The sequence below is a fragment of the Staurois parvus genome, unplaced genomic scaffold (genome assembly GCF_062004578.1).
Source record: "Staurois parvus isolate SC_StPar_1 unplaced genomic scaffold, SC_StPar_1.0 ptg000420l, whole genome shotgun sequence".
NCBI lineage: Eukaryota > Metazoa > Chordata > Amphibia > Anura > Ranidae > Staurois > Staurois parvus.
In genome coordinates, this window is record NW_028318216.1 from 2,817,025 (window position 1) to 3,050,579 (window position 233,555).

A 233,555-nucleotide genomic window follows, 5' to 3' on the forward strand; every position below is an offset into this window, starting at 1 on the left:
CTGTATTCTTACTCTGGACTCATCCCACACTTGTACAATTAACTGTCAATGAAAATAAAAAAGAACATTGCTCTAATTAATTCCTGCACTGTGATCCAAGTAAGAAAGGTCAGGTTTGCCATGACAGCTTGTAATATGAATTTCACACAGTTTTGGAAACATTACTTCATGACCTGGCCTGACAGTTTATAAAATTAGTTTCTGCCTCCATGCTTTAATTATTTCACCTGGATTAACAACCGTGTTGATGCGATTGACAAAGTAGAGCATGGTCAAGGGGTCATCCCACAAATCACTGATATTTGAGCATTGGGTCTCCAGCAATTGAGTCCCCCTGGTGCTCCTCCACACCTTCAAGTCTATCTACTTCTTCGGCAGGACTTCCAGTGCTCTTACAACATTATCTACTGTGTTTTGGTCTACATACTAACACACCCAACACTATTGGTCTCTCAGTGTAATGGTTGGCCAACAGTTCAATAGTAAGCTGTAGCAGCTAAGAGAAGCCATTATGTACATGAACTTCCCAGAGTGATCCATCTGGGGGTATGTGCTGGAACTTCTAGGTGCCTCCTTTTTATTCCTGCTAGAAATGGCATTGCTTTTTTTTAAGGAAACCCGTGCTGAGATAAATAACCTGCTTTTGCTGAAAAGGCTAGTTGTCTGCCAGTCAAGCAAATCATTAATGAGAATGCAATTAGGTAAAAAGCATACTACCTTTACAACCACTCTAAAACACGCTGGTTCCAGTAAGAATTAAAATGATATGACAACCAAGTACCAAGAAGATGGTCATGGGGGCAATGGTAGCCCCTGTATGTTGACGCATTTCTGGACAATGTTTTCTCACTGTACTTCCTGATGCTACTACTAAAACAAAGAAAGCATAAAAAAAAAGATTTTAACATTCCCCAACTGGAGATGAAAGGTGTGATGATACTGAGGTCTGACAAACCCCAAACTGAATAGGGAGAATGGGGTGTCAGACAGAGGTCAGTGACACCCCTCATTGATCCAAAAATGTACAACTCAGTGACAAAACAATCAGATTGTATAGTCAGTTTCACACACAAGCAGAGCATCATACATCCTATTGAAACCACTCAGACTACAGCAGGGGATCATAACCCCTGCTTAGTCAAAATGTGCATATCCTCGAAAGACTTCTAATTAAGCCCTATTTAAACACGACTTAACAGACGTCTGCCAAGCCAGAGCACTGATAACTGTTGTAAACCTCCATCAAGCAAGATACTTGTAATTGCCATGAAACCATTTAGAAGCAATACACATTTGAAGTAGCCTCTACTTGACCTAGAACATCACCACTTCTCAAGCTCTACACAAAAAATGTAAAGAAACACTTTGAAAACACATCAGATCTTAATGGGGAAAATATCATGCTGGATATCTATACTGATATGGACTGGGTAATGTGTTAGGAATGAAAAGATTCTCGATCATTTGATTGAAATGAAAATGATCAACTTACAGAGGACAAAATTCAAAGACAACCCCGAAAATCAAAGTGAAAAAATTATGCGGAAAGCTATTCCATTTTGCAGAAATTTCATTGCAGCAACTCAAAATGGTACTATGTAGTTTGTATGGCCCCAATGTACTTGTATTGCTTGTATGCATGCCTGACAATATTGGGGCATGCTCATAATGAGATGACCGATGGTGTCCTGGGGTATTTCCTCCCTGATTTGGACCAGGGCATCACTGAGCTCCTGGACAGTCTGAGGTGCAACCTGGCGACATTGGATGGACCAAAACATGAAATCCCAGAGGTGTTCTATTGACTTTTGGTCAGGCGAGTGTGGGGGCCATTCAATGGTATCAATTCCTTCACCTCCAGGAACTACCTGCATACTCTAGCCACATGAGGCTGGGCATTTTAGTGCACCAGGAGGAACCCAGCGTAGGGTCTGATAATGGGTCCAAAGATATTATCCTGATAGCTAATGGCAGTCAAGGTGCCATTGTCTATTCTGTAGAGGTCTGTGCGTCCCTCCATGGATATGCCTCCCCAGACCATCACTGACCCACCACCAAAACGTTCATGCTGAACGATGTTACAGGCAGCATAACGCTCTCTATGGCTTTTCCAGACCCTTTCAAGTCTGTCACATGTGCTCAGGGTGAATCTGCTCTCATCTGTGAAAAGCACAGGGTGCCAGTGGCGGACCTGCCAATTTTGGTGTTCAATGGCAAATGCCAATCGATCTCTGTGGTGCCGTGCAGTGAGCACAGGGCCCACTAGAGGCCCTCAGACCACCCTCATGAAGTTTAGGAGGAGCCACACCATGCCGTGACGTCACGCCGCCGGAGCATCGTGGAGCTCCGGCGGCCATTACATATTACCAGCTGGTCAGTCCTCTTACAGACAACTGTCTGCAACGGTTGTTTTGCATTTTTTTATGTGATGCACCTTTTATATGAATAAAATTTAATCTACTACACTATGGGAGTATCCTTGTTGTCCCCTGGGGGAGTACTCTAGCCTACAGGTCCATTGCTAAGACGGATCACCACTTACCACCCAGTCCCTTGGGAGTGACAGCACCCACCAGGACCACACAGGCATATCTGAGTGAGAAGGACAGCTCATCTGGGTTCCAACTGAAGGAAGACCTCCTACCACCTAGGATCAGGATTGTTACATACAAGGCGCATTTAATATGCGCGTCCGGTGAGTGCGCATTTCATTTCCACTACTACCCGGACAACGAAGTCACCTTTCATTATCCTGTTTTACTATCCTGATTTATTTATGTTTATGGGACTACTCCTTACATTTATTGGAATTCAATTTGATTTATGATACTGTATTTCATCCACTCACTCTATTAGCGACGAGCGCTGCACTTGTTATATACATTGTCTCTTTCATAGGTTATTGGTACCTAATTCTGTGCATAGCAGCTTGTTTATTTACACTAAGGCGCTTTTTACTCTCTATAAAGTCTGTTTCTGATTGTTTGCTCAGAGATATTCACACCAGTGGCCTGCTGGAGGTCATTTTGTAGGGCTCTGCTCATCCTGTTCCTGCTTGCACAAAGGAGCAGATAACGATCCTGCTGATGGGTTAAGGACCTTCTATGACCCTGTCCAGCTCTCCTAGAGAAACTGCCTGTCTCCTGGAATCTCCTCCATGCTCTTGAGACTGTGCTGGGAGACACAGCAAACCTTATGGCAATGGCACGTATTGATGTGCCATCCTGGAGGAGATGGACTGCCTGTGCAATCTCTGAAGGATCCAGATATCGCCTCATGCTACCAGTAGTAACACTGACCCTAGCCAAATGCAAAACTAATGAAAAACAGTAAGAAAAGATGAGTAGGGGGAAAAATGTCAGTGCCCTCCACCTGTAAAACCATTATTGTTTTGGGGGTCATCTCTGTTGCCCATTTAGTGCACCTGTTAATTTCATTAACCCCAAAGTAACTGAAACTGATTAACAACCCTGTCTGCTGCTTAACTGACGAAATCAATACCCCAATAGTTTAATTGACTTGATGCTATACTCTGATTAAAAAGTGTTCCTTTTTGAGCAGTGTATAAGAAAATTACAATCCAATTAGTACCAAACATCACTATGCTATAATGTCCAGAATGCAGATTAGATGCATTGCATCACGTCTGGTGTCTCGCAGATTGCGAATTGATTCCCATTTTAGTAACAAGCCAGCATCCTCTGATTTCCAAAGATACTACACTTGTGTCAAGCACAGACACCTCAGGAGCAATTGTCCTGAGCAGAGGAAGCCAACATCAGCTGACCAGCACCCATTCATTTGTGCTGTTCTTGGAGGGGCAAAACTAGTCTATAGCTAGTCACTGAACCATTACTGCCTTCTGGGACACTGGTGCAAAAGTCACACTGTGTATGAAAAAAGAGAATGAAAAGAACATTGTTCCAGAAAAATTCCTAACACTTACTGAACTTGGAGGGACTCACTCCCCACACGAATTTTCATTGACTAGGGGTGGGAAGAACGAGGTTAGAGTCTCAGATCGGTTATGCAAGGAGCAAATGTGAGTATTCTGGTCTCATACAATCACTCGCCAATGTCCTGGATTGTGTAGGACTATCCCGCATTTTCATTATCAAACATTTTTAGTGGGTTTAAAGGGCATTAAGTGAATTAACAAACAAACTCACAGCCCTCGGAAATTGGACACGCAAGAAGTGGTGCATGCAAACACAATCTATGCAGAACACAAATAAAAAAATATATATTGCTAACGAAACTACAGGTAGGAAGATAAGGGTGTTGAGAGCAGAAAAGAGAGGAGATAGTCCACTGTTCTATGTATAGAGGCTCTGTCCCACATCAACCTGCTTTACTGTCTAATCATAACAGCTTCTATCACATTTCTCCCATCCCATTGAGCATCTTGCTTGTTGTAATATTTGCATATGAATGAGCCAGTGCTGCTCTTTAAGTGGAGAGGAGGGAACAGAAGGGGGTCTCCTTAGAGAGGACCTTGTGTCCTGATCTGGTGCTGGAGCAGGAAAGTACAGTAGTTGGTGAGAGGTGTAATACTGCTCATCCACACTATTCACCCACACAGACACCAGGGAACTGGGAGTCCTTTGTGGGGGCTATTGCTCAACTTCCTTACATTAATTTTGGTGTATTTTCTCCCATTGACCAACAGTAAGGTGCACAATACTACTGGCCACTGTACACAGTGCTGTATCTTACATAGCAATGATTCCTGCACTGAATTTGTTATGTTGCATATTATACTCCACACCCCTGCACTGTATACTTCATGTTCTACATTATAGTGCCAAACCTTGCATATACGATATGTTGGATGTTATACCCCTGACTTCTGTACTGTATACATTTTTTTTGTATGTTATACTCTCGACCCCTGCACTGTATACATTATGTTGTGCATTATATTCCTGACGTCTGTACTAAATATGCTATGTTGTTCTTTTTACTCTGCACTGCATTTAGAGTTGCAATAGTATATGTTGTGTTGTAAATTGTACTTCTAACCCTTGCACTGTATACTTCATGTTGTACTTTATAGTCCCGAACCCGGCACTGTACAACATGGTGGAGGTTATACTCCTGCCCCCTGTAATGCTATTTTGTACATTATACTACCAACCCTGCACTGTATACATGCTGTTGTACATTATACTCCTGACACCTGCACTAGAAACGATGTGTTGTGCTTTATACGAACTCCTGCACAGCATTGACTATTTTGCACACTGTGGGGACAATTCACAAAGCTGTATCTTACTGCATCCAACTATGCAGTAAGATACTGCACAGCATTTTTCCCCAAAAAGTGAGCATTCACTAATAAACGCTACTAAATATCACATGAGTTAGTCATGTGGTATTTTAGTAGCGAAAACATGTGCTAATGTAACAAGTCATCAGCTGTCAGCGGGGAACACGTAAAAAAAAGAATTGTCAGCAATTAAAAATTAGGAAAAAACAATGGTGTGGGGATACCCTCCTATCCATACGAAACACTTATCCAAGCATGCAACACGACAGATCAGGAAAAGGGGAGGGGCGAGCAAGCACCCCCCTCGAACCGAACCATACACGCCGCATGCCCTCAACATGCCCTCCCACAGCACATTGTCCCAATGTTTTTGAGGACAAGGGCCTCTTCCCCACAACCCTGGCCGGTGGTCGTGGGGGTCTGCAGATGGGGGGCTTATTGGTATCTGGAAGCCCCCTTTAACAAGGGGGCCCCCTATGTGAAGGAGTATGGGGTACATGGTACTTCTACCCATTCACCAAAAAAAAGTGGTGTAAAAAACACAGGAGTCAGTTTTTGACAAGTCCCTTATTAAAAAGCAAAAAATAAAAAAATATCCCCCGGTGTAGATCCATCGTCAATCATGATGCCCGGCGCCACCGCAGATCAACTCAACAAAGGCTCCCGCTGCTTTTACACTACACTTTTTTTGGTGTATGAGTAGGAGTACCATGATAAAGGGGACCTCCACATTCCAATAATCCTCCCGCTCGCAGACCCTGGGGGGATGGGGACAAGGTGCTTTGGGGGGCAGAGATCCCTGCCCCAAAGCACCCCCCATGTTGAGGGCATGTGGCCTGGAATGGTTCAGGAGGGGAGGGGCACACTTGTCTCCCCCCCTTTCTTGACGTGCCAGGTTGCACGCTCAGATAATGGCTTGGTGTGGATGGGGGGACCCCACGACATTTTTTTCTTTATTTTTAATCGCTGGCAATTCCTTTTTTTTACATTCAGCTGTCAGCAGGGAACCCTGTTGATAGTTGATGACTCATCGGTTGTTAAGGACAAGGCAGCTGCCCGCTGCATAAAAACCATGACAGTTACTGGTTGTTAAGGATGCCGGTGGTCACCTGCTCCTTAACAACCAGTACATACTGCATGCTTTGACCACTAGTTAATTATCGCATGCATTTAATTATTTACTTCTGTGAACTGACTTTAAGGTCTTCTCATGCGGTATTTACTGAGCGTTTATGCTATCTGCGGTAAATACCGCATACTAGCAATTGTGAAATTACATTTTCAGTATCACATGCAATATGTGGTCACCTGACAGACATAATGCTGCTGATAGCTTTTAGTGAATTGTCCCCTCTATATGTTGTTCTATCTCTCCAATCTAAGCATTGAAAGTGTGATCTCTGTAACTTACAGTTGTGATGAGCAGGGGCGGACTGACCATTCAGGCACTCGGCACTGCCCGAGGGCCCAGGGTCACTAGGGGGCCCCATGAGATGCCCCTGGTACCTTTCATAGGCTTTTTTGGGTGTGGTTTGAGTGTGGGCAAGGACACAGGGGCCCCTTGATCCCCTATCGCCCAGGGGCCCCATGAGTTGTCAGTCCGCCCCAGGTGATGAGATAGCGATAACTCCAATCTTAGTTGAACACAGGCAGTGACTCAATCTAGATGACACCTTGTAGCTCTTGTGAAGTTTATTCCATAAACTGAGCGAATCTTACAACAATGAACATCTGATAGGTCAAGAGATCATAATGTGATCTGCTTCCATAACATGAGGCTAGAAGCTGAAATGCATTACTGGGAAAGAGTGGAGCTATCTATAAAGCATGAACTAAACAAGAGGAAAGGGAGGAGCAGAGACAAAATACAAAGAACACTTAAAAGGCATATGACAGTCAGTGAAACTTGACACTCCCCGTCGAAATCTATGATTTCTATTATAACAAACTTTAGTCCAAGTCCAGTATAAGTAATGAAGATTCTTTCCAGGAACATCTGCAAAACAAAAAGGAAAGGAAGAAGAAAGGAAAACAATGAAAACTTTTAGCATAATACTTGCAGATGTTGGTCTCGAAAGTCCAGGCTGAGACATGGAAATCCATATTCAGAGGGGAAGGCAGCAACATGCACGATTTCTTCTTACCTCCCTTTAAATCAGGTTGATGACTTGTCTTCCTCTTTGGGCAAAAGAAGTACTAGTTCCTTTATAGGCCTGAAGTAAAGGTGTGCAGAACCTTCTTTCATGGTGGATATAGCCAAGATGTGTCCCGAAATGCAGAAGTAGGTACTGCACGACTGCTGCAGTCAGCAGGGTTGAGGTTAGTGGGAACATAGTGCCATTGTTCAGGCGTAGAGAACTTCCTTATGCGTTCCACTCTGTTGCCGACATACACGTAGAACTGTCTTGTGCGATTGTGTATATATCCTAGCACTATTTTGCTGTCTGTATAAAAGTCAAAGGAGTCTATTTCAACATCTGTTTCAAGTTCTATAAGCTCAGCAATTTCCACAGCTAACACAGCTGCACAAAGTTCGACCCTTGGAATAGTATGTGCAGCTTTTGGTGTGAGCTTGGTCTTGCCCATGATAAATCCTACACCCACTTTACCGCTAGGATCCGTAGCTCGAAGATAAGCCACTGCATCAATGGCTTCGTTGGATGCATGGGAGAAGACATGAATCTCTCTTCTGGTGGCATTCTTAAAGGATGCATGGGTGTAAGAGCCTGGTATCTGGAGTTGTTCTAATTCTTTTAGAGACTGTTTCCAGGATTCCCACCTTTGTTGTTTCTCCTTGGGTAAGGGGGTATCCCAGTCTGAGCTTTCAGAAGTAAGTTGTCTCAGCAGTATCTTACCCTGAATGGTGAGAGGTGTAATGAAACCTAACGGATCATAAATGCTGTTCACTGTAGACAATACTCCTTGCTTTGTGAAGGGCTTGTCACAGGCTGATGCTTGAAATGTGAATGTGTCTTGCTTAACATTCCAAAGCAATCCAAGACTGTGTTGTGTAACAGAAAGATCAGATCCTAGTTGGAATTTCTTCACACTGACAGCATGGTCATCAGAAGGAAAGGCTATCATGACCTTGTCGCTGTTAGAGATGATTTTGTGAAGTCTAACGTTTGCTGTGGCAAGCATGTTCTGGGTTCTAGTAAGAAGGTCAATAGCTTCTTCTTCCTTGCCAGAGATTTGAGTCCATCATCTACATAGAAATTCCTTTCGATGAACTGTCTTGCATCAGATCCAAATTCTTTCTCACCCTCTTGAGCTGTTTTCCTCAGTCCATAAATTGCTACTGCAGGAGAAGGACTGTTATCAAAAACATGTACCTTCATTTGGTAGTCTATGACTTCATCATTGATATCATTATTGCGGTACCATCGGAAACCGAGGACGTTTCTGTAGTCTTCATGGACGATGAAACTAGAACATCTGCTGAATGTCAGCCATAACAGCAATTGGCTCTTGTCTGAAGCGAAGTAAAACTCCTATGAGATTGTTGTTCAGATTAAGCCCAGTAAGAAGATTGTCATTGAGGGAGACACCTTCATGACGAGCACTTGAGTCAAAGACCACCCTTTTCTGATCAGGCTTGCGAGGATGGTAGACACCAAAGCATGGTAGGTACCAACATTCTTCTCCTTCCTTAAGAGGAGGTGCAGGCTCAGCATGATCTCTCTCAAACACCTTCTGCATAAAGTCCACAAAGTGCTTTTTCATCTCAGGCTTCTGGTTCAAACTGCGATTTAAAGAAACAAACCATGATTCTGCGTGTACTCTGTTGTTTGGTAGTCTCTTTCTTGGGGTACAAAATGATAGAGGTGCTACACAATTGTTGGAATAATCTTGGTAGAACTCTTTACTCATGGTTTGCAAGAATTCTTTGTCTTCTATGGTAGCTGCCAACTCATTGTCTTTAGTGGTTACCTCGAACACCGTGTTGCCGATGTTGTCACCCCAGAAATGAAGAGCCTTCTTATTGTCTTATATGATGGGCCGTTGTGCACCTTTTTCAAACAATCTCTCTTTCATGATATATTTATGTGGTCGTTGTGCAGAAAAAGTGGTTTGTCCATGACAGGACATGTGTTTTAAAGGAAGAGACTGAGTAGGACATCCTGTTCTTGTCTAGGCAGGCATTGCCTATGATGACCCATACTAGGTGCATTGTGCAGACCGTTGATTTGATGCCGAACTTTGTGCACCCTTAGGATGTCTTGGCCGAGTAACAGCAGGATATCGGCACTTTCATCAAGGGCTGGTATTTGGTTAGCTATGTGCTTTAAGTGAGAATGGTGAAAAGCAGCTTCAGGAGTAGGGATATCCTCTTTGGTGTTTAGAATCTGGTTGCACTCAATGATAATGGGCAAAGATATTTCCACATTGTCATTCAGAGGAGTAACTACAAGACCCCTGGCTCTCCTACCTAAGACTTCTGTAGTACCGGAACAAGTGCTTAGGGTATAAGGCAAAGCATCTCCAGTTATGTTCAACAGTTCAAAAAACTTGTAGTTCTTGTAAGAGATCTGTTACTCTGATCATCCAGAATAGTATACAGTCTTATGGCCTTTTCAGGTTGACCTTTGGGGTATACACGGACCAAGCATATCTTTGCACAGGATTTGTCACAGAATCCTTCTCCGCAGACCTCTGTACATGTAGAGAACACTGGGGTGGTAGGTGCTGCTTGATCTGGGCGCTCCCCACCTTGCTTTGCCTCAGGAAGATTGTTTGTGAGCGTAGTAGATTTATGTGAATATTGATGAAGAGCTTGCACATGGTCATCACTGTCACACTCTATACATTTGATGATCGCTTTACAGTCCTTTGAAAAGTGTTCTGTGGAGGCACAGCATTTGTAGCAAACCCTAAAATTCTTCACAAGTTCATTACGTTCTTGGAGGGTTTTCTTTCTGAATTATACATTCTGATACATTTCTTAAGTGGATGTGGTTTGTTATGCATTGGACATTGCCGATTTGGGTCCTCAATTTTCTTGTTTTGATCAGTCTTTTATAAGAACTGTAGCAGGTGCAGGTAGAACATTAGTCCTTTTCACTAACGCTGGACCTCTATGGTCTCTGTGTGACATATGTGTGTTTGTAGGTCTTGGAGAGAGAGTGTACTGAGAAGGTTATAGTCCTCATATGAGAAACTTGGGTCATTCTTAGTGTCTGCAATTCTTTTGATGAACTCACAGAAGTAGGAAAAAGGAGGAAGGCAACTCTATGTTCTTCCTTTTACTTTGATCCAAGCTCTGTCCATCTGTCAGGGCTCCGGGTATGACCAGAGGTATGTGAACTGACGCAGGGAAACGCAGGCTTCAGATATGTTATAAACAATATAATTTATTAGTACTAACAATACATAAACGCAGTGCAATACTAAAACATAACACAGTGCAAACGAACCAAACCAAACCACCCACAGATAACGATACATACAATGCAAGCGTAGTCAGGCAGGCCGGGTCAATAACAATCGGGCAGGTAGGAACAGGAGGAGCAAGCAGAGAGTAGTCAGGTCACGAGCCGGGTACAGCAACTAACGGGTGAGTCCCACCATTATTGGCAAGTCCATTCCTGACAGTACCCCCCCCTCAAGGAGCGGCCTCAGGACGCTCCAAACAGTCCTAGCTGGGCAAAATGTTCCACCGCCCGGGTCTGGTAACTGGTGGGATATCAAAGACTGGCACATCGGGCTGGACTCCGGGCAGAGGCACATCGGGCTGGACTCCGGGCAGCGGCACATCGGGCTGGACTCTGGGCAGCGGCACAGGGCCCCCAGGAGGAGCGGCAGGCACAGGGCCCCCAGACGGGGCGGCAGACACCGGGCCCCCAGGCGGAGCGACAGGCACAGGGCCCCCAGGCGGAGCGGCAGGCACAGGGCCCCCAGGAGGAGCGGCGGGCACAGGGCCCCCAGGAGGAGCGGCGGGCCCCCAGGCAGAGCAGCGGGCACCGGGCCCCCAGGCGGGGCAGCGGGCACCGGGCCCTCAGGCGGGGCAGCGGGCACCGGGCCCCCAGGAGGGGCGGCAGGCACCGGGCCCCCAGGCGGAGCGCCGGGCGCCGGGCCCCCAGGCTGAGCAGGGGGCACCGGACCCCCAGGAGGGGCGGCGGGCACCGGGCCCCCAGGTGGAGCGGCGGGCACCGGGTCATCAGGCACGACAGCAGGCATCGGGTCACCAGGCATCACTTCATTTGGCTCGCCAGCGGGCACCGCGTCATCTGGCAAGGCAGTGGGCACCGAGTCACCAGGCACGACAGTGGGTTCCGAGTCAACTGGCATGACCGCGGGCACTGGGTCAGACATTGGATCGTCTGGCTCGACAGTGGGCATCGGGTCACCAGGCACCAGGTCATTTGGCTCGACAGCGGGCACCGCGTCATCTGGCAAGGCAGTGGGCACTGAGTCACCAGGCACGACAGTGGGCTCTGAGTCAATTGCCACGACAGCGGGCACCAGGTCATCAGGTACCGGATCGTCTGGCTCGACAGCAGGCAACGGGTCATCTGGCGCTGGATCGTCTGGCTCGACAGCGGGCATCGGGTCACCAGGCATGACAGCGGGCATTGGGTCATCAGGCATTGGATCGTCTGGCTCGACAGCGGGCATCGGGTCACCAGGCATGACAGCGGGCACTGGGTCATCAGGCATTGGATTGTCTGGCTCGACAGCGGGCATCGGGTCACCAGGTATGACAGCGGGCACTGGGTCACCAGGCATCAGGTCATTTGGCTCGCCAGCGGGCACCGCGTCATCTGGCAAGGCAGTGGGCACCGAGTCACCAGGCACGACAGTGGGCTCCGAGTCAACTGGCATGACCGCGGGCACTGGGTCAGACATTGGATCGTCTGGCTCGACAGTGGGCATCGGGTCACCAGGCACCAGGTCATTTGGCTCGACAGCGGGCACCGCGTCATCTGGCAAGGCAGTGGGCACTGAGTCACCAGGCACGACAGTGGGCTCTGAGTCAATTGCCACGACAGCGGGCACCAGGTCATCAGGTACCGGATCGTCTGGCTCGACAGCAGGCACCGGGTCATCTGGCGCTGGATCGTCTGGCTCGACAGCGGGCATCGGGTCACCAGGCATGACAGCGGGCATTGGGTCATCAGGCATTGGATCGTCTGGCTCGACAGCGGGCATCGGGTCACCAGGCATGACAGCGGGCACTGGGTCATCAGGCATTGGATTGTCTGGCTCGACAGCGGGCATCGGGTCACCAGGTATGACAGCAGGCACTGGGTCACCAGGCATCAGGTCATTTGGCTCGCCAGCGGGCACCGCGTCATCTGGCAAGGCAGCGGGCACCGAGTCACCAGGCACGACAGTGGGCTCCGAGTCAACTGGCATGACCGCGGGCACTGGGTCAGACATTGGATCGTCTGGCTCGACAGCGGGCATCGGGTCACCAGGCATCAGGTCATTTGGCTCGACAGCGGGCACCGCGTCATCTGGCAAGGCAGTGGGCACCGAGTCACCAGGCACGACAGTGGGCTCTGAGTCAATTGGCACGACAGCGGGCACCGGGTCATCAGGTACCGGATCGTCTGGCTTGACAGCAGGCACCGGGTCATCTGGCGCTGAATCGTCTGGCTCGACAGCGGTCATCGGGTCACCAGGCATGACAGCGGGCACTGGGTCATCAGGTATTGGATCGTCTGGCTCGACAGTGGGCATCGGGTCACCAGGCATGACAGCGGGCACCGGGTCATCAGGTACCGGATCGTCTGGATCGACAGCGGGCACCGGGTCATCAGGCATTGGATCGTCTGGCTTGACAGTGGGCATCGGGTCACCAGGCATGACAGCAGACACCGGGTCATCAGGTACCGGATCGTCTGGCTCGACAGCAGGCACCGGGTCATCTGGCGCTGGATCGTCTGGCTCGACAGCGGGCATCGGGTCACCAGGTATGACAGCGGGCACCGGGTCATCAGGTACCGGATCGTCTGGCTCGACAGCGGGCATCAGGTCACCAGGCATGACAGCGGGCACTGGGTCATCAGGCATTGGATCGTCTGGCTTGACAGCGGGCATCGGGTCACCAGGTATGACAGCGGGCACTGGGTCATCAGGCGTGATAGGATCATCAGCCTGGATCAGTTCATCAGGCTGGGTACAGACATCAGACTGAAGTGCGGGTGCCGAGGCACCAGGCTGAACCACGGAAGGCAGGTTCTCAGACGGCAGGCTCACTGGTTTGGATACTGGCAGGATGGTACTGGTTGGAAAGAATTTTCGCTTTTTTCTGGTTTTAACTCCTGGAGCACTGCAAGTAAACGCAGGTCTGCAAACGAATGGAGCAGCTGAGGACAGAGAAGAGCAGGAAGATGGAACAGAGGAGGGAGCAGCCGCCACAGAGGACCTCTCCACAGGGCCAAAGAAAGGATAGGTGCAGCGAGTGGGAGCAGGGGACTGGTATGTGGTAGTTAGCAGAGTATACTGGGCCATCACTGGGGGTGCTGTCGGGGATGCAGGAAGAGTGCCTTGAGCAGAGGAATGACGTTGCAAGCTGACTGAGGCTGGGTGCAACAAGTCTGACCATGTCTGCAGTATGGGTTGAACAAAGCTCAGCTTACACAAAGCCTGTCTGGTCAAAGACTGCACTGCGTTTATACAATCCCTTAATACCTGTGGTGAACATGCAGCATAATGCTCCAAGAAGCAATCCACATCATCCTCTAATAACCATACCAGGGACTCTACCTGGTCTGCACTAAATGGTGGCAAAAAGTCATTCCTGCTTTCAGGGGTACCAGATGAAGCCAACTCTACACAAACTTGAATCAAAGGTTGCACCTCAGAGAACTCTGTGCCCTGATCTACTAGAACTTGAGCGATCCGTATACATTCTAGCAGTTGATCCCGGGTATACTCCCTCAGAGTCTGATAAGCATATTCTCTGTCATCAAAAACCAGCAGCGACAAATACACAACCTCATCAAGATCCATCCTTCCCAGCAACAAGCCAAGATGGCTTCCCTGTGCAGCCACTTCTGGTCAGGATTGGCCTTGGTGTAATGTCAGGGCTCCGGGTATGACCAGAGGTATGTGAACTGACGCAGGGAAACGCAGGCTTCAGATATGTTATAAACAATATCATTTATTAGTACTAACAATACATAAATGCAGTGCAATACTAAAACATAACACAGTGCAAACGAACCAAACCAAACCACCCACAGATAACGATACATACAATGCAAGCGTAGTCAGGCAGGCCGGGTCAATAACAATCGGGCAGGTAGGAACAGGAGGAGCAGGCAGAGAGTAGTCAGGTCACGAGCCGGGTACAGCAACTAACGGGCAGGTAGGTACAGGGGGTCAGGCAGAGAATGGTCGGGGTCACAAGCCAGGGATCAAACAGGAGAAGTCAGCAGAGGTCCGGATCAGGCAGGGTCGGCAACAAATCAGTCAGACAGGAACAGGAACAGGAATGCAGGTAACAAGATACAGGGGCCCATGGAAAAACACACACCAAGGCACAGACTGCAGGTCTGGCCATCCCTTAAATACACCTGCAATCAGCCTCAGGTGTTTGGCTGACTGCAGGGTTGAGTCTCTGATTGCTGAGAGCACCCGCTGGCCAGCCCTGGTACTGCAGCCCACAAGGCAGGTGAGTCCCACCATTATTGGCAAGTCCATTCCTGACACCATCTTTCTTGAATTCCATATGGTAGCTTGAGAACAAAAGATTTGATGCCATGAGAGGTGTCAAGGTAATTGAGACCAGGTAAGTTGATGTCAGCCTTAGCAAGTTGAAGCTCTAATAGAACATCGCTGAGTTCTTGAAACTTTAGATTGTCGCAAGCAGAAATTCTTCGGAAGCTTTGCAACCTTTTGAATAAAACATTTTCAATGGCCTCTGGGCTGCCAAAGGTATGTTCAAGTCTGCCCCAAGCAGCATTAAGGCCTGCAGCAGGGTTTTCAATATGAACTGCTTTGAGCCTCTTGATGCGTTCAGTGGACTGGGGACATAGCCATCTGATGAGTAGATCCAATTCCTCTGTGGCATTGATGTCTAGGTCACTCATTGTGACCTTTAAAAGTGGATTTCCAGCCTCTGTCATGTTCAGGCTTGTCATCAAACTTGATGTGGCTTGTCTTAACAAGCTCTCTGCAGAGCATGTATTTAGCAAACTGTTTTCAAATTTTGGGTGCATGACTGCAGGAGGAACAGAGTTGGTTGTGACGGTTGGTGGACTTACGTGGAGTGACTTGGAAACATATGTTGCTGCTAAGGCATTCAATGCCAGAACTGGCTTAAAGTCCATTGGCATATTGATTTGTAGAGTAGTGCATTTGCTAGGAGGTACTGTGTTGGTGCCAAAGTAAGGTGGACGGTCTATTAAACACATACCAGTGTCTGTGGCTAGCTGAGATGCTGCAGTCTGATGTATTGGAGGATATAAGGGCAAATCGTCTTGAGGTACAGCAGGTGCAGAGAAGAGACTTTGAGTACTTTGGTTGCTGTGACAGGGAGTTGACGTTCTGGAGAGGTGTGTGAAGAATCTGAGACATAAGATACAACGGAGTGTCTGGAACTGTTGTCTTTCCTTTTTACTAGCGGCTTGTTCTAATACCCTTAATCTTACCATGGCTGTGGCATGCTCACATTGTTTTTCCAAAACTTCAATTTCTGTCTTTTGGCGTGTGGCTTCAGCTTCTTTCTCTGCTTTCTGATGTGCGGCCTGAGCCTCCATTTCTGCTTTCTTTTGGGCGAAAGCTGCCTGAATTTTAGCAGCTTCAGCATCAGCACGGGCTTTTATTAGTTGTTGACTGAGTGTAGAAGATCTTGATTGTATGGATTTGAAAGATCTTGAGTAGTGTCTAGTACAGTGATGGCGAACCGCTGGCATGCAGAGCCATCTCAGTGGGCACACCAGGAAGAAGAGGAAGATGAGCGCACACGGACCACGCACACTGACCGGCCATCCAGATCTCGTCCACACTGGACCCCCATCAAACTACATTTCCCACATGTCTCTGGGGCCAGGGTGGGTGTGGACGAGAGGAAACAGCTCCTATGCGGATCTGGCACCAGGGGTGATGTAGCCGTGGATGGGTGTGGAAGAGAGGAAGAGGCTCCCACACTGCTCCAGGGCCAGGGGCAAAGTGTTCAGCGTGGATGGGAATGAGCTGCTGGGTTGGAAGCCACATCGACACTGCCAGAGGTGAGATTAACTGCTTGCAGTGTCATCCATCAGTGCCCAGAAGTGTCACCCATCAGTGCCCAGCAGTGTCGCCTGTCAGTGCTGCCCAGCAGTGTCACCCATCAGTGCCACCCATCAATGATGCCCAGCAGTGTCATCCATCAGTGCCCAGAAGTGTCACCCATCAGTGCCCAGCAGTGTCGCCTGTCAGTGCTGCCCAGCAGTGCAACTTGTCAGTGCTGCCCAGCAGTGCCACCTGTCAGTGCCCAGCAGTGTCGTCCATCAGTGCCACCTATCAATGATGCCCAGCAGTGTCATCCATCAGTGCCCAGAAGTGTCACCCATCAGTGCCCAGCAGTGTCGCCTGTCAGTGCTGCCCAGCAGTGCCACCTGTCAGTGCTGCCCAGCAGTCCCACCTGTCAGTGCCCAGCAGTGTCGCCCATCAGTGCTGCCCATCAGTGCCACCCATCAATGATGCCCAGCAGTGCCACTGATCAGTGCCGTCTGTCAGTGCCTCCAGTTGGTGCTATCAGTCAGTGCCGCTTATCAGTGCCCACCATTGCTGCAGATCAGTGCATCATCAGTGCCTCCTCATCAATGCCCACCAGTGCCGCCTCATCAGTGCTACCTATCTCTGCCGCCTCATCAATGCCCATCAGTGCTGCCTATTAGTGCAGCCTCACCAACGCACATCAAAGAAGAAATATTACCTGTTTGCAAAATTTTATAATAGAAGCAAAGAAAACCTTTTATGTTTTTAATTTTTTGCTCTTTTTTAATTTATAGTGCAAAAAATAAAACACCCAGTGGTGATTAAATACCACCAAAAAAAGCTCTATTTGTGTGAAAAAATGAGTGTTGCATGACCGCACAATTGTCATTGTCAAGTGCAACAGCACTGAAAGCTGAAAATTGGTCTGGGCAGGAAGGGGGTAGAAGTGCCTGGTAGGCAAGTGGTTAATTGAAGTGTTGGCACTTTGAAATAAAAAAGTTGGTTTTGTGTTGCAGTTTTGGGCACTCGGGCTCAAAAAGGTTCGCCATCACTGGTCTAGTAGATGCAGAGTGACAAGACCTGGATTCATGGAGCTGTGTTATTCTCACTTTTGCCTTTGTCTTTGTTCACACCACTAAATTGACTCTTTCAAGATTGAGCTCCTCAAAACTCATTAATTCTTCCAATGACCCTTGAGTGTACCGCTTTAAGAGAGCAATATATTTAACACACAGTCTTTGATAATTCTCATAAGCAACATTCAATTGCTGGATAGCGCCTTCTAGTTGTATTGGCTCATGAGATTGTTAGGAGAGAGCAGACATGCATTTAACAGCATTGGACCGTAAGTCATTAATATTAGACAGCAATTCTTCCTTGTCAGCATTAGGAGTATCTTGCACCTTCCAGGTTGGTTTTGTTAAGCGTTTTTCTCTTTTATCTAATTCAGAGTTCAAGTTCTGCTCTGAATGAAGCTCTGATTGTGGTTGTGTATTAGTTTCCCCAGACTGTATATTACTGTCCTGAAAAATCATGTTAGCAAGGAGAGGGGTTGGTAGAAAGTTTACAGAGAAATGTATCAGTTTTTCTGAGGGTGAGCTCAGGTTTCCTAGGTAATGGTTTCAGAAAAGTTTTCTTTTACTTTCTAAGATTTCACAGACAAGCCATGTGCTAATGCATGCAGATGCAGTGTATACACTTGCAGTTGTAAGACATTAATAAAACAAACAGATTGCGCTAGTAAAAAAAAAAGTGTCCAAAAAAAGATTAAAAATTATAGGGTAAATATATAGAGTTGTGTTCAAAATAATAGCAGTGTGTTGAAAAAAGTGAATAAAGCTCAAAATCCTTCTAACAGCTTTTATTTCCATACACACAAATGCATTGGGACACTACACATTCTATTCCAAATCAAAACATGAAGAAAAATATATCAAATTTGTGTTGCTCCTCTCAAAAAATTGAAGAAAAGTGAATATTAGACTGTTCAAAAAAATAGCAGTGTTTGTATTCTTCTTTACAAACTCAAACATTCACTATATAAACTGAAAACTGAAGATTTTGCTTTCCTTTGAATCAATTAATATTTAGTTGTATAAGCACTGTTTCTGAGAACTGCTGTTTTTTTCCCTCAGAAACTGCATTTTTGATGTCACCTAACAAGTTTTCTATTGGATTAAGATCCGGGGATTGGGCTGGCCACTCCATAACGTCAATCTTGTTGGTCTGGAACCAAGATGTTGCAATTTTACTGGTGTGTTTGGGGTCGTTGACTTGTTGGAACACCCATTTCAAGGGCATTTCCTCTTCAGCATAAGGCAGCATGACCTCTTCAAGTATTCTGATGTATTGAAACTGATCCATGATCCCTGGTATGCGATAAATAGGCCCAACACTGTAGTATGAGAAACATCCCCATATCATGATGCTTGCACAACCATGCTTCACTGTCTTCACAGTGTACTGTGGCTTGAATTCAGTGTTTGGGGGTCATCTGATAAACTGTCTCCGGCCACTAGACCCAAAAAGAACAATCTTACTTTCATCAGTCCACAAAATGTTGCACCATTTCTCTTTAGGCCAGTCAATGTGCTCTTTGGCAAATTGTAACCTCTTCAGCACGTCTTTTTTTCAACAGTGGGACTTTGCGGGGGCTTCTTGAAGATAGCTTGGCTTCACATAGGCGTCTTCTAATTGTAACAGTACTCACAGGTAACTTTAGACCTTCTTTGATCTTCCTGGAGCTGATTGTTGGCTGAGTCCTTGCCATTTTGGCTATTCTTCTATCCATTTGAATGGTAGTTTTTTGCTTTCTTCCACGTCTTTCAGGTTTTGGTTGCCATTTTAAAGCATTTGTGACCATTTTAAGCTAAGCAGCCTATCATTTTCTGTACTGCTTTATATGTTTTCCCCTCTCCAATCAACTTTTTAATCAAGGTACGCTGTTCTGAACAATGTCTGGAATGACCCATTTTCCTCAGAATTTCAGAGAGAAATGCACTGTAACCAGCAAGTACAACATTTGCTGCCTTCCTTCCTTAAATAAGGGGAATAATTGCCACCTGTTTTTCAAAGAATGAATGACCTCACTAATAGAACTCCACACTGCTATGTTTTTGAACATGCCCCTTTCAATTAGTGATTCAATTACACAGAATCAGCAGCATGCATCTTGACTGTTGGGTCTGTTGGATTTCTATTACTCTACTACACCTGCTAGTAAATTATTTGCCATGTAGAAATATCATTTCTACCAAAAACAGTGATTGATCAGGTTAGTGATGTCTGACTGCTTTTATTTTGAGCACAACTGTGTATAAATCATATAAAGTCCCACAATAACTCTTAAATAGTGTTGCTGATGAAAAAGTGTTCAAACAAAATCCACCAAGTGCCAATCCACCACCTTTATATGATTTATATATATATTTACCATATATATTTTTTTTGGACACTTTCTTTTTTTACTAGCACAATCTGTTTGTTTTATCATTTATGCACCTTATGGATATAGGGCTGATTTTGCAGCTGGTATAACTTATTTTTATATTGTGAGATATATATTTTTGTGGCGCCATCTATATTTATCTGCATAGTTGTAAGACATTCACATCAATAATTTGTCCTGACATTGATGAGTGTTATGCTGAGAAATACTTGCAGATGTGTACAGGATAGTTGCACATTCTGTAGCTGCTATTCCAGTGTACATATAACATCTCACTGTGAATCCAAAGCTAGCAAGGATCCTATGAAGACATTTCACAGATCTTTCGGTCTCTTGTCTGACTGTTCTGTCTCTCCAATCTAAGTATTGAAAGTGTGATCTCTGTAACTTACAGTTTTGATGAGATAGAAATAACTCCAATCTTAGTTGAATAACACAGGCAGTGACTTGATCTAGATGACACCTTGTAGATCTTGTGAAGTTTATTGCATAAACTGAGAGAATCTTACAACAATGAACATCTGATTGGTCAAAAGATTATAATGTGATCTGCTTCCATAAGACATGAGGCTAGAAACTGAAATGCATTACTTGGAAAGGGTGAAGTAGATCTTGTGAAGTTTATTGCATAAACTGAGAGAATCTTACAACAATGAACATCTGATTGGTCAAAAGATTATAATGTGATCTGCTTCCATAAGACATGAGGCTAGAAACTGAAATGCATTACTTGGAAAGGGTGGAGCTATCTATACAGCCTAAACTAAACCAGAGGACAGGGAGGACCAGAGACAAAATACAAAGAACACTTAAAAGCATATGACATATGTAATGTTGTAAGTTATACACCTGACCCCTGCATTGTATATGTCATGTTGTACATTATATTAATTCTGAGAACTAGCAACTAATTTTATTACACAGGATTTTTACAACCTATGAAAACCTTTCACCCATCAGCTGCCACAACAGGTGTCACAGTATGTGTATAATCTTTTTAAACCAAAATGTATTTGCATCGTAATTGGTGTTTATCACTGTACTCTCTGCAAGAGCTGTTGGATTGCCACAATATAAATAGGCTATACAGACTAAAGTTGTAGCTAGCTAAACAAATATATAAATAATATTACTTCTTGAAGGTGGTGCATGAAAGTCCCAGGTGACTTTGGAATCACTAAGACCAGATTGTATGTAATGTACGATTTTTTTTTCTGGCCCAACATGCTTAGTAATATACTGTAGCAAACTACTGTTGATCCTTTGCTATCTGCCAGCAGATTGTCAAGGAAGAAGATAATCAGAGAGCTCCACTACAACCTTTCACTATAATTGATGAACCTTTCAAGAGGGTGGTGATGGATATTATTAGGACACTAGCCATTCCTAGCAGTTTAGGCAAACATTACATTCTGACCGTAGTGTACTATGCCACCCAGTACCCAGACACTATGGCACTATCTTTCCTCAGGGCAAACAAGGTTGCTGATCTTTTTCATTGGGAATCTTTATGAGAGTAGGGATTCCTGCAAGGCTTCTCCGTGATCACAGACCACAGTTTGAGTCTGAACTGATGCATATCATAGCTTGTTCTTACAGATGACTTGTTTGTGCAATCTTTTCAATAGGACCTTGACACAGATACTTCATTTTTTGGAGTCACAGGGAAGGAACTAGGAATGTTTGCTTCACCTATTGTTACTGTATGTGAAAAAGTAAATAGGTATTAAGAGAAGAGTTTTCTAGAGATTTCTAGACTTGTTGGCAGTATCCTTATTTACAACTTGTTGAAATGAATGCACAGCACATGAGATGATAGACAAGCATTAACATCTCTTAGAACAGAGATTTAATTACCAAAGTAGACCTAACATTTAGACAGGTAATCTCAGGCAGTGAAAAGGCAAGGTCATCCAGTGTCCAGGGCAAAGCTGGCAAACTGCACCCCCCTTCCCTTACTTCCTGGGTGGAGTGATTCCATGGAGCCAATTGCAGAGTATTTCGGTGTCAAAATGTATATAATGTTAGTGACGTATCATGGAATAGTGCCGATGGTTGTGGTACACTGCACTGAAAATTTTAATATTGGTGCACAAATATGGATTTAAAAGCATTGAAGGAAAAATGTCCTTGTGTAGGAAGTGTCACTGGAATGGAAAAAAAAATGTCCCTGTGTAGGTAGTGTCACTGGAAGGAAAACAAAATGTCCCTGTGTAGGTAGTGTCACTGGAAGGAAAAAAAAAAATGTCCCCGCGTCATTGTTGCCAAGAGGAAAAATGGTGCTGCAACTGTGTTAGGTGGGAATTAAAAAAAAAAAAAAAAAAAAAAAAGCTCGAGGAGGTGACACGGAGAGGGGAAATTTGTAGTTGAGTTGTTCCCCACCCACTGTGTATTTACTCCATTCAAACCTTTCCAGTGCCTGCTGGGAATGAAGACAGTTGATTTTTCTTCCTGTCTCTTGTCATGTGATATGTCTTGTAATGTGATATGCGACATGACAAGGGGAGACCGGAAGAACCTCAGCAGGTTGCTATTGAAGAGGGGCAGCTGAATTCTCACTTAGCAGCTATTGAGGCCCATGCTTTGACAGGAGTGATTATGCAGTCATCGTTGTCAGCAAGCTGCTGGAGAAAGGAGCAGCAGAAGCTCCCAATGTGCTCCCTCGCCTCCACAAAGAGAAGGTAATGTTTCAACAGAAACATGTGCCATCATGCAGGTACATATACCAGAGCATATCGTTTTTGAGCAATAAAGACAAAAAGAAACCATTATCTCCCATGTAAATGCTTTTATTCAAAGTTATAACTTTGTATATACATCAACACAATAATAGGTCTTTATATATTATGTACATAATAATGTATAATGCACAAACATAAAATGTTTTGTACCTTCTCTGTGAATTCATCATACCAAATGTCCTCATATTTTCAATTATACCAGGGAAAGGGTTTGGCAGTCAATTAACTTAATTTGATTTAAAATATACTTGACCCATGAGGTGCAATTATACTGTAATAAAACACTACAGACTAAATTGGCAGATATGGCCAGGACTCTGAGGCAGGAGGTGCAACCTGTTTTTAATGCTGCAGGCCTAAGCATCAGTCATTTTGTGAGTTCGTATTTTAGGACAACAAACCACAAGATTTATAATACAACCCAGACAAATGTAATATGAAGCCAGCTGTAGGATGACCCCTCCTGTGGCTCTCAATCCTCGGTTGGCCAGATTTACCATTTAGGTGTCCGTTTATGACACAGAGAATAGCTGCGATTCAACAGATCTCAGCTATTCTCTGGTCATTCACAGTTTATGACACTCAGGAGATCATGTCAGCCCTTCTCTGGAGATCTGTGTTCTCCCTCCAGATTCTCCAGTCCAGAGCTGGAGAGTCAGAGGGACCGAAAACTAAGCAGAGATAATTTACCTCTGTTTAGTAAACTGATCTTTTACTGTAATCTCGCAAGATTATAGTAAAATGAGCCGTTTTCCAGAGTTTGTAGACCGTTCTCCAGCGTTTGGAGACCGTTCTCCCTTCGTTCGGAGAACTGCTTCATAAACTGCATTCACGGGAGAACTGTGTTCTCCGAGAATGCCGGAGAACTGAGCAGTGATCTATTACCGCTGGTTCATAAACGGACACCTTTATCAGGGACTCATGCACAGGTGACTAGATTTATGTGACAGACAAAAAACTATAATTGTCAGACAAAGCCTACAATGGCAGCCTCCCTCCATATCCTTACAGGACTGGCTTCCTTTAAATTCATCTGGTCAGCTTACTGCACTTTAGCCTCATAAGTGGCAACAGTTTGTAATAGGAAGGTTGGATTTTATATGACTGGCAGGTAGAAAACAACAGCATTAGTGATCAACTAATGATTTAAGTACTTCCTTGGTGTTCCTCCTAATTATTCCAAATATAATATATTATGAGTTAATGGCACCTCAAAGACCCACATCATTTTTAAGTTACAATATATAGATTTCCAAAGGTAGCCACGTCACTAAGTGCACAGATGTTCACGCACAATGAAATCCATATAAATCTAAAACTACCAATAGGTGTGCTAGGACAATTCCTTTTATTTATACAACCATGTATAAAAGCACTTGTTCCTGGTGAATAGACAGACTCCATATGTATGACCATTACTTCAACTATGCTGCTGGTGACAGGTACCTTAAGGCAGGTCATACATGATTCATTTTCTTTTGTTCAATCAGCAAGGTTGAATTAAGAAAAACTGATTTCTTCACCCACACATTCATGATGGATGGGAGAATCTACCCGCTCCCCCTGCCGAGCTATCATATTCTGACAGTGGGTAGACTTCCCCACCATCAGAATACATTCATCAGCAACACTGGCTATAGCTGGTAGCACCAAGCAAAAATTTTTCAACAGGCTGATTGTACAGAAGTCAATCAAGAGAGGGATCAAAATGCAGCCTGTCATTGCTGAACCCACCAAAATTTGACCCATCTGTGGTTAGCTTAAGGAACACGAGAGGATCATGGAGGCTGCCATTGCTACCTATCCTTTGGGAAGGATAGTTCCCTGGTTGTCAAGTTGATGCTTTGGCTTCAGGGCTGTCTGAGTTGCTGACCGGGAACATGTATAAAGATCACGTCTGATTGAAAGTACAGCGAGGCAGGAGTCTAAAAAATTCATGCATTAGACACAGTTAGGCAACTAGCCTTTTCAAAAAGAGGCAGCAATGGCAGACCTAATACATCCCTCATGATGGCATTACTTTGAAGAAATAGGTAGGCTGCCATTGCTGACCTTTAAAATGTCTGTAGTTCAGGCCACGGTGATAATTCAAAATGTAACAGAGAAAACAAAACAGGTGACCAAAAAAAAAAAAAAAAGACAAGACAACCTACCCGTGTTTTATTTTTATTTAAAAAAGAACAAATAAATGCAATGAAAAAAAAAAACAAAAATGTTGAACTGAGGATTTAACTGTTATAGTTGTAAGATTTCAAGTGTAGGCAGTAAACCACTTCTTATATACATACATATGCTCCTTTACCATGTCACAGTGTTAATTCTTCTTAACAGTCATTTGAGACACATAGAAATACATATACATTAATTAAAAAAAATAACTTTGTATTAGCAGAATACATTTTCCCCACTGTGCGCAAAAATGAAGGTCAACAGGAAGAAGTTAAATGATGCATTCATTTATAATAAAAATATATAAAAGTCTGTAACATACTTTGCAGTTTCATAATGTTAAATAGTGATAAACATGTAAATTATGTCCATTTCTCAGGCAGAAGTGATCACATGACTTACAAAGCAGATAACTTCCACCACAGGTTAAAGTGTATGTCCAACCACAGTTTTTTGTTTTTTTAAAGTTTTGGATAACGTGGGAGGGTACCCCCCACCCCCTCTTCCTGTCTTGTGAAACCACTTACAGCAGGACAGGAAATTAGGGTAAATCTCACTTATGGGAACCTTAGGGAATAGAAACCAGGCAGGTTTTTCCCTCTCCCACTCTATCCAAAATTAGAGAAAATGTTTTTATTTTTTTCTTTTATCTTGACATACGCCTTACATTCAATAAAATCCCCTCTGTAGTGTACAAGGTCTAAAGTTTATGAACATTATCAGGTGTGCTGATGCATGTGAAGTAAGCCTGACATTGACATTTTTCATCACATTGAGTATCACAGATAATCTGTTCTGTGGATCCCCCCCCAAAAAAATCCAATCTAGTACTTAAAGCTGAAGTTCCGGAGAAAAAAAAAAAAAAAAAAAAAAAGCTACCCTTGCAGTGGGGCTGTCCCTGGTTGCAAGGGGTAAATGCTCATTTCATAGGGTTGCAAGGGCTAAATATACTAGTCTCACCATAAAATCCTTTTATTGGAGTCCACTGGGGGACACAGAAAGTCTAACAATTTGAAGGTTAAAGATTTCCTGTGTCCTTCAATGGACAAGAAAGAAAATCAACTATACTTATCTTCTACTTCGATTCCATGGCAGCTGGCACTGCTCTACCCTCTATGCTCCAGGTTGCAGAGAGGCCCTTGGTTACTTCACCTACAACACAGGAATGCTGGCTCTGCATTGAAGAGGACGACATTGTGAGGCCAGCAGTGTGCCTACAACTTTGCAAGTTGGTAAAGGAAAGTGGCGAAGGGCGGCTGGGTCATGCAGCTGGGAAGAAGCCTGCAAGTAAAGAATAAGGCAAGTATAGTTGCTTTTTGTGTAACTACTGTATATGCAACCAGCAGTCTCCACTACCACAGTGATCACCACGGTCCTGCTGAATAACTAATGCAGTGGGTCACTTGTTCAGCATTGGTGCAATTCATAGCATGCTTTGCATTTTTCTCAGTGAATGCAAGGTGTACTCTGATTGAACTAGATAGAGATGTGAAGGTGACGTAATTGCCCCGCCTCTCCACCTCATCCAGAGAATACTCATTCATTGAAAAAAATGCAATCCTTTTTGTGAACAGCACCCTATGCCGAGTAAGAAACTTCCTATGGTTAATATGCAGCAGGCAGCCACTTGGCTGGACCTTTAAGACAGCAGTGATCACTGTAGCAGTAGAATTGTTGCCAGAACTACATATAATGAACAGGGACATATCTCCAGTGGGTAAGACAGACAATAGTATCCTTAAAAATATTTATACATTTGTATTTGTATGCATTAAAAATATATAACAAACAATCTTTAAAAAAACATTACAAACAGGGACATCAATAAGTCGTATGAACAAAGGCGACTTAGATTGTAGAGTCCCTGGAGACCATTTCAGGTTGACGTGTTTCGCTGGAAACTCACTTCCTCAGGACCTCAAATCTCCAGCAATAGCGAAGTCACTATAATATTATCAAATAAATGCACATTAAAAACATTATACAAATATATATTATACTACGCACAAACAGAATCTTCTACACTCCAACACCAGTAATTAAATAGAACTACTATTCAACAATACAAATCTTTAAATATCCTACCCCCTATTTGAAGGAGGAAGAGAAACACCATTATATATATATATATATATATATATATATATATATATATATATATAAAACATACCGGTAATTGGATATTGTTTTGTATGAGTTATATTTAAAAGTCCCAAAGTATGATAGACCTGTATGTCTATGTGTCATTTATATCTGAACATTCCCATATGTCTGTATAGATATATGACTTTAACATAGATGTATTCACAGGTATACTATACATAATATCACTTCCATACCTCAGGACGAGGTCCCGAGAAAGTGCGTCAACCTGAAATAATGGTCTCCAGGGACTCTACCATCTAAGTCACCTTTGTTCACATAACTTATTGACATTCCTTTGTAATGTTTTTAAAGATTGTGTATGTGTGTATGTTCTATATTTTTAATGCATACAAATAAAAATGATACATATTTTTAAAGATGGTTACCATATGTAAAGTCCCTTTTCAATATATGTAGTTTTGGCAATAATTCTTACAGGGATGATATTCTCCAGTGGGAGGCTATATCATATCACATCTATGAAAGTCCACTGTAGCAATGGGGACTACTAAAGTGATTCTTCGGTTCCACAAGTATGACATTTGCATCCTTACATTGGTCTAAGCTGGACCAATGTAACTTTGCTATTGAACTCCAGGTATGGGTTTTAGTTTTATTGTTGAACTCCAGGCAATTATAAGAAAAACAAAATTTAATTCAGTTGTGTATTCCTTTAGAATTAACCTGTCTTTTTAACAACCTCTTGGGGCAACACTAGGAGCTGGTTAGGCTCTGCTGCATGCACATGTGCTGATAGTAGAAGAGTCAGAGTGGGTCATCACCTCTGTTTACTGATAAGAATCTTAACACAATAAATTGTGTGAATATATGCTTCAATTATTCAATCATGAGAAAATCTAATTTCAGTTTATTCCACCTGCACATAATTTGGATATTTGAGGCGTGTGAAGATTTTCATCTTCTTCAGTAAATCAACCCAGATGTGTTGCTGCTTCCTCATTGTCAAATTAGCTGGTTGTAGGTGAGGACATGACATGAATGAATTCCTTAAAATGTATGTAAACCCAACTCCACCAGATGGTCCTTTTTATTTATTAAATAAGGAACCATTTACATCTTTGCATTGCAGTAACATGCTGTTCGTTTTGAATGATACCCCAACGCAAATACATGCACATGCATTGCAGTGTCCCACCGTGCACAGCAATGCACCATTGTAAATATTGTATTTTCTCCACTTAACGTTTTGGTGTGTTTGCGGCCCCATATTTTCATATTATATTTGGGCCATAACTGTTGAAGCCATACTAAATACCTGGTGATTTTTTCCAGTCCCCTTGTGCAGAATATGCTTACTCTGGGTTTTAGACCATGCTGAGCACAGAAATAGATCCATGCTAGCGTGGTCAGTTGGTGGCCTTGTTTTTTTCTAAAGCGAAATACAGGATGTTGAACCAATGCATTGCATGCTTGTATTCCCATAGCCAGCCTGTAACATCACAGCCTGACATGTCCCTCTCCCTGCCCTGCTTAGCTTGTCATAAAAATACAGTACTTGCTGTGCATGTTATAAGTTTATTAATGTGGTTTGTTTGCTAAAACTACGTCGATAGGTAATATTATATATAACAGTGACAAAAAAAAATTGATAAAGAAATATTATACTGAATGCAAATAAATATGAGAAACAAATTAATAAAATAAAATTCCAGTTCATCAACTGCACAAATACTTCAAAAGTCCGCCAAAAGAAAAATTAAAAAATTGTGATAAAGTGCAAAACTCCTTCTAATCTGCTGAAATCTCCATGTGAGCGAATGACAATAACTGACTGAATAAAGTGCAAGAATAACTTCACTCAAGTATCACCACGTGCTCCAGAGGAAAGACCTCCCCCAATTCAGTGGCACTCACCAGATATCGCAGCCCATCCAAACTTGATAGGCAATTGCGCTTATGGTGAGTGTCAGACGTTCTAAAGCTCATCAGTCGGCTAGCCCTTCATCAATTAGAGACTGTTTAAGTGGCAGGACATCCTCCAAACTATTTTACTATATTTCAGCTAGGTGATAATACGTGATATAGTTGCTCAGATTTGCATTTTGCCTCAAACAGGAAAGCACACCAAATATTGCAAAGACCACTGATGCACTTTCCTCCCTGGAACACAACGCGATGTCCACACCCAGCAAGAGTTTCTTTTGTTGGACTGATTTTGAAGTATTTGTGCATTTGATTAAATCGGAATTTTATTTTATTGATTTGTTTCACATATTCATATTTATTTGCTTTCAGTATAATATTTCTTTATCAATTTTTTGTCCCCATATTTTTTTTGCACTACTTTCACTTGTCATTATAAAGATTCATGGGGTGATCATTGTTATACTCACTATTTAATGTAGCAGCATTTATATACATCTTATTCATTTATATGAGGTGTTCACTTATTTAGTTGTTAGGTTATTTATATTCATATATTTTTCTTTTGCGTGGTGAATATACACTTGAAATATTTATCTTTTTATGCCGATAGGTAAGTGCTTTTTAAAAGCACAAATGATAAACATACTAACAAAGAACGTGGAGTCAACCCCCCCCCCAGCTGGACAGCCACACACCCGGCAGGGGTGTGTGGCTGGACAGAATTACGAAGTATAACCTTAATGAAAACTTTTTTTTTTATAGATAGAGTGGTGAAGTATTAGAACTCACTGTCAGGTTTTGATTGCGGTTTATCCCTGGGAGATTCACACTCTCCATTTGTTCTGATCCTCAATTTCACTGGGAACGAAAGCAGGGGTAAACCCAACTAGAACAGGAATAGAATGGAAATCTTCAAATGTTGACACTGTTCTAGTGACAGATGTCAAAGCGGACATTTTCATGCAGTTGCGCAAGCAGAACATGGAGTGAGAGTGAAATCTCCTTAATGAGACACAAATGGCTTTAGATATACTTTAAAGGCAGCTTGCATATAGGCAACTATTGAGAGTGGAAAAATCAGGTATTTAAGATGGAGTCAAAAAAATTACTTGTACAAGTATATAAACTCATGCAGCTTTGTGAACAGACACTAAACAGCCATTCGGATGCTGTGAAAGTATCCCTTTTATTTGGGTACGCTCCATGCACCTCTGAATTCCACAGCTGAAATTACATTTACCTTGATAAAACGTACTGCATCTTCAACCCAGTGTTAAATGCAAATGCCAATAAAGCTTTACCTTGGGTAAAATCCAAACTTAACCTTGCTGTGGGACCCTCCCCACACAGCAAGGTTTAAATACTCATTTCTATCAAGGGGAACATTAAAATGCAGTCTTAATTCGCTTATCCTTTGCTCCCAGACTTCCTCACAGCTCCACAACTGGTTCAGAAGCAGTGTCTCTTTACTGCTCGATAGGTCACAGGCACTCCTGCATTGTAAATGAGGACTCAAGGGTAACCCATAACCTGGAGCTAGAGTGCTATCTGCCGGGGCAGTGAGAGCGAAGGCTAGTAAAACTGCTTTGCAATGTTCCCCTATACAAAAACAAGCATTTCACCCTTGCAATACAGGGATAACACTCAATTTTACCCAGAGTCCAGCTGTAAATCAATTTCCTGTAAGCTATTAACATGCAGATTTTAAAGGTGGCTTTGGACCAAACAATCCCTGCAACCAGTACTGTTCATTATCCACAAGACTAGACCAAGAGACAGCCCAACAGAACAGGATACATTTTGAAATATAAATGTTAAGGTCGTGTAACCCGCTTTGGATTTTTTTTTAGGATGGAATAAAATATTGTTTTTACAAAAAAGTGTGCACTCTCAAGCTATACCAGTAAAGTCCAACAAAAAATATATCCCCTCTCTTTATAGTTATGCAATTTCAGATGTGGTACGTAGGTGGTCCTCTCCTTTAATTATGCTCCAGCAGGTTATAAAAAGAAGGCGCACAAGTTTATTATATTTAAAACTCAGAACAGCATCACAAACCTTGAATAGAATGATTAATATGTACTCCGCAGACAGAAGGTTTTCTTTAAGCCTTTGATGTTTTACACTACACCTTGTCACTCACAGGCTTAGCTAGAAAGCTACATATGGACAATCAGGCAATTATGAACCAGAGCTTTGACGGATATGATTTTATCTATTTCTACAGTCTGGGCAGTAAAAGGAGTTTCCATTCTATGGAAACATTCTATAGCGCTTCAAATTGCAATATACGGAAAAAATTCACATGTCACACTAGTTTTGAATGCATTTGACAATGCATGCAAAATCTTTATAGAGTTTTTGTTAGGACTATGTGCTTTAAGACCTTGAAAAGTGGATAAGAAAGGGTAATTGAGCTGTTAACCCAACCAATCAAAGCTGCAAATTACGGAATAGGAAATATGGTCCACTTGCTGATCTTTTAGAAAGTTGCAGTAACTGTTCTAACCATTGTCTGCCACAGGAGTATACCCAAGAATTAGGGAATATACATATATATATATATATATATATATAGTAAAGCGCTGCATAAATTGACAGCACTATATAAGTACCTGAAATAAAGGCAGCAAGAAGCCTTTTGAAGAAATAACTGCTGCAATGTGATACAACTGCTGCAATGTGATTAATCTTTGTAACATTCAGATCTTAGGAAAGAGGAATATCTTCTGCTACAAGAGGTATTCCCTGGTGACCAGAACAGATTAGTTGGTCGATATTATACAGGTAAAGCTACTGGAAGGCAAACAGTGATTAGTAGCCTATAAGCAGGACTTAAAGAGATACTAAAAAGGTTCATTTTTTTTTTTGTAAAATAACAAACATGTTATACTTACCTGCTCTGTGCAGTGGTTTTGCACAGAGCAGCCCCAATCCCCCTCTTCTGGGTCCCCTGCCAGAGCTCCTATCTCCTCCTTTCTTTTGGGGGCCCCCATAGCAGGCAGCTTGTTTGTTCCCAAGCCGCTGCTCCGTATGTCCATTCACACACAGAGGGGGAGAATATCACCAGCACACTGAGGATCACCAATATGGGTCCAAAAGTTTTAATGAACGATCACATAATTACAGCAAGGCATGCCTGATGAAGGGGTCCTGCGAGTCTCTGAAACATTGCCTTGCTGAAACTGTTCAGTTCAGCCGATGGTCTCTGCAGCCCAAACTTATACACACAGCCAGTTTTAAGAGTCTTGGCTTGGCCCTGCCCCCTCTCCTCACTGGCTGAACGGTTATGATTGACAGCAGCGGGAACCAATGGCTCCCGCTTGCTGTCTCAGCCAATGAGGAGGCAGAAACCTGGAACAGCAGAGGCTGTTCTGAGCACTAATGGATAGAGATAGGGCTCAGGTAAGTAATGAGGGGGCTGGGGGCACTGCTTCACACAGAAGGAATGCATGCATAGAATGCATGAATGTAAAAAACCTTGAGCCTTTACAACCACTTTAAAATTGCCTTGTCTAAAATGATGACATTTAATTTTCTAAACAGTTATGTAGATAAAGATGCATGAATGCAAATACAATACTGCAGCCTACACTGGTTGTGAATTCTGTTGGGAGCACCATCAGCAATATGACCTGTACAACAATACTACCAATATTATATACAGAAGGTAATATAAATAAGGATTTGTGCTAACACGAAGTACCTGTTCACATGCATGCGGCTTGGATTTGGTTTGAATCACATCCAATCCGCATGACATGTGAAAATACATTGCTTCCTATGCTGCCTATATGTCCGGTGCACTGGTAGTGAGGATTAAAAAAAAAACAAAAAAAAAAAAAAAAAAAAAAAGAAGGGAGGAAGAGCGCAGCCTGTCAGATCAGCCGCACCTCCTCATCTGGAGTAAAGGGGATTCCGCAAACCACTTGAAGAGCCTCTCATCTGCTGGATGGGAGCCAATACAACAACTGCAACACTGGGAGTAGAGAAGCCCATTCAATATCACAGGTCCATTCCAGTACTCAGAGAGGGGATCTCCTGTATATCCAGGAAGCTACACCCACCGAACCCTATAGGGGACCTCTGGCTGACTTGGATCACCGTAAAGCCCTGGAATTATCTGGTGTGCCATTTACCCTTCAGAGGGAGGATTACCCACCTTCTGGTCTATCCTGGTCTCCTTGAGAGGACATCTTGATCTATATTTATATGCGCATTTATGTTGCGCATCTGGTGAGTGCGCAATTTTACTATAACCATTTGCACAAGCACCGGAATACCTTTGAAGCAGGCACCTTCAGAGCACTATTGTCACTTTTGGAACATTTCTATATATATTTATAATCATTTATCCATAAACTTAATTCATTTTTATTGTTAAGGCACCTTGAAGGAGATATATATATATTTTTTTTTTAGCGCTGCACTGTGTTTTATTATATTATGGATCTTATATGCACAGGAGGACAAGCAGATCAGAATATGAGAATGCATTTTTGTGACATCAGTAGAGAGCAGACCTAGTGCTGGGATTTCTTATTAGACAGCCCAGCAAGCACTGCATACACTAAACCATGAAACTCACTCTGTATGAAATATTTTCAAATGAACAAGGATTATTTTCCTTATTATACAAAATTTTTTAATTATGTAAATGATTTCCCTATAGGTACCTACCTAAGATGTGCACTGAAGACATTATGACTGGAAACAACTGTAGTAAATTGTTGAGCCAGTTACATAGTTTAAACCAGCTCTATGGCACCTCTAAGGTAAGAGGTACCTGCAAAGCAGAAAGTAAAGACTCACTTTTCTCCTGTTGCCATTCCAACAAAGAAAAACTGATCCTTCTGTGGGTGTTGACCGCCTGGTCCCCTGCTGCGCTCAGTGGATACGTGAAAGCCCTATGAATCAATGCCCAATGCCACTACAAGGCACCATAGTGACTTTGGGATTGGCAGAAGGAACCACTGAGTGAATTGGGTGTAGTCTTTGTGTCAAGAATCAGACACTCACGAATCTGCTGGTTTCTGAAGAGTTTTGGGCAACGCATTCTCTACATTAAAGTTTGGATGCATGACCAGTAAGATGGTGTTTACTTTTTCTTTGAAGGTACATTTTTATTAGATTAATTTAAATAATGGGGTTCTTTAAAGGAAATTCTGATAATGCAACCATTTAGGATACTTAAAAGGTACAATGAAACTTTACCTCACTCTGCTCTTTGCCTGTTCAAAGCTCCTTTCACCACTTATAGGAGTATTATTTTGATATTCTACAGGTTCTGCATTGCCAATGCTCTGCCCAACAGAACCCCCCCCCCCCCTCAACCATGTGTATGGACCCTAAAATTTCAGCTACTTTACAGGTTTTCATCTTTTTATTGCAATGTTCTCCAAAATCTCCAACACAATTTTGTTTAGGATGGAAGGTATTATGGGCAGCTGGTTGCATACAAATTATATCTACAGTTATAAAGTTGAAATCCACACTTAAAAAAAAACCTACAATATTTACTTGTAATTCTTGAATTGAACCTTGGCTTCCTTTTTTTTTTTTCTAGAAAAAGTGTTTCGTATTTCAGCTTGAAATACCTCCTGTATGGTAAAGCTGGGTACACACAGTCCAAATATCAGCTGGTTACACAGGAACCAGCCAAAATTCAGCCCATGTGTACAGCTGTCCTTCTGACAGAAGCTGATCTAAGGATCGGCTTTTGTTGTAGGGACATGCTGGAACACCGGCATTCGATCAGTGCTTGCAACCAATGGGTAAGAGAGTGGATTAGTGTGTCCTTACGGGGGGATGCAGTTCCCCTGTCAGAACACAAGGCACAGTGGGAGAGATTGCTGTACTAAGCAATGTTAGTACAACAATCTCTCCATTTTTTTTTTTTTTGTTCAGTCCATTGGGTTGAACAAAAAATGTGTGTGTACCAAGCTAACCACTGTTTTCTCTTGCTTTGTGCAGGATGACTGGTCTTGTACCCACCCCCTATAGTTGTCTGCATTGAGCCCGTAATGGGAGGAGCTCCCGACCTTCACTCATAGTTTTACTTTCTGTATAGACTATGGGCAGCACAGTGATGATGTCACCAATACTTTTACAGGGTAAAATGGTGTTTGTAAAAGAATGTTGTGCAGTCAGAAGGGATTTATAGTCCTTGTGGCTATTGAAAAATATGCGAAATGTTTTTGCATCTGAAGATCCATAAAGCCATCATGAGAAAATATTTAGACTGCTTTTGAAGACCAAGTTTTCTGGGTGTTCTGCTGATCCTCTGGCTTCAGAACACTGAGTCACTGACATTAACCAAATATCCAGATTAGGGAAGTCAGTGAAAATTCCTTATCTGGATACCAAGGCAGTGACTCACAAGTCTCCTAAATATTATACAACTCCTCTGGCATTGTACATTTCATACAGCAGGCAGCTTCATTCCAAATTTGGAAACCTCAAAGGAAGGTAACAAATTTAGTGTGGGTTTTAACCAGCACCTGCATTCATCATCTTATGTCTACAATGACATTTCTGCAAAGATACCAAAAGCTCAGCTCTACAAATCATTCAACAGTTAGGCTGGAGGTATGTAGGATCTTTAAGGCTTATAGGTGAACTATATTAAAAATAAAAAAAGGGGAAAATAAAAGTTTGTCAGAAAAAAAGAGATACCATTTTTTTTTTTAAACACACAACATAAGAAGTTACAACAGAATTGTGAAAAAAGACGTTAAAATTTCCTTCCTCCTTTGTTAAATACTAGGCATTAAACAGCATGCCAGCCTTTGTTTGGAAACCCCATAAGATTAGCACTTTTGAAGTTCCATAGAAAACAGAAATGGCAGATCGCACTGAGATTTTCAAATAGCAGAATCTCTGTGACATAATATGCACTTCCAACATTCAGAAGCTTATCACTGCCAGGAGAAGCCCTACACTGCCCAATCCTTGAAAATAGTACTGAAATCTTGCTTACCAGGCTTGGGCTTTGTATAGGCCTTAATTACAAAATAAATATAAACAAAATCTGCATGGCAGATTGCTGCGTTCCTTGGAAAAGCTACTTAAAAAAATAAGCACCTGCTACAAGTCTAAACGGAACATTATATATACACATATATATATTTTAAGGTAACTTTTGGCTTGCGATGTTAAAGCAGCACTTTTGGCAGAGCAGCCTACATTCTGTAAGACATGGGCTTATTTGGAAAACTAGAGCAAAGAAAACTATAAAATTGTCTCAGATCAGGTCATAGCTTTGATTTTGTAACTTAAAGAAAAATTCTAGGAAAACTGAAAATCACCAGTTTGGGGTCCCGCAATGCTAAAAATAGTATCTTACTAACTGGTAAGCTGGCTCAGTTGTGAATAGATTTCATTTTCTAAAAGTTCTCCTAATGCCAGTGTGCACATAAGCTCCAAGCAAAGTGTACCATGTTCAGGAAATGTCCTTTTGTCAATATGGCTGTCTCTAAAGTAGAAAATATTCCTAACTGAGCTACGTAATTACCCAGTGACAGATTACTTTAATACAAACGGGATCTTCTCCTCAACTCATAGATTTGAACTAAACTTGCAGTTGAATTTGCACAATTTGCCTAGACTTCCGTCTGCTGCCAAAATCTGCTATTGCAGCAGGACTACATATTGAAATGATTCTCTTCTCTGAAAACCACAATTTTTTATTATCAGACTACAGTCCCTTTATCACTTTTGTGTGAGAAGGAAGGACCCATGTTTTTACAGGAATCTGTCCCAGATAAGAACCAATTCTATTTTTCTTGGGAATTCCCTTTAACACACTTTTCTTTAAAAAATTATCAGAATGGGACTAGCTGCTGACAGCCACATCACCCTTTGTCCTTTGCTCTAGAATCCATGAATGAGCCCTGTTGCGTTCAATGTTACATTCTGTACATCCAACAGAAAGAAAGGTTTTACAAGCTGCAGAACCCTACAGCAAAAAAAAAGTCACATACTGAAACTAGAGTACAATCAGTTCAGTAAAATGAACCTGAATACAAAAAATAAATGTTCCCTTTCCAATGATTACATTTGCGATCTGTGCAGCGGTTTTCTTAGCTGTCAGTGTTCTCCAGCTGACTTTCTGATTCTGCCCGTTTCTCAGGCGATGTGTACAAGAAGTTGCAGCAGATGTACAGTGGGTACACAAGCAGGCGACTGTCCAAGTTCATTATCACTTGTTCCTGGAGGAGGATGACAATGCACTTAATATTAGTTATTCGAATATATTGTAAAGAGTAAGGCTCTGGAACAAGCCCAGATACGTTTTTCTAAAAATGTATAAATCAAGTCACAGAAGAGAAGTATTCTTTATGTAAAGCAGTCGTATCTTTAATCTGAACCTGTAAAGTCCCAAACATTGCTAAACTAAGAATACTGATGAAGTGCAGGCACCACAAACTATACCTTATTTTAGTCTGTGGGAAGTCTCGTGAATTATATGCCTATGCTGTGTACTCCCTATCCAACTAGTTCTGTCATTCAAAAAGGTACAATGCCAGGACTTCAGGGGCTGGCAGAGTTAAACCCCAACATACATAAGTTGAAAAAGTGTGAAAGCCTTTACCTTTGATTTAATAACATTCTGGGTTTTTTAAAAACTTTTTATTGTTATTAAGTTGAAGAACTGACTTTCATTCAGCTAAATCATTGTTGTTTGTAGGATCAGGGTTTTTTTTTTTTTTCCAGAAAATAGGTGCAGGAACTCGCAGACTCCACCACCCCACCCTCCAAACCGCATCAAATAGTGGGTGTGGTAAAAAATGTTTAATTTCCCTTGTTTTTATGGTTTGATATAATGTATGGACTGGGGGAAGCCACATATTCTCATTACAAATACAATCTTTGCTTCCGGTTGTGCATTGCAGACTGCGGCAAGTCTGTCATCAGGCAGAGTTCATCAGATTGAAAACATTCTCCAACATGAAAGACCCACAATGCTAGGCTGTCCGGGCTTTAGATCACACAACGGGGGAACAGGGCAGTATACATGTCATTTACTGGCACCTTCCTTTTCAGAACACAATGAACAATCAGTACCGAACACTCCTGTGTCCATGTATAACTGAAGCATAGTAAACTCTGTTTACTATTCTTACTTTGAATGAACAGGAAGCCGCTCAGTACAGAGTACATCCAAAACAGAGTGTCTTTGCCCCCGTGTGAAAGAAAGTCTACCTTGCCATTGGTGTCTACAGCCAAAAGCACCTACAAAAAGCACATGAGCATCAGAACTGGAACACAGGGCAGTGAAGAAGGTGGTCTGGTCCAATGGACCACATTTTTTTTTCATTTACATCATGTGGATGGCAGTGTGTGCGTGCCCCACTTGCCTGGGGAAGAGATGGTACCAGGATGCACTATGGGAAGAAGACAAGTTGGCAGAGGCAGTATGATGCTTTGTGAGGTGTTCTGCTAGGAAAGCCTGGGTCTTGCCATTCACACAGAAGTTACTTTGACACGGTCACCAACAATGTTTAGGTAGGTGGTACAAGTACAAACCTTCATGGAAAGGTACCACCTGATGGCAGTGGCCTCTTTCAGCAGGATAAGGCACCCTGCCACACTGTAAAAATGGGTCAAAAATGGTTTGAAAAACACAACAAGTTTGAGGTGTTGAGTTGGCCTCTATATTCTCCAGTTCTCAATCCATCAAGCATTTGTGGGATGTGCTGGAAAAACAAATACAATCAATAGAGGCCCCACCTTGCAAATTACAATCTGGCACCGAGCCATCAGTAGCAGATCTTTTAAGAGGGGCTTCATAGTTGGCTGGTTTTGGTGCCAAGAGCACAAGTCCCTACGCCAGCTTCAGCCCTGCTAGAACACGGTCCCTCCTGGTGAAGCTGAACCCTGCACCATCCTGGGCCCTGCTCCTAGCCACAGGCCTCCACATGACATTCCCAGTCATAGACCTTTGTATCCTCAAGAAAGAAATGTTCACACAAGAAGTAGCTTTGCTGCACTTTACTCATGATGGTATTCAGGAAACTGCACTACAGTGACATGACAAGGACATACATTTCCAAGTCACTTGACATTACAATCACATCTAGTGAACTGTCCGCAGTAGTCACAAGTGAAAGCACCTCAGCAGCCATCTCCCTTAGACTCCATGTACACGAGACGTTTGGAAAACACTTCTGAACAATGGAAGATAACTGCTGGAAAACGTAGGTTAAAAAACATCTGTTTAGCTGCATTTGCATACCGCGTTTATGCGCATTTATGTGTTTGCGGTCAGAAGCATTTTTTAAAGATATCAGGTGACCTTCCAAAATGCCCAGAATGCACTGAAAAACAGTAAAAAATTAACTATTTCAGACATTTTGAGAGAAATAGAGAGAGCAGAAGCAGAGAGAGCAGTATTTATTGAGATGACCTGTCTTTTCTGGTTGTATTCACTATGGATCCCATCATGAGCATAATGCAGCACGTTCTACCATTTTTTCCTTCACGCAAAACCTGGAACTGACTGCGCTGGTGTGCTGGGTCCATTTGAATACATGGAAAACACTTTGCATGCATTTCTGATGATAAAAAAGGCTCTGAACAGCATTTCGGTATGGAACAGTTAAAAAAAAGCTTTTAACCGCAAACACTCATAAACGCGGTTAGACGCGTTTCCAAGCATTTGGTGTTTGAAACGCTGATAAAATCTACTCCTGAACGCAAGTTTGGTGCGTTCAAAAAACTGGCTGTAAACTCAACTGCCTATAAACTACTGTAAACGATATAGTGTACATGGACACATAGGAAAACATTAGGGAGAGTTCAGGGGCTGATGAAAAAAACAAACACAGAAAAGCTCCTGAATGTGAGTTTATCAGCTGCAGTGTACATGAACACTCAGGGTCGTTAGTACTCACAGGACTGTGCTTTCTGTAGTCACCTCCTTGCTAGGTACAGTACAGTACAGGGCTCCAGGAACCCTCCAGGGAAGCAGGGATCTCTGACCTGGCGTAAAAGGCCTTCTGCAATCTGCCCTAGCCCCCACCACCATAAAGAGACAGAAAGACTACAGTTGGCCCCTCCTGCATACAGGCCCACTCCACCCAGTCTCCTGCCCTGTCCAAGGCCAATGTGAGCTGACTACATCCTCATAAAAGTGTGGGGTGTTCAGCTCCCATGCCCCAAGAGACTGTGTGCTCCTCCCTACCTCACTTAAATATGGGTCCTGACTCACCCCTGACATCACTGTAGGAGGGATCTAACTAAAAGGGGCCCAACACCTGGTGATACTCTCTGCTACTAGGTGGTTCTGTACCAGAGTAGTGTCCGGTTACAGCAAAGTACACAACTGCACCTGCCTACAAGATACCACAGCATAACTTCATAGGTCTAGTGGTATCCATGACACAACTGGTTAGGGCTGTTTTGGCAGCAAAAGGGGCTGTTTTGGAAGCACGAGGGAGGAAGGTGGGTGGTCAAGACATTCTGGCTGATCAGGGTATGAAGATTGCTACAAAAACACTTCAGAGCAAGGTCTGCTGTAATCCATGGCAGCGAAAACCTTAAAATCCATTAAACAGTTCCACACTCCCACTTCAGCAATGCATTTTAATTTTGAAGCTAAAAGTTCAGGCAAACCACTAAATGCAGACCTGAAAATCAGGCATGTGAACTCTAGCTAGACAAAGGATTATTCATGCTGGTCATGGTCTTCACAATATAGTAGACACAAGGACGCTAATTAGGGGTTAATTTCTACCTTTTATATTCAATAGAAGTAACTGCCTTTCTTAACTGATATTGTAACTGCCTTTCTTAACTGATATTTTAACCGGGTGTTTAGCCTTCATTTTAAAATGTCAAAAAGCTGACTATAACCTGCACATCTGATTATGTGCATTATTCTCATGCCAGGAAGATGAAGCAGTAGGGAAGTTTGCACAAAGATCAAGGAAACTAAAGCTTGATAAATGTGTTTCCTGTACTAAAATAATTTATATACATGAATATGTATAAGATCCATTAACTAGCTTGCATGCATCGCTCAAAAATAATTTGTGTTTTGACAATGGACATGCCAAGTTTGTGATTGGATAATCTTGGGAATTGGTGCTAAAGCTAGAGTTATCAAGTATGTTTAAGACACTGAAATGATGGCATACTAGGCTCATAGGTGCATGTGCCCTGCTATTTACCCTATCAGGCTTTGTTTGGACTAAGTGGTGGTGAACGTTTCCCTAGATTGTAAGCTCCAAGAAGCAGGGCCCTCGAACCCCTTGTGTATTGTATTGTATTGTTATGGTGCGGTCTCGTGTAATGGCTCCCAATATAATGTACAGCGCTGAGCAAACTGTTGGCGCTATATAAATACTGTAGAATAGTAATAATAAAAATCATAGAAGGCTAGACACTCTCCTACTACTCATCACTGTAAGCATTAATAAAACTTGAGAATAATGGTTTAGAATTATAGAAGATAATCTATAGAAGAATTATAGACAGCAAGAGTGGTGCACTGGTGTTCCTGAGGGCTTCACGCTGAAGACCATCTGGCTGTGACCAGGAGTAGGTCATTATACTCCAATGCGCATTTACTTGCGCTATCTGGTTAGTGCATTATACAGTTATTCCCCTATCACGGAAGTCACGGATTTGTTTTGGATACATCACAGAACTTATGACTTTAACATCTCCTTCACTATAGGCACCTTGATTAGTCGGATAGATCTTCATTACTTATCTGATTACTGTTTACATCAATTTAAGAGTGTGGGATCTGGTGCATGTCAAAATATGAATGTTTAAGTCTGCTATTCATGTTAATTCCCTGTATTATACACTCAAGCGCTGCAACTTTTTGTATTTGAATATTGCAATTCTATTCTCTCAAACCATCAAATTCACTTGCATGATTTTTTGTTTTGGAGAATCACGTATATATGTTCATTGGACTTTTGTGGGAGGATTTTGTTATTTATGCATAATTATTGGGTATTTTGTTAGTTTATTTCTCTCTTTAAGAAGGCACTGAATATTATTCATAAGTTCAATTTAGTGTTTATAAGGCACCAAACACAATTATATTTTCCCTTTATATAAGGGACCACGATTGTCTAATCACCAAGTTTATCCTGAAAAGGATTCAAATAAGGGGGGATTTGTATCACGGAGTGTCACCACAAGTGTATACTGTGGTTATCACTAGAGTTGCACTTTATTGGATCCAAATGTGATCAGAGCACAGTGTGTTTATATATTGGTGTGTCACGTATTAATATCATCATTATATGTACTATCTTAACAGAGCACTGTATATTATATGTTAATATCATACTCATTTCTAGCTCTTCACTATTTATACTCACAGTAAAATTGTGCCACCTGACCCGCCGGGGTTTCATGGCCTCCTACCCACCTGGATACACCAAGGCCCTGATTGTGCTCTGCCTGATCCCAGAGCCAGTTTCTTCTGCAATGCTTTTCCTAATATCATTTGATCTCGTTGCCTTTTGATCTGTATTACAAGCCTTGACACTCCTCTGAACTGTTCTTCTTAATGACCATTACTGTCTCTGGACGGATCCTCTTCCATGTACCCTTGGTTTCCCCTGAGACCATGGGGAAACAATCCACTACTACTCCGGCCAAATCAAACAAATCAACAGCGGGCTCCTCTAAGATCCCAGCTACTCCTGCTAAAAGGCCTCCTCCTAAAAATGGCCTCTCCACAACCTCCACCTGAATATCCATTCATGTCCCAAGAGCTTATATGCCCTCTGGACTACTCATTTAACGACAGTCTTTCTGCCGCACAATTTACAGAGCTCACTGTTGTGGCAGTCTGAGATTCAGCTCTTCTTGAAAAGTTTAAACTTCTCCTACAACAGAAATTGAATACAGCAACGGAACAACTCACCACTAAGATCACTAACGAAATAAGGGACATAGGATCCCATATCGATGATCTTGAACATAAAATGGACGATGCAAATCTGGTGATTGACAACCGTGAACAAGACATGGACACTGTCAAACTGAATCTTGCCTCCGACCCTCCAGAAGCTTGAGGACTTAGAGAAACGTAACAGGAGAGGTACAGTGGGGATCGAAAATTTGGGCACCCCAGCTAAAAATTTGTATTAATGTGCATAAAGAAGCCAAGGAGAGATGGAAAAATCTCCAAAAGGCATCAAATTACAGATTAGACATTCTTATAATATGTCAACAAAAGTTAGATTTTATTTCCATCATTTACACTTTCAAAATAACAGAAAACAAAAAAATGGCGTCTGCAAAAGTTTGGGCACCCTGCAGAGTTAATATCTTGTACTGCCCCATTTGACAAGTATCACAGCTTGTAAACGCTTTTTGTAGCCAGCCAAGAGTCTTTCAATTCTTGTTTGAGGTATCTTTGCCCATTCTTCCTTACAAAAGTCTTCCAGTTCTTTGAGATTTCTGGGCTGTCTGTCATGCACTGCTCTTTTAAGGTCTATCCATAGATTTTCAATTATGTTGAGGTGAGGAGATTGTGAAGGCATGGCAAAGCCTTCAGTTTATACCTCTTGATGTAATCCCCCGTGGATTTCGAGGTGTGTTTAGGATCATTATCCATTTGTAGAAGCCATCCTCTCTTTAACTTCAGCTTTTTCACAGATGGCATCAAGTTACCATCCAAAATTTGCTGAAATTTTATTGAATCCATTTTTCCTTCTACTCGTGAGATGTTCCCTGTGCCACTGGCTGCAACACAACCCCAAAGCATGATTTATCCAACCCCATGCTTAACAGTTGGACAGAGGTTCTTTTCATTAAATTCTGTGCCCCTTCTTCTCCAAACGTACCTTTGCTCATTCCGGCCAAAAAGTTAAATTTTAACCTCATCGGTCCACAGAACTTGTTTCCAAAATGCATCAGGCTTGTCTATATGTTCATTTGCAAAGTTCAAACGATGATTTTTGTGGTGAGGACGTAGAACAGGTTTTCTTCTGATGACTCTTCCATGAAGACCATATTTGTACAAGTATCTCTTTATAGTGGAATAGTGTACCACAATTCCAGTGTCTGCCAGATCTTTCTGGAGGGATCGTGCAGTCAAACGTGGGTTTTGAATAGTTTTTCTCACAATCCTGCGAGCTGTTCTGTCTGATATTTTTCTTGGTCTTCCAGATCTTGCTTTAACTTCCACTGTTCCTGATGACTGCCATTTCTTAATTACATTCCGAACAGAGGATATTGACAACTGAAAACGCTTTGCTATCTTCTTATAGCCTGCTCTAGCTTTGTGAGCGTCAACTATTTTCAGTTTCAGTTTTCTAGACAACTGCTTAGAAGAACCCATGGTGCTGATTGTTGGGGCAAGGTCAGATGAGTCTGGGCATTTAAAACCTTTGAGATTGACATCACCTGGTCTTCCCAGACGATGATTGAGAACATTCCATGACACTGGCAGGTCTCAGCTTGGCAAAGGGGGCAGTGCATGCTATAAATTCTGCAGGGTGCCCAAACTTTTGCAGACACCATTTTTTTGTTTTCTGTTATTTTGAAAGTGTAAATGATGGAAATAAAATCTAACTTTTGTTGACATATTATAAGAATGTCTAATCTGTAATTTGATGCCTTTTGGAGATTTTTCCATCTTTCCTTGGCTTCTTTATGCACATTAATACAAATTTTTAGCTGGGGTGCCAAAACTTTCGATCCCCACTGTAAGTTCAGCCAAATGTTTCCACCATGTTTGATAGTTGGGATGGTGTTCTTGGGGTCATAGGCAGCATTCCTCCTCCACCAAACACAGCGAGTTGAGTTGATGCCAAAGAGCTCAATTTTGGTCTCATCTGACCACAATACTTTCTACCAGTCCTCCTCTGCATCATACAGATGTTCAGTGGCAAACTTCAGACGGGCCTGGATATGTGCTTTCTTGAGCAGAGGGACCTTGCAGGCACTGCAATATTTCAATCCTTGTCGGCGTAGCGTGTTACCAATTGTTTTCTTAGTGACTGTGGTCCCAGTTGCCTAGAGATCAGGGACAAGATCATCACGTGTAGTTCTGGGATGATTCCTCACTGTTCTCATTGACACTCCACGAGGTGAGATCTTGCATGGTGCACCAGACCTAGGGAGACTGACAGTTGTTTTGTGTTTCTTCCATTTGTGAATGATTGCACCAACTGTTGTCACCTTCTCACCAAGCTGCTTGGCGATAGTTTGGTAGCCCAGTCCAGCCTTGTGTAGGTCTACAATCTTGTCCCTGACATCCTTGGAGAGCTCTTTGGTCTTTGCCATGGTGGAGAGTTTTGAATCTGATTGTTTGATTGCTCCTGTGGACAGGTGTCTTTTATACAGGTTACAAAATGAGATTAGCAGCACTCCCTTTAAGATACGGCTTCTAATCTTAGCTTGTTACCTGTATGAAAGACACCTGGTAGCCAGATATCCTGCTGAATGATAGGGGATCAAATACTTATTTCCCTCATAAACATACAAATCCGTGCATAATTTGTTAGACATGCATTTCTGTTCAATTTTTTGTTGCTATTCTGTCTCTCAGTGTTACAATACATCTACCATTTGATTTTTAGACTGATCATGTCTTTGTGAGTGGGCAAACATTCAAATTCAGCAGGGGATCAAATACTTATTTCCTTTACTGTATAACAGCTTCAACTCTTCTGAGAAGACTGTCCACAAGGTTTAGGAGTGTCTATGGGAATGTTTGACCATTCTTCCAGAAACACATTTGTGAGGTCAGGCACTGATGTTGGATGAGAAGGCCTGGCTCACAATCTCCACTCTAATTCATCCCAAAGGTGTTCTATTGGGTTGAGGTCAGGACTCTGTGCAGGCCAGTTGAGATCAGGACTCCGTGCCAGCCAGTCAAGCTTCTCCACCCCAAGCTCGCTCAGCCTCGTCTTTATGGACCTTGCTTTGTGCACTGGTGCGCAGTCATGATGGAACAGGAAGGGGCCAAGCCCAATCCCTGAAAAAGAACCCCACACCATAATCCCCCTCCAACAAACTTTACAGTTGGCACAATGCAGTCAGGCAAGTAGTGTTCTCCTGGCAACCGCCAAACCCAGACACGTCCATCGGACTGCCAGACAGAGAAGCGTGATTCATCACTCCAGAGAACACATCTCCACTGCTCTAGAGTCCAGCTCTCTACGCACTGTTGTGCTATTCTGAAGGCCGCACAAAGTTTGGAGGTCTCTAGCTATTGAGTCTGCAGACAGTTGGCGACTTTTGTGCACTTCAGCATGCACTGGCTCCTCTCTGTCATTTTGTGTGGCCTACCACTTCGTGGCTGAGTTGCTGTTCCCAGTTGCTTCCACTTTGTTATAATACCACTAACGGTTGACCATGGAATATTTAGTAGCAAGGAAATTTCACAGGTGGACTTATTGCACAGGTGACAACCTATCACGGTACCACGCGTGAATTCACTGAGCTCCTGAGAGCGACCCATTCTTTCACAAATGTTTGTAGAAGCAGTCTACATGCCTAGGTGCTTGATTTTATATACCTGTGGCGATAGAGGCGATTGGTACACCTGAATCCAATGATTTGGAGGGGAATCCCAATACTTTTGGCAATATAGTGTATGTAAAAGCAGCTCTGATAGACACACAGCCCTGCTGGCTATGTGATCTGTTTTTGTGAAGTGCAGCCCTGGTCTCCAGAGTGGCTCTTGATGTCAATCAAAACTCCTACTTAGCAGCATTGCTGAATGGGGATGGATTTTAATGGGACTTAGCAGCATTGCTGAAAGAAAGTACGGAATTCAATGGGACCAAGTGCTATATGCACTTAATGCTCTAGGGAGCTAAAACAATAATAAAAAAAACAAAACAAAAAAAAACAACATGACAGATAAAACAGTAATAAAGTGTAATTGCACTTTCATGAAAAAGGAAGCAAATAAATAAATATAGCCTTTCCAATTGCTACACATACCATATGGTAATTTAGTGTTATTAAAAACCACTAGACGTGCGGTTTGTTTCGTTACGAATCGAAATTTGGACTAACTTTCATTATTCGGATGTATCTAGATTTCCAAATCACAATACTAACGAATTTCAACGAATCCAAAATAAACTATAATGAAGCGAATCATCCAAATTTGAATATAAATTTGAATTTGAAAATGAATTTGAAATGGAAACACAATGCAATAAACACAGTAAAAGTATAAAATGAGAAATAAGAGTATGATTGCAACTCAGGCTGCTTTATAGAATAGAAAAACAGGATATAAAAATAGAATAAAAACAGAACAAACCAGAATAGAGTAGAACAGAAAAAATAGAACAAATATATCGGTCCATGAATATACAGGTATGAAACAAATCTGAATATACAAAACGAATTCTGAAAACAAATTCTAACAAAGCAAATATGACCAAAAAAACCCCCATTACTTAATGAACGAAGCTGAAACAAAACAAAATGTTTCCATCATGCACATCTCTAAAAATCACCTTTCTAGATCACTCTGCAGCACTGTAATTTTCTGTAAAATAGCAACCTGAAGGCGTTCTGTTCACCATTGATGTAGAGAACGCCTCAATACATGTCAGAACCTGCTTGTGTGATTGGCTCACTGATTTTCGCAGACATCTGCACTAGGACACAAGTCAGAAATTATGCCTCTACTGCAACATTTTATGTTTGGTGAGCTACACTAAGGGCTAATTACTTGTAAAGGGATGCAGACAATGCAGCTTTTCATCATAACACAAAGTGCATCAGCCCATTATAATGAACGAGTCAGTGTGCAAAAGACATGGTCATGTTTCTAAAGAGCAAAAACAGGAGTAAACTCCATGCAATGCTCATTACCCAAAGGGGATTTTTTCTTTTCATCAAAAGAGGAGTAACTCTTCAACTTAATCTGGGGTCCAGTAGTTGGCAAGCAGCCCCCTAAAACCACTATTTTCAACCAGTGTTGCTACTGCCCCTTTTTCTGAAGTCAATACCACCTTGCAGGAGCATAAGCCACTGCTGATTCTGCATTGTATGTGATGAAGCAGGGCTTGCTCACCCAAATTCTAGCGCTAGAAGAAAATCAGACCATCAGGAGCCACAGATTAAGGTACATAATGCTCTAAATTATCTCATCTCCTAGCCATATATTCTCTATTAGGGGGCATTTTTTTTACTTTTTAGCGGTACCCAAAAAGGTCCGCTTTCTTTTTTTTTTGTACAACACACAGATAAAACATAACAATGATTAGTTTCATTATATATTATTGTATATTTTGATGTCTCTGACCTCGCAACCGCACTGCCCTCCCACCACACCCAAGGCCCCGCTTACCGTAACCCCCCCCAGCACTGCACTCCTTCAGCCCTGCTACCACTGAGGAAGTCACCAGGGTATTCTCAGAAGCCAGCCTCATTACCTGCCCCCTGGACCCTATCCCCTCTCAACTCCTCCGGTCACCCCCCTCTTCCCTCATCCGCTCCCTCACCCACATCTTCAATCTCTCCCTCTCTACCGGCTTATTCTCCTCCCCCCTAAAGCATGCGCACATCACCCCCATACTCAAAAAGCCCTACCTGGACCCCATTGACCCAAACAACCTCAGACCCATCTCCCTGCTGCCACTCACTTCCAAGCTCCTTGAGCGCTTAGTCTACGACCGCCTAAGCGCCCACCTGACAACAATCTCCTTGATCCACTACAGTCCGGCTTCCGTCCCCTACACTCCACTGAAACCGCCCTCCTCAAAATCACCAACGACCTACTTACCGCCAAAGCCAAAGGCGACTACTCTGTCCTCCTTCTCCTAGACCTCTCCGCGGCCTTCAACACAGTTGACCACCCCCTCCTCAATAAACTACTCTCCCTTGGCATCAATGACACCGCTCTCTCCTGGTTCTCCTCTTACCTATCCCGACGCTCCTTCAGTGTTTCCTACAACGGTGCCACCTCCCCTTCCCTCCCCCTCTCTGTTGGGGTCCCCCAGGGCTCCGTCCTTGGACCCCTTCTCTTCTCCATCTACACCTCCTCCCTTGGCAAACTCCTACACTCCCACGGCTTCAACTACCACCTCTACGCTGATGACACGCAAATTTACCTCTCCACCCCTCACCTCACCCGCACATTCTCCACCCACATCACTCACCTCCTAAACGACATCTCAGACCGGATGTCGCTCCATTTCCTCAAGCTTAACCTCTCCAAAACCGAGCTTCTCGTCTTTCCCCCTGCCCACGCCCCCCCCCATCCTATCCATCACTACCAACACCACCATCAATCCCGCCCCGCAAGCCAAAGTCCTTGGCGTCATTCTGGACTCAAACCTTTTCTTCCAACCTCATGTCAAATCACATACAAACACATGCAGGCTCCACCTTCGCAACATCGCCAAGATACGCTCCTTCCTTACCCCAGACACCACTAAGCTACTCGTTCACTCCCTGATTATCTCACGCCTTGACTACTGCAACTCCCTTCTCACCGGCCTACCCCAGTGCAGGCTCTCCCCGCTTCAGACCATTCTGAACGCAGCGGCTAGACTCATCCACCTCCCAACCGCTCCACCTCTGCCATCCCCCTCTGCCTATCCCTCCACTGGCTCCCTATTGCCCAACGCATCAAATTCAAACTACTCACTCTGACCTACAAAGCCATTCACAACACTGCCCCTAACTACCTCACCAACCGGATTCCCAGGTACCACCCTACCCGTACCCTTCCTTCTTCACAGGACCTCCTATCTTGCTCCCTGGTCTCCTCCTCCCACGCACGACTGCAAGACTTCTCCAGGTCCTCCCCCATCCTCTGGAACTCACTACCTTAATCCATCAGACTGTCACCTTCCCTCCTCACCTTCAGGTGCTCCCTGAAAACCCACCTCTTCAGGGAAGCCTACCCCACCCTCACCTAACAGCCGTTCTCCTTCATTCCTCCTACCACTCCATCCCCCACAGCCACTTCCTCCTGTACCACTACCCCCTCCCTTCTAGATTGTAAGCTCGAAAGAGTAGGGCCCTCTAACCCCTCGTGTGCTGTTTGTAGTTGCTGTAAGGTTTCATGTATTGTCCCCCCCCCCTCTATTGTACAGCGCTGAGCAAACCCTTTGGCGCTATATAAACTCGATGTAATAATAATAATGTCCCACTTTTATGTAAAAAAGTATTATGGAAACAAAGCTGTCCAATGACAATGTGATAAGAGTTGGGTTTTTAGTGTGCAGATAACATAAAATGAACAAGAATTTTGCCTGCACTGTGTGAATGCAGTAGATGCTATTGACCCATAGAGATAGTAGGGCCCTTACTTCACTAATAAGGCACAGTTGTGCCCTATAAATATGAATTTTACCGGCTTATTTTGTCTAGGGACAGGAGACGCACTTTTACTTACCTTACCCTCCGCTCCTCCAGCAGATGGCACTCCCCCATGCTCCAGCTGTGGATTGTCCCTCAGCGTCATCACATCCAATGCAGGGCTATGTATCTTGCATTAGACTTGATGATGTCAGGACTTTAAACTGCTGGAGCACGGAGGAGAAGATGCTGCAGGGAACGGTCTAGTAACAGGAAGAAGATGAGGATCAGGTAAGTAAATCAACTTTTCTATGTGCCCTAGAACTAAACAAGCAGTTAATCCTTGCAGTGCAGGCACAACCCCATTGAAAGAGATAATCTAAGTTCTCCAGTGTCAGGCTTAAAAAAGAAAAAAAAAAAAAAGATAAATAATTCATGACAACGAATAAACAGTTATTACCCTAGATATCCAAAATGAACATTAGTGAAGACAAATTTGTCTGGTTATAAATGTTCTGCATTATATCAGTTCTGTACATGCTGAAAGCCTCATCAACTCTGCGGGAGCAACTTTTGGGTAAGGAATGAAATTAGTGAGAGAAGTGCTTGACGCACAGCTTCTCATTAAACCCTTCATGAGTGAAAACACACGCTGCCATCCCTCTTTGAGAATTCAGAAAATTCCTGGAATAACTTAATTTGTTTGAGACCTATGCCTTTGAAAGCTTTTTTGGTCATTTCAAGCCTTAAGAAAGAAAAGAATCCACATTCTTGAAAAAAGGCACAGTAAATCAAATTTCTATAAAAGGCATTTTGTGATTTAATATTAAAAATCTCCTATTTCATTCTTCAACCAGATTCTTTTCTTTATAAAAATGGCAAAATGGTTTCTTTCCAATCAATTCTGGGAGCTTCCTGTATACACATTAGATAACATGTCAGACATCAGCAAACTTCTTACGTTTGCTACAATTAACTTTCATCTATGATGTATACAGTACAATCTATATATGTTTACAGGGATATTAAAATGAAGTTTATAACGGAATAAATCAGCCTCAGTGTAAACAGGCAGACATTTCCCACTCAGCAGTCAAATCTAGAGTGCTTTGCCTGAGGCAGCCCATAGATGATTTTGGTTTTTGTTCAACCAGCAAGTTGCACTAAAGAAATTGACCCTATTCCCCCATCTACACATTTGAGGTTAATGAGGGAATCCTCCCCACTGCAATCTTGTATTCTGACAGCAGGGAGACTTTCCCGCCTTCAGAATTCACTGGTCAGTGCCAGTGGTGGTGATCAAATGGCATTTACCCAGCAAGCTGGTTGTACAGAGATTGACCATTACACTGACTTCTTTACAAACCACACTGTCCCCATACATGGATTAAAATTCAGACAGTCCCTGCTGAACTGGCCAAATTAGGATCCATGTATGGCCATCTACAAAGGATAAGTTCACCTTTCATAACACGTTACACCCATTGTCAGGGTGTAACATGTTACGTTCAGACCAGTCTCTGCTCCCCGCTTTGACAGCTAGCAGGAGATCTTTTCCCTGCCCTCGCTAGCGGTCAAATTTTATAAAAACGTGGATGTGCGGGCCTCTGCCCATGTCACTCATTCGCAGTCATCTGTGAATGAGAGACTACAAGTCCCGACAGCCTTAGCGGCTGTCAGCTTGTAGTCCTCAGTGAACCTGACCCAATGCCCCCCATCTACAAATGTGAAGTGGGTGAGGGAGGCCTCCTCACTGGGCTATCCTATTCTGACAGTGGGGAGACTTCCCCGCCCTCAGAATATATTGATCAACTCTGCAGGCTATAGCCTGCAGCACTGATCTGAGAAAATCCGACAGGGCGATTGTAAAGAAGGCGGTCAGTAGATCAAATTCTGTACAACCACACTGCTCATACATGGAAGTATCGCCCCCCCCCCCTTCCTTCCTCCTGCAGTCTCCTGAGAACCTTCACAGGTTCCAGAAGACTGATGGACCAATCAGAATGCGCAGCGTGACTCACTCACGCACGCGCAGTGGGCACCCAGCTGTGAAGCCACAAGCTGTCACAGCCTGGTTCCCACAGTTGAAATGCCGGTGCTGGAGAGAGAAGGGGCGTTGCATATAAACGGCCGGGCGGTGGCACTGCAGGGTCGGGTGGCCGTTTATAAACGGCCTCCCCGCACCCTGCTTGTGCGCGCTCCCTGGGAGCGCGCAGCACCGCGATCCGGTGCCCACTGTGTCTTCCGGACACAGTGAAACACCGATCGTCGGACGGGACCTCTGTACGAGGTCCCGATCATGTGATCACTGATTGACCAATCAGTGATCACATGCAAAGTAGTAAGCAAGATGTCACTTGTGACATCATTGCTTACTACGTGTGAAATCTGTGAATGATCACAGAGGTCACATGGTACAAGGCTATTCACAACAGCCTTGTACCATGTGACAAGCTGTGACCAATCACAGCTCACTCAGTACTTCTCAATGAGTGCAGGAATGCACACAGAGAGAAAGAGAAATGATTGCTTTTACATCCTATATGGGGGTAAAAGCAATCAGTGTAAAAAAAAAAAAAAAAAAAATCATCACACCCACAAGTAATACAGTGTCACCATGGTGACACTACTGCTAGGGTGACAGTATGTAAAAAATAAAAAATATAAAAAAAAATAAAAATGTAAAAAAAAATGTTTAAAAATTATAATTTTTGGTTATAAACTAATTTGGATTTTTTTTTTTACTAAAAAGAGAACGGAATAAATTTTGGCCAAGATTTATGATGAAATATTATTTATTTGCAAAATGTTATAAAAAAACACTTTTTCAAAATTTTGGGACGTTTCCATTTACATAGCAAAAAAAATAAAAATCCCAGCGGTGAATAAATACCACCAAAATAAAGCTTTATCTGTCTCAAAAAAATGGTAAAAAATTCATTTGGGTACAGTGTTGCATGACCACGCAATTGTCATTTAAAGTGTGATAGCGCTGAAAGCTGAAAATTGCCCTGGTCAGGAAGGGGGTAAAAGTGTCCGGTCTGGAAGTGGTTAATAAAACACAAAAATGACTGGAGCTCCGCTTTAAGTTTTTACGGGCTGTTATGCCATTTTTAGTGCTAATCGGCAAATTACGAATGCCAAGGGACTAATCAGAACTAGTGATTTACTGTAGTAACAATCTAATATTTAATTTGCTTTGTCCACAAGCCTGTTTATAACACTTGATTTATAGATAACTGCTGAAGAGTTCCACAGAAATGTATATCACCATTAAAATATTGAAATATTGCACATACCTGATCTTTCTCAAGGCCAAGGATCTGATATCCACTTGTTCTATTGCAGATGACTTTACCATTGGTATCAAACGACAATAAGCGCAATCTGTGCAAACAACAGAAATTCTTTACAAATGTTGGGTTTTGAGAAAACAAAAGAAAACCCATACGGAGATCAGTGGGGTGCCACCGGGGACCCCCTGTTGTCTTGGTCTGGCCGCAGTGACTGAAAGTCATTGGCCTGCAGATTAATGTTAGAATAAAGTAGTAAGTCCTGATCTGCAAAATTGTTCTAGGTCAGTGCCTCAAAATATTGAAGTCACTGGCTTGCAGATTAATGTTGGAATAAAGTAGTAATTCCTGATCTGCAAAATTGTTCCAGTTCAGTGTCTCGAAATATGTAAGCCACTGGATCAAGAAAATGCTAGGCATTTAGCATTTTCATAAGTAGATAATAGCAATGGCCGCTTCCACATTTTCTCAGTACAGGTTTTCTTTTAAAGTGATAGTCCACATATTTTTCATCAAGAATGTGAGTAATAGTTAAACAGGACACAGAAGATTCCTTAAACTTTAAAGGATTATAAGTATGGTTAGGCCTCATGCACATGAACATGTATTATCTTAAAGTCCTCAAGCAGAAAATTCCCAACTCTTGCCCAGATAGCTGCTTACAACCCTCAACACAAGTGAATGGCTGTACGTGGCTATACTTGTGAAAAAGATCACTTTTGCAGTGGTGTATATGGCATATTTCCTTTAAAAATGCCACTTTCACGTTTGTGGAAATACACCATACACAGGCACGTGGGTAAATGCTGCTGCAAAAGCAATCTGCATTTACTCAAGTATAGCCTCGTAGAGCCATTCAATTGTAAAGGTTGTACGTAAAAGGTGACTTTGGCTCCCCGAGAGCAGGAAAGCACCACGGATTTTATGCTCAAGGACTAAAATATCCATGTGAAATAAGCCTTACTTTTTCAGAACGTTTTCAACCACAATCAAGAGACCATGTATACAAGTCTTATTGCTAAAAACACACATAACATAGTACAACTTGAAAACCTATATGCATCTACATATATTCAGACAATGGTAAGCATAAGCATGGTCAACATGATCAACTGACCGAAAAAAACAAAAGGACATTGTGCAAGATTGTGACCAGGAATAGGAAAACAACTGCTGCAAAAGTGACGGCAGAACTCAATCTCAGGCCCGTGAAGACTGAGATTGCACTCTGCAGTCACTTTTGCAGCAGTTGTTTTCTTATTCCAGGTCACAATCCTGCGCAATTTCCTTTTGACTCTTTCGGTCAGTTGACTATATCAATCACACCTAAGCTTATCAGACAACATTTTCCTGGTAACTGTATATGTAGTCATAACCTTTGATGCTGTACCTCTCAACTCAGCAAACAAATTACCAACCTCTAGTCACAGAGGCACCAGCTGAGTGGGCACCATCAATTTGTCCTCTTTGAAGCTCTGACTCTGTATTACTAGCAGCACACGCAGTGAATGACGAAAGTGAGGCTTCCCACCTGTTAGCTAGGTGTCTCATCACACAGCGGAAGCAAAAGAATGTCATCACTTCCACTTTCAATGCAATGCATGTCATCACTTTCACATCTGCAAGTCATGTAGTGTTTCCATTTTTTTGTCTATCCCCTGTATATCTCCACTCTCCTCTTAACTTAACAAAAAAAAAAAAACACACAAGCAGTTAATCCATTCCATGGGAGCACAGTCCCACTGCATGGGAAAAAAATGTTTTTTGCTCGGAGTTGGGCAAAACACTTGTGGCAATATTTAAGTATCTGGAAACTGGTAGATGTATGCAGGCTGCCTTTCTTAGGTTTACTATACAGAGTGAAAGATGGAAGAGCTTAGGATGGAGCAAAGGTTTAATATTTTTTTCTATATACAGATGAAAAATGCACACCGAAGATGTAATGTAGCTATAGAAAACTCAATATACCGAAGACATATGCTGAAACAATAAGACTTCAAGAAAAATCTTTAATAATTATTACACAATAAGAAATATAGGACAGAACACCATAGAGTCAATCAGCGACTTATAGCGGGACTGCGGCGGGCATTCTGACACTGGGGGGAACTGACATCCCCAGTGACACCAATACACTGATCAGTGCTAATAAAAAGCACAGGCACTGTACTAATGGCACTTGGTAGGAAGAGGTTAACATGTGGGGCGATCAAAGGGTTAACTGTGTGCTGTTTTACTTTGGGCTGTGTGCTTCACTGTAAGCATACTGCTTTGCATGGCTGTGCTGTGTACAGCCGTGCAAAGCAGCGTGCACAAGCTGACACAGAGGAGAACCGGTTTACAAACAGTCCTCCCCCCGTTGGAAGTGCTTGGCAATCACCGGGCACCAGCGAGCAATCACCGACCGGGACCCGGTGATTGACAGCCGTGAATGGCGGCGCGGGTAGTGCGCACGCCCCCCAGTCAGAAATGCAAAAATCACACATACATTCAAACGTGTGTGTGTGTGTGTATATATATATATATATATATATATATATATATATATATATAGCGCACCCGTGCCACCCTGTAGCAGCATTTCTGCTATAGGACGGATGGGAAGTGGTTAATACTAGGTCAGATGTGGCTGTTGTACATTATAAGAAATGCGCATAAATGTGTGCCTAGTCATTGTTTATTGAAAAAAAAAAAAGAAAAAAGAATCTCATGTTGGAATACACACTAGCTAGCTAATATGCCAGTTAATTGAAACATAATCCAGTAAAACCTACCTGTATGCAATGTTCCTTTGTGGCTGCAGACTGACCGAGCCACTGCATGGCTGATTCAAAGTGTTCCTTTTAAATATGATATAGCGGTTTGTGTAAGTGACCAGCAAGTCGAAACCAAAGTTAAATCCAGTCCATCGCCAACAGTACTGGGAAGGGAAAAAATGTATTTCTTTGAAAACACATTGATATTACGATTGTACATGTTTTTTCATGTGTTTATAGTAGTATGTCCGCACATGCCTATTCAAAAGGCTACCTAATGTCAGAATAGCCGGTAAATAAAAGATGAAAACATTCATATCTTGTAGTGATAGAAAAGCTTACATTCCAAAGTCACTGAAACACTCACACGCTATTATAATTTATATATCCAACATGTTCCATAGTGCAGTACAGAGAACGCTGTATCATTTACAGTTCTGCCCAAGAAATTATGCACTCTAATGTTCCCCCCACAATTAGACTTATCCCTTTATCCCTAATTGTAATGTACAGTTGCAAGAAAAAGTATGTGAACCCCTTGGGATTACGTGGAGTTTTGCATGAATTGGGCATAAAATGTGCTCTGAACGTCATCCAAGTCACAACAATAGAAGAACACAGTCTGCTGAACATAATACTACACAAACATTAGATGTTGCCATGGTTTAATTGCACATAACATGTAAACATTCACAGTGCAGGGAGGAAAAAGTATGTGAGGCCTTAGCTTAATGACTTCTCCCAGAGCTAATTGGAGCCAGGAGTGAGACAACCTTGACTCCAATCAGTGTGATGATATTGGATGTGTTGCTGACAGCTGTCCTGCCCTTAAAAAACACACACCTGTTTTGGGTTTACTGGTTTCAAGAAGCACTGTCAGAAGACCTACGATCAAGAATTGTTGACTTGCATGAAGCTGGAAAGGGTTACAAAAGTATCTCCAAAAGCCTTGATGTTCATGTGTCCACGGTAAGACAGACTGTCTACAAATGGAGAAAGTTTAGCACTGTTGCTACTCTCCCTAGGCGTGGTTGTCCTGTAAAAATGACTGCAAGAGCACAGCGCAGAATGCTGCATGAGGTAAAGAAGAATCCCAGAGTGTCAGCTAAAGACCTACAGAAATCTCTGGCACATGCTAACATTTTTGTTGACACATCTACAATAAGGAAAACATTAAACAAGAATGGCGTACATGGGAGGACACCACGGAGGAAGCCATTGCTGTCCAAAGAGAATATTGCAGCACGTTTGAAGTTTGCAAAAGAGCACCTGGATGTTCCACAGCACTACTGGCAAAATATACTGTGGACAGATGAAATGAAGATTGAGTTGTTTGGGAAGAACACACAACACTATGTGTGGAGAAAAAAAGGTACAGCACATCAACATCAAAACCTCATCCCCACTGTAAAACATGGCGGAGGGAGCATCATGGTTTGGGGCTGCTATGTCGGAAAGAGATGTTATCGTGGATAGAGTGCATAGATTGCCGAAGCCTTCCTTTCTTCCTGCTCATGTCCCTAGGGACGTTATTGCAAGAATTCACTTCTACCACATCGAGGAAGAATTGATGTCCTTCGCGAGAACACATAATCCGTTACCGACACCATACAATGGGATATCCCTTAATGCAGATCTCTCCCAGTATACTATTATTGCTCGCACAAAATGACTCTTTTACAAAGTTGCTTCGCAATCACAATATAAAATACCAATGGGGCTTCCCCACAAAATTGCTAACAACAAGAGATAATCGTTTACCGACTGTCAACTCGGAAGAAGGACTTCAACTAGCGAAGAGATGGGGACTTTTACCTGCGGGAGAGGAGGTGACGGCCGCCAAATCCTCCACTAGGAAAGTTACTTCTGAATGGGACAAAGTGGCAGGTTGATGCAACTTTCTTTTTTTCAGTGGTTACCTTGATAGGGTGCCTCGCTAGTCTAACACCGCAAATAGTTGTCGAGCATAGTTGCTCGCGGTTCCTGGAAATTGCCCCAATAAGTTGAAGTGATTCGGTTCACTTGCATTTATTTGCTATTTGTTTCTATTGTTTTTTCTGTCCTTTTTTCTAAATTTCTCCAACAGAGTACCAGCAACTGCTTTAATCCAGGATTTTCTTTGGAGTACTGAAAGGTTACTGAAACTGGGTCTGTCGATGCATCCAATCCAAGGAGAGCTGGATATTGTGAGTGGCTTCCTTACTGCTGACCATACGGTGTTGCTGATTTTTTTCAGACAACTAGATGGCGAGCTAGTATCATCTACATTATATATTTTAATATGGTACTGAATATTGTGTCTATGAATGCACATGGTCTCAATAGCCCTTTTAAACGCAACATGATTTGGAAAGAGGCACAGAAATTACATGGGGATATGATCTGTGCAAAAGAGACTCATTTCTCTACACTTAAACCTCCACACTGCTTTCATAGATTGTTCCCACAGGTATTCACAGTTAATGCCCCTATGAAGAAGTGTGGGGTTCTGATAGCCGTAAAAAACTAACATTCTCCCTCCACTCTCTGGAGACAGACCGGAGGGGTAGGTTCATAATACTGGTGTGTGAATTAAATAATGTTCTCTACACGATTGTGAACCTATATGCTCCTAATGTGAATCAGATTTCTCTCTTTAATTCCTTGAGGAAGAAAGTAACGGAAATTCAGAAGGGTTTTGTACTATACTGTGGGAACTTTAATGCTGTCATCCACAAGTCTTTGGATGTTTCGGGCCAGTCGCGTGCAGTACGACATTCTTTGGCGTCAACTCTACAGGAATCAAACCTTTATGATCCTTGGAGGTGTTTCCATGACTCTGAGAAAGATTTCACATATTACTCAGCTCCACACAGGTCTTACTCCAGGATCGATTATATTTTAACCGATTTCCAACTTCTGCAACGTGTTACCAATGCATCAATTCACCCTATGACGTGGTCAGACCATGCGCCTATATCTGTCTGCATTGAGGAGTCATTACAATTTTCCCCGGTATCCTTGTGGCGTAATGATACTTCTATGTTTCTTAACCCCGGTATTCGCTCCCAGGTTTCTAAATCTTTGCAGGAGTATTTTGATATTAATACCTCTTCTGATGCAGATATATTCAATGTTTGGTGTGCTCATAAGGCTGTCGGGGAGTGTTAATACAGTTAGCTTCTTGGGAGAAAAAGCATAGGCAACAGGTCTTGTTAGAACTACTATCTAAGATTGCTAAGTTAGAATCCCAACATAAAAGAGGTCTTTCTCCTGGGGTGCTGCAGGAATTGCAGACCAATAGATTAGCTCTTAGGAAAATTCTACTACTTCAACACGAAAAATACCTTAGAAGAGTTAAAACTAATTACTACACCCAAGGTAACAAGGCCGGAACATTTTTGGCCTCCTACATCAACGCTAAAGAGGCCAAAACTAGAATTCCCTCTATGATAGATCCTAACTCTAAGGAAACGGTTTTTCATCCCACTAAAATTGCAGAGGCATTTCGGACCTACTATACTCAATTGTACAATCTCAAAAATGATCCCGATACTCCTCAACCCACTCCTGACCTTATCAATAGCTTTTTTGCCAATCTCTCTCTACCTAAATTGGATCAGTCAAGGCTGGATATTTTAAATCAGCCTATATCAGATACTGAGATTTTGGCCGCAATTAAAGCGCTACCGAAGGGGAAATCGCCTGGGGCAGATGGGTTTGCTGTAGAATACTACCAGGAATTTCAAGACATATTGTTACCCCATATTAGGAAAGAGTTCTTGCAGGCTGTACAAAATGCAACTTTTCCATCAGAGATGCTGAAAGCAATCATAGTCACCCTGCCCAAACCAGGCAAATCTCCAAACTGCTCCCAAAATTTTCATCCAATATCTTTACTTAGTACAGACCTTAAGATTTATGCTAAAATTTTAGCTAGCAGATTATTAACAGTGACTCCTTCCCTTATTCAATCAGACCAGGTAGGGTTCGTTAAAGGTAGGCAAGCAGCAGATGGCACACATAGGGTGATTAATCTAGTGAGGATTTCCAAACTCCGTAAATCTCAAACTGTCTTTTTGGCATTAGATGCCGAAAAGGCTTTCGATAGAGTTCACTGGCAGTATCTCGACTCCACTCTTTCCAATTTTGGTATGTATGGATACATCAAATCGGCCATCACGGCGTTATACACAGTACCTTCCGCACAAGTTTTTACATCTAATGCCTTGTCAGATCCCTTCTTAATCACAAATGGTACCAGACAGGGATGTTCCCTCTCCCCTCTTTGGTGATGGAACCCCTGGCGACTTAAATTAGATTGAATCCCTTGATTTTGGGTATAAAAACAGCAAATGTTTCCCACAAAATTGGCCTGTTTGCAGATGTCATACTTACCATAACAGACCCATTGACTTCGCTGACAGCAATCACTTCTATGCTTAAAATGTTTAGCGACATCTCGTACTATAAACTCAATGTTAATAAATCGTGTGCACTTCCTATAGGGATTCCAAAAGATCTCTCACATTGTCTTAAAAACAAGTTCTTGTACAGCTGGGCCACTAAGCATCTGGAGTATTTGGGTATTCGGGTGTCCTCCCCTTCCTCTAACATGTTTAAAGACAATTACGAAAATCTGCACCAGGTGATCCTCCAGGACTTCTTGACAATTGGAAAGCATGAGCTTTTGTGGATGGGCAGAGTAGCGGCCTTTAAGATTTTGATCCTACCTAAACTTTTATACTATTTTAGAATGATTCTTATATTTTTTCAGCGATAGGTCTAATTTACTAAAATATCTGGAAGGGGCATAGGCCTAGAATCCAGTTTTCAGCTCTCATTAAACATAAATCTAAGGGGGGCATAGGTTTCCCTGTTGTATCTAACTACTATTATGCTGCATTGCTAGATCAACTCCAGCACTGGCTGATCCCCTCCAACAAGCTTTGGGTACAAATAGAGAGAAGCACAGTCCAAGCTGGGGATCTCCAGGCTCTACTAATTGCGAGGACTATTGCAACGAAGCTAATACATACCTACTTTCCTTCTATTACCGCGACATTGAGCGCATGGTTAGTGGGCTTATCTAAATCCACCCCTTCTACCCCTAAGATTAAACTAGACCAGGGGTAGGCAACCTGCGGCTCTCCAGCTGTTGCAGGACTACAAGTTCCATCATGCCTCTGCAAGTCATAGCTGTAACTGTCAGTTTTGTAATCTTTGCAATGCCTCATGGGAAATGTAGTTCCACAACAGCTAGAGAGCCGCAGGTTGCCTACCCCTGAACTAGACATACCACTAACAATTTATGAACATCTTATTCCCAATCTTAATGTAAAACCGTTGAGAGAAGCAGGCTACTTTAAGTTTACTGACATCCATGCCTCACAATTGCGGGGAAATATATACCCATTTTTTCAGATTCGGGACTACCTAGGTGCTAAATTTCAATTTGGGGGTGGAGGTGGATTCTAAGATCTGGAATATTGTATCAAACTCGTCCGGATCAAAAAAAGGCATTTCATGGTTTTATAAATTCTTACAATATGATTCTGATAGCATGTCTGGAGAGGTGGGCGAGGGACTTGGGGAGATCCTTTATGCCTTTAGAGTGGCAAGCGGCCTGGTCCTGTAACATCAGTCTTTAAAAGTGTACTAACCATTGGGATAGCTCCCTTAAGATTCTATACCGTTGTTATCTTACTCCATATAAGCTGTCCAAAATTTACCCCGATGCCTCGCCTTCCTGCTGGAGGGCTTGCGGTGGGGTTGGAAACCTAACACATGTTCTTTGGGACTGTGTGCGTATGCGGGAATTTTGGAAGGAAGTTTTTGCTTTGATTTCTCGGGTGTCGGGAGTACAAACAAGTCTCAATCCACATCTGGCATTATTAAATATTACACCAAACTTATTTCCTGTCCAATGTCGAACAATCATTGCCCACATCTTAATTGCTGCCTGGTTAACTATCACTAAAGTGTGGAAATCTACTACATCACTTCTGATTTCGGCAGTGATTACTAGAGTACACTCCCATTATCTATATGAAAGGTCCTATGCACTTGCGAACCATACTATAAGGGTATTTGATATTAAATGGTTGCGCTGGAACATTTTATTCAAGCTCTCTGACCTCTGAGTGTAAGGTATCATACGGTACGGATATTGAAATTTTACCGAATTCTGTTGGATTTCTTGTTCTATGGTACTTTTTTGTCCTCTCCTTTCTCTCTTTTTCTCTCCTCTATGTTAAATTTTTTTGTTGATTAAATTTCTGTTCGACTGTTCCTGAAATGGATAAAATTCTATTCTCTGGGTACCATATGTGTCTTATGATGAAGCGAAACGTGCATTGCTTTGTACTGAATGTCAATGCTGCAGTGTATCTGCTAACCTTTTCCACATAGATATGTTCCTGATATCAGATAATTGTACGTATTTGCAGAATTCATTATGTATACTTTTGCAAAAATGTGATGCGAGTTTGACTACTGTTACAGTCGTTTATTGTTCGGTTGTCTTGGAAAACGAATAAAAAAAAAAAAAAAGTTGAAAGAAAATTGCTCTTCACAGATGCTCTCCATCCAATCTGACAGAGCTTGAGCTATTTTGCAAAGAAGAATGGGCATAAATTTCACCCTCTAGATGTGCAAAGCTGGTAGACATCCCCAAAAAGACTCGCAGCTGTAATTGCAATGAAAGGTGATTTTCATATAGTTGCAGTGTTGTATGACCGTCCAAATTGTCATTCAAAGTGCGACAGCACTGAAAGCTGAAAATTGGTTAAATTTTTTTTTTTTAACCACTTGTCAGGTTTAATTCCTTTGATCTGCAAACAAATGAACATAATGATAGAAAAGTAACCATATATAACTTTGAATCTTGTTATGGTTTTATTTATAAACCATGATTCAGATTGCTTTTTTTTTTTTTGACAGCTGCCGACACCTTCAGTATATTCTGTATACAGTTATGCCGGCTTTGATTAGCCATCAATTGTTTTTCACTGGGGGGTGTCCCAGAGGCACCACAGAGACACTGGATGTTCTACAAAATGTCCTGTGTACAAATGGCTTTTCTTGGTCTGCAACTAGTTTAACGTTTCAGATTATTACCATAGATCCGTAATCTTATTACACAGGCAGCCAATCACCTGCGAGGAGACGGAGCCGAGTGGCCCCGCGAACATCGAGTGAGGGAGAGGCCGGAGTGAAGAAGGACAGCTGACAGGTAAGTGTGCTGTGCAGATGGTGCTGCTGCAACCAGGTATGCTGGCTGCAGCAGCACCATGCTGGAACAGGGGTCAGCAAGTTAAGTGTCATTGGTGTCAGTGGGAGGAATAGTGCCCCATCATTGGTGTCACGGACACCAACGATGGGGCACTATTCGACCCCCCACTGACACCAATGACGTACTATTCCTCCCACTGACACCAATGTTGGGGCACTATCCTCTTCCCCCACTGACACCAACAGTGGGGCACTATTCCTCCCCCCACTGACACCAACAGTGGGGCACTATTCCTCCCCCCACTGACACTAATGATGGGGCACTATTCCTCCCCCCACTGACAACAACAATGGGGCACTATTCCTCCCCCCACTGACACCAATGATGGGGCACGATTTTTCCCACTGACACCAATGATGGGGCACTATTCCTCCCACTGACACCAATGGTGGGGCACGTTTCTTACCACTGACACCAATGATGGGGCACTATTCCTCCCACTGACACCAATGGTGGGGCACGATTTTTCCCACTGACACCAATGGTGGGGCACGATTTTTCCCACTGACACCAATGATGGGGCACTATTCCTCCCACTGACACCAATGATGGGGCACTATTCCTCCCACTGACACCAATGGTGGGGCACGATTTTTCCCACTGACACCAATGATGGGGCACTATTCCTCCCACTGACACCAATGATGGGGCACGTTTCTTCCCACTGACACCAATGATGGGGCACGTTTCCTCTCACTGACACTAATGATGGGGCACGTTTCTTCCCACTGACACCAATGATGGGGCACTATTCCTCCCACTGACACCAATGGTGGGGCACGATTTTTCCCACTGACACCAATGATGGGGCACTATTCCTCCCACTGACACCAATGGTGGGGCACTATTCCTCCCACTGACACCAATGGTGGGGTACTATTCCTCCCACTGACACCAATGGTGGGGTACTATTCCTCCCACTGACACCAATGGTGGGGCACGTTTTTTCCCACTGACACCAATGATGGGGCACTATTCCACCCACTGACACCAATGATGGGGCACGTTTCTTCCCACTGACACCAATGATGGGGCACGTTTCCTCTCACTGACACCAATGATGGGGCACTATCCCTCCCACTGACACCAATGATGAGGCACTATCCCTCCCACTGACACCAATGATGGGGCACTATCCCTCCCACTAACACCAATGATGGGGCACTATCCCTCCCACTGACACCAATGATGGGGCACTATTTTGCTCCATAAGACACACTTGGGGGAATGTCTGTGCGTCTTATGGAGCGGCTGGCCCAGTATTCCCACCACCGATGTATGTCCGCAGTCTCTGGTCATCTCCTGTACTATGTCCGCATTTGTTCATAGTTTTTTTTTTTTTTTTTAAACTTTAGTCCGGCCCTCCAACGGTCTGAGGGACAGTGAACTGGCCCCCTGTTTAAAAAGTTTGAGGACCCCTGTTCTAGATAGTTGGACAAATTTCTCACTGGGAACCTTGTTTTTAAAATAGCACACAATAGACATCATTTAGCTGTTGCTTTTTATGGGATAGGTCTTTGAGGCCCCATGTAGCTTTGTATACTACAGTGAGGAACAGAAGTATTTGAACACCCTGTGATTTTGCAAGTTCTCCCACTTAGAAATCATGGAGGGGTCTGAAATTCACATTGTAGGTGCATTCCCACTCTGTGAATTCCTGAATTTTTTTTCTTTAATTCTGTCTCTCATTGTATGATTTTTAAAGAATTTGTCTTGCACTGCTGAACATAAGTATTTGAACACCTAAGAAACAGCAAGAATTCTGGCTCTCAAAGACCTGTTACTGTCCACCTCTACTCCACTCAATCTAACTTAGTAGCACCTGTCTGACTGACTGAGGGGTGGACAGGTGTCTTTAAAGAGGTCAGACGCCAACTACTACCATGGGCAAGACCAAAGAGCTGTCAAAAGACACCAGAGACAAAATTGTGGACCTCCTCAAGGCTGGAAAGGGCTACGGGGCAATTGCCCACTCCTCCACACAGATCTCCTCTAGATCTGTCAGGTTTCGGGGCTGTCACTGAGCAACACGGAGTTTCAGCTCCCTCCAAAGATGTTCGATTGGATTTAGGTCTGGAGACTGGCTAGGCCACTCTAGAACCTTGAAATACTTCTTACGGAGCCACTCCTTGGTTATCCTGGCTGTGTGCTTCGGGTCGTTGTCATGTTGGAAGACCCAGACACGAACCATCTTCAATGCTCTGAGGGAAGGGGGTTGTTGCTCAAAATCTCACAATAAATGGCCCCATTTATCCTCTCCTTAATACAGTGCAGTCGTCCTGTCCCCTTCACAGAAAAGCACCCCCAAAGCATGATGTTACCACCCCCATGCTTCACAGTAGGGATGGATTTCTTGGGATGCAACTCATCCTTTTTCCTCCAAACACGACGAGTGAAGTTTAGACCAAAAAGTTCTACTTTGGTCTCATCTGACCAATGAGTTTCTCCCATGCCTCCTCTGGATCATCCAGATGGTCACTGGCAAACTTCAGACGGGCTGGACATGTGATGACTTGAGCAGGGGAACCTTCCGTGCAATGCATGATTTGAAACCATGACGGCGTAGTGTTCTACCGACAGTGACCTTTGAAACTGTGGTCCCAGCTCTCTTCATGTCATTGACCAGCTCCTCCCTTGTAGTTCTGGGCGGATTAGTCACCTTTATTATCATCAGTGATATCCCACAAGGTGAGATCTTGCATGGAGTCCCAGTTCGAGGGAGACTGACAGTCGTCTTTAACCTCTTCCATTTTCTAACAATTGCTCCAACAATTTCATCAAGCTGCTTGGCAATTGCCCCGTAGCCCTTTCCAGCCTTGAGGAGGTCCACAATTTTGTCTCTGGTGTCTTGACAGCTCTCTGGTCTTGCCCATGGTAGTAGTTGGCGTCTGACTGACTGAGGGGTAGACAGGTGTCTTTAAAGAGCTTAGACAGGTGCTACTAAGTTAGATTGAGTGGAGTAGAGGTGGACTTTTTAAAGGCACAGTAACAGGTCTTTGAGAGTCAGAATTCTTGCTGTTTCTTAGGTGTTCAAATACTTATGTTCAGCAGTGCAAGACAAATAAATTCTTTAAAAATCATACAATGTGATTTCCTGAATTTTTTGTTTAAAATTCTGTCTCTCAGAGTGGAAATGCACCTACAATGTGAATTTCAGACCCCTCCATGATTTCTAAGTGGGAGAACTTGCAAAATCGCAGGGTGTTCAAATACTTCTGTTCCTCACTGTATGCTTAATATTGCATGATATAAAAATGCTTTGATTTGTATTAAAGATAACCACTCCCATTCTTTCCCTGTTGAAGCGGGCATTGACCTAAGAAACACGTAAAATCTTTGATTTCCCAGTATTTTTTTTTCCTAATTAAAACAATGCATTATGTAATCACATACACCAAGTTCTATGTATTGGTTATTTGGAGTGCATTGTTGTGCATGAAATATACACTTTTACATACTTTTAAAGTGAAATGATTTAATTTTATATGCAAAATATTTGTTATGAATCAGTACCATAAAAGTTTCTGTCTGTTCTGTACTTGCATACAGTTGTTAGAATAGTCCCTTCTATGCAACATACAAACCTGTGATGGCCCTGGAATTTATTTCACTTCCAAATCCTCAGCTTGAAACATGGAACATTTTCTTCCTTTAATTTTTTTTACACCAACACTCTGATCCACAACCGTGGATTGTGTATCTACCGAATTTAACCACTTATTTGCTGTGTAAATGCAAAATCTGATAAACTTTAGAGCTTATGCAAACGTGCGGGTTGATGTGGCCTGATGTTTTGAGGCTATACAGTGTACAACTCGATGCCAGCATCCTGTCAAAAATCGATAACAGGCTGAAATACCTGGAGACCTGATGCGGATTTGAATGCTACTTGTGTTTAGGTCACTTTGTTTTCAGGGTAGTATGTCCCCAATTTGGAATATCTGCATCCCTGAACGCATACAGCTATAAATCCAGCTGCCATATGCTTTGACCTGACATTATTTTGCCAGACTGCTTGCAGCTGGCTATACACTACAGCATTGCCTCCCATGCAGCCCGCCAAAAATACAAGTTTTTAATGCAGTATGGACCAATCTTCCTGTGTGCATAAGCTCTGACAACGTACAGGACAGGACTTTCAGGTCTATAAAACTTTTGAGTTCTGCACTGCAAAAAACTGTAACCCTACCTTATTTTGTACAATTCAGTGCAGTCTAGCAATATGCATTCATGCAGAGGTCTTTAGAGACAGTACAATTACAATGAAAAAGATGGGCAGGAGCCTAAAAAGCAGAAAATTGCCCACATATTGGTTAGTATTGACTTTCTTTAAGAAGTGTAATTTACTTCCTGCATTAAAAGAAAAGAATGATCATTCATGAATGGAATGCAGTCATTATAAGTGGCAGAAGCACTTTATCATCTATGCACGTCAGGATGATGTACCAGTGTGTAAACACTCTTTACTGTCACCCTGTTCTGCCCTCGAGTCCAATCAATATATACAAGCAGCACATGCAGCCTCAGTGGCCTATTTTTGTCAGCGATCTATGTGTTGTCCATTTATCATCTTCATATATTCGATATTCTGATAACTGACCTATAAATACAGACAAAGGAAGACGGCGTGTCCTCCCTAGTCTGTACATTTTCTACCAGCTTCTAAAAAAAGGAGATGCTTTTAATGCTGCCTGAGTAATATTCTTTAAAGAAATTTAACAGATAATGTAACCAAAAAAAAAGTCTTCTAAAAGACCAAGCAGGTAGAACAGTTAGGATGAAGATTACACTCTCCTCTTGACTTAAACTAGCCATTCACTAACAGATTTTCATACACCTACTGTATAAAAATTTTCAGTACATTTGAGGACTTGGCGAATGTCATTTGTAAGCGCTTCAAAATTTTGTTGGCTTTTAACATTCCATTTTGGAATGAATGGACTTTTACGAATAAAAACCACATACAGTGTTAAATATTCGTTTGTTAAAACATTTCCATCATATTCCTTTGAATTTTCTTATCGCTCTGGTCAAAAACAAATGTTGATTTGCCCCAATAATGATTGAAAAATCAAACAAAATTCTACTAGTGTATGGCCAACTTTAGGCTATTAACAATACTGCACTGCAGTAATGTGCATTGCGGTAACATATGTGCATGTGTATTTTGGAGTGCTGTCATTTATGTTGAATGACACCCCAAATAACATGTGTGTTCTAGCACACAGATATATTACCTGCATTTTTATCCAGTGAAAATGAAAAAGGCTGCTTCAACGCAATGCACATGAAATTCAGCCTTGAAGTCTCCGTCTTGGAACTCATCCTTGACACATCAACCTGCATCTGCAGTGTGTTCCAGATCGTAATTCTGAGTGTCTGATGCGACATGAGTTGAAAGCCCTGCTTGCAGGACATCATCTTTTACTGGTTTGACTAAAATATGCACCACTTCACACTTGCTCATTCCCAGAAAAACAATCCAGAGTGGATGACTTTTCAGATTGTGGCTAGGAAGCCACTTTCAGGTGTTCAGAAGATGATCCTGCCACCTTTTGAATGCCTGTTTTCTCCTATGTGGTAATTTTGAAAAGGACTAATATATTGAATATTTGAGTTTGACAGGTAGTGCTGCCTGTTAACTCGACATGCTGTGTTAAATCTGCTGCGGCTGTAATGCAAAGCATTAGATCGGGGATAGGCAGTTGGGGGAAGAGGCCTTACAGAAGCAGTACATACTTCTTTCCTTTGCTCCCCTTCCATGTTATCCATCTTCTGGGACTAGTGAAACTTGGAGCTTACACAAGGCTTTCTTTATCACTCTTGGCAGCTGAACAGAGCAGTGGGGGAGTGAAGGAAAGTCAAGTATATACCATTGGGGGGTTCTTAAAACAAATCTGTTACTCTGCATGGACAAAGCACAGGTTTGTTTAACCCCATCTCTAGCAACATGTGCTCATTTTTCCTTTGTTCCCCCTTCACTCCACCCAGCTTTAGGGACTGAAGAAAATACCCAATATGTTCGGTTATAAGTGACACATGGGACTTTCTCCTAAACTACAATAGAGTGAAAGAGCTTCAATATATCACTGCTGGTGGCTGATCAGAGTGGCAGGGGAACACGGGAAAGGTGAGTATACACTACTGGAAGTAGGGGCATTAAAGTAAACTTGTTACCTTGCAGAGGCAAAGCACAGGCTTGCTTTAGGAACATTACAAATACACAAGGAACAGTTTTCATACCTTGAAAGAAATGTTACCATATTTACATTTACTGCGTAGCGGAGACAATTATTTTTTCATTTCCATTTACATGGCAGTCCACCTGTCAGATACAGCAACTATAAAAATTATTCACTCATGTCGAAGTTTATATTGTGAAAGAGCCTTGAATCATAGTGGATTACATTTTGATTTTTAAAGGTGATCAACAGAAGCAGCTTCTTTCCTTGCTTTAGGACTATAAAACATGAAAAGTTCCAAGAGGGGTAATTACTTTTTATAGGCTGACCACTGAAAGGTTAAAAATCATTCTGAGGCTCCATGCACACTAGCAATTTTTTTAAGCTCTAAAAACGCTGGATAAAAAACGCTGGTAATAGCATTTTTTAGTAGCAGTTTAGGAGCATTTGCGTTTTATTACCATTTTTACAGTTCACGAAAAAAGTGGTTAGGAGCATTTAGCGTTTATTTCCACTGGAAAAATGCTCAAAAAACGCTACAAAAACCAATGTTTTTTCTGATCCTAGCTGCTGAAGCTCAAAAGCGCTAATAGCCTAAAGTAGTGTGCATGAACACATACGATAACACTAGCTTCTAAAAAATGCTAACAGCTTCTAGGAGCTTAAAAAAAAAAATGCTAGTTTGCATGGAGCCTTAGAGTACCTATAAAAAGCTCCCTTTTTCACAACTGAGGAAGTAGTATTCATCAATGAATGGGAATATCGTAAGCAGCTGCAAATTCATGGTAAGGGACTTTGACAGTGGGATATATATATATATATATATATATATATATATATATATATATATATATATATATCTATATCTATATCTATATCTATCTCTCTCTATATATATATATATATCTATCTCTATTTAAACGGTTTCACCGCTCCTCCCCATCTTATGTTTATCCTGTCCCTCTATGTGAGAGAGACAAAAGACGCAGCGCCTCTAAGTGTAAACTGTATAACACATTTAAGAAAAAAGTAAACTTAACAACTCACATTTTGAACACTAAAAACAGGCTCATAGGGTTGAGTTGTGGTATGTCTGTCGCCAGATGAAAATGAGAGAGGAGTGGACCCTAATCGGTCAGCAGGAGGCGCTGCACTGTAAGGCAAGGATGGTGAAGCCCGGCTGGGTCTCCACTATGCCTGGAGCTGTACACGTTGGGCATCTGAGGTCATCTGAGGGGACCAACGCCGGCTGGCATGCTCTTTCATAAGGCAGGGTCGAACAGGAAAGTAGGAGGGGAGGGAGAGAGCCTTATATGGAACGATCGGAATTGACAGACAGAGCCGGAGACGGGGAGCAAGGGGAAGACTGATGACAGGACAGCGGAACGCTGTCTGTCAGCGGGGGACAGAGAATCAAAAACATGGCATTTGGCAATAAATATTACATACAAAAAGACAAATAGGGGGGGGGTTAATAAAGGTTAACGTCGGATCCTCACAATGCATAAGAAGATAACCTTTACAATATGACAATTATGAACAATTTAACTATATATATATATATATATATAAAAAAGGGGGGGTGGGAGGAAATGGGAGAGGGAGAGTGGACATATGTGTACATACATATATGCATGTATACATGCACGTGTATGATATAGTCTCTAATAAAAAGGGACAAAGAGGATCTGCATAATTTATATCAAACTAAAAGAAAATTATGGGAAGGTTTTTTTTTTTATAAAAAAGTGTATATTGATATATGATGTATATGGGGGGATGACCCTGCGTTTTAACAACTATATGGGAGGACCAAGAATAGTATGAAGCAAACTGCATAATAAACTTGAACCATGAAATTACACTTTATATGCGGTGATTGACAGTTATGCAAATGATATGGACAATAAGGTATTTGGATATACAGTGTGATTGTATGTGGATACAGATCTGTGTATGTAAATGATTAAGTCCAAAGTGACTGATATTAACCATCTATATAGACCATCAATATAGAAAAGAATGACTGTAAAGACCAACATAGTCAGAACTACCAGAACACAAATTATCAGTAAAGAGACCTGACCACCCTGGGGTATTGGGGTACCCCAAAAATGATTATTATTCAGGAGTGTAATTATGTAATAGTGGCGATCTCCAGCTCCTCATTGAGGCCAGTAGGGGACACGGTGTTAACGGAATGTATCCAGTATGTCTCTATGTGACCTGTTTAAAGGTTCACTCTTTGGACATGCATAGTACGTCCAAAGAGCTGACCCGGTTAATCGCAAGCTGATGGCTGCTGTAACAGCCGTTAGCTTGTTTGGTTTTTGTTTAGTTGACTCCCGGCTGTAAAGTGAAGTGGCAGCTCCATAGCTGCTGAACACTTTCACAGAGCCGCCAGAGCGGTGCCCCCATCCTCCCATGGTTTCCGGAATCTCCCACTCTTACCGGTGCCTGGAAACACAACCGCTAGCTAGGGGTGGGAGAGCACTGTGAGACTGAGGCAAATCCATGCCTCGATCTAACATGCAAACAATGAAACCGGAAGTGATGTCACTTCTGGTTTCAGATGCCCCACTAACTGGCCAGTACAGCCAGGAGACACATCTAACCAAGCCATCTGTGCTTGGTTAGATGGTGTGAAGGGCAGGGGAGACATTGGGGTTTATTAGACCCCTAATGTCTCCATAAAGAGTACCTGTCACCTGCCCAATGCCATCACATAAGGATTTCTTAATTCCTTGATAGCAATCAAGTAAAAATAAATAAAAAGAAATGTATAAAAAATCATAAATTAAAAAAACAAAAACAAAATTGCTTTAACCCCCATTGCCTCACACACCTGCATAAAAGCTAGCTCGGGGTGTGCACACGTATGTAAGCCACAGTCACACCAGACATGAGACAAATCGCTGCGACTGTCAGCGTGAGAATAATTCTAGCACAAGAGCGTCTAGGTAACTCTAAACTGAGCTGTAAAGGCTTTTAAAGTGTTACCTATGGTGATTTTTGGGCACTGCAGTTTTTAGCAATATTGCAGGCGCGCGCAATTTTAAAAAATGGAATATTTGGTCGCCAGGGTCTCTGCTTTCAGAAAATATATAATGTTCTGGGGGTTGAAGTAATTTTATTGCCAAAAATTAAGATCTTTACATGAATGTGAAAAAATGTCTCTGGAGTTAAACTGGTTAATAAAGGACAAGTTCACCTTTTACATTAGCTGGCCCATGCCCAAATACACTATGCCAATTGTTTGATGAAAATGCCATAACTATAGGTTATGAACCTTGGCTGAAATAATGCCAATGTTTAGATTAATATGTCCTGGTTTATATTCAGGAAATGGGCTACAACAAAATTGCCATCAAGGCTCCTATGTCCCCATAAGCGATTATAATTCATAAAAGGGATAATTAATAAAAGTGAAGGAACACAGAGCGTTGCGCATATGTAAAATCAGTCACTGATACACGTGTAGGTGCAGCAGTGAGGCACTGATTGATTGGGAATAATCTGACAGGCTGGTTGTACAGAAATTGATCAGTAGATCTACTTTTGTACAACTAGGGTACCCATACATGGATCGAAATTTGGCGGCTGGACACTACTGAACCAACCAAATTTCGATCCACGTATAGCCAGGTTTATTTTTTCATATTACGAAAGTGAAGACAGCAATTGAATGTATGTTTTAACAAATTTCAAAACGCATTTACAAAGAGGGTATACGTTAATGATTTTCTCTAAACGCTACATGCCCCCATTTGTTAAGTCACAGATCCAAAGAGAAATTGTTTCTCCAATAAAAATGTTATAATCATTGTACAAAGAGCATTCAGAGTGCCATTTTTTAAACGGTTTACACATTTTCCCCAAATATATTTTCAAACCCACTGTGACCTATACATTTCACGAATTCCCTGAGAAAAGCTGAAAAGCTATGCCTTTAAATATCTAAAGTGCCCAGTTAAAATGTCATCTTTCATATACAGCTATTGTTGAAATCTTCATTATGAACCATATGTAGAAGAAAAGCAGGCACAGAACCCACACAGAGAAAAAGAATATCTGTAAGATAAGCAATTGCACATAAATGCATGTTATTTGGAAAAAGAAAAACTAAGTGCTTTCATGATCTTACATCTCCATCCTTCGCAAGTCTCCTGCCACATCGCATGCTGTTGCTCTCTAGTTCATCTTTATTGATCTCTTGAGGGCTACAACAGATAATGGGAATATTGGTTTGTAACACAATAAACGTGTGACATGCTTTGATAAAAATAAATCTGACAGATCTACATCAGCAATGCTTGAAGCCTGAGGAAGTCAGGGAAGACTGAGTGAATGCAACTTAAAGTGTAAACTAAAGGCAAACGCTTTTTTTTTTTTTTTTTAAGTTTTGAATGGAGTGGAGAGGAATTAGAACACCTGTCAGTTTTTATTGCCGTCTGTGTCCCTGTTAGGGAGATTCACACTCTCCATTTGTCCTGTGTACGGTTATCATCGAAAGTGAAAGTAAAAAAAAAAAAAAAGTAATACAAGTAATAGAGGGGAAATCTTCCAATGGGGACACTAGTTCTTGTGCCACCCAGCGACTCCCTCACCTTGGGGGGATTTTGTCTTTAGTTCTACTTTAACCACTTTCCATCCACCTTATAGTAGATTTACTGCTACAGGACGGATTTTATGTGCAAAATCACGTATATAAATGTAATTTTGCACTTCCGCTGTAGGGGGTTAGACACAGCAGAAGTCAATCAACAGGTGCTGGCCAATGGATGAGCGCCAGCACCCATTGATTGATGAGTAAAAGGACACAGCTCTGCCTATGTAAACAAGACAGAGCTGTGTCCTGTCAGTGGCGATCTGCTAGATTTTCTTTCCCTGCAAAGCAGGGAATAAAACCTAGCAGATTGCCTAGTAAATACAGCACACTGCGTACACAAAACACAGTTAACCCTTTAATCGCCCTAGATGTTTAACCCCTTCCCAGCCAGTGTCATTAATACAGTGGTAGTGTATATTTTTAGCACTAATCGCTGTATTAATGTCACTTGTTCCCACAAAGTGACAGTGTCAGACTGTATGCCGCAATATCGCAGACCTTCTATAAATCACCGATTGCCGTCATTCTTAGTATATATAAAAAAAAAAATATGTTATATACACACACCATAGTTTGAAGCCACTATAACTTTTGTGCAAACCAATCAATATACACTTATTGGGAATTTGTTTTACCAAAAAACGTAGCAGAATACATTTTGTCCTAAATTTATGAATAAATTAGACTTGTTTTTACATTTTTGTTATTGGATATGTTTTATACCAGAAAGAAAAAAATAGTTTGTTTTTTTTTTTTTTACAAAACAATTTTTGCGTTTATAGGGCAAAAATAAAAAACCCAGTGATGATTAAATACCACCAAAAGAAAGCTCTATTTTTGGGGAAAAAAAATTATAAAAATGTAATTCATATACAGCATTGCATGACCGCGCAACTGTCAGTTAAAGCAACTCAGTGCCGTATAGCATAAAAAAGTCCTGGTCATGAAGGGGGGGTAAATCCCCCCCTTCATTTGGAGCTCAAGTAGTTAAACATTTGCACTGCTGCTTTTGCTCCAGCAAAACAAGAGCATAAAAAGGCAATTACGTTTTAAAAGACAGGGACAGGTAAGAAAAGCAAAAAGCTAAATTTTAGACCTTTTCAGGTAAACTGCACAGGGTAAGCAAAATTGAGTACTTAAAAATAAGACAATAACAACATTTTGCAATCACAGATGTCATTGAAAACTAGGTAGCCAGCTGCAAACTTTTAGATGGGTGGTAGGTTACAGAGGGCTTTTATGAAACATGTTTGAACACTTTGTAAATAAAGAACCTATTAAACAGCGGCTGCCACTCCTAATAATCACAGCCTATTGCTAAATTTTAGAAGTCCTTACAAATGCTGTGAAATATTCACTCTAAAAAAACATCCTTGATGCTCTTGGCTACCAGATATGATAATTGCCTAGGATGTGCCAGTCAAATGCTAGCAAGAATCTGGTTTATAATATACAGTATATGCAGTTCTTTGTAAAAGGGTTGAAGGCCATTGGTTATTTGTGAAAGGACAACGGTGTTGTAAAGGCAAATATACTGTGCATAGTAAGCTTAGTAACATAGGTAAAGTTTCACTTTCCAAAGAATACCCAATCACTTGCAAGGAAAATAAAAAAAAACAAAAAAAAAAACAAAGCAAAAAAAACAGCATTTTTGCTTACACTTGGAGGATAGAAATCAGTAGTGTTTCCCCTGATTTCAGAGCTTCCCCTCAGATCTAGCGCAACTACACTTGCAGTACACAGACTATTTGCCTTTAGTAATCAACCCCACTGTGTTTGTGAAAGAATCTTCCGCATAGGCAAATACCTGTCTTAGACCAATTGCTAGTTTCATCCAGGGCACCACTTGTGAACCTAAAGTGGAAAGGTAATGCTGTTCAGTGTTTTGTTTGCCAGTTTGGCATTCTGCACAACAAATCACTGTAGAAAAAAAATTTAAGTTTTGTTGAATTCAGGAGCCATTAAGACTAAATCAAAAGGCCAAATGATAATCATGTTAGGGGAGTCAAGATATGTGCGCTAAATACAGTCCAATACATTTGGGGAGGGTTTTTTTTTTTTTTTTTTAAATAAAGATATTTTTATTAAAAGAGAAGTATGGTTTTTGCCGTTTTTTCCAAAATATACTTACCAAGGTGGATGCAGCATCGGTCCGATGTTGCATATGTCCCCCGCTGTCTCTAAGGGTGAATACATGAGTTCTCACAGCCGTTCTGAGCAGAGAGTGGCGACTGTCAGTCACCGCTGTCCCCCCAGTGCTCAACGGAGCGCTGGGCTGTGGAGGGAGGGGAGCGGCTGGCTCAGGCTCTTAGCTGCTCGCTGAGAGGCTGTGCCAGGTGCAGCTCCAGACTCTGGGGTGGATCCAGACTTTGAAGTCATGATCTCTCCCTAGCCTGGACTGGCTGAGTGAAGTTCAGCCAACAGTGGGCTTCAGCCCATTGTCAGCTGAAAACGGGTCACAGGAGTGCAGAACAAACTGCACTCTTGTGATCCACAGGAGAAATACAGCAACAAGAGCTTTGGCTGTGCTTCTCCTTAAATTTTTTTGTATGTTGTACAAAACTTAAACATAAAGAAGAACACACCTCAAAAGGGGTAGACAGAAAGGGGGGGGGGGAAAGAGAAAAAAAAAAATCTCCTCAACAAACACGTACAGCCTCAATTAGCCATCATACAACTTATCATATATAATACAGATTAGACAATATAGCAAATGTGGTCAAAATATAACAGATTAATCTGAAAGAGACACTAAACTAGGGTCCTGGATCTGCATGGACAGCCGTGTGAGGGAAGTCCATCCAACAGCCCCAGACATTCTCAAAGAGCATGGGGCATTTGTGGAGCTTATAGGTTTGCCTATATATGGGTAAGTTACTATTGGCCATAGCCTTCCAGTCTTCTAAAGTCAAGAGAGGAGTACCTTTCCAAGACAAAAGTATAAGTATCTTTGCATAGAAAGAGTGGCCATAACAGTAATTTGTTACACTTCAAAATAGGAAAAAGACTCCAAAAATACCCAAGAGGCAATTCTTAAGGTGCAAAATATTGGGTAGTCCCAATATAGAGGAACAGAAAGCATTGACTTCCGACCAGAAAGCAAAGACTATGGGGCAGTGCCATAGGCAGTGAAAGAAGTCTGCTCCACAGCCCCAGAAACAAGCTGGTGAGGAACGCAGGCAAAGTCTGTGCAATCTGGCAGAAATGTTATAGCTACGGCTTGAGCAGATGATGTTAATAGTACCACTTGAGGACCTGTTCTAAGGCTTGATAAAGACTAGCATCTAACGGCACTAAGAATGGTCAGATGAGTTCAGTTAACAGACTGCTCCAGCCCTGAGGAAGGCTTTTTCCCTTGAAACACGTTAACTGTATATTTAACCATTAAATATTTTGAAAAGATCTATATGGGAAATGAATTCTGAGCACATATCCAAGAATTTATCATCTGCTGAGAAACAACTTTGTTGTGATCAGAGAGGTAACAAGTGTAAGACCCGAACAAGGTCCACCAACACTATGCTTTAATCACAGATCTGATTCTTTGAAGGAAAACACATTTCACTGTAGATCCATCAGAACCAGCATTCACTATTGGCTCAGAGCCTTCATACATGCATTACGATACATGCACATCATTTGGCAAGAGTTCAGGCTCATCAATCATAATGAGCAGTACAAATGCTTATACTGTATGCAGTTTTCATACACTGGCTCCACAATTTCTGCTAAAATATTAAAATAAAAATGCTTACATGAAATCAGTGTACTCTAAATGTTGATTTTAAGAGAATTTATTTCAACTAAAATAAAAAGTGGAAGGGTCGTTTGCTGCTCCAGAATCTCCTTCTAATGCTATTTTTCAAGCACGTGACTTGGTTATTTTTTTTCTAAAAAAACATTTAAAACAAAAATGAGAAAATAGCTTTTATTTTGTAAATAATGTGACCATATGCTATGCAATACACTCAATAGATGTGAGCAATGGAGTATTACATACACTAATTTGTCAAAACCTATCAAAAGTAAAATGACATGATTTTGTTCACCTAAAAATTCCTTTAAGTCACCAAAATGTACTGCATATCAGTTTATCATTACACTAAATGAAAGTTGAAATCTGGCTTGCACTTGATGTTTAGCAGGGACTTTTAAGAGAGAAAAGATTCACTAGTATATTTATGTTGAAAAAAGAAAACCGAGCATTGTACAGAATTGCTAAAAATTGTGGTGTGCAGCCATACACAATAGCACAGCTAGAGCGGGTCTCAAGAAAAAGTGTAAATCCATAAAAAATTTTGTGTGTGTGAGTTTTTCTTTCAACTATTCATTAAAGTGTCTGAATGCAAAAACAAACATTTTATATAAAGTATTACAGCTCTCCTTAGATGTGGTAGCTGCATTAGTTTTCTTTTTCTTAGGGTTTTGTCCTAGGGTGTCAAAAAAGTCACCTGCTGATCTGTATCTATGATGTCCTCAAGGACACTGGTATCCTTGGACAGTGTCTAATGCAGGCCACAGATGGGTCGAAAATCGGCCGATTTTTCGGACGAAAATAAAATCGGCCGATTTTCGGATCGTTAGTGGGCTAATTGTTCGGCCGTTTTTCGGTATTTTGGCAGATTTTTTTTATCGGTAAATTTGGGGGGAAAAAAAAAAAAAATCGGCCGATCTTTTTACCGATAAAAAAAATCTGCGCTTGAGCAGTGACCTGCAAGAGGAAGACAAAAAGAAGAGGAAGAAGAGGATGAAGAAGAAGAGGATTAAGAAGAAGAGGATGAAGAAGAGGAATTCCAGTCCAGCAAAAAGTGTCCCTGCAGAGAGCTCCGCTATTTCTTTGACAGTTCCTTGACATTTATAGCAACAATGTACAGCTAGAACAGCTCTGAGGAAGGGGCTCTGAGGAAGAGGCAAGTCCTCGAAACATGTCAGCCTATGGGATGTCTACATTCCCCATTGCGGACTGTTACTCAGCGCGGTGTTGACCCAGCTGTTCTTTTATGATGTGCCTTGACTTTATTCTCGTTTGTGAGTACAACACCTATTTTATTTCTTATTAAACATTTTTTATGGTAATGCACTAGGCCTGTGCGCCCTCTCTGTTCTTTCCTCATCCAAAACACAGACCACCTGTATCCTAGACATATGTTCTTAAACTCATATGGCCCTAAATATGGGTACCACTTGGTACAGTGTACAGCTGCAAAGTATTTCAGCCTGTCAAACTTTGACAGGCTGCAGGCTTGAGAAAAACATTGCGAGTGTGAGGGTAAACGCCAATGCAACAAAGCATCAGTGTTTACAAGTATATGGTCATGTACACTCACCTGCCCCTTTTTTAGATACACCTTGCTAGTGCCAAGAAATAAATCCTCCACACCACTACACCACCACCATCAGCCTGAATCATTGATACCAGAGATGGTATTTTGTATATCTTGGTTGCAACTAGTGGTTATTTGAGTTACGGTTTTCCTACCATCTCTAATCAGTCTTCCCATTCTCCTCTGACATCGGCAAGGATTTTCATTCACACAACTGCCGCTCACTGGAGATTTTCTCTTTTTCGGACCATTCTCTGTAAAACCTAGGGATTCATCAATCAAAGCTGCTCCAGGTGATGACTGTCTCCCACTGACTACAATAAGTGAAGGTGCTTGCGCAGCTCTTCTGCAACAACACAGGAAGAGAAAATCCTGAACCTGCTGCACTACTTTATTGATGCTTTCATAAAAAAATATCACATACAGTGTCAGGAGCAAAAAGACGTTAACGCATTTTGCACTTGGAACTAGCGCTTACTCATAACCTCACATACACAAAAGAAAACAAACACATATACACTCAATATGATTATGGGACCACCCTCACCTGGTCACAAAACTCCTCCCCATCATAGGAAACACAGAGTTCCCCAATCGACGCAGCTCCCGTAGCCCATATATCACATGATCATATTGTGCAACATCAGTTTGTTCAAAAAACAAAATACAAAAACACACCAAAAGGAAAACCTCCATGCATCCATGTATAGTACAACATATATTAAAAAGACATGGACCGTAACTTGGTGAATCCACACTCATTTTACAATCCTTTAAGACATACCACATATGTATCAAATTTAAAAACAATGCCATAACATATAGACTCTCATGATGTATCCGCAATATAAGCAAAGAACCTTTCTCTGCATATTGTGTGGTCTAGAACACATTACTGCCCACACTACAAGCGGGAGACCCCCCACCAGATGGATGGTATTCCCCAATCAAATTTTTACCATAGTAATTAAAGCATTTACAAAAGGAAACAACCTCAAGCACTATAAAGATGTACCATTTTTCCATACCAAGCTGCTACAGGCTCCGATCTGATTTAGTTATATCCACGTAAATCAACTGTATATTCATACATGAATAGACACAGTCAAGATGGTACTACCACCCATGATCACATATCGCACATCGTGACACTGCCATTTCCTAGAACGAGCAATAGATAATCCAAATAGACCATGGCAGGTAATCTGTTGTATTCATCCATAATACGGTAAATATTTAATCCATAGGCACCAATTATGAAGTATACTTTATATTAAAGGCCTTTTCAGTGAGCTTGTGTGCTCGGTTGCTTTTATATCAAGATATACAATTACTCATAAAAATGGGCCAAATGCCACTCAAAAATGAGGCGCTCTGGGATTCTAGTCTTTAAATGGAAAATCCAGTGTACTTCCCATTCGCACAATATCCTAAATCGATCCCTTCTCTCTTGGGAGTAGTAACTTTATCACCTGTATACGGATGGCCATGGTATTATCCCCATGCTTCTCATTAAAATACTTATCCACACTCATGTCATGCCTCTTAAAAGTGTCATATACAGTGGGGCAAAAAAGTATTTAGTCAGCCACCAATTGTGCAAGTTCTCCCACTTAAAAAGATGAGAGGCCTGTAATTGGCATCATAGGTAGACCTCAACTATGAGAGACAAAATGAGAACAAAAATCCAGACAATCACATTGGCTGATTTGGAAAGAATTTATTTGCAAATTATGGTGGAAAATAAGTATTTGGTCAATATCAAAAGTTCATCTCAATACTTTGTTATATATCCTTTGTTGGCAATGACAGAGGTCAAACGTTTCCTGTAAGTCTTCACAAGGTTGGCACACACTGTTGCTGGTATGTTGGCCCATTCCTCCATGCAGATCTCCTCTAGAGCAGTGATGTTTTGGGGCTGTCACTGGGCAACACGGACTTTCAACTCACTCCAAAGGTTTTCTATGGGGTTGAGATCTGGAGACTGGCTAGGCCACTCCAGGACCTTGAAATGTTTCTTGCAAAGCCACTCCTTCGTTGCCCGGGCGGTATGTTTGGGATCATTGTAATGTTGGAAGACCCAGCCACGTTTCATCTTCAATGCTCTTGCTGATGGAAGGAGGTTTGCACTCAAAATCTCACAATACATGTCCCCATTCATTCTGTCCTGTACATGGATCAGTCGTCCTGGTCCCTTTGCGGAGAAACAGCCCCAAAGCATGATGTTGCCACCCCCATGCTTCACAGTAGGTATGGTGTTCTTTGGATGCAACTCAGCATTCTCTCTCCTCCAAACACGACGAGTTGTGTTTCTACCAAACAGTTCTATTTTGGTTTCATCTGACCATATGACATTCTCCCAATCCTCTTCTGGATCATCCAAATGCTCTCTAGCAAACTTCAGACGGGCCCGGACATGTACTGGCTTAAGCAGGGGAACACGTCTGGCACTGTAGGATCTGAGTCCCTGGCGGCGTAGTGTGTTACTGATGGTAGCCTTTGTTACGGTGGTCCCAGCTCTCCGCAGGTCATTCACTAGGTCCCCCCGTGTGGTCCTGGGATTTTTGCTCACCGTTCTTGTGATCATTTTGACCAACGGGGTGAGATCTTGTGTGGAGCCCCAGATTGAGGGAGATTTTCAGTGGTCTTGTATGTCTTCCATTTTCTAATTATTGCTCCCACAGTTGATTTGTTCACACCAAGCTGCTTGCCCATTGCAGATTCAGTTTTCCCAGCCTGGTGCAGGTGTACAATTTTGTTTCTGATGTCCTTCGACAGCTCTTTGGTCTTCACCATAGTGGAGTTTGGAGTGTGACTGTTTGAACTTGTTATCAGTATAAAAGACACCTGTCCACAACCTCAAACAGGTGCCATTGATACAGGTAATGAGTGCAGGACAGAGGAGCCTCTTAAAGAAGAAGGTACAGGTCTGTGAGAGCCAGAAATCTTGCTTGTTTGTAGGTGACCATATACTTATTTTCCACCATAATTTGCAAATAAATTCTTTCCAAATCAGCCAATGCGATTGTCTGGATTTTCTTTCTCATTTTGTCTCTCATAGTTGAGGTCTACCTATGATGCCAATTACAGGCCTCTCTCATCGTTTTAAGTGGGAGAACTTGCACAATTGGTGGCTGACTAAATACTTTTTTGCCCCACTGTATATGGTCCCTCAATCAGACTCATAGTTGCCTGGTCGTGCACCCCAAATACTGCACAGCACATTCCGCACATGTGATCAAATACAGTGCTCAGCAGAAATGAGAACACCCCTTTTGAAAAGTAAGATTTTAATCAAAATCTCAGTGAACACAAGAACAATTTCCAAAACTTATACAAAACTGAGTTTAATAGAACATTTATTTAGCTCATTACATGAAAGTAAGGTTAATAATGTAACTTAGATTACAAAATCTTCAGTTTTACTCAAATTAGTTGATGCAAAAACTACTATTCCTTCTGTACTGAAATGTATGTCTCCCTTATATTGTAAAGCGCTGCGCAAACTGTTGACACTATATAAATCCTGTATAATAATACTACTACAAGTATTTTGTATGACCTCCATGATTTGTCTTCTAGGCATGGAATGAACAAGTTGGCGACTTATTGCAACATTATCTTTTTCCATTCTTCAAGAATGACCTCTTTTAGAGCCTGGATGCTGGATGGAGAGTGATGCTCAACATGTCTCTTCGGAATTCCCCATAGATGTTCGATTGGGTTCAGATCAGGAGACATATTTGTTCACCCTGTTCTTCAGAAATGCAACACTGGACGTATTGTATCACAGGAAACAATCACCCCGGTTTGGCTTTCTACTTCTTTAGCCAACTGCAGTGAACTTGAATGGCGATTTTCTTCGACCCTTATCAGAAGACTCTCCTGTCGAGGTGTTGATTTCCATGGATGGCCTGGACGTCTCTGGGAGATGGTTGCAGTTCCATCTCTGTTAGAATACTGTAGCAAAAGTAATACAAAAATTTGACTGATAAGTAAAGTGTTGCTGATCTTTTTGTAGCCTTCACCTTTCTTGTGTAAAAAATTATTTTCTCTTTCTCTTCCATGTGATGCCATTGCTGATAGAATGAAATGGGAAGGGGCTCGCTTTGTTAAGTAACGCCCTTCTGTAATCAACTGTCTGCTGGACACCAGTTTAATGAATAATTAGACTCACCAGTAGTTAATTAGGATTTTGTGGTCTAAAATATAGCTTTGCTCCTAAGACTGTCTTATGGTGTATTTATTTTTGCAACATAGCCTTGAATGAATGTTAGGAAAAACACTTGTGTGTGCAAATTAACAAATTTTGTTTGCAATTAATGGCCCGCATTTGTGAGAGTATTTTGTAGTATAGAGTCCCAAAGAAAATGTTAATTCTGAAAGGGAAGTAAAGGTTTACTGACAAGACTGTTGGGGTGTACTCATTCATGCTGAGCACTGTATAGAACATTCCATGTGTTACAATTAAAAAACAATCATCATATCCCTTGCCACTGCTAGTGGACCTAAACTTCTAACTTTGTACAATTCTGGGGCAACACAGACAAGCATTTTAATGAGAAGCATGGGAGTAATACCATGGCCATCCGTATACAGGCAACAGAGAAAGTTACTACTCCCAAGAGAGGGGATGAGTGTGGATTCAATTGGTTACGGATCATGCATCCATTTAAATCTATCTCGGTTTGAGGGTTTATAGCAAACTTACTGGGTTATCCAGTTTGCTTTTTTTAATATATGTTGTACTATAAATGGATGCATGGAGGTTTTCCTTTGGTGTTTTGCTTTTTGAACAAATTAATGTTACACAATATGATCATGTGATATATGGGCTATGGAAGCTGCAGCACCTGGTCAATTTGGGAACTCTGTTTCCCATGGTGGGGAGGAGTTTTGCGACCAGGTGAGGGTGGTCTCATAATCATATGGAGTGAATATATTTCGTTTGTGTATGTGAGGTTATGAGTAAGCTCTAGTTCCAAGTGTGAAACACGTTAAATTCTCTTTGTCCCCGACACTGTATGTGATATTTCTATGAAAGTATCAATAAAGTGGAAAAAAGTGCAGCGGATTCCAGATTTTCTCTTTTCCTGTGTTGTTGCAAACCCTAGGGTTGGCTGTGCGTGAAAATCCCAGTAGATCAGTTTTTTAAATACTCAGACCAGCCCGTCTGGCACCAACAACCATCCCACATTCAAAGTCACTTAAATACCCTTTCTTCCCCATTCTGATGCTCGGTTTGAACTTCAGCAAGTCATCTTCACCACGTCTAGATTCCTAAATGCATTGAGATGCTGCCATGACATTTATTCACTTGAATGTAAGACTGTTCATGCCAGCTGAGGCTCTCCGGACATGGAAAAGTGCCAGAAAATATACCCCAGATATATAAAATGCCTCTATGTACAAGAATCCTTAGGACTAAAAAACAACTCTCCTTCACCATCACTATATCATAGGGTACATTTGCTGTAGGTTACAGAAATAGTGAAGAAGAATGCTAACTGACAAGACTGCAGCATAGGCAGAGCCCACCAGAAGTTAGACGCTCATTGGATCTCTGGCAGCAACAACTACCAAACTATAATGACCTTTATCAGTCATAAAAATTGCTATGCGGAGCATTACCAACATAATGAAAACACAAAGATCATTCCCCTTTCTTCTAAGAGAAGTATTTCACACACAGGCCCCACAAAGTACCAAAGAGAATCAATTAGGGCAGGCTCGGTTGGTGTAACATTAAAAAATGTGCGCAGGCAGTTCTCTTATTACTGCTAATTTTTTTAAGCATTTTCTGCCTGCGTTTGGCTATCCTATATGTTTGGACAAAGTGCCAGTCCCTCTTAAGCACTTCTATTACACAGTTCTGAATCGTTATAAGATCACTAACAATGTACATTACTAGCTGCAAATAAAGATGCAGAACCTCATGTCGGCAACTTAAATAGCTTTGAGTATTCATTACTGTCCCACAGCATTTGGTTTCAAACAACCATTCTCCGGCTGTCATGTTCTAGTACAAGACTGTATCTGCCATGATCCTAAGAGACAAAGACAGTCCTCACTTGAGACACCCCCCTCTTTTTTTTTTTTTAAAGCTTTTTGTTTGGAGCCTGAGGTGGCTTGGCACAGAAAGTAAAACTTTGTAGCCAAGTATTTAGCAGTGCTGATATTGGGGTCAGCAAAGGTGGACACACAGAGTATTGTACCAACCAAGTGTTCCAGCTTTTATCACACATGCAATGGCTATGCAGAGTGGCTTACATTCTCTGCATTATCTATCAATTTCACATTTCGTTTAGAATTGCAGCATCCCAGATGCTAAGCAATGAGATTATTTACAGGTGAACTGAGGTGACTATTTCCAGAACTCTGTACCAAAGATTCGACCACAGGACCAATCTGAACACTTTTTTACTCTTTGAACTGAGAACTCTTGTGATGCAGACAAGACTCGACACAGCTAATAGCGACAGGGAGACAGTACTAGCAGCCAGACGCAAGTATAATTTATCTGATACACGAGAAGTATTTAACTGCACCAAGAAATTTCAAGCCTCTCAATTATTCAGAAGGACAAAACTGTGCTGAAAGGCCGCATAAAGAGTTTTATTATTAAAAGATCAAAGATGAGTTTATTTTTCAGAGCAGAACTAAAGTGATATTTCTCTCAGTAGCTCGAAAAAGTAGATTTTAATCTAACAGCTATGAATGCAAATAAGCATTAAATTGCCCACCTTCAAAATGCTATCTCTACTAATAGTAATAAAAACCTCTACAACACAGAGATGCCTTTAAAACGCAGATATCAAGTGAAGTTTGTGTGGGGCATCTTCCACTGGCCAGAGAAATTGATTAAAATTCAACTCTGATCAGGTCAATTAGATATGTATACCATCACAGCCTACGCCCCAAAGAGGAAAGTCCAGGTTGGACAGGTTTTCTTGTTTAAATGAATTAGATGAGCAGAAAAAGGAATACACAATATGGCCAAGATTTGTGAACATCTAACCAAATAAGCTTGTTGGACATTCTATTAACCACTTGCCTACTGGGCACTTATACCCCCTTCCTGCCCAGGCCAATTTTCAGCTTTCAGTGCTGTCACACTTTGAATGACAATTGTGGGGTCATGCAACACTGTACCCATATGAAATTGTTAGCATTTTTCACACAAACAGAGCTTTCTTTTGGTGGTATTTAAATCACCGCTGAGCGTTTTATTTTTTACGCTATAAACAAAGAAAGAACAAAAAAAATTGAAAAGTTTTTCTTTGTTTCTATTATAAAATTTTGCAAACAGGTAATTTTTCTCCTTCACTGATGTGCGTTGATGAGACTGCACTGATAGGCAGCACTGATGCTGCTGCACTGATATGCAACAATGATGGGCACTGATGATGATAGGTGGCATTGACGGACGATGGCACAGGTGGGTGGCACTACTAGGCACTGACGGGCACAGGTGGGTGGCACTGCTGGGCACTTATCAGGGCACTGATTATCAGTGCCAATCCGTCCTCTGACAATTGTCGGTTATCGTCCGTTATCGCCCTGTGACAGAGGGAGGAAAGTGCAGCCGATAACCAACAACTAGACATTGGACGAAGCTGATCACATGGTAAAAGGCTGTTGTGATTGGCCTTTTACCACATCACGCGATCAGCTGTGTCCGTAGGACTCCGTGATCATGAAGATCGCAGGTGAGCGCCACTGGGGGTGCGCAGGAGGTGCGTTCTGGGAGGACGTCATATGACGCCCTCCCAGAACTGGACAACTGCACTGCAGCCGTCATTCGGCCACAGCGCGGTTGGCAAGTGGTTAAAAAAAAAGTGGTCATTACCATGGAGCTAGGCCTCAACCCCCTTTCCAGTTATGACAGACTTCACTATTCTAGGAAGGCTTTCCAAAAGAGGTTGAGAGTATTTGTGGGAAATTCTGTACTGAAGTTGGACAAGAAAGACCCTTTGACACATACACTTTTTTGAAGCATTCCCACTGACTTACAATGGAATTTTGCACTTTGGAAAACTGCACCAAAGAGGCAGCATTCAGGAGTTTTCAAAGCACAGCACAACTGCAGTGTAAACAGTTAGATAAGATTTATTGAAGAATAGTCTTTGTGCTTGTTGCCCTAGAAAAGCATAGCAAAAACAAACCAGTACAAAAGGGGTCAAAATCCTGCCTCCCAGTTACCATTTCAGTACTTTCAATAGTTGTTAAATCGGTATATGCCAAACTCCTCAAACCATGCCTTTGTGGATCAGAATGCTGTAGAGGCTGGGGCAGAGGAACCTGAAATAGTGCAATGCAGCCAATAAGCTTCAGGGGAATGTTGAACAGCCAAGATAATTAAAACAGGTCTTTGGCAGGCATTGATAGTAATCCTTTTCCAGGGCTCTGTTGCTGAGCTCAGTCCAAGGGGACCAAAGATTTCAAATATGACAGTAGGAAGTAGCACATCAGCTTCTTCAGTGTTTGTTAAGGCTGTCTGCTTGTCAAGAATCAATAAAAATAGAAGGGTCATATCTAAGATCAAGAGATGTGCCTACCAAGGCAAACCAGCACCCAAAAGCATTGTCAGTTGCATTTGTGTCAGCGCCTGTAACGGCGCTCCTGGTTTTCTTTGCTAACCAGAGGAATGTAACTCCAATGTACCAGTCACAGTAGGTTGTTGGGCTTACAGAGTCACATCTTGCTATAATACCAAATCACCAAAACAGAAATAGTTTTTTTACGTGATGCAACAAGTAAACTTCAATCACAGCTAGAGGAATATGGTGCTGAACAAAAGTAAACGTGGACTTCAATACCCACTTTTCTGCCTAAGGTCCAGTCTTGTGTTTAAATACACTGAACAGAAGCATGATTCATCAAGATGTGTGATGTACTTACCCAGTGTCATTATCTTGCTCAGCTCTAAGCATTGTGAACCATTGCTGCTTGTATACATAGGACAGCCACTCTGAAAAACAAAAAAAAAGGGCAGGGATTACTTTCGCTTTAAAAAAAAAATTTAGCAAACAGAATTTAATCACTGTTTTTCCACTTTGCCAGTGTTCCATAAAGCCTACACATGAACAAGATGAACAAACCCGTATCCTCCAACAAAGCCAAAAATATAAGATAAGATAGTAAAAGAAATGTATTGTGTTTTTAGTATGTATTTTCTTTCATGCTAATGCAGAAATGTGCTTTTTTTTCAGCTGAAAAGGCTTTGCATGTGTCTTCTAAAACAAAAAAAAAAAACAAAAAAAAAACACCCTTCTCCATTTGCTCCTAACAATTTTTATTTTATAGTACCTATGTATCTGCAGTGCAAGCACAGGGCAGCAAACACTCCCAGCCCATCCATGCCATTTGCAAGATGCTGAGAATGGAGGCAGGTATCAGGACAATGCAAATCCTGTGCACATGTGCAGGAGATACAGCTTTACTGATGAACCAATGGGCAAAAATAAATGACTGGAACCCAAAAGGAGCATAAGGGAAGATGATGGTGGATGGTGTCTACTGAGGGGCAGCTTTGAACTATGAGCTCTGGAGAAAGGTAAACAAAGATTAGCCTGCCATAATGTGCTCATCTTCTGCTTCCTGGTAGCAAAGATGGTGTCTCTCTGATCCATTATCAGCACACGTGCACAAAGTCAGAGCCTGACTGGTTTGAAGTACTGGACCCTCCATCAGTCTGTTGATGTATGGTATACTAAAAAAAAGGCTGTTGCAATAATTAATATTTAAAAATGATATCGCAGGCTTCACACCCATATGTTGCAGTAATGCATGCATTACAGTAACACACCATGCATGTGTAAGTATTCATTTAGAATGGCACCCCAATGTACTAAAGGAATGTACCTCCAACCTACCTGTACTTCAACACAAGTTAACATTCATGCATTAATGCACCAAACCAGAAAAGGTTTGAACGGAGCACAAATGTATTTTTTTCCCTTTTAAATGAACATATAACAATTTCAGATCGTTCCGATCAATGAATGCTATGTCATAATGATCACTCACAAGCTGGAGGCTTCATTCATCAAATAATCCTGTAGATGGAACTTCGAATGCCACTGCAGCCTAAGGAGGACTGTGTGTCTGGCAATAATTGAAAGTGTCAGAAACCAGCATATGATTAAAAAAGGAAGGGGGGTATTTTGCAAAATTTTAATCATGCCATATAAAAGTCTTCTGTGTCCTTAAGACTAGCTATAGCTCTTTTTTGCTCTATTTGTATTTTTTTTTTCTATGCTGGAACTGCTAAATGTGGCCTGGGCATGTAGGCTTCAATGACCTGTATTCAGGAAAGCATAGTACATAACCTTAAAGTAATGTTTTAAAGTCATATTTCTATGCAGATTTTGTAACCATACTAGTATATGGGGCATGTGTTACTGCAAATTCCCCAGACAGTATATGTGAGAGAAAAAAAAAAGTCTCTTTACAACACTGAATAACTTGCAGTACCAAATTCTCCCAGAATCACTAATTCTCCCAGTAACGTGAGACCATGTGATCCTAACTTGTCCAAGTGCTTTGGCTTTTTATAGCAAGACAGAGGCACACAAAATAATGCAATTTGGCAATACAGAGGTTTGGACTACTGATGTGCGTAAAAAACCTGCTTTTTAAGAATTGGTCTACATTCCCCAGTGTGGATACCACGCAAATATTTTAAACGATTATGCTTTCCTTTTTGAAGGGCTCCTCATATCCTAGATTTAAACTCAAAGTGCTCCAGGGACCTTGGACACAAGGTTGACTGGCCTGCCCAGATCTTTATACATACTATATCGCAGCTCTACTTACCCATAATTGGCTGATGGCAGACAAGACCAATGCTGCTGTGGTGTTGGAAGCTGCCTCCTTGGAGTCCTATGAAACACTCTGTATATTAATGTATCGGGGAGCCAAAGTGCCATTTTTCCTCACTCATTCCATGAAGACTCTTATTAAAGCCTGGCGCCTCTGAAATCCCATATCTTCCTATAAGTGGTCTCCCCATAAACCTCTATGGTATAACCCCAACCTTGCTGAATTTTACATTTTTCAAGACACCAGGGTCTAGGCCAGGGGTGGGCAAACTTTTTGACTTGAGGGCCGCAATGGGTTCATATATTGGACCCGGGGGCCGGACCAAGAGTAGATGAATGATGTGTATGTGTCATCCATAGTAAGTATAGTAATATTCCCCCATATAGTAATTCATCCCCCGTATAGTAATTCATCCCCCATATAGTAATTCATCCCCCATATAGTAATTCATCCCCCATATAGTAATTCATCCCCCATATAGTAATTCATCCCCCATATTAAGTCCCCAAGTCCCCCCTGTGTCAATTCACTTACCTTTGCTCCGCGCATTCCTCTCGCCGTGTTCCCGCACCGTTCCGGTGTAGCATGAAAATCTGTCTCCTATGAGGATCTGTCCCCCTCGACGTATCTGCGCATATGCCAGTTTCAGGCATTAGCAGCCGATCGGCGATCTCCGGCACATGCGCAGATACGTCGAGGGGGACAGATCCTCATAGAAGACAGATTTTCATGCTACACCGGTCTTCAGGGCGGACTGTGAGAGGAGCCTAGCGGGAGCCTAGCTCCGCGGGCCGGATTAAAAGGTCCGCCGGGCCGTATACGGCCCACGGGCCGTAGTTTGCCCATTGCTGGTCTAGGCTTTTAAAGGGATTAAGTATCTCAACATCTGCACTGATGACACGGTCAGGACATTTAACTCCTTAAAGGCTCAATTTGACGTGCTTAACAGTTATTTCGTTACCTCCAACTTCACCATGCTTTTCAAAAGCAAATTTCGGGGCTGCAAAATCGCCTTTAAAGAATCTGGATTAGAAAGCCAATTACGAGAGGACGTTCTAGAAAAAAAAAAAAAAAAAAAAACAACCCTTGTCCAATACATACAAAGCCCTTCAACCATCTATTCATGTGGGTCTGAAAATGCATTTGGATAGCTGGATAATGGAACCTCCAGATGTGGATTAAGAGGACTGGGAGGACAGTGGGAATACCCTATGCAACAATTGGTCTCCGCAAAAGAGATTCAATTCAAGATACTTCACAGAGTCTATATCACCCCCTAAAATATTGCACAGGATCATAGGATTTACCCAAATCTCCCAGCCACATTATCCAGCATGGTTTATACATGTCATTTGGTGGTGCCCAGTAGTCCAGTCTTCTTGAAAGGGTGTTACTGAGTGTATATGGAAGTGTACATTGATATCTGTGCCTGTATTTTGGATTTGGTTCACTTATTGGCCATGTCTACAGCAATGAGAACATTGATAGGTTTACGGTTATTCTATGCTCGCAAAGCTATTCTGCTTAAATGAAAGTCGTTAACAGCGCCCACGCTAGAGACTTTTGGAAACACCTGGTCAACTCAGCTGTACCATTATACAAATGTACTTTCAAGTCTAGGGGTTGTCCTAAAAAAACTTTCCAAAATCTGAGATAAAAGGGTCGATTCATCTACAACTCCTTGAGCATGATTTCTTTTAAGTAATTTTTTACCCTCTCCCTACTCTTGATATAGCATCTACTTAGTGGAGTATGCCTACCCACTTCTTCTGACTTTCTGGATATTTAACAGATGTACTCAATATGTATACCTTGGTTGCCAAGTACTTCGTTTTTGTGCTACCTTATTTTTAATTTTTCTTTTGTTTTTTTTTGTCTGTAATTGTGTAAGCCTGGAGTACAGATACTGCAGAATTTGTGGGCTGCCAATCAGTATTTGCAAGCACATCCGGGCTCTGCGGGCCAGTGCTTGAGTTCTTGGTGGCTGTGGGACATTATTTGTGCTCGCCACCGCATCAGCTTATACAGCACTTATGGGATTCGCCACGTCACCAAGTGACACTGCAGTGCTGGTATGTAAAGGATCAGGATGTACTAGGCTGCTGGTGCTCATCAGTTCACCAAAAGGTAGTGCGGCACTAGTACTGAAACTCTGCTGCATATGAGAATGATCATGCAATTCTAACACCAACAATATGGGAACCTGACCTTAGTAGGGACCGCTAGTCCATTGTCTGAACTATCTGCCAGGGTGACGCGTCTCTCTACAGATTCATATTCTAAGCCTGATTTGGCCAGTGAGGCTTCCCCGTCGCTCTCATCTGACATGCTCAGAATCCTGTAGGCCTCTTTACTAGTGTCTTTCCTTTGGACACTAAATGTATAGGTACCCAGTGCGACTCATAGGAAAAAGAGCACCTGGCTGTTAGAAACTGCTTGAACCACTATAAAAAAAAAATACAGGCCTGACCTTGCTAATGCTGCAGTTGTGTGTAATGTTTCAAGTGACAGTGATCTACTGACACTGCACTTACTGGAGAGGCTAAATACAGGTGCTGGGAAGTGTCAGGGCTGTGATCGTAGTAACGCTGCATTTTTTGGGGACACTATACGATTGTGAACACTAGTATAGATCTGATCAGATCAAAGATATTTATCCATTCAGATACTATACTAGCAATGAAAGTTTATAGTGAGTCTGTGAGTGTTCCTGGCAAAGGATTAAATGTGATGGTAATGTAGAGGCGGACAATCTAGCGCTATCTGGGAGGGACACTAACATCTGAAGTCGCCTGTGACACTAATACAGTGATCAGTGAAAAAAAAATCTGTACACTGTACTAATGACACTGGTGACAGGGCAGTGAAAAGGATAACTGGAGGGTGATCAGGGGGTTAAAATTACTGATTTAGGTGTCAGTGTAGTGTTTCTAATCACACAAATCTGCTTTCTTCTCTCTGGAACAGAATATGCTCCAGAGAGAAGATTGCATCATTAACTGTGCTTGTGTTCTGTAAACACAGGATGAGCTAGGATTTAGTATAATCAACCAATCAGCAGGTCCAGCCCAAACATCATAGGCCTGGATCTGGTGAGTAATCTGTGCTGTACAGAATCACAGCACTGCCGGGCTTGTGCATCCATGGTTTGGAAACACGCCGGGAGCGCAGATCACATTTGTATACACGGTTTTGCACTGCGAGTCTGCTCTCTAGCAGTAAATCTGCTATATGGCAGACCTTAACTGGTTAAAGTGACTCTAAAAGGCAAATATTTTTTTAACAACAACAAACATGAAATACCTGCTCTGTGCAAAAAATTTGCATAGAGCAGCCCCAATCCTATTCCCGGGTCTCCCGCTGGCACTCCTAAATTTTTAATTTTATTATTGTTGATTTTATGTTTATGTTATCAGCTATATTATACTGTGAACAGAAGGGGACCAGGCCATTTGACTTGCCTAGCAGCACATCCAATGTAAAAAAAAGATTGGTAGGTGTAAAGAGATAGGTGGTATGGGCAGAAAGATAGGATTTTAAATTTGCAGGTACACATGATCCATAATCCTAATCATGGGTTATTAGACAGCAACCTTCAGATGAATAGACACTGGCAAAAAAAAGCTGCATGAACAACTCCAGTGCTAGGTGGAAGTCCACAATGTCAGGGGAGTCTTGACTTGCTGGTTAGAAACATGGGGGCTGTCCACAGTGTCTGTTAATCCCACAACGTCAGAATTTTGAGTTGCAACAGTCTGGAGAAATATTGGGCATAATGCATCACCTAAAAGGGGGCCACCATCAGATCAAGAAACCTTATGCAAAATCAAATGAAGGGGCAGCTCTTGGATGACTCCGTTTTACGGAGAAAGACCCTGCAGAAGCTCATATCCAAGATCAGACGCAGATACACCAATCGATGAGCTGGATCCACAGCTGATTTCGCGAGACTAAAAGTCCAGCTGAACCTCTGCAGAGTTTACTTTTAGAAATAGAATGCTCAGGTGATCCACCACGTGGATATCCTAAAAACGAAGCGTAGTTAAAATGTGGACAAGTACATTGGTGACGACCCGAAGTGCTGCAGACAGACCAAAAGCAAGGGCAGCAAACTGGTAATTTTGCATGCCCACAGTCAAAACGCAGGTACAATTGACTAGGTGGGGAAAAAAAAAAAGATTCATAAGTGGGCATCTTCTAAGTCCATAGAAGCCAGAAGATCTTCTGGTTGAAGGCAGCCAATGATAATCTGGCAGATTTCATGCAGGACTTCTGAATTTGCCAGAATCTGTTGAGAATCAAGAGGCCTAGAACTCATACAAAGAATCTCACTGAGGGATGTCTCAGACTTTAATTCTCGAGCGTCTGAGAGTGAATTTTTCTTCTCTGGATGGAAAACCTTCACTTGGGATATATGGAGGATCAGACTCAGAATGGTGAAGAGAGGGCTGAAGACCAGATTTCTGGATCTTGATTACCCAACTAAATGCCTGTAGCTTCTGTGGAAATTGGCAGATAGCTGGAAGGGAGAGGAGTCCTTCAGGAGAAAATTGTCCAGATAACCTATAACCTAGTTCTTAATAAGGCAAGAAGAGGTACTTGGACATTTGTAATTAAACTGAAAGCAGAGGATAGGCCAAAAGCCATAGTGACAAACTGGAAATGATGGTCTTCAAAAAGCAGAAGACATGGATAATGTGGCTAAATGAGAACATGTAGATGTAGGCATCTTGAATGTCTATGAATGCTAGGTATTCTTCTAATCTGAGGGAGGCAATATCCGACTTATTCAATGCAAAATTTTGGAATTTGAAGGAATTGGTTGAGAGATTTTAGGTCCAGAATAGGACAAATACCTCTACTGGGCTTTGGAACCATTAAGAGGTTTGAAAAGAACCTTTTAAACCAGTCTTGTGCAGTTACTGACACAACTCCCTGGGACAAGAGATAATGTGCATATGAATGGAGATTAGAGCCATTCTGGAAATTTGTTTGATCACTTGTTCTACAGCATCCACACAAAATAGCACAACAGAAAGTAATTGCTCAATTAAGACAATGTCTTGGAATACAGGGTCTTGCTGGTTATTCATTGCCCTAGTCCAGTTAGCTGCAGTTTGACATACACAAAATCACAGTGAAATCTGGCTAAAGAGTTGGGCCTGCAAGAGTAAAGAAATCCTTTAACCTTTTACGGTCTGGCCCATCCACATAAATGCCTGGACAGGAGCAGCGCTGATGCGAGTGGACGTTTATAAACACCCCCCCGCATCCATCTGTGTGTGCTCCCTGGGAGCATAGAGTGGTGAGACCTGTGCTCAATGTGTAAGGTGGAATACAGACCGTTGTACTGGGTCACTGTGGGCGGCCCCAGTACTATGTGATCACGGATTGGCCAATCGGTGATCACATGTACAGTAGTAAATATGTAATTTCCTGGCATCATTTACTACTGTGAGCTCGACTTTGGCCTGAGTGGTCCTGCCATTGAGCCTCAGCAAACTCACTGAGGCAGGTTTCACGGAAAGCAAGGTGCAGTCAATATTCAGCTGAGTGTTACAGTCTATCCAAGGGCACCAAACCTTGAGGTATTGGTCATGTGTATCCTCTAAGATTGATAGAGGATAGATAGGGATGGAACAGGTTCATGAACTATTGGCGCTTTATAAATACTGTATTATAATAATAATAATAATAATAATAATGTAGGGGGTGCAAGCTAAGGTAACAGCAAGAACAAAGAATCATAGCATATACCCATGTCCAAAACCAGATTGGGACGTTATAATCATGTTCACAACAGTAAGGATCTAATTGGGCCTACTATGGTGGTCCTCAACATACAAAGAATAATTGAACTGAGGCTAAAGCAGACACCCAAAAATCAATACTGGTGATTACTCAGTAGCAGGTGGGGACTCTGAATAAACTCAAACTGATTATTGGTTTGCATTTACTTTTTTTTTTTTCCCCAAAAAAATAAATAAATTCAGCAAGTAAAATAGTTTGAGTTGATTTTACTTATTGCCTAGGGTTACCATTTAATAATGTCAAATAAATGCATTAGCTTAAAGCTGTACTTTCTTTTTTTAGGATTTCCTTTATTTTCATCTGCTGATCCAGCCAGTTTATTTATTACAGGTACTTATATAGCACTGTCAATTTTTGCACATATTGTACATTCACATCAGTCCCTAACTCTCAAGGAGCTTACAATCTAAGGTCCCTAACTCACATTAATTCATACTAGGGCCAATTTAGACAGGTGCCAATTAACCTACCAGTAGGCTTTTGGAGTGTGGGAGGAAACTGGATAACCCAGAGAAAACCCATGCAGGCACAGGGAGAACATGCCAACTCCATGTAGGTGGTGCTGTGGTTGGGAGTTGAACCAACGACCCTAGTGCTGCCAGGCGGCAGTGCTAATCACTTAATCACTGTGCTGTGCGCCTATGTTATTTTTCAACAGAACAAGCTCTCCAGCAAATGTAGCAGTTTGTCAGTGGTGAATGGTTTGTCCCAACTGTCTGAGGTGCTTACAATGATCCGCTTTTATGTAAACCTTTATCCCAAAAGAAAAACGGTTGCTGTAACTGCAGTATGAGCTGCGGTCTGTTTTCAATTTAAGGTATCTAAATCTGCTAGTACATCTAACACTCTCCTTCCCCCAGACTTACAATGCTGCTGTTCAAAGGTGCCTCTTGTGCACTCTAATATAGGAGGTGTTACTGACTAGATCACCAGGTGAAAACAGGGAAAAGAGCCTAAAAAATAAAACTAATGGAACCATCACATCTAAGGAATGGTAAGCTGCAATATATTACATTTCTGGTTTTGGGTTTAATACCAATTTAACCACCTCTCTATATGCACATATACTATCTGTTAAGGTAAACTGTTATTTCAGAAAGAGTATGTCTCACAAAATTCCATAACCAACTGCAATTATGCCCTGCTGTCAGCTTACACCAATAAATGTATGACTGTGCAGTCATCCAGATGTGTCCTGTTCTGGCTATCCTGAAGACCACATCTGTAATAGGACAGTAGATACGTCTTTGTCTTCCGCATACAACAAATACAAAGCGTACATTTTAGACAGACAGATTATTCAGCAGGGGCTATGAGCATAAAGCACTAACAGCTGTTGTTGAAATGGTAATTGCGCGAGCCTCCTGAAACAGTTGGTATAATAATTCGACAACAGACTAAATTACAGTACAGCAGTCTGGAAAATCAAATCATTATTTTAGAATGCATTTGTAAGTAACGGTCTGTTTACTTTGTCTGCTACTGTGTGGACAAACATTTTATTAGTAAAAAGTGATTTACTAAAAGTTGTTTCCGAATTTAAAATTATACATATTTTTTATTTCAAGTTTTATTCTGTATTACCTTCATGATCTATACAATGGTTCCATTCAGTACACTGTTAGAACAGTAATCGAGAACAGTAATCGTGAATCAAAAAGATATAACACCTCCCCTCTCTCAGCTGGTCTTAGTTTTGTGGCATGCAATCCAGAGATCAAAAGAACAGAGAGGAGTCCTGTGTCCTGTACTGTACTCCAGGAAACAGATTTTTCTGGTAAGTCATTCAGTACAGGGCACAAACAAATAATGAAAAATTGTGGCATAAACAAATGCTAATCCACCGTCCACACAAGTTAGCCTCCAACTCCCTAGATAAATGTGAAGATAAACTTGTATGTCATAGGTAGTTTATAAAATATTCATAAGGAGTTCATAAAAATCCCATAGGAAAGGTGTTACACTTCAGTAGGCAGCTCCACCTGAGAAAGGAACAATACATTCAGTACAATGATAACTTGTCAGATTCACCAAGCAAAAGACCCTTGCAGAAACCTTTAGGAAGCACAAAGAGGGAATCCAATTTCGTAAAACAGTCAAAAAAGCATGCACCACATCCAGACAGTGGAGAGAAAGTTTCCTATGATGTTCAAAGCCAGACAGAAGGAAGAAAGGACAATATCCTAATTAAAGGTGGAAGAAAGAGACCATCTTTGAAAAGAAGTAGGCACTTCGAACAGGAGGTCTGGATGATCCAGAAAAGCCTGTGGAGTGTCTGCCAGGAGCTTGAATATGAGTATTAAGTCTTCCTGGAACAATTTGGTGCAATAAGGATCACCAGAATGCCCTCCTTCTCTGTCCTGTGAAGTAGGTCAAGGAGAATCTGTAAGGGTGGAAAGACATACAGGTGAAACTCAAAAAATTAGAATATCATGCAAAAGTTCATTTATTTCAGTAATGCAAAGTAAAAGGTGAAACTAATATATGAGATAGACTCATTACATGCAAAGCAAGATAATTCACACCGTAATTTGTCATAATTGTGATGATTATGGCTTACAGCTCATGAAAACCCCAAATCCACAATCTCAGAAAATTAGAATATTGTGGAAAGGTGCAATATTCTAGGCTCAAAGTGTCCCACTCTAATCAGCTAATTGAGCCATAACACCTGCAAAGGGTTCCTGAGCCTTTAAATGGTCTCTCAGTCCGATTCAGTAGGAATCACAATCACGGGAAAGACTGCTGACCTGACAGTTGTGCAGAAAACCATCATTGACACCCTCCATAAGGAGGGAAAGCCTCAAAAGGTAATTGCAAAAGAAGTTGGATGTTCCCAAAGTGCTGTATCAAAGCACATTAATAGAAAGTTATGTGGAAGGGAAAAGTGTGGAAGAAAAAGGTGCACAAGCAGCAGGGATGACTGCAGCCTGGAGAGGATTGTCAGGAAAAGGCCATTCAAAAGTGTTGGGGACTTTCACAAGGAGTGGACTGAGGCTGGAGTCAGTGCATCAAGAGCCACCACACAGACGGATCCTGGCTTCAAATGTCATATTCCTCTTGTCAAGCTGATCCTGAACAACAAACATCAGAAGCGTCTTATCTGGGCTAAAGAAAAACAGACCTGGTCTGTTGCTCAGTGGTCCAAAGTCTTCTTTTCTGATGACAGCAACGTTTGCATCTCATTTGGAAACCAAGGACCCAGAGTATGGAGGAAGAATGGAGAGGCACACACTACAAGATGCTTGAAGTCCAGTGTGAAGTTTCCACAGTCTGTGTTGATTTGGGGAGCCATGTCATCTGCTGGTGTTGGTCCACTGTGATTCATTAAGTCCAGGGTCAACGCAGCCGTCTACCAGGAGATTTTGAGGCACTTCATGCTTCCTTCCGCAGACTAACTTTATGGGGATGCTGACTTCATTTTCCAGCAGGACTTGGCACCTCCCCACACTGCCAAAAGCACCAAAACCTGGCTCAGTGACCAGGGGATTACTGTGCTTGATTGGCCAGCAAACTCGCCTGACCTGAACCCCATAGAGAATCTATGGGGCATTGCCAAGAGAAAGATGAGAGACATGAGACCTAACAATGCAGAAGAGCTGAAGGCCGCTATTGAAGCATCCTGGTCTTCCATAACACCTCAGCAGTGTCACAGGCTGATAGCTTCCATGCCACGTTGCATTGAGGCAGTAACTGCTGCAAAAGGGGCCCAAACCAAGTACTGAGCACATATGCATGCTTATACTCTTCAGGAGGTCCGATATTGTTCTATGTACAATCCTTGTTTTATTGATTGCAGGTAATATTCTAATTTTCTGAGATTGTGGATTTGGGGTTTTCATGAGCTGTAAGCCATAACCACCACAATTATGACAAATCACAGCTTGAACTATCTTGCTTTGCATGTAATGAATCTCATATTAGTTTCACCTATTAAGTTGCATTACTGAAATAAATGAACTTTTGCACGATATTCTAATTTTTCGAGTTCCACCTGTAGGTCTTGTTGAAATGATCCCACAATATCAGTACAGCATCTACTGCAAAAACCTTAGGGTCCCTGGCAACAATGCTGTCTGTTTTGGAGCTTCATAAATCTCTGGATTGAGATCCCATTGACCCAAATCAAGACTGACAACTGAAAATCAGCCTTCCAATTTTATATGCCTTAGATGTTAAAAGCGGTAAGGGTTGGAACATGCATTTCTGCACAAGATAGCGTCAAGTCTGCTTCCCATAGAGCAGAGGGTCTTCTGCATCCTTTCGGATGTTGTACATAGGCCACAAACGTGGCATTGTCTGACTGGGTTCTTGTTGGGTGACCTCACAATAGAAGAGTCCAGCAATGAAGGAACAACCAAATTCTCCTGGGTTCCAGAATGTTGATTGAAACAAATAAGTCCCCTGCACCATCAGGATGTTCAGGATTCCTCCAAAGCCTACTAGGCTGGCATATGTTTTGAGAACCTTCAACTCTAGCACCTTACTGGGAAAAAGTCTGGCCTTGAGGGTTAGATGTAGGCTGTGATCCAAGGACCAGAATGTTGATTTGCAACTATCTAGAGTAAATCAGTGTGCGGTACAGTCTAGAAATAGGCAACCATGAGACCTTCAATGTAAGCACAAATTGAGGGCTTCCTCTGAGCCTGGAGGACCTTGGCATGTATATGAAGAAACAGAAAATTTCCCAGGGCAGCAAGGTTCTGGACAGGGTCGCATTCAGCATCAGACCCAAGTACTCAAACTTGTAAGATGGCTCCAGTTGAATGACTTCTTCAGGTTTACAATTCAACCAAAGCTCCTCAGGAGTTTAAGCCGTATACTGGATGCTGGCTTGGTAGGATAGGGAAGACAGGTCTTTTACCAGGAGACAAATCCCAAAAACCGTGAATCTGCAGAGAAAAGAGGAGAGCCAGAACTGGAGCAAGTGCTTTGGTGAAGACCCTGGTAGCTGTGGACAGGCCAAAAGGAAGAGTGACAAACTGGTACGGCTGATCACCCACTGCAAAACGCAGATAGTGATGAGGTGGAAGGAGGAATGTGCACACGAGCATCCCAGATGTTTAATGCCAGAAAATTCTTGAAGGAGACAATGACTGACTTAAAATTTTTCCTACAGGCTCAAAAATTTTGCATGGAAAATATCTAGTCTTCAGATCTAGCCTGGGCTAAACTCCATTCAGATTGGGAAACCTGAATAAGGTTAGAGAAGAAACCCTAAAAGCATTCTTCTGGAGAAAAAAGGGTTAATGATCCATTGAGACAAAAGCTACCAAACCGCAGCAAGCAGATCCACCCACCATGACAGGAGACAAACTGGAGACTGAATAAAAAACTCCAGTCTGTAGCCCCTGAAAACAATCTGGGACCCAGGTCTCCCCCCCTCCCCCCACAATCCCTCACACAAATCAAAGCGTATGGGCAACTACTATAGTATCAAATGCTAGCTGAGCATTTAAGGGCGTGCTCACACATTAACACACTCTAAAAATTCAACTCTAACAAGATAACGGTCCACAAACTGAAACCTTTTTTCTCTGGTCTAGAAAGATTTTTAGAACTGTGCACATAAAACTATGCATAAAAATCTGACTTCGAGAACAAAAAGCACTTTTAAAGCTACAATCCAATTTGAATATCAATATCAGGCAAGCTGATAAAGGAGGTGAAACAGTTACACTTGTTATAGAGGACTATATGGCTGAAGCCCAGGGGATATTATCAGATCAGGATACTTACATGAAGCTCAGGCAAGATCCGTTACGGGCTTTTAAAGAAGAAAATAAGGATCTTGTGGAGATGGCCTCTTTCAATGGTATTTTAAACTCCAATGAGAAAGCATTCTTATGTCCCAAGTTTGATTCTAAACTGTATTTCTACTATCTGCCCAAGTTTCATAAGGACCCAATCCATCCCAGGCATGCCAACTGGACTGACAAGTCATTTGTCAGACTATGTGGAACACTTTCTTCAACCAATAGCTCCAGGCAGATATAGGAAATTCCAGCCATCTTTTGGAGACCACTGAACAATACAAATGTGATAAAAATCTACCACTGGATATCTTTAGATGTAACATCTTGATATACATCTATCCCACGTGACATAGGCCTTATGGCCATACAATATGTTCTGTCCAGACAAGACTATTTTAATAATCTACAGGCCAATTTCCTTGTACATGCAATTAAATTATTTTACATCACAACTACTTCCAATTCAATCGGAACTTCTTCCTCTAGACACGAGGAACAGCCATGGGTCCCAGCTTCACTACCAGTTATGCCAAATTTACGGCATACTGGGAGAATCTTAACATCTGGGCCCATAATCCCTTCTCTCTATCTGGTGTATTACGAAAGGTACATTGATAATGCAATCATCTGGCATGGGGATACTAACATGATCCTATATTTTTTTAGTTTCTTCAATGGTACAGTTCAGGATACAATTCACTTTGGTTACTGATCCAAAAAAAACTTTAGGATCATTGAGGAGGATGCCCTAATATTATTTAAACTACAAGAAGACAAATCAGAGAACATAAAAAAATCTTATTGCTTCCAGTAGGATTTCTACAAGGAGTTGGGAGTCCTCATGGTCCATTCCCTAAATACTTTCCATCTCTGGCATCTATCGCTGTCACAAGAAGAAATGCCTTACATGTGCACATGTAACACGTGGACAAAAATCTTTACGGATTCTAAGGGCAATGCCTTTGGAATTATTGAGTTCCTAAATTGTTCTGCCAACTACATGGCATCTCTTATTACTTGCCCATGCAAGATGTGATACGTTAGGCATATAATCAAAACACTTCACAGCAGGTATGGAGAACACAGAAGCTTCAAAGAGCAGTTCCCCAAACTCAGCATTCCATGGCATTTCAGCCCCAGAGTAATAGGTGGTGCCTTTATGTGTGCATATAAATGTACATATCCATAGTTCCTCATCCTTTTTAATTTGTTTTGTTCTTCAGAATTTTCTTTATTGCACATGCACTTTATACCCACATAGTTTATGTGGGGACACATACGTTACACCTTTAGTGCAGACTTTTTGCTTTGAATGGCACAATGCATCAACATACATACCTATGTTTTTCTATGTATAATTGTGTCCCCCATTGAACCCCAATGTTGTGTTCTTTCAGCCTTATTTTATCCTTGAGTCGTGTTCTTTATGTAGAGTTGCACATCTCAATATGGTGAATAGAAACATGAATTTATATTTATTTTACTTTTTTTTTCTTTTTATATATCTAATGCGTTTAATCATCTTATTTTGCTCGATACACTATAATACTAAAAAATCCCTGGTTAAAATCCTTCACTTTTATGCAGAAACATTTGCTTTTTTAGAGCGTATTCATTTTTGAAACATTTTTCTACAAATTTTAAAAATATTACTTTATACTTGGTTTGCTTTTTCAGTAGGGGAAAAAAAAAACATTTTTAAATCTGTATTTTTATTGCAATATATTTTTCCATTTATGAACAAGTATAATTACCTTATATTTTCTTATTAAACTTTTTTTCCCCGTTATAGATACAGCTGTGTTCAAAATAATAGCAGTCAGACATCACTAACCTGATCAATCACTGTTTTTGGTAGAAATGATATTTCTACATGGCAAATAATTTACTAGCAGGTGTAGTAGAGTAATAGAAATCCAACAGACCCAACAGTCATGACATGCATGCTGCTGATTCTGTGTAATTGAATCACTAATTGAAAGGGGCATGTTCAAAATAATAGCAGTGTGGAGTTCTATTAGTGAGGTCATTCATTCTTTGAAAAACAGGTGGCAATTATTGCCCTTATTTAAGGAAGGAAGCCAGCAAATGTTGTACATGCTGGCTACAGTGCATTTCTCTCTGAAATTCTGAAGAAAATGGGTCGTTCCAGACATTGTTCAGAAGAACAGCATACCTTGATTAAAATTTTTGATTGGAGAGGGGAAAACATATAAAGAAGTGCAGAAAATGAAAGGCTGCTCAGCTAAAATGATCGCAAATGCTTTAAAATGGCAACCAAAACCTGAAAGACGTGGAAGAAAGCGAAAAACTACCATTCGAATGGATAGAAGAATAGCCAAAATGGCAAGGACTCAGCCAACAATCAGCTCCAGGAAGCTCAAAGAAGGTCTAAAGTTACCTGCAAGTACTGTTACAATTAGAAGACACCTATGTGAAGCCAAGCTATCTGCAAGAAGCCCCCGCAAAGTCCCACTGTTGAAAAAAAATGACGTGCTGAAGAGGTTACAATTTGCCAAAGATCACATTGACTGGCCTAAAGAGAAATGGCGCAACATTTTGTGGACTGATGAAAGTAAGATTGTTCTTTTTGGGTCTAGTGGCCGGAGACAGTTTGTCAGACGACCCCCAAACACTGAATTCAAGCCACAGTACACTGTGAAGACAGTGAAGCATTGTTGCGCAAGCATCATATCTCATGTTTCTCATACTACGGTGTTGCGCCTATTTATCGCATACCAGGGATCATGGATCAGTTTGAATACATCAGAATACTTGAAGAGGTCATGCTGCCTTATGCTGAAGAGGAAATGCCCTTGAAATGGGTGTTCCAACAAGACAACGACCCCAAACACACCAGTAAACGTGCATCTTCTTGGTTCCAGACCAACAAGATTGACGTTATGGAGTGGCCAGCCCAATCCCCGGATCTTAATCCAATAGAAAACTTGAGGGGTGACATCAAAAATTCAGTTTCTCAGGCAAAACCAAGAAATAGAGAAGAACTGTGGAATGTAGTCCAATCATCCTGGGCTGGAATACCTGTTCACAGGTGCCAGAAGTTGGTTGACTCCATGCAACACAGATGTACAGCAGTTCTCAGAAACAGTGCGACTACAACTAATTATTAATTAAGTGATTCAAAGGAAAGCAAAATCTTCAAACATTTTTCAGTTTATATAGTGAATGTTTGAGTTTGTAAAGAATAATACAAACACTGCTATTTTTTTGAACAGTCTAATATTCACTTTTCTTCAATTATTTTTTTTAGAGGAACACCACAAATTTGATATATTTTTCTTCATGTTTTGCTTTGGAATAGAATGTGTAGTGTTCCCAATGCATTTGTGTGTATGGAAATAAAAGCTATTAGAAGGATTTTGAGCTTTATTCACTTTTTTCAACACAATGCTATTATTTTGAACACAACTGTATATGAAATGTTCCTTTTTAAAACAGTCTTTTTACGTTAATTTATATAACTACATATTTATGTTCTGTATATAAAACATATTTATTAGTTTAGTTGGGGGACCCGAACAGAAGAAGATGATCAGGGCTGCTCCGTGCAAAACCACTGCAAAGAGCAGGTAAGTATAGACATGTTTGTTATTTAAAAAAACAAACAAAAAAAAATATGAAGCTTTAGGCTGGCCATACATTATACAAATTTTCTTAAGAATTTTGCTTTAGACAAAAACCATATAATATGAGGTCAAACCTACACAACACTTTCAATTTTGTCCAATAAGCAGGCCCTTGCACTACATAGTTGAAGGTAAATCTTAAGGAAATTGGGCAGAAATTGGACAGAAAATTGTATAGCGTATGACCAGCCTTACAGTCTTGTTTCTCTGAAACAATAGCATTGTACTAAAGGAGCACACCTGCCTGCAATCAACCCAAGCACTGTCTCAGCTCTGTCCCTAAAGACCCCAGCTACCATCCACAGTCTTTCAGTTGTACAGAAAAGCAGCATCAGTGCCGCCTCCTTGCTCGCTGTCTCATCTCTAATCCCTGTCATGCATGGTTACAGCAATTTGTATTATATGGTATTCCAAGACTATTGCAGAACACAATGAACAGTCAGAAACAAATATTTTTTTGTTCTCACTGTACAATTAATTACTTTGTATCCCTGTTCCTAATGTCCAACTTTCTTTCTTCTTGCGCATTTTAGCCCCACACTTGTGATCTGCTCAATGACGTTTTTCTGAATCATAAAGCTTCTGACAATGTCATAGCTAAAACTACATTGGTGCCTGATAATATGATAACATTTTCAGAGTACCAATTGCTGCATTTAAGGATAATAATTAGCCTACTAAGCCCAAAAGGGGTATTCAACATTAATTTAAAAAAAAAGGATTGTAAAAAATAGAGGCACAATTTGCTGCAATAACAGGATAGTTTCCTTGCATAAGGAAAAGGTTTTTCTTACTCGCTCTGGACATGACCAAAAAAAAAAAAGTTTTCTCCTGCAAGACAAAAAGGTACAATGTGCTAGTATGCCTCACGTACTACCACATTATGTGAAACTCTCCTTAAAATGAAGCCCTACAGTGGCGTGCTGTCACCGCTGACAAGCCTGCCATCTTCTCTCAGTCCTTCTTCCAGGTTCGCAGGCTCCGGCGGCTTGATTGGCCGAGCCGTGATATTGTCACAGCTGCGCATACATGCGAGAGTCACTTTTTATGTTACACAGCACTGAAGGAATGGCACGGACATTCTGTTTCTCCAGAGCGCAAGCGCCAGTGCTCTGCACAGGTAAAAATCGCCTAAAAAACGGTGCACGTTTGGGAGATATTTACAGTACCTAAAAGGTAAGCCTTATTATAGTCTAACCTGTAGGTAACAAGTCAAAAATCAGACTTTACTACCACTTTAAACAACTCATCCTTAACACAACTTTTGACATAGAAGAAAAACTTGCTGTAGAAACTCACTGTAGTGGCATAGTAGCTGGTGGCTGGAACCACAATCAGCAGCAGTGAGCTAGACATCGACACACCCGGAAGTGTGTAGGATACTGAAAATGCTTCGATAGGCTCTTCAAAATTAAAGATCAGAGGCACATGTGGTAAGACATGCAAGCATAAGTCCTATTCTTTAACAGGGAGCTTTGAAAATAAAACTACAGAGAAGGAAATAAGTATTTGATCCCCTGCTAGACATTTGAATGTTTGCCCACTTACAAAGAAATTACCAGCCTAAAAATCGATTGGTAGATGTACTGTAACACAGAGACAGAATAGCAACAAAAAAATTCAAAAGAAATGAATGTCTAATGCATCCCTTCACTGTATATCTTACTACTATACTATTGTCCTTAAAGTCAATTTTAATCCAAGCTTCACAATGTTATATGCTTGGTATTATATATATATTTTTATATATATATATATATATATATATATATATATATATATATATATATATATATATATATATATTTTATTTTTTTTTTTTTTTAAGTACATGTCATATATACACATCTGAAGAGATCTTCTGTAATCGTTACATATTTGTATACCAGACATGAAATCAGCCTCTGAGCTGAAGAACGCTAGAAATAATTTATTTACAGTATATATTGCATTGTATTAGCAGGCTGAACAAAAATCCTGCACTGCTTAGACACTGCTAATGCAATAAACAAATTATACATACAAATGTTTCCCAGGACTGCATACCAATACAGTGAATAGTGAATTACAAAATGGCTTCAGGTGGATCTCCACCCATCAGGAGAGCCTTCTACCAAGTCTCACCCAGCAGCAGGGCTAAGTCATAGGGACAATTGTCACCGGTTCACTTTAACAGAACAGATTAACAGTATATATTTGAAAGTATTATAGTAGGTATGAGAAAATAAGGCTCAAAAACTTAAAGTAGAACTAAAGTCAAATTTTTTCTTCATTTTGGATACCGTAAGGGAGGGCTATAAGCCCTTTCAGTAGTTTTTTTTTTCCCATCTGGATCCCATTGGGGATATTTCCCTTCACTTCCTGTCCTATAGTTAAAAGAGAAAGTTAGGGGAAACCCATCCAAAGTGAGGGGATCCCTGGTTGTCACCAGGGTCACTGAACTAGTCTCCCCTTCATCAGTGAAAGAAAAGAAAAAAAAAAAAAAACACCAAAATTTTGGGTTGGCCCCCAAACAGTAATAAAAGTAAAGAGGACAAACAGATTGTGAATCTCTCTAACAGAGGCAGAGACAGAAATATAAAAATGACAGGTGTTTAACCCATCTCCACACTATCCAAAACAAAAAAAAGTTTTGCCTTTAGTTACACTTTAATATTGCAGACTTTACAATCATGCTAGGTTAACTGTTAGTTTTTTATGATTTAGCACCTATGCTAAAAGGTTAGACATTAATTTGTAATTACACATTTCACACACTGAATACACCGGAAGACAAAAGAGATCATTTCAAGACAACACATGAATTGCAAGCTAAAGGAAATGAAATGAAATGTAATGTTATGAAAAAAGGACAAAGGTTCTGTAATTAACAGTTTGCAGATACAAAGGAACAAGCTGGCAGTAATAACCACTATTTGCCTCATAATTTAACAGCAATCAATTATTATATACAATAGGGTACATATGTAATTAACCAGCAACAATATCATCACAATACATTGCAGAGGTAGCATTGAAATAGACCTTACTCTTACATGTTTAACTTAGCAGTACTTGGAGGAAGAGAATTCCAACAGTGCCTTCTATACATAAAGGAAGCTCCAAATTCTACAAATATGTCTTATTTATGAAAAAGAGACTGTCCACTTTCCAGTAAAACAAGCACACCACCATGCCTTCTCTCTATTTGACCTGCATTTGTTTAAAAAAAGCAACTCCTCCACAAGTCCTATACTGGATGTTGACAGGTCTGGAAAATGGTGCCAGTATTTAAAAAATAGGGGAAACCACCTCCCTGATTAATTGGTTTTATGGGTTCTTTGGTCCTTCAACCAATTGTGTGGGGATATGAAACATTTAATACTAGCCACGACTATTTTATTGCTCTACATTTGGTTAAATTACATTATACTATCTAAAATGGGACTAATGTATCATGAGTCACCTAATAAAGCCACACAACAAGCTCTCTACCCCTCCCCCAACCTTTTTGCTGTGAAATTAAGTGGACCCCTGACAAGTAAAGTTAATTTATTGTGCAAAAACTTAACAGAGATCTCTGCAGAGCGCCCTGTCACATTACTCCAGTCACCTTCTTTCGATCTCCAATAGGAAAGACTTAAATAGAAAATCATTCAGTGTGGCTTAGGATGTGGTTGCCATCGTCCTTATTTCTAGAATAGAGAGAAATATATCTTTACATTTAATGGGATTTTTAAAGAAACCATGGATGAGACACAAAAAAACAAAATTTAAAAGATCAACATTTTATTTAAACAAATTTATTTTGTTATGCTGCAAATCAGCACATACAAGATAGACATTGCACGTTAGCCAACATAGAGTACAACAATTTTAACAACTATGTATCCAGTGGTACCCCCTCAAAGGTTGACTTCATATATATTTAGCCTGGGATCCAATGAGTTTCGAATGCATTAACACAAATTCTACCTCAGGGATAGGATACCACTCTATAACAATAATTATCAATGGTCAGTTGTTGGTAAATATCTTTAAAATTATGTAAAATGGTAAAACAGACCATATAAAGTATCAAACTAAAATAGGGTGAGTGAGCACAATCTCAGAATAGCAGCTAGCACACAAGGCAATCCTCAACACCAAAAGAATGAAAAAATAAAATAAAATGGTATGCTGGCAGGTCCAACGGAGTCCTCTCCTAATAGTACTCCTCCAAATCGCTCCACCTTGATGGGGAAATATAAAGCAATGCCCAGGTCAAACAGAGAAGTTACCTGGTGGCTAGTGGCTCCCTGGTGGTTTAATGGCGTCTGTTGAGTGGAGCGATTTGGAGGAGTACTATTAGGAGAGGACTCAGTTGGAACTGCCAGCGAAACCTGAGATGACCCTTGAGAGTGTTTCCCAACATTCCTGGGGGTCTTACATGGTGACCAGATGCAGTCCTGTTTGCTGACCAGGCCCTGATGTCCACCATTATACATACAACGCTCAGTCTGTATGTCTTTGTGGTAAGCGCATTAATTTACCGGATTCTTTCACAAGCCTGACTGGATTTGTAATATACTTATTACCACTGTGGCATTGCCGATCTTTCACCTTTATCTTTTTATCACATTTGGGACTATTTACGTTTGATTGATGGTTCATACCGTCTTATCTATTTACAGTGACTGCTTATACGGATGTTTGCTTTATTATTTAGCGCTGCATACCATTTTATTTTATTAGACCATATAAAGTACTTTCCCTGAGGAAGAATTTGTGTTAATACATTCAACATGCATTGGATCCCAGGCTGCATATATCTGCAGTCAACTTTGAGGTTTCAAGATGGAAATCAGCTTTGGGGGATACCACTGCATACCTATCGCAATAACTGTAAATCCGCTACATGAATGAGTTGTTAAATTTGTTGTACTCTATATTGGCTAATATGCAATGGCAATCTTGTATGTGTGGATTTCCATAACAAAAGAAAATTTGTTGAAATAAAATGCTGATCTTTTAAATTATTGGTTTGCCTTAAAAATCCCATTAAATGTAAGATATAGTTTTATTATAGAGGAAAGACTTGTGACTTAGGTGGATGGTCAGACAGAAAAGTATAACACGTCCTACATTTTTCTAGTTCATAATATTGTGACAGAATCACTAACATAAAAAGGACAGGTTCTTTTTATATAGCTTGCCAACTGAATCAAATCTGTTTTACTCACTCAAGCTTTTCTCACTGCTGCAGAACATTGCCATTTATCCTCATTCTTACCTGAAGGGATCAAAGCATCCCGTTCAATAATTCTTGCTGATGCCAGGTCACTGATGATGTACTGCATTCTCAAGTACCTGAAGACTGGCACAAATGGGCAGCCCTGTTCAGTTTCCAGGAAGAAAAGGTTACTTTCCTCCAACTCTGCAAAAAAAAGAAAAAGAAAAAACAGAGCAAAACAATATAAATATTTTATAAAATAATGATAAAAAGCAGTCATTGTTGAGCACTTTGTTCCAGGTCAGAAGTTCATAACCACCAGAAACCCCTTAGACTCTCTGCAGACAACAGTATGTTTTATCTTGCCTGTAAAGGCAAAATATTCTTTAGACTGGGTTGTAGTAGTTATAGTGTTTGTTTTATTTAATTTTCACTTCATTCTGTGCTAACCATCCTCTCTCGCTTCATATGTTTTTTCCCTCTGATTTGTTATAATAGACCTTGCTGAGAGAAATATCAAGTGGCACAAATAATTTTTAAGGGAACAAAAATGTGTAAGCAAGGATTCGTAAAGGAATGTAATAGCAGTGATCTGTAGCAGTCTCATATAACATGTCTCCAGTCTGACTCTTCAGTCTCCAACTCCTCTTACAGCATGTTTGCAGTCTTTGGGCTCGTTCGCACTTGGCTTTTTTTCCAACTCTTGCCAAACGCCCCTATAGCGTTTGACAAGCGATGGTCCAGCGTTTGCGGAGTGTTTTTAATGTTCTGCAAACGCTCAAAAAACGCCACATGCGCGGTTTAGTGGCGGTTGCTAGGTGTTTGCCAAGTGTTAAAAACGCTCCACAAACACCTATAATGAAGTTTGAATAGTGTTAACACTCTGAAAACGCCTCACAACCGCGTCGCAACCACACTGCAAACGCCGGCAAGGAGCGGCACCACATAGACTTGAATAAGAGGCTTCAACTCCTCCTGACTCGACCAGAGGTATCTGTTTTATCATCACTTTTTTTCAAGCGCTGCATTTTATATACACAGTCCAGTGAAAAAAGTGCTCCGTATTTCCTAGTGCAAGTGGTAAAGATTTACACTAACCAGATAGCGTAAAAATATACGCATGTGTATATGTATCCTGTAGAGTCCCCTTCTCCACTCAGATCTGGTCAAATAAATAGCCGGAAAAGGTAGACATCCTACGCCCTCTTGTGGTAAAAGAGTGGTCCAGCAGATCAGAACGATACCAATCAGAGTAAGCCTTCCCCCTTCACAGGAGTTGACAAGGAGATCCCTTGGGGCTGTAAAAGTTGAGGAAGCTCCTCACAGGGGACACAGGGAAGTACTCATAGTGTAGTAGGTAAGGCTTTATTGTAAAAACATGGGTGCACAATAAACAGGGTATAGGCAGGTATGGATGAACACACTGACCCCTTGGTATTAAAGATGGCCGCCGGGCCTCCTCGTGGCACCGGCGGCTTAGTGTCAACGGCGTCCTAGGTCCCACTGACGCGTTTCGTGCGCACGCACTTCTTCAGAGGTGGAACAAGCCTTGTTCCACCTCTGAAGACGTGCGTGCGCACGAAACGCGTCAGTGGGACCTAGGACGCCGTTGACACTAAGCCGCCGGTGCCACGAGGAGGCCCGGCGGCCATCTTTAATACCAAGGGGTCAGTGTGTTCATCCATACCTGCCTATACCCTGTTTATTGTGCACCCATGTATTTACAATAAAGCCTTACCTACTACACTATGAGTACTTCCCTGTGTCCCCTGTGAGGAGCTTCCTCAACTTTTACAGCCCCAAGGGATCTCCTTGTCAACTCCTGTGAAGGGGGAAGGCTTACTCTGATTGGTATCGTTCTGATCTGCTGGACCACTCTTTTACCACAAGAGGGCGTAGGATGTCTACCTTTTCCGGTTATTTATTTGACCAGATCTGAGTGGAGAAGGGGACTCTACAGGATACATATACACATGCGTATATTTTTACGCTATCTGGTTAGTGTAAATCTTTACCACTTGCACTAGGAAATACGGAGCACTTTTTTCACTGGACTGTGTTTTATCATCACTTTTTTTCAAGCGCTGCATTTTATATATATGAATTGTGGGACTTTATATGCGTTTTCCTTTATGTTCAGCTGCTGCCACTATTGATGAGCGCTTACTGTATATTTTACCTTAGACCAGAGGTATCTGTTTTGCTGCGACGCAACGCTAACGCTCCCGTTTGAACAGCACTATGTGCTGCAACGTGCAGAATTTTCCGTGGCGTTTGGAAAACGGTAAAAACGTTTCCCAAATGCCTGTCTGTCGCTTGCCAACAAGGCTAGTGTGAACGTAGCCTTTAACCATCATTTGTAATATGCCTATGTATATGACCCTCTCCTGTTGCAAATCTTTAATATCTGAGACGTCTTAAGCTTGATATAAAATTAGTAAAATTTAACTTAAAGTCTTTAAAGAATGTTTGATTGGTTTTCTGTTAGTGGGGTCAATTATTTAATTTTTTTAATTTTTTTTACACCACAGTTGCGGAAAAAAAAAAGTTGAAGGTGCAGGATGGAAAATTTATCTTGAATGAACAAAATTTTTAACAGTTTGTGTTTAGGAAATTACATTCATTCCAAAAATGAATTTTGAAGTACTTTTAATTGAAATTTGTTCAATCATCAAATGTACAAAGAATTTTTGTATGAATGTTCATATAAATATTCATGAGTACATTAATTCAAAAATCAACTAGTGTATAGCCACTTTAAGGCTTAAGAATAGCTCTGTACAGAATATGAAGAAAGAAAACGGTTTCATATTCAGCACAACAGGAATAGCAAAACCAACATTACCATTCTGGCTTGACGAAATACAAGTAAAATATATACTAGCACTTCATAAATCATGTCACTTCATGACAATATTCCACATTTTATACAAAAAGTGGGCTTCATCTAAGCTTAGCATGAAGGGGTCTCTTCCTGAATTAGATTTTATTTCTTCTGCAGATGTCCATAGATGCGGAGAAACATTCATGTAGGTGTAAAGGCACTCCATTAACGTTGTTATTTTGCTGTACCTGACTAAATGCATGTATTCAAATATAACAACAGGTCTGGAAATCTGGAAAGTGTGTGTGATTGCCATTTGTGTTATAGAAATGGTCATCCAAAAAGGTAAAAATTTTCATATTTAGATACCGGCTAATCATGTTTAATGTCCTTATTAAAATAAGCTGAACCCTAGGCAAAACAGCCAAATACACAGATTAAGTACATATAAAAAGGAAGCAGTTTTCCCTGACAAGGGATTTGTATTTATCTATTCAGTCCTGCGATTAAAAAATGCTTTGCCACACTGCATAGTCCCCCGACAGGGCAGGAGTCCTGGAGTTTCTCTTCTTCAGTTTAGTAACACACAGGTCTTGCCTGAAAGGGAGCAGTGAAGAAGCAGCAGTGGTTATGATATTTCTCTGGCACTCTGCTCTCTTCTCCTATCAGGCATGTTTCTTGTTTTGCACAACAGTATTTGCAGTACAGCTGACTAAAGTCTTCCCCTCCTAGTCTGGGCTGTATGGAAACTGCAAGAGCACAATGCCAAGTCAGATTCAGCTACTTGCACTCTTTGCATTTCAAAAAAATGCATTTAAGAATGTATTAACGAATAAAGAGCTTTGTTAATTTGCATCTTTTAGATCTGCCTGGAAATAAGTTTTAATTACATTTTCAGTCTTCAAGATTCTTCACTAGTATATTTGAATTTTAGATATAATTTTCCAACAGTCCTTACAGTCGCCAAATGTAAAATTCCCAGCACAGATTTCAATCCAACCAACTATATTAAATAACTGGAACTACATGGCATTTAAGCACCAAAAACCAATACAACATTATATTCATTTTTAAAAAGCAAACTCCCCCCATCCCTCCACGTTTCCATGCTTTATTTTTCTAAGCTATCACTTTGAAAAACAACCCCTAGCATTTCTGTCTGCTGCCATCTTGAAAAAGGGTAGTAGCATTTACTTCCTGGAATCCATCTTCCCTTAGATTAGGCATGCAGACAGGAGGCTGAACTTAGCTAAGAAAACCCCTCCTCCACTTCTGAAGACTCACTCATGGGATGTATGACATTTGCCTAGGCATGGAAACCAGGAAGTAACCGAAGAAATGTAAAATAATAAAAAATATATGTTTAAAGCAAGCAAATATGATATACTTTCCTATCCATTTACTAATGCTAGCAGCATAGGGATTAACAAAAATCAGTGCTGCTTGACAGAGGGAAGTTCCAATTTAAGGACACAATCGTTTCAGACATTTTGATGAAATGAGCAATATGCATTGTAGAAATATAGTTCATTATGCTGAGGCCTACTTAAAGTATGTTTCCGCAATCTAAATAAGCAAAACAGCATCTGTATGTAGAAATACCCAAGAGTGTATATTTCAGTTACACTATATGACTGGATACACCATTTTACATCACTCATTATATACAAGTATCCAATGCTTGCACAGTTCAGCAGTTTCCCAATATTAAATTTACTTGCTATTAAAACAAAAAAAAAAAAAAACAAAAAAAAAAAAACACGAACAGAATTGATGTCTATGAAGCAACCTCTACAGCATAATCAACTTTACCCAGAGCAAGCTCCTCAAGTGAGCTGTAAAACAATCCGTACGTACTGACCATGTATTGATTAATCTATTAAACTAGCACTCTGGAACAAAGTATTTAGAACAAAATGAAATAGTAGGTTTTATTACAAAAGGAAATTCTGCTCTCATATGTACCATGGAATCAGACTATAAATTCAGTAATAAAAAGAAATGCAAGTTGGTGATGTTAGAAATAATCTAAATATAAAAATTTGTCTGGCATTAATCCACAAGAATCAGAACTGTTCTTAGTATGTGTGGTACTATATTTATTTTGATCTGAATGATTAAAAAATTCTTGTCTAGGAGTTCTTCAGTAGATAGCTCTGGGATGTATTATAACAATGCCCTGCTAACAATCAGTTTTTAGAAATGGCACCATTATTATTGTGGATGGGGAAACAAAAATGAGAGAAGGGTAGCAGAGATCATTCTTATGCCTCCACTGCAACACTCTCTAAACCCATTATCAAAACTTCCTGATCTGATGCCAAAATAGCACTGCAGAAGTCTGCAGAAGACACCTGGAGAACTATAATGGATTCCTATCTTCAGCAGCAACTACACTATTCTGTATTAAGAGTAGGAATGTCTCTCAGAGACTTGCTCATTCCCATCTGCCATCAACGACAGCACTGGTTTTACATATTCAGGGCCCACGGATTTCCCAGCATAAGGATTTGAATGACACCAGGTAGAAAGTGTGCTCACTAGCTTCAGATGCTGCCCAAGTCACTTTATAGAAGCAGAGGACACAGCAGGATGGAAAAAGTGAATTTGCTCTCTTTCAACCAATGATCATAGCTATGTGCAAAACTATCTACCCTAGGCTAGTCTTTTAGAATAATATCAGAACCCTGATGCATACCAGGACCTAGACTAGACCCAATGTGGTCATTTGAAATATGCCTGTTGGACATAATCAGTCCACTGATAACTTGACCTGCTCCTAAGAAACAATGGCAGTGAGCTCCTACATATCTAGAAGGATGCTGAGAATTTCTTCATATTACAACACTGACACGGATCATGAGACTACAGAGGGCAGTTCTTTGTCACTTAGCAATGCCTTTCAGCACCTGCTCTACAATAGTCATCAGCTAGCCATACATGGTTAGATTTCTTTTAGCCCTGCGGTCTGAGTAAAAGAAATCAGGTTATTCCAAATAATGCTAAACAGCTTGCAGTGAGGAATTGACCCTGCTGGCTATTGTAGTCAGCATCCTGCGACTGTCTGAATACCCAAACAGTGACTGCAACATGGAAAAAGGTATCCAGGTATGCTATAAATAGTGAATACTTGTGAGCTATTATGTATGAGGTCTTCAGTAAATTATAGATAATTAATAAATAATTATCTACTGGTGTCATGCGCTTGGTGCGCTGGCACTCACACAGACTCACTTGCTAGTGTTATTATAGTAATAAAGATAAATAGTGCCGCGCTCCTATTGCTATATAAAATAGTTAAATACAATCTACTCTCTTTACAATGAAATATATATATATATATTGAAACCTCTGCAAAATCCATAAACCACTATACTTAGTGGGTTAAAATAATATATGAATCACTGTGACTGGTGAATCAAATAAATAATTGTAAAAGAACCTTAATAACTTAGGCTGATATCAATCAATTAATTGTGACTAATACATTAAATTAAAATTAGAGTGTGTATAAATACTTGGTGCCACTCATCAATCCATCAATATAGTGCAAAGACATATATTAATATTAATGTGCAAGTGCAAACATCATTTAATTTAATTTTTTAGTCACAATTAATTGATTGATATCAGCCTAAGTTATTAAGGTTCTTTTATAATTATTTATTTGATTCACCAGTCACAGTGAATCATATATTATTTTCACCCACTAAGTATAGTGGTTTATGGATTTTGCAGAGGTTTCAATATATATATATTCATTGTAAAGAGAGTAGATTGTATTTAACTATGTTATATAGCAATAGGAGCGAGGTATCCAGGTATGGCTACTTCTCAGCATCCTTATGGGCAGAAGACTGAACTGTGGAATATAAAGATTTTTTCCCCCAAGATAAAAGCAGACACCAACCTTTCCTGCGCTTGGAAAACCATGCATCTGCTTCAGGCAGCAGTTGTTTTAGGGATCCATTCCAGGAAGGCACTAATTGCAGGAACATCCACTAAAGGAAAAATAATAACAGATACATCAATACTATATCTAAGCAAGAGAAAACATTGAACTAGAGAAAAACATACAGAGTGCTGGCAGACACTACTTGTAACCATGGCTTTGTCACAAACCAGGGCCACAATTTCTTTTAATCTTATCCTCCGTTCTAAAGCAGAAATCTAATCTAGAAGAAAACGTAGGACAACTGAAATATTAGACTATATTCATATGGTACAAACTATTATGGTACAAAATAAACGTGTCCCCAGCACTCATTATTAACAGCATGCGTGTTCATCCACTGTTGGATCAGTTCCCACAATAAGCAGTGACTAGTGTTTGGAAAATACACATAGAACAAGCAGGCCTTTGGAGAAAAATGTGTTAAAACTATAAAATCCTCCAACAGAATACATTATTCTAAATGTAAACAAAATTTGCACAGAACAAAAATTTTAATTTCAGAGTACAAAATCTTCACGAGGAGCCAGTACATCTGTATACATAGTGAAGGTAACCCTTTTGGCTATCAAAATCTTTTCAGACACCAAAATAGCAGGTGTTGCATCCCTCTACGGACATTCCACAGGACCCCAAAGCATTCCAGGCTTTGCCATATATTATTCTTACATACAGTATATAGCATCATGTAAATAATGCCCAACCTGTCCAAGATCTAACTTGTGATGCTCCTTTAAGAATTTGTAGATTCTAGTATGGGGAGTTATGTTTTGCTTGTGTGGACCCTGTTAAAATCTCCTGCTCATATGCAATATATTTCCAAGGCTGTAGGTATAAGATTCCTCTATAGAAACTTGTGTGTCTGTTACTTAACAGGGGCAATTTAAACACAATATGAATTGTCCCAAAAAAAAAAAAAAAAAAGTATACGTGTGTGTGTGTGTACACACATACATATATATACACATACACACACACACGTATACATACATACATATATATAAATACATATAATATACATACACACACACTCCAAGCGTGTCGGGCAGGTGGTGAGGAGGAGATATGTTGCCTCACCACCTGATCTAAGACACGATTGCTGTGCAATGCACGTGATTGTAACACGGTAGTACGGCAATTCGAGGTTTAAACCGGGTGTGAGAAGGGGACACTATGCCCAGTGATCTTTGACTTCTCCCATGTTGCTCAGGTAGATCTCCACCTCTTTAAGGTTGTCTAGCCCTTTGTTAAAACCACCAAACATTATGCATTTTCTGAAAGCAGAGACACGGATGAATGAAATAGTGGTAGTTCCAATTGTTTATGTCACACGATATTAGCTCAATGGTTTATCAAGTGCACATTTTCAGTAAAAATACATCAATGTTAGTTTTAGTGCACAATGTTTATTACACAATTAAACCCAATTAATATTACCCAATTTTTGGTAAAGCATAAAGATTATGTTGAGCAAGTAAATAGGTATCCAACACCTCAAGCCGTAAAATTGTGTGCACCCGTGAAAACTATTATTGCTGTCACTGTGGAATGTGCAGTGATATACAGTGTATTGTGCACGCCATGTGTTCATATGTATTCACCCTCAATGTGTGGTTTACATATGTATATATATGTGCATGTACATGGGGGCAGGACAGGCTCCGAATTTTTTCGGGAGTTCGTGCTTGGGTGTAACTCACTCTTTTCACTTTCCTTTATGCGATAGCTTTCTTATTGTGCCAGGTTCTCCCTAAAGCCTCGTTCACACCATACATGCAAAAAAAAAAAAAAACTGGTGAAAACTGACCTGCAGATTTCACTTGCATCGACTGCAGTTTTCATGTGTGCTACAATGAGTTTTACACACATTGTAGATTCCTATGCAGAAATAAAATCTGCAAGTGATGCTAGTGTTGTTGTGTGAACAGGGCACAGAGGACAAATTGATTTTGTTGCGCCCTTGCAGAGCAGGTGCAGAAAAACGGACGGCACTGCACTATGATGTGAACGAAGCCTAAAAATAGTACACAATATTAGAAAAGAAGAAGAAAAAAAAAAAAAAAAAGAAGATGGAACGAAAACTCCCGTATTCGGAATGGTTGTTCAAACGTCTGTTAATATACTGTTTTCACGAACCAATGTGGACTGTTCAGACAGACAAAAATTTCTGAAGGGTTCAGTTGGAAGTTCTCTCTCATTAAGTTACCAGAACAACTGATTTTTGTTTAATTAGTACAGAACTCATATTTGAAGAAAATGAAAAAAAAACAAACACAGAATGAGCAAGACTACGCATTATTGGAAACAAAAGTACAACCTGGAACGTACAAGTACAAGGCTGGAACGTAGCTGCATACGTGGAAGTAGATCGAGAATTTTTCATACCATTAAGGGCATTCTCATAAGAGTGGTAAGAGTGTACAAAAGAGGATAGTAATTGACTGCGAACAAGGAGGAGTAGGAGGGCGTCAGATGGATCCCTAGCAAGTCTAGAGAGGAGCTTGTCCAGCGATAGAGGAAGGACGCTTGAAGATTAGAAACCACTTTATCAGGAAGAATGATGTTCATACAGTCGCCTTGTGGGGGTTGACCTGAAAGTCAGAGATGGCAGCGAAGCAGGACAAGAGAATTTGTAGGTTAGGCCGTGTGGTAATGGGGTTGGTGAGGGTCAGGAGCGTGTCATCCGCAAACAAGCCGATTGCACTTTGAATGGCAATTGCGCGGTCATAAAACACTGTACCCATATAAAATTTATATAATTTGTTCTACACAAATAGAGCTCTCTCTTGGTTGTATTTAATCACCAAGTTTTATTTTTTGCTAAATAAACAAAATAAAACTGAAAATGCATTTTTCTTAGTTTCTGTTATAAAATTTTGCAAATAAATAAAATGTCTTCATAAATTTAGGTCAAAATGTATTCTGCTACATTTCCTTGGTGCAAATACCTCAAATGAGTGTATATTATTTAGTTATAGATAGAAAGTTAGAGAGTCCACAAACCAAGATATACATACATATACATACATACATATATATATATATATATATATATATATATATATATATATATATATATATATATATATATATATATATATATATATATATATATATACACACACACATACATACACATACATACATATACACACACACACACATATACATATATATAAAAACTGACAATCTTGATGTACCGACGGCCCATTTCATTTCTTGAGGCCCAAAAACGCCAGGATAGTACAAATACCCCCCAAAATCACCCATTTTTGGAATATAGACAGTTCAAGGTATTTAGTAAGAGGCATGGTAAGTTTTTTGGAGGCTCAAAGTGTCTGTTACAATACTTTTTTGGAAAATATAGAAAATGAAAAAAAAAAAAATCTAAATAATTTTATTTTTAAATTCTATTTTTGTATTACATAATTTTTTCACAAATTTTTTTTTCCAACACACTGTGAGAAAGCAATACAATGTTACCATAGTAACACTGAACTACTCTGGGCAAGTGATCAGGATTTTTTTTTTTCTTTAACACATGATGATTGCTAATATCAATGTATTTCATTGATATTTGCAACCATTGTTATTGAATGAAACGGATTCATTTAGTCTTTTGTTGTGATTAGGCAAAGCTCATCACATGATACAGATGGGCTGTGATTGGCCCTGTCTGTATCATGTGACTGCTTTGACCAGTCACAGCTAACAACATAATTGTATACAATGGATGGCATGACAGGAAGCCATCCACTGTGTACAATTGACATGTGATCTGCTGTGATTGGTCACAGCGGTCACATGACACTGGCAACGGGCTGGTGTAGTGATATGTCATCGGCTGTGTCCCATGGACACAGCCGGTGACTGATCGCTCCGCCCTGGCTCGTTTTGGCAGGATGTCATATGACGTGCAGTCACGTGTCCCGAGTGTCCCGCCCAGCTGTCAATCTGCTATAGGCCGAGTGGGAAGTGCTTCATTCTCCCATATAGGAGTTATCTTTGCATAATTAATTTGTTTTAAAGTGTGTCCTTCTAGTCTGATTAATGGAACCTTCCTCACAGTTAACAGGCATAAACAATCAACCCAATGAACTTAAGCAAGCCATACATAATACAATTTTCTTTTCTTTTACCATGGGTGGAAGGAAAGAAAAATCTCTCAATTTCCCCATCAACACAGCGAGTGTGGATGGGGGTAATCCCTTCTCCAGCGCTATTGTGTTTTGCCTTCCCTGCCGGCAGAACACCATAATCACTGCTAGCAGTTACAGCTGCCAGAAGTGATTGCATGCAAAAAATATTACAGGCTTGTTGTACTGAAGTCTTACAACTAGTCTGCTCATAGGTGGATTGAGTTGATCAAATCTCGGCCGCTCCCTGTTGAACAGGCCGAGATTTGGTGGGATTTTCCAAAGCTTGCTTGTCCGCAGCAGTGAGAACAAAGTGTCAGGAAAATCAATAGTCACTGTACAAAACAAATGGGGACAAAAAGGGTTTTCCATGTGTTAATGGATTTGACAGCAAGATTGTCCACTGACATAAATTTAGTTACCTTTTTTAAAGCAGTGTATACATCCATTTCTACCTGCATTACAAGGAGGTCAGGAGAAGAAATCAGCTGCTTCATCATATTGATACTGCAAACACAAATATCAATTATTAGGATAAAATAAGAAAACACACAATAGGTCTTATCCTAAATGTCTGCCAAGAACATTCCCAACTGTACATAAGAAAAAAAAAATATCCATCAGATGGTACACATGTTGCATTCTTGACCCTACAGTACTGGCTTCTGTAAACTGCTTGTTCTGTGACATTTTATTGTTACAATATCATTAATGCAACAAAAGCTGCATTTCAATTTAAACCACAAGCTTCATTCATGGACTTTATTCAATGCTGTGGATAAAAGGAACCATTGATACTGAAATAGCCCATGTTGTGTGCGGATCTGGACTGCTGATAAACTGGCAGAGGCATATCCCTGCCAGTTAAAGGAGATTTAAAGAAGTGCTCTCAAAACTTTAAAACCACTGTAACAGATTAATGGGACATAAAGAACAAATTTAGTTTGCTGTACATTAACAAAAAATAAAAATGCATTTATTCGCATCAAACCAGTAGTTAAAGCTTATTAAAAGGGTGAATACACCCAAAACTGACAAAAGCTGTCGAGTTATCCAATGGCTTCTCATTTCTCTTACAATGAGGTCCCCACAGCTCCCATAATTATCTGCCACAAGGTGTTCCACAAATTGATGGCTATTCCCAACTGTTGAGGGCTTACATGAAAAAGGGAAAAATCAAATATCTCCCGACGTACAAGCAATGAAGGAAACGGTTTTTCTTAAACTTCACTCTTTAACCTAAAATAGTCTGAGGATGGGCAAATATTCTCTTTATAAATTGGGAAAGGTTTTCATCCCCCTTTGATGTGTGTTATTCCTAACTTTATATTATGTACCTGGCAGGGGAATGAAGGCTTGTAGAGAAAAGACAGGAGGCATAAATGAACAAGAAGGCTGGCAGAGTAACTGAGACCACCCCACAGTTATAAAGAGTGGTGAGTGATGGGGTAAAGCTGGCCATAAATTGATCAAAATTCCATCAGTGTGCGGGTTTCCTCACTTAATAGAAGTCAAATGTTTAAAGGACGTGTTGAAAAATTTACCATTGATTGACAGCTACAGCCAATCCGTTTCAGTCACTGATCAGTGTATTCTAACTACCTCGGGGTTCCACTGACCGAAAACAGCGTCACGGCAGGGGGATTCTTCCATCTAGCCGATTTGTATGGCCGGTTTTAGTTAAAGTAGTTCTAAAGTCGCAAGGTTTTTCCACCTTATTGCATTACCTGCATTAAAGTAATATTAAAGGCATTTTTTTAAAATAACAAACATATCATACTACTTGCTCTGTGCAGTGGTTTTGCACAAAACAGCTCCAATCCTCTTCTTAGGTTCCCCACTGGCACTCATGGCCCCTCCCTCCTGCCGAGTGCCCCCATAGCAAGCAGCTTGCTATGGGGCACCTGAGCAGGCTCGCTCCAGAGCCGATGCTCTGTGTGTCCATTCACACACACAGCTGTGGCTCGGCTCCATCCCCTCGCTCTCATTGGCTCACAGGCTGTGACTGGCAGGAGCAAATGAGATGGGAGAGACCCCCCCCAAAGAGCTGCTGCTCTCATGCACATTGTTGGATCGAGATGTGGCCCAGGTAAGTATGGGGGGGCTTTCACTACCTGTTCTAGCAAAAGAAGTGGGATATTACTTTTGCTAAAGTCCTCCATCAGAAGGGCAATTTTAAGAATGTTATCATTAGCTTGTAGTGGGCATAAAAGCAGATAATCTATACGTAGAAGGCTTCCAAACCCTTGGTTTAACCTAGTGGCCAGAATTCTGGACAAGAGTTTTATGTCAATGTTCAACAAATAAATTGGTTGAACATTTGACCAGTGTGAAAACTTGGAACTGGGTTTAGAAATCATAGCCATTGTGGCCAATGGGGAGTCTGGGCCAGGGGTGGACTGACCATTTGGAAACTCGGGTACTGCCCGAGGGCCCGGGGTCAGTAGGAGGCCCCATGAGATACCCCTGGCACCTTTTTCATAGGCTTTTTTGAGTTTGGGAAAGGACACAGGGGCCCCATGATCCCTTATTGCCCGGGGGCCCCATGAGTTGTCAGTCCGCCCCTGGTCTGGGCAGAAGTACATGGTATTTTAAATTGTTTTTAGGGGTTAAGGCTTGGGTGCCCACCCTGTGGCCCTTGGAGCCCTCTAATGTGGCCCACGACCTCAAACCAGGGAAGCGCAGGCCTGGGGTCGCAATCCATTGATTGTGACCTGGGCTTGCCAACCCGCCATCCCAGTGCATTGAGACGGCGCCAGCAGGGGAGGAAGCAGGTGGCCACGGTAAGAGCAGGAGCAACATAATGCAAGGCTTCCTCTGTAGCTCCGCCTCCTATACCAGGTAGTGTGATACCAAGTGCAGTTTGCCTGGGACCGCTCTAGCAGCCTGGACATTGACGCCATCAAAAGTTGGAAAAGGGGGGAAAGAAGGTCAGTGTATTAAACACCACATACACCTCGCTTTTCCAATGGGCATATAGGCACCTATAAAAGGGTTAACGACTGTTAAGACTGCTTTCACAGGTTAGCGGCACTGAGTCAGACTTTCATTAAATTCTGCCGGTTTGGTGCACCTTCAGAAAGCGCACCACACCCGTAAAATATAATAGAGCTCTATGGCAAAGCGCAGCTATTCCGCAGGAAAGCTGCAATGTGGGTAAACTTCAGTGCATCAGTTTGAAAGCAGCATTATAGGGGGCTCAGGCCAGTAAGGAATGGTTTACACTTTCAGTTTGGGGGTGGTAAAAGACCATAGTTGAGGTGTGTTTTTACCACACACCCCAACCACTGGTGTAGCATCAAGGGTCACAAAGGCAACCTGCCCCATGCTCCACCAGAGGGCCCATGCGCCCTCCCTGTCACATCCTGTTTTACGCTGGGACAGTAGGGGTGGTGGTATGGCATATACAGGGGCCGATCTTCTCCATTTTCCTACTGCAGACTCTGAAAGCGGGCTTCGCCTCCTCTCCCTCCCGCTGGCATTCAGCATCTGCAGAAGTAAAATGTTCATTATGCTACTCAAAATAAAAAAAATTCAAAACTGTTTCATTTTAATTTCATTGTGGCCTGCGATTGGTTACGAAATCACTTAAGTGGCTGAGCACCCCTGGGTTCTATGTTTTCTCATACGGTTCTCTCAAACTCTTTAAGGTTATGTTAACCAATTCAATACCGGGCAATTTTACACCTTCCTGCCCAGGCCAGTTTTCAGGTTTCAGCGCTCTCACATTTTGAATGACAATTGCGCGGTCATACAACATTGTACCCAAACTAAAATTTTACCATTTTCTTCACACAACTAGAGCTTTCTTTTGGTGGTATTTAATCACCACTGGGGTTTTTATTTTTTGCTAAATTAACAAAAAAGAGACCAAAAATTTTGAAGAAAAAAAAAAAGTTTCTTTGTTTCTGTTATAAAAGTTTGCAAATAAATAATTGTTCTTCATAAATTTAGGCCGAGATGTATTCTGCTACATGTCTTTGGTGAAAATAACCCAAATTAGGATGTATTTTTTAAGTTTGGAGGAAAGTTATAGAGTTCACAAACTATGGTATAGATCTGAACATTGATCAATCCTGAAGTACTGACAGCCAAGCTAATTTCTTGAGGTCCAAGAATGTCAGAACAGTACAGATATCCCCCAAATGACCCCTTTTTGCAAAGTGGACAGTCCAACGTACTTCATAAGAGGCATGGCGAGTTTTTTGAAGTTGTATTTTTTTTGTCAATTTTTCGGAAAATTAAAAAAAATTAGTTTCACTATTTTTTTTTTACATATTGTCACCAGTGCAGTACAGCGTCATCATATAACTGGCATGGTGGTGATCAGGGACACTGACTGGTGACAGTATAAAAAAAAAATTATATATTTTTAATTTTTTTTATTATTTATTAAATAGTTTCTTTTTTTTAAGATTTTTTTTCATATTTCACTATGACCAAAGTAGTACAATGTTACCATAGTAACACTGTACTACTTTGGGGAAGTGATCAGTATTTTTTTTTTTTTTTTTTTTTTTTACACAATTTGCTTATAGCAAAGAATTATTTTGCTATAAGCAAGCATTTACCTGAATGACCGATTCATTCAGGGTTTTTTGGTTTTTTTTTTTTTTTGTGCTTAGCTGTCATTTGGCCACAGCTAATCACATGACATGTGCATGTGATTAGCTGTGACCATTCACAGCTAGGCAGTAGTATACAATGGATGGCATGAATGAAGCCATCCATTGTATACAACTGTCATGTGACCTGCTGTGATTGGTCACATCAGGTCACATGGTACCGGCAACGGGGCCGATACTCAGATCTGTCATCGGCAGTGTCCAAGGTACACGGCCGGTGACAGATTGCGCCGCTCTGCAGGAGCGCAACCTGCGCATGTGCGGGAGGACGCCATATGGCCTCCACCCGGAACGCTGATGACATTTGCCGGGCGGGCGGCAAATGGTTAAATATAGAAATACATTTATTTGCCCCTGAAAAGAAGCAATTAAGGAGGATATGAATACCTTGAATAAAATACATAAATGTTCAATACATGGAACTTGATGGAAAGTGGCTACTTTTAATGCTATATGCAAAAGAAGGCACTTTTTGGGCCTGTAGGAAAACTAAAAATGTAGCCTCCGAATACAGAAAAAAGATTTCCTACAATTAATGGTCTGAAAAGGTGGAATCATTTTCCACAGTAATTGGTTCTAACCAACTCACGGCGCAAAAAAGTTGATCTAGTGTGCCTGTTGTAGCAACTTGGACCATGCTTTGTAAGGCTTATTTTGCCTTCCTCTGGAGTTTAGGGCTCCCAAAGGAATGGAGAGATAAAGGAGTTAACCTACCAGGAGTAGGAAAGAATTCTGCTTCCAGGACAACTTTGAAAGAAAGATGTTCTGTTTCTATGTTCTTCTATTTGTGGAACAAGTTATGAAAACCTGCCCATGTTCAGCTTAGAGATATATCTAGTGGAAATTACAGTAAACCATCAGATAAAATCTTATCTAGTGCAGCTTAGAAAAGGAAAAGCTACAGCTGTCAACCATCAGTTATAGAATCTTTTTTACACCTGCTTAGGCACCTTTTGCAGCAACACCCCGTTAGCTTTCTTTGCTAAAGGCTGCCTTCCTTCTCGTGTTTCTAATTACTTTCAAACAAAAAACATCTCGATCCAAGAATGGTTTTTCGTTGTTGGGAGATAATCAAAATGTGCTGGCACGAAAAAAAAAAAAAAAGAACAAATCTTTCAGCCTGGCAGTAAAATACAACACAAAAGGGGGTTATTTACTAAAACTGGTGCATGCAATATCTGGAGCAGCTCTGCATAGAAACCAATCAATCAATTTTCAGGTTTTATTGCCAAAACTTAAACAAGCTAAAGTTAAAAGCTGATTAGCCACTATGCACAGCTGCACCAGATTCGGGAGTACTCCAGTTTTAGTAAATCTCCCCCAAAGACTGTTTTAGTATAACAAAGACTGCACATCAGGTGCTATTAGAAATAGTAAACCAAAAAACAAACAACCATTCAAAACACATAATCCTCTCCATTATTCTCAAAGCAGTATTTTATTACTAAGTTTATTAAGTTAAAGTGGAACTTAACTCTCTAAATAGATAGGAAGGTAGATTATATTTACTTGTTTGAAACTATTTTTAACATTGCTTTAGTTATTTCCTAGTTTATATGCCTAGACAAATTATATACATCCCAGGAGTCTTCAGGAGGGGAGGAGGGGTTTCTTAGCAAAACACACCCTCCTGCCTGAGCTAATGGCAGATGGATTCCAGGACGTAATTGCAACATGAATCATCTGCCATTACTCAGGATGACGACAGCCAGAAACACTAGGGGGGCGGGGGGTTCAAAGTGATTTCTCAGAAAAATAAAAGCATGGAGACATGGATAAATGGGAGAGTTTGCTTTGAATATTACAAGAAAATTTTTTTTAAAAATAGTGCCTTCGGTTGGTGGTGCTCAGGTACAGTGTATTTTCTCTTTAAGCACCTTCATTGTAGGATGTAAACAGATGCAAAACCAGGGCTGGATCTTGTCTGTTTGATGTGGGCGTGCAGTAAAAAATGTCAGGGGAACAGAAGATGGGAGCCAAGTAGGTCAGCAGGACAGGGCCAGCAATTTGTAGGGCAGTGTACAATGGCCATTAGTTTGCAGGGAAATGTGAACTGAACCAAAAACGATTAGTTATGGACTCAACCAAGATTAGTGGGTTTTTGTGTTGTAGCTACATTAAAAAATAAGGCTGGTGGGTCAAAAGGCACATGAATGACTCATTTATTTAGGCAAAGACCTCTAAAAACAAAAAAAAAACAAAAAAAAGAGTCGTTCATTTGACCTTTGACCTCCAGCCTAATCTTTTATTATAGGTACACCACAAAAACCCATTAATCCTGGTTGAGTCCATAACAAATCATTTTTAGTTCAGTTCACTATTGCATTTTTGATTTGGGACTCCCGGATTACCAATCAGTATTGGCCTTGAGGCTTCTGTTTGGAGGTTTTGAATTGCAGGGGATCAGCAGGATGGAGCACAGGGGTCAGCAGGGCAGTGTACAAGGGTCAGCAGAGCTGAGGAGAGTAGTGGCCATTGGTTTTGACTGTTAGTAGGTCGTTGGTGAGTTTAAGTAGAGCAGTTTCAGTGGAGTGTAGGGGGCGGAAGCCAGACTGTAGAGGATCGAGGAGGTTGTTGTCGGTGAGGTGGGAGCTCAGGCGATTATAGACTAAGCGCTCTAGGAGTTTGGAGGTAAATGGCAGCAGGGAGATGGGTCTTAAGTTGTTCAAATCAGTGGGGTCCAGGAAGGGTTTTTTTTTTTTTTTTTTTTTTTTTTTAAGTATGGGAGTGATGTGCGTGTGCTTTAGAGGGGAGGGGAAGGTGCCAGTGGAGAGGGAAAGATTGAAGATGTGAGTGAAGGAGCATAGCATGGAAGAAGAGGGTGACCGTAGGAGTTGTGAGGGGACAGGGTCCAGGTGGTGAGGCGGGCTTCTGAGAAGACCTTAGTGACCTCTTCAGTAGTAGCGAGGTCGAAGGAGCGAAGTGTTGAGGGGGTTTTGGTGTGAGGAATGGTAGGTGGGGAGGAAGTCTGAGCAGTGGCGATGTCCCTACGAATTGCGTCAATCTTGTTTTTGAAGTGGTTAGTAATCTCGTGGGCAGTGAGTGAGGAACTGGGTGGAGTGGGAGCGGAGAAGGTAGAGAGTTAAAAGTAGAGAAGAGCCGACGAGGACTGGAGGAGAGGGTATTAATGAGGGTAACAAAGTAGGCTTGTTTGGCAGCGAAGGGAGGAGCTGTATGTTAGGAAGGCAGATTTATATCGGGTGAATGCTAGTTGGGATTTGGTTTTACGCCATAGTCGCTCCAGCGCATGACTACATCGTTTGAGATTTTTGGTGTGGTCAGTCTACCAGGGTTGTAGTGGTTGGGGCCTAATGCTTCGTGTAGTTAGGGGTGCAAGCGAGTCTAGAGCGGCTGACAGTGAATTGTTGTAGACAGTAGTGGGCAGGTCAGGGCAAGGATACGGTAGTAGAGATGGTCAGCTGCAGAGTGAAGGGGAGCAGGGTTCAGGTTACAGAGGTTTCTGCTGGTGATTGTTTGCCGTTTGGAGGGATAGGCGTTAGAAGACGAAGAGACAGAGAAGGTGATGAGGCTGTGATCCGAGAGAGGAAAGGGGTGTTTGTGAGGTTGTAGGAGTGCAAAGATGAGAGAAGACAAGGTCTAGAGTGTTCCCGTCGGAGTGAGTACGTATGGCCAGCTAAGGACAAGCCTCTGGCACACAGATGTCAAACACAAGGACTGAGGGCCAAATCCAGCCCTCCAGGCCATTTCATGTGGCCCTCCCCTCATCTCAGTAATCAGCAGAAGAGAGGAGTACAGAACTCCTCCGCCACATCCTGCACTTCTCCATGTAGTTGTGGAGAGGCTCATCTCTGCAACTCCCCACCCCGAGTCTCGGCAGTTGGCAGCTGAGAGGACAGAAATTCTCCTACATATCCACAGAACTCCCCTCATCTCAAACTCCCCTGGTCTCAGCATTCAACTGACTCCAGCCCTCCTCTGGTCCTCCTCCAGACCCTGCACTTTGTGCTTCCCAGCTCCACCTCCAGTAGGTAAGGGGAGGTGCACTGTGATGTAAGGTAAGGGAGGGTGGGGTGCTCTGGACATCTAGTCTTACAGATACAACCAGCCGCCCCTTGAGGGCAACCAGGGGTGGACTGACAACTCATGGGGCCCCCGGGCAATAGGGGATCATGGGGCCCGTGTCCTTGTCCAAACTCAAAAAAGCCTATGAAAAAGGTACCAGGGGCATCGAGTTTTCAAATGCTCAGTCCACCCCTGAGGGCAACCATAATGCATGCTGATGTGACCTGCCACGAAATTGATTTTAATACCCCTGCTCAAGCATGCCACAGGGTGAAGAATGGGTACTGTTTTAGCTGCGGGGGGGGGGGGGGGGGAATTTTATTTTAATTCCTGTGCATTTGGAATGGGACATCCAACAAGCTCATATAGGTGTGATGTTGAAATCCAGAAAACATTTATATTTCCTGACCAGTGCTATTTGTAGATGAGGGCACAGGCTTCAACAGATTGGTGAGTTAATGAAATAATCTTCTGTATTTTTGCCATTTACGTAGAGTCATGGGATGTACTCAAGTTCTTTTCAGCAGGGATGATGATTCACGATGACCAATTATAAAAGAGTACAAACCATGCAAAGCCTCTTTAAAGACAAAATAGGTAACTGACAGCTACAATTTATAAAAAGTAAAACAAAAAAAAAAAACGAAACATTTTAATTCCCAGATGAAAAACCCAATAGTCTGGATGCAGAAAGCTCAGACTCCAGAGTATTGCTTGGCATTTTTGCCCCAAAGTTAATAAGAGAATGCTCATTAATGTAATGAGGAGCCATAAAGGGTGCAGGCAGGTCTTTAGAAGAAGCAGAGAACAAACCCAACCAATCAATACAAATAATGATGCAAATAAGCAGCAGTATAGATCCCAGACATAACCCTGGGACATAAAGACTTTAAATAAAATGTAGGTCTTCAGCCTCTTACCTGAGCTCTTTAAACAGGTCAACACTTTGATGAGTCATTAGGTTGTTTAGAAGCCATTCAAGGCACCTGTGATAAGAAGAATGATGGTGAGCTGGCTGGCTATTAAAAGTATAAAATAAAATCTGTGAACTTCAAGTGACGTTCTCACAAAACAAGCGGCAAGACTGCACTTCATTTTCAGCTGCCAGCCTTCTATGGACATACACAAAGTACAATAAGGCCTCTATTCTCCTAGGTACACTTGCACACAGTTTTTGAAGGAACTGAAGGCAGGTATGTTGTTCCAAACATCTTGGAGAACAAACCACAGATCTTCTGTGTATGAAGGTTGCCTCGAATCCTTCTGTATCTTCATGTAAACCCAGACAAACTTATGTGGAGATCAAAGCTCTGTGGCAGCCAAACAATCACTTCCAGGACTCCTTGTTCTTTACGCAGATTGGCTGTATGTTTGAGGTTGTTGTCCTACTACAGAATCAAATTGGGGCCAATTCTGTTATTAAGGCAAAGGGTGATCAGACCAAATATTGATTTGGATTTCTCTTCTGCTCATTTACTTTTTGTTAATTGATAAACTATGAACACTTCTATTTCTGAAAGCATTCTTACAGCATTACAGTACTATGTATATATACACAAACAAGAGATCATTCTGGTACCTCTTTTTTCCTAATATGGCAGGTAAGAGAAGAATGGGTTATACAGCAACATTACTTAAAAACCATATACCAGTACCTTTAATGAGGCACCTTTATGGTACGAACATACTCTTATAAGGACTGCTGTGCAAATAAGGGCAATTGCAGATAGTTTTAGTGTAGATTTTGAAGGACAAACATTTTGCTTTTAGCATTTATTTTAATCATGAAACATTTAGGGACGGTTAAAATATAGTTAAAGTAATACTAAACCCACAACAGTAAAATCAGTGTGTATATGCAGTAAAGCATGCTCTTTATACTCACTGTGGAACTTAAGGGGTTAATCCTCTACAATGTGTAAAAAGGCTGTTTGATCCTGTATTATCTGATCCTCCCCTTCTACTGACCCCAATCCATCTGCTGATAATACAGAGCTCTAGGAGTTATTCCGCACATGCTCAGTTTGGTGGGAATTGCTGGAGTTTTTTTTTTTCCTTGGGAGGGTGCAAGTGGGTCACAGGGCCAAATCAGCACTGTCCAGACAGAGGGTCAGGGGTTATGGAGTCTCATAGGACAGTCAGAGGAGAATAAAATCTCCTCCTACAAGCTTTAACCAGTGCTCAACTGGACACTGATAGAAGTCACAAGACTGCTATACACTGCTGGTGAGAAAAGGTAGCAGGTTATATTTACTAAAATAATTGCATTTCCATGTTCTGTGGGAAACCAGATATAGTGAATGCAGGGTCCTGGGTTTAGTAATACTTTAACTTGTCATCGCCACGAATGTGTAAACTAGTAATATACTAGTCGTAAAATGAAGTCCTCTATATGCTGCTTGGTCTAGGATCCAAGGTCCTCCCTAGGCACAAAATTATAGACAAGGGCAGGTGCCTGCACTTTAGCAGGACATTTTAGTTTATACTCTGGTGAACATAAGCATAGCAAGTTCACGTTAAAAAGCAGAATGAGGTTAAAAGAAGAATTGTTATTTTCACACATTCAGTTCCTGATAGGACAAAGTATACGGAGTACATTTGTCACATTTTGATAGGGAGATGTGTATTAGAAAACATAAATTTAAGAGTAAGAAATTATGTAGAGGGACTAAGGGTTGCTGGCTCAATAAAGCAGCTCCTAGACTCCAGCAGCCCCATAGAAGCACACTGCCACCACCATGTTTCACTGTAGGCACCATGCATTTTTCTTTGTACTCCTACAAACTTTAAGCTCTGCTTAACACGGATAGAAGTCACAAGACTGCTTTAACTGCTGATGAGAAAAAGGTATTTAGCAGTTTATATTTACTAAAATAATTGCATTTCCATGTTGTATACTGTGGGAGACTAGATATAGTGAATGCAGGGGCCTGGGTTTAGTAACACTTTAAGTAATGGCCTTTTCTAATCAACTGTCTGCTGGACACCTGTTTAATGAATAATTAGACTCACTTGTAGTTGAATTCTTGTTAAATTAGGATTTTGTTGTCTAAAATTTAGCTTTGCTCCTAAGACTTTCTTCGGGGTGTATTCATTTTTGCAACATGGCCTTGAATGAATTTGTTAGGAAAAATATTTTTTTGTGTGTGCAAATTAAATCTCGTTTGCAATCAATAGACCGCATTTGTGGTAGTATTTTGTCGTATAGTGTCCCATAGAAAATGTTGATTCTGAAAGGAAAGTAAATGTTTTCTGACAAATCTGTAGGGGTGTACTCATGTATGCCAAGCACTGTATAGGGACATTTTTTTATCCTAATGCAAGAAATGCATTAAGATAACATTGTCCAGCCTTTAGAACCACTTTAAAGCATGGGATAACCCCAAGCAAGTACCAACAGGTACAAATGTGCCTAACTAGTGAACATAAGTAAACAAGAGATACTGGAAGATCTCTGGCAAAAAGTTGATAGAGCAGTCATAACTGACGAGGTTTGTTAAGAGGCAGGCAAGTGCTGGTGCACCTACAGACTGCATGTGGAATGGGAAACAAGCACATAAGAGGAATACTGAGAACAGGGATTATGCAACCTTTACCAGCACTAAGCCAGTGAATGGCACAAAAGGACACGTTTTTAAGAAAGTGAGAGCAGAATGGTGACTAAGGCTGTAGACAAGGCAAACTGGTAATCCAAAACCCTGATATGGGGAGGGAAGGGCATATAAGTGCTCAGGGCAGACTGTAACACTGAATTCTAAGCCAGAGAGATGTGAGTTACAGTAATAAAGAGTAAAAAAAAAACTGGTGAAAAATAAAAAATCCCCAGCAGAAGAGGGCCATTATCCAATGTCACTAGCAAAAACTAGAACCTCAGTATTCAATCACCTGAAGGTAGCCACATAAAATCCATGGGCTAAGAATCAATTCCTGTGCCCAGTACTGTACGATTAAAACACTAACACTATACAACATTGTTAAATTGTGGACTTCTGTGTGGAGCCTGCAGTGCCTCCCAGAGTTTCCATGCTTAGTGAGCAGAGGAAGCTCCATGAGTGGAGACGAGTTAGTCATGTTTTTGGTGGGCTTTCCTCTTGGATTTATTTTCAAAAGCATTTTATCGCTTTCTACCAGCTTCAGACTCCCTAAACTGGTCCATTTGCATGTGTAAAGCACACTTCTGTGTACCTAATCTTTTCTTCTGCATAATAGAAGTAGAGCCACAGTGAAGCAATAGTGCCAATTTTAAAATGTACCCCTAGGTTTCAGTATTAGCCAAGTTCACTGGTGGATCTACGAAAAGGTGTGGTATGCATGAGATCAACAGGACTGGATTAACAATTAAACTTCAACTTTGAAATGAATCCCATCATCTTACTTTAACTATCAACGTTTAAGTAAACTTTATGTATCTTTATCAGCTGTGTGTGGATACTGATACTAACAAATGGTATGCTTAGAGACACATTTATAAAACTTGTGGGTACATTTTCCATATATTCACTGGGTGAAAAACAAACAATTCACTGTCATCTTTTCTTTACAGGTAAAAAGCGAGAGCTGCAACTTTTGCCCTATTTGTGGCACGCAGAACGCTAAATTTCCTGCACATCAGTCAGCCAAAATAAAAGTTAAAATTGGCAGAAAATTATTTTTTTGTTCATAGTGCTGAACCTGTGCAGTGTCAGGTCATACTGACAAGTCTATATGATCTTCAGAATTGGGGAAAGGTGGTGTAGCTTTAAAATGAGTGATGCCAATGGGTCCTGGCTCTTCAGCAACTATCAAAGCCCAGGAAAGTAAGATTTAAAGTAAAAAGGGGGGGGGGGGGTATGCGCCACCAAGATAGAAAGTAATGTGGTCTTTTGTTAGTTGAAACACGTTTTAGGAGACGACAGGTTTACAGAAAGTAATAGGTTTTTCACCTACTTTTTCTTCACAGAGTCTAACCCGTAGACACCAGCCGCTGTGGAATAGCTACACACAGTTTGTACGCTGATTGTTTCTTTCATGGTTTCACCACACTGCTGAATTAAACCATCCTAGAACAACAAAAAAAAAGAAAAAGCATAACGTTTAAAAAACAAAACACGTGCAGATTCCAGTAAATCAGTTATTTGTGTACTTGTGTAGCCCACTGAGCACTGGGCTAATATTAGAGCTCCCAATAACATGCCAATAAAAAGGCATTTATGGATCAACTTTACCTAGAAAATGTTAGTATCCAGTATTATGTGCATTTAGAAAAGAATCCAGGCCTTTTTAAAACAAATTACTGAACTGGCCAGAACCAGCTCCTGAGGGAGTCTACACCACATTTTCACAGCTCTTACTGTGAAAAAGCCTATCCGTATTTGGAGATTAAATCGCTTTTCCTCCGGACTTAAAGAGTGCTCCCTTCCCCTCTGTGATGATCTTCAAGTGAATAGCTCTAAGTTCACTATATGGACACCTATTTATTTATACACGTTGATCAATTCACCTCTTAATCTCCTCTTCTCAAGAGGGAATAAATTCAGTTCCTCTAATCTTTCCTCTTAAATAACAAAAAAAAAAAAAAAAAAAAAAAAAAAAAAGTTCTAGGACTCTGTTGGATGTCATAAAACATTGGAGCTAGTACAACACCATAATACATAGTAGAATAAATATCACAAAACTATAGTGCAGTGCTAAGAAATTAAAACATACGTGCAATACAATAGTGCAATGCAAATATAGCAAACTCTTATGTGTCACCACAAGTTTAAAAAATATGAAGGAATCCAAATGTGAAACCAAAAACTGATTTCAGTGGTGATTATCAGGGAAATGACAGATGTGGATATCAAACGCCACCAAAACTTCTTGATGAAGCACACAGCACCTCGATGTACAACAAAGGGAGGGTTACCAGAATCAAATCACCCCCAATTAAGAGTGGTCAGTTGGACATAGTATCATGAAAGAAAAAAAAAAAAAAAAAAAAAAAAAAAAAAAAAAAAAAAAAAAAGGACAGGCTTTCTATAGTGTAATCCTGATTAAAACACCAATTTAATGTGGTAAATGCATTTACAATGAAAAGAGGACAATCAGGTACTTCATATCATATAAACTAATATTCCAGAATCCAAGATGGCTGCAGTGGGATCACGTATGCGTAGTGGCGTGTTCCGCCTCTGCCCTAGTAGTTTAGTCAAAGATGACATCATCCGGAGCATGGTGATCTAACGCAGCAGTAGCATATTCTGACGTGGTTTTGAGGAAAGCTGGATATCTTGGAATGATACACAAGCGGTGCTGACCGCTCTTAACCGCTTCCGCGCCACCCTATAGCAGAAATACTGCTACAGTGCAGAACAGGTGCGCAAAATCACACACACACACACACACACACACACACACACACACACACACACATATATATATATATATATATACAGTCATGGCCGAAATTGTTGGCACCCTTGATATTTCTCCAGGAAATCATGTATTTCTCACGAAACGTATTGCATTAACACATGTTTTGCTATACACATGTTTATTCCCTTTGTGTGTATTGGGACAAAACAAAAAAAGGGAGGAAAGAAAGCAAATTCGACATAATGTCACACAAACCTCCAAAAATGGGCTGGACAAAAGTATTGGCACCCTTTCACAACTGCGGATAAATAAGAATGTTACAAGCATGTGATGCTCCTGTAAACTCACCTGGGGCAAGTAACAGGTGTGGGCAATATAGAAATCACACCTGAAAGCAGATAAAAAGGAGAGACGTTCACTTAACCTTTGCATTGTGTGTCTGTCTGTGCCACACTAAGCATGGACAACAGAAAGAGGAGACGAGAACTGTCTGAGGACCTGAGAACCAAAATTGTGGCAAAATATCAACAATCTCAAGGTTACAAGTCCATCTCCAGAGAACTAGATTTGCCTTTGTCCACAGTGCGCAACATTATCAAGAAGTTTGCAACCCATGGCACTGTAGCTAATCTCCCTGGTCGTGGACGGATGAGGAAAATTGATGAAAGATTGCAACGCAGAATAGTCCGGATGGTGGATAAGCAGCCCCAAACATGTTCCAAAGACATTCAAGCTGTCCTGCAGGCTCAGGGAGCATCAGTGTCAGCGCGAACTATCCGTTGACATTTAAATGAAATGAAACGCTATGGCAGGAGACCCAGGAGGACCCCACTGCTGACACAGAGACATAAAAAAGCAAGACTACAGTTTGCCAAAATGTACTTGAGTAAGCCAAAAGCCTTCTGGGAAAACGTCTTGTGGACAGATGAGACCAAGATAGAGCTTTTCGGTAAAGCACATCATTCTACTGTTTACCGAAAACGGAATGAGGCCTACAAAGAACAAAACACAGTACCTACGGTAAAATATGGTGGAGGTTCAATGATGTTTTGGGGTTGTTTTGCTGCCTCTGGCACTGGGTGCCTTGACTGTGTGCAAGGCATCATGAAATCTGAGGATTACCAAAGGATTTTGGGTCGCACTGTAGGGCCCAGTGTCAGAAAGCTGGGTTTGCGTCCAAGATCCTGGGTCTTCCAGCAGGACAATGACCCCAAACATACGTCAAAAAGCACTCAGAAATGGATGGCAAAGAAGCGCTGGAGAGTTCTGAAGTGGCCAGCAATGAGCCCAGATCTAAATCCCATTGAACACCTGTGGAGAGATCTTAAAATTGCTGTTGGGAAAAGGTGTCCTTCCAATAAGAGAGACCTGGAGCTGTTTGCAAAGGAAGAGTGGTCCAAAATTCCGGGTGAGAGGTGTCAGAAGCTTATTGATGGTTATAGGAAGCGACTGATTTCAGTTATGTTTTCCAAAGGGTGTGCAACCAAATATTAAGTTAAGGGTGCCAATACTTTTGTCCAGCCCATTTTTGGGGTTTTGTGTGACATTATGTCATATTTGCTTTTCTGCCTCTGTTTTATATTTGTTTCAATACATACAAAGGGAATAAACATGTGTATAGCAAAACATGTGTTAATGCAATACCTTTTTTGTGTGAAATACTTGATTTTCAGGAAAAATATCAAGGGTGCCAACAATTTCGGCCATGACTGTATATATATATATACACACACACACACACACACACACACACACACACACACACACACACGCACCCATACACACACACACACACACACACACACACACACGATTTTGCAGTTCTGGGTAGGGGGGGCGGGTGCGCAGTACCCGCAACCTCAGCTCTCAGTCACCCAGCTAGTGATTCCCCGCCGGCACCCAACGATCTCCAAGTATTACTGAGGGGGGAGAGACCTGTATGTATACAATACAGATCTCTCCCCTGTCAGCTCCTGCACACCATTTTGTATGGCTCTGCATAGCAGAGTCATACAAATCAGTGTTCTTACAGTGTAAAGCACACACAGCCCACATAGTAACAGCACAGAGTTAACCCTTTGATCGTCCCAGATGTTAACCCCTTCCTGTATAGTGTCATTAGTACAGTGATCAGTGCTTTTTATTAGCACTGATCACTGTATTGATGTCACTGGGGAGGTCAGTGACACCAAGCCAGTTCCCCCCCAGTGTCAGAATGCCTGCCGCAGTCCCACGATAAGTTGCTGATCGCTGCCATTACTAGTTTAAAAAAAAAAACAAAAACATTCCAGTATATATACACACCACCATTTGTAAACGCTATAACTTTCAGGTAAACCAATTTACGTATTGGGATTTTTTTTTTTTTTTTTTTTTTAGCAAAGACATGTAGCAGAATACATTTTGACCTACATTTATGATGTAATTTGATTTTTTAAATTTATATTGGATATGTTTAATAGCAAAAAGTCAAAAAATTGTTTTTTTTTCACAATTGATTCTTTTTTTGTTTGTAGTGAAAAAAATAAAAAACACACAGGTGATCAAATACCACCAAAAGAAAGCTCTATTTAAGGGGAAAAAAAAGGACATAAAATTTCATTTCAGTGCAGCGTTTTATGACCACACAATTGTCAGTTTAAGTAACGCAGTGCTGTATCGCAAAACATGGCCTGGTCAGGAAAGGGGGGGGGGGGGGTAAATCCTCTGGAGAGCAAGTGATTAATTGGGGGTCATATGATTCTGGTAAGCCTCCCTCTGTCATACACCGAGGTGCTGTGTGGTTTATCATTAAGAAGTTTTGATGGCGTTTGACATCCACATCTGTCATTTCTCTCATAATCAAAGAGGCACTGAATTCAGTTTTTTGCTTCACATTTAAATTCCTTTATTTTTTCAATTTGTGGTGACACATAAGAGTTTGATATATTTGCATTGCACTATTGTATGGCACAAATTTTCATTTATCTTAGCGCTCCACTATTGTTTTGTAATCTTTCCTCATAGTTGAGCACCTCCATGCCTCTTGTTAGTTTAGTTGCCCTTCTCTGCAAAATTGCACTCTCCAGTTTTCCCATCTCTGTTTTGTGAATTGGTGCTAAAAACTGAACTGCATATTTGCAGATGAGGTCTTACTAATGATTTGTCTATACCTCTCTTAATACAAGAAAGGATTTTGCTCACTTTATAAACTTAATAGTAGCATGCAATGCCAAGCTGCGGTTTCCAATCTACCAGAACTCCCAGATCCTTCTCCACCATTGATTCCCCCAGTTGTACTCCCCCTAGTATGTATGATGCATGTATATTCTTAGCCCCCAAGTGCAGAACCTTACATTTATCAACATTAAACCTCATTTGTCACAGTTGGCAAATTAAACAGTGCATTGAGGTCGGCTTGTAAATTGGAGACATCCTGTAAGGACATTATTCCACTGCAGTTTGGTGTCATCTGCAAAAACTGAAATGGGATTTTTAATCCCAGAACCTATATAGATTATAATTATATTAAAAAGTAAGGGTCCCAACACTGAACCTTGGGGTACACCACTGACAACCCTAGACCAATCAGGAGTATGAATCATTAACCACAACTCTATGAATATGGTCTTTTAGCCAGTTTTCTATCCATTTACAAAATGATTTTTCTAAGCCGGTTCTGCTTGAGTCCATAACTAGTCTTATTTTTGTGTATTTTCCCAGAAAATTATCTATACAGCTACCAATGTTGCTGGTTAAACTATTTATACCTGCAATTATAGGTCTTCCAAGTGGATTGGTCACGTTTGTGAATTTTAGGGATGTGGTAGAAGTGAAGTGTTTGGGGATAAGGCCTGAAAAGAAGTTGCCGCTCTTGTAAGATCCCCCAGTATTATAAGAACTGATATGTTGATTAGCTATTTACCACCTATTTATATGGCCCTTTAATGGTTTTCTAATGAAGTCATTGTTTTTTTATTTTTTAGATTTACTAATGAAATAGTGGTTTTGTTGCAATTAGGTTGTCAAGCCCAGGTGTAAGAGCACAGTATTTATTGCTAGAGTTTTATACATACCTTGCTATGCAACATATTTGTTTGTCTCTCCATGGCAGCCAGACCCTGACAATATTGATCTGTTTTATATTTGCTACAATGCAGGAATATTCCTCTTGCCGTCATCTAAGGGGCCCTTATCACCACTAGTATACATTCCCTTATTTGGTAGCTGGGACGTCCGATATGACCTACTTCTAGTCCCGTACTTCCGATTCCAGCAGGCATGTTCCGACTGGTTGTTTGCACCCCAGCATCAGGAAGCTTGGCTAGCGTGCGTTCCACAAGGAAGCACACAGCTCATTTATTCCGACAGCAGACCCCTAGCAATAAATGGTAGTGGTTATGGTTTTATATTGCAACCATGCAAATGTTCATCACCTAGTCAGCAGTGTTCATAGTGCCCCCATAGATCAGCACTGTCGAGCCCCTCACATTGAGGGTGAGCAACTACTGGCCGGGACCGGAGGGACAGACCAGTAATTCAACTTATTAGTCACTTTGATGATGTTAATAAGGCTGCTAATATAATATACCATTAATTAGGCCATGTTTATACATGTATACTTTTACTAGGGCTTTTAGTAATGATATGTATTTTTTGCATAAGTATTTATATCTAGATTTAATTTCATTTTATTTGTGACATTTATATCCATTTTACCTGCAGTGGTCAGGTAGGCTATTGTACTGATGTACATTTACTGATAATATGTTTGCATGTTCTCACCATCTATGTACACAGAGTATGAATAGAAGTCTGTGTCCCCTTTTAAAGAACTCCCGCCCCTTTCTCCCCACCCCCTGATGGTAGGTGGGCTGTGGAATTCACACATCCTATTTAAGGCGTTTGAGTTCTGGGGGACATCAGCCTTTGCTCTGTGGAAGGGGACAGGATCCCCAAAACACATATGTTTACACCTTTAAAAACGTGATTCTTGTGAGCTACTATGGTGTATTTTGTGCATATACTATAGGTCTTAATATAGTGAATCAATAAAATTTAAAAAAATATATAAAATTTATAAAAGTATATCTAGAAGTGAAATCTGTGCAAAATTAATTTGCTTGTGTATACTTGTTTATTAAATAAATAAAATGAGTGAGTTGCCTACACCATACACATACTCATACAAGTGTGTCACTATAATCAAAATCAAATACAAACGTGTCATGCTCCACTAATACAAATAAATATGCATAAAATTAAATCAATATAATTTTAAATATTTTTAAATGACATAAGTGAGTCCAACTGTAGGTTGCAATCCTGCTAAAGCTGCGTGCTTATTTTAAACCAACCATGACTTATAATGCGTTTTCAACTAGTGAAAATAAATAAATTAATAAATAAATAGGGACACAAGCTGTTTTTGACCTCAATGGTTTGGTCATATAAGTCAGGTGAGTTTTTTTTTTTTTTTTTTACATATATTTTTTCACTAGTTGAAAACACACTAAGTCATGGTTGGTTTAACATAAGCACGCAGCTTTAGCAGGATTGCAAACTACAGTTGGACTCACTTATGTCATTTAAAAAACATTTAAAATTTGATTTGATTTATTTAATTTATGTATATACCTTTTTTGCATATTTCACATTTAAATCGTATTAGTGGAGTGCAACACGTTTGTATTTTTGCATAGGTTTACACCATCTTGTCTCCAGCTGAAGGTCGAGAGCTGTCCACATTTTGTTTTTGCAACCGCATGCTAATTGCCTACTTAGTTTGTGAGTAATATCTTTGCCTCTTGTGATTTTTCAATAACATTTTTTTAACGTAATGCGCTAGGCGTTTGCACCCTCTGTTTTTAGGTTTCTTGAACCTTTTGCCCAGACTAGGCACAACAAAGTATTTACATATTCTAATAAAAATAATTACATATTCTAACAAGCAGTAAAAACAGTCAGCACAGCAGGTTGCAACATGAACCATCACTGCAACACCTCCACAGTGAACAGACCTGCATTGAAATGTCACACTTAAATAAAACAAAAAAACACCAAAAAAAAAAAAAACCACAACACCATACAATGTGCCAGGATGAGCGCATCAAAGCGGTGTCTGAGCACACAGTGGTCATGCATTCAGCATGACTTACTGGTGTTAATGGGCCCACAAACAAATCCTCAATTACCTCTGCAGCTATGGGAATTGTGGATAAATGTATTTTTACAACTCAAAATACAGACACATAAATCTCTTTTTTTCTAGGAAAGATATTGTCATCATGCCAGCCCTGTAGTTTAAAACCACCAGTAGATGTCGCCGATTTGTCTAAGCCGTTAAAGGCTCGGTTCACACTATGCTGGCTGGTTGCAGGTGCCGGAAATGCATCTGTTCCCGCACCTGCAACCACCCACAGCCATATCACCCTGCTCATACAACCCCTTTTGCCTTCAGAACGGCCTTCATTCTTCGTGCATAGCTTCAACAAGGTGTTGGAAACATTCTTCAGAGATTTTGGTCCATATTGACGAGTTACTGTTGCCTATCATCTCGAACCAGTCTGCCCATTCTCCTCTGACATCAACAAGGTATTTTTGTCCACGCAACAACCACTCACTGGATATTTCCTTTTTGGACCATTCTCTGTAAACCCTTGGAGATGGCTGTGCGTGAAAATCCTAGTAGATCAGCAGTTTTTGAAATGCTCAGACCAGCCCGTCTGGTACCAACCATGCCACATTCAAAGTCACTTAAATCCCCTTTCTTCTCCATTCTGAATCTTGGTTTGAATGTCAGCAAGTAGTCTTCACCACGTCTAGATGCCTAAATTTAATTGAGTTGATACCATGGGATTGGCCGATTAGTAATTTTTGTTACCAAGCAATTGAACAGGTGTACCTAATAAAGTGGCTGGTGAGTAGGTACCTGTAATAAAACTAATAACTGGTGAGCTGGCCAGTTAAGCCCATTCAATGCAGCTTCCTCTGATGGAGGGACAAGGATGCACTGCTCCTGGATTCAGGCAGAACTGCAATGCTCATGTAGGCTGTGCCTGCATGCACTATAGTTGGCACTTGACTAGACAAAGTTGTTAGTCAGCACGTGGTTGCACCTCGCAATGACCACTGCTTTATAGACTGACAGCACTGCCTCAGTTGCAGAATTTCTACCAGTGAAAGTCTGCAGTGCCTAGGAGGGGGAGCACGTGGGACACAAATGAGGAAGGCTCAATCAGGGAAGGAAGTTTTTGTTTACTTGAGATTTCTACATCACATAGTAGCTGGATTGGAACTCGTTTATACAGGAGACTTTAGTAGCTCTGTAATGCCCAGAGTCGGGGCACAGGTGCACTTTGAGACCCAGTCCAGCAATCTTTTCACTAACACAGTCCCAGTTTACTCCCCTTCATTCTGTGGATGTCCACCACGACCTCATTCAGTCCTAGGCAAATAGTACTCTGAGGGACTACTTGAGGCTACCATTATTTTGACCTAATCATATGAAATTAATAGGGGCTGCAGTGCGCATGGGCAGTACGCAGAGGAACCAGCTGGGACTATACTGGAGGAAAGCTCACTGGATCATGGCTACAGGAGGAAATCTCAGGTGGGCTACACTCAAAAAAAAAAAAAAAAATTTCAAAAAAAGTGTATTATCCCGCACCTCTACGTAAAAATTGTGAAGAAAGAACAAAATGTTTAATGTTTGCATTAAGTATGCAACATTATTTTTTAAATCCCGCACTTCTCTTTTCACAGATAATGATGTGAGTAAAGAAGCTGCCCAATACAACTGAAGAGTACACCAGTTGGTCTGCAAAAACAGTGGGTAGACAGTCTCCAGCACATCCCTATGAAGAAAAGGGAATGATGCCTCAAAAACGGTGACAAATTAAGTGCAAACAACATCTACAGTTTTTATTGTTGGTCACAGTGTGTGGACATGAAAGAAGTACAATGTGTTTACTGCTTGTATATCCACACAGCTAAGTCCGTTTAGGCTCTGTGGGCATCATGTCTAGCACAATGGGCTTACTCTCAAAATATATCGTAACCAATACAATCAAAGCAGGATAGAAGACTTATATTTCTTCAGCAAGACAATCTGCATCAGATTTAGAGCTTCCAGGATTTTGTTTCATAATATTGAACTACACACAATTGCCATATCATGCTTAGCACATAACCTCAAAAGCAGACAAATCTTAGCATAATGCGATGCATCACACTCTTGGCTACAGAATACAGCACATGCAAGCAGACCTCCTATAGACAATAGCTTGCATCGATTAATAAAGCCAGGCAATATTTAATGTCAACGATGCAGTCTCAGGAGGAAGCAAACATCACAATGACAAACACTTACCAGCTGGAGCATGCAGGCGGCTGCTAAAATGGCTATGACGCGGCTGGGTTTTAGTAAGACATCATCTCTGTATAAAGAGCCAAATGCCACCTGTAGAGCTGCAAGAACACATTGAGTATAAGGACCTGGAAGACTACAGAGCAACAATCAGAGCACATAGCACTTTCTGTGCAAGAGAAGTTAGACAAGAACTCAAAAAGGTTAGGACTCCCATGAGCATTCTGGTCAGAGAGCAGTGGTCATAAAAAACAGGACACATTGATCAGACATACAGAGATAAAACTGAATACAACAAAGACTAAATTATAATGAACATAGTTTGCTTTTTCAACCAAAGGAGAAATACTATATTGTTAAAAACAAATTTTTCCCTGGAACAAGTTTTCCCTAGAACAGAGAACAAGATAAAAGCTAAAATATTAGTGGTTGCCATGAGCCTAAGGGTCTATTCACAGCAAAAGCATTCAATTGGGGAGCATTAAAGCACAGGTTAAAGCGTATTATATTGGATAATTCATAATCAAAGCACAACACCCAAACCCCCTCCCAAAAAAAATAAAAAAAATAATAATTAGGACTGCAACTAACAAATGTTTTCATAATCGATTAGCTGGCCAATTGTTTTGTTAAATCGGATTAAAATAAATTAAAAAAAAAAAAAAAAGCACCACCCACAATTTATTCTTGAATATCTAGATGTAGTGGTAAATATAAAATAACCAGCTATATGGTTGGGAAACATAACATCTAATCCACTCTGAGAATAACAAACAGGAGAGATGCATATACTATTAGAAGGTGAATCTGGTATATATCAAAATTTAAAAAAATAAATAATTACATGAAAAACACTGTTTTGCAGATTTTCGGACAGGGCTGCAATATTATGCATTACAGACTTCCTTGTCATAGGCAGGTAACTTGATACAAGGTACCTGCGCCTGCTGTCCCTTTTGCTGACCATACACAAATTTTTCCTTCAAAAATGTTTTTAAAAAAACCAAAAAAAAAACTTTTTTTTAGAACTTTCTAATCATTAGTATAACCCCACTAATGACTAGAAAGTTAAAAAAGGATGATGGGAAAATTCAAAAGGAGCAGAATAGAAAACTATTCTCGAATCAAATTTTTGGACAATCCATGTGAATGTCAAAAGCAAGTAAAATTTTATAAACGACATTCAACCATTCAATGAATGTACAAAGAATTTTTGTACGAATATTCTCATCTGAAAATCAATACGTGTATGGCCAGCATAAGACACTTACTGTAGAAGCAGCAGCTTGCTTTTTGTATCACCTATCATGATAGGGGTAAACAAAAAAAACCACTGCAGATAACCACTACTATAAAGAGTTTTTTTTATTTAGTTATACTGTAAAACAGTGAAAGTAATATATAAGATTTCCAACTCTCTCTCTCCCATACATAAGGTAAAAGTAGTCAACATGTCACTGTTTTTCACAGTAAATAGATTTATAAAAAGGTGCTATTGACATGAAATAAGTTCAGAAATTAAGTTAAGTGTAACAAGATGGAATGACAGGGAAAACATATTGAACACGCTAATTTATTTTATATTCATAAAAAATCCTTTGTTGGTAATAACAGCTTTAAGACTCCTGTATGGAAAAAGTAGTCGCATGAATTGCTCAGGTGCCCATTCTTATACACACACACACATTTAAAATCTTGAAGGTTCTGTGGGCCCCTTATATGAACTCTGATCTTTAGTTCTTTCCATAGATTTCCGATTGGATCCAAGTCAGGTGATTGGCCGAGCCATTCTAGGAGCTTTATTTTCTCTTTGAAACCAATTAAGAGTTTCCTTGGCTTTGTGTTTGGGACCATGGTCTTGCTGAAATGTTCACAGTCGTTTCATCTTCATCATCATGGTAGATGGCAGCAGATTTTTTTATCAAGAATGTCTTTGTACATTTTTCCATTCATCCTTCCTTCAATGATATGAAGTTGGCCACTACCGTATGCTGAACAGCACCACACCATGATGTTTCCACCTCCAAACTTCACTGTTGGCATTGTGTTTTTGGGGTGCTGTGCAGTGCAATTTGACCTCCAAACATTGTGTGCGTTATGGATCCAAAGAGCTAAATTTTGGTCTCATCTGAACAGACTATTTTCTCCCAGTATTTCACAAGCTCATCTAAATGTTGTGCAACAAACTTTAAATGAGCTTCAACATGCTTTTCCTTCTGCAATGGAGTCTTGTGTGGTGAGCGTGCATACAGGCCATGGCGGTTGAGTGCATTACTTATTGTTTTCTTTGAAACAATCGTACCTGCTAATTCCAGGACTTTCTGAAGCTCTCCATAAATGGTCCTTGGCAACTCATCTGAAAATCTTCTTCACTCCTCTGTCAGAAATTTTGCGAGGAGCACTTGGTCGTGGCCAGTTTATAGTGAAATGATGTTCTTTCCACTTCTGGATTATGGCCCCAACAGTGCTCATTGCAACATTCAGAAGTTTAGAAATCCTTCTGTAACCAATGCCATCAGTATGTTTTGCAACAATAAAGTTGCAAAGGTCTTTACCCATCTTGAGATAGGTTTCTTGTGTGAAACCTTGGTAATGAGACACCTTTTTATAGGCTATCAGTTGAGACTGAACCAGCTGATATTATTTGCACTGACAAGGGGTAGGATTGCTTTCAATTTACTGATAGATTTCAGCTGGTGTCTTGGCTCTCCATACCTTTTTGCACCTCCCTTTCTTCATGTGTTCAATACATTTTTCCTGTGTCATTCCAGGAAAATAAACTTATCCCTTTAGAATCACTTTAAATCACTTTCTTCTCTTGTTCAGGACTACATGTCCCATGAGACATTGCTCCTCACACATGCACAAGTTCTTAGGCACTTACTGACATGTATGGATGGTGTACTTAGCTGTATGTGTGCTGCACTGTATTTTCTGATATATAAATAATGCATTCTGTATGCAGGCCAACTAAATCGGCTCACCAACTAATCAATTATAAAAATAGTTGACAACTATTTTCATAGTCTACGATAATTGATGTCGATTACTTGTTTCAGCCCTAAACAATGATTTTTTTAATCTTTTTTTTTAATAAAGACAGACCACAAAGCACACTATATGCATTGTGGTATACTGCAGTGCGTTGGGCTCTACTGTAGATTTCGTTGGACATCCATTTACCATAAATATCAGATTAGATAGAGTGCATTGCCAAAGTGGATTGGGCCCTATATATTTTCATTGAAATTGGCGGAGTTCTGTACATAACCAGACCTTCAAAAGTAGAAACAAATATCAATTAAAATATATTTTGTCATTTTGGACAGCAGTTCCTTTCATTAATATATTTTGTAATCAGCAAGATAATTCTGTTTGTTCCTGAAATGTCATTATGGCTTCCTGGCTCACATCTTTTAACCTGCACAACTTGATGGATGGTTAATGTTTAAGTCAGTAGTGTACAAATTCTAGGATATATATAGGACCAGTAATGTGGCCCTTTGTGGATGTCAGTAAATTTAATGCTTCAGAAAGTCTTTAGAGACTGCACACAAGCCAAAAAGAGAAGGTTAGAGACTACAGGCATGCTACAAAAGATGGCCAGAGATTACAAACATGCAACAGGAGATGATCATAGACTACAAGCATGCAGTAAGAGTTGTAAGCTAGAGACAAGATTCAGGAGACCATTATAGACTGGAGACAGGTTACAGAATACTGTTAGAGATCACTGCCTTTATAGACCCTATAAAGTACAGATTGCTCTATTCAGAATTCTCTCAGGAAGATCCATTATGAAAACATGATGGAGAAGGGTAAGAAAGCACAGAAAATGTGTGATAGAAAAGAAAAAACCCTTCCTACTAGAAGCCATTCTAAAGAATACTTTTATTACACTGGCCTACGTAAGCACCTACATAAAGTAAACACCCACTATTGTTTGCAGGAGGTATGGACTCCTACACTGTAAATGCAAGAGCTGCATGTACCCCCATGCCAGAGGTTGAACATCAGGGTTTTATGCAATCTGTTCTAGAAGGGTCTAGCATTTGCCATTTTGTTAGATATCCTCCCTCACATGTAGGATTAACTTACCAGGATGTGAAGGCAGCAAGAAACAAATGTAGTAGCCCATGTCTAGTCTATGGGGTTAAATACCAATACTATAAACAATAATAAAAGAAAATAAAGTTAAAGTGGGTTTAAAAGTGTACATTTTTGACCCAATGCATTATCTGCATTAAGGTAATCTTAAAAAAAAAAAACAAAAAAACCCCACTTGTTTTACCTACCGTCATCCCAAGCAACTTACCCGACTCCCGTCTCGGCTGCAGCATCACTTGTCTCGCAGGAGACACAGAGCCGCAGGAGCCATAGTCTCCTGCTGCTGTCATTCAAACTCCTGTGAGGCACTGTGTCTGTCTCTTGCATGCACACAAGCAAGGCTGTGTACATCCAGAGTCCCCCCTTAGCACCTAGTTTGCTGAGGCACCCACAGGAAGAAGGAGAAGCTGGTGGGGGACTGCCAAAAGATGAGGTAATGGACTGCTTTGTGCAATACTGCTGCACAGCGGAGGTATATGTAACCTCTTGACTTTATATTATAGTGATATTAAAGGCTGGCTTAATTTTTTTTAAAGGACAGAAATGGATAAAACTATATTTCTAGGATGAGGAATATATTTATTGTATTGACACAGTTATGCCCAATTTTAATCTAGACTACCATTTAGCAAGCATTTGTATATAACTGATTAATTTTCTATTTGAAAAAAGTGTTAAAGTGTGGAGGAAAAAAAACAAAACAAGTTTTTGCCTAGATATGAGGGTCTGCTGTAATCATTACACAGGAGAGGAAAAGACACCTAAAAATACCACACTAGTGCCACCTACTGACAAATTTAAACACTGCTTTAAAATGTATAGTCACTTTTTCCGGTTTCCTTCTGCACATGACGAGTTCGTTATCAGAAACAAGCATGCGCATATCTGTGTTGGGACTTCATGCAAGACGCTCTTCTAGACATCAAATATGTAATAATGCCAAAGGGAAGCTTATGCAACCCAAAGCTGCATTACAATCTGCTGGACTCTGACTACACTACTTCAATTGCGAGACAGCCATTTGTCCCTTTCAAAATTGGTACTAAATTAAAGATGTGTAGCTGACAGTTTTACAACCAACGTGTAAATGGGGTATCCTGAAATACTGGGATTATCAGAAAATGAGGCTCTCAGTGTTGAGGGTGGGTACTGAATAAGAAACCACAGAACAGAAAACAGACAGACAAATGGCCAAAAAGGGAAATTTGCTGTAAAAGCACTGCATAAAATTTTTTTATTTTTTTTTTTAATTACCTTTATAGCCTTACAGCATCTCATGTCATGCTGTGTTTCTGAACTTTATCTCTTTACAGCTTCATTAAAACAAACAAAATAATAGTAAGCTGCTAGCATGAACGGGAAATCGGGCACTGGATATACCGTGGTATATACTGCATTTTTCCTCCACTGGGTCTTGAGTTTTCATGGACACTATGCAAGGTATGTTCAATTTCATACAGCACAACTAGGTACATGCAATTATTTCATACAAGTTATAAAGACGAGTAAACAGACATCAGGAGAGATTGTGGAATTCCATGAAGACAATACAGTGGTGTCAAGCTACAAATCTTAAGGCTTAGTCACCACATGGAAACTTCAGTAAGATGGGTAAAGGGAGATAGTCATAATCTGAATAATAATAATAAAAATAAAATAAAAAAGACAGGTGTTAATGTATATTTTTAAATGTCCAAGCTTCTTACCTTCTGCATCGATATTGTGATCAGGAATCTCCAGTTCTATCACATTCATGTTGGACTCTTTCCAGGAGCCACAGAACATACTGGAAAAGTATCCAGACTGCACAAAGAAAAATAAAACAGTATATTACAACTGCTGTAAAAAAATAAAAAATAAATAGGCAACTCTAACCAAAAAATGTTTTCATTTTTTTTTTAAATTATTTTATTTAATAAAGTTTATGTTGAGGTTACAGATTTTCCCCCACTTCCTGTCCTGGAGACACCGTCAAACACAGATATTGGTGATTATAGTAGAAAAGGCTTAGAATACTGTATGTAGAAAGCACAGCTTTTCCTTAAGGACCCTTTCACACTACAATGCAGTGTGAGAAAGCCATGCTCCCCATGCAGCTTCCCACACCGCATTTCAGTTGCATTGCCCTTGTGATCTGCTGTGTATGTCAGTGCAAAGTTAACGACACCCCAAAACGCAGGTCACAAACAGTACGTTTGCCCGCACTGGATCACATGGTACTTACTTTGAAAAAGTAGAGCATGCACTACTTTAGGTGCAGTGCCATTTCAGCCCATTCAGTCTCGGTTCACACTAATGCAATGCAGGATTCGCAGTGATTCCTGTGCGTTCCCGCACTGCGGGAATAGAAAATAGAAGGGTAAAGGGGGAATCTCACTCCTCCCCAGCATGAACCCTCCCTTACTCCTGAGAACAGGTGAGTAGTGTCCAGTGGAAGGCAGGAGGTAGAAAGGTTTTCTATGGAGTGTATGTCCGAAATTCCCGTAAACCATTGTGAGTGTGGGGGGAGACTACTGCTTACAGAGTGCTGGAATACACACACTTTCAGTGGATTTCAGTTTTTTTAATTATTCGAGGTACTGCATCACGTGGGAATTACCTAGGGAAGTCTGCATGCAAACCTGCATAGATATACCCTCACCCCCAAAAGCCACGACTTAAAAAAAAAAAAAAAAAAAAAAAAAGGAGATTTTGAATTCATCAAAAAGAATGATTTGTAATGTTTTAATTTCCTGCCAAGGCTACAAATCGTATTTCATCCACCCAGCAACCAAATAAAAAGAAAAAAAATCAGACAGTTTGTGTTTTGCCTGGAGTCACTCTCTAAATTGTTATATGGAAGATGAGAGAAAGGTCTGTCTATATTGGCTAGCCTGTATTAGAAAAAAGAAAAAAAAATTCAAAGACCATTACACTTTGAACCAGAGAATGTCTTCACAATACATCCAACAGGTGTTCATTGTGGATAACCTGATGTATCTCTTCTTATCAAAACAATCAGAAGACAATTCCCTTTATCTAAATCCGCCAGCAGCATTTGTAAAAAAAAGTAAAAAAAACAAACAACCACCCTTGACCATGACATAAAAGCCCAGCTTTAAGCTGGAGGAAGCAAGAAATGACTACATATAAATTCTCTTAACCCTTTAGAATGACTGTACTGAGGAGAAGCTCTTAAATTGGTAGTAATCTACAGAATCTGCAGACAGGCAGCAATTTTATAACAGAAGAGACCCTAGAGGTCTCTTCTGTCATAAATCTCCCCCTGCCTGTCAGTGGGCAATGTGATCTGAGCTGCAAATGCACAGCTCAGACCACATTTACGACCTACGCTGCATGTTACAGCGATGTGTCTCCCATGCGCATGCACAGGAGCGACGCCAGCGCTACCAGGCCATTCAAGTGGCCTAAGATTCCAACCCCAGAAGACGACCAGGTGAAGATGGAATTGCTGGGGAGCCATGACATTGCAGTGCTGGAGGGCTCTATTTGTATGCAAGTCTGTCATAATGTACTAGTATGCGGTGCATACTACTATATTATGACTTAAAGCAGTAGTAAAGTCCTGGTTGTAAACAAAAGAAAATTGGGTTTAAGGAAGGTACTGTGGTCTACAAAGACACATGGAGGTTAATTTACTAAAACTGGAGCGTGCAAAATCCAGTGCAGCACTGCATGGTAGCCAATCAGCTTCCAGCTTCAGCTTGTTAAATTAAGCTTTGACAAAAAAAAAACCTGGAAGCCGATTGGTTCCTATGCAGAGTTGTGCCAGTTTTCTAGATTTGCAGTTTTAGTAAACCCCCCCCCCCCCCCAACCCAATTGTGTTCTAGGCTTTAATGAGACATCTGGGGTTTGTCAGACACCTCATGCCTCCACAGCACTCCACAGAACACATCAGATTTTGCATTCTCCACTTTTTGTAAATCAACCCTATTGCACAGGGTTTAAAACGACAGACTGTTTAAAGGATAGCTTCACATTCATAAAAACTTTCTTGGCCAATATATTACTGACAGCAAAATGAATCAACTTTGCATATAGTACCAATTACCCAATTTGTTTCCTAATGCTGGTGCACAGTCTTGAAGTTTCTTCCCTATATAAAAAGTTAAAACCCATCTTTGAGTGCCTTAATTTATGTATGTCTGGCCTTTACACTGTTTATTTGCACTACCATCTTGTTGCTTCTTTGTAGCTCCAGGCTCTCTCGTAAGACAGTGGGTAGGGTTAAAAAGGTCAGGCTTGCACTAGTACTTTGCATGTCTTGAGCTGGCCCCATGCAGTTGAGTTTTTAAGTTCAGCCAAAAAAAACAAAAAACAAAAAAAAAAAATACCCAAATCGCTCATGTATACATTTGAAGTGGATTGGGGAATCCTCCCCAATGCATTTATTCTGGCAGTGGGAAGAGTCCCCACTGACAGAATATACAAATCAATGCTGCAGTCACTAATCAAGTGGCTTTATCCGACAGCGCGGTTACACAGAAGTTGATTGGTAAACAATGGCCACAGATGGATTGAAATCTGGGTCTGAACTCGGTGAATTTCGATCTATCCATGACCATCCTTACACATATAGGATGAGGTTGCTGTAGATGTGGCGGTTTAACCCTGAAACATTACACCACAGCAAAAGCCAAAAAGACTTGCTTAAATAAAAAAAAAAAACAGACTTGAGAGCAGAAAAATAATAGCAGGTGCTCTGAACTGAGTTACAAATACAGTTTATGACTAGTTTAAAATTGCCCTCTTGCTGCTAAATATTACAGTGAGATGCATGTCCATCATGCCCTGAACACCATCGAGCCAGTGTGGAGCTAGAATCCAAAGGAAGTAGAACACAAAGTGGTGTGTGAACTGTAGCAAGTTCTCAAAGTGGCTTGAAACAGCCTCTTTCAGTACCTTCTGAATATACATTCAAGTATACCACAGAGAATTGCTGCTGTTTTTAAAAGGCAAAAAGGTGGTCATCCTAATCACAGATTTAACGAAGGTTACTGCATTTTCTATGACGTTTCTGGATTTGTAACTGACATTTTTAGAAAGCATTTCTGCATTATGGAAATTTTTTTTTCCCCAAAAGTGTCCAAAACTTTTCCACTTTTGTACATGCAACCATATTCAAATAAAATGATCATATGCATGTATACTCAAAACCCTGGGACCATTTCATGAAATAATCCTCTGTGTCATTTGAAGTCTTCCCAAAATAATTTCTCGGTGTCCTGAAGTGGATGAGCCACAGTATCTTCATGTATTGAAGCTGCCCATAGATTGTCAATTTTATTATCAAGCAGGGATAACCATACCTAATAAAACCAAAATGTATGCATTTTGGTATATATCTAATGAGGGCTAGAGATTCTCTGAATCTGTATGTCAGATTTTCTGGAACTGACATATTGCCAAGTAGCAGTACAAGGGTGGAACCACAGCATTCAGCAGTGTGTGCTAGATGTACAAGTTTGTCTTTTAATACCATTTTAACACAGATATCCCTTCTGTCAGTAGCTGCTCAATCCTGTCTTCAGACCTCCCACTGTACACAGATACCAGTGGTAAAAGATCAGCAAAAGGATTTTAATGAAGACTCAGTTTCAGCCGTCAGGTGCTATATTAAAAATGATGTGCTTTACTTTTATTTCAAGTGACAGGCCAGTAGAGGGTGCCAGTGCTCTGTGTAAATATTACTTTTTAGCAAATTCAGTACTTTTGCCACACAAAGTAACTTGACTGTGCAGCTAAACAGCTAAGGACATTAAATCACAATCTCATCTCTCCCTCTCCATTTGGTAAAGCTAAAATGGATTTTACATTTGTTGTATGGTCAGATTGGAATGTGTAGGAGGACCCTTACATAAGCTAGCAGATTTTTACATGGACTTAAAAGCAAAATTAAAACCAAACTGCTAGTTCTTTTAAGCAGTTACAGCAACATTTTCCTTTTGGGATAAAGGTTTTATATCCATGAATAAATGCTGACCACTGTAAGCACCATTCAGTATTAAATGGTTTGTCTCAATCCATTAACTGCAACTTTTGCTGAACAGCTTGGTCTGGTAAATGAAGGTGAAATATTAGAGAAGTACTGGTGGGATCACCGGGTGAAAATAAAAAGTAAAGTGTGGTAGCTTTTTCAGTACACCAATATTTAAGTGAATTCTACTATGCATTATCATCTTAATATTTTTTGGTATAGATGCGGGTACACACCAAGACAAAGAATATAAATGAAAAGATATGAGCCTAGTGATACATAACTGGTAACTGCCAACATTCCTAAACTGTGCAGAGCAGGACCTAAAAAAAAAAAAAAAAAAAAAAAAAAAAAAAAAAAAAAAAAAAAAAAAAAAAAGGTACGCAAGAATCCCCTTGGGACTTTAAAACGGCAGAAAAAAATTAAGTATCTAAAAGACCAACTGTCAATTTTTATTCGTATGAAATTTGTTTTGCCAAAAGGCCAATAAAACCTGGTAATGGTTCAACAACAATTGCACATATGATACAAAGGACTTAATTTTCAACATATACCCTTGTGGAATACACATACACCGATATACAAAGATATATCTTGATTGATAGCGGTGTGGTCTTCCAATAACTCCCAACATGTTTCAGAATAAAGTTCCTCCTTCAGAGGAACAGATGGGTATAGTAATGCTGTGATACAACAAATACAACATCAATAGTATATAGAGAAAATATATTTAAACACAAGAACGTACAAAAAGGTATATATTCAAAGAATGCAAATACAACAGATCCATATGCTCAGTAAAGTGTGCACTTCCAATCAATATGTATGTCAGTAGAACCATATCCAATACTGGTAAGAACAACCCACAGAAAGAGGGGAAAACAGGGCCACAAGGGTATATGTCAAATATTTAGTCCTTTGTATCATATGTGCAATTGTTGTTGAACCATTACCAGGTTTTATTGGCCTTTTGGCCAAAAATTTTTCATACGAATAAAAAATTTGTAATTGGTCTTTTAGATACTTTTTCTGCCATTAAAGTCCCAAAGGAATTCTTACGTACCTTTTAGGTCCTATAGACAAAGAATATAAGATTTCCTAACCTCAATGGCAATCTTCAACTATGGAGTATTTTTTTTTTCTTACTTTAAATAGTGTTAAAGCAAAATTCCAGGTTTCAATTCACTTTAAAATAGTTTGTATGGGTCAAGCTGGCCCAAACAACCTATTTCAATTGCTAAATAATGCAGACACTGCGCCTGCTGTAATGCACTGTAGTAGCTTTAGCTACATACATTACATGGTGCTGTGTCTCAACAGCAGTGCTTCTCTGCCATCTAGGAGAAGTGTTATATTGTTATAAATACAAAGCTTCCTCTGATTGGCTGAGGAGGAAATTTTTACTTCATCTGATCATCTCCCCTCAGCCAATCAGAGGAAGCCTTGTATTCATTACTGACAATACAAGGCTCTTTCTGAATGGTGGAAAAACAATTCTTTTTAATTTAAGGAGCAGATAGGAAGTCATCCTTACTGCTCCAGGAAACATAGCATGCTTACTGTATGCAGCTAATGTTACTATAGTCATTACAGCACACACAGTGGTTGCACGGTTGACAGGGGTGTGCGATTTATATCGCCCAACACCTGGGACCAGGTGCCGGGCAGGTGGATTTTTTTCCCCATTTAGCCCTACTGCGAGTAACCAGCAAGTTTCCTGGGGGGTTTTTGTCCCCTTCCCCCACATCTATCCCTGGCTCCACTTGTCAATCTGCAGGTCCGGGATCAGTATGGCAAGTTCCAGTAGTGAGGGAGGGGTTTGAGTTGTTAAGTGGACACACATCCGCTCTCCTCCCCTTCTTGTCCTGACCCGGATGTGATGTGTATGACATCACTTTTGGGTCACCACTGTCATACTCCCTGGCTAGAATAGTCAGGGAGAAATGTATTGCAATATATCCAGGAGGAGACGTGCAGGGTCTCCTCTAATATGAGTAAAAATTTAATTTTTTACCATTAAAAAATAAAAACATTTTTTTCACTTTTACCTAACACCCAAGCACAAACTCCACCCCCTCCCTGAAAATTTTGAGGCCCCCCCCTCACATTTGCGCACGTATGAATGTAAAAACACACACGTCTGGGCACCAGCACATGAAAGTCAATTGCGATAAACATGTTACATATCACCACGAACATCAGAATGGGAGCAATAATTCTGGCACCAAACCTCCTCCGTAACACTAAACTGATTACCTATAGGGGCTTTAAAAGCGTCACCTGTAGAAAATATAGGTTACTAAGTTTGTCACCATTTCACGTGCGCATGCAAATTTAAGGTTTGACATGTTGGGTATCTTAACTCCGTGCAATCTCATCTTTTGTATTTTACAAAAAAATGGTAATGTATTGCCTTTTTGTGCCCTAAAATTAACTTAAGTGTGTTTTTTACTGAAATTTGGGGTTTCCAAGACCTTTGTCATAATGTCGTGTGACATAAAAAAATTGGAACTACCACTATGTTATTCTCTAGGGTGACTGCTTTAAAATATAAAATGTTTTGGGTGTTTTGTGTAATCTTCAAGCCCAAGCCCTGTGTGTGCTGTAAATGATTTTATTAAACACGTGCAAAAAATAAATAAATACAGAAAAGGGCTCTGGCAGCGAAAGGGTTAAAGGATAAGTTCACCTTTGGGAACATGGTACATGTTTCAACCGTTTTAAGGGTGGAACACGTTTCTGCTCCTGCAGCAGCTTGGCGATCCGAGCCCTCTGTGTCACAGTAGTATGGGAAGAAGTTCCCCATACTAGCTGTCACTTTTTGAAAAGAGCGTGGCTGTGCCGGGCTCCGCCCACATCGCAGAATCATCCATACACAGAATTCTATGAATTCATCAACTATGAGTACCGGCATATAGTCTGTAGTTCTCAATGAACTACCACGGCGCTGTTGAGCGCTCCAGTAGTTCACGGATTCTTCCAGTCAGTGCGAGTTAAACGCACATTTTTTAACCGGAAAAAAATAAATGTGCATTTATTTAAAAAGAACTTGTCCTTTAACAGAGCAGACACTGGAGCTTGACTGGCTGCTCAACACGTGTTAAAACTGAGCACCCAAGTGTTTTTTTGTGTGCGAGGATAACCTGAAGGAATAAAGTTTCTCATGGGGGTTGACGTCTCACTTACTCAGCAAATGTGCTTCTGCTGAGTGTTAAGAAAGAGAAGCACCCAACCAGTGCTCATTACACTGCAAGGTCTCTCCCCTCCCTGGTAGTCCCCTGGTGTGGTGCTGGAGGCAGGCAGGGAGGTGAGGAGGAGATAAACAGCACAATGTTAAAAACATCAAAGCACATCAGATATAAATACTGTTTGGGTAAAATAGTTTTTAATCCGGAGGAGTAGATAATGAGGGACAAGTAGATTGGGACCCTGGACAAGTGGTTTTGTTTTTTTTCTTTTAAATTTCCACACCCCTGTGGTCAGCAACTGAAATAGGTTGTTTGGACCAGCTTGACCCATATATAAACTATTTAACCGCCTCCTGCCCGCCATATAAAGGAAAATGACAGGCTCAAGGCGGTTCTCTTGTTCTGGGAGGACGTCATACGATGTCCTCCCACTCTAACAACATGTGTCATGCTTACATTAAGAAGCACATTAAGGTCCTGGAGTGGCCTAGCCAGTCTCTGGACCCTAATACGATTGAAAATCTGTGGAGGGAGCTGAAAGTTCGAGTTGCCAAATATCAGCCAGCAAACCTTTATCACTTGGAGAGGATCTGCCAAGAGGAGTGGGCCAAAATCCCTCCAGAGATGTGTGATAACCTGGTGGCCAACTACAGAAAACGTCTGACCTCTGTGATTGCCAACAAGGGATTTGCCACCAAGTACTAAGTCATGTTTTGTGAAGGGGATCAAATACTTATTTCCCTCATGAACATGCAAATCAGTGCATAATTTGTTAGCCAGGCATTACTTTTGAATTTTTTGTTGCTATTCGGTCTCTGTGTTACAATACACCTACCGTTCGATTTTTAGACTGATCATTTCTTTGTGAGTGGGCAAAAATTCAAAACCAGCAGGAGATCAAGGTGCTATTGACATGAAATTTTTACCACATTTAGGCAACAACCCAAGCAATCCATACATACAAAGAAACCAAAACAAATAAGTTCAGAAAATGTTATCAGTAAAAGAAAAAAAAAAAATGGAATGACACAGGGAAAGAGTATTGCCAACAGACTAACTGAAATTTATTTAATACTTTGTGCAAAATCCTTTGTTGGTAATGGCAGCTTCAAGACGCCTCCTGTATGGAGAAACTAGTCGCATGTATTGCTCAGGTGTGATTGTGGCACAAACAAACAGTCTTCTTGTTCAATTTGTTTATTGGGTTTACAAGATAAAAAAAGGAGTAGGTATAATAAATGGTGTACATAGTAGGTGACATCTATTTCTGTTAAAAAAAGCAGCTATAACCTACATTACTTACAGCTTGTAAGAAAAGACCAACACAATGCCAAGTCACCTCATCTATGTCATTCAATGAAAGCTTAACGCTTCAAGATTCAGCAATTGCTTAAGAACCGACTGAGTTATGTACCGGAAAGGGATTACAGATTTAAACTTGCTCAAGGAAGAGTAACCCAAAGGAAAGGGAGGAAGAAAGTAAAAGGAGGGAAGAACTAGCAGTAAGTAAAGAGAACAGAACAGAGCGAGGTTCCCCGAAGACAGTGCGATCTCTGGCATCAAGGTATCCATGGTCTTGTTGCAGAGACTAATTTATAGAGGCGGATGAGACCAGCTGCGGTCCATGCCTGAAACGAAGTGGGAGAATCCCAAACAAGGAGAAAGGCCGGATTCTTTAGAAAAGAGAAATGGGATATGAGTTGACTATAAATTATATACATTTTAAGTTTACCCCATATAGTTACATAGGCTCGATCTTTTGGGCGAAGCCACAAGAGGTTAGCAACCGAAATGGGGTCACAGTTTACTGACTCAATTGCAACCCAGAGTGGGATTTCAGCCTTTGAATATTTAGGCAGCTGAGCGAGATGCGATGCGTGGTAGCATGCAGCGAAATTAGGTAGTCCCAAGTCCCCCCTAATTTTGGGAAGAAATAAAAGTAGTTTTAGCTATATGTGATTTTGACAAACTCTCCACCCCCCCCCCCCATGAAGGTTACAACGCGCGGTTGAATAATTTGGCGGAAATATGCAGGTACAGGAACTGGTAAAGCTCTGAAAAGATATAGAAATTTGGGTAAAATGATAATTCTGATTACATTTCTTTTCCCATCCTATAAATTGGTAGGGAGGACCACTGTGACAGGTGGTCCGTAACTCTCCTTAACAGAAAATTGGCTGCAAAAAGATCTTAGATGTTTGCAGTGAGGTGGATTCCTAGCTAGGGTCGGCTGTGCATTGTCCATGCTACACAAACAGTCTTGAAATCTTGAAGGTTCCATGGGCCTTTTCTGTGAACTCTAACCTTTAAGTCAGGTGATTGGCTGAACCATTCTAGCAGCTTTATTTTCTCTCTTTGAAACCAACAGTTTCCTTGGCTTTGTGTTTGTGATCATTGTCTTGCTGACATGTCCACCCTCGTTTCATCTTCATCATCTTGGCAGATGGTAGCAGACGTTTAACAAGAAAGTCTTGGTACATTTTTCAATTCATCCTTCCTTCAATGACATTAAGTTGGCCAGTACTGTATGCTGAAAAACAGCCTCACAACATGATGTTCCCACCTCCAAACTTAACTGTTGGTACAGTGTTTTTGGGGTGATGTGCAGTGCCATTTGACTTCCAAACATGGTGTGTATTATGGCAAAGAGATCAATTTTGGTCTCATCTGACCAGACTATATTCTCCCAGTATTTCATAGGCTTGTCTAAATGTTGTGCAGCAAACTTTAAACAAGCTTCAACATGGTTTTACTTCAGCAGCGTAGTCTTGCGTGGTGAGAATGCATACAGGCCATAGAGGTCGAGAGCATTTCTTATGGTTTTCTTTGACAATTGTACCTGCTAATTCCAGGTCTTCTGAAGTTCTCCACAAGTGGTCCATGGCTCTTAGACAACTCTTCTGATAATTCTTTTCACTCCTCTGTCAGAAATCTTGTGAGGAGAACCTGGTCGCGGCCAGTTTATGATGAAATGATGTTCTTTCCACTTCCGATTTATGGCTTCAACAGTGCTCACTGGAGCATTCAGAAGTTTAGAAATCCTTCTGTAACCAATGCCATCAGTATGTTTTGCAACAATAAGGTTGCAAAGGTCTTGAGAGAGCCCTTTCCTTTTCATGAGTTTCATGTGTGACACCTTGGTAATGAGACACCTTTTTATAGGCAGGCAGTTGAGACTAAAGTAGCTGATAATTTGCACTGACAAAGGGTAGGATTGCTTTCTAATTAGTGAAAGATTTCAGCTGGCGTCCTGGCTTTCCATGCCTTTTTTGTCATTCCATTTTATTATACAACAATTTCTGAACGCATTCATTTGAGGCATCTTGAAGCTGCCATTACCAACAAAGGATTTTGTACGCAGTATTAAATAAATTTCAGTTAATGTGTTGGCAATACTCTTTCCCTGTGTCATTCCATTTTTTTTTATTTTATTTTTTTTTACAGATAACTTATTTGTTTTGGTTTCTTTGTATGTATGGATTGCATGGGTTGTAACAGACATGTGGAGAAAATTTAATGTCAATACCACCTTTAGAAATATATTTACCGAGAAAAAATGGTGACGTGTTCAATACTTATTTTACCTGCTGTGTCTGTATATTGTACTAAATATATAAATAATTTATTTTTTAAATTAATTTATTTTTGCATTTATACATTGAAAAGCACAGAACCCGTCAGACAGTATCAGCTCTTTACCTGACAGAGGTAGATTTTGTGCAGGTTCCATTCATTTCCAAGTGCGCATATCTTAATATCACTGTTCTCACCATTCAAGAAGAGGGTCTGGTAAATATATTTTGATGTACTTTTTAGCTTCTTTCTGTAGGATTAAAAAAAAAAAAAAAAAAAAAAAAAAAAAAAAAAAAAAAAAAATTGTTAGCAATCATTCCCTTTAGGACATCAACTAAAAAAACTTTCTTCCGTAAAGCATTAAGTTGCAGCGAACAATGCAGATATTGGAAAGCCAAGCCTCAAATCACAGTGTGACGGTACATCCAGCATTGTTAACAGATGGCAGATGTGCAACAGTGCCGTTAAAATAAAACTAAAATAACTCTTAATTTTGGATAGAGTAAGGAAGGATTATACCCAATCAGTTTTGTTTTTTTTTTGTTCATTTTCTGTGATTGATAAGGAAGATTTGCCTTCACTTTCTGTCCCACAGCCAACAAAAGAGGAAGTGAGAAAAAATCCCTGCAAAGCAAGGGAAGCCCATGGTGTCACCAGAACTAGTATCCCATTGAAAGATTTCCCCTCTATTATTGCTTTGGGAACAAGCCAAATGTGTGATTTTCTATTACGTTCAATAACGATGTTAAACGAGATATATAGAGAGGGTGAAGTGGAAGTAAAAATATGACAGGTGATCTAATGCCTCTCCTCTGTCCGAAAAAAAAAAAAACCACCACGAACGCTTGGTCGCACCTCTTGATGTGAAAGATTCCTTACAGTACATTGCAGTCTACCTAGCCCCCTCCCAGCCCAATACTCCCGTGCCACCGATCCAGCTAGACTGACTGGGTCACACAGCAGCCACAATCCGGGACCAAACATATGCTCTGCACTCTCATTCTTATCAATAGTTAGTCTGGAGTACAAACTCACACTTGGAATCTCCATAGTAAATGAATGAATGCAGAGTGCACACAAAGCCCAGTTAAAAGATTTTGACAAATGGTTGTGTGATCAACCTAGTGATCTCTCAATGAACTGGGGACAGTCAAATATAAATCTGGCCACAAACAGCTTAGACTGCAGCAGATTGCTGTTAAAATCAGCCACAAAGCAAGCCATGGGATTACCCTGCAAGCATTACCCAGCTCAACAAAAGTAGCTTTAAAAATCCACTAAACCAGGTGTACAAAAAAAAAAAAAAAAATATGGATGGCCAGACAGTGACCGCACCCAATCTGATGCGGTCATGGTTCAAGAATACAAAGGAGGGTTGAGTACATGAACTGGTAGCGGAGAATCCTCCATGCACATAGTTAGAAATACATCTGCTTTCATTTGGGTGCATTGCAAAACAGAATACACAATTATTTGCAAAAAATGTAATGTGAAGGCGCTCATTTAAGAAAAGTATGACAGTTTTCCACAAGCAGAGCTCTTAAAAACTTCTTGCCTTGAATCATATTGTAACTCAGTTGGGTTCCCTTTATTTTGTAAATCACTAAGTTACTAAACCCACAACAGTAAATTAAGTCTTTATATGCAGTAAAACATGTTTGTTATACTCACTGTGGAATCCAAGAGGTTAATCCTTTGCATTGTGTAAAAAGGCTGTTTGATCCTATCTGCTCTGATGCTCCCCTTCTACTGTCCCCAATGCATCTGCTGATAGTACAGAGCTCTAGGAGTCATTTTGCACATGCTCAGTTTGGTGTAAATTTCTGAAGTTTTTTTCTCTTTAGGAGGGTGCATGTGATCAGTACAGGGCTAATCAGCACTGTCCAGACAGAGGGCCAGGGGTCATGCAGCCTCATAGGACAGTCAGACGCGAATGAAAACTTCTCCTACAAGCTTTAACCAGTGCTCAGCTGGGACACTCATAGAAGTCACAAGACTGCTACATACTGCTGACAAGAAAAAGGTATTTATCAGTTTTAGATTTACTACAATAATTGCATTTCCATGTTCTGTGTACTGTGGGAGACCAGATATAGTGAATGCAGGGGTATGGGTTTAGTCACACTTAAGTAATGGCTCATCTCTAATACAAAAAAAAAAATAAAAATAAAAATGGTTCAGATGGAGGTGCACTTAACTCCGTACTAGTTTTTCTTGGATTCATATGCAAGCATATACAAAACACAAAATCACCAAATCTAGCTGCTTGAACACGTCAATGTATTTTCAAAAGCCATTTTTTAATCTTTTTAAACCCGATGTCACATGGATTCTACCTGCGCGGCGTGTTGAGTAGGTCCTCGATCTCCTCTTCACTGTCACTGTCGCACTGACATTCCGAGCTCCTCTTTCTTTTTCTACATTCACAAGAGCCAGATGGCTTAGAGGATTCTTGGCCTAGAAGTTTACTACTTAAAGAGCCCATAGTCACTTCCTGTGGAAGAGAATTACCAAACAAAAGTTATTCAGTTATGTAAAAGTAATGCATTCATTTTAATATTAGGCCATGTTCACATTTGGGATCTCGGGCAGAATCACGATTCCAAATTGCACTGCCATCCTGGTAAAACAGAGCATTTGAGTGCCATTAATTTTAAAGGTAACAAGCTTTATGCAATGTGGTTTGCCACTACAATCACAGCAAAACTGTACCATGTTTTACGTGCCATTAAAAAAATGAATGGCACACAAACAAATGCTGCATTTTGCCAGGATAGCAGTGTGATTTGGAATCGCAGCCATGGTTGCTTTGATTTTGCCCAAGATCCCAAATCTCTAGCTGTGAATGAGGCCATACTGTACATTAGGCGGAAACAATATACACACACACACACGAATGTGCAAACTGATGCTAAACACTTAGTTGTCAGAAAAACTAGCAACAATAATGGAGCAGCAAAGAAAATGTGGAAGGAGACAGAAGCTGTACATGGCTGCTGTGATGAATGTTTTAGTGTATTTTAGAAGTATGGAACGCCTAGCAAAATCATCTCAATATACGGTAGACATACCTATAGTATATGTATTTCAACTATCTTTTGTACCAAAGGAATTCGAATTGTCTGCAGCCAGTTCTGTGTGTCGCACAGCCTGACCAGACAGCCTCTCCAGGTTCCAGTCTTCCATTGCAGTGGAAAAGTGCCTCAAAAAAGTATTCATATTGAAATTTTCCATATTTTGTCATCTTACAACCAAAACCGTAAAATGTATTTTATTGGGATTTTATGTGATTGACCAACACAAAGTGGCACATAATTGTGAAGTAGAAGGAAAATGATAAATGGTTTTCAAAATTTTTACAAATAAACATTACCCACTGTCAGCTGACGTCACAGAGCTGCTGTAGGCTCTTGAAGGATTCTGACTATATTGTTGGGAACCACCCAGCGGGCTCCGGCTCTCAGTGCATGGCTGACAACTGAAGCCAGCGGCTCCTGCCCAACGCTCCAATGAGCGCTGACAGTCACTGCTTGGTCTTAGAGCCAACAAGAATGATGCTGCAGCATACCGATACGTCTATAGGTTTGCTTTTTATATGTCTCAGACTTCTCGTTTAAAGTCAAGTTGGCCAAAAAATAAAGCAAACTCCGCCCCCACCAACATGCAGGATTTGAGACTTGTTTTGTCTTAGGGAGATCTAACAGGAGGGATACGTGGCTTATCTTATGGTGGTGCAGCAGTCTATGCTGGTCTCTTCTGTCCTGCAGAAAACATGGACAGGCCCTCACCATAACGTACAATGTAGGACTTGCAGTCAAGTGCAATGTTTGTGATTACAGCAGCAGGACCGGAAAAGAGAAGCAAACAAAAACGGAGGAGGACTGCTTGTCCCTACAAGACCAGGCAGGGAGGAAGCCGGCAGGACCATAGGACAGGCAGAGCACAGAGCAATGACTGACAGTCAAATATATAGTAAAAACAAGATCTAAAAAAAAACAGTATTGGATAAGAAGGGAGGAAGAAAAGGAAGATGAAGTGGTGCAATAAAGCAATGCTGGGATAAAACACCTAAAGCATATATAAACCCAAAACCAAAAATGTAATATATTGCAGCTTACCATTCCTTAAATGTGGTGGCTAAAATTAGTTTTTACTGTTTTTCCTTCACCTGTTGATCTGTCTCTCAAGTCTGGTTTTTTTCCCAACTTACTTTAAACACACCAAGCTGTCCAGCAAAAGTGTCAGAGGGTTGAATCTTTATCTATATTCCCCTCGCACACATTCATGGAAGTGCGGCTCATCAATGGAGGGTGCTGTAGCGACTACCAGCTGGGACTGGAAACATCATAAGCAAATGTACATATTGGCCAGCACACCATTGATCTCCGATATGGATAACATGCCCAACGAGGGGACCTGCGCAGCTCCAAAACATTGCACTCTTGTGATGTGATCTTTTGCAATAAAAACCTTTTCGGGCCATACTGGAGATCCATGGCGTGCTGGCGAATATGTACGTTTAATTAGATGGTTGAGAAAATCACTGAACACTGGAAGGGGTGCTTCCAATGATCAGCTTTTATTAATTTATGGAAAACCTTTACTCCACCCCCCCACCCAAACAACAAACAAACCCACACACGTTTCTGTTTGCTGGAGTTAGGCTTTCATTTTTTTAGTCACTTATCTAAATCCCATAAAAAATTTACTGATCCATCCAACACCATCCTCTCCACAGGCTGACAACGGTGCTGTCCAAGAACAGTTACATTGCTCCTGTATAGATAGGATGGAGGCATCAGCATAGCCTCCCCAAGTGTTCCTGGTGAAAATGAAAGGAAATAAAAAATAATAAATGCAGCAGCCATATCTAAAGATATCAATCAAAAAATCACCAGCGCCAAAAAATTTTGTGAAATTATTCCCAAAAAATGCTGCTGCTCCTTACTAATAAAGTTAAAAAAAAATAAATAAATAAATTTCTATATATATTAAATAAAACACACATATACATACATATACACACACACAGCGCAAATAAATATTGTATATACACATACACACATCTCAAAAAACTCAGGTAGTGCAGAAAAAATATTAATATTTTGTTAAGATAGTCCCACTCCAAGTAATATAATTAGGATATAGTGAATAGAATAAAGTCCTTGTTCCAAGACCCTTGACTTGTGTTATAATCACACACCACACTCACCAGATATTGGTGAATAAAACGCTTTAAATTTGGACTCAGGAATCCAAGATCCCCTTGGATCATCCTCCAATCTCAAGGTATAGGTAGAAATCCCAAATTGTAGGTAAGACTATTGTCTCTTAATGCCTCAGAAATCCAAACTGGAATTTAATCTGCCTCCAACCTCCAGGCCGACCAAAGACCACACTCCATAAGAAGATAATTTGTGCAGAAAAAAAAAAAAAAAAAAAAAAAAAAAAAAAAATTATATATATATATATATATATATATATATATATATATATATATATATATATATATATATATATATATATATATATATACACACACACACACACACACACACACACATATACACATATATATACACACACACACACACACCAAACCACTCACTTCTTAAAAGATCGGCGTGCACTCCACTCCACGTGATACGTAAGACGGCAAATGCGTCTACGCGTTTCATCCCTCCTCCAGGGCGTTTTTAATATTTTTTCTGCACTGAGTATTTTTGAGATGTATATACAATATTTATTTGTGTTGTTTTTATATATCTAAAAATAAGCAAGCTACAATAATGACTTTTGTTTTGGGGTTTAGATACACTTGAAGTACTGTAAAAGATAGATGTTCTGTTACATGGGTGTGCCTTAAGAGTGCTTTTTTGCACCTGCAATATGCTGGATCTTTGCCTGCAACATATATTATTCATCAAAGTTCAGTTGAGGGGATGTATACAGCATACAAAGCTTCCTTAGCATTTAGTATTTGGGGATTTGAAGACAGCATCTTCATTCTTTTATGCATGCATGAAAAAAAAAAATAATAATATATTGCTATGGAAATGCCTACAATTGTTTGCATTATTTTCAACCGCCAAGGGAAAAAAAAAAAAAAAAAAAAAGTGTACACCTTCCACCTTTGCAGCATATTGCATATTTGTCTTTCAGTACTACAGGTCCTCTATGTAAACTGCTTAGATGGCCATGATTTTTAGCTCTGCTCAGTCATCCCTGCTATACTGCATACCTTGGTATTTAAAATTACTATGCATCAGGGGGTCAGCAACCTGTAGATCGTGATCTACCAGTCGATTGGGACCTGACAGCCGGTAGATCGTGGTCTAGGCTTGCTGTCCCACCATCCCAGAACATCAACTAGAGTGCAACACAGAGGGACAACTTGCAAAGTTGGAGCTGTAGTAAGGAGCAAGAGCCGCATAAGCTGATGCCTCCACTGTAGGGCCGGTTCCTGTCCCATACGGAGTGATACCAACTGCACTCCACTTCTTATCCCAGCTAGCGGTCTTCAGAGTGGTGCCAGCAGCAGGAAAGAAGAGATCTTCAGGTCAGTGTGAAGCAGTACATGGGGCAGAATAGGTTGCTTTCACACTGGTGCTCTGCGGTTTACCCACACCATGAGTGCAGCACAGTGTACCTGCAGCTTTCTTGCAGGCTTGCAGCACTTAACCATAGACTTCTATTATATCCTGTGGGTTTGGTGCACTTTCTGAAAGCACACCAAAACTCCAGAACGCTAACCCAGGAAAGTCGCAGATGCACTGTGCTGCACCCGCTGTGCAGGTAAACCGCAGCACATCAGTTTGAAAGCAGCCTTATAGAGGGCTCAGAACAGTAAGGGTTCCCCTACATTTGCAGTTTGAGGGTGCTAAAACACCATAGTTAAGACAAATTAAGTGTTTTTACCATCCCCGCCCCAACTGCACCCAGTTTAGCTACAGTGACCAGAGGTGTACAAATGCCGCAGCAGCAGGAGTTATACTCCCTGGCATGGTTGAAGGGTGTAGCCACTGCCAAGCATGACCCATTCAAGTGAATGAGGTTGCTCTGCACCTTGTGCAGTACAGCAAACAAGGGGTTACAGCAGGCAGCGTTGTTGCTTTCCCACCATCTGCTTTAACCCCTTGGACCCCAAAGAAGCATGCAGTTGCAGGGCACTTAGAGTGGCCCCATTGACCTGAATGGGTCATGACTGGCAGGCTGTAGCTCCCACCAAAAGCAACAGGGGGTTGCAGCATGTGTACACCTTTAGCTGCTGCCTCAGTAGCTTAAGGAAGCAAGTATGGGGGCGGTAAAACTGCAACTCAATTGCAGGGTTTTAGCACCCTCCCAACTTTGCTAGCTCTAAGGGTGCTGCTGTCAGCTATATACAACTAAGGGCACATTAACAAGTGCAACAGGCACTGCTGCTCCTCTGAAAAACGATCCAAGTGTGAGACAAGTGGTGAGGAGGCGATATGTTGCCTCCTCACCACCTGATTGCTGTACAATGCACACGATTGCAACACGGTAGTACGGCAATTAGAGGTTTAAATGGGGGGTGAGGAGGCAACACTGTACCCAGTGATCTTTGACTTCTCCCATGTTGTTCAGGTAGATCTCCACCTCTTTAAAGGCTGCCTACTCCTGATATATACCATTCTAGATTTCTTTACCACCTGCCTTTTGAATAATTAGCATTACAAACACTGGCATTTTTCCTTCCTATAGGTTGACTATACACCTCGCCCCTGCTACCCCTGATGCCTGAAAACAAATTAGATCAGCACACTGTGCTGCGCAATACAGCTACATGGGCTCAGTTTATAACCCTTGTTACATTTTCATTACAGTATTCATTTGGCCACAGACTGGGTGTAGCGTGATTGTATGAGTGTTTTACATGCGGTTTCCTCTGACTGCTATTAGACTATTCTATTATTATGTGTGTTTTCTGACAGTGTATCAAAGATGCAGCATGCAGGACTTTGAGGAGCCTTCATGAAAACAAGCAAGTCTAATAGAGGTCTATAGAAACCGCACAATCGTGATGCGGTAAAACCCCAGCTCACCGGTGTGAACCCACTTTTAGGCTAGGTTTGCATTGGTACGGTTCTGTGTGCTGCGTTTGCACAGGCATAGCATCCTATTCAATTGAATGGGCTCGTGCCTGTGTGTTCCTGCTGTTAAAAAGATTCCTGCATTATTATTTTTTTTTAAATGCAGCCACAAGAAAACCACATGGTGGAGGAAACTGGACCTTGTTTTTCAGTGCGTGGGAATGCCATTAAGAGTTAGGCTCCACTCAAACCTGAGCGTTTTGTAGTTTGCAGCTCCACAATGCTCAGAGAGGACAATAAATAAATAAAAAAAAAAAAAAAAAAAAAAAAAAAAAAGGGGGGGGGGGGGGGGGGGGAGCTCAGTTCGGGCAGAATGCTGCTTTTTGAAGCACCCCTCCCCCATGTACTGAAAAGCACAAATTGGGCATTTATATACATTTTCTACAGTGACCCACAAAGAAACGATCAAATATTGCCATGAAATAATCAAAAATCCATTTTGGTCAGCATTGCCAAGCAAGATGGAGGAGATGGTGTTTCTTTTTGATCCCATGACCTTTATCTGGATGGTGAGTGAGCATTTGTATGATCCTCAAAACTACCATTACAAGTACTGAGAGAGCAAGACGGGGGCATGGGAGCAGATTGACAGTTTTTTCCAATTGGTAAGATCAATGTTTTGCATTTGTTTAGCAACAATACTTTATGGTCTCCCTCACTGGTTGCAACCTGTGTATTAGTTTGCTTACCATTAGGGATGCTTTTTTTAAATATTGGGGTCCTCCACAGCCTGCCTGACACCACCCCCCACCCCAAAGAAAAATATTAAAGCGATATGCTATACCTAAAAAAATGCACACATTATTAAAAAAAAATCATTGATTTTTATTATACATTTTTATTAGTATTTTTGTTTTTAAGAAAAATATGATACGCTTAAATATGAATGCAGCCATAATGGTCGCCCCGCATATTTTCTTTAAAGCAGCAGATTGTGTGCAGCTACAGGAATACAATTTACATGCATTCCACACCAATGTGAACCATGCCTTAGTCTGTGCATGGAACAACAATACACATCAGGCAGATAAATGAACAGTATTTTTAAAACACATTAAACTTTCCCTTAAAGGATTATGTATGGGAATGTATGCGCTAGCCTGGAGTTCTGCTTTAATCACTGCAAATTTGAATGTGCAATCCTTCCAACTAGCCGATTAGTGTCACGGTGATTATGACAGTTAAAATTTACATGAAACAAAATATTACTTCAAAGATTTTTCTCCCTCGAAGGAGCCAATTAACAATCATGCATGGCACAGAAACAGACGAAGACACCAGAACATGAAAACCATTCTGATCAGAGAGACCAGTGGAAGATAGGCACTGCATGGAAAACAGGCACTGCATGCATAACAGATGGAACTGCATCAAATCAAGTTCCTGCGCAAAACAAAAAAGGTGTAGGACAAGGATTTAAAGAGAAAATTCCCAGAAAACATCACACAATATACTGTAGTCTAGGAAAGTATCTGAACATATTAGGAACATCAGATGAAAAATTCAGAAATTAAAAATGAATAACCCTGCAATAATGTGCTTTAGTAAAAGTTCAACTGCAGCCAAAATCTTTGTTTAGCACATTGATAAGGTCAAGATCCTGTCATTTTTACAGCTGTCTGTATTACACTAGGCTGAATAAAGGCAATGTAAATGCATACAAAAATAATGCACAAACACAATACTGCAAAAAAAAAAAAAAAAAAAAAAATGCATGCCATTCATTGGTAATGGAACCTTAAACATGGCAAGCAAGATGCATGGTTTTCTGAATGAAAAAAAAAAAAAAATGAAACAAAAAACACCAAACACCATGCAGCAAATGCCACAAAAAAGAAAGGCTAAAAAAATAAATAAATAAATAAAATAAACTTCGTTGCTGCGTTTGTTGAGTGTAGGACAACCCATTGAAATGAATGAGTTGCTCTACATGAGAAAACACAAAGTACAAGCACCGGACTACATAACATGAATGGGGGCATAAAGGGTGTGGAAACCATGAGCCTCTGAGGCCAAGGGTGTACCCATTTTACAGAACAACATTACATTGATCGATATTTTGTTGAATAAAAGGATTGAAAAGGCAAAACATTTGCCTTGTGTGTTATACAAGTATATCACCTTTAACTGCAGGTACTATGGTATCATGTGGTAGAGGACCTCTACTTAACCCCAGGCCACTAAAGAAATGTGCGCAAATAAAATAAATAAATATGGATGTAGGTTTTACTTCTGCTTACAGCAGAGTGTTACATACTGTAGATCAATAAAAAAAAATTAAAATTATATACTGTATACATATGTACATGCACTAATTGCCATCCCTCTGGGTACTGTGCAAATTACTTTGAGAGTAAAAACTACCACATGTATGAACCACAGTCAATATACGCCAGTAAAGAGATTAAAGAAAATCTATTTAAAAAGTCACCGATGTGATTTAAAAAAAAAAAACAATTTATTATATATATATTTATTTATATTGGAGGCAGCCATCCTCCAACCTGTGCTTCATACAAGTTCTCTGGGAGTCATTGCACATAGTCTCACTGCCCCACAACTAGTACACAACACGAGTCAGGCAATGACTTCCCATCATCAGCCTAGTCACCACAGTGTTTTCCCTTTAAACCTCAGGAGAAGGTAGATGCATTCTATTCCACCTTCCTATCCCCAGGTGACGTGTAATTTTTTTTGGAGTATATTGTGTGTTCTGTAGTGTTTGAACCAAGCAGTCCTCAGGCTAGTTAAGTGCTTTAGAAACAGCAGAGATGTTACAACACAACAACAGATGCCGATGTGTTCTCTGCCAAGTTTCAGAGAATCAGACAAAATGTGACAGTATTCTTTTTTTCACAATTCAATGTGTAGATATAAAAGGAGTCTAGTACATACATTATAAGAGCTTATTCTTATGAGGTTCATTAATTCTTGGCCCCTTAGGGACCCATAATGTTCCTAATATGTCAGGAATAGTTTTCCAGGTGGAGGCCACTGACATTTTTTTCCCTACTCATCTTTTCTGAATGTTTTTTACTAGTTTTGCATTTGGCTAGGATCAGTGTCACTACTGGTAGCATGAGGTAATACCCGGACCCTACAGAGGTTGCACAGGCATCCAAACTCCTCCAAGATGGCACATCAATATGTTCCATTGCCAGGAGGTTTTCTGTGTCTCCCAGCAGAGTCTCAAGAGCATGGAGGAGATTCCAGGAGACAGGCAGTTACTCTAGGAGAGCTGGACAGGGCCGTAAAAGATACTTAACCTAGAAACAGGATGAGCACTGCCAGAGCCATACAAAATGACCTCCAGCAGGCCACTGGTGTGAATGTCTCTGACTAAACAATCAGAAACAGACTTCATGAGGGTGGCCCGAGGACCCAAACCTCTTCTAGTGGGCAATTACTAGTGGAAGAAAAGAGAAACAGACTACTTGCTGTGGAATACAGTAAGTTATATTCTCTATTAAACATACATTTATGTAATTGCTTCTACATGTGCTTCTTTTGCTGTCCCATACCTAGAAGCTGCAGCTTCTTTTGCTGGCCCTGTGCTCACTGCACGGCACCATACAACTTGATTGGCATTTGCCATTGAACGCCAGAATTGGCAGGTACGCCACTGGCACCCTGTGCTTTTCAGATGAGAGCAGGTTCACCCTGAGCACATGTGACAGAAATGAAAGGGTCTGGAGAAGCCGTGGTGAATGTTATGCTGCCTGTAACATCATTCAGCATGACTGTTTTGGTGGTGGGTCAGTGATGGTCTTGGGAGGCATATCCAAGGAGGGAAGCACAGACCTCTACAGGCTAGAGCTTCCTCCTGGTGCATGACAATGCCCGGCCTCATGTGGCAAGAGTATGCAGGCAGTTCCTGGAGGATGAAGGAATTGATATCATTAAACGGTCCCCATGCTCCCCTGACCTAAACCCAATAGAACACCTCTGGGATATCATGTTTCGATCCATCCAATGCCACCAGGTTGCACTTTAGACTGACCAGGAGCTCAGTTATGCTCTGATCCAGATCTGGGAGGAAATACCCCAGGACACCATCCGTCGCCTCATTAGGAGTATGCCCCGATGTTGTCAGGAATGCATACAAGCACATGGGACCATACAAACTGAGTACCATTTTGACTTGCTGTAATGACATGTCAGCAAAATGGACTAGCCTGCTGCATTTTTTCATTGTGATTTTTGGAGTGTCTTTGAATTCAGTCATTTGTAGGTTGAAAATTTTCATCAAACAATGGGGCATCCTTACGATCCTTACCCGGTCCATATTAGTATAGATATCCAGCATGATATTTTTCCCCATTGAGATCTGATGTGCTTTCAAAATGTTCCTTTCATTTTTTTGAGCAGTGTATTTGCATACTTCACCCCTCTCCCTATACGTGGGAGATAATGATTTCTGTTTTTTTATATGTACTTTGTACCTGCAACATATATGAAACAAAATATGTACTTTTGAAAACCTTTTTAAAAAAAACATTAAACCACACACTCCTACTATAGGCAGCAACGTTTTTTGGCAGAAAGACACTTTGACAAATGGCAGTGTGTCAAAAGTGCCTCTTATCTAGAACACAGCTAGCTAAACTCCATGGCTGTAAACCACTAATTAGTCTGGTTCCAGGGGGTCTGCTTGAAAACCATCCTCTGCCCGATCATAAAACAATAACTCAGTCAGTCAGTCATGACCTGTTAGGCCATTAGAGCTAGAGTGCCATAAAATGTACATTCCACGAGTCATTTTTCATACAAATTCATACACTTCAGCAGGAACTGACCACATTACTATGAAGTACATATTTGGATAGGTAATTTTAAGAGGAGTCAAACGAGACCTTGCATTACTATATCAGTACCTACAAAAGAACCTAAAGCAGTCTCTTTTATCCGGAGTGGCAAAGATATGCTAAAGTTTGGTATCTTTAATATTTAGAATTATATTCTAAATGCAATCTGCCAGTTGCTAGGATGCTACCTGTACCTATTGAAGGTTATTGACCTTAGTATGAAATTGTAAGGGATTTGGTCATAACCTTGGTTACCGCCTAACATCCATCCCCAAATGGGATGATTGGACATTTGTTCTCAGGAGACACCCCTTTGAGATGATAGAAAAAGCCTGCCAGTCTGGAGAAAAATGAGCTCCCCTTTTAACATCGATCAGGAACCACCTAAGACTTGAGAGCCAGAGCAGCCTTTTGTTCGGACGAATGGACTCTGCTCAAACAAAGGACCTTTGCAAGTATTCTGCCTTCTGAAACTTCTCTTTTATTTCTCTGTTGTTTTATTGCTCTCTTTATATATCTTTGTTACATCTTTTTCTGTAAATATTTTAATTGCACCATTTTGACCTTTTTAGTAATAAATCCTATTTTCTGAAAAGTGTTGAACTGTCTCTAAAGCTTTTAATGAAAACTAAAGAATCCCTGTCTCTGGAGAGTACTACTGTATGTAATAATCCTCTGAATACATCTGTCTGTGGTGACAGTGTGTTACAGATGCTCATACTAATATTATAGTGTTACTGCTAAGATTTGTGAGTTTCTTCCTCTGTCAAAAGGTTGAGGTGGCAGTGTGAAGGGTTAATTGCGTAATTAACCTGACCCAGTAACAATCGCTCTCAGGCTGCTGGCACATAGATTGTGGTCCCGCGAGCTGGAAAATCTTTGTGCAGGGTACAGCTGAAAGCGGCATTGTTACGCAAGTGATAGCGCGGTGCGAGATCGGCTGGTCCTTCGGTCACAAGTTGGTGAAAAGGGCTGGGTTCTGACACCGTGTACCGTCACACCATGGACTGTCTAAAAGGAGCGTATACTTCTCTATCACAGCAGTGTGATCCTGTCAAGGAAACAAACCTAAAAAATCCAAAACATTTTTAAAAATCAAGCTGGCAATGTCAGCTTTGATATTGCTCTCATTACTGGCTATCTTTAAAGCCTCAGCCAGATGCAGCTCATCCCCATACTACAGTGAAGATGCACAGACTTGGCTTTTCTCTTTATAGTGCTAGTACACAGCACAGGAGCCAGAAAGGGTAGCCAATGGAACTGGTGGTTTTTTTTTTGTATCTTTACACCCAGTGTGAATGGAGCCCAAGTCCTGGTTCACACTGGATGCAACTTGGAATGCGATTTGCATGCCCTGCGACTTGCATGCCAAGTCGCACCCTATTGTCCGCAATTGGAGTGGTCATATTGGTGCAGTTCCCACTTGGTCGGAGCCACATCTAATTGCAAAAGTAGTACATGCATTATATATCAGAGGTCTTGCAAATCACACCTGAAATCAGCGGGTACCCCGACTTTGAAATCGGGAGACTTCACTGTACATACGATTTCAAAGTCGGGCTTGATGTGAATTAAGGGTAAGGCCCCTTTCAGACACAGCAGTTCCATCAGTGATCCACCTGCTTAGCGGGGGATCTCTCCACTGATGCCCGCTGAGCAGGCGGATGACAGGTCTCTGCCCGCTCTGCTACTGCAGAGCAGACACAGCCACTGCCCGCTAATTTAAAATAGGCCGGACGGATGAAAACAGACCGCCTGTCCGTTTCCACCGAATTGTCATCTGATCCGCTGGACAGATGGGGAACCATTTTTGGCATACAGGAATGGATCGGATGCCGGCGGGAGTCAGCAGACTATTATCCTCCGACACCCGCCGGTCCATAGAAGTCTATGGATGGACCAATCTGAGAAACGAACAAGTGGACCCCATTATTCTGCTCATGTGAAAGGGGCCGAAGGCTTCCCATACAGGTAATTTGCTTTGAAACAGATTGCCTTTAACACCGAGAAACTTTCTAAATGCATGTATATCTGTTTGTTGTTACTACTGTGTAAATAGGGCTGTCAAATAAATATAGAAAGATTCAAATCAGAGATATCATTACTAAAATGGCCTTCTAGCGGAAAACATGTCTAGCAGCGACAATTGCCAACAATCTTCCTAGGCTCTCAACAGAAGCTCATTAAAATGCTGAGAAGCAGATAACCTTTCCCTACAAAGAGAAAATAATGACTTACATCCCCCTGACCTAAACAAAAATTCATTTCCAGCAACATAAAATACTCGGAAAATATCACAGGAGGAACACAAACTACATATCTGCTAGCAATAAGGAGAAATGTCTAACTGCTCACCTACAAAAATAAACACTAAAATTAGTAAAGTTTCTCACCACATTACAAACTCCATGCACGCTAGCTTAATAAACGCTCCTAGCAGCAGCTTTGGAGAGTTTTTTTTTCTGCCTCTAGAAGCAAATGGTGTTATCGTATGTGTCCATGCACAATATTTTAGTCTAAGCTTCAGCATTTAAAAGCAGAAAAAAAAGAACACCAAACCCTGAATGCTCCTAAACGCTTCCAGTTTCTAGATAAGGAGCAGGATAAGTTTACCCTTCAACAAAAATAACACCCTGAACATGGGTGCAACATATGAAAGGTGTATTTATCCTGTAACAACCAGTGAATAGCTGGTTGTTAAGGAGCGGGCCGGCAAGCCAACTGCCACGTCCTTAACAACAGGTGACTGGATGTCAGACCCTTATCCGAGCATGCAGCCCGATAGGCCATCGCCCCCTCTCCTCAACCCTACCAAGACACATGCCCTCAACATTGGGGGGATGCTTCCCCTCGCCTCCCCAAGAGCACCTTGTCCCCATGTTGATGAGGACAAGGGCCTCTTTCCCACGACCCTGGGCGGTGGTTGTGGGGGTCTGCGGGCGGGGGGGCTTATTGAAATCTGAATCTGGCCCCCAGATCCCATCTCCACTATGTGAATGAGTAAGGGGTAAATAAATAATAGTACAGATACCATTTTCAACAAGTTTTTTTTTTTTTTTTTTTTTTTAAATAAAACACAATGATGTCCCCCTTCAGTGTGCATTACAATTACATCACACAGTAGCATCACCCCCCCTGCCCCAAAGCACACCCATCATGGCCTGGAGGGGGTATTGCGCTCGCTCATCTTTCCCCCTTTCCCGGCTTGCCAGGCTGCGTGCTCGGATAAGGGTTTGATATGGATTTTGAGAGGATTTTTATTTTGTGTTAGGTTCCCCTCAAAATCCATACCAGACCCAAAAGGGACCGCCATGTCGATTTTTGTCTGGAATTTTAATTGCCGGCAATTTTTGTTTACACAAGAACAGCTGATGAGTCCTCGATTGTTAAGTATGCTGTCAGCTGGCTCGCTCCTTAACCAGCTAAAGGACAGCAAAACACCGGTACAAAAAACGCAGGCAAAACTGCCACTAATATTCGTTTTTTATCCAGCGTTTGTCTTTTTTCAGCTCCTAGTTTGCATGGAGCCTTAAAGCATTAATAAAGTCACAAGCATTAATAGCTCGATAGAAAGGTATATTATATTTACTTGTTTAAAAAAAAAAAAAAAAAAAATTTAAAAATTTTACATATCTTCAGTTGCTTCCTGGTTTTTGTCCTAGGCCAAAATGGTGTCAGAGTCTTCATGGCATTTTTTTTTTCCCTTTCATCCTGTCTGCATGCCTGAGCTAAAAAGGCAGATGGATTCTAAATAAATATACAAAAAGATCCTCCTGCGCTTAATGGAGTGCCTATGGTTGGAAGCAGCTGGCACTCAAATATAAACAAGTGAATAAATAATAAAAAATAATGCTTATAAGTATAACAAAGTAACACACGAATGGTCAAAAGCAGCCAAGATACTATTAGTACATATAAAAAGTGACTAATAATATAGAACAATAAGTGTGCCACCCTCACTCCCACTCTGTAGGGTGACCAGTGGGTAAAAATATTCCAGGTGGGTATGCACAGTTCATAAATAGTAAGTGATGGTGTTCAACACAGTAAAAATTCATGCATTGTGCGTGAACACACAAAACTTCCAGTGCTGGTGAATGACTCTCCTCCTATGGCTGAATTGCCTCCTCACCTCCACTCTGCGGCCCAATGAGCCAATGCGCCTTCAAGATCACGAAGGATCTTCCTCCAATGCTGTCAGGTAGGCTCCTCCAGACCTCTCATCACATGGGGATAATACACTAGATGTCCTGGCTCCTGATCTCTGCTGAGTACACCACTTATCCAGATAATGCAAATATAAGGAGACACTCTGATAATGTAGTATGCCAAAGTAAAAGTGCTTGGATCGTAACAAACTGGCACTTACATTTCAGTTGTCATATTGCACAGTTCTCCCCCCCAAGCATGGGTGTTCTGCGATGGCGGCCGTACCGGAAGTACGTCACCGCTGACCGGATACTGCGTCCTTGCTTATCTATGCGTTACGTCACAGTTCGCGTGACTTAATCAGGATATTGATGAGCCTACCTGACAGCATTGGAGGAACATCCTTAGTGATCCTGAAGGCGCATTGGGCCGCAGAGTGGAGGTGAGGAGGCAATTCAGCCATAGGAGGAGAGTCATTCACCAGCACTGGAAGTTTTGTGTGATCACGCACAATGCATGAAATTTTACTTTGTTGAACACCTTCACTTACTATTTATGAACTGTGCATACCCACCTGGAATATTTTTACCCACTGGTCACCCTACAGAGTGAGAGTCAGGGGGGCATGTTTGTTATATATTATTAGTCACCTTTATATGTACTAATAGTGTCTTGGCTGCTTTTGACCAGTCGTGTGTTACTTTGTTATACTTATAAGCATTTTTTATTATTTATTCACTTGTTTATATTTGATATAAGTCTGTGATTGAGCGCTGCACTACCTTTTTTGCATTTTTTGGATTCTAAATAAATCATCTGCCCTTATTCAAGACAGAAGATGCCACAGCTAGAAATGCTAGGGGTGTTTTTCAAAATGATTTTTCAAATACAAAATAAAGCATGGAGACATGGATGGTTAGCTTTTAATAATAAAAATGAATTAAGCATTTTCAGTTTGTGGTGCTCGGATACAGTTTTGTACCGCTGATCCTCCTTCTCCTCCCCCTACCATTTTTGACACTTTACTTTTGGGGGGGGGGGGGGGAATGGGTACCTATTTCTGGCAGATACCTGCTCCCACTTTCATTGGAATAGCCTAGGCAATGATCAGACAATCAGTGCAGTCTATGCCAAAAGCATTCAGCACCATACTGAAAGATCAGTGTCGAAATTAAATAATTAGATTAAAATTGAAAAAAAGAAAAAAAAAATGGGGGAAAAAAAAAGGGAAAAGGAATGGAGTTATAGTATCTAACAGATTTATATGCTCAGCTGCCCTCTCTCTTGTTTTACATAATACATTAATGATGTGTTCAGTGATAACTTCAAACTAGTTTCACGCTTTAGCAACGAAAGGCATAGCAACTGAATGAAAGAGCAAACCTGCTGCAAATAGTTTCCAAATAATCAGTATGCCAACCGTTTCCTGAAGTTGAACTGCAATTCCCGGCTCTACAGATGGGTATAATTTTACAGATGGGTAAACCAAGACGTCAATAAAAGTAACTTACTCACAGTTAATGAGAAAGGAGCCAGCAGGACATGGACTGTAATTTTTGGATTAATTTGGATGGGTGATAACACCCTGAGGCAAACTTGAGGAAAAAAACGAAGAAATTACCACAAGTCATTATTTTAAAAAAAAATAAATGAAAAATATTACATTTCTTTTACTGTAGTATTCATCATTGAAATGTTGCACTACAATTAAATTGGACCTAAAAAAAGAGAACATCTAGAAATGTGCCTAGTATCCTGCAAGATTTAGGTAAGCTATAGACTGCAATTTTCTTTCCTTCAACCACGGGTTGATACAGCCGCTCCCACCCCCTGTACAGCCCAGTGCTCCAGTGAACTCTGGAGGGGCAGAGCAGAGAGCCGGTGACTTACAGTCACCAGCTTTCTGTTCATTGAAGACTGAGAACTGAGCGATGAGGACATTGATCAAACACTTCTCGATCTTAGATCCAGTGGGGGACCGATGCTGCATCCGTCTAGGTAATTATGATTGTTTTTTGTAATCCTGAACTTCTCTTTTAATTAAAACTAATGAACCAATTTAAATTAAGCTTTCTGTATTTTGCTTTTAATGTATACATGTTTTTAAAATAAATTTGTTTTATCATATACTGCATGTTTTATCCTCGGGGTACTGGTAAAATCCATTTCCCCTTATAAGAGGGTTTTTTTTTTTTTTTCGATTGATTGGAATGTGGTATCCCCTCTATCCTGTTGCTCCCTCACTCACCCACCAGATATTTTGGTTTTGGAGAAATTATTATTTTTGCATCTGTCACCACAGGGACATCGGAGATGATGCAAAGACCTGGACTACCACAATTGCCACCTCCACACAGAGTACAGGTCAAGGTACAGTAGGTCAGTACCTTGGGAAATGATCAGCTGCAGGGAGCCCACAGACAGACAATGGTGACATGTCCTTCGCTCTCTTCTTGTCATATTTGTAATAGCTTCCACAAGTCGGGGTCCTCTCCAAGATGCAACGCATAGTGTGGACTGCACAAAAGTCACTACCCAAAAGCAAAAGCTTTGGCATCTTCTCTCCTAGTTCTGTATATAAATATGTAAACTCTTCTGTGAAAATACAGACAGCTACTTATGACAAATATCATTATAAAGGAAGCAGGCACATGGCACTGGGACCATTATTCCAGTAACAAATCACACAGGTAAGTACAGTTAAGAGAGTCACAACTCTGATAAAAAAGGGACCACTGGCTCAGCTTAACAAACACTACTTGGCAGTAAGGCCTAGTTGACACTGGCTTTGAAATCAGGCATTTGAGGGGCGTTTTTAAACGGAAATTGAAATGATACTATGGGCAGCACATCATGCTGTTCACATTATCAAACTATGAAGAGTTAGCGTCACGTCAAAATTTAAGCCTCATATCAAGTCAGGAGAAGTTGGAGACATTCAACACCTCCCATTCAAGTCTATGGTGATGTTCCTCAAATACCCTGGTAGGCCTTTGCGGGGCATTAATATCATTAGAGTTTATTATAGGCATTTGTGGTGCAGTTTTAATGCTTGTAAAATGCCTCAAACCCGTGCATAGGGCGGGAGCTTATAAAATGCCCATACTAACGCTATAAAGGACATTTTTGAAGAGTTAGGCATTTAGTCAAGCGTGAATAAGCCCTAAAGCTATGGTTTGGAATTAAAAAAGGTACTTGTCGATAAGTTCTAGAATACAAGGCCTAATCATGTATAGCAAGGAGAAGAAGAGCATGTTTCTACATGTTGAGCTAGAAAGCTGGATCCATCCAAGAAAAAGAAAGTTTATTTTTTCAGTGGAAATACATTCCCTTCAATTAAATTCAGTGGAAGGATTCTATCAAACTTAAGCCAGCCATAGACGGTTCAAATGTCGGCCGTTTCAACAGGGACCAGCCAGGATTTGAACCATGCATGAGCAGGCTGAATGTACCCGAGTTGATCGATCAACTTGGGTACAACCAGCCTGTTGGATTTTGTATGTGATTACTGCTAGCAGTTATAGCCACTAGCAGCAATAACTGTTCTCCCGGCAGGAATGGCTCTCTCCATCCCCCTGCTGGGAGAAGACAATGGCTCTGCAGGAGGGGTTGCAGAAAAGAAAATTGCTCCATATATGATTGGCTTTAGACCTCATTAGATTCATCAGGTTTTTGTAAACAAAGATATATTGGTTTGTTAGCTTTGTTACCTTTTTAATGTCTTGTCTGCGGTTGTGCTGAAAGTTCTTTGATGCATAGCTCCTCTGAGCAAGTTTTCAACAACAAAACGCAGAGCATTATTTCCTCTTCCATCATAGAGATTACATTGTTGCCCTGTTCCACCAAGTCAAAGACTTTAGCCTCAGAAGTCCATGGTTTAGGAATAAATGCATGGAAAGACAATGGTTATGTTATCCCTGTGCCACCAAAATAAAGCTGGGTATACACTTTGGGTTTTTTCCCCTTTAACCAGCAGATTGAATGAAAAATTAAATAGGACAGATAGCTGCATCCACACAGGCGATGTGGATGCAGGGATTTCTCCCATTGTAAGAATACACAGATCAGCACTGCAGCCATTGGTCATTACACCAGCTTCTGTTGAACAGACAGGGATAGACATTTACCTAAAGCTGGCCAGTTTAGTAGGAACCGTCCAACTTTCGGTATGTGTATACCAAGCTTAAAGCAGAGGGCACAGCTAGGATTCAATCAAATGTTTAATATTAATAGAGAGTCAAAAGATTATGCCAGCCATAATGTGTATGCTGTAGGAAAATAGTTCACAATAGCAGGTTCATTGATGCAAAAAGGAAAAAAAACGCAGTTATTTACCTGTTAACTGTATTTCCAGGAATCTTCTAGGACAGCTCACTTGAGAGATAGGCTCCTCCCAGGAAACACCCGCTCCACCTTTTTCCTCTATAAGTAGCCTCTCTCCCAGGGGACCCTCAGTATAAGAATATGACCGAAGGCCTAGGAGAAAGCATAAAAATGGTAGTAGAGACACAATGACGATTTCAAGCATGACGAAACCCTAGTACATAATCACACAGCAATCGGGAGGGAGTTACGCTGTCCTAGAAGATTCCTGGAAATACAGTTAACAGGTAAATAACTGCGTTTTCCCGAGTCATCTTCTAGGACAGCTCACTTGAGAGGAGTAGAATAGAAATACATGCTCTAGGGTGGGCCCTTTGTTCGTAGGACCTTCCTGCCGAACACCTGGTCCTTGCTGCCGATTAGGTCAAATCTGGAGTGTCTAGCGAAGGTTGCGAAACTGGACCATGTTGCGGCATTGCAGATCTGTCCAGGGGAGGCCCCCGCCTTTTCCGCCCAGGTGGCTGCGGTGGCCCTGGTCGAATGCGCCTTTAGGCTGGCCGGTGGTAACAGACGCAGCTCTATAACCTTCAGAAATGGCCTCTCCTACCCATCTTGTGATGGTGCCTTTGGAGGCACTGTCCCCCTTCCTTGGATCATCAATTCTGCTGTAGTCTCCCTCCAGGGATGGTATTATTTCTTCCTGCGACTTATGAGAATGTGACGCAACCTTAGGTAGAAACGCCGGATCCGTGCGGAGGATGGTTCTGTCCCGCAGGCTAGTGCAGTATGGTTCTATTACCAACAGATCTTGCAGTTCGCTGACTCTGCGGGCAGACGTAATTGCTACAAGCAGGATGGTTTTAGGAGTCAAAAAGTCTAAAGGAGCACACCTCCAAAGGCTCAAAAAGGTTCTTGCTGAAAAAAACTCGTCAGAACTGTGCCCAGGTCCCATGTAGGGTGCTTCGGCGTGGGCAGGACTCGGCGCCTAGAGATACCTCTCAGGGACCTGATTACTAATGGGTCTGCCGCCAATCCTAATTCCAGAAAGTTTGATAGTACTGCTACCTGCACCTTAAGGGAATTTGCAGCCAGGTTCTTATCTACCCCGGCTTGGAGGAATTCCCATGCTGTATGTAAGATGGGAGCCCCCGGCGACCCATTCCTATCTTTCCAGGCGGAGAACTTCTTCCAAGTTAATCATATACGGTGTTTGTCGATTTCTTCCTTCTGTCTAAGACGGTGGCGACCACTTTCTCTGACAGGCCTTTCCTGGCTAGCCTGTCCCACTCAGAAGCCACGCTGCTAGGGAGAGTTCTCCTGGGTGAGGGTGTAGCACCTCCCCTCGCCCCCCCGTAAATCGTGTGAGGGCGGTATCATCCATGGGTCCGTTGAGCTTACTTCCTTCAGCTGGGCAAACCATGGCCCTTTGGGCCAAAACGGTACAATCAGGATGACTTTGGCTTGGGATGACTGAATCTTCTGCATCACTTCCGGCAACAGTCTGAACGGAGGAAACCCATAGAGAAGGGCTCCCTCCCAATGCGGGGCTAATGCATCTCTCCCTGCATTCCTGGGGTCCTTCTGCAGGCTGCAGTACCTCCCCAGTTTTGTATTTTGGCTGTTGGTGAAGAGATCCGCGGAGGGAGTGCCCCATCTGGCGCAGGTTTGATTGAATGCTGTACGGCTGAGGCACCACTCTGTTTGAGTGACCTCTCTCCGGCTCATTTGGTCCGCCAACTGTTTGAGATATCCTTTCAGATGCGCTGCTATGATGGACTCTAGGTTTGTCTCTGCCCAGCTCAGGAGGGTTTCTGCCAGATCCATCAGTCTCGGGGCCCTCGTGCCCCCCCTATCTGTTCAAGTACGTGACAACCGTTGTGTTGTCGGATAAGATCTGAACTTCCTTCCCCTCTCGTACCCTGGAAAGCCAACAATTCCTTGTAGTTTGATGATCTGTCCGAGATTTTCGCGTCCCACCTGCCCTGGGCCAGGCGGTCTTCCATGTGAGCACCCCACTCAGACATACTCACATCTGTGGTGATTCTTTCCGGGCTGACCTGCAGCCATTTTCTCCCAGCCTCTAAGGTGTGGATGTTCTCCCCCCCCCCCCTTTAGCGAATTCCTCATGCGTGTGAGGCGGATCCTGGAATCTAAGGCTGCTTGGCTGCCATCCCAGTGGGAGAGGACATGGTCCTGCAGTATTCTGGAGTGAAACTGTGCCCATTGCACTCCGGGTATGGCAGCTGTCATGCGCCCCACTAACCTCATTGCAGCACTGGCATACTAGGGCCAATTAACCTACCAGCATGTCTTCGGAGTGTGGGAGGAAACCCACGCAGTCACAGGGAGAACATGCAAACTCCAGGCAGGTGGTGCTGTGGCTGGGATTTGAACCAACGACCCGAGTACTGTCAGGCGGAAGTGCTAACCATTTAGCCACTGTGCTGCCCATCCGTGCAGGTCGCCATCCCCCGTTAGGTATAAGCAGGTATTCTTGGAATCCAGGGCATACCTCAGATACGTGATCCTCTGGGAGGTATTAGCTGGGATATTCCCCCCCTATTGATTAGCCATCCCAAGTACTCTGGGAAGGAATTTGTGCACCGTACGTGGGATTCCACACCCCTCTCTGTATTTGCAAATAAAAGTAGCGGTTCTGCTCGGACATTGGTGAATATCCTTGGAGCTGATGACAGACCGGAGGGGAGTGCATGAAAATGGGAGTACCCAGAGGAAACCCCTGCAAGCGCGGGCGAACACTCAAACTCCATGCAGGGGGCGCCACGGTCGGGGACCGAACCCACAACCCATACACCGCAAGGCAGACGCGCCAACCACTATGGCTCAGGAGAGACCAGAACTCCTGGACTCAAACAGTCTGAGAGTCTCTGCCACCAAAGGGGCTGGGATTACAGATGCACGCCCCTGCATGCTGCCTCCGTTGAACTGAAATAGAATTGTTGCCCCTGCGCCTTCCAGCGCAACCCTGAGAAACTTCTCTGATTCCTCCCTTATCGGGACATGCAGATATGTGTCCTTCAAATCCATCCAAGCCACAAATACGCCCTGGTGGCAGTAGTTCTGTTCACTGTGTGTATGGTCTCCTTGCAAAACTTTTTTTTTTTTTTTTTTTTTTTTTTTTTTTGTTTTTGTTTTTGGTCCCACGAACTCATTCCCCTTTTTCAGGTTGAGTATCATTCCGCAGGTACCCAACGCCTTCCTTCTAAGGAAGAAATGGGAGTAGAAAACCACTCCCCCTCTCTTCCTCCTCCAGCTGGCAAATTACATTCTGCCCGAGCATCCCATCCAGGAGGTCTACTAACATGTCCGCTTTTCCCCTGTCCTTTGGCAGGGGTGTTGCGAAGAACCTTTGAGGGGGGGCTTGAGAACTCTATTCTGTAGCCATTCGGAATGCATCTAAGATAAAGTGTTCCGAGTGATTTTTAGCCACTGTATGTGGAAGTGTCCCAGCCTTCCTCCCACTTGGCTCCTCCGGTCACTTGGACCGGTTCCTGGATCTATTCTGGTTGGGGTTGAAGAGGAAGTCTTCCATTCCCCTTGACTAATCCTTGATCCCCAGCCTGTGCCTAGTCTCCTTTTGTCGTATTTAGAGGCAAGATCCCCCTGCCAAGATTCTAACCAGATAGCTCTTCTGGCAGAATTTACAAGCGCAGTAGACTTTTGCTTGTAAATCAAATAGCTTCCATCGATGCGTCTGCAGTGAAAGCCACAGTTTCCCCTAAGACCGGCAGCGACTCCTGGATCTCTCCCGCCGAGGCGCCTTGTTCTAGAAAGGGGAGCATCTGGCCTTGGGCAAGTTAAGAGTAGATTTTGTGCCTGAGCCTGGGTTTGAACCTGGGCCTTTTTGCAGTGATAGACTAAGTTGCTTCTCTCTGAGCCACACGGAATGCTGTCCCCACGGTGCAGCATCTTCTTCCTTGAATGGGAATCCCCACTTGAGGTATTTGGGAAAGAGCCTCCTTTTCCGGCTCTTCCCATTCCCTTCTGATGGAGGACCATAAAGTAGAATACGCATGGACTGCGTGGCCGCTCTTCCCCTTTTTTTTTTTTTTTTTTTTAAGACCTGCATACAGCTGGTCATGGAGGGAGAGATCCGGTTGTTCCTCCTCCAGGTCATCTCCCTGAGGTGCCTGGTTGGGGCTTTGTCCTGGGCGGGACCCGGACTCTTAGAAATTAATGCATGTACAGGGAGAGCATGCAAACCATGCAAAGCATGCAGGAGGTGTCATAGTCGGGAATCAAACCCACAACCCATTCACTGCAAGGCAGACATGCTAACCACCAAGCCTCTGTGCCACCCCCCTGTGGGCCCACCTGGGGATGAGGAACATAGGGCGCCCATCCGCCGTGCAGCCCCCTTGGGGCCCCTACGTGGCCCCCCAGCACCCAGAAAGCCCCTAGGTAGTGTAGGGAAGAAGGGCAGGGGGGAATGAGAGGGCGGGCGGGGTGGTTGTGGCAGCCAAAAAGGCCCTTACCTGCTGCAGGCCTCCCCCAGCCTTGACAGATCTGCCTCCATCCTTGCCTCGAACTCCCCCTTGGTGCGGCTGTTGAGCAGGGCTTAGCGGGCTCCGCCCTCTCCCTGGGGTCCTCATGCGCCGGCCTCCCTCTCACGGCCGCCGGTGGAAGAAGCGGCCGTGGTGTGGGCGAGTTCTACGGCCCGCCGCCCATAGCCCACATGGCGGCAGCGCCGCTTCCTGTTCCTGCGCCGGAAGTGACGTCACTTCCCGGCGCCCGGAAATGACGCGACTCCGGCGTCCTTCCGACCACCGTCCATGCTGCAGAGATCCCGGAAAAGGTAAGCTCACCTCAGCCCAAGGGAAAGGCAATCCTGCCCAGGTCGGCGTAGCGGGCTCTGCCCCCCTGGAGAGCCCCGCTAGGACCATTTGGGGTCTGTCACCCCCACCCCAGAGGGGTTTACACGAAGGGGACCTGACTGAAGCCCCCTCACAAGGCCCCTGCCTTGCTTAGAAAAGGAGGAAAGGGGGGCCTCAGCCAGGGGGCCTCTGTACCTCGCCAGGTGGCCCTAGAAAAATAACAAAACGGGCGTAGCTCACTCCTGGCCTGAGGAAACACTAATACTGAGGGTCCCCTGGGAGAGAGGCTACTTATAGAGGAAAAAGGTGGAGCGGGTGTTTCCTGGGAGGAGCCTATCTCTCAAGTGAGCTGTCCTAGAAGATGACTCGGGAAAAAGTGTTCTCCATGTTTATATTCCACTGACTTATTTTCTCATTTGGGCCTGAGAGCCTGTAAAGTTCATGTAAAACAAATCTGAAAAGGCATCTAAATACCTTAGTGCCAGAATAAACTAGTGCACATAAATTAAGCAATTTCTCTGCCAGTCGTTGAAGATGGAGCAAACTCCATGAACCCAGAAAAAAAATGTCGGAACCAGAGAGGGAGTGCGGGCGCACACACACACTTTTTCATTTTAATTATTTTATTATTAAAAGCTACAAAAGTAGCTCGTGTAGATTTTATAGATCACTTTTTTAATGAAAGTGCAAGTACTTTGCCTGCTGATATACTCCAAAGTTGCAGCATATCCATAAATTAAAAAGTTTCTTGGGGTTGATTTACTAAAGGCCAATATACTGTGCAATGCAAGTGCAGTTGCACTAGATCTGACTGAAAGCTCTGAATAGATTGGAAGCTCTGCGGATTTCTATCATCTAATCACGTGCAAGCAAAAATGCTGTTTCTTTTTTTTTCCCCATTTTCCTTGCATGCGATTGGATATTCTTTGCAAAGTGAAGCTTTATCTCATTTACCAAGTTCTGGAGCAACTGCACTTGCAGTACAGATTATATTTACCTTTAGTAAATCAACCCCCAAAAAAAAAAAACTTTTCAATTTACAGCTGTGCTGCAACATCAGAGTAGATCAGCAGGTGATACCTGTACCGCAAACCCTAGTTTGGGAAATGCAGGAAACAAAAACGGCTCTCCGACTCCCTCCTCCCCACTACAAAGTTTTATGCTCACATGTTCATGCTCCCTTTACTTTCCCTCTGTAAGGCCTGCTGAAAGCCATGTGTTATTGCAAAGTCTCCTCTTCCAAACGTATGGAAAATGATCATTTGTCTTTATGGTGAGGTCTTCCACGCGGGGTAAATTTATAATGGTTTTCAGTTCATACTCGCCATACATTATGAACAATGCATTCTCTTGACTTATAAAAGGACACTCTCCCCTCAAATAGTAGTTTAACATCTAGATTTGTTTATTGTAGGCTAAATGCTGGTTTCTTCAACATTTGCCACAAAGATTTGCTCTCATTACCTTTGCCACTCTGGACTGAGAAAGAAACTATGTCCCAATTATTTCATATCCAAACGCAGATTCACCCAATGTCTCCATCTGCATTTCCCAGCCAGCTTTAGAAATCCTGGTGTGTGCTACCAGTGAATAGCAGCTAATGACCTGGACGTGGGCCAAACTTCAAAAGAACGGTTCCACAGATAATACTCAGAATAGAAAACACTATAATATGAAATACAGAGGGCCCATTTGCATGATACACAGTGCTGTATGTTGCAGTGCCATTAATTTTGTATGGCCCCTCAACGCAGAGCAGCTTGGGGGGAGGAAAAAAAAAAAAAAAAAAAAAAAGAAGAAGAAGGTGCAGCAGTACATGTCCATTATGATACGCATTGCAGTGCATGGGCAGTCCATTCAAAAATGAACGGGCTGCCTTATTGCAACACAAATTCACAAGCATACGAAAAACTAGGCCATACATTACGCAGTTTTCTTTCCTGCAACCATGGATTGCAGGAAATAAAACTGCTGGATTCCCCTCATCAACACATTCAGTGTTGTTGGGGGAATCCCTCCAAGGAGCTTTTGTATTGCGACAACGTGAGGTTTTCCAGACAGCAGAATACAATGATCATTGCCATCTGCTATAGACACCAGCAGTGGTCAACTGAAAAAAAACCAACAGGCTGACTGTACTTCTAATGGATCGACTGCAATACAACCAGTCTACCCCATAGATTAATTGAAATTCGGACAGTATATGCTGAACCAGCAGAATTTCAATCCATCTATGATCAGCTTAACATAGCACATCAAAAACAAACCTAAATGGGCCCCAAGTGTTGACTAAATCAACCAAGAATTCTGTGAGTTTATTCAGTAGTTAGCAACTATATTTGGATGGGGTGTAGAGTAGTATGGTATTCTCCAGAACCACTAACAGAAACAAGAGGGACGCACTTCTCCATGTTGCAAACTTCAGGAATAGATGTCTGCCAAGCTCAAAAGTATAATCCTGCTGGGAGATTAGTTGAGGCCAGGCGTATGAGCGTCAGCAGGAGGGGGAACTTCTTGACTCCAGTTCATAGGATGGTCTTCCCATGAGAAATTAAAAGAGACTACTGTATGAACCTCTCAAGAGAGGAACTACTTAACTCAAGTCTTTCCACAAAACTAAAAAGGGGACTAGTCAGTGTGTACCTCTCAAGAGAGGAACAACGTTGGTCCATCAAATCCAATAGTACAAATCCAATAGTACAGTTACCAGGATCTAGCAGTACTCACAAGGCAGGGGGAGCAGCTGTGCCCTTCTAGCTTCCTCCAAGTGCCTTCCAGTGAGACTAGGACTAGATCTTCAGACACACACACCACTATAAAAAGTCTACACACCCCTGTTAAAATGTCAGGTTTCTGTGATGTAAAATAATGAGAAAAAGGTAAATTATTTCAGAACTTTTTCCACCACTAATCTGACCTATAAACTGTACAACTCAATTGAATAAAACATTAAAAAATAAACATAAAAAACAAAAAAAACAAAAAAAACAAAAAAAAAAAAAGTGTTTGCATACGCGTGCACACCCTCTTATAACTGGGGATGTAGCTGTGTTAAGAATTAAAGAAATCACATTCAAAATCATGTTAAATAGGAGTCAGTGCACACCTGCCATCATTTAAAGTGCCTCTGATTAACCCCAAATAAAGTTCAGCTGTTATAGTAGGTCTTTCCTGATATTTTCTTAGTCGCATCCTACAGCAAAAGCCATGGTCCGCAGAGAGCTTCCAAAGCATCAGAGGGATCTCAGTGTTTAAAGATATCAGTCAGGAGAAGGGTACAAAAGAATTTCCAAGGCATTAGATATACCATGGAACACAGTGAAGACAGTCATCATCAAATGGAGAAAAATATGACACAACAGTGACATTACCAAGACTCCAAAATTGATGAAAAGACAAGAAGAAAACGGTTCTGGGAGGCTGCCAAGAGGCCTACAGCAACATTAAAGGAGCTACAGGAATATCTGGCAAGTACTGGCTGTGTGGTACATGTGACAACAATCTCCCATATTCTTCATATGTCTGGACTACGGGGTAGAGGCAAGGCGGAAGCCTTTTCTTACGGAGAAAAACCATCCAAGTCCGACTAAAATTTTGTAAAAACACATCTGAAGTCTCCCAAAAACATGTGGGAAAATGTGTTATGGTCAGATGAAGAGAAGGTCGAACTTTTTGGCCATAATTCCAAAAGATATGTTTGGCGCAAAAACAAACACTGCACATCATCAAAAGAACACCATACACACAATGAAACATGGTGGTGGCAGCATCATGCTTTGGGGCTGTTTTTATTCAGTTGGAACTGGGGCCTTAGTCAAGGTAGAGGAAATTATGAACAGTTCCAAATACCAGTCAATATTGGCACAAAACCTTCAGGCTTCTGCTAGAAAGCTGAACATCTCAGCATAACAACGACCCAAAGCATACATCCAAAACCAACAAAGGAATGGCTTCACCAGAAGATTAACGTTGGAATGGCCCAGCCAGAGCCCAGACCTGAATCCGATCCAAAACACTGTTCAACAAATTTTTATTTTTTGCCAGTTTTAAAAACAAAAGGATCCATTTCTTAATGAATTTCACATTCTAAGTTCAAATATAACAATGAAATTTGTCAATTGGCTCTAGTTTTTCTGTAAACGGAAAGTTTTCTACTATAGGCGTAATGACTACATAATGCACAATAATTATATAGATAGATGTCTTTTCACAAATATAAAGCAAGTGATATTGACTACATAACAAAGCCTAAATGGCATAATATATTGCATAGGATTACCAAGAAAAATTATAGCCATAAGCTAAGTTGAATCATTTTAATACTTAGGATTCTCACTAGTTTTGTCTTCAGTTTGTGTCGGTTTTGCTTCTCTTGGCTTTTCTCTTGTATTCGAGGAAAGGGCTATCTCTTACAACTGTCCAGCAATAGTCAGCAAGCATTGATGGGCTCCATTTACCTTGATATCTTCTTTCCATAGCTGCAATGTCTTGATGGAAGCGCTCTCCATGTTCATCACTCACTGCTCCACAGTTTGGTGGGAAAAAATCCAGATGCGAATGTAGAAAATGAATTTTTAGAGACATGTTGCAACCCAGATTTCTGTAAGTCTGGATGAGTTTTTCTACCACTTTCTTGTAGTCTGGTGTTTTATTGTTTCCAAGAAAATTTGATGTCACTGATACAAATGCTGTCCAGGCAGCCTTTTCCTTTCCACGCAACAGAGAAAAACTCATCATCATGAATAAGTTTACGAATCTGTGGCCCAACAAAGACTCCTTCATTTATTTTTGCAGCACTAAGAGCTGGAAATTTGCTAATCAGGTACTTGAAACCTGCTTTATTCTTGTCCATTGCCTTAACAAAGTTTTTCATTAATCCCAACTTGATGTGTAATGGAGGTAATAAGATCTTATTGCTGTCTACAAGTGCTGGATAGTTAACATTTTTTTCTCCAGGCTGCAATGACTGGCGTAATGGCCAGTCTCTTTTGGCATAGTGCATTTCTCTCGCACGACTGTCCCACTCACAGAGGAAGCAGCAGTACTTAGTATATCCATCTTGAAGTCCAAGTAGGATAGCAATCACCTTCAGGTCACCACAAATCGACCATTGATGTTCATCATAGTTGATGCACCTTAAAAGCTCTTTCAAGTTTTCATACGTTTCTTTCATTGAAACTGCGTAAGCAACTGGAACTGACGGCAGCTGATTGCCATTATGGAGCAAAACAGCTTTAAGACTCGCCTTTGAAGCATCAATGAACAGCCTCCACTCATCGGGATCATAGCATACGCCGATGGCTGAGATTAAACCATGAACATTGTTACATACAGCAATATCACCTTCCTGGACGAAGAATGGGATCAGATCTTTCTAAACGATGACGGTAGAAAGACGTACGAACATCACTTGCTAGGAGATTCCACTGTTTTAGTCTTGACCCCAAAAGCTCTGCCTTGTTCTTGGGAAGATCCAGGTCTCTGATAAGATCGCTCAATTCCACTTGTGTAATGAGGTGTGGTTCAGTGGGTGTGGATGGAAGAAAGTCTGGGTCATGTGAGGTTGAGGGTTGATGACTACTTGCTTCAGGTTCTTCCTCACTTGACTCAACCACGAAGGATTCTGGTGCTTTAGGAATTGGTAGCCCCTCTCCATGAGGAACTGGACGTATTGCCGATGGAATATTTGGATAGTGCACAGATAACTTTTTCTTCTTATTTAGCCCTTTTACAATTGGAGGCACCATACAAAAGTAACAATTACGAACATGATCTGTTGGCTCTCTCCAAATCATTGGCACAGCGAAAGGCATAGATGCCTTTTTTCCATTCAACCATTGCTCCAGTGCCGTCCCACAAGAATTGCAGCATATATGTGGTGCCCAGCTCTTGTCCTGGTCTCCTATCTTGCAGCCAAAATATAAGTTGTAGGCTTTCTTAATCATTCCTGTTATCCTCCTTTTTTGTGAGATAAAAGTTATTTCACCGCAGATATAGCAGAAATTATCTGCTTTATTCACACAAGTTCGAGGCATTACTGAGTAGCCTATATAAGCATAAAACGAAATGTAAAGACGCTGTCGAACTACAATCAGCTACAGATACTGCAGCTTTTATGCAGTGAAGTGATGCAATTAAAGGCTAATATTGCATCATCTCAGTATATATGCAATTTTCTATTGGTCACCAGTATCAATTGCGCAATATGCAGCTGAAGTTGCATCATAATTTTGAATGGCTTACGTCATTAGATGGGTGAATATATCATGGAAACTAGAGCCAATCAACATTTTTTAGGGTCATTTTCGTTTTCAGCACCCCAAAATTATGTAAGATTAGCTAATTTTATGCCCAAAACTTTTTACCTGTTGAACAGTGAAATCAGTGGGGTGATCTGAAGAGGGCTGTGCACAGGAGATGCCCTCGCAATCTGACAGATTTGGAGTGTTTTTGCAAGGAAGAGTGGGCAAATATTGCCAGGTCAAGATGTGCCTTGCTGATAGTCTTTTTGGGTATGAGTTTGAGTGCTGTAATAAAATCAAACAGGTGCTTCAACAAAGTATTCGTTTAAAAGGTGTGCACACTTATGCAACCATATTATTTTAGTTTTTTATTTTTACTTCCGTCCACCGAAAAGATTTCAGTTTGTTGTTCAACCAAGTTGTACAGTTTATAGGTTACATTAAAAGGCGGAAAATGTTCTGAAATGATTTGTCGTCTCATTTTTTTACATCACAGAAACTCGACATTTTAACATGGATGTGTAGACTGTTTATATCGTTTTTATCAGAATGAGAGGCCAGTGGCCTCAAAAAGAATCACCAATGACAATAATTGACTCTTTAGGGTGCTCAAGGCCAAAGATTGCTCAGCCCAAGTTGGAGAAAGGACAAAATGTGTCTCACACAGCATCTTCCAGGGGGAAACTTAAGCCCCTTTCACATGGACATTCTGATAAGGTCCGCCTGCCTGCTTTTCAGGTGGACCTGATCGGAACCTCTATTCTATGGATAGACATCCAATCCGATCCACCAAAAAGAGATAGAGGAAAATTTGTTTCCCGTCCGTCTGATCAGATGGCAGTTGAAGGGAAAAAGGACCGCCCATAGAAGACAGCAGGCTGTTTCCGTGTCTAATCTGCATAAGCAGAGCAGACACAGACCTATCATCCGCTTGCTCAGTAGGGATCAACAGAGAGATCCCCAGCTGAACAAGCGTATCCACAGACGGTCCGCTGTGTGTAAAAGGAGCCTTAAAGTGATTGTAAAGGCATTTTTCTCTCAGTAGAATTAATGTTATACTTACCAGTTCTTACCGGGGTCTATAGACACTTACAGCAAGGTATGACACCACATCCCACGGAAGTTGACTGACAGCAGCAGCCAATCACTTTAAAAAGGGCAGCAAGATACATGCACTTATCCCTTAAATAGCTAAAATTTTACCTGTTTACTAAACGAGGAAAAAAAAAAATTTATATATACATTTTTATGACAATCCTCTCTACTTCCGTTTACTTCCTGGAGGTCCTTCTTTGGGCATCCAAATTACATCTCCATGTAGAAATCTACTATTGATGGAGGTGACATGCTCAACAGCAGGATCCGCTCTCATAAGCTCCAGAAGAAGGAGAGCTCATGGGGCAGCGAGGTGACCAGCAGTGTTAATTTTGAAGTCAATTTTTGATTTAGTTTTAGTTGTAGTCTTTTGACTAGAATGCAATTGTAGTTTTAGTTGTATTTTAGTCATCTGTATTGTTTTAGTTTTAGTCGTATTTTAGTTGACTAAAATCTAATGGGTTTAGTTAAATTGTAATTCATTCATTCAAGTGGAACTTGACTATCAACATTGACCTTTTGTAATCCTTATGCTGCTAGAATTAGTAACTAGATAGGAATGTATACCATATTTACTTGTTGTAAACCATGTTATTAAAATTATTCTTCAGTTACTGCCTGGTTTCTTGCACTGGCAAATGATGTCATACATTCCAGAAGTGTTCTGGAGAGTAAGGGGGGGGGGTGGGGGTGCTCAGCTAATCACACTCTCTTGCTTGTATTCCTGAACTAAAGTCAGATGGATTCCAGAAAGTCAACGCTACATTAATCATTTGCCCTTAAGATGGCCACAACCAGAAATGCTAGGGGGTGTTTTTCAGAATGATTTCTTAGCAAAAATAAAGCATGGAGACATGAATGGATGGGGGAGTTTGCTTCGACTATTAAAAATGAATTAAACTTTATTTATTCTTTGTGGTGCTCAGATACAGTGTAGTTCCACTTTTTTACTCCAGGAGTATTTAATGAGTTTAGAAATTCTAGAGAAAAGCTTAAATAGCATATCTTGTATGATATTAAAGCATTTTGTACATGTACTACAGACACAGATTTAGCCGCTGTGATATTAAAAAAATAAATACCATATTTCGCGCTCCATAAGACGCACCTAGGTTTTTCAGGTGAAAAACAAGAAAAACAATATTTTGAACCAATGGACTGCAGACGTACTACAGGAGATGACCAGAGACTGCAAACGTACTACAGGAGATGACCAGAGACTGCAAACGTACTACAGGAGATGACCAGAGACTGCAAACGTACTACAGGAGATGACCAGAGACTGCAGACAGTACTACAGGAGATGACCAGAGACTGCAGACAGTACAGGAAAAGACCAGAGACTGCAGACAGTACAGGAAAAGACCAGAGACTGCAGACAGTACAGGAAAAGACCAGAGACTGCAGACAGTACAGGAAAAGACCAGAGACTGCAGACAGTACAGGAAAAGACCAGAGACTGCAGACAGTACAGGAAAAGACCAGAGACTGCAGACAGTACAGGAAAAGACCAGAGACTGCAGACAGTACAGGAAAAGACCAGAGACTGCAGACAGTACAGGAAAAGACCAGAGACTGCAGACAGTACAGGAAAAGACCAGAGACTGCAGACAGTACAGGAAAAGACCAGAGACTGCAGACAGTACAGGAAAAGACCAGAGACTGCAGACGGTACAGGAAAAGACCAGAGACTGCAGACGGTACAGGAAAAGACCAGAGACTGCAGACAGTACAGGAAAAGACCAGAGACTGCGGACAGTACAGGAAAAGACCAGAGACTGCGGACCTTTGGGGAGGGAGGGGAATCAGGTACCTGAAGTTGTCCTCTCTTTAGTGTGGGCATGCTGGCTTCTTCCCGCGCCAGCTTCTGTGACTGCCGGGTGCCCACTGCACATGCGCGAGAAGTGCTGTGCTTTGCAAACGGTCCGGCGACTTCTGGGACATGACAGTTTAAACTTTTTTTTTGCACTGTCCCTTTGAAAAAAATTTTAATTGCTTTTATTTAGGCTAAAATAGCTTTTATTTCAATAGAATGGCGCCCGAGAGCTCTATATAAAGTCATTGGAAGTAGTGGTGTCCAATCATATCCAACACAACAAACACTTTACTCCTGCTCTAGGAAAGGACTCAGTAGACCCAATAGGAATGTTCTGGAATATGCACTGCTTGCTGCCCTCAACAGACCGGGGTGGTCCAAATATACTGGATACAAATGGAGAAACAGAAAAAGGGCGCACCGAACTAGTGCATTATCGTTTAAAATTTATTGAACAAAATAGGTATCATACTCACAATGGACATAACAACACAGGCATGTCAAACTGAACAAGAGAACAAGATGTATGATCCAAACAACATCTGAGTCCATACGATGGAACCCTGGATGACCAACTGGCTAACGCGTTTCAAGGACACAACCTCTTCCTCAGAGCCAACCTCGTGTGGACTCAGATGTTGTTTGGATCATACATCTTGTTCAGTTTGACATGCCTGTGTTATGTCCATTGTGAGTATGATACCTATTTTGTTTCTTCAATAAATTATTTTAAACGATAAAACGCACTAGGTTGGTACGCCCTTTTTCTGTTTCTCCATTTGTGTCCAATCATATCCCTTATGAAGCCATGTGACCCGGTGGCGCAACGCGTAGGGGAGGGGCTCCGACGTCACGTTTGTCGGGTTTTCACGGCGAGTACAGGAAGTGTGCAGAGCACACACAGAGGCTTTTCTTACCAAAGGCGCATTTTAAATTCATATTATGTGAGTGGGATTATACAGCTTAGAAATAAAAAATTAAAAAAAAAAAAAAAAAGGATAAGGCACTATGTTTTGCTTCTTTTCTGATATTACTTATGTGGAGTACTGGAGGGGACATAAGGAGGAATAGACCCCTGGGAGGTGAGGAGGAATCCATCCATAACCATTACAGGGAGCAGCACACTGGAGAGACACCAGGTGGATAAATTAGATTACAACGCTAAATTATCTGAGAAGGATTTCTGGCGCATGAGCATTTCATTTAAGACAAAAAGCTATTTTAGCCTAAATATTAATTAGGCTAAAAAGGAGGTGAGCGCATAAAAGAGCATTACTGATCCACTCATTGTAGCAGGTCCTTTTGAACCAATATTCAGGGAGCACTCTTTATACATATTTATGGACACATTATTATATGAATTTCCTATTATATTGGTTTATGCTTATTTCCCTATATATTGATTTGGTCAATACTTATAGTTTTTTCACTTTTTGATGATTTTTTAATCAGTATTTTTGATATATCATGGATTTAAGGACAAAGATTAATGTTTCATCTTTCCTTCACTAAACACTATGTCCAGCACCAGGGATCGTTCGATGGTTTCTCAGGTAAGGCTGAGAACTACCGAGTAGCGGCTGGTGGCGAGGTTTTTTCGGCACCTGTAATCTGTACTTTTTTTCCCCATATCGGCTGAAAGGGGTGTTTTCGGCCGAATCGTTTTGGTGCATCCCTAATATATATCTCAATATCATACTGGATATCTATACTGATATGGACTGGGTAACGTGTTAGGAATGTAAGGATGCGCGCGCACACACACACACACTTGCCAAAAGTATTGGGACGCCTGCCTTCACACACACATGAACTTGAATGGCATCCCAGACGTAGTCCGTAGGGTTCAATAATGAGTTGGCCCACCCTTTGCAGCGATAACAGCTTCCACTCTTCTGGGTTTAGGAGTGTGTCAATGGGAATGTTTGACCATTATTCCAGCAGCGCATTTGTGAGGTCAGGCACCGATGTTGGATGAAAAGATCTGGCTCGCCGTCTCTGCTCTAATTCATCCCAAAGGTGTTCTATCAGGCTGAGGTCAGGACTCTGCAAGTTTCTCCATCCCAAACTCGCTCATCCATGTCTTATGGACCTTGCTTTGTGCACTGGTGCGCAGTCATGTTGGAACTGGAAGGGGCCATCCCCAAACTATTCCCACAAAGTTGGGAGCATAAAATTGTCCAAAATGTCTCGGTATGCTGACGGCTTAAGAGCTCCCTTCACTGGAACAAAGGGGCTAAGCCGAACACCTAAAAAAAAAAAAAAAACCACCCCAAACCATAATCCCCACTCCACCAAACTTTACAGTTGGCACAATGCAGTCAGGCAAGTACCGTTCTCCTGGCAACTGCCAAACCCAGACACGTCCATTGGAAAAAGCAAAATTGGTCACTCCAGAACACACATGAAGATTGGAGGTATGTAGGTATTGACTTTGCAGACGTCTGCGCACTGTGTGCTTCAGCATGCGCTGGCCCCGCTTTGTCATTTTATGTGGCCTGCCACTTCGTGGCTGAGTTGATGCTGTTCCCAGTTGCCTCCACTTCGTTATAATACCACTAATGGTTGTCTGTGGAATATTTAATAGCAAGGAAATTTCACAGGTGGACTTATTGCACAGGTGGCAACCTATCACCTAATTGAATTCACTGAGCTCCTGAGAGCGACCCATTCTTCCACAAATGTTTGTAGAAGCAGTCTGCATGCCTTGGTGCTTGATTTTATACACCTGTGGTCATGGAGGTGATTGGAACACCTGAATCCAATGTTTGGGAGAGGGGTCCCAAATCATTTGGCAATTTAATCTGTATGTGTGATAGAGATATATATATATATATATATATATAAAAATTTTATTTTAAACCTGTCCATTTTGGTTTTCAGCCAAGTGTATTCTGCATTTTCCGTTTCGGTCCAGAATTTTCATTTCGGTGTACCACTATTAATTTTACTGTCAAACACTCTCATTAGGATAAAGTCAATTCAGCATCTCAGCCATCTGCCATTTACATCATCTCTATTTAAGTGCAGACTGGCATTTATGCACAAGAACTGTTAAATAATGCTAACACATATTTACAGCAAATCTACAGATTCAAATCTCTCAGAAACTCATTTGTAATCCTTGGTTAATTATGCAGGCAGAGATTTTCTTAAGAGGTGATCAATTCTTAATCTCACTGGTCTAGACCTCATCATCTATGGTCAGAACTAGCCAAACACAGGCTTGAGGTCCTGTCACACCAAACAGCCATAAATAACAGAGACATCCTGTGAAACTATCTTGAAAATGGTAGTATCAGAGGCATCTATGTAAATGACATCCAGCCTGTCATCTGATGAGCCCAAGCTTACACTGTGTCAGGAAATACTAAAAAGATAATGGAAATCTGAATTATTTATCAAAGCAGTACACAACACTACACACATTCCACCCCTAGACTAGAAGGATTTAGTCAAGATCTTAACTACTGGTCCCATCACAAAAAAGATACACAACACAAGATTTAGGGCTTATATTTGCAGGTTTACAAACAACTAAACTAAGAGTTAAAGGAGTGATAGATGCCATAGAGAACAGTCAGGCAGATGACACCATCTCTGCTTAAAAATTTGGACATCACTAAACAAACAAGAATAAATAGAAAATAAATCAAAATTGCAGCGCTATTAAAAATAACTAAATAAATAGAATTTAACAGTCAGGATTTGAACTCACCATCTTGGCCGATCAAATAAAAAATAAAAAAATAATCATAACCAAAAGAAGACCAGCAGAAGATAGCTGTGGCTGGCAAGGGACCACATTGCTGGAGTGGAGTGCAATTCCACTTTAAGGTGGTCATACTCTACACCAGGGGTCTCCAAACTTTCTAAACAAAAAGGGCCAGTTACCTGTCCTTAACACTTTAGGGGGGCCGGACTGTGGACATTGGGAGCAGAAAAGGTCCTGGTGTCAGTAGGGGGGAAAAAAAAAAAAAACAATGCACCTTTTTTTGAGTGGGAGGAATTGTGCCCCATCATTGGTGTGAGTTGGAGGAATTGTGTCCCTTCTCTGATGTCATTGGGCCCCCCTTTCCTTGTTGGAGTCACTAGGAGAAACTGTGCTCCATTGTTGGTATCATTAGGAGGAATTGTGCCCCATCATTGGTGTCACTGGAAGGAATTGTTCCCCTTAGTTAGTGTCAGTGAGGGGAATTATGCCTTATTGTTGGCATCAGTGGATGAAATAGTGCCCCAAGGGCCGGATAAAAGCAAGCAAATGGCAGCATCCGGCCCCTGGGCCACAGTTTGGAGACCACTACTCTACACCATGTGTCAAACACAAGGTCTGTGGGCCAAGTCTGGCCTGCCAGGCCATTTCATGTGGCTCACACACTGCTTCTGCAGCTGCCCCCCTTGTCTCCACCCCCACCTTGTCTAAGCAGTCAGCATGGAGGATGACAGAACTGCTCTGCCAGATCCTGTGCTTCTCCATGCAGCCACAGAGAAGTTCGCCTGAGCGCAGAATTGGGGGGAAAAAAAACATAATTCATATGCAAATAATTTTGCAATGCTTTGTACCAGAATCAAAATTTTAGTGTCATTTTAAACAGGACATATTACAGAATAAAATGTACCACTATTTTTAAACTGAAGCTGCTAAAAAACAAAAAAAAAACAAAAAAAAAAACATTGCTGGCTGCAAACAGGGGCGTGGACATTTTTTTTTGTCCTGACAAAAAAAAAAAAAAAAAAAAAAATGTTTTCAACCACAATCATATTTAAATCTGAGGTGCTTTTAGGAACGTCTGGGGCTTTTCAAAACTAAAGTGGCTTTATGGCGACTTTTAATGTTTTTAACATTGCGCTTTTTATCTTCTACTCCCCTCCCTGCGTGTCTCCAGCAACCCACCTGGGAACAAGCAGGGAGGGGAGAGACCTTGTAGTGTAATGAGCACCGATTGGATGCTCATCCGGAAAGGGGAGTGTTGAGCTCTGAACACACAGCAGAAGCATCTGCTGAGCTAGTAAGTAAGGCGTGGGCCCCAATGAGAGGGATAAAAAATAAATAAATAAATAATCACACCTTTATTTCTTCAGGTTACCCTCACATGGAAGCCCTTGAGTGCTCAGTACTAGCGCCTGCCGAGCAACCAAATCAAGCTCCGGTGTCCTCTCCGTTAGGCCCCGTTCACACCTGTGTTATTCTGTCCCCAATCTCAAAATGCATGTTCAGGTGTCATTTTTAATGGCACCTAAAACGTTGTACGGTTTTGCCGCAATTTACTGCACGGCAATCTCAGCAAAATCGCAATTCATGAAGCTTGATGCCCAAAAAGGAACAGGAGCTTCTTTTGGGCAACAGCTACACGCAAAGTGATTTCTCAAGTGACAATAGCTGTTAAATCCAAAATTGTGTCCCGTTGACTTCAGCAGGGCAGATGTCCACAAAAAAAAAAAAAAATTCCACCTACCCAGCGCTAGGAACCTCATGTCATTGGGGATGTAAATTGTGCATCCCTGCTGCAAGAAAATATAAAGGAAAAAAAAAAACCCACCACCTTAAGTTATTGCAGAATAAACAGGCCCATAGCATAAAAGTAAAAATATATCTGGTCTATAGCACATGAACAAGTGTAAGAGGCAAAGTGGTTAAAGTGACCGTAAAGGCTTTTTTTTTTTTTTTAAATGGAAAACAAAAAAAACAAGCTATACTTACCTGCTCTGTGCAATGCTATTGTACAATGTGGTCCCCAACTCCTCTTCTGGACTCCCTCCCCCCCCCCCCTGTGGCGCTCTCCCCTTCTCCTGGTTGCCTCCAAAGAAAGCTGGCAGCTCATTCGGGCATGCTCCCGAGCTTGCTGTGTGTCTATGGAAGTGGGCACACACCTGAGCTGGGTTGTGTATGTCTATGCAAGTAGCTCATCTGCACTGAGCTCCTGCTGCTCTGTCTCCTGTGAGAAGAGGAGATGGGACAGCTATGGATTATGGGAACACTCAGGTAAGTGTTCTGGGAAAGGGGGAAAATAGGCACTGGAGTGTTTTTTTTGTTGTTTTTTTTTAAACTTTAAAACTGTAGTAAACTCTGGCAAAAATAAAACAACCATCCTGCAAGTAAAAGGAATAATGTGCTATTATTCATTGCATACTAGCACATTATGAAAGACGTACCTTAAAATGAAGTCCTCCAGCAGCACACGGTCACCTCTGACAGGGCTTCCATCTTCACCTGGTCTTCCTTCCATGTTCATAGGTTCTACCCATTTGAATAGCTGGGCCGCAACAAAGTCACTCCCGCGGCACAGAGCTCTGAAAGGATGGCATGAGTATGCGGTCCCTTCAGAGCACATGCACCGGTGACGTCACCAACTGCAGAAACAGTGAATATCTCCTAAACGTGTGTTCCTTGTACCTGCATGCAAGCTTTAATACAAGCTGACCTGTACACACAAGTGTCGAAGCAGTGCTTGCTACCATTTTAATGCAGGGAATGCATTAAAGCAGAGCTCCACCCAAAAGGGGAAGTTTCGCTTTAAGTTTTTGTCCCCCACTAAGGACTGGCACCTTTGGGGAGCAAGTACTCAAATTTTAGCTAAGGCAACAGGTCCCAGAAGACTACGGACAATTCACAAAACAAAGAGCTACTCGCGCATGTGCAGTGGACACCCGGCTGTGAAGCTGCAAGCAGTCACAGCCGGGAGCCCACACTGAAGATGCCAGCAACAGGGAGAGAAGACAGCCAGCGAAACCAGCGGTAGTGAGGACATCGCTGGACTGAGGGACAGGTAAGTGTCTGTACTTTAAAAGTCAGCAGCTACAGTTTTTGTTTGATTTGTTCAACATACTCCGCTTTAAGGAAAAAACCCTTAGACTTTAGAACCACTTTAAGATTTACTAAAACTATGTAAAAGGAAGACAAACCTTAATCCATTTATTATGAATCAAGACACATCTTTACACTGTATGTTGTTGGTAAATCTAAATAAGATTGCACAAATAAATGATATAGTGTATTGCCAGCTTTATAGTTATAGACTTTGTATATTGTCTCCTAACACAGGCTACTGACCAAAAGGTGAAAGAGCAGCAGCAATCCAAAGAGGTCACCCCTTTTGCTCTCTTACCCTATTTTGTCAATATATTTATATGCAACACACCTGAAATATCTGCAAAAAAGCTTCAAAAAAACAAACAAAAAAAAACTACTCCGCACTGTAAGCTGTCAAAGGGGAAGCGGTCAATGTGATCTCCAGCAGTGAGAGGTGCAATGTGTGTTTTAGTGCATCACGTGGCTTACTATTTTTGCTTTATTTGAAGCATCAAAAAGTGGCACTCCATTCCTCAGCAAAGCAGCATGATGTGTTGCACTGCAGTGCAAGTTGTAATCCTGTGTGGTGCAGAAAAATGCAGACATGCTGTGAACGGGGCACATAGAAAACAATTGTTTTTATTGACCTTAGCAGAAATCTGTGTTATCCAGTGCGAAAAAATGCTGGTTACCATACCAAGGCTGGATTTACACTACCCACAGGGGGGGAAAAAAAAAAAAAAAAAAAACCCTTCCATTTTTCTTTGCTAGTATCTGGGAAGGTTTTGCAGGGACAGTGCCTTGCATTTTTACAACACAAGGCACCGTTTTTCCCTTTTTTTGTTTTCGTAATAGAAATTTTGAGCTGCAATGCACGGTGCAACAGAAAGCTAGGGAGTTGTGCAGAAAAATGCAGACATGTTGCAGTATTCCCCACCAGTCTGCCCCCTGGCTGACCGCTGCATTGAAGTTTGAGCAGAACACACAGAAAACCAATGTTTCTGTATGCCCTTACAGAGATCTACATTTTTCTTCTACATAAAAACATAGCTTTCTGCACAAGTGGGAACCTGCCCTCAAAAATCACTAGGCACTTGCTCTGCTCAGGTGAGAGTGCAGGCTAAAAAGGGTACCGAATTGGGCAAGCTCAGGGTACATACTCAGCACTCTGCTCGTATTCTGGAATGAACACCCATGTGCAGGGGTTGGCTGAAGACCCACCACCCAAATAAAGAGAAGACAAGATGTTGGCATCAGTGAGGGAGCTTGTAGACATCGGATCATTGGAGCAGAAGTGAATACTTGTGGCTCTTTTACACCAGATGCAGTTTAACAGGTTTTTAAATGTAGCACAAAAAATATATGTATTTCAAAAAGCTTACACCACTGTAGTGCTTTCATGTGTGAAACAAAATACAGCAGGCTGCATTTTTTCATGTGTAAATGTACCGATATGCACACAATTGCACTGCAGACACAAGTAAATGCAACTCCGTAAAAAAAGAATAATAACCTAGAAAGTACACCGCAAGTGCTCAACATTTTACAAACGCATGTAAACTGCACACTGATCGCAGAGGTTGCAATGTAGAGGAGCCCCAAGTTGCACTTTAACACAAGCACAATCTCCAGAATCAGCTTTACTGGCCATGCAGAATACATGTACAGGCATACAAGAAATCTGTCTCTGGTTAAAAGTTTGAACATTTGATCAAATAATGATCATAAAAATAAAGTACAGAGACATGGCTTCATGAGACATCAGACATTTATAGACACCCACTGATTTGTACAGCCATGGAGCCCGAGGACAACTGGAGAGACACGAGCCAAGTCCATCCACAATTCAGCAGAAGGCTGGAGTGATTTTATAATAACAGGATAAAATCAGAAGAGCTCAATCAGTGATCTACTCTTGACCCATCTACAGTACAGGTAAAGTCATTGTTGTCCTGGAAAGGTTTCCAGATCACACATTTTGCTACAGCTGTATTCACACTACAGGAGTGCGTGAATGCTTGTAGTGCCATCCATCGTGAATGCTTGTAGTGCCATCCATCGTGAATGCTTGTAGTGCCATTCATTGTTAATGCCAGTCCAAATGCAGCAAGCTTTTTTTGCAAATAGCAGAATGATAAAAATATGCGAAGCTCGGTGCTCAGAAAAGTGTAGGAGCCTCTTATGTATGTGATTCTCTTACTACAGTTTTCAGGTTTAACTTGAGCTATGCAACTATTTGTTTACTGTATCCAAATGTAAGCTCATGTTTCAATCATTTCCAGCTCCTGGGTACACTGTTTAAGGTTTCTCATGTTTATTCACCTGCCAAGCCAACTTTTTATGTTCAATTTAATAGCTATAATGTACAGCACTGAGCAAACCTTTCTGGCGCTATATAAATAATGTATAATAATAATAATAATAATAATAAAATATTTTGGTACCAGAAAAAGATGCAGGAGCTGATTGGCTGAGTTTATCATCTGTAGGGGAACCTGATGAATTGAATGGGCTGCTCTATACATGTAGCATGTGAACCCCTTCCCCTATAATAAAAAACACACACGGGTTGATTTACTAAAACTGCGTGGTGCAAAATCTGGTGCAGCTCTGGACAGAAACTGATCAGCTGCCAATGCTTAATTGCACAAGCTGGAATTAGAAGCCGATTGGATACCATGCGCAGCTGCACCAGATTTTGCATACTCCGGTTTAGCAAGGCAACCCTATGATGTTGTATGTGAATGGGACCCAAGGCTAGCAATACTTTTTTTTTTCCCTTTTTCTTATATGCTTCCGTCAGCCTATGACAAAAACAGATTCCCCCATCCACACATACAGGCTGATCCACTGTTAGAATACACTGATCAGCAGCTGCGAGCCACTGACTGACAAATGTTTTCCAACAGTCCTGTTCGACAGCCATAAATTGATCAGAATTTGGCAGGTCCCTGCTGAACCAGCAGAATTTTGATCCATCGGTGGGCAGCTTAATGAATATGTAAACCCTCACCTTGTAAAATAACAAATTCTGTTTAAAATAGAAATGAAAGACAAAACATTTGTGTATAGATAGAAAAGCCATTATAAATACCTTTTTTATTAAACACACACATATGCAGTGTGGAAGAGGTTGCAATCCCAGTGCGTTTACCTGCACCGGATCACATTTAAAAAAAAATAAATAAAAAAATATCACCATCCGGAACCAGTGCCACTCAAAAAAAGGTGCCTGCATGTTTTTTTTGTGCTATGCAGGGTGATTTGAGCCCATAGGCCCCAGCACAGCTAGAGAACTGACCAAGCTGTGCTATCATGCCTAGTGCGGTCAGTTTTTAATAGGAAAGCAGAAGGACTGGCAGGAACACCAGGGATCTCACACAAAGAGAACAGGATACTTATTCATACAAGTACATGGTATAGCAAGTCGATATCAGGAATATGAAATGTTGGGTTTACATATTCTTTAAAAGGAGAAGTATGGCCAAAGCCCTTTTAGCTGTGAGTCACAGGAGGACACATTGTTCTGCACTCCTGTGACTGGTTTTCACCTAACAGCGGGCTAAAGTCTGCTGTCAGCTGACATCACTGAGCCTCTTCAGACTCTGGAGAGATTACGACTTTAAGGCCACTTTCACATGGGAGTTCTGTATGTCCATTTTACATCTGTCCGTTTACAGATGAAAAACAGACACCCATGCATTTCTATGGAGTAGAGGATGTAAATGGATGATCATCTGTTTACATCCATTTTTTTGAACGGAAGAAAACCCTACTTTTTCTTCCGTTAAAAAAAAACAAAAACGGAACGGACAGAAAATGGATTAAAAAACGGATGTAAACTAATCAGTTTTTTCCTGGAAAAAAGAAGACTGAACTGATGAAAAGAAATGGAACGCCCATGTGAAAGGGGCCTAAAGTGGTTCTTTGCCCTGTTTGAATAAAAATCAAAGTCAACAGCTACAAATCCTGTATCTGCTGACTTACACAAAAAAAAAAACCCACAACAACAACCACCACCACCACCACACACACACTTACCTGTCCAGGGATCCAGCACTGTCCTCACCCTGGCTGGATCTTCACCACCAGTCTTTGGGTCCCCGGCATATTAAGTGCCAGTTCACATATATGTGGGTTAGATGCAGTTTGAACTGCACCCAATCTGCATGACGTGAAAAAACATTGCTTCCTATGGTGCCTGTTCACATATGTCCGGTGTACTGGCGGTGCAGATTCAGTGCGGTTTGAAAAAGAGTCATGTCCGATTTCTGAGCAGTGCCTTCAGGTGCGGATTACAGGCTATTGACCTCTATGGGAACCACATATGCGTGAACAGGATAATCCCGAGAGCTAATCCTGTCCTGAACCTGATGTAAACATGAAATGAACTGCTGAACAACTACGGTATCAATTAGCTGTGATCAGACGTGTGGTGCGGATTGAAGCTCTGGTTTCCCAGCTAACTGACACAGTAGCTGTTCAGCAGTCCAGGTCAGGATCACGTCAGGTTCAGTACAGGATCAGCTCACAATCTTATCTTGTTCACACATGTGGTTTAGAAATGGTTACCATAGAAGTCAATAGCCTGTAATCTACACCTGAACCGAACTGCTCAAAAATCAGACAGGACTCTTTTTTAAAAACGCACTAAATCTGCACCGCACATATGTGAACAAGCACCACAGGAAGCAATGTTTTTTCACGTTATGCGGATTGGATGCAGTTCAAACTGCATCCAACCCACATATATGTAAACGGAGACTGAAACCTGCGCTTCAAACCGCACTGCACATGTGTGAATCGGCTCTAACTGGACAGCCGGCTGTGATTCCTTGCAGCTTCATAGCAAGCTTCCCACTGTTGATGCCCAAGCCGTGCTGCACTTTGTGACAAGTCCCAAAAGATTTAAGGGGGATGATGCAACAATCTGGCTAGAAGTGGGAGCAGGTCCCTGCCAAAACCTGGTACCCCCAATAGAAAAAAGTGCTAAAAATAGAAAAGAAGAGGCAGGATGGAAGGCAAAACTTTGCATTTAGGGCAAAGTTCGGCTTTAAAGTCGTGATAAACCCAGACCAGCAGCTAGATCAGCCCCTCTACAGCCTGGCGATCCAGTGAGCTCTGGAGGAGCAGAACAGAGAGCCAGTGACTGGCAGTCCCCAGCTCTCTGAAGACCATGAACAGAGTGATCAGCGGTCTTTGATTGCTCAGTTCTTGGTCTTAGAGGTGGCAGGACACAGATGCAGCCTCCACCTAGGTTGAGAGTAGAATTGTTTTGTTTTTTAATTCCTCAACTTCTCTGAAGAATGGAGCAGCTGTGCATGGCAACCAATCAGCTTCCAGCTTTGATTATCAAAGCTGAAGTGAACAGGCAGAAGCTAGGTGCTGATTGGTCAGCATGCTCCAGAGCAGGATGTGATGAGTAGAGTGAGAGCCGGGAGCAGAGTCCCTCCAGTGTGTACGATGTGTCCTATCATCGTCCGAGATAGAAGAAGGTTCGGGGCTCCTCGTCCAATGCTGATCAGGACTTCGGAGGCTTTCCATTCCATGGGATCGATCCCAGAATGATGTGATGGGGAGGACTGTATACTGAACACACCATAGACACATGGACACCCTCACCCGCTCCGGGTCACCTACCTGTGTGCCGGGTCACCTTCTCCTCGTTCTGTCCCGGACAAGCCATGAACAAGGAAGGGGCACAGGAAGGAACGTCTTGTCGGTGCACTCCGGTCACCACACCAGCCCTCTACGGCTACTCCGGGTCCTCAACTCCAAGGCAGAGCCCGCGACATGTCGCCTATTCCCGACACCCCACCACAACTTCTCCCCCCAGCCCCCCTCCTCGCTCTCTTCTTCTGACCGTTGCTTTCAACGTTCCATCCGGTCGCGAGATCCCTCAACCTTCGGCTACTTCCGGAAAACTTCCGAACTGACTTCGATGCCAGTGAAGAGAAGAGATGCAGCGTCCCTATAACCCCGCCCAGCGAGCTACGTCACGAGGAAGAGGCGTGGAAGCTGGGAGCTCGCTGGCTGCTAGTTGGGTGCCTGGCTCCTCCCAGGATACGCCCACTTAGGGGCTCGCGGCGTTCTTTAGAAGTTTGCTGGTATGAGGTGGACGGTGATATGTGATCGAAAAAGATCGGCCGATCACCCGTAGTGTAGTCCGAGGACTCGCCGCCATGAGAGGGCATGCTTTGTACAGCTGGTGATCATACAACCCGTCTGTTCAATGGCTTCCGCATTAGGAGACAAAGACATGTCCTGGCCGCTGGCCCTGCTTTCAGTTTCGTGTACTACTTAACCACTTCAATACCGGGAACCTTCACCCCCTTCCTGCCCAGGCCAATGTTCCCCTTTCAGCGCTCTCGCACTTTGAATGACAATTGCGCGGTCATGCAACACTGTACCCAAACTATTATTATACAGGATTTATATAGCGCCAACAGTTTGCTCAGCGCTTTACAATATAACTGGAGACAATACAGTTCAATACAAGAGGGATAGGAGGGCCTGATCCTTGGAGCTTACAATCTAAGAGGGAGGGGCTAGTGGTACAAAAGGTAATAACTGTGGGGGATGGACATGTAGGAGGAATAGAAGATTCCATTATTAGCTGAAGGCAGGATAGTCTTTCTTGAAGAGATAGGTTTTCAGAGATCGCCTAAAAGTGAGCAGAGTAGGCGATAGTCTGATAAATTGGGGGTAGAGAGTTCCAGAGGATGGGGTAGGCTCTGAAGAAGTCCTGGAGACAAGCATGGGAGATCGAGACAAGGGAGCTAGAGAGCAGGAGGTTGTGGGAGGCGCCGGGAGGACGGTTTGGGTGATATTTGGAGACAAGATGACATTTTAACACACAAATAGCTCTTGGTATTAATCACAACCCAGACAGCAAGCAATTCAGCTGCAAGTTTGAAATGACTTGCTAAGCTATTGTTAGACTTGCCAGGCTTCACAAGATTGTCGCACAATTGCAGCAAGTCTGCATTGCATGACTCCAGATCAACTTTCTTTGCAAACATTCTGCAAGTTGTTCTGATTGGGTTATGAGACTTGCGAGGCTCATGCTGTAGACTCATCACGGCAACATTGCTCTTGCTAGAGACTTGCTACACACATTTGCTACAAATTGAAAAAGTGTCAACTAGAACTTGTGCTTCAAGTGCTCTGCAAGTGTACACCTTGCCAGTGAAAATGTGCAGCAAGTTAACAAGACTAATGCTGGCCATACACTATACAATCTTCTGTCCAATTTCCTTTAGATTTACCTTCAACTATGTAGTGCAAGGGCCTGCCTAATTGGATACAATTGGAAATGTTTAGGTTTGACCTCATATTATATGGTTTTTGGTAAATCTAAAGCAAAATTCTCAAGAAAATTGTATAATGTATGGCCAGCCTTACTACTCAACACTGCCACACATTTTTAGCAAGTTATCCTTGCTATCTGGGAACTGGGGGTTTATTTTTTGCTAAACAAATAAAAAAAGACCAAAAATGTAGAAAAAAAGTTTTTCTTTGTTTCTAGTATAAAATTTTGCAAACAGGTAATTTTTCTCCTTCACTGATGAGGCTGCACTGATAGACGGTATTGATTATACGGCACTGATGAGGCTGCACTGATAGACGGCACTGATGAGGCTGCACTGATAGACGGTATTGATTAGACGGCACTGATGAGGCTGCACTGATAGACGGCACTGATGAGGCTGCACTGATAGACGGCACTGATGAGGCTGCACTGATAGATGGCACTGATGAGGCTGCACTGATAGACGGTATTGATTATACGGCACTGATGAGGCTGCACTGATAGACGGCACTGATGAGGCTGCACTGATGAGGGGGCACTGATAAACGGTATTGATTAGACGGCACTGATAGACGGTATTGATTAGACGGCACTGATAGATGGTATTGATTAGACGGCACTGATAGACGGTATTGATTAGATGGCACTGATGAGGCTGCGCTGATGAAACTGCACTGATAGACGGCACTGATGAGGCTGCACTGATAGACGGCACTGCTGTGCGCTAATGAGGCAGCACTGATAGGTGGCACTGATGTGTGCTCATGAGGCTGCACTGATAGATGGTACTGACGTGAGCTGATGATGCTGCACTGATAGACAGCACTGATGAGGTGGCACTGATGTGAGCTGATGAGGCGGCACTGATGGGCAATGATGAGGCTGCACTGAAGGGCACGAATAGGCAGCACTGATAGGTGGCACTGACTGGCAACACTGATGGGCACTGATTGGCAGGACTGTTGGGGCTGCAATGATAATCAGTGTAGATGTTCTCTTTCACACTTTCAGGTTATCAGCAGTATTTTCCTCACACTGTAACAGCAAGAGGTAAGTACTGCCAAAAAACTGGATTGACACAGCTGATCACGTGGTAAAAGGCTGCTGTGATTGGCCCGTCACCGTGATTTATGATCAGCTGTGTCCAAAGGATACAGTGAGTGCCAGGTGTGCATCGCAGTGGGTGCGTGGGGGGCCTAGCTCTGGGAGGACGTCAATAGACGCCCTCCCAGAACATGACGATCACGCTGTAGCCGATCGTCCTTTCATTGGCCAGAATAATATTCTAGCCAATGAAAGGCATAGACACCCAAGCACTTGGTACACCTAAGCGCATTTGCAGAGCACAGCTTAGGCATTTTTGAAGCTGCTTTCCTACTGCCAAGAGGAAAGTGTTTAGAAGAGCATGGAGCCTTTAGCTGGGTACACATTTTTTCATTCTACTAGTACAGTGGTGGGCAACCTTTTTTTTCAACTGAGCCAAATCTCGCCAAAACCACGATTGAAATTTATTTTGAGAGCCACATTTTTAAAACTGAAAATACATAGGATGGTACACTGTTTTTAGTTTCAATAAGTTTTTATAGTAATTCATCCCCCATAGTAATTCATCCCCCATATAGTAATTCATCCCCCATATAGTAATTCATCCCCCATAGTAATTCATCCCCCATATAGTAATTCATCCCCCATAGTAATTCATCCCCCATATAGTAATTCATCCCCATATAGTAATTCATCCCCCCTATAGTAATTCATCCCCCATAGTAATTCATCCCCCATATAGTAATTCATCCCCCATAGTAATTCATCCCCCATAGTAATTCATCCCCCATATAGTAATTCATCCCCCATAGTAATCCATCCCCCATATAGTAATTCATCCCCCATAGTAATTCATCCCCCCTATAGTAATTCATCCCCCATATAGTAATTCATCCCCCATAGTAATCCATCCCCCATATAGTAATTCATCCCCCATATAGTAATTCATCCCCCATATTAATTCATCCCTCATATAGTAGTAGTAAGTAAGTAGCAAGTAGTAAGCCAAGTCCCCCCTGTGTCAATTCACTTACCTTTGCTCCGCGCGTTCCTCTTGCCGTGTTCCCGCGCCGTTCCAGTCTTCAGGGCGGACTGTAAGAGGAGCCTAGCTCCTCTCACGTTCGTCACGCTGCTCCGCCTACACACATCCTGACAGCCAATCACTGGCTATCAGGATGTGAGTGGCAGCGAGACTGGCCAATCATTGCATTTGAGCGCGCTGCCCTGGCTGTTTTTTTTTTGGATCATGCTGCAGAGTCCCTGCCGCCCAAGAGGAAGGAGGGGAGCGGGCGCCCGGCACACAAGAGCCGCATTAAAGCGTGTAAAGAGCCGCATGTGGCTCGCGAGCCGCGGCTTGCCGACCACTGTACTAGTAGGTCCAATGAAAAAAAAACTCACAGGTCCCCACATTCACAGAAAGAATGTAGATGCAGGGAGCTCCCCCACTGTGCTATTGTATTCTGACAGCAGGGACTTCCCCCCGCCCATCAAATGACACAGATCAGCAATGCAGGCATTGGCTGCAGAAGCTGATTGAATGCTGGTTTTCCTGCAGGACCATTCAACAGAGGACGGTCTAACAATCGGTTTCTGTTGAACACAGGGCTATTGATGGATCAAAAATTGTCTGGTCCCTGCTGAACTGACGAAATTTCGGTCTGTGTGTACCCAGCTTTAGACTAGCAGACTTAGATGGACTTAACGAATTAAAGAGGAACTCCAGCTAACACTTCTCTAAGTGGTATTAAACTTAACATTTATTTAACCACTTGCCCTCCAGAGGATTTACCCCCCTTCATGACCAGGCCATTTTTTGCAATACGGCGCTGCGTTACTTTAACTGACAATTGCACGGTCATGCAACGCTGCACCCAAATTAAATTTATGTCCTTTTTCTCCCACAAATAGAGCTTTCTTTCAGTGGTCTTTGATCACCTCTGCATTTTTATTTTTTGCGCTATAAACAAAAAAAATCGACAATTTTGAAAAAAAAAACAATATTTTTGATTTTTTTGCTATAAAACACATCCAGTTAAAAAAATACATTTCTTCATACATTTAGGGCAAAATGTATTCTGCTCCATGTCTTTGCTACAAAAAAATCCCAATACGTGTAAAGTAATTGGTTTACGTGAAAGTTATAGTCTTTACAAATGGCGGTATAGATGCTGGAATTTTTATTTTTTTACACTAGTAATGGCGGAGATCAGGGACTTAAAGCGGGACTGCGGCGGGCATTCTGACACTGGGGGCGAACTGACTAACTGCCACTGACATGCTAATGACACTAATACAGTGATAAGTGCTAATAAAAAGCATTGACACTGTACTAATGATACTGGGCAGGAAGGGGTTAACAGCTGGGCGATCAAATGGTTAGCTGTGTGATGTATTACATGATGTGCTGTGTTTTACTAGGGAGACATGCTGCTGTATATTTCTCTGCTGTACAGAGAAATACACAGCAGCATGTTACTGCTGGCAGGAGAGAGACCTGTGTTGTTTACATACAGGTATTTCCCCTGTCAGTGTTAATTGGCAGTTGCCAGCTGCCAATCTCCAGCCTGGACCCGGTGATTGACATCCGTAGCTGCCAATAGCGGCACGGGTAGGGCAGCACGCATAAGGCCCCTACTAGGAAATACAAATCACGTGTGTATATATATATATATATATATATATACATGAGTTTGCAAGCTCTGCCGCCCTGTAGCAGCATTTCTGCTATAGGATGGTGGGCAACTGGTTAAAAAACTGGCAGGGTGTTTATAACAAAAGACCCCCTCTTGGTCTCCGCTGTCCTACCAGGCACACTAAACCGCACATGCGCAACTCAGGGTACTTTTACGGCACTTGCTCTGTGCCACAATGAAGTAACTCTTGTGTACATGCACAAGATTGACATCATGGTGGCCTGGCCATTCAAGAGGCCAAACACAGCAATCCCAGAAGGAACACCGACGCAGATGGAAGTGCCCAAACACTGAAAGTGCAGTGCTGGAGGGCATCCTTTTGACAGGTAAATCTATCATAATATGATAGTAGGTGGTTCATAGTAGCACAATATGGCATAAACCTGCAGGGGGCCTATTAAAAAAAAATACAGGTAAGCTTATAATGTGGCCTGTAAGTACAATGAATATCTTCTAAACATGCACCGTTTAGGAGATATGCACATTGGCGTGTGTGACAGAACGCGGCGTCCAACTCCTGCCCTTCTCACCAACTCGTGACCAAAGGGTCAGCTGATCTTGCACCGCGCTGTCACTTGCGTAACAATGCCACTTTCAGCTGCACCCTGCACAAAGATTCTCCAACAGTCTGCGAGCGATTGTTACTGGGTCAGGTTAATTACGCAATTAACCCTTCACGCTGCCACCACCTCCTTTTTACAGAGAAGGAGGAAACTCACAAATCTTAGCAGTAACACTATGATATTAGCATTAGCGTTTGTAATACACACTGTCACCACAGACAGGGATATTCAGAGGATTATTACATACAGGAGCACTCTCCAGAAACAGGGATTCTTTATTTTGCATTATAAGCTTTAGGGACAGTTTCAACACTTTTCAAAATAGGATTTATTACCAAAAAGGTAAAAATGGTGCAATTAAAGTATTTACAGAAAATGACGTTATAAAAATATAAAGAGAGCAATATAACAACAAATTTAAAAAAAGGAGTTCAGAAGGCAGAATACTTGCAATGTCCTTGGTTTGAGCAGAGTCCCAATTGTCCGAACAAAAAGGCCGCCTTGGCTCTCAAGTCTGTTAGATGTTTCCTGATTGATGTTAAACGATAGCTGTCTTTTCTCCAGCCTGTCAGTCTTTTTCTATCATATCAAAGGGATGTCGCCTGAGAACAAATGACCAATCATCCAGTTTGGGGATGGGTGTTAAGTGGTAACCAAGGTTATGACCAAATTCCTTTCAATTTAATACTAAGGTCAATAACCGTCAATAGGTACAGGTAGCATCCTAGCAACTGGCAGATTAATATTCAGAATTGTATTTCAAACGCAGGGATACTAAACACAGCGTACCCTTGTCACCCAGGAAGAAAGAGACTGCTTCTTCTCTCTCCTAGGTGCTAATGTAGTCATGTATGGCTTTAAAATGATCTATCCAAATATATACTGAATATTGATGTAGCCAATTTCTGCTGAACTTTATGAATTGTATGAAAAATTTCTCAAGTGGAATGTACGTTTTATGGCACACTCTAGCCCTAATGTCCTAACAGGTCATGACTGGCTGAGTTATTGTTTTACGATCAGGCAGAGGAAAGTGGTTTTCAAAGAAGACTCCTTGAACCAGACTAATTAGCTGTTTACAGCCCTGGAGATTTATCTAGCTGTGTTTTATTTAGGATAAGAGGCCCTTTTGACCTCCATTCAAATTACAGCTATACATTCCATTCAAAAGGGAGGAGGGAGGACAGGAGAGAACATGGCTGAGACCTAACAAGATGGCTGTCAAATACAGCATTCATGTCTCTGTTGCGCACAATCATCACAGCGTGCATTGATGATCTGCATTCAGAGCACACTGTGTGCATCATGGAATGCAGAGCACTGTGTCTCGATGATGACTCCCATGTGCATGTGTGGGAGTGACGTCATTGGAACCTGGTCATGCAAATGGCCGGAGATCAAGAACTCAGAAGGGAGACCAGGCAAAGAGGAGAGTGATGGCAGCACACTGCTGGAGGACTCTTTACATTTTTGTTTTTGGGTTTAATAATGCCTTAAAACCAAAGTCCAGGTTTCCTGTCTCTTTAAATACTTAACAGAGGTAAGTATCTATGCCTTTAGTTCCGCTTTAAGGCCCATCTGCCTTGCTGACTCAATGGTATGTTGTGCCGACAGTAAGAGGTTAAAGTGGAACTAAACCTTCCTATCTGTCACGTACCTTGCTTGTGAGCCTGACGGAAGAGGAAGGCCTCTCATACAGCTCCGACTCGAGGGCCACTGAAGGTGTAACAACAACCATAAGAGCACGGCGGGGTATGAGTGCCTGGTCAGTCCTGTAGTCTGTGCAGGAATTGTTGGCACTTCGCTGGCAGATGGGACGGCTGGACCGGCTGGCAGCAGAGCAGGCTGGTAGCAGGCAGATGTCACAGCAGGACTTGCTGGTAGCAGAGTAGGCAGGCAGTAGGCAGACGTCACAGTGGGACAGGCTAGTAGCAGAGCAGGCAGGAGGCAGACGTCACAATGGGATTGGCTGGTAGCAGAGCAGGCTGGCAGTAGGCAGACGTCACAGCGGGACTGCCTGGTAGCAGAGCAGGCAGGCAGTATGCAGATATCACAGTGGGACTGGCTGGTAGCAGAGCAGGCAGGCAGTAGGCAGATGTCACTGCGGGACTGGCTGGTAGAGCAGGCAGGCAGTAGGCAGACGTCACAGCGGGACTGGCTGGTAGCAAAGCAGGCAGGCAGTAGGCAGACGTCACTGCGGGACTGGCTGGTAGAGCACGCTGGCAGTAGGCAGACGTCACAGGTACTGGCTGGTAGCAGAGCAGGCAGGCAGTAGGCAGATGTCACAGCAGGACTGGCTGGTGGTAGAGTAGGCAGGCAGTAGGCAGACGTCACAGCGGGGCTGGTTGGTGGCAGAGCAGGCTGGTAGCAGAGCAGACGTCACAGCAGGACAGGCTGGTAGCAGAGCATGCAGGCAGTAGGCAGACATCACAGCGGGACTGGCTGGTAGAGCAGGCTGGAAGTTAGCAGAAATCACAGTGGGACTGGCTGGTAGCAGAGCAGGCAGGCAGTAGGCAGACATCACAGCAGGACTGGCTGGTGGCAGGCAGTAGGCAGACGTCACAGCGGGACTGGCTGGTGGCAGAGTAGACAGGCAGTAAGCAGACATCACAGTGGGACTGGCTGGTAGCAGAGCAGGCAGGCAGTAGGCAGACGTCACAGCAGGACTGGCTGGTGGCAGAGCAGGCAGGCAGTAGGCAGACGTCACAGCGGGACTGGCTGGTGGCAGAGTAGGCAGGCAGTAGGCAGACGTCACAGCGGGACTGGCTGGTGGCAGAGTAGACAGGCAGTAGGCAGACATTGCAGTGGGGTTGGTTGGTGGCAGAGCAAGCAGGCAGTAGGCAGACGTCACAGAGCCCTCATCTAATTAGGCTGCTAAAATAAATTTAGTTTTTGACATCACTGTAGTGGGTGGAGAAGTGATTGATTTTTCTTGTCTGTTCAGGGTTTCCTGAACTGAGGGTTTGATTCCCCCCACCTGCCTATGAAAGAAGTTTCCAGAGTATAGGATAGGGAGATTCAAATGATCATTGTGCATATTTATCATGCCACAGCCAATCCCTGGAAGAAGGCATCCAGAAGGTGATAAATGTGCAGGAGACCTAAGGAGAGTGTACTTTTCCGTCCTAGGAAGGTTTCGGTTCTCTAGGGGCTACTGCCCCTGGAGACAGCATCACTGAGCCAAGGATTGCTGCTGGGGCTGAGGGCCTGCAGAAAATTTCCAAAGGATTATATTTGCTGGTGGGCACGGTGTTGACGTCCTGGTCTGGGGAAGATTTTTTTTTATCTCCCTCTTTGAGGATTGACCTGTGAACCATGGGTGGCAAACAGCTCCTGGGACACTGTGAGTGAAGATCTTGCTGTGGACTATTGTGCAAGAAAGGAACAAAGGGGTTTGTTTGCTGAAATGGGAGACTGCAAAATCTGGTGCAGCTCTGCATAGAAACTAATCAGTTTCCAGATTTAAGCCCTGGTTCACACTGCTGCGGTGCGTAATTCGCAGCATTTTCTGTGTGAATTCTGCACCACATCAGAATCGCACGCTGTTCATGCGAAAACCACTTTGGGTGTGTATGTTGTGTTAACAATACCCCGAAAGCAGTCCGCAAAACACGGTGCGATGTACAGAATCGAATCACATACTGTAGGTGTGAATACCCATGCGATCCGATTCTAGTGCGGACCCATAAAAGGGTCCTGCACCTTTTTGGTGTGGTGCTATTAGAGCCATACAAAATGTATGGCTCCAATCGCACTGCACACAAATTGCATGTGATTTACACAGGAATGTGGTGTGGTTCCTCTGCGACTCACATGCAATATATTGCACCGCATATATGTGAACCCAGGCTTACTGCCAAAGACTAATTGAATGAGCTGACGTTAGCAGGCTGATTGGCTACCATGCACAGCTGCACCAGATTCCAGTTTTAGTAAATCTTCCCCTAAGTGCCAGAAGTGGCTATATGGAATGGGGCTGCTACTATAGGATGCTAGATATACTGGCCATTCCCTGCTTCCTCAAGGAAAAGCTGCTATAGAGATTAGTGAGAAGTTTTGCCTCCTATCATTGCTATAGATCATTTTGGAGTATCCTGTGACCCTAAACCCCAATCCTGTTAACGTTCTTCAGCAATAAATGCTAAAAAGACATCCCCTAGACTGAGCCCAAATTGTTGGTATGCATAAGACTGAGCTTGGGTGGCTGGCAGCCTCTGTACTACATTGGGAGACTTAGGTAATTTCTCAGCTCTCCCTCTGAAGGTGAGAGTTACAATTAGTTATATCAGCCCTTTCATGGCTTGATAGTTTAGTTCAGAGCACAAGCAACTGTGACAGTTATCATTTATGGCATGCCTTGGGAAACAGTTAAAGCTATACGTTCATTTCTGCGTTAGGAATATGGTGAGAAGGGATAAAGGAAACAAAAAGCAGTCCAAATAGACATGCATGCTGGAAAGTTTTGTTTTGTTTTGGATGTATTTGTTCATTGAAGAATTTAGTTTCGTCATATTTGTTATGTTGAACGGATTTGTTTGCAGAATTTGTTGCATATCTTTGGCATTTGTTTCATATATTTGTTGGTCAGGGTTGATGCAGTTTTTCCAGAAGATTGCTATATATTCAATATATTATTGAATCGGACGGATTCAAATCAGAAGGATTTGATATTTTCAGATGCTAGTCCAACCCACCAAGAGAAATGCCATGTGCTGATTGGACAATATGGACTGGTGTCATGTGCATCTGAATTAACAGTTGAAACAAAATTTGGATCCATTAGTTATCCAAATCATCGAACAAATTTGAAAATCAAATTAATTTCCCCATGGACCCACACTAATATCACATCACGTGACATCACCCGAATGAAATGAATGTATTTGTTAATTTTGTAATAACTTTTTTCAGATTCGTTGACATTTGTTGCTATTCCCATTTGGATATTTGGATACATCTGAATTGTAATGAAACAAAATGCACATGTCTCACTCCAACCCTGTCAGTGCATCCCCTTTGTACAGAAAAGCTTTCCAAGAGCAGAAGGTATCCACATACAGTGGGGATCGAAAGTTGCTTTAACTTCCACTGTTCCTGATGACTGCCATTTCTTAATTACATTCCGAACAGAGGATATTGACATCTGAAAATGCTTTGCTATCTTCTTATAGCCTTCTCCAGCTTTGTGAGCGTCAACTATTTTCAGTTTCAGTTTTCTAGACAACTGCTTAGAAGAACCCATGGTGCTGATTGTTGGGGCAAGGTCAGATGAGTCTGGGCATTTAAAACCTTTGAGATTGACATCACCTGGTCTTCCCAGACGATGATTGAGAACAATCCATGACACTGGCAGGTCTCAGCTTGGCAAAGGGGGCAGTGCATGCTATAAATTCTGCAGGGTGCCCAAACTTTTGCAGACGCCATTTTTTTGTTTTCTGTTATTTTGAAAGTGTAAATGATGGAAATAAAATGTAACTTTTGTTGACATATTATAAGAATGTCTAATCTGTAATTTGATGCCTTTTGGAGATTTTTCCATCTTTCCTTGGCTTCTTTATGCACATTAATACAAATTTTTAGCTGGGGTGCCCAAACTTTCGATCCCCACTGTACACTATATTGCCAAAAGTATTGGGACATCTGCCTTTACATGCACATGAACTTTAATGGCATCCCAGCCTTAGTCTGTAGGGTTCAATATTGAGTTGGCCCACCCTTTGTAGCTATAGCAGCTTTAACTCTTCTGGGAAGGCTGTCCACAAAGTTTAGTAAAGTGTTTATGGGAATGTTTGAGCATTCTTCCAGAAATGCATTTGTGAGGTCAGGCACTGATGTCAGACACGAAGGTCTGGCTCACAGTCTCACAGTTCTGGCTGCAACTCATCCCAAAGGTGTTCTGTTGGGTTTAGGTCAGGACTGTGTGCAGGCCAGTCAAGTTCCTCCACCCCAAACTCGCTCATCCATGTCTTTATGGACATTGCTTTGTGCACTGGTGCGCAGTCATGTTGGAACTGGAAGGGGCCATCCCCAAACTGTTCCCACAAAGTTGGGAGCATGAAGTTTTCCAGAATGTCTTGGCATGCTGACACCTTAAGAGTCCCCTGCACTGGAACTAAGGGGTCAAGCCCAATCCCCGAAAAATAACCCCACACCATAATCCCCTTCCACCAAACTTTACATTTGGCACAATGCAGTCAGTCAAGTACCATTCTCCTGGCAACTGCCAAACCCAGACACATCCATCAGATTGCCAGACAGAGAAGCGTGATTCGTCACTCAAGAGAACACGTCTGCTCTAGAATCCAGTTGAGGCGTACTTTACACCACTGCATCTAACGCTTTGCATTTGAGGCAAGGCTTGGATGAAGCTACTCGACCATGGAAATCCATCCCATAAAGCTCTCTATGCACTGTTGTTATGCTAATCTGAAGGCCACATGAAGTTTGGAGGTCTTTAGCTATTGACTTTGTAGACAGTTGGCGACTTCTGCGCACTGTGTGCTTCAGCATGCGAAGACCCCGCTCTGTCATTTTACGCAGCCTACCACTTGGCGGCTGAGTTGCGGTTGTTCCCAGTTGCTTCCACTTTGTTATAATACCACTAACAGTTGACTGTGGAATATTTAGTAGCAAGGAAATTTCACGGAAGGACTTATTGCACAGGTGACAACCTATCACGGTACCACGCTTGAATTCACTGAGCTCCTGAGAGCAACACATTCTTTCACAAATGTTTGTAGAAGTAGTCAGCATGCCTAGGTGCTTGACTTTATACACCTATGGCCAGCATGGAGGTAATTGGAACACCTGGATCCAATGATTTGGAGGGGAGTCCCAATACTTTTGGCAATATAGTGTCACGTAACCCAAAAATAAAAGGTTTATCCCTCCTTTAGGATAGTAGGTGGGGTCATGCAAATCCTTTCTTTTGGGCACTGAGAAAAGATGATTTGCATGTCTCTGCCTACTGTGCTAAAATGAGGAATAATTCTGTTATTTTTCAGATATGTGATGGAAGGAGATACGTGGATGCCTTCTGTTCTAAGACGACGATTACTGTGCTACAAAACTAAAACATGGGACAGCAATCAAGTACATTTGTAACTGTCATGTCAAAATGACTTTTTATTAAATATTAACAAAATAACTAGAACATATAGTGAAAAACAGAATAGTTCTCCTTTAAATCAATGTTTTTATGGAAGCAGTTTTATATTTAGGACAGGCATGCCATTATTATGCACCACACACACTCAACAGTTTTTTGCTGCAAGTGTACTATGGAAAAAGAATTCAATGGAGCTGCTCATATACAGAGCACAATGTATTGTAGCAAATGAGGTTAATGAGTGAGTAGGTTGTAAAAACAGCTGCAGAAACAAACCTTTTTAATGGTAATACTTCTGGAAATAAAGGGAGCTAGTGCTTTTTGTTTAAAACAGAAGCATAATGGAAAGAAATAAATAGAAACATAATTGCTTTGCTAGATTATGTTCAGAATAATGAAACTCTGCAGAATTGAAATCCTGCATCACAAGGGAAATCGTCATCTTTTTTTTTTTCTGCTAAATTATTTCAGCTTCATCTCCATCCGAGAGAAAAATAACACCTGCATGTTTTCACATTTCCAGAGATAAAAGGTTTAGTTACAATAATATTCAGATCACTTCAGTGCTAAAGCCATGCGTTTGTGGCATTAAAATGACATATACGATGTAGTCTGTGACTAGCATTAAAGTGTTCTAAGCCCAGGACCCTGCATTCACTATATCTGGTCTCTCACAGTACACAGAACATGGAAGTGCAATTCTTTTAGTAAATATAAACTGCTAAACACCTTTTCTCATCAGAAGTTAGAGCAGTCTTGTGACTTCAGCAGAGCACTGGTTAAAGCTTGTAGGAAGAGTTTTATTTCTGCTCTAGGAGGATGCAGAACCCCTGCTGGTTGGCCCTCTGCTGATCACATGCACTCTCCCAAAAAAAAAAAAAAAAACCTCTAGCAAAACACATTAAACTGAGCATGTGGCTACAAGTTCAGTCTGTCTCATCAGGTTGACATTTGAACAAGAGGAGGGGCTGAGAAAACAGGATCAAACAACCTTTATTTATTTATTTCAGGTACTTATATAGCGCCGTCAATTTACACAGCGCATTATACATATGTATTGAACATTCACATCAGTCCCTAACCCTCAAGGGGCTTACAATCTAAGGTCCCTAACTCACATTCATACATACACATATTAGGGCCAATTTAGACAGGATCCAATTAACCTACCAGCATGTCTTTGGAGTGTGGGAGGAGACCAGTGTACCCGGAGGAAACCCACGCAGGCACAGGGAGAACATGCAAACTCCAGGCAGGTGATGCCATGGCTGGGATTCGAACCAGTGACCCTAGTACTGCCAGGCGGAAGTGCTAACCATTTAGCCACTGTGCTGCCCTTTTTACACAATGCAGAGGATTAACCCTTTAGGTTCCACAGTGAGTATAACAAGCATGCTTTACTGCATATACAGACTGATTTTACTGTTGTGGGTTTAGTAACACTTTAACACAGCAGTTTTTCTGTGTTCCCCCATAACAGAGTTTAATTATCTGTTGATCCCACCAGTAGTTCCATTATTTTTCAACTTCCCATAACAGGGTGGCAACACTGTTCTTACTGCAACCAACCACACAGCAATGGGATCAATGTGTGATACCATGGAAATGTTCGCATCAGAAACCAAATAGCTAGAACTTCCCTTCTGATCAATTTAGACTTGATTTAGATTGGATTTGATCAAACTAGGTCAATTGGTTAAGATGGGAAATTATCTAGTACTTTGCATTGATCATCAACACTGAGATACTTTGTTTATAAATATAATTGTATTTCAGTCGATCAGATTATGGGAATACAAGGTGGAAAAATTGATGCGATCTATTACTTTTATTTTATCATCCACCACTGTTGTCTTCCATGAACGCCCATGCCTTTTTATGTTGCTGAGCTCCCCAGTGTGTTCTTTCCTCACAATGTACCAAAGTGTTGATTTGTCCATTCCTAATGTTGATGCTATCTCTCTGATGGACTTGTTTCGTTTTTGAAGCCTTACAATGGCCTGTTTCACTTGCATGGACAGCTCCGTTGAACGCATGATGTAGGTTCACAGCAATAGATTCCAAATGCAAATACCACACTTAGCATCAACTCCAGACCTTTTACCTGCTTAATTGATGAAGAAATAATGGAGGAGTAGCCCACACCTGGCCATGAAACAGCTTTTGATTCAACTGTCCAATTACTTTTGGTCCCTTGATAAAGGGGGATGGCTACTCTTAAGAGCTGTAATTCCTAAACCCTTCCTCCAATTTGGATGTACATACCCCTAAGTGTAAAACCTAAGTGTGCACTTTCAGCCCATATCCATTATATAACTATAGCTTGAATATGTTTTGGTAAATACCTGAAAAAAACAAAAATTGTGCCTGTGTTCAAATATATATGCACCTAACTGAATATACTGCAAGTTAGGTAGGAGGTAAAGGATCGATGGTGGGTCATTAGTTAATAGCCTGGTATGGTACCATTGAGTTCTTTGGAAACATTATACTATGGATTGTGGAGTATCAGTAAGCAAGGCTTGAATGAAATATTTCTACACATCAAAGAATCTGTGGACCTATGTCTCTTATGTTTCCACCCATTCCATGCAGAGAATAGAAGACACGATTGATAGCACGATTGCAAGTTATCGTATCTGGGCACTTTCACCCCCTTCCTGCCTAGGCCAATTTTTAGCTTTCAGCGCTCTCACACTTTGAATGGCAATTGCGCGTTCATACAACTCTGTACCCATTTGAAATTTGTTTTACTTTTTTTTTTTTTTTTTTAGACAGCTTTCTTTTCGTGGTATTTATTAAACCACTAGGTTTTTTACTTTTTTGCTAAACAAACGAAAAAAAAGACTGAAAACCTTTTTCTTAATTTCTGTTATAAATTTATTCAAAAAAAGTAATTTTTCCTCTTCACTAATGTGTGCTGATGAGGCTGCACTGATGGGCACTGATGAGCCGCACTGATGGGTACTGATGAGGCTGTACTGATGGGCACTGATGAGCGTGCACTGATGAGGCTGTTACTGATTGGCACTGATGAGCGTGCACTGACGAGGCTGTTACTGATTGGCACTGATGAGCGTGCACTGACGAGGCTGTTACTGATTGGCACTGATGAGCCTGCACTGATGGGCACTGATAAGGCTGCACTGATGGGCACTGATGAGGAGGAACTGATGGGCATTGATAACCTTCACTGATAGCCACTGAATAGGCTGGATTGATAATCAGGGCTCTGATGATCAGTTCTCTGATTATCAGTGTAACAAATCACTGACACACTTGCTGGGTATCGCTTGTCTCTTCCTCACACAGACACAGATAACTGGCAAGTATGGGTGTTACAGCAGCTAAGTGGTTAGCTCTTCCATCTAGCAACACTAGGGTCATTGGTTTGAAACCCAACCACAACACTACCTATGTTCTCCCCGTATCTGCGTGGGTTTCCCCCTACACTCCAAAGGCATGCTGGTAGGTTAATTAGCTCCTGTCTAAATTGGCCCTAGTATGTGGATGTATGAATGCGAGTTAGGGACCTTAGAGTGTACGCTCCTAGAGGGTTAGGGACTGATGTGAATATATATATATATATATATACATACATACACACACATTTTTTTTTTTTAAGCACTGTGTAAATTGAGGGCACTATATAAGTACCTGTAATCAGGGGCGGACTGACCATTTGGAAACTCGGGCTCTGCCCGAGGTCAGTAGGGGGCCCCATGAGATGCCCCTGGTACCTTTTTCATAGGCTTTTTTGAGTTTGGGCAAGGACACAGGGGCCCCATGATCCCCTATTGCCCAGGAGCCCCATGAGTTGTCAGTCCGCCCCTGCCTGTAATAAATAAGTCTGTTTACATGTGATCAGCTGTGATTGGACACAGCTGATCACATGGTAAAGGGCAGCTTTGATTGGCCCTTTACAGCAATCTGTGATCAGCTGTGTCCAACGGTCACATTCTGAGAGTACATCTATACACACCCTCCCAAACAAGAGAACCATGCTGTAGCTGTCTTTTGGCTAGAATGTGGTATTAAAGTGGTAATTTGTGATCAAAACCCACTTCCACACATGTAGCATATCAACCAGTCAACTGGGTTGTCAATTGATTATTCCAATCAGATTAGATGGATTGAAAAAAAATAAATATAGCATGTATGACCACCATTATATGGACATGCATTTTTAATTAAGTGACAAACAAATTAAACCCTAAATGCAGCTTATTTTTTAAAGAAGTTACAGGAACTTTTTTTTCCTAGGAAAAAAAGCTTTGAACTATAGGAATGAAAGCGGACCATGATAAGCACCCTTATCGGTGTTGTAAAGTTTATCCAAACCCTTTTAGGGTCTATTTAAAATGAAACTAACTAAAGGCAAACTTTTAAATTTAGTTTTGGATAGAGTAGAGATGAATTAGAACACTCATAGGGTTTTTATTGATGTTTGTGACCCAGTTAAGGGGATCTGCCCTCTGTATTTGTCCTGCTAATAATTGTCATTTCACGACGGTGAAAGTGAAAGAAAATCCCAAATTGTGGGTCATCACAAGAAGAGGAACAATGGGAAAATCTTTCAATCAGGAGACTAGTTCTGGTGACAACCAGAGATTCCCTCACTTTGGAGGGGGTGCCTGTTTTGGCTATGGGCTAGAAAGAGAAAGGAGATCTCTCCAGTGGGACAAAGATGGCAAAAACAGGGGTTATGACCTCCACCTACTCTGTCCAAAATTTAAAAAAAAGTTATGCCTTTAGTTCTATTTTAAATGTCTTTTTTGTTGGTGGGTGCGCGTAAACAGAACACCAGTAAGTGAACAAAAAAATTGCATATGGCCACACACAAAAAAGTGCACTTATAGTGTGTCTCTGGTCCATTTCTCGAAGAAAGAGTACCCTTTCTTGACGCCCCAGGGTGCAAGGCTGCAGATGGGGGTAAGGTACACTCAGGTCCAATTAGCCAAAAGGCCCAGCAGATCGGTCTCCATAGGTTCTCCTCGTGGTATTTTAGCGCTGTGTACAGCCAGCGTTGAGCCTGTCCTCTACCCCAGTGTTTCTCAACCTTTTTTTAGTCAAGGCACCCTTTACAATTTTGGACAGTCCTGAGGCACCCTTTAAAATTAGGGACAGTCTGGAGGTACCCCCTTCTAAAATGGGGTGCCTCCAAACTGTCCATAATTTTAAAAGGGCACCGCATTCTAAAATGTGAAAAAATATGTGACCCCAGCACTGATGGAGAAGGGCAGGGGAGGGTCAAACTAGGAGGCTGTGCAGGCAGCTAACATCCTCCTTATCAAATGATAATGTCATTAGTTGTCAGGACGCCAACACTAGAAGGTCATAACGGTGCACAATGAAAACCTGTGGCTTTGTGTAACTAAAAGGCAGGCTTGTTCCATTGGTGGCTTGTCTACAAATTTTGGGTAATTTGTAGACATTTTGCAAAGGCACCCCTGAAGAAATCTCAAGGCACCCTGGTTGAGAAAGGCTACTCTACCCAATAGGAATACACACAGGATGTGAACAGTTGTGGGAGGTGTAGTTCTGACAGACTCAGCTGACTTGATGAGCTGGAAGGAGTAAACTGCAAATCCCACAAGGCATCAACACACTAGGTGCAGCGCTATAATAAAAACACAACGCAATGATTAATGCAATGCTGCCCCCGCCTGTGCTTTTTCCCTGTGTCTCATTTACCAGCCCCTTCCTTTTCTTAATGGAGAGTCAGTGCCCATTCAACTGTGTTTACTATGCTTCAGTTTATAAATGAAAGGGAATCACTGTACAGAGCTATTCCTGTCCATTCATTCAGTGCATCTGAGGCTATGCAGAGCCATACAAAGCAGTGCGCAGGAGCTGACAGGGGAGAGATCTGTGTTGAGTATTACCCCGTCGGTAATGCTTGGAGAGCGCTGGGTGCCGGCAGGGATTCACCAGCCGGGACCTGGTGATTGACAGCCGAGGCCACGAATGGCGGCACGGGTAGGGCGTGTGCACCCCCTACTTGGAAATGCAAAATCACATATATATACTTGATTTGGCGCACCCGTGCTGCCCTGTAGCAGTATTACTGCTATAGGGCAGCACGGAAGTGGTTAATTTGCACACACAAAGTATTTTTCCTAGCAAATTAATTCAAGACCATATTGCAAAAATGAATACACCTCAATGAAAGTCTTAGGAGCAAAGCTAAATTTTAGACAACAAAATCCTAACAAGAATTAAACTACAGGTTAGTCTAATTATTCATTAAACAGGTGTCCAACAGTTTATTATAAAAGGGCAAACACCCCTTCCCATTTCATGCGATGGCACCACATGGAAGAGAAATGTCACAAGGCCTGAGAAAGAAAATAATTTATTTACATAAGAAAGGTGAAGGCTACAAGAAGATCAGCAAAGCTTTACTTTGTTAAATTTTTGTATCACTTTTGCTACAGTATTTTGACTAAGATGGAACTGCAACCATCTCACAGAGACATCCATGGATGTGAACACCTCAACAGGAGCGGCTTCTGATAAGAAGGGTTGAAAGTCACCATGCAAGTTTACTGCAGTTAGCTAAAGAAGTAGAAAACCAAACTGGGGTGATTGTTTCTAGTGACAGAATATGGCATACACTGCAGAGGAATGGCATGCCTGGGTGTCTGATGGGGAACTGATGGCTTCAAAACTGTATGACGTCGCAAAGTGAGGAGTACAAAGAAAAATGCCTGGTGCCCACAGTGAAAGAGGGTGGTGGCTGTGTCCTGCTGTGGGGCTGCATGAGTGCTGCTGGTGTCAGGGAGCTGCATTTCATTGATGGTGTCATGAATTCACAGATGTACTGCTCTATATTGAAAGAGAAGATGCTACCATCACTCTGTGGCCTTGGTCGTCGTGCACTTTTCCAGCATGACAATGATCCAAAACACACATCGAAGGCCACTGCTGCATTTCTGAAGAAGAACAGAGTGAAAGTGATTCAGTGGCCAAGTATGTGTCCTGATTGGAAGCCAATTGAACACCTATGTAGAATTCCGAAGAGACAAATTGAGCATCACTCTCCATCCAACATCCAGGCTCTAAAAGAGGTCGTTCTTAAATAATGGAAAAGGATGTTGCCGACTTGTTCACTCGATGCCTAGGAGACTTAGTGATGTCCTTAAAAATTATATAGGTCATACAAAATACTAGATGGAGTAGCTTTTTTTGTGGGATGTATTAATTTTTACATCAACTAATTTGAATAAAACTGAAGATTTTGTAGTCTAAGTTATATTATTAACCTTACTTTCATGTAAATGAGCTAAACAAAATGTTCCATAAAACTCAGTTTTGTAAACGTTTTAGAAATTGTTCTTGTGTTCATTGAGAGATTGATTAACCGCTTTCCTTCCGCCCTATAGCAGATATACTGCTACAGGGTGGCAGGGGTGCGCAAAATCACGTATACACAAGATTTAGTATTTCCGGGTAGGGGGCGCAAGAGCCGCACGTGCACCCAACCCGCGCCGCTATTTGTGACCTCAGCTGTAAATCACTGGGTCCCGGCCGGTGATTACTTGCAATACAGTTCTCTCCCCTGTCAGCTCCTGCACACTGCTATGCACGGCTTTGCATAGCAGAGCCGTGCAAAGCATTGTGCTTACAGTGTAAAGCACACACACAGCCCACAGTAACACAGCACACAGTTAACCCTTTGATTGCCCCATGTTAACCCCTTCCTGCTCAGTGCCATTAGTACAGTGTCAGTGCTTTTTATTAGCACTGATCACTGTATGGGTGTCACTGGGGATGTCAGTAACACAAAGTCCGTTCCCCCCAGTGTCAGAACGCCCGCTGCAGTCCTGCTATAAGTCGCTGATCACCGCCATTACTAGTAAAAATGTATTTTAAAAAAAATTTCCCAGTATACATACTGTAATTTGTAGATGCTATAACTTTCACTTAAGCTAATTAATTTACACATAATGGGATTTTTTCAGCAAAGACATGTAGCCGAATACATTTTGGTCTAAATTTATGATGAAATTTGATTTTATAAATTTTTTTTACTGGACATGTTTAATAGCAAAAAGTCAAAAATATAGTTTTTTTTCCTCAAAATTGTCATTTTTTTTTAGAACGCAAAAAATAAAAACCGCACAGGTGATCAAATACCACCAAAAGAAAGCTCTATTTGTAGGAAAAAAAAGGACGTAAATTTAATTTGGATTCAGCGTTGTATGTCAAAGTAACGCAGCGCTGTAAAGCAAAAAATGGCCTAGTCAGGAAGAGGAGTAAATCCTCTGGAGGGCAACTGGTTAAAATCTTACTTTTCAAAAGGGGTTTACTCATTTATGCTGAGCACTGTATATACATATTATAAAATCTTTGCTATATTTTAATTGTTTTATGTGTTTTTTTCTGTTTCATATCTGTTTTGCTACTAGTGTATTGCATACAGTATATGTTGTAAATCTGCAATAAATATTCCCCACCCAGCAAGGTGTGTCAAGCGCGCATGTGTCAAGTCAAGAGTCGTAGGCACAGAAACAGAACCCAACACATCAAGCAGCTCCTTTGGGGGTGAGTGCCACAGAGGCATTGCTTTTCACAGACAACACAAGTGTAAACAAGTCTCTGAGGTTGAAAAATAATAGCAAAAAGTATACGAGAGCTAGGTAGTGCAGGAAAAAGCAGCTGACATAAAGGCAAAACCTCTTAACCTTCATAAAATCCAATCAAATATGCAGCGCAAATGATATAATTGATATATTAGTGCTGTACGGCACTGAAGTTAAATACAAGTGCGATGAAGGTCTACGGACGTTATATTGTGCAGGTGGTAAACTCCAATATTAGAGTGTTACAAATAAGCACGAGTCCCCAACTCCATATATGGGTGCAAATCGTGACTCCAGTGATGTATAAATAGGTGTAGATTGCACTAACCAGATAGCACAAACGTGCACATTTGAGTATTGAATCATGTGCACGAAACACGTTAGGGAGGAGCCAGGGTGTGACGTCATGCCGCTCGGGCCACATGTTAAGGCCGGCGGCAATCTTTGATGTTCTATCTATACTGTGAGTGCTCTATGGCTTTCTGGATCTACTTTTACATGGCAATTTTTTCTAATAAATACTACACTATCAGAAATTTCTGTTTGGGCTTGTTTGATTGCGAGCCCCCCCCTTAAGGTGGATTTTGCTACTGCTTTGTACCTGCCATTGAGAGGGGTCCCCCTGGTGGCTAAGATACCTGGTACATGGAGTGTGATCCCCCTGGTGGATGGCTGAGTGATTCCTGATTCCTGGAGGCTGTTGCTCCTGCAACTACCGTATTTTCCGGCATATAAGACGCCTTTTTAACCCATGAAAATCTTCTGAAAAGTCGGGGGTCGTCTTATACGCCGGTTTACGGCGAGCCGGTGTCAGGGCGGCACTTTTTCGGGGGGCGGCGCGGTGCCGCCCTTCCTTCCAACGGAAGGGACACTAAGTACAAGGGCGGGCAGGGCTGCTGTTTCTTACCTGGCTCTGGTCCCGGTCCCACGACGATCCAGTCCAGGAAGCGCGGCCGCTCAATGTTCGCGTGGCTGCTCGGCTCCGCCTCCTCACCGATGATGGGGGGCCAAAACTGTAGCTCAGGAAAGGCACACAGGCGGCCAATCACCAGCGAGGAGGTGGAGCTGAGCGGCCCCACGAAAATCGAGTGAGAGAGCGGCCGGTAAGTGTGCAGCAGCACCATGCTGGAACACTATTGGCACTATTCCTCCCCGCCACTGACACCAACAATGGGGCGCTATTCCCCCTACTGACACCAACGATGGTGCGCTATTCCTCCCACTGACACCAACGATGGGACGCTATTCCTCCCACTGACACCAACGATGGGACGCTATTCCTCCCACTGACACCAACGATGGGGCGCTATTCCTCCCACTGACACCAACGATGGGGCACGATTCTTCCCACTGACACCAATGACGGGGCACTATTCCTCCCACTGACACTAATGTTGGGACCCTATTCCTCACACACTGACACTAATGATGGGGCCCCATCATTGGTGTCAGTGGGAGGAATAGTGTCCCATCATTGGTATCAGTGGGAGGAATAGTGCCCCATCATTGGTGTCAGTGGGAGGAATAGCACCCCATCATTGGTGTCAGTGGGAGGAATAGCACCCCATCATTGGTGTCAGTGGGAGGAATAGCACCCCATCATTGGAATACCATACTGAAATACCATACCATATTGAAATCAAATCTGATGGTTTTTAATTTTTATTCGGTGTGCATTGGAAGAGGGGTAGTCTTATATGGCAAGTATAGCCCAAACCCTATATTTTAACAGGAAAAGTAGGGGGTCATCTTATACGCCCAGTTGTCTTATACGCCGAAAAATACGGTACTTGTCCTTCTGCTGGTTGGCCAGTTGATCTGTGGATGTTCATCCTTCTATACCCAGAGGACCAGGAGTGGTTTAAATACTCAAATGCGCACGCTTGCGCTATCTGGTTAGTGCAATCTACACCTATTTATACATCACTGGAGTCATGATTTGCACCTATATATGGAGTTGGGGACTCATGTGCTTATTTGGAACACTCTAATATTGGAGTTCACCACCTGCACAATATAACATCCGTAGACGTGCATTGCACTTGTATTTAACTTCAGCGCCATACAGCGCTAATATATCAATTATATCATTTGTGTTAATTTTTATTGCTGCATATTTATGATTGAAGTCTCTGAGGTTGGTTCACATTAGCTCATGGTAAAGGTCCACCAGCTTCTGGTGCAATGTACATACTGCTTGCTTTCTGGGCATTCCTGGACACATACTGCCCCAAAGTAGCATTTGGGGTGCCATCCAGCCACAG

General features: G+C 41.6%; 1 protein-coding gene across 1 annotated transcript; it reads right to left on the reverse strand.

The window, feature by feature from the left end:
* Window positions 1–34,180: 34,180 nt before the first annotated feature.
* Window positions 34,181–209,951, reverse strand: GMCL1 (germ cell-less 1, spermatogenesis associated). Its single transcript, XM_089687192.1, has 15 exons — window positions 209,627–209,951; window positions 164,157–164,314; window positions 161,947–162,070; window positions 150,788–150,884; window positions 144,978–145,075; window positions 135,218–135,330; window positions 131,212–131,277; window positions 122,066–122,150; window positions 117,466–117,556; window positions 110,792–110,935; window positions 88,404–88,473; window positions 73,714–73,789; window positions 56,133–56,278; window positions 53,365–53,452; window positions 34,181–37,020 (listed from the first exon to the last, which is right to left on the reverse strand). The coding sequence occupies exons 2-15, from the start codon at window positions 164,303–164,305 to the stop codon at window positions 36,892–36,894; spliced, it is 1,476 nt and encodes a 491-aa protein (XP_089543318.1). The 5' UTR covers window positions 164,306–164,314; window positions 209,627–209,951; the 3' UTR covers window positions 34,181–36,891.
* Between the last annotated feature and the right edge of the window lie 23,604 nt (window positions 209,952–233,555).

Excerpts from the sequence above, each read along its gene's own strand:
- GMCL1 (XM_089687192.1), bottom strand. The coding sequence starts at position 164,305 with ATGGGCTCTTTAAGTAGTAAACTTCTAGGCCAAGAATCCTCTAAGCCA. Across the intron at positions 110,936-117,465 it reads GTTTTCCAAGCGCAGGAAAG|AGTTGGAGGAAAGTAACCTT; the intron begins GTTGGTGTCTGC and ends TTTTTTTTGCAG. Across the intron at positions 56,279-73,713 it reads GACTTGCGAAGGATGGAGAT|TACTGTTGGCGATGGACTGG; the intron begins GTAAGATCATGA and ends TTCCCTTCCCAG.